Below are 272686 nucleotides of genomic sequence, written 5' to 3'. Positions count from 1 at the left end.
AGAAGAAAATAGCTTGCTGCTACATTACCATAAACATTGCACCTGAAACAACGCAGTTGATTCGGCACAAAAGCTTTAACAGGTTAACTGATATTGCCTGTCAGAGTCTCTGACTCAAAGGGTCATGGATTTTTGGAATCCTTTAGAATAAGTGTCATGTTGTGTGTACTTTGTAAATTAAGAATTAGTGTGAAAATAATGGAAAATGTGCACAATTATGAATATATTTTATAATACTTAGCATACAAAGAATAATCAAAAGTATTTATGTAAGATATGTGATGTATGTGTTCATTCTTTATTTTTTCAAGCCTAAATGGTCAACAGTTTTTTTTGTTGGTGTGTACTCCTATCTTTTATTGCAATTATGTATGGTGCAATATGTACTGTATGTCCAATATGAAAAAACCTACTGCATTTAAGCTGATTGGCAACACTTTAAGAGTGACTAAATGAGCAGAGACGCGTTCTGGATAAGTTGCAGGGGTTTGATCTTACAAGCGGGGAGCCCAGCCAACAGCGAGTTGCAGTAGTCCAGACAGGGGATGACACGTGCCTGGATTAAGACCTGCACTGCTTCCTGTGAGAGGGTAGGGTTGTTTTTGCCTTAGCACTACACAGCTGATTCAAATGATCAACTCATCAAACTTCAAGTGGTATTTATGTATTCATTTGTGATGCTATCCTTGATATGATCCTGCTATTGACACATGCTACACATGCACATGTGTGTGTGCACATGCATCTATCTATCCAATGGTATCATGATGTGTTGTAAGGGATATTATATTTGAGTAATCCACAATGACCTGGTGATGTAAAAGTCTAATGACATTATCTTCCATATTCCTACAGATACCTTGTAACTGGAGATTCCTCAAAATGATTGCCTACAGTTGCCATGTAGGGCACTGCAAGGTTGGGTGACCAGGGCCATCTGGGACTGCCTCTTGGGGGAATTAAGGCATGTGAAGGTTACCTGTGTCCTGCATAACTTCATGAGGATGGACACGAGGAACAGGAGGGAGTCTGCTGCTCTGCAGGATATTTCAAGGATGGGGTCCAACAACGCAGCAAGCGAGGCAATCTGTGTGCGGGAGATCTTCACCTCCTACTTCGAAGAGGGTGCTGTTCCCTGGTAACAACATAGACTACACTATGCACAACCAAAGGATCTTTATAAGCCTTCCACATTGCAATAAGAGTATTCTTCCATTTACTTAGCTATGTCAACTGCAATTATTAAATTCACAGTTTCTCTCCCTTGGATATCTACTCAGGTGAGGGTGCTGTTTAGGTAAGGGTGTGATGTCTGTACAAGAACAGGCTATTTTAAGTCACCATATTGAAAAAAGAAAAAGTACAACAATTAGACACCCTATAACCTACACACCAGCAGCGGTCAGTGACGTTTAAGATTGGGGAGACCGATTTATTTTTTAATTATTTTTTTATTAATCATGGACTTATTTCTATTACAGCATATTGGATGACTGTCATTCATATTCCGTTCACCCAGTTCAATGTAACAGCGATAGGTTTACGCTACTAGATGATACTCAAATTTTCCCTATACCCATCATAAGGTTGCTACAACCTAGCCTATGAATTAAAGTTTACAATGTACAGTTGAAGTCAGAAGTTTACATGCACCTTAGCCAAATACATTTAAACTCAGTTTTTCACAATTCCTGACATTTAATCTTAGTAAAAATTCCCGGTCTAAGGCCAGTTAGGATCACTGCTTTATTTTAAGAATGTGAAATGTCAGAATAATAGTAGAGAGAATGATTTATTTCAGCTTTTGTTTCTTTCATCACATTCCCAGTGGGTCAGAAGTTTACATACACTCAATTAGTATTTGGATTGTTTAACTGTTTTGAATTGTTTAACTTGGGTCAAACGTTTCAGGTAGCCTCCCACAAACTTCCCACAATAAGTTGGGTGAATTTTGGCCCATTCCTCCTGACAGAGCTGGTGTAACTGAGTCAGGTTTGTAGGCCTCCTTGCTCCCACACGCTTTTTCAGTTCTGCCCACAAATTTCTATAGGATTGAAGTCAGGGCTTTGTGATGGCCACTCCAATACCTTGACTTTGTTGTTCTTAAGCCATTTTGCCACAACTTTGGAAGTATGCTTGGGGTCATTATCCACTTGGAAGACCCATTTGCAACCAAGCTTTAACTTCCTGGCTGATGTCTTGAGATGTTGCTTCAATATATCCACATAATTTCCCTCCCTCATGATGTCATCTATTTTGTGAAGTGCACCAGTCCCTACTGTAGAAAAGCACCCCCACAACATGATGCTGCCACCCCTGTACTTCACAGTTGGGATGGTGTTCTTTGGCTTGCAAGCCTCCCCCTTTTTCCTCCAAACATAATGGTGGTCATTATGGCCAAACAGTTCTATTTTTGTTTCATCAGACCAGAGGACATTTCTCCAAAAAGTACCATCTTCGGTCCCATGTGCAGTTGCAAACCGTAGTCTGGCTTTTTTATGGCGGTTTTTGGAGCAGTGGCTTCTTCCTTGCTGAAAGGCCTTTCAAGTCATGTTGATTTAGGACTCGTTTACAGTGGATATAGATACTTTTGTGCCTGTTTCCTCCAGCATCTTCACAAGGTCCTTTGCTGTTGTTCTGGGACTGATTTGCAAGTTTCGCACCAAAGTACGTTCATCTGTAGGAGACAGAACGCATCTTCTTCCTGAGCGGTATGACGGCTGCGTGGTCCCATGGTGTTTATACTTGCGTACTATTGTTTGTACAGATGAACGTGGTACCTTCAGGCGTTTGTAAATTGCTCCCATTAATGAACCAGACTTGTGGAGGTCTACAATTTTTTTCTGAAGTCATTGCTGATTTCTTTGGATTTTCCCTTGATTTCAAGCAAAGAGGCACTGAGTTTGTAGGTAGGTCTTGAAATACATCCACAGGAACATCGCCAATTGACTCAAATTATGTCAATTAGCCTATCAGAAGCTTCTAAAGCCACGACATCATTTTTGGAATTTTCCAAGCTGTTTAAAGGCACAGTCAACTTAGTGTATGTAAACTGCTGACCCACTGGAATTGTGATACAGGGAATTATAAGTGAAATAATCTGTCTGTAAAAAATTGTTGGAAAAATGACTTGTGTCATGCACAAAGTAGATGTCCTAACCGACTTGCCAAAACTATAGTTTGTTTTCAAGAAATTTGTGGAGTGGTTGAAAAACCTAGTTTTTAATGACTCCTACCTAAGTGTATGTAAACTTCCGACTTCAACTGTAGGTGCACACATGGACAGACGATGACATTCAATACCGCCTTGCACACTCATGCCTGCATCTAGCTGATATAGGATGTAATTATTAGTCCAACAGTTGCAAACAAGAGTTTCTATTAAATTCAAGTATGTTTATCTTCTGTTTAAAGAAACTTTTTTTTCAACTGACTCGGTGGAATATATACACCCCTGATCACGGGTAAACACACAGCCACGTCTATTCCGTCTCGCCTCCATGTGCTCTCCTCCTCTCACCTCTTCCCTTCGCTTGTGGACTTCAATTCACAACACATAAGCTGTATGTGACCAGGTGAAAAAACCTTTCCAGGCCAAACCGCTGGGTTGGGTTGTATTGGAGAGAGTCATTTTCCACACACAGTCTTTGCCTGTATTCATGCTAGTGAGGACCGGGAATCCACTCTCACATAGGTACGTGGTTGCAAAGGGCGATTTGCCAAGGCAGGATACTCTGAGCGCAGCCCTATGTGAAATCTGGCAGTGGCTTCTGATATAAATAAAATGTTCACAGAACCGCTTGTTGCAATTTCGATGAGGCTCTCTTGTTCATATATCGGTAAGTGGACTGGAGGCAAGGCATTAAATAACGAATTCAGTTGTTTGTGACATCCGTTTCGGGAAAGTAATTGCGCACCCAGCTCACTCGTGCTTGAGTTCATAAGCACACACAAAAATCATAGAATGATGGAAAGACCTGTGTGTTGTCCTTGTTAATGCAGACAGAGAAGAGCTCTAACTTCTTAATCATAGCCTCAATTTTGTCCCGCACATTGAGTATGGTTGCGGAGAGTCCCTGTAATCCTAGATTCAGATCATTCAGGTGAGAAAAAACATCACCCAGATAGGCCCGTCGTGTGAAAACTTGTCTCTCAATTTAAAAAAAAAACATGTAAGTACTTTGCACCTTGACAACCAGTATGTTGTAAAAGCGTTACATGGTCACTGCCCATATCATTGCATAGTGCAGAAAATACACGAGTTCAGGGCCTAGCTTTAACAAAGTGAACCATTTTCACTGTAGTGTCCAAAACGTCTTTCAAGCTGTCAGGCATTCGCTTGGCAGCAAGAGCCTCTCAGATGCTGCAGTGTACCCAAGTGGCGTCGGGAGCAACTGCTTGCGTTACCACTTCCATATGTCTACCTGTCTTGGCTTTTCAGCCATCAGTACAGATACCAACACATCTTGACCACCAAGTCCATTTGATGACACAAAGCTGTCCAGTATTTTAAAAATATCCTCTGCTGTTGTCCAGGTTTCCAGTGGTTTGCAGAAGAAGTCTTCTTAATTGACCCCCCCCATAAACGTAATGGACATATACCAGGAACTGTGCCGGGCCCGCCACGTCTGTTGACTGTAACGCATAGAATTCACTGGCTTGTATGCGAAGCAGTAATTGTTTCAAAACATCTCCTGTCATGTTACTGATGCATCGTGAAAGTGTTGTTTGATGAAGTCATTGTCTGCATAGTTTTTGTTGGCCTTTTCCCCCAGCCATATCTGCGGCAGCAGGAAGAATGAAGTCCTCCACAATAGTATGGGGCTTGCCTGTCCTAGCCACTCGGTAGCTCACCATATAAGACGCTTCTAGCCCCTTCTTAATAATGGTATCTGTTGCTTTTATACATGTCTTACTACTCGAAAGTCGTCTTTATTCTCACTGAAACTATTCTGGCTTGTTTTTCCAATTGTTAAGTTTCGTTTCTAAATGTCTGTGCAAGCGTGAAGGTTTCCTGATAGAAAGTAACGGTTAATGTGATTGGATGTAAATTATTTGTCTAGGCTACCTGTATTTGACATTGTTTTTATTTTGCTGAACACTAGATGGTTTAATTGTATTTTTGGCAGTGAAACAAGGCTACTCAGGCGAGGGAACTTAGCCAAATGTTGGAAAATATAAATGTACTGTTTGAAAAATGTGAAGAATTACAAAAAAATTTTTTTATAAAAAAATATTTTTGAAATGTGAATCACATTTTTATTTGGCGTACCTCCAACAGCATTGCCCAGTTTGGGAACACTGCTCTAGGTTATATCCGCTGTGTTGGGGAACCCCTCCCACATCTGAACTGGCTACATAGAGGGCACAGCATGATCAGAGGTGAGAGGTAACTTGGTCGGGTCAACAGGAAGTATTATTAGAGACAGTGAAATACAGCTAGAGATGTAGTAGTCCCAGAGTTAATGATCCAAGGTCAGTTTTGCATTTCACCTCCTGAAGATTTGTTACGTTCATCGTAGTGAGAAGACCAAGGCGCAGCGTAAAATGAATACATACTTTTAATGAAGACGAAGAACACTTAACTATATAAAACAACAAATCAAACGTGAAGCTATAATAATACTAGTGCAGACACAGGCAACTAGACAATAACCCATGAAATACCCCCAAAAAAGATGGCTGCCTAAATATGGTTCCCAATTAGAGACAACGATAAACAGCTGCCTCTAATTGAGAACCAATCTAGGCAACCATAGACATACATAAACACCTAGATAGTAAACGACCCCATAAACCTACAAAACTCCTAGGCAGTGCAAAAACACATACATCACCCATGTCACACCCTGACCTAACCAAAACAATAAAGAAAACAAAGAATACTAAGGTCAGGGCGTGACAAGATTATGATCAAATCAAATGTTATTTGTCACATGCCCCGAATACAACACCTTACAGTGAAATGCTTACTTTACAAGCCCTTAACCAAAGATGCAGTTTTAAGAAAAATACCTAAAAACAAGTAAGAAATAAAAGTAACAAATAATAAAAGAGCAGTAGTAGAATATTAATATTGAGGTTATATACACTGGTTAGTTGAGGTAATATGTACATGTAGGTAGAGTTATTAAAGTGACTATGCATAAATAACAGTGTAGCAGCAGGTAAGAGGGAGGGGGGGGCAATGCAAATAGTCTGGGTTTGCCATTTTTCACCGCTTCCCATGACGCGTTTGCGGTGACAAAAAGGTCTGCTGTCTCTACTGAAAATGAATAGGAAGCGATGTTTCACTGCGCGGCACAGCGTGCTAGTGTACACGGGGCATTATGGTCAAGGGAAGTGACTTCCCAATGATTCCAGATAGTTTATTGCTTGTTTTTGCTTGCTTTTCAGAGGTTTTGTTTTTATATACAGTATATTTTTTAAATTCAAAATACAGATCAACAATTTACATTGTTACATCATACAAAACAGAATGCAGGTATTAATGAGAAAATACTAAAACACAAAAAAATCGATGAAGTAATAAAGAATTATAGTGAAATTGTAATCACTAAAAAGAATCATAATGTTTCAGGAAAATGTTATTCACTAGGGTTAATGCTTTAATAAGGTAGTTAAATTCAATCAAATATGTGTAATTTTGGTATAGAATTTTGGAAATGTTGTTTGTGTATAACATATTTGGCAAGAAGAATAAAAAAAATCACAATCATTTCAATGGTCTTGTTATCATCAATAGTAACATATATCCTCCGTCACCGATTGAAACGCTATTTAGCGTGAACCGCTAACTAAGCTAGCCATTTCACATCCGTTACATATAGAGAAACATATACTTCATTGGTTATCTAAATTTCCCAATTTGTTATTATTGATAGGAGGGGACTTTAACATTACTATAGATAATTCAACTGATAGATGGCCGACCAATCAGAATTTGGGTTTAATACATTTTATGGAAAGGTTTGAACTTACTGATATATGGAGAGAGAGGTTTCCGGCCGACAGATCATTCACTTGGAGTAACAAAAAAGGTACAAGACAATCCAGAATAGATTTTTGGCTTATATCCAAATGTATTGATAGTGAGTGTGTTACTACAAATATTTGTACTACTCCCCTTTACATTGATATCAAAATATTTACCCCTGATACTAACCTTGGTAGAGCATCCTACTGGAAGCTAAGTAGCTCATTATTAAATAATGATGTTGTTCAATTTGAGGTTAAAGATCTGCTCTCACACTTTTGGGAAAGGGCTTGTGAAGAAAAATCTTATTGCAAGAACTGGGAGCTCTTTAAATTTGAGGTGTCCAAATACCTTAGAAAATATGGTAGTAATCTTGCTAAGACCAGAAGAGCTGAGGAGGAAAAGGTGATCATTAAGATATCTTCCCTTTCTCAGAGGTCCCCAGCCGACCTCTCGGGGTAGGAGAAGATGGAACTAATTGAGTTACAAAATAAACTGGATAAAATATATAGATTAAAAGCAGAAGGAGCCTTTATTAGATCGAGGAAAAAATGGATTGAGGAGGAAGAACAGAATTCATCCTATTTCTTTAGACTTGAGAAATGTCACTCTAAAAAGAACACTATCCACAAGTTAAACATTGATGGTGTTATTACAGATAACACCATCAATGTTTAATCGCTAAATACTGTAGCAATTTTTACCGAAAATTGTATAGCTCTACGTAATGTCAGGAATCGACAGATATGTTTTTTAACTCACTGAATAATGTTCACTCTATCAGTGATATAGAATCTAAACAGTGTGATGAACCCATCAAAGTTGAAGAGATTATAGAGTCTATCAAACATCTAAAGAACAATAAATCACCTGGTGTTGATGGAATTACATCAGAATTTTACAAATGATTTTCTGAGCAAGTAGCTCCCTTCCTATTTGAAGTCTTTTTTTAGAGAGTATTAAAAACAATGTTCTCCCTCCTACAATAAGTCAGGGGTTAATAACACTGATACCTAAGCCTAAAAAAGAAGTGCTGCTCATCGATAACTGGCATCCAATTTGTCTTCTTAATAATGACTATAAGATATTAGCCTTACTACATGCAAAAATAATTAAAGAAGTCCTGGATGCAATCATTGATTAAACACAGTCTGGCTTCATGAGGAACAGACATATTTCTAACAATGTCAGACTAGTATTAGACATACTTGACTACTCAGACCTAATAACGAAGGATTGCTGAGGATAGCTTCATATTATTTTTTAGATTTTTATAAAGCATTTGACAGAGTAGAGCATCGGTTTCTCTTCCACCTCCTTGAGAGACTTGGCTTTGGGGATTTTTTCTGTAAGGCTATTAAGACTCTATGCAAATGGTAACAGCTCTATCAAATTTAAATATGGCACCTCACCTAGATTTCAGTTAAAGAGAGGAATTAGGCAAGGTTGTCCTATCTCTCCGTACCTGTTTTTATTAATCACCCAACTTCTTGCAAATTCTTTAAATAATAGTTCTGTACAAGGTATTTCCATAGCTGGTAAAGAAATTATTATAAGCCAGCTGGCTGACACTTTTTCTGAAAGACGCTAACCAAATTCCCATATCGATCAATGTGATACAATCCTTTTCCAAAGCGTCTGGTCTATATCTTAACATTAATAAATGTGAACTCATAGCTGTCAAATATTGTGTGGCACCTTCATATTACGGTATTCCAGTAAAAGAAGAACTTACATATTTAGGCATAACCATTACAAAGGATCAAAAGTCTAGAGGCGTACTAAATTTTAACCCTCTTATTAAAAATACCCAGAAGAAGCTAAATCAATGGCTACAGAGGGACTTATCTTTAAAAGGTAGAGTCCTAATAACCAAGGCCGAAGGTATCTCTAGACTAACATATGGCTATCTTTATATCTTGACAGTAAAATAAGCAAGGAGATAGACCAGACTTTCTTTGGAGAAACCGTACCCATTACATTAGGAAAACTGTTGTCATGAACACTTATGAGAATGGTGGACTGAATTTTCTGGACTTTACTACTTTAAATAATACTTTTAAGATCAATTTGATAAAACAATTCCTAAGAAGACCCACTTCTATCTGGAATTTTATTCCTCATCTTGTCTTCTCTACTTTTGTTGGCCTTAACTTCATGTTGTTTTGCAATTATAATATTGACACAATTCCAGTGAAACTTTCTGCTTTTCATCGGCAGGTTTTCTTGTGATGGTCCTTAATTTATAAACACAATTTTTTCTCAACACAGGTATTATATATGGAATAATCGAGATATATTGCGTAAAAATACTTCTTTGTTTTGAGAATATTGGTTCCGAAATAATATCCTATTAGTGAGCCAACTGGTAAATGCAGAGGGTCTTTTACTCAGTTATAAGGAATTCTTATCACTTTACAAGGTCCCTGTAACACCTAAAGATTTTGCAATTGTTTTAGATGCCATTCCCTCAGGTGTTGCTCTGTTATTCAGGAACGTGTCAAGACCTGACCCTCAGAGCCTACCTTCTATTGACCCTGTTGACTCATCAGTAGGAAAGATTTGTTTCTCTTTTGGTCCATTCAACAACAGAGCGATACGAACCTTGTTTCAGCAGATGTTGTACCTTATGTCATGCCTTATTGGAATGGATAATGGATAATGATAATATCTGTTGGAAAAAAGTTGGGATGTTGCCACACACATACCTAATTGTTAACAAAATTAAGATTAAAATTATTCATAAATATTATCCTGCCAACCACTATATGAAGTAGTTGAAGGAAAACATCAACTCAATTGGCTCCTTTTGTAATGACCACCCAGAAACATTGTTGCATCTTTTTTGGCATTGTATTCATGTAAGAAAACTGTGGCAAGACCTCAGTAGATTTCTAATTTAACACATTTATGAAGATTTTACACTATTGTGGAGAGATGTACTGCTTGGATTCTTTACAAACGATAGAAACAAGCTGAAACATTTTTATGTAATTAATTTCATTATTCTTTTGGCCAAATTTCATATACACAAATGTAAATTTACAGACAAAAAAAACACCTTTTCTTACCCTACAAAAAGAAATTGAACTGTATTTTAAGACAGTTAAATACTTTACTAACAAAAAAGCTGTTAGAATTGTAAGTGTATGTATGTCCCTTAAGGTCCTTGTGTAATTGTAATGTGATATTGTACCCCCTAGCTCGATTGTCCATTGTATATAATCTATATATACTTGTGTACCCTCATGTACTTTCTGTATTGATTTGTTGTTAATAAAAATACAAAAAATAAAGAGAGAGATGTATTTCCGTGAAATAAAATCAGACGTCATATCCGTTTCCGTGCAAACTAAAATAATTTTGTTTCATTAAATTATAAACTCGCCCGTTTACCTTCATGTTAAATGTTATATCACCGACACTCTTGTTATGGACAGGATACAATTATTCGCAATCAGAAGAAAATGCTGGGTTGTTCGAGGGGGGCGGATAGATACCTCGCTCGTACGCTTCAGCTCGACCGACTAGCTAATCTCTACAACATCTGAGAAACCTAGCCAGCTAGCTACACGAGAACTTGTTTCTTCGAGAAATCCACACAATGTGGAATCGATGCACGTGTATAAACGCAGTTTTTTAAATCTGACATTAAGGGGGGCGGACACGATCTATTTAGTTTACGCATGCTCATATTTGATTTAATATAATAAACGAAACTGATTTATATAAGAAAATATAAAACAAGTTATTTTTCTATCTCAGCATCATTTAAAGACAGACTGTTTTACTATCGAATAACTCGTTTTGAGGTGAGTTAACGTTCCATTAATTATATAATTGCTCTCTTAACGTTAGCTACCTGCACGTTTGTGTTGGGAAATAGTTTCTAGCTAATGTTATATAGCGACAGCTTGTATCTAGCTGCGGAAAGATAATATACAATGCATGTCCATATACATTGCGTCTTTGTTAGATTACTTAGCTAGATAGCTAACGCATTTAGAATGTGCATGCTAGCGTAGTAACGCTGCTTTTGTTTTCTTTTTAAATCAATATGGAGGAGAGTGGCGTGTATACTAGAAGTGGAGAGCTCGTCCGAGTCGCTGCTGGTCCATGACCATGACTCTAATGCTGGCTAATAGCTAGTTAACGTTAAATAGTTAAATTAACACAGGGAGCAAGCTAGACTGCTAACTGAGAGTTTTCAAACCATCTTTGGCTATCTGATCATTATTTGCATTTTCAAATGGCCAAATCATTTTTTAACGATCTTTGACTTTGGTATCACCTCCTATTGTAAGCGGTAGCTAGCAAGCCCCCCGATTGTTTACAGATTGAAGAATGTGTGTTAATGCACCATCTCCTGCATGATTGCCACGGCAATTAAAATAGGAACTGCCAGTGGCCAACCTATCCATAGTCTCTGACTTCTATTGAGCGCTGTGCTCATTGGATGTTTGAAATTTGCGCAATGGTCTCTTGCTGCACATCCCTTTTAATTATCTACCCCCAAAAATAACAACATACTGTGATATTAGGCATAGTAAACCGGTAATAACCAAGTTCTTACAATATTTTTTTACTCACCTATGCAAAGGGCCCCTGATAGAGAACTGGAAACAAGACTGTAACTACCAATTGGAAATTGGGGAGAAAGGGATACAACGTACAAAGAAATGTATATATAGATATGTAGCCACTGATGATTCGCCTTCTCTCCAATGCTATTTTGTTTCCTGTCTACCTTTTATTGATTCCTGACCCTCATTGCCCTATTCTTGACTTTGACCAAGGAACAACTGTTGGTCTCACGGTCTACCTGATGAGTATGAGCGAGATTACAGAACCTTCTAATGATGATGCTCCCACTCTTACTGAAGGTCTTATAACATTTTTCATATTTCATATATACAATGTCACTGTTTTGTCTGTGTGGGGTAAGGGATCACATGTTTTTGCAAAACTCAAGCTGATATTTCTACTTACAAATATACTTCTGCAGTGTTGTGAGTTTCCCATCTACCTCTCATTTGTTTAACTGAATTACAGTATATCAATTCAGAAGGTGAGGCTATTTGTCTCACAAGATGCCATAGAACAGGGCTCTCCAACCCTGTTCCTGGAGAGCTACCACCCTGTGGGTTTTCAATATAACCCCAGTTGTAAGTAACCTGAATCAGTTTATCAACAAGCTAATTATAAGTATTAGGTGTTTGATTGAGGTTGGAGTGAAAACCTACAAGATGTTAGCTCTCTGGGAACAGGGTTGGAGAGCCTTGCCATAGAACTTAGCATTTGTAGGCTTTAAAGGGACAATCTGCAGTTGCTACATCCATTTTTGATAAAGATGAGCAAAAAACAGTATTAAATAATAAACACTGAGCTGTTGTATCCTCAAAAAAAAAGTGAAATTATTTTATACAAATACAATTGCTTAGAGGTTTTGTTAAACATGTAATAGAAAATACATTTTAAAAAAGAAAGAGGTCAAAATGATTAGCACCCCTGTTTTCAATACCCTAGCACCCTCCTCTTGTGAGGATAACGGCACTGAGCCTTTTTCTAAAATATGAGATTGGAGAACACATTGGGAGGTGTCTTAGACCAATCCTCCATTACGAATCTTCCCAGATCCTTGATATTCTTTGTCTGCCTTATGGATGGCCCTCTTCAAAATCAAACCACAGGTTTTCAACGGGTTCATGTCCAGAGACTGAGATGGCCATTGCGAAATGTAGCTTTTTTGTGGGGGGGTAATTAACCATTTCTTTTTGGATTTTGATATGTGCTTGGGGTTATTATCACAAACAAATGTAAACGCAGTTGTCTTGAAATCACCACAAATCCAGAGGAGGCCAGACTTAGATGACAAAGTTTGACAATTTGCCCATGAGAGACTGCCTGTTCAAGTGAGCACAACAAGGTGAGTCCAAAAATGAGTTGTACGCTGCTGCATAAATAATATACCAGAGAGATGTGTATACTGTAGCTAAGAAAGTAATACTAAGTGTATATTGTGTAGTAAGCTGTTAGTAGCTCATGTGGCTCACCCTAATAATTTGGTCTATTTTCCTCTCTTAATTTCGCTTACTGTAATCATTGAATATTGTAAGAGCTGTCATTGTCTGCTTATATGCCCCCTTTATTTATCCTATGGTTCTGTTCTAGCTCGCTTATTAATGTCTTAATCGAATTTACGGATTGCCTCTTATCTGCTTGTCGTCCCCGTATGCTATAGTTTGTACATCTCAATTGTCAGTAGAAACCACATTTGTTTAAGCAAGCTAGGCAAATAAGCTATGTTTTTTTTAAAGGCAGTAAATGAGGATGAATGAACTGTTTCGCTGCCAGACAAATCTCTGCCGATAGCCAGGTGTAGCAGCGTTAAGGTGTTGAGACTGCTGATGGGACAGCTTTATGTAGGCCCTAACAGTTGGTGGGCGGTTTGTCACCTTTATAGTGCAATTAATGTATTGTTTAGTGATGTGTAGTGGCTTTACTGGCATGCTTCCCCAACATTTTGTTTGTCCCACCAAGATTTACATGCCAAAATCGCCACTGGCCAGGAGGCTGAAGCTTGGCCGCAAGTGGATCTTGCAGCAAGACAATAACCCCAAGCACACATCAAATTCTACAAAGAAATGGTTAATTGGCCACAAAATCAACATTTTGCAATAGCCATCTGTCTCTGGATATGAACCCCATTGAAAACGTATTGTTTAAATTATCAGGGGGCCGCCCATAAGCGCAGATGAAGGATAGCAATTTTCTGTATAGAGGAATGGTCTTAAGATCCTTCCCAATGTGTTCTTCAATCTCGTCAAACATTTTAGAAAAAGGATTGGTGCCGTTATCCTTGCAAGGGGAGGGTGCTGGAAAACCTGACTCCTGTCTTTTAGAATTTTTTTTAAACAAAATCTTTCCCTTTTTTTTCATACAATATTGCTCAGGATTGATTTGCTTATCTTTATCAAGGGTGCCAATAATTTCAGTCATGACTGAATACACATTCATTCTTGAAGAATAACTTATGAATGCCTCATTAACTCAGTTAAGCTGTCGGACCCCATCAGAACCCAAAATATGCTTGTTTTTCTCCAATGTTTGTAAACATAGTAAATGTATAGCCTCAAAACTATCATTTTTATATATTTGGTGGTCAGTCCTTGCAACCATAGCGCTGTCTATAAATTTAAGATTGGTTATATTTCTCCAGGCCCCTTCCCTTAGCTTTTTACCAAAACAGAGGCCGGAAGGCACTTTATTGTTTCAACTGGGGTTAGCCCCTTTAATGGACAGTTCAGTATAAGTGCCACCATCAACAGAGTGGGCGTTTTCTGGAGCCGTGATTTGCTGCTCCTGCACCCACAGCCGCCATTAACCCTGCACCCACAGCCATCATTCCCCCTGCACCCACAGCCCCCACCCAGTCTGAGGTGATGATGACAACACCGGCTGAGAAGATACAGGAGAAGACGGCTGAGGATGTGGTGGCCGTGGAGGAAGAGGAAGACGAATATGTGGTGGAGAAAGTTTTGAATCGAAGGGTGGTGAAAGGGAGAGTGGAGTACCTTCTTAAGTGGAAAGGCTTTTCGGAGTGAGTCTACACAATACAGATGTGATATATATATGTTTTATCCCTATGTGGAATGATTGTATTGACCAAACAAAACCCCTCTTTCACTCCAATGCCATTTTCTGGCTTAATGAACACTGCTTTTGTTTCTTCAGTGATGACAACACATGGGAGCCAGATGATAATTTGGACTGTCCCGACCTGATTGCACAGTTTCTGCAGAAACAGAAATCCGCTCATGAGTCTGTAGGCAAGAGGAAGTCTGCAGAGCCTAATGTGGAAGGAGAGGAAAGTCGACCCAAGAAGAAAAAAGACGACGTAAGTCCTAAAGACAGAAGCGTGTACACAGATGGAATCATTTAGTCTTTTTCACATTGAGTGACACTCGCCCTGTGTTTTAGCCAGAGAAACTAAGGGGCTTCACTCGAGGTTTGGATCCAGAGAGGATTATTGGCGCCACTGACTCCACTGGAGAACTCATGTTCCTCATGAAATGGTTTGTATAGCCCTTACTGCCCTATTAATTTTTTTTTTTTTTTTAACCTTTATGCTACTGGACCTAATCATTCAGCAGTCGCAAGTCAATGTACCTGTCAATTCACATAACCCCGTGTTATTTATCATGCCTATGCATCAATAAAAAAAAGTGGATCCATTGCCTTCAATCTGTGCATCCTAACCCATTTCATAGCGCCACTACAATTCACTTAAGTACTCATCCAACTCGTGGTTCTCTCTACACGGCCTGTTCTTGTAGGAAAAACTCGGATGAAGCAGACCTGGTACCAGCTAAGGAAGCAAACGTAAAGTGTCCACAGGTGGTCATATCCTTCTATGAGGAGCGGCTCACGTGGCACTCTTACCCCACAGAGGAGGAGGAGAAGAAGGACGACAAGAACTAGCCGTTTTGGAGAGAGGTATCAAGCTGGTTCTGAAGACTGTAGAGGTAGTGTCAAGGGCTTATGGGGCTCTAGGCAAAGGGTCTGAGACAAGCACGACAGCACATGGACTCCCTTTTTGGTTTAATATCACCCATCAGGTTAAAATCTCTGGATATGACCAAAGTCAATACAGGCTATGGGTTCTCTTGAGAAATCACAACCCTGGAAGAAATGTATAATGCAGTGTTAAATGTTAAGATTCACTCTAGTGACCATTTGGATACTACAAGATCATTTTCACAGGGCAGTTGACTAAGAGGTCTAGGCCTTGTACATTACTGTGTAGGCTGGTGGAAATGTTATCATTCATTGTCTTGTAAACAAGTCAACGGTGCCATTTAGTTTTATGTAAATGTTTTGTAGCTTATAGTGCAAAACAATGTTAATCTTTGCTCATTTTGTGACTGTTTTAGTGTATTGAGGTAACACATTTTTGAAAACCATGTTTAAAAAAAAAACTTTGCTCATTTGTCCATCTTATTCTAACATTTCATAAACAGGACTTGCTTGTCTGTTTTTGGAGAATAAACAACTTGTTACAATTGTCATCGGTCTCATAGAGAGCCTAAACTCCAAATTTGTGTAAATAGTTGGATACATTAAGGCCTTATGTATTTATCTTCACAAAACCTAATGATCAGATATTCTATTCCCCCCAAATGGACACATTTCTCCTCATTATTAAATCATGCAAATGATGCAGTCACAGATGAAAATAAACACTTTATTAATCAATAAAATAACAATCCCAGATTGCCAGGAAATATTTAAAAGTAAACCAAAGAAAATACATAACCAAAGCAGGGGCTGTGCAAAATGCAGACAAACTACAGAAAAGAATGACAAAAGGAGAACATATTTACTGAACAAACAAGACCATTAACAAAAGCAGCACTAAGAAGTAATAACTTAAATGGGCTTTGCATTGTGTTGCAATGCAGGTGAACGTTTGCACGTCTTAAATATCAAATGTTTTCTGAAGTGCGACAACAAACAACTTCATTTAAATTGAGACAGCAACTTTTTCCCCCCTGCGAAAGTATTAGTACTGCATGAAAAAGTATTTTTACTTTGGCTCCCCTCACAGGGTAATGATGACAAGAACTATGAAAGTTATGTGGATGAAGAACATAGGACACTCAGTGCAGCGACTTAGTTCTTTCCCATCCTTCACTGTAAGATCTGGGGTTCACAAATGTACTCATTCTCTTTAAACAGCTATTGCTGCTGCATTAATAAATGGCCTAGTCTTTTTTTGATTCGGGGTACATGCTAAAACACAATTTGACCCCAAAAAACACATAAGCTCAGGCAAAAGCACTTCTAATGTTCTGATAACAGTCCAATAGCCTTTTGTTCTCAAAACCCTCACATTTAGAAATGTGCTTGTGAAACAAAGGCATTCGAAAACAAGGCTCTCACTTCACATATGATCCTTGTCAGTTCACTCAGTTCGATTCAATTGGTTTACAATTCTAAATGACACGTATGACCGTAGACTATTAAAGCCGACAACTAGGTTATTCATCAACTGTCTTGTCCATTGCTTCAGGTAACTATCAAATAGAATGACAACTCTTTCAAAGGCTACCATTGCAATTGCTCGACAGCTGAACGGATGGATCTGTCACCTTACAAGAAACAAACCAACCTAATGTTAATGATAGTAAAGATGGGTGCATTTCATTTGTAATAAAACGGGACACTTCCACAGGGTTGCAGTTCATACAATACTTCCTGCAAAGACGGCTATCAAAATCAATATTCCCTGGCCTGTAAAATTCCTGCAATGTGGTTACAGGCACAACCAACAGTGTGTGATGCAATAATGGCAGGGAGTAGACCCAGCATGATGAAGCTAGACTTATAACCTAGCTTATTCTCGACAGTATGAGGATGTGTGGAAAACGAACAGACTACCAGCAGAGCTCATCCTTAAACCTGCGGCAGACGGATAGCCAGAGACACGGCACGATGCATACAGCCAAGCCTTAGGAGGACAAATTACAGAGCTATATAGATATACAGAAGCTGATACATTTGTAACGCAGCGTGTGCCTTCTTCCTCAGCGTTCCATCTCCTATACTTGTCATGCTCCACCACCGTGGCAAGCCCAAGACTACTCTCCCAGCCTCTTTTGTGTTCCAGTGTCCTAGTTCTACATCAAAGGGACTCAAAGTCAATGGCCAGTCAAAAACGGTGGTATTTGTAATAAACACATTTTGAATGAGTGCAGTGTCAGACTAGCTAGACTTTTGCTTAGAGTACAAGTGAAGTGCACAACACATTTGGTTAGTATCGGTGGTATTGTTAAGATAATGGTATCCTGGATGATGGACTTGCTTTACCCCACTGGTATCTTAACCTTTGACATCTCCAGGCCCTGTCTTAGCTTTCCTCTACATGTGCAACTTCTACTTACTCCAGAAACAATCACTCCAAGGCCCAAGCAAGAAAATCGGTTTAACAATCCGTTCAAAGCTGACTAACAATGGACCGGAATTTACACCCAGTTTCACGTTGACTTAATGTTAGTTTTTCCTTTAACTCTGACTTCACTTGATACCACTCCCTTCACTTCATAACATGAAGTAATAACATCATGGCCTGGTGCCAAAGATCCAGAGAAATCTTTCAACCCCTTCTTTTCCTTGTTTGTTCCTTTTTTTCCACCCAAACAATGAAAATTCAGTACTCAAATTAAGAACTTCTGCTTCAAAGTCGTTTCCCAGAGAAAACACAGGAACCACAAAAGAAAAGGAAAAAACCTAATGCAGGAAAAGTAGTCAACAATGCAGTTTCTCCTCACAAGAATCTTCTCAAAGGAAAAAAGACCTCTCTTGCATCTGCAGAAATCTCTCTTAGTGATTTTAGCTAAATGAAAGAAAAGGCAACAGCTTCCTCACTTCTTTTTGTCCTTTTGTTTCTTTTCAGGCTTACGGGTTTGCTGATCTGTCATGGTGCGGGGCATGATCAGAACGCTGCCGTCAGCGCTGTACTGGAGCGAGTACTCGCTGGGGGGGTAGGGCTGGCCCTCCTCATCCCGAAGCTGGGTGAACACCTCCTGGTAGAGGCTTTGCACTTTCTGCTTCATCTGGCGGATGGAGCGAATAAACTCCATCTTCTCCTTCAGCAGCCGCGCCTTGTCACGACGCAGGTCGTGCACCCCTTGCTCCAGGTTGATGATGGTATCCAGCTTGCGCTTGCGGCAGTTCTGGGCCGCCATCTTGTTCTTGCCACGTCTACGAATGTCGCGGACAAGGGCCAGTTGGGCCTCGCTCAGGTGGTGCTTGGACAGAAGCTCGTTGAACTCCTCCACAGGCAGATTTATGATCTTCTCGTTTGAGAAGGGGATCTTCATGGCCCGAGCCCGTCGCTCATCGCGACTCGACTGTTTGTCCAGGAAGTCCTGTTGTGGCTTAAGCTTTGACTGCTTCTCACGGACCATGTTCTTGCCAGTGGGAATCGGTAGCTCTAGGTGTTCATCAAACGATGAAGACAGTGGTAAATTGTAGGTGTGATTGTGGTTGATGTTGTCGAGCTGAGGGAGCCCATGTAACTGGGAGGGGTCCTGGTAGCTCATGCGGCAGAGCTTGTTGAACTCGGGCTGGTAGCCCCCCACAGCACCTTCTTCTGGTTCCACGGCAGCTGACTCCGAGTCAGTGCTGTATCCCACAGCCCCTTCCTCTGAGAAGGTGGCAGAGGTGGAGGAGGAGGAAGCGGCGGAGGAGCAGGAGGTCTCAGAGCTGCTCGGTGAGACCGGGCTGTGACTGGAGTCTAGGGAGAGGCCTGAGTCCGAGTCGAGTTCATCCTCCAGCTGAGAGGCCTGGGCCTGGTTGAAGCCCTCCTCCATTGCCAGGTCCAGCAGACTGATCTCATCCAGCATAGACTCCTCCAGCATAGTGCTGAAGGGATCAGGCAACACTGGAGTACAAGTGATGTTGTTGGTGCTGTTCAGAGGCGGTGGGAGAAAGAGTCCAGTCAGGTTGGTGGCTCCGAATGTAGAGTTGACGTTGGAGGAGTTGCTGGAGGACATTCTAAGCAAGGTGGTCCTTGGGGTGCTAGTGGCATCCATCTCTGGATTGAAAAGTGTGGGAAAGTCCTGGCTGCAGCTAGGGAGGGAGGCCTGATGAAGGCTGACATCTTGGTGAATAAGGGTGGAGGAATTAGTAAGTCCAAAGCTTCCAACTGAGCCGGACTCACTTGTGCTGCCACTGGTATTGGTACTGTTGGAAGTAGTGCTGAGGAAGGAGTTCTCTGAGGTGTTATTAACCTCCATTTCCTTCAAAAGAGAAAAAAATTGTAAGAAAAATGTAGTTTTTTTTAACTGGAGAAACAGTTGTGATTAAAGCACACGTACAAACCTGTAGTTCCATGATAGCCATGATGTCTTGCCACTGCTGCTCCAGGTCCAACTGGGGCAACAGGGGAGTCAGTGGTAGGCCCAGAGATGTGGATGGAGCTTCTTCATTGGCCACCGCAAGCTCAGCTGTGACTACAGGGGCTGGAAACTGATAAGATGTTTACCTTTAAAAGTCTCACAATTATTTTGGGATTTCCATAGACTATAATGTTAATCTAGCATTTGTAATATCATAAAACAGCATGCAAATGTCTTTACCTCAGGAGATTCTTCTCCGAAAGGGAAGGTGGCCTCCAGCAGCCTTAGGCATTCCTGCAGGGAAGGTGAGGTCTGAGAGCCAAGGCCTGGGATCTGGGGGAGGAGCAGACAGCACAGAGGTCACTCCCTTTACTATCAACTACAGTGGACACACAAGATCATGAACACAATCCGTTCCCTTTGCTACCTGCTCTGGTATGCTCTCCCCGGTCTCTCCATCCACAGGCTGAGCCTCTTGAAGGTTCACTCCATTCCTCCATCTCTCCTGTGCCTCTGCTCTTTCCTCCTCCTCTGGGCTGGGCTTTTCCGCCTCACTCTCCTTCTGGCGACTGCTATAGTTGAACACTTCCCGTCCTGCGCCAAGGTCGATGTCCTGTCGCCACAGGATGTCAATCAAATCAATGTCCTGAAAAATCCATGAGGTGAAAAATATGTTAGGACTACAAAGAAAAGAGCCCCCTTGATTGAGTTGCACAACATCTTGTCTTACACAACTTAATTCAAAATAAAAAGCACAAGGAGAGAACTACAGTGCCTTGAGAAAGTATTCACACCCCTTGACTTTTTCAACATTTTTTTTTTTAATAGCCTGAATTTAAATGTATTATATTTAGATGAGTCACTGGCCTATACACAATAGCCAATAATGTCAAAGTGGAATAATGTTTTTAGAAATGTTTACAAATTAATTAAAAGCTGAAGTCTTGAGTCAATAAGTATTCAACCCTTTTGTTAGGGCAAGCCTAAATAAGTTCAGGAGTAAACATTTGCTTAACAAGTCACATAATAAGTTGCATGGACTCACCGTGTGAAATAAGTGTTTAACATGATTTTTGAATGACTACCTCATCTCTGTACCCCACACATACAATTATCTGTAAGGTCCCTCAGTCGAGCAGTGAATTTCAAACACCGATTCAACCAGAAAGACCAGGGAGGTTTTCCAATGCCTCGCAAAGAAGGGCACCTATTGGTAGATGGGTAAAAATAAAAAAAAGCAGACATTGAATATCCCTTTGAGCATAGTGAAGTTATTAAATTACACTTTGGAGGGTGTATAAATATACCCAGTCACTACAAAAGATAACAGGCTTCCTTCCCAACTTAGTTGCCAGAGAGGAAGGAAACCGCTCAGGGATTTCACCGTGAGGCCAATGGTGACTTTAAAACAGTTAGAGATTAATGTATGTGACAGGAGAAAACTGAGGATGGATCAACAACTTTGTAGTTACGCAACAATACATTAATCCTGTTTGCAATACGGATCTAAAGTAAAACTGCAAAAAAAGTGGCAAAGAAATTAACTTGATTACAAAGCGTTGTGTTTGGGGCAAATCCAACACAACACTGAGTACCGCTCTTCATATTTTAAAGCATGGTGGTGGCTGCATCACGTTATGGGTATGCTTGTCATCGGCAAGGAATGGGAGTTTTTGGGGATAAAAAGAAACAGAATAGAGCTAAGCATAGGCAAAATCCTAGAGGAAAACCTGGTTTAGTCTGCTTTCCAACAGACAAATGAATCTTTCAGAAGGACAATAACCTAAAACACAAGGCCAAATACACACTGGAGTTGCTTACCAAGATGATATTGAATGTTCCCGAGTGGCCTAGATAGAGTTGTGATTCAAATCAGCTTGAAAATCTATGGCAGGCCTCCCGGGTGGCGCAGTGGTTAAGGGCGCTGTACTGCAGCGCCAGCTGTGCCACCAGAGACTCTGGGTTCGCGCCCATGTTCTGTCGTAACCGGCCGCGACCGGGAGGTCTGCGGGACGACGCACAATTGGCCTAGCGTCGTCTGGGTTAGGGAGGGTTTGGCCGGTAGGGATATCCTTGTCTCATCGCGCACCAGCGACTCCTGTGGCGGGCCGGGCGCAGTGCACGCTAACCAAGGTTGCAAGGTGCACGGTGTTTCCTCCGACACATTGGTGCGACTGGCTTCCGGGTTGGATGCGCGCTGTGTTAAGAAGTAGTGCGGCTTGGTTGGGTTGTGTATCGGAGGACGCATGACTTTCAACCTTCATCTCTCCCGAGCCCGTACGGGAGTTGTAGCGATGAGACAAGATAGTAGCTACTAACAATTGGATACCACGAAATTGGGGAGAAAAAGTCATTAAAAAAAAAAATCTATGGCAAGACTTGAAAATGGCTGTCTAGCCAACAACCAACTTGATAGAGCTTGAAGAATTATTAAAAGAATAATGTGCAAATATTGTACAATCCAGGTGTCCAAAGCTCTTAGAGACTTACCCAGAAAGACTCACAGCTGTAATTGCTGCCATATTGACGCATGGGTACTTTTGAAAATTAGACAATTCAGTATTTCATTTTAAATAATATAAAAAAACATTTTCACTTTTTCATTATGGGGTAGTGTGTATAGATGGGTGAGAAGAAAATATATATATATATAATCCATTTTTAATTCAGGCTGTATATAACACATGGAATAAGTCAAGGGGTATGAATACTTTGATGGTACTGTACTTGACTGTGGTGCAAAAATCAAGGATGCCTATACCTGTGATACTGTAGGCTTTATATGTCGATATTTTCATCCTCAAGTAACTGTCCTGTCAAAATCTCACTTTTAAAAGCTCATATTCAGTTAGCGCATACACAAATAATGTTGTTGACTCATCCTGTACTCTTGTGGCCAAAGCATAAATTGGAGGGGGGGAAAAAACACAACCCACATCAAATGTGTGTCTCAAACAGACATGCTAGTTCCTCATAGAGGATGAGTTGACCAATCAGCAGTCCACTGGCATGAATATTTTTTCATGACCGGTATAGGCCTAGGCAACATCCTGTTGTTGGGGTATGCATGCCCACACCATTCCAACACAGAAAATCAGCTTTTTTAACAAACTTTCCTTCCAAAAGATAAGCATTTCAATCATATTATAATTAATTATAGTTCATATTTCATAGAAAATCATGGAACTTCAGATCATTTAAGCAGGGATGGGCAACTGATTGGGGTGGGGGCCATAAAAAAATCATGAGGGGCCGAAGTGGCTCGCAGGTCTGCATACCCACATCCATACATACCCACACATGCATGCATTCAGAGCTAGCCCTAGTCTTTGAGGCTTTAAGTAAAATTTTGCCCCCCACCCCACCCTGAGCAAAACATGGGCTAATTGAGTGAATGGCAGTGACTGACATACGTGGAAAAACTGCTGATGGACAACCAAATTTCGAAATGGCACTTTATGTATTCTACTATTCTAACTCAACCTATTAAGTTGAGACCCCAACTGAGTTACATATATACACACACACACACACACACACACACGGTGGCTGCCAGTTGCCCATCCCTGATGTAAGCCCACTAATGCAACCGTAGCCACTTAATTACCATAAAAGCATGTGATTCATTTGGAGACTTAGTTAATTCTACTTTAACAATGGCTTAGTGTCACCCAAAACCACTGCCTCCAAGTGGTGGTCCTGTGACTATTAGGGGCAAGGATGATTCTAATGCAAGGACATTACAATAATGAAAAAAACACATTACACAATAATGGCAGAAGTAATTATATTTCATTAAAATGGTGATTTATCAAGGTTCACACATAAAGGCGTCTCTGATAGACAGCTAAATACAGTCATCTGAGAAGTAAGCCTATTTCCTCCTAGTAACATATCCCTCCCTGTACAATACAATAGAAGTGCCATGCCACAGCTTGCCTTGATCTCACCTCTACTCAGGCTTTCCTACCTCTTTGGTGAGGTCATCATTGCCATCCCTGTTGCGCTGCTCCTGGCTGTCCTCAGGGGCCACGGCTCCCAGGTTGCTGTCCTCTCCACTTGGGTTGTAGGTGGACTCAGGCGCTCCGCCACCACCCCTCATGGTCGGGGTTTCGGAGTTGTTCACGTCCTCCAGGCCGGCCCCATTGTCCAGGGTGATGCTGGGGCTGGACTGGCTGGCGGCGGACACCACAGTCTCAGGGTCACGGTGCACCAGCCACGTGCTCAGCTCTGGACTGGGCACTGACAGGCGATCCAGCTGGCGCACCTGGTTCAGCAGCCGGCGGGTGGTAAAGAACTGGTCAAGGTCCACACTCTTGGGATGGATGCCATACCCGTCCAGCGTGTTGCGGAGGTTGTGGAACTGCGTCTGGGTGTAGGCCGAGCTAGGACCTAGGATGATCTCCCGCAGTGGGGGCAGCTGATTGCTCAGGTAGGTGTCCAGGTCCACCCGCACCCCAATGAGACTCAGGAGGATGGTGAACTGAATCAGGCCCTCTGTGAAGTACTTTTTCAGGTAAAGCATTGCTTTACAAAGGAACAAAAAGTGAAGTAAAAAAGTAAAAAAATGAACGGGACAAACTAGCGTTGCGCAATAGTTAATACTGAGATAAAGACTGGGATAAACAATGAAAGTATGACAATTGCAGATATGACAGAAGAGGGACTTTCTCTTTTAGCAGTATTTTGCAGAGTTAGCTTAACATGTGAATAGAGAGGGTTTCTGTGGTCTTGTATGTGCGACCAATATCAGTCAAAAGGGTAAACCGTGTTCTAGGTCAGGCTTTGGTCTTCCCCATCAGTAAGTCCTCCCATACCTGCACAGACGGACAGACAGACAGAGAGAGATCAAGGCCAAATGAAACCTTGATGCCTTTAAAAAAAATGTATGACAGGATAAAGAAATGTGAATTTGTTGAGTAAACAAGCTTAGATTAAATGTTAGGTTAAATGTCCTCCAACCTAAGCTGTGTACTACAGTATGATTTCACAGTAAAAAATATATATAAAAACATGACATTACATCATGTCAAAAGAATATATTTACATGACATAACAGAAGCTGAATGCATCAAACATTGTTCGGACAAGATGAAATATGAGTATGGCCTCAGATGTTGAAACAAACAGGATTTTCCTCAAACGTGTACAATGGGCAATCAGCCACAAACGATTTAAGATCACCAAATTCAATGATAACCAACATGAATAGCCAAATCAAACTAAACTTTAAACTCACAACCATAAACCTAGCATATGCACTACCAGTGAATGCAAAAACAAACTCATATTCCACATATTTCTATGGGAGGGAACAATAGACACACACTCCTTAGCAGCAAACCATCATGTCTCCACTTCCTAAAGCAGTAGTGTTCAAACATCTCCCTGGGGACCCCCAGCTGTTCCATGTATTTGATATATTCCAAAGAAAGAACACCTGATTCCAATTGTCAACGAATCATAAAGCCCTTGCGAGCTAGTACAGGGCTACAATCAAATTGTTAACTGGGGGTCCCTGAGGAGAGGTTTGAAAACCACTCTCTCTAGAGAACACACTACCTCAATCAACCCCAATTCAAGAAGACCAATTTGACATGACAACCTGACAATGTACAACTGAAATGCATCACCTAGTCCAGTGCATAACAGGAATAGATGTGAAGGTGAAAGAGGGAGGGTCTCGGGTTCTCCTCCAGTAGCTACGCTTCATGACTCCCATCCCTAGCAGTCTCCCTCTCATCCATTTTCTTTTCAAGATCTGCAGCTCACCGATGTGTCACTCACACATACACAATTACATTAAAATAATAGCAATAAAAACGATGCATCAGTATATCTGTCAATGTTTAAAAGTAGGCAGCCTAACAACATCGTAGCCAGCAGCATCCACCGGTATTTCTCGTCCAGAGGGAAGTGTTGATAGCGCTCATTTCCGATATCAAGCAACCTCCCTAGCAACAAAAGGCGCAGGGATGACTGGCAGGCTGGTGAACCATTCACAAACCAAGGATTCGATCATAACGTGTGAATCTCAGAAACGTTAACCAATGGGGAAAAGATGGGGGCGGGATGTTGAGGTGACAGCAACGGGGAGGAGAAATTGCTAAAATGTAACGTTAGCTCGCTAACTGTTACTATGTATTTTAAAACAATGTGTTGCATTGCCAATCTCAACTAAACGTACAGACAAGAAGCAGATAATGCATCCGCCTACTTCACGTCGCTTGTCCAAAACATTCAAGCGCAATTAGCTACAAGCTAACGTTATGCTGCTAGCCACAACGTTGGCTATCTACCAAAGCTAGTTGGCTAACGTTAGCTATCTAGCTAAACACCTATTTTATACTTACGCGTGGAGATTTTATACATCTGCCTGTATGCCCACAAGTCGGCCACCTTCTATAACCATTATCTGATTTCAGAAGAGTTATCTCATATGTTTTATTAGCATTACACAATGTCATTAACCACCCTCTCCCCCCATTGAATGGCCCACCATGACTTGACAATATTTCCATAGGCTAGCTAACAGCGGCGCATCTCTGACACCAAAACACGCTTCCCACAGAGCATGCGTAGGCGCATGTTTACATCACCGCAGTGAAAATCCCCGAATTTAATCGATTGGCTTCAAAAATTAATTATTCAGTTAGTCTAAAAAAAAAATACTTCATGTCATATTGAGAAATTATGGAAATTGAATACAACAATCAGACCTTTCTATAAAATTAGTCGATTTCTGTGGACTACACGCTTCCAAATCATTTGAGAATTAGGATGAGCTGCCTATGAATAATCGAATAATTCACACAGAAAGTGAAAAACTGGTTTCACCATTATGCCTAGGCTATTATGCCTGTGTAACAACATGTTTTGTGAAAAATTTTATTCCATGTTTGTTTCTTAAACATTTATTTTCCTTTCCACTATTTTCTAACCATCGTCTTATTTTAAAGGTCCAATGTAACCGTTTTTATCTCAATATTTAATCATTTCTGGATAACAAGTACCTTGCTGTGATTATTTTTTACAATTTGATTTGAAAACAAACAAAAATAGCTTCTTTGCAAAGAACAATTTCTCAAGTAATCGTTTTGCTAGGACTGTCTGGGAGTGGTCTGGGTGGGGAGGGGAAAACAGAAAACTAGCTGTTATTGGTAGAGAGGTTTGGAACAATCTTTCTCTATTGACAAATTTACTGCCTAGCGATGTCCCCAGGCAGGCCAAAAATCCATCCCAGCCAAACAGGCTGAAATTTCAGGCAGTCTTTTCAAACAGTTCTTACACTAAAAGGGAATTATTATAATTTTCACAATATTATTCCAACCTCACAGTGTGTAAATATATATATAAAAAACAGGAAATCCCATTTTTGACTGCACTGGGTCTTTAAAGTCTGACTCGTACACTACATCACTGTGCATGATTCATGACACAATTAAATTTAAAAGGAAAAAAAGAAATTGGAAATGGTAAACAGACATTCTAAATAAAAAAATGGTAAATGGTAAACAGTTCATTATTAAAAATAATTAACCTCATTGAGCATTCTGCGCTGTGCTCTTGCAGTTATCTTTGCAGGGCGACCAGTCCTAGGGAGAGTAGCAACAGTCATGAACTTTCTCCATTTGTAGACAATTTGTCTTTCCGTGGAATGATGAACATCAAGGCTTTTAAATATACTTTTGTAGCCCTTTCCAGCTTTATGCAAGTCAACAATTCCTAATCTTAGGTCTTCTGAGATCTCTTTTGTTCGAGGCATGGTTCACATCAAACAATGCTTCTTGTGAATAGCAAGAAGCATTTCCAATCTCGTCTCATTGATTGGACTCCAGATTTTCTGACTCCTGACTCCAATTAGCCTAGGGGTTCTCATACTTTTCCAACCTTTACTGTGAATGTTTAAATGATGTATTCAATATAGACAAGAAAAATACAATATTTTGTGTGTTATAAGTTTAAGCACAATGTGTGTGTCAATTGTTGTGACTTAGATGAAGGTCAGATCAAATTTAATTATGCAGAAATCCAGGTAATTCCAAAGGGTTCACATACTTTTCAGGCCACTGTACCTTATTTGCATTGGTATTCAGAACTTTTGCCATGAGACTCGAAATTGAGTTTCAGTGCATCCTGTTTCCATTGATCATCCTTGAGATGTTTCAACAACTTGATTGGAGTTCACGTGTGGTAAATTCAATTGATTGGACATGATTTGGAAAGGCACATACCTGTCTATATAAGGTCCCACAGTTGACAGTGCATGTCAGAGCAAAAACCAAGCCATGAGTTCAGAGGAATTATCCTTACAGCGCCGAGAAAGGATTGTGTCAAGGCACAGATCTAGGGAACGGTGGCAAAAAAATGTTTGCAGCACTGAAGGTCCCCAAGAACACAGTGACCTCCATCATTCTTAAATGGAAGAAGTTTGGAACCACCAAGACTCTTCCTAGAGCTGGCCACCCAGCCAAACTGAGCAATCAGGGGAGAAGAGCCTTGGCCAGGGAGGTGACCAAGAACCCGATGGTCACTCTGACAGAGCTCCAGAGTTTCTCTGTGGAGATGGGAGAAACTTCCAGAAGGACAACCATCTCTGTAGCACTCCACCAATCAGTACTTCATGGTAGAGTGGCCAGATGGAAGCCACTCCTCAGTAAAAGGCACATGACAGCCCCTTTGAGTTTGCCAAAAGGCACCTAAAGGACTCTCAGATCATGAGAAACAAGATTCTTTGGCCTGAATGCCAAGCGTCACATCTGGAGGAAACCTAGCACCATCACTATGGTGAAGCATGGTGGTGGCAGCATCATGCTGTGGGGATGTTTTTCAGCGGGAGGTACTGGGAGACTAGTCAGGATCAAGGGAAAGATGAACGTAGCAAAGTACAGAGGGATCCTTGATGAAACCTGATCCAGAGCATTCAGGACCTCATACTAAGGTTTGCCTTCCAACAGGACAACAACCCTAAGCACATAGCCAAGACAACGCAGGAGTGGCTTTGGGACAAGTCTCTAAATGTCCTTGAGTGGCCCAGCCAGAGCCCGGACTTGAACCCGATCGAACATCTCTACAACATATTCTTAAGGCTTGGGACTGGATTATATCTAGCTTTTTTAAAGATGTTTGATCTGCTGAGCCATATGCTATACTTCCATTTAAAAACCCTTCCTCCAACCCTCATGTTATACAGCTTGATAAGTAGGCCTTCCTTTCACACCCTAACCCTTCTCTACATCGAAGGAAAATGGCCACAACCACTTAATTTGCCTGTGCCTTCCATATGACTGACTCAAGGCACAGTATAGGATCCATCGTTCCCCTGCCTTTCTTGAGCACACTGTCATCTGGTGACATTCGTCCTCTACTCTCCAGAAAGTATGTCAGCCTTTCCTTTATCATCTTTTCCATACATTTACATACGTGAAATGTCAACGCTATCAGCCTATAGCTTTAAGGACTTGTCGGGTTTTCCCCTGCTTTCCGTATCGGCATCACTACCACCTGGTTCCAACTTGCAGGCAGTTTTCCTTTCTGCCACACCTTATTGTAAAGGTTTAATACTTTCTCCATTGCAGTGTCACTGAGATGAGCCATCATGATGTAACACATCTCATCCTTCCCAGGAGATGTTACCGAAGCATTAGCTAATGCTCTCTTCATCTCAACCAACGTAAAAGGGGCATTCAATGTATCCCCCACCATCTCTCTCTGACCCAGGACCCCTGGATGTTCTCTGACATCCTCTCTCCCATGCTATCCCTCTTCTGTCAGATTATTTGAGCTGTGCACCTTCACAAATGCCTGGGCTAACATCCCTGCCTTCTCCATATCTCTCACTAAAACAATCTCCCAATTTTTCAGCACAGTGAGATCCCAATCTTGTCTCACCCCACACATCCTCTTAATCATCCCCCATACCTCTTCCACAGGAGTGGTCCTGCCTACGTTTCCACAGAACTGGCGCCCATACCACCTCTTAGCTGTCCTAATGATACTCCTTACTGCATCTTGTGCTTGTTTATACTGAATCAGGTGCTGGTAATTATGGTACCTTTTCTACACTCTGAATGCCTTGTTCCTACACTTTAATGCTTCTCTCCACTCTTCAGTCCACCAGGGAACCTTGCTCTTTCTCTCCCTGTACCCATATAAATCACCTGCCTTGCTCTTTCTCTCCCTGTACCCATATAAATCACCTGCCTTGCTCTTTCTCCCCCTGTACCCATAGGAATCACCTGCCTTGCTCTTCCTCCCCCTGTACCCATAGGAATCACCTGCCTTGCTCTTTCTCCCATGTACCCATAGGAATCACCTGCCTTGCTCTTTCTCCCCCTGTACCCATAGGAATCACCTGCCTTGCTCTTTCTCCCCATTTACCCATAGGAATCACCTGCCTTGCTCTTTCTCCCCATGTACCCATAGGAATCACCTGCCTTGCTCTTTCTCCCCCTGTACCCATAGGAATCACCTGCCTTGCTCTTTCTCCCCCTGTACCCATAGGAAGCACCTGCCTTGCTCTTTCTCCCCCTGTACCCATAGGAAGCACCTGCCTTGCTCTTTCTCCCCCTGTACCCATAGGAAGCACCTGCCTTGCTCTTTCTCCCCCTGTACCCATAGGAAGCACCTGCCTTGCTCTTTCTCCCCTGTACCCATAGGAAGCACCTGCCTTGCTCTTTCTCCCCTGTACCCATAGGAATCACCTGCCTTGCTCTTTCTCCCCCTTGTACCCATAGGAATCACCTGCCTTGCTCTCCCCCTGTACCCATAGGAATCACCTGCCTTGCTCTTTCTCCCCCTGTACCCATAGGAATCACCTGCCTTGCTCTTTCTCCCCCTGTACCCATAGGAAGCACCTGCCTTGCTCTTTCTCTCCCTGTACCCATAGGAATCACCTGCCTTGTGGCCTCTATTATTGCTCCTCTAACTCCATCATTCACTGTTTCTATATCTGAATTGAGATCAACCTGAGACAGTCTGTTCACTCAACTCCTGAAACTTACCCCACTCCGCTTTCCCAAATATCCATCTCCTCAATCCATTTCCTACTGATTCTTCCACCCTCAATCCTACAGTACACATGACAGGATAGTGATCACTACCCCCTGTAGATTCCTCCAAAACCTTCCAACTACATATGCCTGCCATTGAACTTGAGATCAAAGTAAGGTCCACTTGTCCATTTACATCAGTCATTAACCCTCCTTAGAGCATACTATGAGCATTCAAATCCCCACACCACATGACCCATCTCCTATCCTGACCTACATTCCCAAGGGGCATCAAATCTAGTCTTTTACACTAGTTGTAAAAGTTCACTATTCGCATATTCCCCTCTCCCAACCATACCAACATTACTACATACTCCTGTTTAACTCCCTCTCCCATGTGCCTATATGGGATCCTCCGCTTTATAAAGGTAGCACCCCCCCGAGATACCTCACTGCCTGCTCTGTTGATGATTTGTATCTTCTTAGTCTTTGATTGTAATTTGTCTGTGCAATTGATTGCAGCTGTCACAACCTTCCTCATGTCTACTAACATTATTATGTTTTCCCCCATTCTGCTCCCTACATCATGCCCAGCCTGCATCCCACTCTGCACTGGAGTACCTGCTCTTCTAGGTGCCAGTCAGTGTGATCCCCATTAGACTCATGCAGCGCGACACATCTCCTTCACATAGAGTTGATCACGCTATTGATTGTAGCCTGTGGAATGTTGTCCCACTCCTCTTCAATGACTGTGCGAAGTTGCTGGACATTGGAGGAAACTGGAGCACGCTATCGTTCACGTCTATCCAGAGTATCCCAAACATGCTCAATGGATGACATGTCTGATCAGTATGCAGGGCATGGAAGAACTGGGACATTTTCAGCTTCCAGGAATTATGTACAAATCCTTGGGACTTGGGACTTGGAGCATATTATCATGCTGAAATATGAGGGGATGACGGTGGATAAATGGTACGATGATGGGCCTCAGTATTTCGTCACGGTATCTCTGTGCACTGTTTGTTGTCCATGGTTTATGTCTGCCCATACCATAACCCTACCGCCACCATGGGGCACTCTGTTCACAACATTGACATCAACAAACCGCTTGCCCACACTACGTAAGACACGTGGCATGTGGTTTTGAGGCCGGTTGGACGTACTCACAAATTCTCTAAAACAACGTTGGAGGCGGCTTATGTGAGAGATAGGAATATTCAATTATCTGGCTACAGCTCTAGTGCACATTCCTGCAGTCAGCATTCCAATTGCACACGCCTTCAAAACATGAGACATCTATGACAGAACTGCACATTTTAGAGTGGCCTTTTATTGTCCCCAGCACAAGGTGCACCTGTGTAATGATCATGCTGTTTAATCAGCTTCTTGATATTCCACAACTGTCAGGTGGATGGATTATCTTGGCAAAGGAAAACTGCTCACTAACAGGGATGTAAAATATTTTTGCCACAAAATTGAAGAGAAATAAGCTTTTTGTGCATATGGAAAATGTCTGGGATCTTTTTTTCCACTCATGAAACATGGGACCAACACTTTACATGTTGTATTTATATTTTTGTTCAGTGTAATTACAGAATACAGTTAACTTCTTCACAATAATTAGCAAAGCCTGAGTCACCTTAGAATCTTAGACATGTACATGAAAACACACATACAAAAATTGTACTGGACAATTTATTGGTGCCTCTGCATTAATATGAATTGTATGTATTTATTTGATCATTTACAATAGGCCAACATAGCCAAAATATTGATCAACATGAACACTCATGAGAAATAAAGGTGATAAAAAATATTAGTGAGACATAAGAAAATATTAGAACAGTTAGCCCAGTGTGCAGGACCCATTGATTCGTACAATTTGTAATGCTCATCTCCAGTCTGAATGCTTTAAAAAAAACAATACAAGTAACAACCTTTGATATTATAACACGGAAAAGTGAACTACTTAGGCTTTAGGAAACACAACCAACTAAAGAGATTGATGGGGAGGGGAGCAGGAGAGGAGGGGGACCCATGTACCCCGCTTCAATCAAGCAGGCTTCAGTTACCCACTTGGCTTCAGTCACACCCAACATTGATTCAGGAGACAAATCCAGCTGTGGCCTCCTCCTTGTCAGACCTCTCACACTGGGCAGACAGGGGTCCTGGGATGGACAGCTCACACAGCTTCCCCACATACTTTAAATGTTATTTAATTTTATTGAACCTTTATTTAACTAGGCAAGTCAGTTAAATACAAATTCTTATTTACAATGATGGCCTACCAAAAGGCAAAAGACCTCCTGCGGGGACAGGGGCTGGGATTAAAAATCAAAATCAAATATAAATACAGGACAAAACACACATCACGACAAGAGAGACAACACTACATAAAGAAAGACCTTAGACAACAACAACACACCATGCTAGCAACGCAACATGACAACAACATGGTAGCAACACTACATGACAGCAGCACAAGATGATACCAGCACAAAACAGGGTACAAACATTATTGTGCACAGACAACAGCACAAAGGGCAAGAAGATAGAGACAACAATACATCACGCAATGCAGCCACAACTGTCAGTAAGTGTCCATGATTGAGTCTTTGAATGAAGAGATTGAGATAAAACTGTCCAGTTTGAGTGTTTGTTGAACCCTGAGGACCTCAAATTACAATGGCTTGAGAAAGTATTCACCCCCTTGGCATTTGTCCTATTTTGTTGCCTTACAACCTGGAATTAAAATAGATTTTGGGGGGGTTTGTATAATTTGATTTACACAACATGCCAACCACTTTGAAGATAAAATATTTTTTCTTGTGAAACAAACAAGAAATAAGAAAAAAAAAACAGAAAACTTGAGTGTGCATAAATATTCACCCCCCCCAAAGTCAATACTTTGTAGAGCTACCTTTTGCAACAATTACAGCTGCAAGTCTCTTGGGGTATGTCTCTATAAGCTTGGCACATCTAGGCACTGGGATTTTTGCCCATTCTTCAAGGCAAAACTGCTCTAGCTTGTTCAAGTCAGATGGGTTCCGCTGGTGTACAGCAATCTTTAAGTCATACCACAGATTCTCAATTGGATTGAGGTCTGGGCTTTGACAAGGCCATTCCAAGACATTTAAATATTTCTCCTTAAACCACTCGGGTGTTGCTTTAGCAGTATGCTTAGGGTCATTGTCCTGCTGGAAGGTGAACCTCTGTCCCAGTCTCAAATCTCTGGAAGACTGAAACAGGTTTCCCTCAAGAATTTCCCTGTATTTAGTGCCATCCATCATTCCTTCAATTCTGACCAGTTTCCCAGTCCCTGCAGATGAAAAACATTCCCACAGCATGATGCTGCCACCACCATGCTTCACTGTGGGGATGGTGTTCTCGGGGTGATGAAGGGTGTTGGGTTTGCGCCAGACAAAGCGTTTAACATGATTGCCAAAAAGCTCAATTTGAGTCTCATCTGACCAGAGTACCTTCTTCCATATGTTTGGGGAGTCTCCCACATGCCTTCTGGCTCACACTAAATGTGTTTGCTTATTTTTTCTTTAAGCAATGGCTTTTTTTCTGTGCCACTCTTCCATAAAGCCCAGCTCTGTGGAGTGTACCGCTTAAAGTGGTCCTATGGACAGATACTCCAATCTCCGCTGTGGAGCTTTGCAGCTCCTTCAGGGTTATCTTTGATCTTTTTGTTGCCTCTCTGATTAATTCCCTCCTTGCCTGGTCCATGAGTTTTGGTGGGCGGCCCTCTCTTGGCAGGTTTGTTGTGGTGCCATATTCTTTCCATTTTTAATAATTAATTTAATGGTTCTCCGTGGGATGTTCAACGTTTCTGATATTTTTTTATAACCCAACCCTGATCTGTGCTTCTCCACAACTTTGTCCCTGACCTGTTTGGAGAGCTCCTTGGTCTTCATGGTGCCGCTTGCTTAATGGTATTGCAGACTGGTTAGACTGTAAACTCTCCTTCCAGACCCACATCAAACATCCCCAATCCAAAGTTAAATCTAGAATTGGCTTCCTATTTCGCAACAAAGCATCCTTCACTCATGCTGCCAAACATACCCTTGTAAAACTGACCATCCTACCAATCCTCGACTTCGGCGATGTCATTTACAAAATAGCCTCCAATACCCTACTCAACAAATTGGGTGCAGTCTATCACAGTGCCATCCGTTTTGTCACCAAAGCCCCATATACTACCCACCATTGAGACCTGTACACTCTCGTTGGCTGGCCCTCGCTTCATACTCGTCGCCAAACCCACTAGCTCCAGGTCATATACAAGACCCTGCTAGGTAAAGTCCCCCCTTATCTCAGCTCGCTGGTCACCATAGCATCACCCACCTGTAGCACGCGCTCCAGCAGGTATATCTCTCTGGTCACCCCCAAAACCAATTCTTTCTTTGGCCGCCTCTCCTTCCAGTTCTCTGCTGCCAATGACTTGAACGAACTACAAAAATCTCTGACTGGAAACACTTATCTCCCTCACTAGCTTTAAGCACCAGCTGTTAGAGCAGCTCACAGATTACTGCACCTGTACATAGCCCGTCTATAATTTAGCTCAAACAACTACCTCTTTCCCTACTGTATTTATTTTATTTTATTCATTTATTTTGCTCCTTTGCACCCCATTATTTTTATTTCTACTTTGCACATTCTTCCACTGCAAATCTACCATTCCAGTGTTTTACTTGCTATATTGTATTTACTTTGCCACCATGGCCTTTTTTTGCCTTTAACTCCCTTATCTCACCTCATTTGCTCACATCGTATATAGACTTGTTTCTACTGTATTATTGACTGTATGTTTGTTTTACTCCATGTGTCGAACTACTTTGCTTTATCTTGGCCAGGTTGCAATTGTAAATGAGAACTTGTTCTCAACTTGCCTACCTGGTTAAATAAAGGTGAAATAAAAATAAATACAATTTTTAAAAAGACTCTGGGGCCTTTCATATACTGAGATCATGTGACAGATCACGTGACACATAGATTGCACACATGAGGACTTTATTTAACTAATTATGTGACTTCTGAAGGTAATTGGTTGCACCAGATCTTACTTAGGGGCTTCGTAACAAAGGGGTGAATACATATTCACGCACCACTGTCCCGTTTTTGATTTTTTTTCTAGTTTTTTGAAACAAGTTATTTTTTAAATTTCACTTCACCAATGTGGACTTTTTGTGTATGTCCATTACATGAAATCCAAATAAAAATCGATTTAAATTGCAAGTTGTAACTATCACGCCCTGACCTTAGTTCCTTTGTTATGTCTCTATTTTGGTTTGGTCAGGGAGTGAGTTGGGTTGGGCATTCTATGTTGTTTTTCTATGTTTTCTTTTCTGTGTTTGGCCTGGTATGGTTCCCAATCAGAGTCAGCTGTCTATCGTTGTCTCTGATTGAGAACCATACTTAGGTAGCCTTTTCCCACCTGGTGTTTGTGGGTAGTTGTTTCCTGTTTTGTGTTGTGTCACCTTTCAGGACTGTTTCGATTTTCGTTGTTTCACTTTGTTATTTTTTATTTCGTGTTCAGATATATTAAATTAACATGGACACTTACCACGCTGCATTTTGGTCCGATCTTTCCTGTTCCTCAGATGAAGAAGATCGTTACAGTAACTCAACAAAATAGGAAAAATGCCAAGGGGGATGAATACTTTTGCAAGGCACTGTAGTCATATGAGGTCTCTTTGTAACAGTAAAATCAAAGATGGCAGAGAGTGTAATGTACCACCACTCTGATATCCGAAAGTTCTGTATGTAATAACACAAAAAAATCCTGGGCTATTAATGTAAGAAATAACACGTAAAAATAAATGGAATTAATGCAGCCCTATCCATCAGCCTCCTTTTTAAGTCCCCCCAGAGATGTTCGATTGGGTTCAAGTCCAGGTTCTGGCTGGGCCACTCAAGGACATTCAGTAACTTGTCCTGAAGCCACTCCTGTGTTGTCTTGGCTGTGTGCTTAGGGTTGTTGTCTTGTTGGAAGGTGAACCTTTGCCTCAGTCTGAGGTCCTGAGCGCTCTGGAGCATGTTTTCATCAAGGATCTTTCTGTATTTTTGGGAAAACTCCAAGCGGGCTGTCATGTGCCTTTTACTGAGGAGTGGCTTCCGTCTGGCCTGATTGGTAGAGTGCTGCAGAGATGGTTGTCCTTCTGGAAGGTTCTCCCATCAATTGAATTTACCAGAGGTGGACTTCAATCAAGTTGTAGAAACATCTCAAGGATGATCGATAGAAACAGGATGCACCTGAGCTCAATTTCGAGTCTCATAGTAAAGGGTCTGAATAGTTATGGAAATAAGGTATTTATGTTTGAAATTTTGTATAAATTAGCAAACATTTATAAAAACTTGTTTTCCCTTTGTCATTATGCAGTACTGTGTGTAGATTGATGAGGGAGAAAAAATATTTAATACATTTTAGAATAAGGCTGTCATGTAACAAAATGTTGAAATAGTCAAGTGGTCTGAATACTTTCCAAAGGCACTGTATGGGTAACAGGGTTGATGTTTTATGCTCAACCCGCTCGGTTTTTCAGCACAAAACACCAGAAAATGTCAGAAAAGAGCAGCTCACCTGCTTTTACAGTATGATTTGACTATTAGATGTTCAATGTTACCTTTGAAAAAAACATTTAGAAAGGAATAGTTTCACCATATTAATTAAAACAAGAGTTAAGTTTATGTAACTGACCTTAAAATGAGGGATGTAAATGAATCACATGAAATAAATTATAATCTTCAGAAAGGATTTTTCAAAGCAACAAAATAACTAGGGCTTTACAATGATGGTGAGAACTTGGAGATATGTAGGGGTTAAGTGGGTTAAAATCTTCCTAGAAGTCACAGGGGTGCACTGAGTGACATGTCAAAATGCTGAATTTTGGCCCTTTAGCAAGTCTTTATTGCTTTAATAAATTTGATCTATTGAATTATCCATGTGGTTTATATTGAAGGGCACTTTATGTAATATAACATGCTTTAATTTAATTGGTTCACAATTTCTACTTAAAATACGCAAAAGGCATTATTTTGTGGAATGACTCAATTGCTGTATGAAAAGTCACTATTAATGCATCCATTCCATCGTCTAAGTGTTTATGTGTGATAATTTATTCCGTTTTTGTTGAGAGTTCCAGGACATTTGAGCAAAATGTATTTATATTTATATTATTAGGGAAAAAGTCTGTCGATGTGCCCTTGAGCGAGGCACTTTACCCTAATTGTTCCTGTAAGTCAGTCTGGATAAGAGCACCTGCTAAATTACTAAAATGTAAATGTATATGAACATTTTCACCAGATTTGACCTTTGACCCCTTGAAAATGGCCGTAAAAATCAATGTGACATCCAGCCTAACTTTGTGTATCACCCAATCCTTGTTTGATCTAGCATGGATGAAAGCCTCTAACAAGCTATTTTTTCAAGCACTTTCTCCAGGTTGACTGTCGTACTTAACTCAAAGGCCCGTGCAGTCAAAAATGCGATTACCCTTATGTTTTGTATATTTCCACACTATGGGGTAGTGTAAAAGCTGTTTGAAAAGACTGCCTGAAACTTCTGCCTGTTTTGGTTGGATGGAGTTTTGGCCTGCCTGGTGACATCACCAGGTGGTAAATTAGTTAATAAACCAATAACAAAGAGACTTCCAAACAGGGTTGGAACTTAAATTATTTTCCAATCGTTTCATTCTGAACAGAACCATATATTTTTTTGGTTCCGTTCCACTGTTCTGGCCAGCAAAATAAAGCTCTGAACGGGTTCGACCCCAAATTTAAAAAAAAAAATAATTGTTCCTTTTTAAACTTCAGATTTTTTTCTTCTTACATTTAGCTCAAAATTAAATTATTTCACCAATCAGTGCAGATAGAGCAGTGGAGTGTGCTATGGAGCGGGCAAGCTATAAGTGTAGGATGCGATATGCGACAAATTTTGCGGGTGTTGGAGAGCGCGAGAGAGGGTGGAGCAGGAGGTTTGGCTTGAAGCACTGGGCATCTTGTTGTTTGACATGCATTACCTGAAATAGGCCCACAGAATTATACCTATGGAGGAGCAGCTTCTTTGAAGGAACATCTTTGAACTTCAGAGAGTTGGCTTCATGTTGGACCAGAGCTGGCGAGCTAAAAGTAATTAACCGGTTCCCATGCTTTTAAAATAATGATTCTGTTCCGGAACAGTATAGATTACTTTTGTTCCCAGTTTTCGGTTCTGTCCCCTGAACCTTTTCCGGTTTTGTTCCAGTTCCAACCCCTGGTTCCAAACCTCCGTCAATGTAACGGTTTTCTTCTGGGGAAAGAGAGGCGGACCAAAATGCAGTGTGGTTAGTTTTGTCCATCTTTAATAAAGATGAAAATACAACAATCTACAAAACAAGAACCGTGAAAAAACCGAAACAGTCCTATCTGGTGCCACAAACACAAAGACAGGAACAATCACCCACAAAACCCAACACAAAACAGGCTACCTAAATATGGTTCCCAATCAAAGACAATGACTAACACCTGCCTCTGATTGAGAACCATATCCGACTAAACATAGAAATAGACAAACCAGACACACAACATAGAATGCCCACCCAGCTCATGTCCTGACCAACACTAAAACAAGGAAAACACACACGAACGATGGTCAGAACGTGACAGTCAATAACAGCCAGTTTTCAGTTTTCCCCTCCCACAATCCCAGTAAGGGAAATAATTATGACCAAGAAATTATTTGATATTGAGGTAAAAACAGCTGCATTGGACCATTAGGATAAAAGTTTATCATCATCAGCTTATGCAATTTTATTTAAAGGTGCAATATGCAGAAATTGCTCCGCTATTTCCTGGTTGCTAAAATTCGAATAGTTTGCCAAATTTCAGTTTATGTGACGAAACAATCAGTGTAGAGAATCATTGTACCGTCGAAACCGCTGTGAAATATATTTTCAATAACCCAAAATACTGCATTTTCAGATGTTTGAAGCTTCTGTACAAAAACAAAAGTAGAAGTCGCAAAAACTAAACTTAAGAATAGGAATCATACAAATAGCGCACATAGAACAGATCTACCGCTTCTTACACTTGCTTTCAATGAGAATGACAGATCTATAACTAATATTCCTATGTGAATTTGTCACCCAAAAAGTTACATTTTGCAGCTTTAAAGGTCTGGATAATTTTCACTTTAGTCTGCCAATCAACTACAAGAAACATGTCAGCATTGTCTCAAGAATCCCCCCTGCCTTTGTCTCTTGAACTTGAATCCTCTTGCTGTGCAACTGTCACAAAGACCCACATTACTGATTGACAAAACCGGGTGCCCTTTCCCTCCCTAAGTCTGCACCCCCTCCAGTCTCTGTCTGTGCCGTGGCTGACCCTGGCTGGTGGAAGCTGACCTTCTCAAGCAAGAAGTCTGAGGTCAAGGTTCTGTACAAGATCCCCCCAGAGTATGGCAATAACACTGGGAATAAGAAGCATTCCAACAGCTCTCAGATCCCCACAGACAACCAGTTCAGTGCCAGACTGGAGAAGATAGTCGATAAGTCGGTCACTGAAGGGCGCCATGTTAAGGTATCCCACTCTGGTCGCTTCAAGACGATCCGTGCCACACTGGCTGAGAACTCAATGTTGTCCCCTGAACATGGTCTTAGTGATGAGGACCACAGGACAGAGAAATAACATACAGTGGGGCAAAAAAGTATTTAGTCAGCCACCAATTGTGCAAGTTCTCCCACTTAAAAAGATGAGAGAGGCCTGTAATTTTCATCATAGGTGCACTTCAACTATGACAGACAAAATGAGAAAAAAATATCCAGAAAATCACATTGTAGGATTTTTTATGAATTTATTTGCAAATTACAGTGGAAAATAAGTATTTGGTCAATTTGGTCAATTTGGTCAAGATGGACTGGCCCGCCCGTTCCCCAGACCTGAATCCAATTGGGCACATCTTGTCTCGCTCCATCCACCAACCATTGCCCCTGTTGCACCACATACTGTCCAGGAGTTGGCGGATGCTTTAGTCCAGGTCTGGGATGAGATCCCTCAGGAGACCATCCGCCACCACATCAGGAGCATGCCCAGGCGTTGTAGGGAGGTCATACAGGCACGTGGAGGCCACACACACACACACAACTGAGCCTCATTTTGACCTGTTTTAAGGACATTACATCAAAGTTGGATCAGCCTGTAGTGTGGTTTTCCACTTTAATTTTGAGTGTGACTCCAAATCCAGACCTCCATGGGTTGATAAATTTGATTTCCATTGATAATTTTTGTGTGATTTTTTTGTCAGCACATTCAACTACAGTGCCTTGTGAAAGTATTCGGCCCCCTTGAACTTTGCGACCTTTTGCCACATTTCAGGCTTCAAACATAAAGATATAAAACTGTATTTTTTTGTGAAGAATCAACAACAAGTGGGACACAATCATGAAGTGGAACGACATTTATTGGATATTTCAAACTTTTTTAACAAATCAAAAACTGAAAAATAGATGTAAACGTAAGTGTTCATCTCTAGGAGACAGAATGTATCTTCTTCCTGAGCGGTATGACAGCTGTGTGGTCCCATGGTGTTTATACTTGCGTACTATTGTTTGTACAGATGAAGGTGGTACCTTCAGGCATTTGGAAATTGCTCCCAAGGATGAACCAGACTTGAACCAGACAGATTTTTTTCTGAGGTCTTGGCTGATTTCTTTTGATTTTACCATGATGTCAAGCAAAGAGGCACCGATTTTGAAGGTAGGCCTTAAAATACATCCATAGGTACACCTTGAATTGACTCAAATGATGTCAATTAGGCTATTGGAAGCTTCTAAAGCCATGACATATTTTCTGGAATTTTCCAAGCTGTTTAAAGGCACAGTAAACTTAGCGCATGTAAACTTCTGCCCCACTGGAATTGTGATACAGGGAATTATAAGTTAAATAATTTACCTGTAAACAAGTGTTGGGAAAATGACTTGTGTTATGCACAAAGTAGATGTCCTAAACACCTTGCCAAAACTATAGTTTGTTAACAAGACATTTGTGGAGTGGTTGAAAAACGAGTTTTAATGACTCCAACCTAAGTGTATGTAAACTTCCGACTTCAACTGTACCTATATATATATATATATACACACCTTTATATATACACACCTTAATATACCTTAACATACGTCTATTTCAAAGGCAGTTTTATCCACAGACACGGATTGCCCGTCGAACCAATCCATAACAAATTCAAGACAAGGACTTCAGCCTAATAGACTATCGTTATTACATTATGACAGAGAAACTGCTGTGGATGTGGTCCATTAAAAGACATATTAACAGCTAGACAGACCATGTAGGCTATCCTTGCTCCAATAGAATGGAACTCATGTACGAACGTTAAATAACTGACACAGTACTGGAGATTGTGCTTTTTACAAGTACAGTTTCTAGAGGTTGTTGAGGCCTGCGGAAACACATTGCTGATTTTCTGTCAATCATTACCAAACAGTGACTACTCTACTAGACAGACTTTGCACTTCATGAGTCAGAAAATGCAAAACATTCCATATAGCATATTCAGATTAGTAAAACTTTGTGTCACAGGTTATGTGCCAGACTGTATAGTTCATAGTTGCATCACATGAATCATGTTCCATTGTTGCCTTGGAGACAATAGACAATCAGGCCTCCTAACCAACCAGAAAATGTCTCCTTTATTTGGTATAAAACAATACCAATTGAACAGAACAGCAAATTATGGCTTAATAAGATACACATCATATAGCACTTAGTTATTCAACATCAAAGTGTTCCTCATGTATTGAAATAATGGTGGTTTGATTGATGATGTTGACATCAGGAGTGAGTTGTACGCTAGCCCTAATCTCCAGCCTGCTCTTTAGTCCATTTCCCCTAACCGTCCTTGTCAAGGGGATAGCCTCTGGTACACCCAGCCCGCCTCAGCATGATGTTGATGCTCTTCTAGAACACTCTCTCCATTTTTCGGCCGTGTGAAAACAATACGGTCATGTAGCCTGTTGGTCTGACCCTGCCAGAACTCTATCATGTAAGGCTTGACGATATAGCCTCCCCTGTTGGAGACAGGCAAAAACAAGAACAGGCTTGCATGATAAGACCACTTACTGCACAGGTTTGGCATGGCAAAGTCATGTAGAATTCCTGGTGATTTGATAGTAATACTAACCAATAGTCAGGCATTGGGACATCTGTGTCCTTGTACTTTTCCTCCAGCTCCACATTTTTCTGTCTCAGGTACTGCAGAGTGAAACAAAACCGTCAAATGGGCGATTCCACGCCAGGACAGACCAAGAATATTTTGTGTATCTCAGATTCTGGCAATTCTCACAGAGAAACTTCATTGGGAGGAAGGATGTTTTGACAGGCTTTTACATTTGACAGGCTCATACATATCACTCTTTATTTTTTATTTTTTTGACAGGCTCATACATATCACTCTTTATTTTTATCATGATGAAAGGAAAGTGGTCATTTTAGGCCCTTTGAAAAACTAGTTTTAATGACTCCAACCTAAGTGTATGTAAACTTCCAACTTCAACTGTAAAACCACTCCACAAATTTCAACCACTCCACAAAATGGGGAGGTTTGCAAGCCGAAGAACACCATCCCAACCATGAAGCACGGGGGTGGCAGCATCATGTTGTGGGAGTGCTTTGCTGCAGGAGGGACTGGTGAACTTCACAAAATAGATGGCATCATGAGGGAGGAAAATTATGTGGATATATTGAAGCAACATCTCAAGACATCAGTCAGGAAGTTAAAGCTTGGTCGCAAATGGTTCTTCCAAATAGACAATGACCCCAAGCATACTTTCAAGGTTGTGGCAAAATGGCTTAAGGACAACAAAGTCAAGGTATCGGAGTGGCCATCACAAAGCCCTGACCTCAATCCCATAGAACATGTGTGGGCAGAACTGAAAAAGTGTGTGCGAGCAAGGAACTGAGTCAAACCTGACTCAGTTACACCAGCTTTGTCAGGAGGAATGGGTCAAAATTCACCCATCTTATTGTGGGAAGCTTGTGGAAGGCTACCCGAAACATTTGACCCAAGATAATCAATTTAAAGGCAATGCTATCAAATACTAATCGAGTGTACGTAAACATCTGACCCACTGGGAATGTGATAAAACAAATAAAAGCTGAAATGAATCATTCTCTCTGCTATTATTCTGACATTTCCCATTCTTAAAATAAAGTGGTGAGCCTAACTGACCTAAGACAGGGAATTTTTAATAGGATTAAATGTCAAAAATTGTGCAAAACTGAGTTTAAACGTATTTGGCTAAGGTGTATGTAAACTTCCGACTTCAACTGTATACTGTACATGCCTCCTGTAAGACCCTATGATCCGTGAACCATACATGATACGAAAACATCTTGGTGTCATTATACTTCTTTACAGTGTGCTTTCAAGTATGGAGTATTTCGAGATTCTGAAATAAAATGTTTAACATTCATTTATTCAACATAAACAACATGAATATCTCAAAAGTACCCTTTTTGATACATCGTTTGGAATAATATCCTCTTCAAACACATACAATTTCCAGAGTGGGCTCTCTGGTACCATTGAAGAAAAGACAAATGTAATACATAGACATGTATATTATAGGTCATTACCAATCACAGCCCTCCTTTAGGATTGCACATTCACATTTATTTTTTACTGTGTATATTATTATTTTTATTCATTTAACTAGACGAGTCAGTTAAGAACAAATTCTTATTTACAATGATGGCCTACCAAAAGGACCTAAAATAGCCAATTTCATTATCATTTTCAAAAAAAATGTTTGTCATACATGTCAAGCATCCTTCCTCCCAATGAAGTTTCTATGTGAAAATTGGCAGAACAATCTGCAATACCCCAAAATATTTTTGGGCTATCCTGGCCTGGAATTGCCCAGATTGAACATATTTCATTAATTTCCCTAATTTTGAGGGAATAAGACCCTCAATGGTGGATGGCAATAATACAGTGGAGTAGCATGGACTGGTTCTTACATTTCTGTCAGGGACGGCAGTGCTTTGTCTGCTCACAATGGCCCCGATCTGGCTACTCTTGGGCCGGGAGTGGAAGTAGTCACAGGAGCTCTGGTAGGGGATTCTCTCCACATTGCCCTCGATACGGATCTGCACACACACATTCTCAAGGGTAGTGCCAACTACTGTACAGCAAATTCAGTGTCATCCTGCATTAGTTAATTAATTAAAAAACCACATCACAATGTGTTTTTGAAAATCGAAGATATTTGAAGACATTAAAACAATGGGTTGACAAGTAGGCTACATTTTAAGAGGTAAAATGAAGCACATACCTGCCTGTTGATGGGCTCCCAGTAAAAGCACAGACATGCGTAAGGGTTGCTCTCCTACAGGAAGGGAAAGTAAAAATTCTGATGTAAAGTCTGCAAACAGAAGTAGTATGGCTGGGCGATATGGCCCACATATCATATCACAGTAGTTTTTAGTGTTGCTGGTATTTTACTATTTTTAATTTATTTTTTAAATAATAAAAGTTCGACATTTGCTTTATGAGTAGTGCGTGATGCTACGGTGGCAACACATACATTCTACGTGATTTTAATGGGTCTTTCTTCCTTCTGATTGTTTTATACTGTTCAATTTAACTTCAACCTAAAATGATTTCCTGCATTTTCGTCAATTTCTGCATTTCCTCCACTCATTTTAGATAATTTCCACACTGCCAGCTAAATAGCGATTAGCAGCTAACAGGATTTAGCTAAAACGTGCTAAGAAAAGACAATGTAGCTGTTTGCAGATGTAACTTAAACTAATTGTGTAATTATAGAACGCTTGTGGATTTAAATTAAGAAGACAAGTGGAAATAACATCGTTGTCATCAACATTGTTGCATGTGCTGGATTGACCATGCAGACTGAACAGAAGTGTCTCGTGGTCAAGCAACAACAAATGCGCTCCTTGAGTGACAAGGGGCGTGGCTACGTCTGTGTGGAAAGCGGCATAGATATAGAGAGCGGAGAAGGATGACTCAAGTAGAAGGTGTAAACTATAAAAATGGACGTTACACACGGCATATCACATTTAACAAACCAAACATTCAAATACCGTTATAGAAGGTAAAGTAAAAACCCAAACCGGTCCGTGCATCAATATCGGTATATTGTAAAATCCTGTATACTGCCCAACCCTAAGAATAGTTTGGCATAGTCTAGTAGTTCATACATTTGAGAGAACAGGAAGATGCCTGCCTTATGACAGTAGCAGACACTAACCAGCTCTCCACCTTTCCGGCTCTCGTAGTTGGTAAAGAAGCGGAAGCCTTCATCGCAGTAGCCTTTTAACAAGACCATACGAGCAGATGGACGTCCTTCTCTTCACAGAGAAATAAGCAGATTGATAGAAAATGTGTTACAATTTGAGTTTAAGAAGCAAGCATTGTGTTTGATGGAGTATTTATGGGGGTACTCACTTAGTGGATGTGGCGATGCACATTGCATTGGGCTCTCCAATTTCAGGACATTTTGTGGCTTGATCAAACCAATCTCCAAACTGCTTGATGGGGTCCAGAGACACGAGCTGATTCTCCTCAAAGCACTACGACATGTCAATATAATGACACTTTTACATCAAAATGCACATTACATTGAAAACATAAGCAGACATTGACATTTAAGGAAATACATTTTAAGCAATGTCTATTATGCCATCTTCAATACATTTCTGATATCTATCCAATTACTGGGGTGTATGCAGTGAAGTGAAGCTTCATAACAGTGTAGATGATAAAGATGTTATGACTAGAGGTGACACAATTCTCTATTCTAGTATGTGGACAGCTGCTTGTTGAACATCTCATTCTAAAATCATGGGAATTAATATGGAGTTGGTCCCCCCTTTGCTTTTATAACAGCCTCCACTCTTCTGGGAAGGCTTTCCACTAGATGTTGGAACTTTGCTGCGTGGACTTGCTCCCATTCAGCCACAAGAGCATTAGTGAGGTCAGGCATTGATGTTTGGCAATTAGGTCTGGCTTGCAGTCGGTGTTCCAATTCATCCCAAAGGAGTTAGATGGGGTTGAGGTCAGGGCTCTGTCCAGGTCAGTCAAGTTCTTCCATACCGATCTTGACAAACCATTTCTGTATGGACCTCGCTTTGTGCACGAGGGCATTGTCATGCTGAAACTTGAAAGGGCCTTTCCCAAATTGTTGCCACAAAGTAGGAAGCACAGAATCGTCTAGAACATGGATCATCAACTAGATTCAGCCGCGAGCCAATTTTATCTTGAGGTGATGGTCGGGGGGCCGGGAACATATTTACAATAATTTGTATATGGCAAATTGACCTCAAGAAATACAGTATGACTGAAACAGAATCATTTCTAACCATGCTTACATTTGTATATGGTCACGTTTTTCTCTATTATGCGTGGGACTACTTGGGAACAGATTTTTTAAAGTAAAATCATTTTTAGCTGATTTCCTTTCCTGTTTTTAGTCTAATATGTTTAACAACAAAACATGTATGTATTTATTTTCTCAGAAAACCTGGGTGGACAAATAAAACCACCAAAGGGCTAAATTCGGACAGCGGGCTTCCAGTTGGGGAAACCTGGTCTAGAATATCATTGTTTACTGTGTTGTTAAAACTTTCTTCACTGGAACAATAAAGGGCCTGAACCATGAAAAACAGCCCCAGACCATTATTCCTCCTCCACTAAACTTTACAGTTGGCACTATGCATTGGGGTAAGTAGCGTTCTCCTGGCATCCATCCACCAAACCCAGATTTGTCCGTCGGACTGCCAGATGGTGAAGCGTGATTCATTATTCCAGAGAACGTGTTTCCACTGCTCCAGAGTTTAAAGGCAGCAAGCTTTACACCACTCCAGCCAATGCTTGGCATTGTGCATAGTGATCTTAGACTTGTGTGTGCCTTTTCGGCCATGGAAACCCATTTCATGAAGCTCCCGAGGAACAGTTCTTGTGCTGACGTTGCTTCTAGAAGCAGTTTGGAAGTTGGTAGTGAGTGTTGCAACCGACGACAAAAGATTTTTACGCGCTTCAGCACTCAACGGTCCCGTTCTGTGAGCTTGTGGGACCGAGAGACTGAAAAACAGCTTCTATCAAGGCCATCAGACTGTTAAACAGCCACCACTAACATTGAGTGGCTACTGCCAACACACTGTCAATGACACTGACTCTACTCCAGCCACTTTAATAATGGGAATTGATGGGAAATGATGTAAATATATCACTAGCCACTTTAAACAATGCTACCTTATATAATGTTACTTACCCTACATTATTCATCTCATATGCATACGTAGATACTGTACTCTATATCATCGACTGCATCCTTATGTAATACATGTATCACTAGCCACTTTAACTATGCCACTTGGTTTACATACTCATCTCATATGTATATACTGTACTCGATATCATCTACTGTATCTTGCCTATGCTGCTCTGTACCATCACTCATTCATATATCCTTATGTACATATTCTTTATCCCCTTACACTGTGTATAAGACAGTAGTTTTTTTGGAATTGTTAGTTAGATTACTTGTTCGTTATTACTGCATTGTCGGAACTAGAAGCACAAGCATTTCGCTACACTCGCATTAACATCTGCTAACCATGTGTATGTGACAAATAAAACATTTTTTTTTTTTTTTTTGTGTGGTCTACCACTTCGCAGCTATGCCGTTGTTGCTCCAAAGACGTTTCCACTTCACAATAACACCCCAGGGCAGCTCTAGCAGTGCAGCAATTTTACAAACTGACTTGTGGGAAAGGTGACATCCTATGATGGTGCCACGTTGAAAGTCTCTGAGCTCTTCAGAAAGGCAAATCTACTGCCACTGTTTGTCTACAGAGATTGCATGGCTGTGTGCTCGATTGTATACACCTGTCAGCAACGGGTGTGGATGAAATACCGGAATCCACTAATTTTAAGGGGTGTCCACAGACTTTTGCATATATAGTGTATATTATAGGGCCGTTATGCTCCCTTTCGCCAGTGGTGGAGCTGTTGGGAGATGCCCCTTCATTACATCACAAGACGTTGCACGTAAGCAAAGTCAGCTTTGTAAGCAGATTTTACATTTGACTAAAGTGCAATGTGATGGAAATGTTGGGGTCATCAAGGTCATTTACACTTCAAAACAGTGCTAAATAATACACCACTGAAACAATGTGGGCAAACTGGATAGGCATTGTTGTGCCGCTGGAATATGCAAGTATCTGCATTTGCCATTGACATTCAACCCAAATTAGAAGGGTAAGTGAGGTAGCTTGTGCCATAACAAGAATGTAAGAAATAAAAACTATTGTTTATTCTCACCTCTTCGTCTCCTTTGTATTTTTTCCGCATGCCACTGAGATCCATGGTTGTAGAACCACTCGTAGATTTCGTGCAAAAGGACCGAGAAAATAAGGCTCGACAGCAAGCTGTCAAAGAGGCATGGGGATGAAAGTATTGACCTATTTCACTGATATTCTTCAATGTACTGCAACTGGGTATGCGCCTCATGCTTGTACAACAACCACGCAAAGCCTGACCGACGTAATCACGTTCACTGTCTCACGTAAAATATTACGCAAACATTCGCTGACTTTTAAAAAAACCCAAAAACAATACTGTATGAAGAGAGGCAGAAACTGCTTCTCCAGGAGAAATAGGTGGCAAGCTAAGCTTATGCGCTGAACTACGCATATTCGAACTACGCATATACAGGCCGTCAAATCAAATGATTTTTTTTAAACGAAAATGAAAACGTGTCAGTTTGTAATTTGCACGAGGTTGGAGAAATAACATGTTCAACTAGTTAAGGCATTTGCTCGAATCTTGGTTGTTCCTTTAGATTTCGAGAAAATTACATTATTAAATGAATACAGCTACATGTCGAGTCAAACCATGTTGTTGGAGCACGAGTCTATGTCCTCGGTTGTACACAGTGTACACCTTATGACTTCCTAACTAGCCGTCATTAGTTAGTTACACCGGCTAGTTACATAAAAAGCTAGTTACATTGTAGCAAGTACCTGGCTAGCAAGTGCATGGCAACAACAGCCTTTAAAAATACACCTGGAGAAAAAACGAATGGCAACTTCATGCTTTACTCTTGGGTGGAAAGTTATTACAGAAAGCTTGATGTGCAAAATGCTCTGTACACTACCATCATATCCATCCTTTCTTTGATGTCAAACCTGAGCCAAGACCATCACTGTACAAAGATAATCACATTGACAGAAAGATGTATTGTATTGTATAACTCACACCATATACTGTATTATTGGAATGTATACACATGAACACTTTTATTCCATGCAACACAGGTTTTATTGCCTGCATAGAACAGTAGGGCTCCTGAGTGGCGCAGTGGTCAAACCAGTTCAGGAGGTCAGTGAAGTCCAGCGCATGTGTTTATAACTGAAAAACAAGCACAAGCAACCTGTCAATGTTCGTGTGCATACTGGAGCTGTCTTTTCAGCACCACACAAACACACATCTATAGTTGTGTAGCGCTGAAAGGAGAGCTCCTCCATCCAGTCAGTTAGGAATAGCATCCGGTCAGTCAGGAATAGTAGTGACGTGAGCTGGTATCGAGATGTGGACTGATTTATGAGTCCTGGTTTATTCACAGGAAAGTGGCCTGGTGTTGCTCTTGAAGGATTTGCAGACAGTGTTCCAGGACTGTAAGATGATCGCTGTGATCCAAAACAACCCCACCAATTCAGAGGACATTCTGCATCTCAAGCATAGGCTCTGCTAGCATGGAATCAACATTACGTTTATTTATATTGTGCCTTTGAGGCAAATTGTATAGCCGTTTGCATTTGGAAAGATTTTAATATGACGTTTTTAAAATTGTTTAACCACAGGTGATGAGGTCCTACCTGCCAGACAGCCCTTACATTAACATGGGGCCTCTATTCATTGGCCAGACTGTTATATTTGTTATTAAAGAGCCAAAGGTGAAGCAGATGTTTCTGAGTTTGAGGACCAGCCCCAGGTGGTATTATTGGGTAAGTACAATCTGATGGTCCTACTACCAGTATAGCAAAACTGTATTACATGACTTCAGTGGAGATACTATAATACAAGCAATTGTGCAATGTCTTACTTTTCCTCCCACTGTTTTAAGGGCCCATAAATGGAAGACATTACTGAGTCGGCAGGGGGTGTTGAACTATTGCCAAGCTGTCGTCAGTGACCCTGGTCCAGGGAAAGCTGGTGAGCGACCTGACCATGATGACCCCTCAGACAGCCTCCATGCTGCAACGCCACCCCGTCCACCTCTCATTGCTGCTCCAGCAAAAAAAGTAAATGCACCAACCTACTTGGTTAAAGAGGTTAAGAGGTAATAGTCTAGGGTGATCCTTTTTTAATATATCAAAATCTGAGTAGACATTTGCAAAAGTCATTACCAAGAGTCATGCATGTTGCAATAGTAATGAGAATCAGTCTAGCCAAAATAAACACAAGTGGTCTCGGGGAGATCCTGACAAATGCTAATCTGGGGATTACAGAATGTTCACTTGGGTCAGTCTATTACCGATTACCGCTGCTATTCTGGGTTTGTGGGAGAGAACCTAACATATTCATCTCAATTCAATATCAGTCTGTCACAGGGCAAGCCCTACTAACCCACAGGGTTGCGTATTAATTGATTGTGTGTGTGCTATATCACATGAAGTATCCTGTTCAAATAGCCCTCTTGAGTTTCTAATTTAACAATAGAAAATAGCTTTTCACATGATGTCAAAACCTTGGATCATGTGTATTCTATGCTGCAGAACGACATTGAAGAGACTTGATTTAAATGTCTTGAAAACATGCAGTTATCCAATGGAGATGTAGGGACAGACAAGCCTAGGTGCACCATAAATTGCCAGGTCTATATGTCTAGCAACACCCCATAAGCACATCTAATTCCTTAAGCTAATGCGGATAATGCCCTGGCCACATTGCGCAGTGGCACTGCTCTCCATGGATTTGGGGGATGCACATTTTACTCATTGCTTGTGGACAGGGAAGCCGTCATTGGCCGTTTCTATAACACTTTTTGAAGGCATTTCTTGTTTTTCCCGCATATTTGTTGAGAAAGCCATGGTCAGCGATATGGTGAGGCTCTGTGATTTGACAAACAAATGGGAAATCACAAAGTTTGTTGGACATTTGAAGAAAAAATAATTACCATGATGAGAGTGGTCACACATGAACTTCAGGTAAGCACACAGACTGATATTTGCATTTATTGAATGTGTAGTTTGACGAGATGACTTATCAGGAAAGGGGAATTTCCAAGAATTGTATATGAATTGCAATTTCAACATTCACACTTTAGCCAACTAAACAAACAACCACATAACCAAAAAAAGCTACAGTATTTATTGGGTTGACCTATTTCAAAGTGTTGTGATTGGACAAAAATATTGCAATAAATCAGATAATTATAGATTTGGCTAGTATAGAATACATTTTTTTTAACACTTTATTAAGCACATCATTAATCAGACTAGGATCTTATGGCTATGAAGGAGATGTTTAATCAATATATGGTTGGAGAAAAAATATCCCACATTTTAAACTTGTGCCATGCTTAATTAAAATGGTTTTGTTCAGTTCAGACCATGAGTCAAGTTGTGTGGGACAATAATTCATAATAGGCTTTAGATAAGAGCCTCCTTGCCCCTATTTAACCCTTGTGATAAGGCCCAAGGTTATGCCTTTTTGCATAGTGCTTTCTTGAGAATAACAAGTAGTTTGTATTATTTAACCACATAGCAAGTTGACTCACTTGTTTGATCACCACCTTCACCCTGTCTGTGGTACACTCACGCAATTGTCAGACAGTGGCATCAGAGTTTTCAATCCCAGAGGCACAACATCGCGATACTTCCAGGAACGCGTCGCAAAGCAGACTCGACAGACCAGACCGAGGTTTGGCAAGTCATTAGAAGAAGTAAAAAATGTGTTTAATTAAAAAATTTCTAATTCAAAAGGCAAAACATAGGTTCGAACCTATATATAGTACGTTAGGAAGGTATTCAGACCCCTTTACTTTTTCCACATTACAGCCTTATTCTAAAATGGACTAAATTGTTTTTTCCCCTCATCAATCTACACACAATAGCCCATAATGACTGAGCAAAAACAGTTTTTTCCCATTAAATTTTAGCAAATTTATTTAACCCCCCCATATTTACATAAATATTCAGACCCTTTACTCAGTACTTTGTTGAAACACCTTTGGCAGCGATTACAACATCAAGTCTCCTTGGGTATGATGCTACAAGCTTGGGTCACCTGTATTTGGGGAGTTTCTCTCATTCTTCTCTGCAGGTCCTCTCAAACTCTGTCAGGTTGGATGGGAAGTGTCGCTGCACAGCTATTTCAAATCAAATCAAAGTTTATTTGTTACGTGTGCCGAATACAAACAGGTGTAGACCTTACAGTGAAATGCTTACTTACAGGCTCTAACCAATAGTGCAAAAAAGGTGTTAGGTGAACAATAGGTAGGTAAAGAAATAAAACAGTAAAAATTAAAGTAGCGAGGCTACATACAGACACCGGTTAGTCAGGCTGATTGAGGTAATATGTACATGTAGATATGGTTAAAGTGACTATGCATATACAGTATGAACAGAGAGTAGCAGTAGCGTAAAAGAGGGGTTGGCGGGTGGTGGGTGGCGGGACACAATGCAGATAGCCCGGTTAGCCAATGTGCGGGAGCACTGGTTGGTCGGCCCAATTGAGGTAGTATGTACATGAAGGTATAATTAAAGTGACTATGCATATATGACAAACAGAAAGTAGCAGCAGCGTACTGGGGTCTTTGACCATTTTTAGGGCCTTCCTCTGACATCGCCTGGTATAGAGGTCCTGGATGGCAGGCAGATTAGCCCCAGTGATGTACTGGGCTGTACGCACTACCCTCTGTAGTGTCTTGCGATCAGAGGCTGAGCAATTGCCGTACCAGGCAGTGATGCAACCAGATGCTCTCGATGTTGCAGCTGTAGAACCTTTTCAGGATCTCAGGACCCATGCCAAATCTTTTTAGTTTCCTGAGGTGGAATAGGCTTTGTCGTGCCCTCTTCACGACTGTCTTGGTATGTTTGGACCATTCTAGTTTGTTGTTGATGTGGACACCAAGGAACTTGAAGCTCTCAACCTGCTCCACTACAGCCCTGTTGATGAGAATGGGGGTGTGCTCGGTCCTCCTTTTCCTGTAGTACACAATCATCTCCTTGTCAACACAACCAAATATCAACATTTGAATGATACTTATCTTGGATAATTCCATCTGTGCTACTGTGCCACTGTCTGGCGTTAATTCTAGTTTGTCTACAATGAATAATTGATATGTTGGATTCACGTCTCCATCTCAACCAAACATCCTATTCTTTAACTTAGATTTTTAAAATGGAGATGTGAATCTAACATATACATTATTAATTTGAAAACAAACTGGAATTAAATCCAGACAGTGGTACAGATGGAACTATCCAAGTAAAATATACATCTCCTTCAAATGTTGATATCTGTTTGCGTTGACAACCAAACACAATTCAATATCGCTAATTATACCATGGCATTGTTGAATACTTGTTTCTGATTGGCTTGAAGGGCATTCTAGAGCGTGCATTATGTAAGGGATAGTCAAGGGGCTATGCTTTCTATGGAAAATAATAATAGAATGTCCTTCCATCTAATCAGAAACGAGTATTCAACAATGCAATGGTATAATTATGCAATAAGGCCCGAGGAGGTGTGGTATATGGCCAAAATACTACAGGTAGGGTCTGTTCAGTGCAACACGGAGTGCCTGGACACAGCCCTTAGCCGTGGTATATTGGCCATATATAACAACCCCCCGAAGTTTCTTATTGCTATTATGAACTGGTTACCAACATAAGAGTGATAAAAATACATGTTTTTTTGCATACCCGTCATTTACGGTCTGATAAAGTGCATTCGGAAAGTATTCAGACCACTTGACTTTTTCCACATTTTGTTACAGCCTTATTTTAAAATGAATTAAATAGTTTTTCCCCTCATCAATTTACACACAATACCCAATACTGACAAAGCAAAAACAGGTTTGTATAAATGATTGCAAATTTATAAAAATACAAATAACTGAAATACCACACTGACATAAGTACTGTATTTAGACCCTTTACTCAGTACTTTGTTGAAGCACCTGCTGAGATGGTTATCATTCTGCAAGATTGTCCTATCTCCACAGAGGAGCTCTGTCAGAGTGACCATCGGGTTGTTGGTCACATCCCTGGCCAAGGCCATTATTACCCGATTGCTCAGTTTGGCCGGGCGGCCAGCTCTAGGAATGATGGAGGCCACTGTGTTCTTGGGGACCTTCAATACTGCAGAAAGGTTTTGGTACCCTTCCCCAGACCTGTGCCTCAACACAATCCTGTCTTAGAGCTCTGCGGACAATTCTTTCTACCTCATGGCTTGCTTTTTGCTCTGACATGCATTGTCATCTGTGAGACCTTATATAGACAGGTGTGTGCCTTTCCAAATCATGTCCTATCAATTAAATTTATCACAGGTGGACTCCAAATTGTAGAAACATCTCAAAGATGATTGATGGAAACACGATGCACCTGAGCTCAATTTCGAGTCTCATAGCAAAGGGTCTGAATACTTATGTAAATAAGGTAATTCCGTTTTGTTTGTTCGAACTGATTTGTGTTCAAGCAGCAGAGGAGTCACCAAAGATATTTACAACCAACCCAATATAGTTCATCTGTGTCGTTTTCAATGGGAGTAAATTAAGCATAGTGAGCAGAATAAGCAAGGAGGTGGGCAGAGCCAAGCATGCGCTAGCGAGATCCTATTGGCGTGTTCTAGCATGTATTTGCATATTTCTGTTAGGGAACGCCTTCTCTGTGAAGTACACGTATACTTAACTAAATAACTAAATTCACCCTTGCACACCTTGTAAACAACATTTTGGCAAAGGGTCACGTCTACAAAACTTTGTGTACTCTGTTTGCAACTGATAATAGTTTTGGGAATAGAAAACTGTATTGAGATCAGACTTTTCTTTGGTGAGAAAATCATCCGAATGTCGGCCCAGTGCCACCTCACTCCATACAGATGTATACATACGGTGAAACAGCTGGCCTCTTGTTCTATCTGTGAACTCACAGTGACAGCACTGAGCAGCAGCTGAAAGGAGGTAGACTAATGGATCCCGCATGCGTAGAAATCTCCGTATTTTAAGCAAAGAGCAAGTTGGGTTCCTGAATATCTGGAACCGCAGCCACTGCGCTATGGGTTGTAGCCTATAGTTTTTGTATTTTTAGGGATATAACTTCTTGCCACTGTGAGGCAGTAATACATAAGGTGATGGGTCAGGTCATAGGTTTGGTTAGTTATAAACGTAGACTCATCGAGATGACGTAGATGCAAAGTAAACCGTAGTAGTGGGTACATTTCCGTAACAACAAAGAGCAATTAAAGGTGAGGCCTAAAGGAGAAGTTGTATTTTTACAACCAAATCTCTATTTTTTGTATGTTATAGAAAGGTCCAGACATCTTTTTTGAGATTTCACTTGTTTTTGAGAAACCTACCCCAACAGTGAATTGTCCTTTTAGAGACGGCAAAGCTCTCAGTATAGTGATGCAGCTCTTTAGATGTTGTACACAAGAAATTGTCATTCCAAACTTTATCTGCAATGTTATATTCCAGTTTTCCTTTACACTGCTGTGCAGGCCGGGTGTGTCTATGTAGTATACGAACATAATTCATGATTTTTACTTTATTTTAGTTAGTTTTGGAGTCTCAGTAGAGTTTTAGTTTTTCAAATGGGTTTGTTAATTATTTAATTTCAGTTTACTAAATAGTTTTTTCATGATTCTTTTTAGTTTCATTTTTAGTTTACGATAATAACCTTATAGTAAGGTTACTATGGGTGTGAAATACGTCAGGCCATGTGTATATTTAGCATTTTATCAGGAATCAGGTAAGACCCAGATGCAGACCGTGTCGAAGTAAACATGTTTATTAGAGCAACAGGGGCAAAGATACAGGACGGCAGGCAGGCTCAGGTCAGGCAGAGGTCGGTAATCCAGAGGTGGGGCAAAGGTACTGACCGGCAGACAGGCTCAGGGGCAGGCAGAGTGGACAGGCGGGCGGGCTCAGTGTAGGCAGGGGTCAAAACCAGGAGGATGCGAAAAGAGAAGTGGGGAGAAAAGCAGGAGCTGATACAAAAACCGCTGGTAGGCTTGAACAAACAAGACGAACTGGCAACAGACAGACAGAGAACACAGGTATAAATACACGGGGGATGATGGGGAAGATGGGCGACACCTGGAGGGGGGTGGAGATAATCACAAAGAGAGGTGAAACAGATCAGGGTGTGACACATTTATCCCTTTGACGGGATATGAAAGTAGAGGGCCTTGTGTTTCTAGAACCGAGTTGCAATTGTGAATCGATTCACGTTTAGATCGTGCCGGCCTATTTGACGGTTTTGACTGACATATCCTTCATCCTTCATTGACTCCCTGTCAAAATAAAAGAAATTGATTCAGTTAGTTGGAAGTGGTCCCTTGAACATATAGATAATTGGTGTGATCAAATGTAAACCATAAACATCACCTAGCATGCAACATCCCCACATAGTATTCATAATCCAATGGATAAATTGCCCGCTGAAAAATGCCATGCAAGGCAATACACGGAGCATGCACTGTAATTGTGTATTTTTCTGTGTTGAGTAAGCAAGCTTGGCTAGCAGCAAATCTCATTATCCAGTTCCTGCCACATGCTTTCCTGACTGAGGTCAGAGAGGCACCCATCCCTACCTCTGTCCTCAACCATCACATGTAACACCAAGCCAAGCCAAGCCTGCATGGGTGCACATGGACACACAGCCTCACAGCCTAACACACATCATCTATTGTGTTTTTGATGGCTGTAGACGTGTCACTTTTGCATAGGCCTAGCACTCCCATACATAGGGCTCAAACTTTGTTTTGTTGTCACCCCTAGCTTCAGTGTTCTCTGCCTTGTGATGTCATTATTGCATGTGCAGGCGGGGTGTTGCTAAAAAAGACTTGGCTAAGCCAATTAGAAGGAAGGTTGCTAATCCTGTTCTCAGATTCCCAGCCTGTTAGGAGGAAGTGAGCACAACTCTTACCAGCCTACAGGCAATGGCCTCTGATATCATGGCTCTTCCTTTACTGTATATTGAAATGGAAATGGTTATTACACTAGATGGGAAATCTGACATTGATCTTAAATAGCTTAGTAGCACAAATACCTGTAGTTCAAGGCTGAGAGGGATCTCAGGTTCTGTCACAAGCCCCCATTGAAACCATTTTCCAAGACCTAGATGTGGTTTTAGTATTTTAGAAATAACACCTGCTGTCAAGTTATGAATACAGGCCTCATATCTTCATGCAACGACCTCAGACAAGAGATTTGTGAATCAAACATGTTGAAGAGTCTCTTCAGCCTCTTATTCACATAATTGCAGCAAACAATTGTCCAATTCAGAATGGGCAATTTACTCAAAAAAAGTTACACGTCAGTGCTGATGGTCCCTTTCCACACCCATTTGGTCTACCCCAGATGTTGATGTGAGCCTGGCTACTATTGCAGAATTATAGCACTGCCTAGATTTGTCTTTAGTGAGAGAGTATTTGTTTACTGACAAAAGGTGAACAAGGTAGATCCAGTACAATCCAGGTAAGCCAAGGCCATGTGTCCAAGTGAAGCATCTCTCTGGGAACCAGTTTAGAGTGAGTCCCCTCAAGTCCTCCGAAGTTTAGTATGTTTCACAGATTTGTGTCAGTGTTCGGGTGTGTTGGACACCTCTGGGGGAAGGGTGCATAGGATTTAGTATTATTTTTTGGCCAAGAATGCAGCTCTGTTGAGATGCCATTGAGATCATCTTAAATAAAAAACTATTTCAAAACCTTCCACGTACAGTGTCTGTGTTGTCCACATAAGTCATAGTTTTTTTCTGTAAAGGTTGTTTGATTATTGCTCACTTTTCATGTGTTTTACTTTCTTTCTCAGAACCATACCCTCCTGAGATGACAGGGAGTTTGTAGCAGGACAGTCTCACTGAAAAATCTACCATTAACACAAGGGAGGGAAGCCTGACATTATAATTTAAAAAATGGAATCATTTCAAAATCCTTATGGGGCCACGCTCAACCGCAGCCAATCGCTGATGAGTGGCCTGGAGAAGACCCCTCCCACCTGCAACAAGCCCACCCACTCTCGGAGCAGTAGCACTGCCTCCTCCCGTCACTCCCGGGTGAGTATGTCTCTTCCATCAAGAGAGTCACAATGACAAAGAATCAACATCAACAAATTCAAAAAACAATCAACACATCCACAGTCACTGACAGAACTAATTAAATTCTATATGTAAGGAGTTTTAGGCCCATCCTGCACTTGTTTAAATATCAAATATCCAAACAAAACTTCAAACTGGATGTTAACATTTCACAAACAACAGGACTGTCTCTAGATAGTTGTTGATGTGTCTGTTATGGTGTTGTCTCACCCTCAGAACATTAAAGATTGGGAGGTGATGGACGACCTTCAGGTGGACGTGACGTCAGGTGACAACCCCCAGGACCTGACCATCCCGGGCATCTGTGAAGGATACCTCCTCAAGAGGAGAAAATGGCCCCTGAAAGGCTGGCACAAGGTCAGCAAACTGTCCATTCATCACTATTTTGGAAATTAGTTCATTTTGGCCTTAATTCATGTGTTTATCCTACTTTCAGAGGTACTTTGTGTTGGAAACTGGGATCTTGCGATATTCCAAAACCCAACAAGATGTAAGTGCACATTCCCTTAATTATATATTTTAGTTAAATTATGAAAACCTCCCCATTAATAATGGAAAGCACTTATTTTTACTTTAAAGATCACAAGGGGAAAGCTCCATGGTTCATTAGATATCAGCCTTGCAGTCATGTCAATCAACAAGAAATCCAATCGTATCAATTTGGATGCAGGAGACATTCTATATCACATGAAGGTATGCCCCGTCCCTTTCACCTTATTTTAGCTTGTTGCCTTGTACTACTACATACACTAACATTCAAAAGTTTGGTGTCACTTAGTGATGTCCTTGTTTTTGAAAGAAAAGCACATTTTTTTTGTCCATTAAAATAACATCAAATTGATCAGAAATACCGTGTAGACATTGTTAATGTTATAAATGACTATTGTGCTGGAAACGGCAGATTTTTCTATGGAATATCTACATAGGTGTACATAGGCCCATTATTATCTTGTGTTCCAACACATGTTGTGTTAGCTAATTCAAGTTTATCATTTTAAAAGGCTAATTGATCATTAGAAAACCCTTTTGCAATTATGCCAACACAGCTGAAACTGTTGTTCTGATTAAAGAAGCAATAAAACGGACCTTCTTTAGACAAGTTGAGTATCTGGAGCATCAGTATTTGTGGGTTCGATTACAGGCGCAAAATGGCCAGAAACAAATAACTGTCTTATGAAACTCATCAGTTTATTCTAGTTCTGAGAAATGAAGGCTATTCCATGTGAGAAATTGCCAAGAAACTGAAGATCTCGTACAACGCTGTATACTACTCCATTCACAGAACAGGGCACACTGGCTCTAAACCAGAATTGAAAGAGGAGTGGGAGGCCCCAGTGCACAATTGAGCAAGAGCACAAGTACATTAGAGTGTCTAGCTTGAGAAACAGACACCTCACAAGTCCTCAACTAGCAGCTTCATTAAATAGTACCAGCAAAACACCAGTCTCAACGTCAACAGTGAAGAGGCGAATCTGGGATGCTGGCCTAGGCAGAGTTCCTCTGTCCAGTGTCTGTGTTCTTTTGCCCATCTTAATCTTTTTATTGGCCAGTCTGAGATATCGCTTTTTCTTTGCAAATCTGCCTAGAAGGCCAACATCCCGGATTCGCTTCTTCACTGTTGACGTTGAGACGGGTGTTTTGCTGGTACTATTTAATGAAGCTGCCAGTTGAGGACTTGTGAGGCGTCTGGAACACAGGAGTGATGGTTGCTGATAATGGGCCTCTGTACACCTATGTAGATATTCCATTAAAAAATCTAACGTTTCCAGCTACAATAGTAATTTACAACATTAACAATGTCTACACTGTGTTTCTGATCAATTTGATGTTATTTTAATGGACAAAAAAATAGCTTTTCTTTCAAAAACAAGGACATTTCTCAGTGACCCCCAACTTTTGAACAGCAGTGTACACAATTTAATAAACTAAGTTGAGTATTGTCCAAGGTTAAATTGAAGAACAGTTGAGTTGGATTATCTTTTTGGGATTACTTTTAGATGCCTGTAGTAATTAAAATGAACTTGACGCCACTCTTCCTGTTATTTCGTCTCCTAGGCCAAGAGTCATGAACTGTTCTACATCTGGGTGACCAAGCTGAGTGCCCACCGCATGTTCAAGAAGAATGAGGCTGCTCAAGTGCACAATGGCTTCCTCCAGGCCTTGTCCCAGGGCACCAGTGTGGCTGGACTAGCACAGCGGAATGGCATGCAGGACGTGGTAAATTCTCTTTGCAGAGATCCAGTCTCTGTTGGTAATGATGGTGGTTCATAGTCTTGTATTGACTCTCTTTCTTCTCTGTCTGTCTGTCTGTCCGTCTGTCCGTCTGTCTGTCTGTCTGTCTCTCTCTCTCTCTCTCTCTCTCTCTCTCTCTCTCTCTCTCTCTCTCTCTCTCGTCCGTATACCAGTCTTCCTACCAACACTACCAAAGCACTACAGGCTCTTACATGGGTGAGATAGCTGCACCAACACTGTCAGAGTTTCCCTCGGTCAACCCTGGGGTGAATGGGAAGGTGTCAGCCTGGTTACAACAGACTCATGACCCAGACAGCTGTGCTGAAGGTACTGCACTCTTATCTTGTATACAAAGTACACCCAATATGTTATAGTTATATACACTCAGGGCTCCCGAGTGGCGCAGCGGTCTAAGGCACTGCATCTCAGTGCTTGATGCGTCACTACAGACACCCTGGTTCGATTCCAGACTGTATCACAACCGGCCGTAATTGGGAGTCCCATAGGGCGGCGCACAATTGGCCCAGTGTTATCCAGGTTTGGCCGGTTTAGGCCTTCATTGTAAATAAGAATTTGTTCTTAACAAGAATTGAAGCTTTCTAACCATATCAGATATGTCTTTGTCCTGGGAAATGTTCTTGTTACTTACAACGTCATGCTAATCACATTAGCACATGTTAGCTCAACCCTCCTGCAGGGGGGACACCGATCCTGTAGAGGTTTTAACTGACTTCCCTAGTTAAATAAAGGTAAAATATCTATATTTTTTATTGTTTTTTAGGGCTATCAAATAAAATAAAATTGTATTTGTCACATGCGCCGAATACAACAAGTGTAGACCTTACAGTGAAATGCTTACTTACAAGCCCTTAACCAACAATGCATTAAGAAGTTTTAAGAAAAGAAAGTGTTAAGTAAAAAAATAGAAAATAAATGTAACAAATCATAAAACAGCAGGAGTAAAATAACAATAGTGAGGCTATATACAGAGGGTACCGGTACAGAGTCAATGTGTGGGAGCACCGGTTAGTTGAGGTAATTGAGGTAATATGTACATGATAGACAATTAACAGAGAGTAGCAGCAGCATAAAAGAGGGGTCTGGGTAGCCTTTGATTAGCTGTTCAGGAGTCTTATGGCTTGGGGATAGAAGCTGTTAAGAAGCCTTTTGGACATAGACTTGGCACTCTGGTACTGCTTGCCATGTGGTAGCAAAGAGAACAGTCCATGTTCAGGTTGGCTGGAGTCTTTGACCATTTTTAGGGCCTTCATCTGACACTGCCTGGTATAGAGGTCCTGGGTCGGATGCTGAACAGTTGCCATACCAGGCAGTAATACAACCATGCTCTCGATGGCACAGCTGTAGAAGCTTTTGAGGATCTGAGGACCCATGATCAATATTTTCAGTCTCCTGAGGGGAAATAGGCTTTGTCATGCCCTCTTCACGACTGTCTTAGTGTGTTTGGACCATGATAGTTTGTTGGTGATGTGGACACCAAGGAACTTTAAGCTGCCAATCTGCTTTAAGCTCTCAACTACTGCAGCCCCGTCGATGAGAATGGGGCTTGCTCGGATCCTCCTATTCCTGTAGTACACAGTATTCTCCTTTGTCTTGATCACGTCGAGGGAGAGGATGTTGTCTTGGCACCACAAGGTCAGGTCTCTGACCTCTTATTGATGCTGGTGATCAGGCATACCATCGGAAAACTTGATGATGGTGTTGGAGTCGTGCCTGGTCATACAGTCATGAGTGAACAGGGAGTACAGGAGGAGACTGAGCACGCACCACTAAGGGGCACCGTATTGAGGATCATTGTGGCACATGTGTTGTTCCCTACCTTTACCACCTGGGTCGGCCCGTCAGGAAGTACAGGATCCAGTTGCAGAGGGAGGTGTTTAGTCCCAAGGTCCTTATCTTAATGATGAGCTTTGAGGGCACTATGGTGTTGAACGCTGAGCTGTAGTCAATGAATAGCATTCTCACATAGGTGTTCCTTTTGTCCAGGTGGGAAAGATTGCATCATCTGTGGATCTGTTGGGGTGGTATGCAAATTGGAGTGGGTCTAGGGTTTCTGGGATAATGGCGTTGATGTGAGCCATGGCAGCCTTTCAAAGCACGTCATGGTTACATAAGTGAGCTACGGATCGGTAGTCATTAAGGCAGGTTGTGTTCTTGGGCACAGGGACTGTGGTGATCTGCATGAAATATGTTGGTATTACAGACTCAATCAGGGACATATTGAAAATGTCAGTGAAGACACTTGCCAGTTGGTCAGCAAATGCATAGAGTACACGTCCTGGTAATCCGTCTGGTCCTGCGCTCTTGTGAATGTTGACCTGTTTAAAGGTCTAACTCGCTCGACTATGGAGAATGTGATCACACAGTCATCCAGAACAGCTGATGCTCTCATGCATGCTTCAGTGTTATTTGCCTCAAGGCGAGTATAGAAGTAATTTAGCACATCTGGTAGACTTGTGTCATTGGGCAGCTCGCGGCTGTCCTTCCATTTGTAGTCTGTAATAATTTGCAATCCCTTCCACATCCCTTGAGCGTTGGAGCCGGTGTAGTACGATTCAATCTTAGTCCTGTATTGACGCTTTGTCTGTTTGATGGTTTGTCGGAGGGCATAGTGGGATTTCTTATAAGCTTCCAGGTTAGATTCCTGCTCCTTGAAATCGGCAGCTCTACCCTTTAGCTCAGTGTGGATGTTGACTGTAATCCATGGCTTCTGGTTGGGGTATGTACGTACGGTCACTGTGGGGACGACGTCATCGATGCTCTTATTGATGAAGCCAGTGACTGATGTGGTGTACACCTCAATGCCATCGGAAGAATCCCGAACATATTCCAGTCTGTACTAGCAAAACAGTCCTGTAGCTTAGCATCTGCTTCTTCAGACCACTTTCTTATTGACCGAGTCACTGGTGCTTCCTGCTTTAGTTTTTGCTTGTAAGCAGGAAGCAGGAGGATATAATTATGGTCAGATTTACCAAATGGAGGGCGAGGGAGAGCTTTGTATGCATCTCTGTGTGTGGAGTAAAAGTGGTCTAGAGTTTTTTTCCCTCGTTGCACATTTAACATGCTGGTAGAAAATAGGTAAAACGGATTTGAGTTTCCCTGCATTAAAGTCCTCGCCCCCATTGGATGAGCATTTTTCTGTTTGCTTATGGCCGTATACAGCTCATTGAGTGCGGTCTTAGTGCCAGCATAGGTTTGTAGTGGTACATAGACAGCTACAAAAAAATACAGATGTGAACTCTCTTGGTAAATAGTGTGGTCTACATCTTATCATGAGATACTCTACCTCAGGCAAGCAAAACCTTGAGACTTCCTTAGATTTTGTATACCAGCTGTTGTTTACATAGACCACCACCCCTTGTCTTACCAGAGGCCACTGTTTGATCCTGCCGAAAAAGCTTAAAACTCGCCAGCTCTATGTTATTCATGTCGATGTTCAGCCATGGCTAGGTGAAACTTAAGATATTACAGTTTTTAATGTCCCGTTGGTAGGATATACGTGATCATAGTTCGTCTATTTTATTATCAATTGATTGTACGTTGGCTAATAGGACTGATGATAAAGGTAGATTACCCTCTCGGCGACAGATCCTTACAAGGCACCCGGATCTTCGTCCCCGATAGCTCCGTCTCTTTCTCCTGCGAATGACGGGGATGAGGGCCTTGTCTGGCGTCTGAAGTAAATCCTTCCCGTCCGACTCGTTGATGAAAAAATATTCCTCCAGTACGGAGTGAGTGATCGCTGTCCTGATGTCTAGAATCTCTTTTTTCGGTCATAAGACATGGTGGCGGAAACATTATGTACAAAATAAGTTACAAATAACCTGAAAAAACATACACAATAGCACAATTGGTTATGGTATCGCAAAACGGCAGCCATCTGCCAAACGTATAAATATAGGATTTTTTTTGTACTCATGCAAACAATATCTATAGCTCCTAATTATCATGAATCATGGACGACAACAGTTAGGAGATACAAGTGTTTTGTTCTTAACTCCCCAGTAGAACTGTTCTAGGACCTGCCCTAACAGCATCTGTATTGTTTTTGCAGAGCTGAACCGTTGTCAGTTGGACCTGTCTGAGCTGAACCGGCTGGTCCAGAGGCTGCAGTCACTGGAGGGGGGGCAGCAAGCCTTCACCAATGGAGAGCTGCAGCGCATCATCAGCATGCAGGTGAGATGACGCAACACCACTACGGCCCAGTTCCAAACTAAAACTTCCTAGGATAGGTTTAGCAATGTGGTAATGGTTCCACCCCAGCCGTCTCAGAGGGTAGGATCAAATATCAACACTTAACCAGATGTTTCATGTCTACACATTTTCCCAGGGGCTAGGGGTGACTTTGGAACTAGGCATACCAGTGAGTTGCAGGACAAGGGTGTGAGACATGCTCGAATTTAGTAATGTAATGAGACAACTGGCTCATCCCAATGGGCAAAAACTGGCTGAATTAACATTGTTTCCACTCCATTTCAACCAAAACATTCAACGTGATGACGTTGAAAAGGGAATTTAATATTTTCTTCACCCAACTTTACTAAATCCAATGACAGGGTGAAATGTTGGGTTGATTTCACATTGAATTCATGTCTATGCACAATGGGATGCCTGTTCAGTGATTTAAGATGAGTCTGTTTTTTAATTCCACCAAGAATCTTTCCCTTGAGAAACCCAAGAAGTCCAGGTCTGGCAAGATATGGGGTCACTCACGCACAATGTCAAGGGTGGAGGCCCTCGGAATGGTAAGACAGGTTTGTAACACATAAAGCATTTGGTTAGAGCTGTGGTTCTTAGATTAAATGTGAAGGTGATTTAGGAAAACTTTAGACTCACCTTTTAGTTTTGACTTATGGATATTGTTCCAGTGAATTTTCCAATGGATTTGGTACTAATATTCAGATATTTTTAAATCCCCCAAATCCTGAAATTCCTAAAGGTGATTGTGTACCACTAACCAATCTGTTATGAATAGAATGTGTTGCTTTTGTGTATTAGCCAACCCAATCCCCTGATAACTTTTAGGCTTCTTTTTAATCCAAAGCCTTTTCGTGGAATTACAAAATCGGTGAGTCAAGACTATGACACTAGGCAGACTGCCAAAGCATGGAACAACTAGTCCTAATTTAGCTCTTCCATGTTGTCCAGACAGCCAAATATAGACAAAGGGGTATATTTGTTTACAATGGAAAGTAACATCATATGAGATGTAACTTTAGGGACAGAGTAAAGCAACAATTTTACAGTAAACATTGCTATCAGATGGAAGTTTGCAAATTGTAGTTGTGATAAAAGTTTGAGAAATAAGACATTTGTTTTGGCTAAAACCCTGTAGGACATACATGCTCCTAGAACTTGACGCTAGCCTTTAGCCTTCCACAGTAGTTATATTGCATGGCTTGTACACAGGTCTCCTTAATTTTCCATCTACATTTGAACATATTTAACATCTCACTAATGCGGGGAATCAGTGACTGACAAATACTGTAGAAAATGGCTATTCTGTTTGTTCTACTTTTTCATTCTTCACCATTCCTCAATTTTGTAGCTGTCCTCCAGTCACCTGAACAGCTCTTCCCAACTGGGTGCGTCTGTCCCCTCCCTCCCAGACTATGTACCCTCCATCCCAGACTACGTCTGCTCCCAGCTGTCCCCTCCCACCAACACCTCCGCTGAAGGCAAGAAGATCCAGCAGGACATCTGTACTTTGTCCCAAAGAGGTCAGAGCGAAATACACACAGACACACACACACTTTGCCTTCAGGTGTTACTGTTACTACTGATGCTAAATGTGAATTTCTTGATTTTCCTGTCCCCATCAGTGCACACGTCCCTCAAGTCTGTGCATGAGGCCTTGGCCCAGGAGCGTCAGAGACTGCAGGACACTTACCACCAATCAACCACACAGGCTGAGGTGAGGGTACACACCTTCAAGAAGACAGGTTTGGTTTACAAAAGACCTGTGAGTGCTTTTCGTCACCGATTCTGTCTGTTTTGCTGTCTTTCTCATGGTGTCTATTGTTCGTCACTCTTCCCCTCTCTTTAGACTGCATCTGGGAACCAGTCCCGCCGCACGCCCTCAGTGACAGACTCTGCAGCAGAGTATTTTGATGCGAGTGACGACGTCCTGAATGGGAGCTCCTCTGAGTCTGACGAGTCTGGTCTGAGCGACAGGACCACCAGCAACTCTGAACCTGAGGAGGGCCATGGTGAGCGTGAACACACACACGCACGCACGCACAAACGCACAAACGCACAAACGCACGCATGCACACACACACACACGCACACACAAACACACACGCACACGCACACGCACACACACACACACACACACACACACACACACACACACACACACACACACACACACACACACACACACACACACACACACACACACTGTGACCAGTTATCAATTAGAAGTAGTTTTTCAGTGTTGCGGTGTCACTACAGCCTGGGGTTCGATCCATGACCGGGAGTCCCATAGGGCGGCGTACAATTGGCCCAGCTTTGTCCGGGTGAGGGGAAAGTTTGGCCAGGGGGGCTTTACTTGGCTCATCACGATCTAGCAACTCCTTGTGGCGGGCCGGACGCCTGCAGGCTGACTTAGGTCGTCACTTGAACGGTGTTTCCTCCGACACATTGATGCAGCTGGCTTCCGGATTAAGAGAGCGGGTGTTAAGAAGTGCGGCTTGGTGAGTCATGTTTCGGGGGACGCATGACTCGACCTTCGCCTCTCCCGATCCCGTTGGGAAGTTGCAGCGATGAGACAAGATCGTAATCACGAAGTTGGGGAGAAAAAGGGGGTAAAAATGTACAAAAATGAAAAATGTTGTCTTTCAATGTATTGAAACATTTATACATTTTCCTCACAGCTTCGGCCACTCGTGAGTACCGTGCCAGCATCTCTAAGGCTCCCAACAGTGTTGTGCCCATGAACACTGGCCGCCGTACCACTCTGCCTGCCCACTGCCCAGAGAATGCCCATGTGGGCCTGATGCAGATCCTCTACAACAATATAGGCAAGGACCTGTCCCGTGTCTCCATGCCTGCTGCTCTCAACGAGCCTATCAACCTGATACAAAGACTGTGTGAGGAGCTGGAGTACTCCGAGCTGCTGGACATTGCCAACAACACACAGGACCCCTACCAGAGGATGGTAAAGATTATATTTAAATACATTAATGTATATGTCTTCAATATTTGGTAACGCAAAGGATGTACGGCTTTTAGATACATCTTAAAGACACTGAATGGGAAAGTGCTCAAAGTAGCAGCATTTTTTCACACCAATAAACTATGATAAAGATTTTCCATACTGTCAAAGGTATATGCTAGAGTACAGTATACATTGAGCCTCAGGATTGAAAGGAAACCCCGTAACGACAGCTGCAGTATGTTAGATTAGAAGACTGAAGGTGTTTCTCTGTTCTTGCGCAGGTCTACATTGGTGCCTTTGCCATCTCTGGTTATGCTACAGCTCACTACCGCAACCGCTACAAGCCCTTTAATCCACTCCTGGGGGAGACCTATGAATGTCTGAGAGAGGACAAGGGCTTCCGCTACATCAGTGAGCAGGTAGGAGGACTGAACCTTCTCTGACATCCCTCAGCAGGACTGAAGAGTGACCAGGCCAGACTAGTTCTGTCAGATTCAGACTAGACCGTTCTTGTCTTTCATCAGGTTTGCCACCATCCCCCCATCTCTGCGTGTCACGCAGACTCAGATAACTTCTCCTTGTGGCAGGGTGAGATCCCTTGATTATAAATGAGCAAAACCTTTCTTCTAGTCAGCTAGCGATAAGCGTCTTAACGTTTGCCTTGAACCATTTTAGATTTTTTGTTGTAACTATACTATCGTACACTTGTATCAATAATGTTTCTCATGGAACACAACATATTTATGTCACCTGAACAGACCAGCGATGGAAGAATAAGTTCTGGGGAAAGTCACTGGAGATCATGCCAACAGGGATCGTGAACGTCACTCTCCCAAGGTAAGTGTCCTGGTGGCCATTTCTTTACTGTCTACTCTCTCTAGCTGTTAGAAAATAACATGTGAAATGCTCTACCTTCAATCACTCTTTCAGGTTCGGGGACCACTATGAGTGGAACAAAGTAGTGACCTGTGTCCATAATGTCCTGAGCCAGCAACGCTACCTGGAGCACTATGGGGAGGTTATCATCCGTAACCTCAACAGCAACGCCTGCACTTGTAAGATCACCTTTGTCAAGTCCCGCTATTGGGGGTCGGACACCATCAAGAACGAGGTGCAGGGCACTGTGCTGGACCAGACTGGGAGTGTTATCCACCGGTTCGGCGGGTTGTGGCATGAGGGCATCTTCTGTGACACTTTTCCCACTCCGCAGTGTATCTGGAAGCCAAGTGAGTATCCCACCCACACAAGGAAAAAACTCAGAGAGTTTAAAACAGAAATTTTGTATAAAGGCTTTATTTCTCCTGTAAAGAAAATTGGACTCATTATGTTCGACGCCCATTGAATAAAAATATTTAGTATGTAGGAAGCCTATTTAGAAAGACCAAGTTGTAAAAGGTCATTCTAAATGTGCAGTTTTGTCACACAACACAATGCCACAGATGTCTCAAGTTTTGAGGGAACATGCATTTCAAATGCTGACTGCAGGAATGTCCACCAGAGCAGTTACCACGTGTAACCACGACGGCTGATGAAACTGGGACTTGGCACAACGGAATCATTTCTGCTCAAACTGTCATAATAAACCGTCTCAGGGAAGCTCATCTGTGTGCTCGCCATCCTCATCAGGGCCTTGACCTGACTGAAGTTTGTCATTGTAACCGACCTCAGTGGGCAAACGCTCACCTTCGATGGCCACTGGCACGCTGGAAAAGTGTGCTTTTCAGGGATGAATCCCGGTTTCAACTGTACCGGGAAGAAGGCAGACAGCGTGTATGGAATCATGTGGGCGATCGGTTTGCTGGTTCACGTTGTGAACTGAGTGCCCCATGGTGGCGGTGGGGTTATGGTATGGGCAGGCATAAGATACGGACAATGCATTTTATCGATGGCAATTTGAATGCACAGAGATACCGTGACGTGATCCTGAGGCCCATTGTCGTGCCATCCATCCACCTACATCACTTCAGCATGATAATGCACGACTCCATGTCACAAGGATATGTACAATTCCTGAAAGCTAAAAATGTCCCGGTTCTTCCATGGTCTGCATACTCACCAGACATGTCATCCATTTAGCATATTTTGGAGGCTCTGGATCGACGTGTACCAGTTCCCTCCAATATCCTGCAACTTCACACAGCCATTGAAGAGGTGTGGGACAACATTCCACAATCAACAGCCTGATCATCTCCAGACTATGTGAAGGAGATGTTTAATTTTTACCTTTATTTAGCTAGGCAAGTCAGTTAAGAACAAATTCTTATTTTCAATGATGGCCTAGGAACAGTGGGTTAACTGCCTGTTCAGGGGCAGAAGAACAGATTTGTACCTTGTCAGCTCGGGGATTTGAACTTGCAACCTTTCGGTTACTAGTCCAACTCTCTAACCACTAGGCTACCCTGCCGCCCTGCATGAGGTAAATGGTGGTCATACCACATACTTTTTTTTTAAAGGTATCTGTGACCAACAGATGCATATCTGTATTCCCAGTCATGACACTTTTTTTGGTGCACCAGGACCATTCACAGCGGAGCTCACTCAATTTAGCTCAACACTGATTGGCTATTATTTTTATTATTATATATTATATATATTATATATATATATCAAGGTAGGCCAAATGCTCGCTGGCTCCCCTCACATTCAATGCTACGGGCGGCAACAATGTCATACTCTTTTTAACCAGACAGCATCAGATATATATGCTACACATACTGAGACAGAGGGGCACTGTTTCATTCGCTCTGATGCTTTCTCCGGTGAGATACATTCAGCCTCTTGCATATTGAAGGAAATGTATGAACACAGAGAGACGAAAGATTATTTTTTTATGTTTGTTTATTTTTTTTCTTGATAAATGTTTTGGGGAAGCCTGGTTTCCCTTGGCATCTATGAATACACACCACTTGTTAAGATAAATCGGTGTTTTAGGACATTTTCTCATGGTTAGTGGTATGCTAACTAAAGACATTGTGGTTTGAGACTGTGGTTACATTAGCTTATTATTGTAGCTCACCTCATTGGCTTCTTTCACTGTGAAGATCCCCAGCCCAAGGACTACTACCTGTATTACGGCTTTTCCAACTTCGCACTGGAGCTGAACGAGCTCACCCCAGGCTTGAAGCCTCTTCTGCCCCCCACAGACTCACGCCTTCGCCCTGACCAGAGGTGAGTGGTGCCTCAATGGGCCGTGGAGGGCTTGATTATTATGAAACAATTTTACAAATCATGTTTTTATATTGATAGGGCCTTACATTTTTGAACCAGGAAAAATTCAGGGCCTTTCTTGTTGATACGATGTGATAAGTTTGATGAATTGGAGCGGTTTTTTTCTGAAGTTTTTCTTTTCCTCAGGATGCTGGAGGATGGGAGGGTGGATGATTGTGATAAGTTTAAAGAAGAAGTGGAGGACATGCAGAGGGAGCGGAGGAAACAACTGGCTAAGAAAGGACAAGAGCACAAGCCACGCTTCTTCAAGTAAGTCCCTGATCTTTTAGTCTTCAGTAATACTGAAGCAATAACAATCAGTGTGTCATCTTATATCTAGGATAATACTTCACCAAAGAATAGTTTGCAGCCCTAACTTTAAGGTATGCTTTCAGTAATTTACATTTTCTGTTAATTTTCCATATTCAGGAAAGCTGTGGATTCCTCTGGGAGGGATGTGTGGCTGACCAACGGAACCTATTGGAAATTCAGAGAGAACCCGGGGTTTGCTAACACAAACAACCTGGAACTATGGTGAAGAAACGCACTGGGGCCATTTGGTGGCCTGCGAGAATCAAATGACAAAATTACCCAAGTCTGTATTGAAACCCAGAGGATACGTGGTGGGAATTGATTAAGGCTTGGATGAACTGTCCTGAGAAGCCCACCTTCTATCATCACCATCTTATATGCACTCCCAAGACAAAGAAAACTTCCAGGAAAGTCTGGAAACTACTTGAATCCACTGAACAGTCAACAGTGAACAGTCAAGATGAAAATAGTTCCCAGAATCCCCTGAAAGTGTAGCATCACCTGTTCCATCACCTGAGAAGGATAAAGAGAGACTTTGTTCATTTTTCTAATGCATTTCTACTGGTACTTGTATTGTCCATTGCAATGTAGTTACGATCATTCCCTATTGTTTGTGTACATTTATGTTCCTCTATCAAGATGCATTTGCTGTCCAGCGCAGTGTTTCCCAACTCCTGTACTCCAATACCCCCAAAATACACATTTCTGTTGTAGCCCTGGACAAGCACACCTGACTCAACTTGTCAACTAATCAGCAAAGCCCTCAATGAGTTGAATCAGGTGAGTTAGTCCGGGGCAACAACAAAAATGTGTACTGTTGGGGGGTACTGGTGGACTCGAGTTGAGAAACACTGTCTAGAGCAGGGGTATTCAACTCTTGCCCTACGAGGTCCGGAGCTAGCTGGTTTTCTGGTCTACCTGATCATTAATTGCAACCACTTAGTGTGCCAGGTCTAAATCAGTCCCTGATTAGAGGGGATCAATGAAAACAATCAGTGGGACTGGCTTCGCGGTCCAGAGTTTGAGTTTGAGCGGCCTCGAGGGGTGGAAGTGTGAGGTTAATTTGCTCAGGTCAAGAAAACATTTACTGTGGACTAATATTCATAGATTGTATATTTTGAAATGTGTATTTTATACTCTCTGGGCTGAATCCTAACTAGATTTTTGTGTTTCATCACTCAACACTTTCACATAAATCTCCCAAAGAAATCTATGCATGATTCTTAGTTATGTGAGTGGATCTTAAGTTAAGATTTACGACCCTTTATGAATTATTGTTGAATAATATTTATTTCAGTGGCACTAGTGTATTAAATACCTCTCTTTTACAAGAGTTAATTTTAGTAAGTCAAACAATTTGACATGGGAATATAACCTATAGCTTGCATAAAGCTCTAGCTTGCATAAATTGTGCTTTTGATTTGTGATTTTAGTTAACACTAATAATGCTATTGTGATGATTAAAGATATTTCTCATGAAAGGGGTTACCAAGTCGAAACTGGTTGAGTGGGAACTGAATGTACTGTACTCATCATAATTAATCTGCTTAATGCTACCTTTGATAATGGTGAATTATGAGTATAATCAAATTATGATCAAACTAGACTTAATATCAACATGTGTAATATACAGTAGAATGGATATATGGCTATTATTCAATAGTTTGTATTTACATTCAATGAGATACCAAACCAAACAGTTGTGATTTAAGATAGTTAAACTTTAATTCATGAATAAAAAACAACAGTACAATACACACGTAAGCCACCTTTAATAAATAACGTTTTTTCCCCCTCTGTTTTCTGCCATTCAAGTCTTTTTTTTACATTAGAATAAATCAAACACAATATTTTGCATGTCTCTACTGCATTCCTGAATCATCTGAGTCTGTATCCCTTTCCAGCCTCCTCGGACCGATTGAGTTAATGATGATTTATACACCTCTATAAAACGTGAGGATAATTCATCTCACAGAATGGAAGGTGCCCTACTCCAAGACAAACAGTGCACATTAAACACAAAGGAAGATGATTCACTATCCAATGTTGGATGGAGAATTTGACCTTTCAAGTCTACACCTTATTCTCTAAGCCTTTTAAAGTCATCATTACTTCTGTAGACAATGGCAATCCCAGGGGACTACATTTCCCATTCACAGGTTTATTCTGATATTGGGGACATGAACGTTAAAGGATGGAAAATAATCATCGGTTATGGAGTGTTTACGGAAGATTTCTATTGTCACGAGTTGGGTTTGTTTAGCTCATTTTAAGGAGTAAGATTACCACTAGGTGGCAGTCCTGAGGAGTCTACACCACACATACAGAATTCTCTATTTCCCCCAACAGAGACACTCACTTGCTGTCATGTTAGTGCAGGTTCAGTGCCAGTGTAACATACAAAAAGATACAGAGTAAAATGTCAGCACATTTCCATAGCATTTGATAAAACCAACTTTTTTAATTGCTCTTGCCATATTGAACACCTTATAAATAATTGCACTTAAATAACGTAAATAACTCTCCACCTCTTATCAAATAACTCTAATTTTTAAGTTAAGATATATTAAGAAACCTCGTCCTTTTTTCGTTTTTTCATTTAAACTGCTTAAGGGTAAAACCAAAATGTTCAGGAAGCAATATAATATTTTTATACAGTGTCCAGCATAAGATTCTGCATAAGAAAACATCTTGCTTGACTTTTCAAGTTCCAGTTGATTCCCTTTCCCTATTTAAAAACATGAAGTCAGTCCAATGTCCTGTGCGAGACCTTTACTGTGCTGCAGCATTATTCCATTATGATGGTGTCACAGTTGTCAAGATTAGTTCCGTTTAGGGATGTCTTTCTGTTTACAAACATACTTAATATAGAGTTCTGCAATACCACAGACCTGATTGTCTTTTCCATCCTATTGCTCCAGTTTTTGTCAGAGAATCCCTGATTAGCCTGACACAAATGGCAGAATTTCCTTTTGAAAGTTGGCACCTACTGTATATAAGTCATGAATGAATAATATAAAAACACTTTGATGAGGTCAACAAAATGAACATCTAGTATACTGTATATGTATGTTTTTTTTAATACAATTATATCTTACATGAAGTATATTCAATCTTAGCCAGCAGTGTTGACTATAGACACACAGGCCTCTATTCTTTTTTTATTTTAAAGTTGGATGTGTTTGTCACCTTCCAGTGTGAGTGGTTGACTGTGTTTATGAGTCATGTTTTCATGGTTGGCCTGTCACTCAGTAAATGCTAATTATACCATGTCTGTCCTCTGTGCATCATATACTGTAATCACATACTTTAGCTACAGAAGTGTGATAAATAATGAGGTCTTGCCTTGATTACATTCCTGTCTCTTTTCTGATGGCCTTGCAATTGGAGCACACAAACCCAGCAATACGTGGTTTAAGACCACCACTATCCCAGGGTCCTCTGAGTGAGTGGCTGACTGTCACCCAATAGTTGTCTGTGGTCATTAGCACCTTGTGAAGGCCAGGGCTCTGATCAGCTCAGACTGGAGGCTCTCTCTCTCTCTCTCTATAGATCTCTTGTCACCTTGCCAGGAAGCTGCGCCTTTGTCACGACATGATGAACCTAACGTCTGGGGGTGGACATGGTCTGTCAGGTCACCCTAACCAAGCCTGGGAGTGACAATACATAGGCTACATGTACCCTGTCTGTTTGGCTCTCTCTTAGCCCTAGGATACATATTTGCCTGGTATCGGGGTGGGTGGAAATGGAGAAGCAAACAGAGGTCATCAAATCCAATAAATAAATACAAATACTACCCTATATTACTATTACCCTGTGTAGGCCATATAATGGGCTTTTGGCATTATGATTGTGTCTGTGTGTTTGTGTGTGTCATTATCAGCTCTCTGTTAGTAGGATTTCCAGTGTGTGTTGTCCGAGTGGCTCCCGTTTTAATGCAGTTATTGATTGTGGTCTTTATTTGTGTGGTGACGGGGGCACTCTCAGATTGATTTAAATCACACAGAGGGCGACCTCTGTTACAGTGAAACCGTCCAAAAACTTTTACCCTGTAATACTGAACGCAGCTCCCTGAAATGGTCTGGGATGGAAGCCTGAGAGTAAATTCATCTAATGATTTAGGTTCCCTTTGTGCGCTTACAAATTCAAATGAATCGCTATTGTAGTTGCCTCCAGTGTCTGTGAGATATGTTGAATTCCATTGTGTTGTGAGTCTTTCAGAGTGGCGACTCCTATTGGCTGCTAAGGCCAATAGTTCTAAATGACAGACCTGCTGTAGGCTTCAGAAGACCAGAGGAAGACTGGCCCGTCGGGCTTGAGGCTGATTAGCGATTCCACTTCAGGGCTAAGGTCCCCCTCACCTCTGACACCTGACCTCTGGCCTCTCGCCTGTGTGCTCGACCCTCAGCTTGCAGTTTTTCACTGCTGTCACAAGGGGGAGTTGCAATCTCCTCAGACAGTAGAGGGAGGATAAGTCAGAAATTATTCAATTATGTTATTAAGATGCAACCAGTCTTGTCTGCATCTTAGTACATTGGGGCATGTAATTGTGATCATATACTAAAAGAGTTGGGAGAATAGAGAAATATCTGTGTGTGAGCATGTGTGTGTGAGAGAGAGAAGGTGTGTGGGCAATTGTGTAAGTGTGTGTGTGTGTGACGTGGGAAGACCGGACAGTCCCTGCAGGGTTCTGTCAGCAGGTGTGCAGACGTCTTATTTTCTAATCCCCAAACGTTAGAAAGACTTAAGTCACAGGTCTGCGTGTCGTTGTGTCTACGTGTCTCTAGGGCAGTGTCAGTGGACCCAGTCAAATCGCCTTGGCTCTTTGGCCCTCACACACTTTGACAGTCACCTTCAAAGTGTTAGTGTCTGACCTCAAAGGGTCCTTGTTCTGAAACACGTAGCCAACACACAAAGAGAGGGCCTTATGAGTAGAGTAGCCACACGTTTGGGCTATAGAGAGGTCTACTCTATTTGTAAAGTAAGTATATATATATATATGTGTGTGTGTGAAAATAGCTGAGGTACAAGATATCTGACTTGTCTTCACCCTTTTGTTGTTGGACTTCCGTAGCCAATTGAGCTCCAGTCCAGCGCCATTACATGACTTCATTGGACAGGCAGAGACACACGGCCATGTGGGAGATACTAAAGCACACAGAGGATCGGGTAGGACACTAGGAGAGGGTATTTACGTGGTGGGTGGGGGGCTCAGTGGGTGTAAAAGCCGTAGTAGCCGGCGTCACTACTGCTGTCCTTTTCACAGACCTCCGCACTGCGGGTGGGTGGCGAGTTCTCCGTGCTAGAGGCGTAGGGCGACACTCGCGGTTTCTTGCTCTCCACCCCACTCTCGAACAGGCCTGAGTCGGCCGAGTCCACTGATTTGACAGAGGGGGGTTCCAGCCAGGGGTCCTCTCCCCCCACCTCCTTGGGCTTGTCCTGTAGTGGGGGTGGGGGGCGGAGCGGCTCTAGCAGGGACGGGGGGTGGAGCCTGGCGTGACCTGAAGAGGAGTTGGTAGAGGACACGGGCCTGAACCAGCCTAGACTGGGGCCGGCTTTACTGGGGTGGGGGTGGTTAAGGTACTGAGGGGAGGGTCGGCTGGTGGTCCAGGCTGCTGAGGAGGCTCCCGAGACGGATACGCTGGCAGAGGCGAAGGGGCTGTCCCCGTAATAGCCCAGCGCGTGGTGGGCCGACGTCTGCAGGGGAAAGGGCTTGTAGAAGCTGTTGTTAGCAAAGTCACTCTCGTAGGTGTTGAAGTCCAGCCGGTTGGAGGTGACACTCTGCTGGGGGGAAAGGTACCAGCGGCTGTGGGGGCTGGCTGAGGGGTCTTTGGACTGCTGGCCCATGGCAGCCATGTGCTCCCGGCTGTAGAATCGGCTCTGGGGCAGCGGGTTCATGTACTGGTCCGTCAGGTACCCCTGTGTGTAGCAGGTCCCCGCCAAAAACTGCTGGCCCTCGGTGGGGGACGGGGTGAGGCGGTCCGTGTCAGGCGGTGCATACAGCCTAGGCAGGGGAGGTGTTACTTCCTGGCAAAACCTAAGCCAAAAATATCTTTCAATCAACTAAAAGGCTTCTAACGCCTACTCATATCAACACATCTTTGTGAGATAGAAATACATAGGCCTACTAGTGTTAGCAATTTTACATGATATATTAGATGGAGATATCTAGTGTTGATACGGTTGGACTGAGTAGGTGTGTGTGCACTGTGCCTCAGCGCCTGCTTGTATAGACATAGAGCGGCTTTAAACATTCTCATTCAAGACTAGAGGCCCCTCTGGAGAGCAGGGTTTTGTTTTCTCTTTATTAATTCAGTTATTTTCTGGCATACTCACGTGTCATAACTGTCCCGGAAACCTTTAGCAAAGGGGTTATGGTCTATTTTCAGCTGAGTGATCTGTGTAAGAAATAGCAGGAGACAGGATGGGAGAGGGGGCAAGGATAGGACAGACAGATCATTGGAGAGAGAGTGTGAGAGCGTAGATGCATTAGAAACAGAGAGAGAGAGGGAGAGAGAGAGATCACTGACTGCATGAAATAATTAATGAGGGTTACACACAGTTTCTTTTCTTATCATGGGAAAGTCTTCTGCTTTGGCACCTTTGTGCGAGTATACTTCTATTCCTAATTAAGTTATAATTGTCTATGATACGCTATGGAAAAGGGCACGCCCAATGAGCTGTTGAGATCAGGCGAGGTGACTCACGTCTGCATTTTGATAGGCTGTGACAGCGATGAATTGGTTCTCCGGAAAGATGAAGGTCTGGGCCTTGGTGGTGAGGAAGGGGTCCTCAGAACCATCGTCCTTCACCTCAATGATGTGCAGCCGCGGCTGGTACTTATGGAGTGACTGCAGCACGATCATCTAGGAGGGAACAGCACTGTAGAGTTAGTTATAGAAGAGCATTACGACCATCATAGCCTTAGGAAGTAGTGGGGGTGCTGCGGTATTTTTCCCTGTGGGAGGGGAGGGGGGATGCTGAGAATTTTGGGTCAAAGGGGGAGGGAGGCGGCGCTGAAACAAATGTGTTATCCGCGCTACAGATGGCTATATCGGTCTGCTAATACAGGACTAGTAAAGGCCCAGTGCACTACATTTGTGAGAACATACATACACACACACACACACACACACACACACACACACACACACACACACACACACACACACACACACACACACACACAGCGCATTCAGAAAGTATTCAGAAAGTATTCAGACCCCTTCACTTTTTCCACAATACGTTACAGCCTTATTCTAAAATTGATTAAATAATTATTTTCCCTCATTGATCTACACACAATACCCCATAATGAGGTAGAAAGAATTGTCCAGCTCCGAGACAGGATTGTATTGAGGCACAGATCTGGGGAAAGGTACCAAAAGATTTCTGCAGCATGGAAGGTCCTCAAGAACACAGTGGCCTCCATCATTCTTATATGGAAGAAGTTTGGAACCACCAATACTCTTACTAGAACTGGCCGCCTGGCCATACTGAACAATCGGGGGAGGCGGACCTTGGTCAGGGAGGTGACCAAGAACCCGACGGTCACTCTGACAGAGCTCCAGAATTCCTCTGTGGCGATGGGAGAAACTTCCATAAGAACAACCATCTCTGCAGCACTCCATCAATCAGGCCTTTTTGGTAGAAACCACTCCTCGCTAAAAAGGCACATGACAGCCCACTTAGAATTTGCCAAAAGGCACCTAAATGACTCTATGAGAAACAAGATTCTCTGGTCTGATGAAACCAAGATTGAATTATTTGTCCTGAATGCCAAGCGTCACATCTAGAGGAAACCTGGCACCATCCCTACAGTGAAGCATGGTGGTGGCAGCATCATGCTGTGGGGATGTTTCAAGGGCAGGGACTGGGAGGCTAATCAGGATCGAAGCAAAGATGAACGGCACTAAGTACAGAGAGATCCTTGATGAAAACCTGCTCCAGAGCGCTCAGGACCTCCGACTGTGGCGAAGGGTCACCTTCCAACAGGACAACAACCCTAAGCACACAGCCAAGACAATGCAGGAGTGGCTTCGGGACAAGTCTCTGAATTTCCTTTAGTGGCCCAGTCAGAGCCCAGACTTCAACACATTTGAACATCTCTGGAGAGACCTGAAAATATCTGTGCAGCAACGCTCCCCATCGAACCTGACAGAGCTTGAGAGGATCTGCACAGAAGAAAGGGAGAAACTCCCAAAATACAGGTGTGCCAAGCTTGTAGCGTCATACCCAAGAAGACTTGAGGCTGTAATTGCTGCCAAAGGTGCTTCAACAAAAGTACTGAGTAAAGAGTCTGAATACTTATGTAAATGTGGGGGCTGGTGCCAGGTTTACTTCAGATGTGACGCTTGGCATTCAGGCCAAAGAGTTCCATCTTGGTTTCATCAGACCAGAGAATCTTGTTTCTCATGGTATGAGAGTCTTTAGGTGCCTTTTGGCAAACTCCAAGTGGGCTGGCATGTACCTTTTACTGAGGAGTGCCTGATTAGTGGAGTGCTGCAGAGATGATTGTCCTTCTGGAAGGTTCTCCCATCTTCACAGAGGAACTCTGGAGCTCTTTCAGAGTGACCATCGGGTTCCTGGTCACCTCCCTGAACAAGGCCCTTCTCCCCTGATGGCACAGTTTGGCTGGGTGGCCAGCACTAGGAAGAGTCTTGGTGGTTCCAAACTTCTTCCATTGAAGTTTGATGGATCTCTACAGGTCAATTCCTTCGACCTCATGGCTTTGTTTTTGCTCTGACATGCACTGCAATCAAGTTGTAGAGACATCTCAAGGATGATCAATGGAAACAGGATGCACCTCAGCTCAATTTCGAGTTTCACAGAATTGGTTCTGAATACTTATGTAAATACGGTATATGTTTTATTTTTAATACATTTGCTAAAATGTAAAAAAAAAAAACTGTTTTTGCTTTGTCATTTTGTGGTATTGTGTGTAGATTGCTGACAATAATTGTTTTCTAAATCCATTTTACAACAAGGCTGTAACGTAACAAAATGTGGAAAAAGTTAAGTGGTCTGAATACATTCCGAAAGCACTGTGTATATATATATATATATATATATATTAGAGGTTGACCGATTAATCAGCATGGCCGATTAATTAGGGCCGATTTCGCGTTTTCATAACAATTGGTAATCTGCATTTTTGGAGGCCGATTATGGGCGATTACATTGCACTCCACGAGGAGACAGCGTGGCAGGCTGACCACCTGTTACGCGAGTGCAGCAAGGAGCCAAGGTAAGTTGCTAGCTAGCAAGCATTAAACTTATCTTATAAAAAACAATACATTTTAATATAATCACTTGTTAACTACACGTGGTTGATGATATTACTAGTCTAACTAGCTTGTCCTGCAAATAATCAATGTGGTGCCTGTTAATTTATCATCGAATCACAGCTTACTTCGCCAAACGGGTGATGATTTAACAAGCGCATTTGCGAAAAAATGCACTGTCCTTGCACCAATGTACCTAACCATAAACAGCAATGCTTTTCTTAAAATAAAATCAATACACAAGTATGGTATAGAAAATGGTATAGAGAGAAATAGTCCTATAATTCCTATAATAACTACAACCGAAAACTTCTTAACTGGGAATATTGAAGACTCATGTTAAAAGGAACCACCAGCTTTCATATGTTCTCATTTTCTAAGCAAGGAACTTAAACATTAGCTTTTTTACATGGCACATATTGCACTTTTACTTTCTTCTCAAACACTGTGTTTTTGCATTATTTAAACCAAATTGAAAATGTTTCATTATATATTTGAGACTAAATTGATTTTTATTTATGTATTTATTATATTAATTTAAAATAAAAGTGTTCATTCAGTATTGTTGTAATTGTCATTATTACAAATATATATATAAATAAAAATGGTCTGATTAATCGTTATCAGCTTTTTTTGGTGTATCGGTATCGGCGTTGAAAAATCATAATCGGTCGACCTCACATTATATATATATATATATATATATATATTTTTTTTTTCTCATTATTTTTAGTTTTTTTTCTGGGGGGGTGCACCCTCAGCACCCCTACTATGACGAACATGAAATACGATCAAAAGCACCATCAATGGAAAATATAATTTGGATAAATATTCCAACTACTGAACAAATACACAAAGAGCAAAAAAGCAACAACATAAAACATTAGGATTTTATGACATATTTAAATGACTTTCTGAGCATACTGTATTCTGTTACCTGTGCAACGTTGTTGGAGCTGCCCTTGTTATTGGTGAGCTTGAGCTTGCCAAACGACACCTCCTGCCTCATCCAGTGAGCCCCTGTGTTGGGAGAGTCTGGATGCATATACATCCTGTTCCCTATGGGAAGGAGTTAATAACAACATTAATGAAGCCTTCTTGAGCCCTTTATAAGTCTACATAAGCCTATATAAATGCTTCACAAATCATTTACAAGCAAATGCCCTACTACACAATCACAGCTCCAGTTAACATCGGCACAACAACATTCTAACCCGCCACCACATAATCGTTAGCTACCATGGCAATGTTACCACAGCTACCACTACACTGTAATAAGTCCGGGCCACACAGCCACCATACCTGCTATGACACAGGTTGACCTATTTCGATGACTGCAGTGCTGTGTGGTAGTTCAAATTGATGCTCTAACTCTCAAGACTCCTCTGGAGGAGTATTGGAGATTCATTGATTGTACCACTGTATGTCATTGATTGGAGCTGTATGGATGACAGAGAGTGTGGTGTGAAAATATTATAAACTGGGTGGATCGAGCTCTGAATAGTGATTGGCTGAAAGCCGTGGTTTATCAGACCGTATACCACGGGTGTGACAAAACCTTACTTTGAACTGTTCTAATTATGTTAGTAACCAGTTTATAATAGCTATAAGGCCCCTCTGGGGTTTGTGGTATACGGCCAACAGTGAAGCGCTGTATGCAGGCACTCCGCGTTGCGTCTATCTTAAGAAAAGCCCTTAGCAGTGGTATATTGTTCATATACCACAACCCCTCTGGCCTTATTGCTTAATTATAATACAATCATACCTGGCATGTTGCCCTCTGCTTTGCCACACTGGACCCACTTGCCTCCCTGGTACCTCCAGTGGTGCTGGTCAGCCAGGACCACGTCCACATACACATTGTAGTGGGCTGACGGGTCCAGAACGCTGATGTTGAAACTCAGGAAGGGGAACATCCTCCTAGAGAAGAAGAGAGATCATGGTCAGATGAGAGAAGAGGGAGATATATTTGATTAAAATACAACAAAAGAGGGGCCTCCCTGGTGGCGCAGTGGTTAAGGGCGCTGTACTGCAGCGCCAGCTGTGCCATCAGAGACCCTGGGTTCGCGCCCAGGCTCTGTCGTAACCGGCCGCAACCGGGAGGTCCGTGGGGCGACGCACAATTGGCCTAGCGTCGTCCGGGTTTGGGTGGGCCGATACTACTGCAAGCTAACCAAGGTTGCCAGGTGCATGGTGTTTCCTCAGACACATTGGTGCGGCTGGCTTCCGGGTTGGATGCGCACTGTGTAAAGAAGCAGTGCGGCTTGGTTGGGTTGTGTATCGGAGGACGCATGACTTTCAACCTTCGTCTCTCCCGAGCCCGTACGGGAGTTGTAGCGATGAGACAAGATAGTAGCTACAAAAACAACAGGATACCACGAAATTGGGGAGAAAAAGGGGTCAAATTAAAAATAAATTAAAAATACAAAAGATTTAGGGCAAGATTTAATTGAAAGGAAAATACCACTAAAAAATGCATTTCTTGGTATTTGTTTTATTGGTCCACTGTTGATACAGTCAAAAAGACTAACGAAACAAATAGCAAAATATAGTTTGAGTGGAATTATTCCATGATGAAACACAAATATGATACTGTATTGCTCTTTCTAATAACCTTATAATGTGTGGTGTACATGTTTTACCCCTATTATTCCAATGTGGATATACACAGTACAAACAATTGGAATTAAAATACACAAACATTTCTTGACTTGACAGCTTTTACAACACTACCATCAGAATGACTAAATCTACTTCGAGCTACAAATTGTACTACAATCTGAACCAACCCCAAGGCATCTTTGTCAGAAACAACATCGAGCAAGATAGAGAGGGGATTTCTTTTTAAAATCTCTGTGTGTGTTTCTTCTGTGTGAGGTCAGATGGCTGAGGGGCAGAGCGGGGTGATAGGAGAGGGAGGGCAGGGTGTTGTAGTGGAGGTGAATATTTAATATGGCTGTTAATAAAAGATGGGCCAGAAAGCAGCGTCTGATTGCTGGAGCTTTACTTGGTGAACTGATTTGATCACCGGGGCAGTCACTGAGGAGGTAACGGGGAGGTCAGCCTGTCCCAAGGCAATACAGTGGGGAAATGGAGGGTAAAGTTTGTCCAAAAACAGGAAAAACACACTCATACATACATAATGTACTGTAAAACACACACACACAGGGCTACCGGGACAGCATGGCACAACACAACCACAGGATTACTTTCTGTCGGCGTGGATTAACGGTCTCTAAGCCTGTGTACATTTTATAACCCCTTGCCCTTTGTCGCCCTGGCATATACACTAAACATATCAGTTTACACTAGGCTGTATATGCCTTCATTATGATACTGCAGGTTGTGGCTGTTTGAGATAAGCACAGGGTAATTGATGTTGCTTTGCTTTTGGCCTGCTGTTTTGATACTTCATAGTACCTGAGGCTATAGCTGTATAGCACTTCCAACGCAACACATAGACCGAGATAGTGTGCCTCTAGTGAAGGTAGATACTTGATCAGATAAGGCTGTGCCCACTCCTTAGTGGTTCAAAAAGCTGTGCTAAAAGCACACTTCCTTTCCAGATACTCTCACCACCACCACCAACTAGCCAACTCAGGAAACTACTATTATGGTGAGAACCTGAATGCAATTTCTGCTACGATATTCATCATTAATACTGAAGGTGCTTACGTTTTAGAGGGTTATTTGTTGGTTGACTACTATGGTGAGAATATGAAGGCAATTTCTGCTATAATATTCCGAATTAATACTGAAGGCACTTACTTGCTTTAAATGAAACCATGGTAATGTATGTAATGCTACATACACTGACAGCCCTGTCTACCTCGGTATGACAGAAGGGGCATTACCTTTTCCACTTGGTGTGAGCCTATAAAGTCAGCTCATTTAAATTCAGTCTGCTCGACCCTCAAGCTCTTTCAGCATTTAGCAGTGTAAAACAAGTGAGGTGTATAAAGAGACATTTCTTTTGGGGGCAAATGTTTGTTTGTGTGCGTGTGTGTGTGTGTGGGGGGGGGGGCAGAGGGCATCCACTCTGGAGGGTAACTCCTACTCCAATTGAGTGTGTGTGCATGGCATATGTGTGTATCTCACAGATTTCAATACCACAGTCAATTAGTCAAGGCAAACTGTACTCTGCTGAGACAGCGTTAACCTCTCCTCTTCAATGACAGACATTAGGGAACTCAAAGGATCTGTGCCAGAATACTATATAATAAATTAAAATGTATTCAGAAAACAGACCACCTTAGGTTGTGACATTGTTATAAAATCTGTTTGGTTTGTGTTTGTTCTGCATGCTTTTATGTGACAAGATGGAAGAGGCTGTCATATCTGTACGAGGAATGTGCCATTGACAAAACCCACACGAGACCTTACACACATCATACCCTATGGTAAGACAAAATACAATTGGGTGATATTTTTTCCTTTTACAGTAAATCTCCACACTGTTGGATATGAATATGTCTACCTGAATCATGGGCAGTCCAGTTCAACAATCAATCTCAAATCTCTGTGAAACCCAAGTATTGTGGCAGCTCCTTAGCTGCTAGGACATAACAGGTGATAGGTTTCTCCTTCCATGGCTGTGTTTAATATAAGTGAAAACAGACACTGGCACTGTTTGAGTCATGAGTGGAACCCCATTACCCTAAAACAGAAAACAAGAACACTGATAGCTGACATTTTCCTTCACTGATATTGTCAGACTTATTTAAACTGAGGCCTTTTATAGGAAATCAGAACTTGTCGAGAGGAAACCAAAAGGCGAGCCACAGAGATGTGGGGGAGGTTCAGGGGTTTTCATTATTGATTATGCAGGATGAGATCTGGAAACTTCTCTGGCTGAGTCTGAAAGGCAGAGAGCCTGACTGAGAGTGGGCAGCCACAGACTGGTGCCATGCCATGATTCCATGTCTATTGACTCCTACACTACTGTCTTTAGCCGAAACCTGTCTGGAAGGACAGGGACTGTGGTGCCACAGGTAGTACCTGTTCTAACTAAATCAGCATATTTAAGTCAAATACTTGCCAGACAGCCAATCATTCAACATGTGGGTATAGTTGGGAAAAACAAAGCTCAATGACAAACAAACATCGGCTGGGTTAGAGAGAAAGAGAAAGGGGGTAGCCCTGGGGATGTGAAGCAGAAGCCGGTGAGTGACTGCATATTCACAGGGGAGAAGACTTTTCTGCTTGAGTGCACCCACTGATTCAACAGGACAGGAGTTCAGGTCCAGTTTATGTCACCACACATGTACACTTGATCATCGGTGATGAAAACATGCCAGTCTACAGCTGCTGCTGGACACAAGGAGAGTATCACACTATTTATAGGCACCTATTCTCTATCCAATGGATCGAGGTACAGTACAGAGAACCTTTGTGTAGACAGACAACCGAACAGCAGCTCAGGAATATAGTCAGATGATGTTATTTGATACACTATGAAGATATGATTGATAATGTACTGTTTGCATTGGACTTTAGATATTGGCTGGACAGTAATTAAAATACACCGAATATATTCAAACAACAGATTTTTGCTGAAAGCATGAATTTTAGGAATGCACGATATATCTGTGAACATATCGGAATCGATGTCTAGTTTAACGCCCAATGTGCAAAACCGATGTCAAAGCTGACGTGCATATATAATGAAGGAACATGACGTAAAAACACCACGTAAAAATTCGCGCTCTACTTGCAACACACATCATTCCTAAACTAGCCCACAATGTCTGCTGTGTGGATCGAGCAGTCAACAAGTCAAGCAGTCATTTGAAAGAGTAAGAACATTTCAGTGAGAAAACGCATGGGCAAAATCCATTAAAGCCAAGATAATGGAATTCATTGCCCTTGACAATCAACCATTCTCAGTCGTGGGTGATGTTGGCTTTCGCCGACTGGTCGAGCACCGGTTAACACTACCAAGTGCTCTATTTTTCAGATGTTGCCCTACCGTAGTTACACAGTAATAGCCTCACTGCTATCAGCTTCACGATATACATACTGTGGAACGCCGTCTGGATCTTTGCGTGTCAAAAAAGATACAATAGCACTGTCAAAGATGTACAAAAAAGTCAGGAAACAAGTAAACACCGGCCACGAACGATGTGTTTACAATACCGTGTTGGTAATTAAGCATAATTTGTTCAACCGCAACTTCCGGGGTAGATAGCTTTAGCTTGGTACCAAGCTAGCATCAATACAACCAGCCTGAAAACAATGACCAGTAGAAACTGCAGTCATTTTCATTATTCTTAGCAATGATTTAGGAATCCTTGTGAGTAAGTATTCGCTAAGTTGCCACTTGTTGTTCGCCTATTGAAATTGAACTTCAATGAACTTCAATTCATGAAACTAAATAGCTAGCCAGCTACTTAACCCTGTGGCCAAAAGCAAGCATTATAAACAGCCAGCTAGCTTATGTGTTGTGAAGCTAGCCACAATAAGAATTAGGCACAATAGTGGAATTTGCGGTTTGCCTTCAAAATAAAAGTATGTCATTGACAGTGATGCAAATGAATACGAATAGTAAATTATGTCATACTTTATTTTGAAGGCTAACCTTAAAGTCCACTATTGTGGCTAATCCTTATTGTGGCTAGCTTTACAGATGGGTCCGACCACCATTAGTTCAAATAAGAACGGTCTTAAAAATTAGGGTAATTTTAGATGATGACACCTAGCCTTATAGTTAGCTAGCTAACTATAGCTATTGAAACAGATTATGTCGTTTTGCTATGTTTTTGGGGAAGAACACTGTTTGCATCCATGAGCTAGCTAGCTTTAAAAAAAAATGGCCAGCACTGTAGGTGTGCGAGACAACTTTACCAGCATCATAGCATACATATCGATGACTCATTGTGACATATGAAATACGAGTGATAGTGTAATCAATGTGTAATAACTACGTAAAAAAATGTATGAACGCGTTAAATTATTATGTGATGTGCAGTCACATTCAAGTCCTGATTGGTCAACAAGCTTACTTGACAAGTCAAATAGTGTTAAATAGTATATTTATAGACATGCAAAGACCCAAATGGCATTCCATAGAAATCCTGGTTGAGAATGAAATGACTGAACAAATGGACAACGAAACAGCACAGCAAGTATGTGAAAGAAATAGGTTTTGATTATGTTTTACTGGTAATGGGGACATACGTAAATGCCAACAAAATAACTTTTTGGTCAGTGTGGTGTGTGTGCGTGTGTGTAACCTTTATTTAACTATGCAAGTCAGTTGACGGACTACCCCGGCCAAATCCGGACAACGCTGGGCCAATTGTGCGCTGCCCTATGGGACTCCCAATCATGGCCGGATGTGATACAGCCTGGATTCAAACCAGGGACTGTAGTGACGCCTCTTGCACTGAGATGCAGTGCCTTAGACCGCTGCGTCCATGTGTTGCGTCCATGTGTGTGTGTGTAACTGTAGTAGAATGCTTAAAAGGCTGCTAGAATTGTAAATATCGGATATCGGTATCAGTTTTGTTTTGGCAAGGAAAATATTGGATATCGGTATCGGCCAAAAATGTCATATCGGTGCATCACTAATGAACTTCAAATCAAAGGTTTCTATGAGTGGGTGCCACCATACATGCAGGGCTCTACGGCAACGCAGACTTTTTTTAAATATTTTTTTTACAAGTAGCATGTGTGCGCCTAAGTTTAAAAATTGAGTCACACACAAAGAAATTTGTGCTCCTAAACGATTTTACTACAGTGTGAGTAAAATGGTCACACTGTAGAGGCCTGACATGCTCCCCATTCTCGACATCTTTCAAGAGGCGATGAGAACCTAAACATCAGAGCATATAGGAAGTACTTGGGTTAGTTCCTTCTGAAAAGTTGGTATTAGAGGTTTCTGCAAGACACTGCATACTTTATGTATGCACACACCAACATCTGTACAGGATGTGACAAGTTGTTTAAAAAGCCTAAGACATCAAAACCTTGAAATAGTCCTACTTCTGCTTCACTGGAGAGAGAGAGAGGTGGAGCATATATGCATTACCCAGACACAGACTAGGTTGCACTTGATGTTGACAGACACTGATTGCTATATCTCTACAAACGCTTATGTGCATTTTTATTTAACCCCAGTTTTCAGAAACACCTCGACAGCTACAGTAAATAAACCTAAAATCCTAAAACGTCCAACACTTTCTGCTACAGTGTCAACGGCCAACATAGTATTACTCCATGAACTTGAATAGTAATTTTTTTTTTTACAAACATTGGATTTATATAGTACTTTTATAGGACCAAAGACACTTAAAACCAATCAACAAAAACTCTACTTTATCCTTTGAGGCGTGTTCATTACTTGTTTATTTATAAATGGGCTATAAACAGTCAAAACACAATGGTTTAATTACATTGTGATTGATTGATCCTAGTTACAATGTTGAATGTTTAAATGTTTTTTTGGAACATATTAAGTGAGAAATATATACTTGATGTGTTTCTCACAACATTACCGAGATTCATTGAACCAGAGAGACAGAGATGTATTTTCTCTCTGAGCAGGTTACCATGATTCCCGTGAGTCTCAGGTTAGGGCAGAACTCTTCCTCTGAAATGGGCTGCCTACACTGTAAGAACTTACTCAATCATATCTCCGTCCAAGAAAACATCTTGCTATAGATCAATAACAGTTAGAGATGTCATCAAATTATAGAGTATTCAAAATTTGAATGCTACATCAATACAAAAAGCACACAACATAATGCTCATGTCTTCTTTGACAAGAGACGTTTCTGAAACCTAACAATGGCTGAATGCAGTTGTTGCTAAAAATGCATGTCTTGGTTAAAACCTCTTGAGTGTAGGGGGCAGTATTTTGATGTTTGGATGAAAAACGTACCCAAATGAAACTGACTATTTCTCAGGCCCAGAATCTAGAATATGCATATCATTGTCAGATTAGGATAGAAAACACTCTAAAGTTTCCAAAACTGTCAAAATATTGTCTGTGAGTATAATAGAACTGATATTGCAGGCGAAAACCTGAGGAAAATCCAAAGAGGAAGTTCCTTCTATTTTGAAAGCTCCCTGGTCCATTGCATCCCTTCCCTCCATTTAAAGGGATATAAACCAGATTAATTTTCCTATGGCTTCCACATGGTGTGAACAGTCTTTAGACATAGTTTCAGGCCTTTATTCTGAAAAATGAGCAAGAAAGATCACATCACGTCAGTGGATGGCTGGGTGCCAGCAGCGTTTTGCATGTGTGAGCAGCTTGGAGGAGACATTTTCTCTCTCTCTCCTATTGAAGAAGCTACGGTTGAAATATTATCAATTATTTATTGTAAAAACAACCTGAGGATTTATTATAGAAAACGTTTGACATGTTTCTACGAACTTTACGGATACTATTTGGAATTTTCGTCTGCCCCGTCGTGACTGCTCGAGCCTGTGGATTTCTGAACACAACGCGCCAAACAAATGGAGGTATTTTGGATATAAATATAATCTTTATGGAACAAAAGGAACATTTATTGTGTAACTGGGAGTCTCGTGAGTGCAAACATCCGAAGATCATCAAAGGTAAGCGATTCATTTTTATTGCTTTTCTGACTTTCGTGACCAATCTACTTTGCTGCTAGCTGTTTGTAATGTTTTGTCTGTTGAGAGAGATGCCATTACATAAACGCTTGGATAGCTTTCGCTGAAAAGCTTTTTTGAAATCTGACACGCCAGGTGGATTAACAACAAGCTACGCTGTGTTTTGCTATATTGTACTTGTGATTTCATGAAAATGAAATGTTTTAGTAATTTAATTTGAATTTGGTGCTCTGCAATTCAGCGGATGTTGACGAAAATGATCCAGCTAAAAGGATGGGTGCGCCAAGAAGTTTTAAATTCCAATCATGTTGAACCAGCACCTAACATAATCTCCTCAGTTATGTTTCTATCAGCAATCTAAGTACATGGTGGACCACTATCACAATCAATAGCAACCTCTCACCAACAGATATGGTTCCATTGCCACTGCCACGAGTCAAAGAGTCAGTGGTGGTGGAGATGGCTGGTCCAAGCCCATGTTAAATTAATTGGTCTTGTCTTACAGGAACACTTGAAAAGAGCAGGAGAACCCTTGCCCCTGCTGCATGCCTAGGGATTGCTGCACATTTCAAAAGGCCAGACTTGTTCTTCTGAGGGAATGGGATCCTCACTCCCTATACTCTTAACTGTACCAGAGAAGAGGTGTGAGTGAAGAAAGAGGGAAAAAAGCTTGCCTTCCTTCCTGGACTTCAAAAGGTGCCTAGCACCACTGCTCTGTGTATGGCCATCTGAAGCCTCGCTGGTGCCTGCTCTGCCCTTCACCCCATACCCCTCTCTTTCCCTTTCTTGCGTGCACTTGCATGCTCTCTCTATGTCTCTCTCTCTACAGTATGTCCTCATGTCTCTCTCTCTACAGTATGTCTCTCTGAGTCTCTCTATATGAGTCTCTGAGTCTCTCTATGAGTCTCTCTCTCTGAGTCTCTCTCTGAGTCTCTCTGTCTCTTTATGAGTCTCTCTCTCTGAGTCTCTATGTCTCTCTCTCTGGGTCTCTCTATGTCTCTTTATGAGTCTCTCTCTGTGTCTCTCTCTGTGTCTTTCTATCTGTGTCTCTATGTCTCTCTCTGAGTCTCTCTGTCTCTCTCTCTCTGTGTCTCTCTCTGTGTCTCTATGTCTTTCTCTCTGTGTCTCTATGTCTTTCTCTCTGTGTCTCTCTCTCACCCTTTCACTTGGCTCCATTGGAAGTGAGTAGCATTAGAGAACCCAATGGTTCCAAAACTTTTCTTTCACTATCAGTGGAAAATGATATCATGAGAGTAGCGTGGTTTGGTGGTAAGTCTGTTTACACATACAGTATTTCAATTCAATGTGCATGTGATCATTAATATCATGATTATGTAGGCATGTATGTTGCCTGTGCCTCTGTGTTTGCATGTGTGTGTGTGTGTGAAGGGGAGTGGCGGGGGGCACGGCAATATGTGTATTTCAAGATATGCATTAATTACTTTAATTATGAGCCGAGATGACCATGACCAGACTGACATTTTCCACAGGGTTATCTGCCAGGAGAGGTTATATCAAAAACTGACAAACGCACACACAGACATACACAGAGGCAAGCACCAATATACTGTAGGCCTACACAATCATGATAGTAATGATTCGAGTAGAGAGATGAATGCGATTGACAGAACCTGAACCAACTGTCACTGATTTAAACCATTACAGAGAAGTGGGAGTGTTCTTTTAATTTGGAATAAGGTTTTATTTTCATATTTACCATTGTAGCAGCACAAAATTGCATTTGAAACAAATAGGAAAATGGTTCAATTAGAGACGGCGGATTATGCCAGCGTGGTGATACACTCGGCATGCACTTCAGGGAGTCAGGCTGAAGTATCATAATGTTTTCCAGCAACAATATTTCCATGATATTGTGGCTAGTATTTATGCTCCTCATCATAGCACATTTGACTCAAACCAGCGCATGAGAACTTGGATTGCTTTGCCTAAAATGTTCATGATAAGTTGCACAAGTTAAATCAGTTAGAACATATAATTTTAAAAAATATGCAAAGAAAAACTAGAAAAATATGTGAGAAGCTCACAATGTTGGAGTTTATTTAAAGTTAAGCTTAAATAGCATGCAGATTTCATGATGGGCAAAAAGCAACTAAAATAGACAGCTAGTTTAACATGTAAATTATTATGTTTTGTGCATCATATGAATTAATATCTAATAAACATGCCTGCATATTTTTGAGCACTTTGTTAGTCTGTAGCGGGTCAATAGTCTCATGCCGTTCTGGATTCATTCTTATAGGCCCAATTAATTTTCGTGTGACATACTCGGCTTTGGCAGTTTGGCACACACTGATATGGCTAACATTATGTAGCCTACACATACAATGTTTATGAATGAGTTTGAGGAAAACATGAGCAATGCACCAAGGAACAACCTTCCCTGAATTTCTCACCAATGATTAGCTCACATGTTCTCATGCCTTGAGACCTGTCAAAAACTTTTTAGCGCGATTGACCTAGGCCTACAGTACCTATGGAAGGAACTAACACATTTTTCTGGTTGAATTAATGTTGTTTCCACCTCATTTCCACCGAAAACAATACGTGTGATGATGTTGTATCAAAATGGAAAACTGATTGGATTTGAAAAAAATCATCAAAGGGATTTTTATTTTTTACCAACGTTTAGCTTAAATCTATTGTCATGGTGTCATGTTGAATTCACGTTAGTTGACAACTCAACCAAAAAAATACATTTGGAACTGACGTCTGTGCCCAGTTTATTGTCATTTGGTGTCTACATCAGATGCTATAGGCTTATAATAAACAGGCAATAACGTTTCCCTCTGAGGGAATTTGCTTTTTTTACTCACCGTCCCTGTTTCGTTATGATCATTTCCGTTTGGTATTTGTGGAACTTCGCCCACAGAGGATAGTTGTTGAGGAGAGCCTGCGTCTTCCCGCACACCTGTAGCCCAGGTAATGGGTAGAGCGGAGTGCGAGGGTACCCGTGTTGAAAGGGTGCGGAATAACTCTCTGGAGAGGCAGGGTAAACTTCTTTGCTAGTTGTCGAGAAACCTTCGCCTCCCGTCGGTAAATAAGTCTGTCCCATTCCGTTTCTAGTTGGCGACCTGACACTGCTGAAGTGGCAGCTATTGAGGGGAGTTGGTGAGTAAAACCTCCCGGGTTGTGCTCCGAAACCTGCCACAGTTTGGTCTGCGTGGTATGGCAGTACCAACCCGTCTTGTCCGTTTTGAATTGCGTCTTGGTAATATAACCTGGTGTCCTGAATTCCCATTTTGAACTCCGCTAAATCCTTGCTGCGTTGAAGGTGATTGTTGATATCGGAGTCTTTTCCGAAAGTTTGCGTATCAGTCCCATTCAACATACTGAGATAAAGATTGGGACCTATGCCGCCCATGTGCAGCCCCAGTCTCTGTGTATGCGCAATGTCATAGGTTCACCGTGCCCCGTTTGTTTCAAGTCGAGTGGAATGAAAGCGCGTTTAACGATTTTGAGATAAAGGCACACAAATCAACATTTCGTCCACCTACCGTTTTTTGTTCACCCAATAACTAAATAATACGTTCTAAAGTTCATAGAACAATAGGTCTATCGACTTCTGGAAAACGCACCCTCAATTTCAATATATCAAGAAATAGGCAATATCTTTAGTAAAAGTCACGGGTTAATGATTTTATCGTTAACCTTCGGAAATAATTGCCTTGTCTTTTTTTCCAAGAGTCCCTACCAGTGTCTCAAACACATGCCCTGCTTCCTAACCTATGATATATACATTTAGCGATTGGTAATTGGCTGGAGGTGGGTCTGATGCCGAAGCTGGACGTGATAGGCTTGAATTTCGCAAAGACCCTCCCCATTTCCCAAGGACTTGCTCGTGCGGCTCATATATTCTAACTAAGCAGACAACACGATAAACAATTGTCAAACTATTAAACTCTCTGAAACGGTTGTGAGTGCAACGTTTTCTCACTTTAGGCTACTTAATGTCAATAACACATTTTAGGAAATATAAAGTCCATTGATTACTGGAATTGCATGTGATCAAAATAAACTCAATATTTTATTGTAGTGGCAGATGCAGGTAGGCAATGATAAAATCATTAACCCGTTATAATGAACATTATAATAATAACAACATAAACAATATTATTATGATTACTTAGTAGTAACCTACTATAATGCTACTGTACTAGGCCTAATAGCCTAATGATAAATGAGTCATTTTGAATACAGCATACAGAGAAATGAAACAGATAATAAACATATACATACATATAGGCATATTGTTCATCAGATGTAAATTATTCCTATAGCTTGATAAGATAGTCATACCCTAACTGTTGTGAGCCTATTCTTCGATAGCCTATTCTTCTCTGATTTTGGCCCACAATATTTTGCCCTTTTGTTTTAAAAACGAACAAACAAACAAAAACAAGTTAATGGTTAGTCTTTCGTTTAATCGTAACCTTAAGATATAAACGCATGCACATTTCTGGGCTTCATGTTGTCATAATTCAAATGTTGAAATATCAACCATTTACAACGCATTGGTTAACTGAGACAACGTGCACTGATGTGCGCAACACGTTCTGTACCACACGGACACCAGACTGTGATTAATATACTCTCAACCCGTCTCTGACTTTAAACCAACTTTCTTACCTCAGCCTACATGCAACATTTTAATTCAACGCTATTTTTTTCAATGTTTTAGTCATCATCAGAGGGAGGGTTGATAAAAGTATCCGCACACCCACAAGGTTTGGATTTAATTTAGAAAAAGTGTCTAATCGGGTAACAGAACGAGTGTGAACGATTCAATTTAACAAAAGTTTCAGAGTTTTGTCATGTTTAATAAAATGCCATTTCTAAAATGTTTTTGTTTTGTAAATTAATGCATATCACATGTATTTCATATATTGACTCAATCATGTTTTCGAAAATGTAACAAAAAAACAAAACAAATACCAGTAATTGTCACCGTGATGCATTTAAATTAGCCTGATTATGATCAGTTATTGATTGGTTGAAATGTATAAATTATGAATACATAATAGTCCAGAGGTTCTTCTAACCGTGACTTTTAAAATGTTTAACAGTTTTGTTTTTGAACTGAAATTGGTCATATCTGTGACATTTGCTGTCAAATGAACAACATAAATGCATTGATTTCACAAAGAAGGGAGTTATTTCTAATAGTGAAAATAATGGGATGTGACCGCTACAATAAATGTATTAGCTCAGTAGCAGAGTGAAGAATACTATAGAATACTATAGAATAGTGTACAAGATGAAATAGAGACTGAGGTAACTGAAATATTGTCTATGACTGACTCCAGCAACTGTCCTTGTGTGTTCCAAGAACACAGACACAACTGTTAAATCTGCTCAAAGAGAAGATCTTTATGTTAAACACAGATAAAACAGATAACTCCAGGGGTATTGACCCCCCACACACACCACGCACTAATACACAGAAATCCCCCAAGTGCAGGTATGACACAGTCCTCCCACTCCACACTGTCATTGCTCTAATCTTAACTTCCTGTGTATCTCCTAGCAAGGTGAGCTCACAAGGGCACGCCGCTGAAGTCATCGTTGTTGACACGAATGGCGAGAGGGCCACAGTCTGAGCAACACAGCGGCCAGGCCAGCCAGGCGTACCCATGAGCCTCTGGGGCAGAGCCACCATTTCTCCCGCATTGCTCTCATGTCATCCTTACTGCAGGTTTCCCCAGGACATTACCTTGGTGTGCACAATCAGCTTTCATTTGATCCTCTAACAATTACAAACAGGCCACGTGCTAGTTCTCAACATATTCTTCGGTTTTGGATCTGAGCAAACAGACCAACAGAATTACAAGGCACTAACCTCACATTTTACATGTGGACAAATTATTTCAGATTATTTTTTGTCCCTATTTCCCAAAAATGTACTTACTATATATTGGTCAAAATGCAGTTAAAAGCTGTCTTTGACCTGGCAATCGAAGAAGCTAGAATGGATCATTAGCTTTTTAAAGACTTCCATGGGCTGACAGATTTAACATTAGAAGTGCTAGACCTCTGAATGATTTACGCTCCGGTGTGGAGTCAGTTGGTTAATCCAGATCTTTATCATGATTGTCATCTATAGCGCCTTGACTTAACAGTGACACATTGTTGTGAAAAGTATTACATATCTCACATCGGACATTAGCGAGTGGCCTCTGAAGATATCTACCCAAAGGGTTACATGATCGTAAAAGTTACTGATAGATTAGTCGACACCTCAAATGATCAATGAACACTATGCTTGGTTGTTACCCATAACATTTACAATTACATTTACAAACTGTTGACAACAGTACGGTCCTTATGCCTTCAGGCGGATACATTGTATCTGTCTGTATCATGCCCCCCCCATTGGCTCAGTGCGGAGAGGAAGGGAACAAGTGCCCCCAACCCCCCACTGAAACTGATTGGGCAGTATGGTGCCTAGACGGAGGACTACAACACGGGACACTATGTCAAACTGAACTCCATAATTCATGCTTCTCAGTTGACAACACTTGTTTACAATCTAGTTTATGTTCGTTAAACAGAAACATGCTTAGACCGCTGCTTTCCAGAATTCTGTCAAACTATAATATAATTGTTATCCATGTGTTCGGTGTCAACTTTTCCCACTGAGAGCATAACCTCTAGTCATAAATACCAGTGCCTTGACATTTCACCAATGTGGGTGGGCCTCCCAAATGTGACCCACATGGATCTCAAATCAATGAATCCGTTGTAGCCTGTATGAATCATAATGTTGACTTGTGGTGCACCACACTTGAAGTTGGTTTCGAAGCTCCTGCAAAACTCTTGAATGGAGCAAATAAAAACTCTGCAGTCATTACACCTGGCACTATCACTACGAAGCATGACGAATTAGAATCTTTGTTCAACATTAAATGGATAATAATCCCTGGGTTATGTCAATTGACATAAGTCTTACGAATGTTGTTATACTCTGTCGTTACGTTACGACAGGTGTCGCATCTTCGTATGACTGTGTTATAACCGATACATTGGTGCGTGTTTCATGGTAGCTGTGAGAATGTGATGAAGTCTCGGTTTGTGTTTGGGTGTGTTGATTCTGCTGAGGCGGTGCGGTGCAGGTGTGAAAGCCGAAGCGGGAAGCTCCTCGTAATCGCTCTGCAAATGGTTCTGATTAGAAGGACTTAGCGGCAACACATGCTTCTCAACCGGCTCCTGGAGAACCACCTTCCATTCTGGGTGCGCGGTGGCAATGGGGCCCTAATTAAAGCAACATATGTTTATTTAAATCTCCATGCGGAGTGTGAAAGGAGGCTTCAGGAGGCACCACCTACCGAGGCTGTGAAAACAGAGGGAGGGCAAATTAAGTGGTGAAGGGAGTAGAAGGATAGGGAGAAAGAGCGAGAGACTGCGAGAAGAAGTGAGAGAGGAGAAGATAGCACTTAGTACTCGGCGGCATTCGCACCCGATATCACATGAACTCTTGGAGAAGTGAAAATGTATTCCACTGCAACCCTATAAACAAACAAGTTGCCACTTCCTTAGTTTATAATTAGATGGTAATCATTGCTGGGTTGGTTTCTCCCTCAGTAATAGAGCTCCAGCCATGGCCGGGCAATGCCGGCCCTGCAGTTGCAAACAGACAACTGAAGATAGGACAGAAGATTCTTTGACATTAAATAAGAGACACTTTCCATGCATTCTTGGCACAGTATTTGAAATAAAGGTTGTCTTTATGGCATGACTTAACAAGTATTTACAAGCATACTTTATGGATTGGCCTTGAAAAAATCATTTTTGGAAAGTCCTGATTCAAGAATTCACACATGGCTAGGCTAGAAAATAACTTCAATTAAAGAAAGCTGGAGGCCATGTTTGCTTCACCAGTGATTTCACAGAGAAAAGTGGCCATTGACATGGCCTCTAAAAGCATTGTTATGGAGCATCCCTTTGACATTTGCCATCAGAGAGAGCTTGCGTAAGATGAGGGCAGTGTTGTGATGGCTAGTGGGAGAGTGCTCATTCTCTGGTCAGCCCGTGAACCCTGACTCACCTCCATAAACACCCAGAGTGTTTTTAAGCCACAGACATCTGCCTGCACCTTCTCAAGCACACAGAGCTGCCCTCACACACCCAGACTCCAGACGTGACCTTTCAGCCTGGAAATGCTAACATTGGAGCAAATTGTTCAGAGATCAGTCACAAAGACCTCTGTGCTCGCCGTGGACACTCAGCAGACCCAGCTGTAGGACCAGTCAACCTAAATCAGTTGACCTAAGATTAAACACACAGTCTGTGATTAGATGGTCTAATCCCATTTATAGGTGCGAAAGCATCAAGGCAAGATTAGCACCTCACCATTTAAAATAAAATGAGGTTCCAATGTTCGGGGAAGAGTGCTGCAAAGAAAAGTTGTGGTGGGCCAAAAATGGCTCACGGGGTGCAGACAGTACGTGATGCCTCTTTCTCAGACAGTGCATCTCATTCAATGTCCTGGAGGTTGCTCAAGTGTCAGTATTTTATCCTCTCTCTCTCTCTCTCTCTCTCTCTCTCTCTCTCTCTCTCTCTCTCTCTCTCTCTCTCTCTCTCTCTCTCTCTCTCTCTCTCTCAAGCTTGACTGGTACACCATGATATATAGAGCCTCATTACTCCCTAAAAATGCCATACACCTACGCTGTAAAATGAGCAAGCCTAGTTTCCAAATGCCAAGGAATTGTATCCCACCTTGAGGGGCTTGAGTGTTTATCACCGGGAAGTGCTTTTATACAGAACGGTGCATGATGCATCCCAGGCCCTAAACTCCATCCATGAAAGGTCCTGCTCCTCAGACAGCACAGTGCCTGTGGTTTGATGGGACGGGGCAGCTGTGCACTCCATCGCATTCCTCTGGCTTCCCCCCGGGGGCACAGAGCGACCCCCATTCCAAAACCCTGCCAGTAAGTCTCAGTCTTCCCTTACAGGGACCATGCGTCTCACTTCCCCTGCACCCTCCAAATGCACAGAAGGATGCCCCGCCCCCAGTACATCCACAGTTCACCCACTGACTGCATTAAGAAATCATTGCCCCTGTCGTCCACGCTGACCCCTAAGTACAGGCCTGGGGTCAGCCGATCTAAGGTAAACCAGAGAACACTGAATCTGGAATGATAGCAAACCAAGTAGGGATACTTATTAGGTTGCCCCCAAAATACATAATATACGATCAAAATCATGAATGTGTAAGAACCGACGCTGGAGATGAGAAGCAGGTACAGAGAGTGAACATTTAATTTACACAGACATGGAAAAGGACAGGAACAGCTTCAGAACCGGGTAATACAAAGACATATGACAATTAACGCTGGAATGGGGAACAGAGCTGGGGAACAGACAGATATAGGGGAGGTAATGACACAGGTGATTGAGTCCAGGTGAGTGCAATGAATCGCTGATGCGTGTGATGAGGGGAGCAGGAGTGCGTAAGGATGGTGGCAGGAGTGTGTAGTGCTGGGCAGCCTGGTGCCTTCGAACGCCAGGGAGGGGGAGCGGGAGCAGGCGTGACAGAATGAAGTGTAGCTGTGGAAGCGTAGCTTTGTTAATGTGCTGAGACCCAGTTTATATACACTTTTGTGCAGAAGTCAAAACAAAGCTAGATGAAGATCTGGTTGGTCTAACTCTGACAGGGCAAGAAGCAGAGAGAGGTTAGAAAAGAGACGCTGTCACGAACATCGTCTTGAAAATGACCGGACCAAGGTGCAGCGTGGTGAGGGTAAATTTTTCTTAATTTTTTTAATGTCGCCAACAAAACAATAAACAACAAAAACGAACGTGAAGCTCCGTAAGGCTATACATGCATTAAACGTAGACAACAACCCACAAATGAAAAAAAGCTTCCCAAGTATGATTCCCAATCAGAGACAACGATAGACAGCTGTCCCTGATTGAGAATCATACCCGGCAAAAACAAAGAACCAGAAAGCATAGACTTTCGCACCTGAGTCACACCCTAACCAAACAAATATAGAGAATAAAAGGATCTCTACGGTCAGGGCGTGACAGACGCGTTGTTAAATGAAGACATGAGAGTGTCGAAAGGAGTGATGTAGAAGAAGAAGGGCCGTACTATCATTGATGGAGGAGACACACTGAAAAGAGGATAATCGTATATCAAATGCTGGGATCCTGAGAGTTTATTAATTTCATGTTGTTCATTGAGTCATTCACTGGTAGAGGTTTAAATGTGTCTGATATGTATCCAGAACACAGTACTGGCCCCTACCCTATTACCTGCACAATGGCTTTTAGCACATCCACTGAAACTGGAGGAGGAAGAGCTGAATGAACCACACAACTCCTGTGCCCCCTTACACTAAGTCCAGGCAGTGTATCTCTCCCAGAGTTCTCCAGCAGCCTCCAGTGTTGGGTTGGCTCTGCACTCTCCGCTCCCTTCCATTCACCCAGGGCAACAAGAGTCTGCAAAGAAAAGCAGGGCACATTAGTCACTTAGCTTGATTCGGCATATTTCAGTAAGTTCACAGCGAGTTCAAGACATCTTTAATGAAAGAGTAAACAACAAGGTTAACAGCTTTTGAAGCCCCGGAACAAGCAGAGTCAACGAGATGAGCCACTAATTCATAGCATCCTCATCACTGGAGTCACTTTCATAGTGGTGCAGACGAAGCTGACTTAATGAAATTACATTCATACAAACAGAGTAATACAGTAAGTTTACATGAGGCAGGCAGAGGCTAGTGCCAAGCTGAACATCTGACTTTATTTTCACTGCTATGGGATGTACACTTCAGCTGCCATTTTGAATAGATCTAATGCCTAATTATCATGTCATAAATCCCAGTGGACAAGGTGTTAGATGCTGTCAGTTCAGATGAAAACTGTGGAGGGTTCCATTTCCCCCCTCCCCTTCCAAACAAAGGCGCTGTCTGTCTGTTCACTCAATAATTCATCCTTTCTCCTCCAGCCCCCATGTTCAACACTTTCAGACACTCCACATGCTTATTTCCTTCCAGTCTCAACATTTGATTTGTCCCCTCATATTTCCCCATATTGACACTCACAAACTGATTGATGATACATTTATTGTGGATTGATGTAGATTTTGATGCTAAGCATAATGCCATGTTGGTCAATGCTTGACTCAGTGGATGTAACGGCAATAAGCCAGGAGACATATTTCACATGAGGGGCTCATTTGCGCAAAGAACATACAGTTGAAGTCGGAAGTTTGCATACACCTTAGTCAAATTGTCATGACCGTTATAATGAATATCTGACCAAGGTGCAGCGTATGTTGAGTTCCACATAATTTATTAAAGAAAGTGAAATTTAGCAAAGACAAAAACAAATAAACAATAAACTAATAACGAACCGTGACAACAGAGAATGCTACGTGCACTAACTCAAAACAATATCCCATAACACACAAGTGGAAAAAATGCTACTTAAGTATGATCCCCAATTAGAGACAACGATATAGCCAGCTGCCTCTAATTGGGAATCATACCAAAACACCAACATAGAAAAACCAAACTAGAAACCTACATAGAAAATATAAACTAGATTAAACCCCTAGTCACACCCTGACCTACTCTACCATAGAAAATAAAGGCTTTCTATGGTCAGGACGTGACAAAAATACATTTAAACTCAGTGTTTCACAATTCCTGACATTTAATCCGAGTAAAAATCCCCCGTTTTAGGTCAGTTAGGATCACCACTTTATTTTAAGAATGTGAAATGTCAGAATAATAGTAGAGAGAATGATTTATTTCAGCTTTTATTTCTTTCATCACATTCCCAGTGGGTCAGAAGTTTACATACACTCAATTAGTATTTGGTAGCATTGCCTTTAAATGGTTTAACTTGGGTCAAACGTTTCGGGTAGCCTTCCACAAGCTTCCCACAATAAGTTGGGTGAATTTTGGCCCATTCCTCCTGACAGAGCTGGTGTAACTGAGTCAGGTTTGTAGGCCTCCTTGCTAGCACACACTTTTTCAGTTCTGCCCACAAATGTTTTATAGGATTGAGGTCAGGGCTTTGTGGTGGCCACTCCAATACCTTGACTTTGTTGTCCTTAGGCCATTTTGCCACAACTTTGGAAGTATGCTTGGGGTCATTGTCCATTTGGAAGACCCATTTGTGAGCAAGCTTTAACTTCCTGACTGATACCTTGAGATGTTGCTTCAATATATCCACATCATTTTCTTACCTCATGATGTCATCTATTTTGTGAAGTGCACCAGTCCCTCCTGCAGCAAAGCACCCACAACATGATGCTGCCACCCCCGTGCTTCACGGTTGGGATGGTGTTCTTCGGCTTGCAAGCCTCACCTTTTTTCCTCCAAACATAACGATGGTCATTATGGCCAAACAGTTCTATTTTTGTTTCATCAGACCAGAGGACATTTCTCCAAAAAGTACAATCTTTGTCCCTATGTGCAGTTGCAAACCGTAGTCTGTTTTTTTTATGGCGGTTTTGAAGCAGTGGCTTCTTCCTTGCTGAGCGGCCTTTCAGGTTATGCCGATACGGGACTCGTTTTACTGTGGACATAGATACTTATACCTGTTTCACCCAGCATCTTCACAAGGTACTTTGCTGTTGTTCTGGGATTGATTTGCACTTTTCGCACCAATGTACGTTCATCTCTAGGAGACAGAACGCGTCTCCTTCCTGAGCGGTATGACGGCTGTGTGGCTCCATGGTGTTTATACTTACTTATACTTATACTTATTGTTTGTACAGATGAACATGGTACCTTCAGGCATTTGGAAATTGCTCCCAAGGATGAACCAGACTTGTGGAGGTCTACAATTCTTTTTCTGAAGTCTTGGCTGATTTCTTTTGATTTTCCAATGAGGTCAAGGAAAGAGGCACTGAGTTTGAAGGTAGGCATTGAAATACATCCACAGGTAAACCTCCAATTGACTCAAATGATGTCAATTAGCCTATCAGAAGCTTATAAAGCCATGACATCATTTTCTGGAATTTTCCAAGCTGTTAAAGGCGCAGTCAACTTAGTGTATGTAAACTTCTGATCCAATGGAATTGTGATATAGTGAATTATAAGTGAAATAATCTGTCTGTAAACAATTGTTGGAAAAATGACTTGTGTCATGCACAAAGTAGATGTCCTAACCGACTTGCCAAAACTATAGTTTGTTCACAAGAAATTTGTGGAGTGGTTGAAAAACGAGTTTTAATGACTCCAACCTAAGTGTAGGTAAAATTCCGACTTCAACTGTCGTTGAACCTAAGGGAACAAGGAAATGTATGCAGTCTACCAAAGTAATTTGAATGAAATCTCAGAGCATAACAACATTTGGCATACAATACTAAAATGGTTCAAATGTTTCAAAATATTTTTTTTGTTCTCATCTCAGTGCGGATCTCAGTTTGCTAGCAAAACTTGGATCAAACACGATAATCAACATCAACATCAGCCATTTCAACCTGTATATAAACAACACTGATTCCAGACCGGCCTGCCTCCCCGTCTCCCTTTTCTCCCCCTCTTTTTACCCATCCATTCGTGGTGACAGACATGGCACAGGGTCTTGACCCTGCCACACTCACTCTCCCCTTCCATCCAGTTCGGACTTCCGTGCCACAAACCTGCCAGTGCCTGGTATATTTAGTCCCAGGCCACGAAGGATCACTGTAGGAAAACAGCCTGGGAGAGCCATGCTCTCAGGGACCCAGGAAGGATCATTGTGGGAAAACAGCCTGGGAGAGCCATGCTCTCAGGGACCCAGGAAGGATCATTGTGGGAAAACAGCCTGGGAGAGCCATGCTCTGAGGGGCAGGAATGATCATTGTGGGAAAACAGCCTGGGAGAGCCATGCTCTGAGGGGCAGGAAGGATCATTGTGGGAAAACAGCCTGGGAGAGCCATGCTCTGAGGGGCAGGAAGGATCATTGTGGGAGAACAGCCTGGGAGAGCCATGCTCTGAGGGGCAGGAAGGATCATTGTGGGAAAACAGTCTTGGCGAGCCATGCTCTCAGGGACCCAGGAAGGATCACTGTGGGAAAACAATCTGGGAGAGCCATGCTCTGAGGGGCAGGTAGGATCACTGTAGGAAAACAGCCTTGGCGAGCCATGCTCTCAGGGACCCAGGAAGGATCACTGTGGGAAAACAGCTTGGGAGAGCCATGCTCTGAGGGGCAGGAAGGATCATTGTGGGAAAACAGCCTGGGAGAGCCATGCTCTGAGTGGCAGGAAGGATCATTGTGGGAAAACAGCCTGGGAGAGCCATGCTCTGAGGGGCAGGAAGGATCATTGTGGGAAAACAGTCTTGGCGAGCCATGCTCTCAGGGACCCAGGAAGGACCACTGTGGGAAAACAATCTGGGAGAGCCATGCTCTGAGGGGCAGGAAGGATCATTGTGGGAAAACAGCCTGGGAGAGCCATGCTCTGAGGGGCAGGAAGGATCACTGTGGGAAAACAGCCTGGGAGAGCCATGCTCTGAGGGGCTCTGAAAGGGGGACCAGAGACTAGATTCTGTAATGATATTGCATCTTAATACGCTTGTGCTTTGCTATTTTTCTCTCCTCTTGTGGTGCTGGTGGGTAGAGAGGGTGAGAGTCCTGGCTGGGTCACACAGGGCTGACCCTGCTGGCAGCAGACCCAGTGTCCCTGGCTGGCAGACTTGGGAGTCATGGGGGACTGAGGGCACGAGAGGAGAGGATCTCAAGATGTTCTTAAAAGCCCTATAGGAAATGAGGGTGTGCAGTGTCATTTCCATAAAGGGTTTGGATTGTGTATCCATTCTTTAAAACAAAAACAACGAAACAAACCCTAACAAAAAATGTAAACATTTTCTTTAATGTTATACATTAGATTTATTTATCAAAAAGATTTTTGGTGTCCAATAATGGTTAAACCATCGTTCTCTGTGGTCTAATGTGTGCCACTAGAGATTCTGGGTTCGAGTCCAGGCTCTGTCGCAGTCGGCCGCAACCGGGAGACCCATGGGGTGGCGCACAATTGGCCCTCTGTCATCCGGGTTAGGGGTGGGTTTGGCCGGCAGGGATGCCCTTGTCCCGTCGCGCACAGTGCACACTGACACGGTCGCCAGGTGTACGGTGTTTCCTCTGACACCTTGGTGCGACTGGCTTCCGGGTTAAGTGGGCACTGTGTCAAGAAGCAGTGCGGCTTGGTTTGGTTGTGTTTCAGAGGATGCATGGCTCTCGACCTTTACCTCTCCTGGGTCTGTATGGGAGTTGCAGTGATGAGACAAGACTGTAACTACCAATTGGATACCATGGGAGAAAAAGGGGTAAAAAAAATAAAATAAAATAAAATAAAAACATTGTTCTCTGAAAATTGCCCAATGCAGTTATTCCAGCCGTTTATTATAAATGTCATATTTGGCTCATTGAAAACAATCCCATAAATTGTACAATTAGCTACTTTTGAAGGAAATTAGTTCTGAACATACTATAAAAATAAGCTGCCCACTTCTCCATAACCTGCTATTAGCCTGTGCTGGGGGGCCTGATTTTACAATCACTGAAATAATGTTATGATTGATTGAATGATTGACAGTTGCAGACAGGCGTAATGAAGGACTTGAGCTGGTGCACAAATACAATGATGGACATGTGGCTCTGGCTGTGAAGCCATGGAAAGTGCAGCAGGGTTAGGGCACAAGGGCCCAGGACACAGTGCTGTGTGTGTGTACAGTATGTGCGTGTGTGTCTGCCTCAGGTCTGGCTGGCCCTGCTCATTCCACTTGCTCCTGGGTTGCGGCTGGGGCAGGCGTTGGGGTGTGTGTGTGGTATGTGAGTGGCAGGAGACAGAGGGGGGCTGTGTTTGGGAGTGGTCTAACACAACCAGCGCATAGGGTGAAGGAGGGGATGTTGGGACGATGATCTGGATGTGGTGGTGGCTTTAAGCGGCGTTCCAACTGACAACAGCTTGCCATCCAGAGGTCTTGCCCAGCCCACCTCCCAATCCATCTGTCTTTATCAGTCTGCCGCTTTCTGTATCAATCATTTGCATCATTTATTTTTAGTGGGATGTGGCCCCTCGCCCTTGTCACCCCCCCTCGCCACCTGCCAACCCCGCTGCCCTCCTCATGCCCCCCACAGGCCCCTTGCTTAGAGGCCCTCATTAATGAGTGTCAGTCTGGGCTGTGGCAATTTGACTGCAGAGTAGACACCTTCTCTGACAAATGCAGGGCTGCAGTCAACACGCATCATGTGCAACAAGAACAAACTGACATCACGCTGCCTCGGACATTTCCATTACAGTCCCAAGAGGCCTTAGTTTGCTGGTGGAAAACCCTTGTTCATTTGTTTTGATAACTCCAATATGAACGAAGAGTTGAGAATCTGTGTTAAGCGGATCTTCCTGTAGATGCCATCTGGGGAAAAGCAATTAACAACAGATCCATCTTGGACAGTATCTCTCGTGCCATAGTGTCTTTAGGAGCATGGTGCTGCTGCTATTTGTCACGGTCGTCGGAATAAATATCAGACCTGTTACGGTTTTCTTCCGTCGAAGGAGAGTCGGACCAAAATGCAGCGTGGTAAGTTAGATACATGTTTAATAACGAAGAAAAAACAAACAATACAAAAACAACAAACGGAATGTGAAAACCTATACAGCCTATCTGGTGACAACTAACACAGAGACAGGAACAATCACCCACGAAACACTCAAAGAATATGGCTGCCTAAATATGGTTCCCAATCAGAGACAACAAGAATCACCTGCCTCTGATTGAGAACCGCCTCAGGCAACCATAGACTTTGCTAGAACACCCCACTAAGCCACAATCCCAAAACCTACGAAAAACCCCCATACATAAACACAACACAAAATAAACCCATGTCACACCCTGGCCTGACCAAATAAATATAGAAAACACAAAATACTAAGACCAGGGCGTGACAAGACCAAGGCGCAGCGGATGTTGAGTTCCACATAATTTAATGATAAAGTGAAACTTAACAAAGACAAAAACAAATAAACAATAAACTAACAACGAACCTTGACTACAGAGGTGCTACATGCACTAACTCAAAACACAATATCCCACAAACACAGGTGGGAACAAACACTACTTAAATATGATCCCCAATTAGAGACAACGATTACCAGCCGCCTCTAATTGGGAATCATACAAATCACCAACATAGAAACATGAAAACTAGAACACCCACATAGAAATAATAAACTAGACTAACCCCCCAGTCACACCCTGACCTACTCCACCATAGAAATAAGGACTCTCTATGGTCAGGACGTGACACTATTGTACATTACGTACTGTACTGATCCACTCAATGGAGTTGGAGGTCACCAGGTCACCCCCCCCCAATCATATTACTCTGTTTAAATACAACTCAACACTTCTATGAACTGATGGCTGCACATTGTTTAATTGGCAATACATGAACTTTGCCAACTGTTTATGTTCATCAAGTCACAATAACAACTCTGGAGAGAGAAAGAGAGTGTGTGTGTGTGTGCGCGCACTTCTGTCTACTGTCTACGTGGGTATGTCATGTATCTGTGTCTGTGAGTGCCACCATACCCCCTCAGCGTTAGATAGGGATACATCTGAGCCAGGGATGTTGTCTTGTGTATCCTTGCTCCCGCGGTTCCCGGGACAGGGTAGTTTTCTAGTAACCAGGGCGGACGTCACAGGGCTATTCTGGCCGCCCGGTGTGACAGCCGGACAGCAACAGTATGCTGAGGGCAGGAATGTAGTCTCGTCCGGAGGCCGAGCCGAGCGCTGATCCTGTCGGAGGAAGTGGAGAGTGGTGCTCTCCCATTTCATGGGCTATGGAAAGGGAGGAGGGGCAGTGGGGGAAATTGGGCCGACTCCATATCCCCCAGGATAGATGAGGCAGAGAGAGAGACAGGATGAGGGGTGGGCAAAGGTATTTGGGTTTGGTGCCAGTCGAGCCAGGTCTCTGGCATGCCGCATTCCCGGAGATCAACACCCCCCCCCAATATGTAAGACATTCTTACAATCAGGCTTATTTGGACTTTTATTACGTTTATAGCAATACAGCTGTTTTTTACAGGATGAAAATCCATCACCTTGTTGATGTAAGCGGAGACTCTTTACTAGGATAAAGGCATCTCAGAGCACTTAGGTTTTGGTATGGTGATATCAAAGGTATATTAAAACATAGGATAAGAATAGGCATATACTCATACAACCCCCCCCCACTCCACACACGCACACCCCTGCTACCATGATGGGCATCTAAGGACCAAGGGGCACTGACTCCTAGATACCACCGGATATACCAGACTCTGTCTTACAGCAAATATATTGAGGATTTACACATTATGAATCATGGACGACCATTGATATCCTGTGAAATTTGCCTTGACATTTTCAACTTCAGGGAGCAGTCACTGTCCTCAGAAAAAAAGAGAATAGAATCAAGGGGAATGCTATAATCAAGAGGAATGCTATAATCAAGGGGAATGCTATTATCAAGGGGAATGCTGTAATCAAGGGGAATGCTATAATCAAGGGGAATGCTATAATCAAGGGGAATGCTGTAATCAAGGGAATGCTGTAATCAAGGGGAATGCTATAATCAAGGGGAATGCTGTAATCAAGGGAATGCTATAATCAAGGGAATGCTATAATCAAGGGGAATGCTATAATCAAGGGAAATGCTATAATCAAGGGAATGCTGTAATCAAGGGGAATGCTGTAATCAAGGGGAATGCTATAGTCAAGGGAATGCTATAATCAAGGGGAATGCTGTAATCAAGGGGAATGCTATAATCAGGGAATGCTATAATCAAGGGGAATGCTATAATCAAGGGAATGCTGTAATCAAGGGAATGCTATAATCAGGGGAATGCTATAATCAAGGGGAATGCTATAATCAAGGGGAATGCTGTAATCAAGGGGAATGCTATAATCAAGGGAATGCTATAATCAAGGGGAATGCTATAATCAAGGGAATGCTATAATCAAGGGGAATGCTGTAATCAAGGGGAATGCTGTAATCAAGGGGAATGCTATAATCAAGGGAATGCTGGAATCAATCTATCAAATAGAGTTTGCCGAAAAGCCTTGGTCATAAATAGGAGTTTACAGTTCATCGCCATTGGCAAGTCATTCATTGACATGCAATCTTTATGCCTCTCGTGCAGAATGGGCAAGTTATTGACTTTAAAGAATCCAACTTTTAGAATCTGTGAAAGTTTTTCTTCATTTGATACAAACATACATCAAGTAGCTAAAAAAGCAGTGGATAGTTTCATATATAACAGATTATCCAATATTTTTTAAACAATTTGAGAAACAAGTTCCTTTCAGAACGTGAACAGCAAGTATCACATTTACAGTACACTGACTGTATAGACCTTTATTCTCGTTGTTCCCGCTATTTCAGGGCATTCCAAAAACTTCTGCCGTTCTTGATTGACAGAAAACAGATGGAGCAACTAATTTATTGTCAGTAGAAGTTCTGATGTGCATGTACAGTATATGTACAGTATGTGTGTGAGTTTTTTATGAGTGTGCATTTGAGTCCCCGTCTTGGTGGTATGATTGTATGTTTGTGTATGTGTACATTATGTGTGTTTATGAGGCTTTGTATGGGTATGAATGTGTGTATTTTCACGATTCTGTGTGTGTGAGTGTGTGTGTGTTTGCACTCTGTGTGTTAATGCTCGTGTGGCTGTGCCTGTCTGTCGGCTAAGGTTATCCTGACGCTGAGTAGCCACACCTTGCGGCTGCACAGACCTCCGGGATAGGCTCCCTCTCATCAGCAGCATTAGGCCCCAGTGTATGATGGGTGCTGACCCCTGGCCGAGCTTGGCGGTGGCGGTGGCGGCCGGTGTGGGTGACAAAGTACAACAGGGCCCAGGCTCACTTCCTACCAGGAGCAGAAACACCCTGGAATGCCCTGGTACCAGTCACTCTGCTGTCAAGCCACGCGGGCCAGGGGAAAGACAACACGGCGACTAATTTGTGCCTGGCCTCAGACAAAGGGCACTCCCATTATTAAACCACCCTGTCTCTCAGAGTCATAGGCCATAGAGGAGATGGTTTACTGAGGGATCTGAGAAACTAGTTGAAGGAAGCAAAACTTTTTCTGCTTTGTTGAATACTCTGAATACTCATATACAAACACAAATCTATTTTATTTATTGTTTGTGTATAGAGTATGGATCCCCACTGAGTGCAGTTGTGCCTTTCAGCCCCAAAAGCAGGGGACAAAAGGGAGGAGAGGGCAGTTCCAATAGGAGAATGACCCATGTATATAAAAATGACAATGAAGAGCCATTGCATTTGGAGCCTTGAAAATATGAAGTGACAAAGGCAGCCCTTTGTGTGGGAATTGACGTGGCGCGAGGCTGACTCCGTGCACCCTCTAGGGGTTAACCTTCCAGTCAGGATCAAATGCTAAAACTAGGTCAGGGGGAAGAGGGGAGAAAGGGAGGGATGAAGAGAGGGAACATGGTGAACAACGAGAGGGGACTCGTGAAGGTTGGGGGGACAGGGATGTGGAGCTGTGACAAACCAACAGCATCCCATGCAGAGAGTGAGATGGAAGAAGAGAAAGAAGGAGAGGGAGGGACAGGTAGAGGAAAGTAGCTTGAGAGAAGACATGGGTGATACAGACTGGCAGATGGACAGAACCAGAAACGCTTTATGCCTCTTCTCATGACCTCTAGCATTTCCACCCAGATCCTCATCCTAAATTAATAGGAAGTTGTAGACAACCATGGAACCATGCTGTTGCCCTTACATGGACGCCCCATGTCCTGTCTGGCTCTGTTGTGCCTAGCCAGGTCGCCACTGCCGGTATCCCCCACGCATGTAACAAAGGGCAACTGGGCCTGACAACTACACAAAAAGGGTTCTGGTAGTTGCGATTCTCATTGCTCTCATAGTACTTCACAGATCCACTGTGCACATGCCAGCGGATCCAAAGCTTTGGTGAACTTTCAGAAGGGACGAGGGGATGTAAGGTCTCCAGCACCAGTCTGCTCCCGCCTCTAGCTTAGATCAGGGGCAGCTTTGACCACCATCAACCTCCACCACCTTCCACCACGTCCCTTTGTTTGTCGCTGTAGCTGACCCTTCCCTTCCATTTCATTAATTAAAATTAGCATCTGTCCCCGTAGCATTGACTTATTACGTCTGATAGAATCAACTTTTGTATCAGTGGGCCCTGGGGTTGCCGGCCCTAATGAGGCCCAAGATCCTAATTAGACGGTGTGGGGGGATAAGGGAGGGGTGGGGGTCTGGGGGGCAGAGAGGGCCCTGCTGTACCGAGCGGGCCCCTGAGGGGACTGGGGATATTTATGTTTATACATCTTTCCTCCATCCTGCACCTACACATAGAGGGAAACGAGAAGAGAGCGGCCCCTGGTCTCAGACAGTGCCTGCTCCTCCCCTCTCTCTCTTTCTCCCATCACAACCACTCACAGGCCAGGGAGCTGGGTGATCCGCCATCTGGTCAAGGGTCAGACAAGCCTACACTGTAAAGGACACAGCCTGGCATTTACCGCCAGTAAACTCAATACAAAAAAAAACTAAAACAATTTACAAATATAAAAGGTGGTCTCATGACAATTGGGACTAACAGAGAACGTATTGCAAATGAATGAAAAAGTGTATTTCATTAAATGTGGTTATTTTATACATACGGTGTGTTTTGAATGTGTTTTATACATACATGGGTTTCCAGTTCTCTTCCAAATACTAATTTTGATGTATCAAACATGGGAAGTTGCCAAGCAGATTCACTACAGGAAGTAACCAATCACACAGCATCTAAACAGACAATGCGTCACTCACCCACTGGTAATTTCTCGCTCTCTTCCTTGCGAAGAGTCACTACAGGCAGAGTCACTTCCGACAGGTTAACGCTGCTGAACATAAGATGTCGTCTCTCATCTCTTTGTGTTGAACAACTGACTGAAAGGAACGTTTTTTGCTTCGTGTAGATTTACCTCTTATGCTTTTTCTAGTCACTACGTTTCCATGGCTAGCTACTGAGACTTGGCTAGCTCTCACTAGAAGGCTTAGCTAACCCAGCTAACTCGCTGCAAGGCTTGCTATATACCACCAAACTAGCTTTTCTAACTGTCCAGACAGTAGAATTGCTAGCTCTCCTCTCTAGTTTAGTTCGTTGTGTCGTATTGACTAGACTGACGGTCCTTGCTTCACAGCTCGACGTCAGAGAGAAACGCTTTGACAAAGAAAGCACATGCTTCTCCGGCTAGCATTGTGCTAACTAGTTAGGCTATAGCCCATGAGGCGAACGATAGCTAGCTTACGCTTTGCCCGAAGCCCTTCTCTTGTTTAGTACAATCTACGTTCACTTGTTTGTGTTGACTAGACTGACCAGTTTAGCCTCTCTGCATTATGATCGTGAGAGATTTTCTACCAAAAAATGAATACCAGTAACCACCAAGCACACGGTTCCCTTTGGCTAGCACTGTGCTAGCTATAGCATACCTTTAGCCCACAGCAATAGCGTTAATACACAGTGCTAACTTCAGATAGCTTATTAGAGGCCTTGCGGCTAATGGCTTTCTCACATCTGTCAAGGCTAAATCGCACCAGGCACTTATTGTGTTAGCAGGCCGGTTTCCATGATTAGGGATGTAGAAGGGGTAACAGAGGCTTGAACGTGACCCAAACTGACTCCTTGATTCAACAAATTATGGTCACTGCTACCCCGTCTGAGGCAGGCACTCAAACCCTCTTGCGCTGGCGGCTCGATGATGCTTGGAAGCCAGCCGCTACTGGCTCTTCCACCTACGGAGGATTTTGCCTTCCTCTCTGCTTCTACCTGCTCCCAGGGCAGGCGATCCTTCCCGGCCAGGATCTCCTCCCACGTCCAGGATCCCTTGCCATTTAAAATGTCCTCCCATGTTCAGTCCTCCTTCTTACCACACTGCTTGGTCCTTTGGTGGTGGGAAGTTCTGTCACGGCTGTTGAAGGAGGAGGACCAAGGTGCAGCGTGGTGAGCGTACATATTCTTTATTTAAGATGACGCCAACAATAAACACTTACAAACCAACCGTGAAGCTAAAGGCTATGTGCCCTAAACAAAGTCAACTTCCCACAAAGACAGATGGGAAATGGGCTACCTAAGTATGGTTCTCAATCAGAGACAACGACAGACAGCTGTCCCTGATTGAGACCCATACCTGGCCAAAACATAGAAATACAAAATCATAGATAACAAAACATAGAACGCCCACCCCAAATCAGACCCTGACCAAACTAAATAGAGACATTAAAAGGCTCTCTATGGTCAGGGCGTGACACTCAGTTTGTGAATACCTGGCCTAGACAAGATGAGTGAGGTGGTTTCCAACAAAACAATGGTGGCTAACTAATTCAACTCATATTTTAGTTGCCAGTAAGTTGGTTAGCAACTTCAAATCAAATCAAATCAAATTGTATTTGTCACATACACATGGTTAGCAGATGTTAATGCGAGTGTAGCGAAATGCTTGTGCTTCTAGTTCCGACAATGCAGTAATAACCAACAAGTAATCTAACTAACAATTCCAAAACTACTGTCTTATACACAGTGTAAGGGGATAAAGAATATGTACATAAGGATATATGAATGAGTGATGGTACAGAGCAGCATAGGCAAGATACAGTAGATGGTATCGAGTACAGTATATACATATGAGATGAAAACAAAGTTTTCAAAGTAAACAAAGTGGCATAGTTAAAGTGGCTAGTGATACATGTATTACATAAGGATGCAGTCGATGATATAGAGTACAGTATATACGTATGCATATGAGATGAATAATGTAGGGTAAGTAACATTATATAAGGTAGCATTGTTTAAAGTGGCTAGTGATATATTTACATCATTTCCCATCAATTCCCATTATTAAAGTGGCTGGAGTTGAGTCAGTGTCAGTGTCAGTGTGTTGGCAGCAGCCACTCAATGTTAGTGGTGGCTGTTTAACAGTCTGATGGCCTTGAGATAGAAGCTGTTTTTCAGTCTCTCGGTCCCAGCTTTGATGCACCTGTACTGACCTCGCCTTCTGGATGATAGCGGGGTGAACAGGCAGTGGCTCGGGTGGTTGATGTCCTTGATGATCTTTATGGCCTTCCTGTAACATTGGGTGGTGTAGGTGTCCTGGAGGGCAGGTAGTTTGCCCCGGTGATGCGTTGTGCAGACCTCACTACCCTCTGGAGAGCCTTACGGTTGTGGGCGGAGCAGTTGCCGTACCAGGCGGTGATACAGCCCGCCAGGATGCTCTCGATTGTGCATCTGTAGAAGTTTGTGAGTGCTTTTGGTGACAAGCCAAATTTCTTCAGCCTCCTGAGGTTGAAGAGGCGCTGCTGCGCCTTCTTCACGATGCTGTCTGTGTGAGTGGACCAATTCAGTTTGTCTGTGATGTGTATGCCGAGGAACTTAAAACTTGCTACCCTCTCCACTACTGTTCCATCGATGTGGATAGGGGGGTGTTCCCTCTGCTGTTTCCTGAAGTCCACAATCATCTCCTTAGTTTTGTTGACGTTGAGTGTGAGGTTATTTTCCTGACACCACACTCCGAGGGCCCTCACCTCCTCCCTGTAGGCCGTCTCGTCGTTGTTGGTAATCAAGCCTACCACTGTTGTGTCGTCCGCAAACTTGATGATTGAGTTGGAGGCGTGCATGGCCACGCAGTCGTGGGTGAACAGGGAGTACAGGAGAGGGCTCAGAACGCACCCTTGTGGGGCCCCAGTGTTGAGGATCAGCGGGGTGGAGATGTTGTTGCCTACCCTCACCACCTTGGGGCGGCCCGTCAGGAAGTCCAGTACCCAGTTGCACAACTTACCCACCACCACTAGTTTGTTTGGGAATCACCAAGTCAAGAGCTACTACGCCAAGTTAGGGGTCCAACCAATCTCTTTCTGATTTGAAAGTATTTCAGTATGCAAGGTTGCTAAAATGCTAGCTGTGCTTAACTGCTTCAAAACCACTAGCTTACCAGCAAAGTTGTTAAGATATCTAGATGTTCGAATTGCCCCATACATTACTTATGTCATTAACCTCTCTCTTGATCAATTTACATTTCCAAAGGATATGAAAATAGCCTAAGTAATTCCTTTGCACAAGAAGGGGAGTAAGACCAACCCTGGGAACTACAGGCCAGTCTCTATTCTTAGTGTCACGTCCAAGATCTTGGAGAGAATATGATTCATGAGCAGCTCTATGAATATGTAAACAAACATAATCTCATGTTTGAATTCCAGTCAGGTTCAGAAAATCATACTCTACTGTCTCAATGATCAAATAAACTAAAATACCTTAGTTAGCTCACCACTAGCAAAGAGTTTTCTAACTAACCCAAGATAGACCACAGCCTGTCGATTCCAATGGGAGCAAAATATTAAACAGTGGGCAGAACAAGCAAGGAGGTGGGCAGGGCCAAGCATGAGCTAGCGAGAGCCTATTGGCGTGTTCGAGCATGTATTTGCATAAGGGAATACCTACTCTGTGAAGTGCGAGTGTGCAATAACTCAATTCGCCCTTGCGCTCCTTCTAAACAACACCATTTAAAAAAACTTTGTCAGAGGGTAAAGTCTACAAAACTTAGACTACTCTGTTCATAATAAATGTCAGTTTTGGAAACAGAAAACTGTATTGAGATCAAATGTTTCATTGATGACAAACTTAGCAGAATGTCGGGCAAAATCCATCTCGCTCCATCTTTTCCCAATGCCAGCCACTGGTCGAGTGGAAATGCCAACTGGATGCTTCACATGTATATATCCAGTGAAATATCTGTCTCGTTGTTCTATCTGTGCCGCTAGCATCAAATCAAACCAAATAATATTGGTCACGTACACATGGTTAGCAGATGTTAATGCGAGTGCAGCGAAATGCTTGTGCTTCTAGTTCCGACAATGCAGTAATATCTTACAAGTAATCTAACAAATTCACATCATCTACCTTATACACACAAATGTAAATGGATGAAAAAGAATAAGTACATATAAAACTATGGATGAGCGATGGCTGTGTGGCATAGGCAAGATGCAGTAGATGGTTTAGAAAACAGTATATACAGTTGAAGTCGAAAGTTTACATACACTTAGGTTGGAGTCATTAAAACTCTTTTTCAATCACTCCACAAATGTCTTGTTAACAAACTATAGTTTTGGCAAGTCGGTTAGGACATCTACGTTGTGCATGACACAAGTCATTTTTCCAACAATTGTTTACAGACAGATTATTTCACTTATAATTCACTATATCACAATTCCATTGGATCAGACGTTTACATACACTAAGTTGACTCTGCCTTTAAACAGCTTGGAAAATTCCAGAAATTTATGTCATGGCTTTAGAAGCTTCTGGTAGGCTAAATTACATAATTTGAGTCAATTGGAGGTGTACCTGTGGATGTATTTCAAGGCCTACCTTCAAACTCAGTGCCTCTTTGCTAGACATCATGGGAAAATCAAAAGAAATCAGCCAAGACCGCAGAAAAAAGAATTGTAGACCTCCACAAGTTTGGTTCATACTTGGTAGCAATTTCAAAACGCCTGATGGTACCACGCTCATCTATTCAAACAATAGTACACAAGTATAAACACCATGGGACCACGCAGCCATCATTCCGCTCAGGAAGTAGACGTGTTCTGTCTCCTAGTGATGGACGTACTTTGGTGCGAAAAGTGCAAATCAATCCCAGAACAACAGCAAAGTACCTTGTGAAGATGCAGGAGGAAACAGGTACAAAAGTATCTATATCCATAGTAAAACGAGTCCTATATCGATGTAACCTAAAAGGCTGCTCAGCAAGGAAGAAGCCACTGCTCCAAATCCACCATAAAAAAGCCAGACTACGGTTTGCAACTGCACATGGGGACAAAGATTGTACTTTTTGGAGAAATGTCCTATGGCCTGATTAAACAAAAATCGAACTGTTTGGCCATAATGACCTCCTCCTCATAATGACCTCCTTTCTCCCCATAATCCCCCTTTTTCCTCCAAAAGGGAGGAAAAAGGGGGATGCTTGCAAGCCAAAGAACAACATCCCAACTGTGAAGCACGGGGGTGGCAGCATCATGTTGTGGGGGTGCTTTGACGCAGGAGGGACTGGTGCACTTCACAAAATAGATGGCATCATGAGGTAGGAAAATTATGTAGATATATTGAAGCAACATCTCAAGACATCAGTCAGGAAGTTAAAGCTTGGTCACAAATGGGTCTTCCAAATGGACAATGACCCCAAGCCCTGAGCTCAATCTTATAGAAAATGTGTGGGCAGAACCTCCTTGTGCAAGCAAGGAGGCCTACAAACCTGACTCAGTTACACCAGCTCTATCAGGAGGAATGGGCCAAAATTCACCCAACTTATTGTGGGAAGCTTGTGGAAGGCTACCCGAAACGCTTGACCCAAGGTAAACAATTTAAAGGCAATGCTACCAAATACTAATTGAGCGTATGTAAACTTCTGACCCACTGGGAATTTGATGAAAGAAATAGAAGATCAAATAAATCATTCTCTCTACTATTATTCTGACATTTCATTCTTAAAATAAAGTGGGGACTGACTTAATGACAGGCAATTGTTACTAGAATTAAATGTCAGGAATTGTGAAAAACTGAGTCTAAATGTATTTGGCTAAGGTGTATGTAAACTTCCAACTTCAACTGTGCATATGAGATGAGTCATGTAGGATATGTAAACATTATTTAAGTGGCCAGATATTTGAGTCTGTATGTTGGCAGCAGCATCTCTATGTTAGTGATGGCTGTTTAACAGTCTGATGGCCTTGAGATAGAAGCTGTTTTTCAGTCTCTCGGTCCCAGCTTTGAAGCTTAGCTCTCTTGCATAGTTCAGATAACGTTCAGGTGTTTTTGTGCTTAACCATGCCCACCTACTCGACTCAAAAACCAGGTCAGCTACAGCGTCAATGCTAGCCTTGCCACCACCTATCCCATAGGCAACCAGGTCTTTCCCTCTCTGAGGGCAGTTTGCTAAAGCCAGTGTTAATTGAGTGACCAGCGATGCAACAGGCTGCAAACCCACAGTCCAAGTCTCAGGACAGAAGCATACAGTGGGGGCATGCAGTGGAACACATTAAGGCACATCTGTGCTCCTTAAACCCTAACCCTTGTGCAGTGGCTCATTCTTGGGAAGACCTAGGGAGCCCACTCAACCCCCAAGTGCACTCTGTGCCACAGCTTTCCCTTCGGCTCTTCTCAAGCAGCCGAGGCAGGAAGACTAATTGACAGTCGCCACCAAGCACTGTCTTCATATCCTAGTGTTTTTACACTACTCTCATTAATAAAAAGGGCGACTCGCGATAAATGCCGCAAGAAGGTGCTTTGGCACCACTGGTGAGTGAGAGTCATTTCACTTTTTGGGAGACTCGCCACTAGAGCAGGGAACTGGCGTTCATGCGGGGGGGTGCACCCCATTCTGGAACTATGGGTCCTCCACAGCCATCTGAGAAAGCTCATATGCTTGTGCTCAAAGTGCTGTCTCGCTCTATTCGTCCAGGCAACTGGTTCACTTCAGCTGACCTGCAGGACTTTTATTTTCACCAACAAACAGGAGATTTTTCAGGTTTGTCTATCAAGGCACAGCCTGCAAATACCTCGCTGTCCCCTTCGGACTAGCATTAGCTCCCCAGACGTTCAGCAAGTGTGTGGAGGCGGCTCTAGTGCAATCAGGGGGCTTGGAGTCTCCACCTACATAAACGATTACCTAGTTTGCTCCCTGACACAGGAGCAAGTGGTACGAGACCTGGCTTTCCTTGTATCCCACCTCAACAAGTTAGGCTTCCAGATCAACCAGAAAAAGATCTGTTTGATGCCGACACAGAGAATAGAATGCCTAGGAGTCAAGCTGGATTCTCTCTCTTATTGAGCTACACTATCGTACGACCACATCATGTCGTTCCGACAGTGCCTCTCCCTGTTCCACAGGGGGTGCTCGGTCATGCTCAATATGTGTCTCTGAGTCCTTGGGTTAATGACATCCACCAGCTCAGTAGTACCACTGGGTCTACTGAGAATGAGAGATCCCCTGCGTTGTGTATCTGCCCAACGTCTGTGTACAGGACGTCACCTCTATTTAAGCATAACAGCAACCTCGGAATGTCTCTTGGCTCTCTGTCATTGGCAGAGCCCCACAATCTTCATTCTGGTACTCCCCAAGGGGTAGTATTCTAGAGCCTCGCCGATCCATCCTTGACTGGTCTGCTGACGTAACCGTCCTAGGGGGTTTCAACAGGCTCTTTCGTCGCGACGTCCCCTGAAGGCCCTTCTGCTAGCCTGCTAGCCCCAGCCAGCTAGCTGTCTGAATCGCCGTGTCTCCAGCTCGCCTAGCTACTCACTGGACCCTATGATGACTCGGCAACGCATGCCTCTCCCTAATGTCAATATGCCTTGTCCAATGCTGTTCTGGTTGGTGATTATTGTCTTATGCCACTGTAAGCCTCCAGCCCTGCTCAATATGCCTTAGCTTTGCCAATTTTGTTCCACCCCCCACACATGCGGTGACCTCAACTGGCTTAAATGGTGCCTCTAGAGACAAAACCTCTCTCATCGTCACTCAATGCCTAGGTTGACCTCCACTGTATTCACATCCTACCATACCCTTGTCTGTACATATGCCTTGGATCTATTCTTCCACACCCAGAAATCTGCTCCTTTTACGCTTTGTTCCAAACGCACTAGACAACCAGTTCTTATAGCCTTTAGCCGTACCCTTATCCTACTCCTCCTCTGTTCCTCTGGTGATGTAGAGGTTAACCCAGGCCCTGCAGCGCCTAGCTCCACTCCCATTCCCCAGGCGCTCTCCTTTGTTGACTTCTGTAACCCTAAAGGCCTTGGTTTCATGCATGTTAACATTAAAAGCATCCTCCCTAAGTTTGTTTTATTCAGTGCTTTAGCACACTCTGCCAACCCGGATGTCCGAGCCATGTCTGAATCCTGGCTCAGGAAGGCCACCAAAAATCCTGAAATTTCTATAACATTTTCCGACAAGGTAGAACTGGCAAAGGGGGTGGAGTTGCAATCTGCTGCAGAGATAGCCCGCAGAGTTCTGTCATACTATCCAGGTCTGTGCCCAAACAATTCAAGCTTCTACTTTTAAAAATCCACCTTTCCAGAAACAAGTCTCTCCGTTGCCGCTTGTTATAGACCCGCCTCGGCCCCCAGTTGTGCCCTGGACACCATATGTGAATTGATTGCCCCCCATCTATCTTCAGAGTTTGTAATGTTAGGTGACCTAAACTGGGACATGCTTAACACCCCGGCCGTACTACAATCTAAACTAGATGCCCTCAATCTCACACAAATTATCAAGGAATCCACCATTAGAACGTGCGTTGAAGATGTCGTTCCCATAGCAACGATTAAAACATTCCCTAACCAGAAACCGTGGATTGATGGCAGCATTCGCGTGAAACTGAAAGCGCGAACCACTGCTTTTAATCAGGGCAAGGTGTCTGGTAACATGACCGAATACAAACAGTGCTGCTATTCCCTCCGCAAGGCTATCAAACAAGCTAAGCGTCAGTACAGAGACAAAGCAGATTCTCAATTCAACGGCTCAGACACAAGAGGCATGTGGCAGGGTCTACAGTCAATCACGGACTACAGGAAGAAATCCAGCCCAGTCACGGACCAGGATGTCTTGCTCCCAGGCAGACTAAATAACTTTTTTGCCCGCTTTGAGGACAATACAGTGCCACTGACACGGCCTGCAACGAAAACATGCGGTCTCTCCTTCACTGCAGCCGAGGTGAGTAAGACATTTAAACGTGTTAACCCTCGCAAGGCTGCAGGCCCAGACGGCATCCCCAGCCGCGCCCTCAGAGCATGCGCAGACCAGCTGGCCGGTGTGTTTACGGACATATTCAATCAATCCCTATACCAGTCTGCTGTTCCCACATGCTTCAAGAGGGCCACCATTGTTCCTGTTCCCAAGAAAGCTAAGGTAACTGAGCTAAACGACTACCGCCCCGCAGCACTCACTTCCGTCATCATGAAGTGCTTTGAGAGACTAGTCAAGGACCATATCACCTCCACCCTACCTGACACCCTTGACCCACTCCAATTTGCTTACCGCCCAAATAGGTCCACAGACGATGCAATCTCAACCACACTGCACACTGCCCTAACCCATCTGGACAAGAGGAATACCTATGTGAGAATGCTGTTCATTGACTACAGCTCGGCATTCAACACCATAGTATCCTCCAAGCTCGTCATCAAGCTCGAGCCCTGGGTCTCGACCCCGCCCTGTGCAACTGGGTACTGGACTTCCTGACGGGCCGCCCCCAGGTGGTGAGGGTAGGCAACAACATCTCCTCCCCGCTGATCCTCAACACTGGGGCCCCACAAGGGTGCGTTCTGAGCCCTCTCCTGTACTCCCTGTTCACCCACGACTGCGTGGCCACGCACGCCTCCAACTCAATCATCAAGTTTGCGGACGACACAACAGTGGTAGGCTTGATTACCAACAACGACGAGACGGCCTACAGGGAGGAGGTGAGGGCCCTCGGAGTGTGGTGTCAGGAAAATAACCTCACACTCAACGTCAACAAAACTAAGGAGATGACTGTGGACTTCAGGAAACAGCAGAGGGAACACCCCCCTATCCACATCGATGGAACAGTAGTGGAGAGGGTAGCAAGTTTTAAGTTCCTCTGCATACACATCACAGACAAACTGAATTGGTCCACTCACACAGACAGCATCGTGAAGAAGGCGCAGCAGCGCCTCTTCAACCTCAGGAGGCTGAAGAAATTTGGCTTGTCACCAAAAGCACTCACAAACTTCTACAGATGCACAATCGAGAGCATCCTGGCGGGCTGTATCACCGCCTGGTACGGCAACTGCTCCGCCCTCAACCGTAAGGCTCTCCAGAGGGTAGTGAGGTCTGCACAACGCATCACTGGGGGCAAACTACCTGCCCTCCAGGACACCTACACCACCCGATGTTACAGGAAGGCCATAAAGATCATCAAGGACATCAACCACCCGAGCCACTGCCTGTTCACCCCGCTATCATCCAGAAGGCGAGGTCAGTACAGGTGCATCAAAGCTGGGACCGAGAGACTGAAAAACAGCTTCTATCTCAAGGCCATCAGACTGTTAAACAGCCACCACTAACATTGAGTGGCTGCTGCCAACACACTGACACTGACTCAACTCCAGCCACTTTAATAATGGGAATTGATGGGAAATGATGTAAATATATCACTAGCCACTTTAAACAATACTACCTTATATAATGTTACTTACCCTACATTATTCATCTCATCTCAGTATATACTGTACTCTATATCATCGACTGTATCCTTATGTAATACATGTATCACTAGCCACTTTAACTATGTCACTTTGTTTACATACTCATCTCATATGTATATACTGTACTCGATACCATCTACTGTATCTTGCCTATGCTGCTCTGTACCATCACTCATTCATATATCCTTATGTACATATTCTTTATCCCCTTACACTGTGTATAAGACAGTAGTTTTGGAATTGTTAGTTAGATTACTTGTTGGTTATTACTGCATTGTCGGAACTAGAAGCACAAGCATTTCGCTACACTCGCATTAACATCTGCTAACCATGTGTATGTGACAAATACAATTTGATTTGATTTGATTTGAGGTACAACCCTAAATCCATAGATATCATCCTGACCAACTTGCCCTATAAATACACCTCTGCTGTCTTCAACCATGATCTCACCGACCATTGCCTCATTGCCTGCGTGCGTAATGGGTCCACGGTCAAACGATCACCACTCATCACTGTCAAACTCTCCCTAAAACACTTCTAATCGACCTGGTCCAGGTATCCTGGAATGATATTGATCTCAATCCGTCAGTAGAGGATACCCAAATCCAGTCAGCTGATGTTCTGAAAGAGCTGCAAAATCTGGATCCCTACAAATAAGCTGGGCTAGACAATCTTGACCCAATCTGAATATGCAATCTGGTTTCCAAGCTGGTCATGGGTGCATCTCAGCCGCGCTCAAGGTCCTAAACAATATCATAACCGCCATCGATAAAAGACAGTACTGTGCAGCCGTCTTCATCGACCTGGCCAAGGCTTTCGACTCTGTCAATCACTGCATTCTTATCGGCAGACTCAATAGCCTTGGCTTCTCAAATGACTGCCTCGCATGGTTCACCAACTACTTCTCAGATAGAGTTTAGTGTGTCAAATCGGAAAGCCTGTTGTCAGGACCTCTGGCATTTTCTATGGGGGTGCCACAGGGTTCAATTCTCGGGCCGACTCTATTCTCTGTATATATCAATGATACTTGCTGCTGGTGATTCTCTGATCCACCTCTATGCAGATGACATCATTCTGTATACATATGGCCTTTATTTGGACAGTGTGCTAACAAACCTCCAAATGAGCTTCAATGCCATACAACACTCCGTCTGAGGCCTCCAATTGCTTTTAAATGCAAGTAAAACTAAGTGCATGCTCTTCAACCGATTGCTGCCCGCACCCGCCCGCTCGACTAGCATCCCTACTCTGGACGGTTCTGATTTAGAATATGTGCACAACTAAAAGTACCTAAGTGTCTGGTTAGACTATAAACTCTCCTTCCAGACTCACATTAAGCATATCCAATCCAAAATTAAATCTAGAATCGGCTTCCTATTTCTCAACAAAGCCTCCTTCACTCATGCTGCCGAACATACCCTCGTAAAACTGACTATCCTACCGATCCTTGACTTCGGCGATGTCATTTACAAAATAGCCTCCAACACTCTACTCAGCAAATTGAATGTAGTCTATCCCAGTGCCATCCGTTTTGTCACCAAAGCCCCATATACTACCCACCACTGCGACCTGTATGCTCTCATTAGCTGGCCCTCACTACCTATTCTTCGCCAAACCCACTAGCTCCAGGTCATCTATAAGTCTATGCTAGGTAAAGCACCACCTTATCTCAGCTCACTAGTCACCATAGCAATACCCACCTGTAGCACGCGCTCCAGCAGGTATATTTCACAGGTCACCCCCAAAGCCAACATCTCCTTTGGCCACCTTTCCTTCCAGTTCTCTGCTGCCAATGACTGTAACGAATTGCAAAAATCACTGAAGCTGGAGTCTTATATCTCCCTCTTTAACTTTAAGCATCAGCTGTCAGAGTAGCTTACTGATCAATGTACCCGTACACAGCCAATCTGTAAATAGCACACTCGACTAACTCATCCCCATATTGTTACTTGTCCTCTTGCTATTTTGCACCCCAGTATCTCTACTTGCACATCATCATCTGCACATCTATCACTCCAGTGTTAATGCTAAATTGTAATTATTACGCCTCCATGGCCTATTTATTGCCTTACCTCCCTACTCTTCTACATTTGCACACACTGTACATACATTTTTCTATTGTGTTATTGACTGTATGTTTGTGTATGTGTAACTCTGTGTTGTTGTTTTTGTCGCACTACTTTGCTTTTTATCTTGGTCAGGTCGCAGTTGTAAATGAGAACTTGTTCTCATCTGGCCTACCTGGTTAAATAAAGGTGATATATATATATATATATATATATATATATTTTAAATTATGCCTAAGTCAGCGATAAATGATTGTCTTGCCTTAGAGCTTTTGGTTTTCCACCTGCTGCCCTTCACTTCTATGGTAATAGATTTTCTCCTCCGTTTGTGTCTAATACACGGGTTGTGCATTTACTTGGATAGTCCAAGAGTTTTATGGAAGGGAGGGCCCCTCTCTCATCAATGTCTATTCCATAGGATAGTAGAGGCTACTATATTGGCTTAAAATAGCAAGGATTGAAGTCACCGGAGGGCCCGAGGGCCCATTCCACCAGAGATTTGGCTCCCGCTTGGGCGTAGTTCAAAGACATCTCCTTACAAAGAGATTTGTGATGATACATGTTGGGCTACCCCTCATATTATGATGTTTTTACCAACTGAATGTCATTGCACTTTCATGGTACTGTTGGAAGACTACCCTGGCTTTGGAGAGCATATCTGCGATATGGGAGTTGGCCATATCCCATATGTGACACAGTACATCGAAACAAGTATTTTAAAGAGAACTCAAGGTTACTTTCGTAACACAGGTTCTCTGATAATATGAGTGAGATATATCACAGCTTGTTCCTCCTCGCAGAGCGCAAGGAAGAGAGACATGCTTGAGAATGACCAGTGTCTCCAATAGACGCTGTGTGATTGGTTACTTCCTGTAGTGAATCCGCAAGGAGACTTCCCATATGTGATACATCTCACTCATATTATCAGAGCCCTCAGGTCTTCATGGGACCTCAGATCCTCAAAAGGTTCTACAGCTGCACCATTAAGCGCATCTTGACTAGCTGTCTCACCGCTTGGTATGGCAACTACTTGGCAGCTGATCGCAAGATGCTACAGAGGGTAGTGCTTATGGCCCAGTTCATCACTGGGGCCAAGCTTCCTGCCTTCCAGATCCTATATACTAGGTGGTGTCAGAGGAAGGCCCTAAAAATTGTCAAAGACTCCAGCCACCCAAGTCAGTCTGTTTTCTCTGCTACTGTACGGCAAGCAGTACCGGAGCGCCAAGTCTGGGACCAAAAGGCTCCTGAACAGCTTCTACCCCAAAGCCATAAGACTGCTTTTCACCCTCTACCTACATGTATGTAGTACTTCAATCAATCACCTAACCAAACCTACATGTACATATTACCTCAATCAATCACCCCAACTACAGTACCATGTACCCCACTGATTCGGTTTCGGTTCTCCTTGTATATAGCCTGTATATAACCTCGTTATTGTTATTTTATTATGTTACTATTTTATTTGTATCTGTTTGTTAATTTCCATACTTTTTAACTGCATTGTTGGGAAAGGGCTCGTAAGTCTACACTTTTTGTATTCGGCGCATGTGACAACCAGGGTTACGAAAGTAACCTTGAGTTTCCTCACCCCTTCTCCATTCATTTCGTAAACTGCTTCCGATTTTAGTCTTGCAGGCATTTGTCACTGCTGGTGCTCTCTTCCAACAACTCTGCACCACCATGGCTCACACAACCATGCCAGTTTCATAACCAGAGCTGTTTGTCCCCTCTAATAGGCCCTGTGACAACCACTGAAGACTTTAATGTGTTGGTGTCATATCATCTTTGGCTTACTATGGTGAGGGGACTGGAAATCTTCCAGCGACAACATTTCTCCTTTGCCGGGGCAGGCACAGAGAGACAGAGACAGCCTGGGCACAGGCGCTGAGGAGGTGGGTGGCTGGTGGTGACACGGGTGGTGCCAATGTTGGCAGACAGGACATGGGCACAGGGGGCAATGGGATGGCAGCAGCGCCCAGGATAGACGCGTGTCACGTGTCGCTGGGTGACGCGTGAGGACACCCAAGTGGAGGGAGACGCTAAGGCTTTGTGAAGGTGGAGGAGGAGGAGGAGGCGAAGGGGTAGAAGGACGGAGGGATAGAGAGGAGCTTCAGTCTGATACCAGTAGACATGCCCAGCTTCTCTCTCCTACTGGTGGCCTGCTGAATCAGTCAGCCAGGCATGAGTCAGGCAGTCCATGATAGCAGCAGAGCTGTGAAGCTGTACCGGATATATAACCCTGCTCAGCCAGACGCCCACATGCAGGTACCCAGAGCAACCAGCCACCAGCACACAGCACTGGCGCCTGACCTTCTCAGCAACCCACTTCTCTCTCTCTTGCTCTCTCGCTCTCTCTCTCTCTCTCTCTCTCTCTCTGTCTGTCTGTCTGTCTCTCTGTTTCTCTCTGTCTCTCTCTGTCTCTCTCTCACTCTCACTCACTATCACTATTTAACCCTCCTCTCCCCCAGTCTGTCTTTTCTTACACAACCAAGCCGTCAATAACAAAATAACATGAATGCCTTAGTACAGAGTAATACACAAATCACTATATTTCATTGTTTCATTTTACTCATGTCACACGATCCACTATGTCTACTTAGGCACCATGGATGCTGTTGACAGAAGCTGGCATATTGGTGTGCATGGTGCAGTGTAGTGAGAATAGAGTGTGTACATGCGGGGTGAGGGGTGAGAGGGTGCTGTGCAGGGAGCCAGAGTCATGTCAAAAAGGGGGGCAGGCATCACCCAGGGTGTGAGAAACAGGACTGGGACCACATGGCTGATATTAGCTGTGTCAAAACGACATGCACTCCCCAAATCAGATCCTTCGGTCACACAGAAGTCACTACATGCAGCAGGATTTTAGCAATGCCGAGAAAAATAATATAAAATGTAAAATAACTACACACTACACACAGGAACATTTTGAAATGTTTTGCATTGTTTTGAAGAGAGACGGAGTGACCAAAAGAAAGAAACAACTGGAAAATGACGGGCGTGATAAAAAGAGAGCGGAAACGTTGAACGAAAGTGAGAAAAGTGAGAAATCAGCCAAAGCAAGTGATACTATAGCTGGCAGTGCTTGTGAGGATGGTGCGTGTGTCTCTACATGTCTACAAGGACAGCTCCAACAGCCCCTCTCTGTTTGCCAGCCAGTGTTCTCAATATAAAGTGCTCTAATTGCTCAGAAAATGACAGCTAACGATGATTACACATGACATCGGCTGACATTACGGTGACACTGTGACGCCTCATGTGTCCCCTCCCATCCTCCTCTTCCCCCAAATCCGTCCCCTCCCCTTCCCCCGTTCCTGTGTTGTGCCATCCCCCGTTGACCGAAGCCATGCCCCTCGTGACCGCCGGGTGCCCTCTGCTTGTTGAAGCTGTCGAGAGCAGAGATGTCCCAAAGTTCAATCTTGTCATGCTCTGGCATTGCTTCCTGCCACCCCCCATCCATCAGCCAAGCTGTTTTCGAACCGTGTGTGTGCCAGCCCCCCTGCCCTCCACTGTGCTCTTTCCCCAGCTGTGAGTCGAGCAATAGATTTTGGTTTGCGTACGCATTGGTATTTTTTAAAATAGCTTTTTATGTGTGTGTGTGTGTGTATGTGTGTGTGTGTGTGTGTGTGTATATTTGTTTTTGTGCATGAGAATATTTTATATCATTGTGTGTGTATACTGTCTTGAGTGTGTTTTGTGTATGAGTGTATAGATGCCTGTATGGGTGTTTGTATGCGGTGCATGTGTGTGTATGCATGTGTGGGTGTATCTGCCGCTGCGGGCTGGGATGTGTCACCCCTTTGTCTCGTCAATGTTAATAGGAGCGTGGCCAGCCAGGCGTGGAGCTGTGACAGATCAGCAGACAACCCCTGCCACCTCCCCCACCCCCTCTCCCCCTGCTCCCAGCATACAGCTCTAATATCTCTGCCTGCCCGGGCATCACCCCTGGCACACGTAAATCTTAATTTAATTTCAGGTCAGAACCTGCCGGGCTGTGTCTCTGGCACTGGGCTAGGATGCAGCACCATGTAACGCGGTGCCCGGCGGGTAATGCCAGGGTGGCAGGTAGGAGCAGCGATGATGTCTGGGATAACGAGGCACCTTTCGGCAGTATTACTCACCGCTAGGAGCCATAGTGTCACAACGAGCCGCTTCAGATTTTTGGGGGGATAAACTCTCATGCAGTAGCGTGCAAATCTATGTGATTGAGAGTGAGCTTGTTAAACAATGCTTTAATAGATATAAACTCAGCAAAAAAAGAAACGTCCTCTCACTGTCAACTGCATTTATTTTCAGCAAACTTAACATGTGTAAATATTTGTATAAACATAACAAGATTCGACAACTGAGATATTAACTGAACAAGTTCCACAGACATGTGACTAACAGAAAATAATGTGTCCCTGAACAAAGGGGGGTCAAAATCAAAAGTAACAGTCAGTATCTGGTGTGGCCACCAGCTGCATTAAGTACTGCAGTGCATCTCCTCCTCGTGGACTGCACCAGATTTGCCAGTTCTTGCTGTGAGATGTTTTCCACCAAGGCACCTGCAAGTTCCCGGACATTTCTGGGGGGAATGGCCCTAGTCCTCACCCTCCGATCCAACAGGTCCCAGATGTGCTCAATGGGATTGAGATCCGGGCTCTTCGATGGCCATGGCAGAACACTGACATTCCTGTCTTGCTGGAAATTACTCACAGAACGAGAAGGGTGGGCGGTTGGCATTGTCATGCTGGAGGGTCATGTCAGGATGAGCCTGCAGGAGGGGTACCACATGAGGGAGGAGGATGTCTTAACTGTAACGCACAGCATTGAGATTGCCTGCAATGACAACAAGCTCAGTCCGATGATGCTGTGACATACAGTCCAGCCTCTCTGAGCCTATTGCAGACAATCTTAGCACTGATGGAGGGATTGTGTGTTCCTGGTGTAACATAGACAGTTGTTGTTGCCATCCTGTACCTGTCCCGCAGGTTTGATGTTCGGATGTACCGATCCTGTGCAGGTGTTGTTACACGTGGTCTGCCACTGAGTGGAAGATCAACTGTCTGTCCTGTCTCCCTGTAGCACTGTCTTAGGTGTCTCACAGTACAAACATTGCAATTTATTGCCCTGGCCACATCTGCAGTCCTCATGCCTCCTTGCAGCATGCCTAAAGCATGTTCACGCAGATGAGCAGGGACCCTGTGTCACGGTTTTCTAGGTGTGAAGGATAGTCGGACCAAAATGCAGCGTGTAGATTGCGATCCATGTTTAATAAACGAACGTAAAACACGAATCAATAACAAACACTACAAAACAAAGAACTTAACGAAAACCGAAACAGCCTATACTTGTGTAAACTAACACTGAGACAGGAACAACGACACATAGGACAATCACCCACGACAAACTCAAAGAATATGGCTGCCTAAATATGGTTCCCAATCAGAGACAACGATAAACACCTGCCTCTGATTGAGAACCACTCCAGACAGCCATAGACTTTGCTAGATAACCCCACTAGCTACAATCCCAATACATACACACCAAAACCCCAAGACAAAACACACCACAATACAAAAACCCCATGCCACACCCTGGCCTGACCCAATACATGAAGAAAAACACAAAATACTAGACCAGGGCGTGACAGAACCCCCCTAAGGTGCGGACTCCCGAACGCACCTCAAAACAATAGGGAGGGTCCGGGTGGGCGTCTGTCCATGGTGGCGGCTCCGGCGCGGGACGTGGAACCCACTCAGTCAATGTCTTAGTCCCCTCTCCTCGCGTCCCTGGATAGTCCACCCTCGCCGCCGACCATGGCCTAGTAGTCCTCACCCAGAAACCCACTGGACTGAGGAGCAGATCGGGACTGAAGGACAGCTCGGGACTGAGGGGAAGCTCGGGAGTGAGAGAAAGCTCGGGAGTGAGAGAAAGCTCGGGAGTGAGAGAAAGCTCGGGAGTGAGAGAAAGCTCGGGAGTGAGAGGAAGCTCAGGAGTGAGAGGAAGCTCAGGCAGGTAGGTAGATCTACCAGATCCTGGCTGGCTGGTGGTTTCAGCAGATCCTGGCTGACTGGCAGATCCTGGCTGACTGGCGGATCCTGGCTGACTGGCGGATCCTGGCCGACTGGCGGATCCTGGCCGACTGGCGGATCCTGGCCGACTGGCAGATCCTGGCCGACTGGCAGATCCTGGCCGACTGGCAGATCCTGGCCGACTGGCAGATCCCAGCTGACTGGCGGATCTGGAAGAGTCCGGTTGACTGGCAGATCTGGAAGAGTCTGGTTGACTGGCAGATCTGGAAGAGTCTGGTTGACTGGCAGATCTGGAAGAGTCTGGTTGACTGGCAGATCTGGAAGAGTCTGGTTGACTGGCAGATCTGGAAGAGTCTGGCTGACTGGCAGATCTGGAAGAGTCTGGCTGACTGGCAGATCTGGAAGAGTCTGGCTGACTGGCAGATCTGGAAGAGTCTGGCTGACTGGCGGATCTGGAAGAGTCTGGCTGACTGGCGGATCTGGAAGAGTCTGGCTGACTGGCAGATCTGGAAGAGTCTGGCCGACTGGCGGATCCTGGCAGACTGAGAGATCTGGCTGCTCCATGCTGACTGGCGGCTCTGGCTGCTCCACGCTGACTGGCGGCTCTGGCTGCTCCATGTAGGCTGACAGCTCTGGCGGCTTCTTACAGACTGGCAGCTCTGGCGGCTCCGTGCAGACTGGCAGCTCCTTGCAGACTGGCAGCTCCTTACAGACTGGCAGCTACTTGCAGACTGACAGCTCCTTGCAGACTGACAGCTCCGTGCAGACTGGCAGCTCCTTGCAGACTGGCAGCTCCTTGCAGACTGACAGCTCCGTGCAGACTGGCAGCTCCTTGCAGACTGACAGCTCCTTGCAGACTGACAGCTCCTTGCAGACTGACAGCTCTGGCTGCTCCATGCAACAATCAAGGGCGTGACACCCTGGGCATCTTTCTTTTGGTGTTTTTCAGAGTCAGTAGAAAGGCCTCTTTAGTGTCCGAAGTTTTCATAACTATGACCTTAATTGCCTACCGTCTGTAAGCTGTTAGTGACTTAACGACCATTCCACAGGTGCATGTTCATTAATTGTTTATGGTTCATTGAACAAGCATGGGAAACAGTGTTTAAACCCTTTACAATGAAATCTTGGAAGTTATTTGGATTTTTACGAATTATCTTTGAAAGACAGGGTCCTGAAAAAGGGACGTTTCTTTTTTTGCTGAGTTTATGTGTTAGGTACTTATTGGCCTTTAACGAGCTGGTAGGGCAGCCTCAACAGATGTTGCCAGAATGTTTAATTCACATTCCTCTAGCTCAACCTTTCCAATGCCTCTCTGCACAATCCTTATGCCCACAGTCAAGAGTGTTATTTTGGAGCAATTGGATTCAAAACTGTATAATTCTTGTTGTGCATGTTAAGTTGTCCATGCAAGCCAAGTGTGAGTATAATCATATTCAGATGCAGTATTTCACACAAAACACCACTTAGATATAATTGAGGTCAAGTGGGAACAGCGCAATCCAGGCAGAAATATTACCCTTTTCACATGCAATTCGTTCCGAAATGCTGATGGTAAAAGCATGAGCTCATACGAAAGTGTAACACCAGCTTGCTGTTAGAAGGGAAATCCTTGTCATGGAAAGTATCAAAGTGACGCCATTTTAGTCTCCTACAAGATTGAAACGCTGTGGTTCTTTTCACACGTACATTTGTTGTTTGTAAAAAATAAATTACCCACAAAGATGACTGAGTCAGTGGAAGTCGAGGTATTATGCTGTCTTTCCTGCATGAGTAGAGACCTCACCGACATCCATTGCATCTCTCTCAACACACTATGGACTTTCAGAGACACTCTCAGCCTTCCATTTTTAGGTTTTGTTGGGACGAACCTGTCTGTGTGCTGTAGAATTAATTTGTTCGTCCATATCATCTACGCTATCCTCCTGTTGAGTCTGTTCATGTTCATAGCAGTTGTTCACCCAAGATGTGAACTTCAGCCCACCTTGACAGTCTGCTCTGCTCTACCCAGTGTCCCCTGATGCTGGTGTCCGTATGTATGCAGTGGGGCCCCTGCCATAGTGCTACAGTACACTCTCTGAGCTGTGGTAGCAGTGACAGTGTTGGTGGGGGATGTGTGATATATTGTGACAGCGGGAGCCAGAGCTGGCGGGCGGTGACCGTGCGGCACCATATTGCAAGGCTCCCTGGGGACGGGGGATCAGCGTGCCAGCCTTACCAGGAAGTGCTAATAGGCACAACACGTCTTGCTTTCGCACATTAGGGCGAGCGAAGGGTGACAGATCGGAGCTGTGATACTGCCGTGTGGGAAAAAAAGGGCCTACACCACCCGTTTGCCATGCGGCGCCGCCTAATGATGAAAAGGAACGGCCCTAGTCGATCAACATGCCCACCCGGCAATCACTGGGCGGATGTGTTCTCAGATGGACATTTCCCTATCTCTCTGTTGTCATCAAACGTCAGTGGACATGACCCTACTTTTCCTCAAGTGACAGTCACTGACTGTATATACTGTATCTGAGAATAAAGTTACACGTGTGAGGATAGGCCTACACTCCTGAAAACAAGCTGTTTGACTTCAAGTGCCAGGCTTGAGGGTACAACACAATTATGATATCTCTTATTTGATACCCAAATAACAGGATTGTTAACGTGTCTTTAAACCGCTAAACCGTGTTTTTCACAATAGAGAAAGAATAGCACTCCTGGATACAGTATGGAGCTAGTTGTTCGTTTTGGTAGACCCCACTTCTTACACCAATTGTGTTTAGCATTTTCACTCCCTCCACTTATTTGGCAATTGTTTTTGATATTAGGAATCTCATAGAGAACTGGGGCTAAGATCATTAGGTAGCTACAGTACCATACCTGAATGTTCCTGACACAAAAAATATCAGGGCCAATACTAACCTTCCTCATAATTACTATTGGCCGGCAGTGTGCTGTACAAATGGGGGTGCTGGTGTGTAAACGTGTCATGGATATTGTGTCATTGAGGATACAGCGTTTCCCGGACTCTCTGTCTGTTTAATATTTCAGATAGAACTCTCGAGATTGACAAACATTGCAGCCAGCGCCTAATGCAAAATTTGAAAATGTACATGGAAATTAAATTAATGATTCATAGAGAGAGAGAGAGGAGCTCACCTCTCTGTCAACTGTGCTTGTGTAGAGAAGAATCCCTGCGAGTCTATGGCTCTGAGTGGTTGAGACAGGCTAGCAGCAGAACCGACTGCAACAGGCACACACTACATTTACACACGCACGCACACACACACACACACACACACAAACACACACACACACACACACACACACACACACACACACACACACACACACACACACACACACACACACACACACACACACACACACACACACACACACACACACACACACTAACTTGTGATCAACCACCACACTTTTGTCTGATCATCCTAAGGCTATATTTGTTATCTTTGTGCTTGCTATGCCTTTCAAACGTCCTACAGTGCCTTCAGAAGTATTCATACCCATTGACTTTTTCCACATTTTGTTTTGTTATAGCCTGAATTTTAAATAATTACATTTAGATTTTTTTGCCAGTGAACTACACACAATACCCCATAGTGTCAAAGTGGAATTATGTTTTTCAAAATGTTTACAAATTAATTAAAAATGAAAATCTGAAATGTCTTCAGTCAATAAGTGTTCAACCCCTTTGTTATTGCAAGCCAAAAATAACTTCAGGAGTAAAATTTTGCTTAACAAGTCACATAATAAGTTGCATGGACTCACTCTGTGTGTGATAATAGTGTTTAATATTTTTGAATGACTACCTCATCTCTATACCCCACACATCACTTATCTGTAAAGGTTCCTCAGTCGAGAAGGGAATTTCACACAGATTCAACCACAAAGACCAGGGAGGTTTTCCAATGTCTCACAAAGAAGGGCACCTATTGGTAGATGGGTAATGTAAAAAGAAAAGAAGCAGATATTGAATATCCCTTTGAGCATGGTGAAGTTATTAATTACACTTTGGATGGTGCATCAATACACCCAGTCCCTACAAAGATACAGGCGTCCTTCCTAACTCAGTTGCCAAAGAGGAAGGAAACCGCTCAGGGATTTCACCATGAGGCCAATGGTGACTTTAAAACAGTTACATAGTTGAATGGCTGTGACAGGAGAAAACTGAGGATGGATCAACAACATTGTTGTTACTCCACAATACTAACCTAATTGACAGAGTGAAAAGAAGGAAGCCTGTACATAATACAAATATTCCAAAACATGCATCCTGTTTGCAACAAGGCACTAAAATAATACTGATAAACATTTTGGCAATGCAATTAACTTTTTGTCCTGAATACAAAGCATTATGTTTTGGGAAAATCCAATGCAACACGTTATTGAGTACCACTCTCAATATTTTCAAGCATGGCTGCAGCATGTTATGGGAATGCTTGTAATCGACGGGAGTTTTTCAGGATAAAAAAATACAAGGAAGGGAGCTAAGCTCAGGCAAAATCCTAGACGAAAATCTGGTTCAGTCTGCTTTTCAGTCTGCTTTCCAAAGCCAAATCCTGCTTACTAAGAAGACCGTTACAGTACATTGAATGTTACTGAATGGCTGAGTTACAGTTTTGACTTAAATCTACTTGAAAATCTATGACAATACCTGAAAATGGTTGTCTATCAATGATCAAGAACCAATTTGACAGAGCTTGAAGAATTTTGAAAAGAATAATGAGCAAATGTTGCAAAATCCAGGTGTGGAAAGCTCTTAGAGACTTACCTGGAAAGAGACTTACCCAGAAATTCATAGTTCATATTTCATTTTCAATTTGCAAAAAATTCTAAAAACATGTTTTCATTTGGTTTTCATGGGGTGGGGTATTGTGTGTTGATGGGTCAGGCAAAAATCGATTTAATAAATGTTGAATTCAGGCTGTAACATAACAGAATGTGGAATAAATCAAGGGGTGTGAATAATTTCTGAAGACACTGCATGTTCTTCCTCTGCTGCAGTATGTATTTCTGCCAAGCTTCCCCTCTCTACCCCTGCACCATAGCCCTGTTTCCTAGCTTTCATTTTGCATTTTGAACTGGGGACAGAAAGGCAGGGCATGAGTTTAAACTGTAGCATTATCCAGTTAACTTTCACTAACCCTGCCTGGGGGGCACATTGTGTGCTCACTGTTCTCTCTCTCTCTCTCTCTCTCTCTCTGCATCTTTTCTCTTTGCCTCAGTAATTATTGCAGTGTAAAAACTCAACATATCAACCCAACTCTCCTCCGCTGGCAGACTGGCACTCCTGCCTCTGTTTGTTTTTGACTCGGGCTCATCTCTCTCTCTCTCTCTCTCTTTCTCTCTCTCTCCATCCCTTCCCCACACGTCTCACTCCCCCTCCACTCTGACACCCATTGCCCCTTGGGCCATGCTGTGCCTGCTGAAGCGCTATGCTGTGAGTGAGCGAGAGCGTGGCCCGCCATCAATAGGGGTGGGTTACACAGGTCGGCGGTTCAAACGCAGGTCACAACGTCACGGCGACGCTCGACATCTCTACCCAAGAGCTTCTGTGTGTGTGTGTGTGTGTGTGTGTGTTTGTGTGTGTGCAGCTCATAATTTATGCCAACGTGTGTTAACTGACTGAGTCTCAGCATCCAGGGTTCGATCCCTTCACTGGGCTAGTTTCCAATTAACATGCAATGAACATGTGACGGGGGCACATCAGAGGCAGTGATTCTCCGATGCTGTGTTGTATATTTGCTGTTCATCAGAGATCTTAGACTTTAAAATAAATAGTAGGCTAACTTTTATAAGAACATACTGGGGGGCGGCAGGTAGACTAGTGGTTAGAGTGTTGGGCCAGCAACCGAATGATCGCTAGATCAAATCCCTGAGCTGACAAGGTAAAAATTGGTCATTCTGCCCCTGGACATGGCAGTTAACCCACTGTTCCTAAGCCATCATTGTAAATACAAATTTGTTCTTAACAGACTTGCCTAGTTAAAAAAATTTAAATACTGACTGATAAAAGAGCAACGGTCATAATGTGAACGATGATGGACGGAATAACCATAATCACATCTTTCTCATCCTTATTACCATGATCAATATATTTGTGTCCTTTTGCAAATATAACTGTAAACACTTTTGGGAAACCCTATTCTCTGATTTGTATAATTACTTTCTCATTATCATTGAAATAATACTGTTTTATATCCTGCTTGAAATGAAATGCTATTTGAACGTGCAAATGCTCCACGAGGTACATGTTGTACGGGTTATGTTTGACATTCAATAGGTTACGATGACAGTGGAGTTGGAGGTTGCCCTGTGTAAGGTGGTTGTTGTGGTCTGGATGGCCACCTAGTGGGCTGTGTGGAATGTTCTGGCCATGGATACAGGACAAGACAGGGATGCATTGGAACAACATCACACTCTTAGAAAAGAAAAGGTGCTATATAGAACCTAAAAGGGTTCTTCAGTTGTCCGCATAGGAGAAGCCTTTGAAAAACCCCTTCTGGTTCCAGGTAAAAACCACTTTGGGTTCCATGTAAAACCCTTTCCACAGAGGGTTCTACATAGAGCCCAAAAGGGTTATACCTGCAACCAAAAAGGGTTCACTCTGGAAACAAAAAGGTTTCTCCTATGGGACCAGGCAAAGAAGCCTTTTGGAATCCATAATGCTGAATATAGCTTAGCATTGAGCATACATTTCCAGGAGTGTAGTGTACAGCAATCATTTTGCAACTAACTACTCATCTTACAAAACATTTCACCCAGTGTTGATCCTGCAGTGGTTTCTGTTTAAAGGTAGAGCCCAATGTGGCAGAACAGTCATGTCAGAAGTGAAAGAAGGAGCATTAGAGAGCAGAGACAGGGCAGAAACCGCTCACATTCTGCAGTGATAGAAAGTAACACTTTACAGTCCCTTAATTATCTGGAAATTACTTACAAATCAGTGCATTCGGAAAGTACTCAGACGCCTTGACTTTTGCCACATTTTGTAACATTACAGCCTTATTCTATTTTTTTCCCCTAATTAATATACACACCATGCCTCATAATGACAGAGCAAAAACAGGTTTTTAGAAAAGTTTGCAAAATTCTTATAAATAAAATACGGAAATATCACATTTACAAAGTATTCAGACCCTTTACTCAGTACTTTGTTGAAGCACCTTTGGCAGCGATTACAGCCTCGAGTCTTCTTGGGTATGATGGTACAAGTTGGTACACCTGCATTTGGGGATTTATCCTATTCTTCTCTGCAGATCTTCACAAGCTCTGTCAGGTTGGATGGGGAGCGTCACTGCACAGCTATTTTCAGGTCTCTCCAGAGATGTCCGGGCTCTGGCTGGGCCACTCAAGGACATTCTGAGACTTGTCTCGCAGCCACTCCTGCATTGTCTTGGCTGTGTGCTTAGGGTCATTGTCCTGTTTGAAGGTGAACTTTCACCCCATTCTGAGGTCCTGAGCGCTCTGGAGCAGGTTTTCATCAAGGATCTCTCTGTACTTTACTCCATTCATCTTTCCATCGATCCTGACTAGTCTCCCAGTCCCTGCCACTGAAAAACATCCACACCGCATGATGCTGCCACCACCATGCTTCACCTTAGGGATGGTGCCATGTTTCCTCCAGACGTGACGCTTGGCATTCAGGCCAAAGAGTTCAATCTTGGTTTCATCACACCATAGAATCTCTTTCTCATGGTCTGAGAGTCTTTAGGTGCCTTTTGGAAAACTCCAAGTGGGCTTTCATCTGCTTTTTACTGAGAAGTAGCTTCCGTCTGGCCACTCTACCATAAAGGCCTGATTGTTGAAGTGCTACAGAGATGGTTCTGGAAGGTTCTCCCAACCTCTGGAGCTCTGTCAGAGTGACCATTGGGTTCTTGGTCACCTCTCTGACCAAGGCCCTTCTCCCCCGATTGCTCAGTCTATTAGAATACATAGAGAATATTGATGTAACGTAACGAAATGTGGAAAAAGTCATGGTGTCTGAATACTTTCTGAATGCATTGTATACTGAACAAAAATATAAACGCAACATGCAAAAAATTCAACAATTTTACTGAGTTACAGTTCATTTAAGGAAATCAATTGAAATAATTGAATTGTGCCCTAATTTATGGATTTCACATGACTGGGCAGGGGCACAGCCATGGGGGGGCTTGGAAGGGGAAAGGTCCACCCACTTGCGAGCCAGGCCCAGCCAATCAGAATTGGTTTTCCCCCACAAAGGGCTTTTTTACCGACAGAAATGCTCAGTTTCATCAGCTGTCTGGGTGGCTGGTGTCAGACGATCCTGCAGGTGAAGAAACCGCATGCGGCGGTCCTGGGCTGGCGTGGTTAGATGTCGTGTGCCGGTTGGACGTACTGCCAAATTCTCTAAAATGACATTGGAGGGGGCTTTAGTAGAAAAATGAACATCCAATTCTCTGGCAACAGCTCTGGTGGATATTCCTGCAGTCAGCATGCCAATTGCATGCTCCCTCTGTGGCATTGTGTTGTGTGACAAAACTGCACATTTTAGAGTGGCCTTTTATTGTTCCCAGCACAAGGTGCACCTGTATAATGATCATGCAGTTTAATCAGCTTTTTGATATGCCACACCTCTCAGGTGGATGGATTATCTTGGCAAAGGAGAAATGCTCACTAACAGTGATGTAAACACATTTGTGCACAACATTTTTGAGAAATAAGCTTTTTGTCCTTGTAGAACCTTTCTGGGATCTTTTATTTCAGCTCATGAAAACATGAGACCAACAGTATAGATTATGATTGTCACGATCGTCGTATGGAGTAGACCAAAGCGCAGCGTGGTGTGAATCCATTATTTTATTGAATGACGAAAAACCATGAAGAACACTTAAACAAAAACAACAAAACAAACGTGACGCTATGACACCGAGTGCAACCACAGGCAACTACACATAGACAATAACCCACGAACCACAATACAAAACAGGCTACCTAAATATGGTTCCCAATCAGAGACAACGACAAACACCTGCCACTGATTGAGAACCATATTAGGCCAAAACACATAGAAACAGACTAACTAGACATGCAACATAGAATGCCCACTCATATCACACCCTGACCAAAAAAAACATAGAAACAAACAACTCAAATAATGGTCAGAGTGTGACAATGATTTGTCAATAATTAATAGTTATTCACTAACAATTACTTCTCGGGTACATAGGGACTTTTTGTTGAATCATTTCAAGTAATTGTTAATACCAAATTAGTGTAAAATTAAGGAATGTAAAATAAAACAATCGTTTTTTTGCTGTACAGATAAAAGCTAGGGCCCAACAGAGAAGAGATGATTACTCATTTTTTTGTTAGGCTGCATAGCTCTAAATTAAAACAGTGGCTGAATAAAATTAATATGTTATTGGCTAAGGTGAAATGTTGTAAAAAATGTGTCAAACAGCACAGCTTCTCTTTACTCAGTTCCTGTTTCCTTTTCAAGAGACATAACACATGTTTTCCTCCTCTTCTTTCTTTGCCATTTCAAAATGTAAAAATTTGTAATTCATGCTACAATATTAATTTATTTAAAAACAACACGTTTACACAACACATTTTATTTAATATATTTGTAATACTTGTGTTTTTCGACCAAATGTATATTTTGGAGCTGTGATCAATTTGGGCCCACATAAAAGTCGAACACTTGAGAGTCGAACACTCTGTATTCTTAAAAAATGTGAAGGATCACACTTCTAGATATTCTTCGCGCTTTAGGGTGCAAAGCTGACACACCACAACACAGTAAAATACTTTTACCGGTGTTAACCTCACTACGAGGTCTTCTTTAGTTGTTTTTTAAAGGAAATTGTATAGTTAAAGCATCTAACCACAGCACACTTCAAATACAGCATTTTAAAAATGTTTTACAGATTCATTGATGTACTTGTCATACAGACTATTATGAAGGTATACAAGTAGATAACATGTATATATACACACACACACACACACACACACACACACACACACACACACACGTATATACAGTACTGTGAAAAAGTATTTGCCCCCTTCCTGATTTCTTATTTTTTTGCACATTTGTCACACTTAAATGTTTCAGATCAAACAAATTGAAACATTACACAAAGATCACCCAAGTAAACACAAAATGCAGTTTAAGTGATGATTTTATTTATTAAGGGGGAAAAAAGCTATCTGAACCTTCATGGCCCTATGTGAAAAAGTAATTGCCCCCTAAACCTAATAACTGGTTGTGCCACCCTCAGCAGCAACAACTGCAATCAAGCGTTTGTGATAACCGGCAATGAGTCTTTCACATCGCTGTGGAGGAATTTTGGCCCACTCTTCTTTGCAGAATTGTTTTAATTCAGCCACATTGGAGGGTTTGAGCATCAACCGCCTTTTTAAGGTCACGCCACAGCATCTCAATCGGATTCTAGTCCGGACTTTGACGAGACTCATTTTGTTGTTTTTAAAGCCATTCAGAGGTGGACTTGCTGGTGTGTTTTGGATCACTGTCCTGCTGCAGAACTCAAGTGCGCATCAGCTTGAGGTCAAGAACTGATGGCCAGACATTCTCCTTCAGGATTATTTGGTAGAGAGCAGAATTCATGGTTCCATCAATCACAGCAAGTTGTCCAGGTCCTGAAGCAGCAAAGCAGACACAGACCATCACACTACCACCACCATATTTGACTGTTGGTATGATGTTTTTCTTCTGAAATGCTGTGTTACTTTTACGCCAGATGTAACAGGACGCACACCTTCCAAAAAGTTCAACTTTTGTCTCGTCAGTCCACAGAATATTTTCCCCAAAAAGTCTTGATGATTATCAAGATGTTTTTTTGCCAAAAGTGAGAAGAGACTTTATGTTCTTTTTGGTTAGCAGTGGTTTTCGCCTTGGAACTCTGTCATGGATGCCATTTTTGCCCAGTCTCTTTCTTATGGTTGAGTCATGAACACTGACCTTAACTGAGGCAAGTGAGGCCTGCAGTTCTTTAGATGTTGTTGGTTCTTTTGTGACCTTTTGAATGAGTCGTCACTGCGCTCTTGGGGTAATTCTGGTAGGCTGGGAAGGTTCACCACTGTTCTCCATTTGTGGATAATGGCTCTCACCATGGTTCGCTGGAGTCCCAAAGCTTTAGAAATGGCTTTGTAACCTTTTCCAGACAGATAAATGTCAATTACTTTGTTTCTCATCTGTTCCTGAATTTCTTTGGATCGCGGCATGATGTCTTGCTTTTTGAGATCTTTTGGCCTACGTCACTTTGTCAGACAGGTTCTATTTAACTGATTTCTTGATTCAACAGGTCTGGCAGTAATCAGGCCTGGGTGTGGCTCGTGAAATTGAACTCAGCTTTCCAAAAAATGTGATTAACAAGGGGGGGCAATTACTTTGTCACCATAGGGCCATGCTTTTTTCCCTTAGCTTTTTTCCCTTAATAAATCAAATGATCACTTAAAAACTGCATTTTGTGTTTACTTGGGTTATCTTTGTGTAATATTAAAATTTGTTTGATGATCTGAAACATTTAAGTGTGACAAATGTGCAAAAAACTAAGGAAGGGGACAAATACTTTTTCACAGCACTGTATATTTTTCACTGGTACTAATATATATATATATATATATATATATATATATATATATAAAATATATAATATAATATATATATATTTGTACCAGTAAAAGGTTTAGACACACCCACTCATTCAAGGGATGTTCTTTATTTTTACTATTTTCTACATTGTAGAATAATAGTGAAGACATCAAACTATGAAATAACACATGGAATCATGTAAGTAAAAAAGTGTAAAACAAATCAAAATAAACCATCTTAATAAACCAGCATAATCTCAACCAGTTTAATGAGATAGTCACCTGCAATGCATTTCAATTAACAGGTGTGCCTTATTAAAAGTTTATTTGTGGAAATTCTTTCCTTCTTTATGCGTTTGAGCCAATCAGTTGTGTTGTTACAAGCTAGGGGTGGTATACAGAAGATAGCCCTATTTGGTAAAAGATATTATGGCAAGAACGGCTCAAATAAGCAAAGAGAAACAACAGTCCATCATTACTTTAAGACATGAAGGTCAGTCAATACGGAACATTTCAAGAACTTGGAAAGTTTCTTCAAGTGCAGTCGCAAAAACCATCAAGCGCTATGATGAAACTGGCTCTCCACTACAGGAAAGGAAGACTCAGAGTTACCTCTGCTGCAGAGGATAAGTTAATTAGAGTTACCAGCCTCAGAAATTGCAGCCCAAACAAAAGTAAGACACATCTCAACATTAACTGTTCAGGGGAGACTGCGTGAATCAGGCCTTCATGGTCGAATTGCTGCAAAGAAACCACTACTAAAGGACACCAATAATAAGAAGAGGCTTGATTGGGCCAAGAAACACGAGCAATGGACATTGGACTGGTGGAAATCTGTCCTTTGGTCTCCAACCGCCGTATCTTTGTGAGACGCAAGGTGAACTCCGCATGTAGGTGAACCATACATGATCTCCGCATGTATGGTTCCCACCGTGAAGCATGGAGGAGGATGTGTGATGGTGTGGGGTGCTTTGCTGGTGACACTTTCTGTGATTTATTTAGAATTCATGGCACAATTAACCAGCATGGCTACCACAGCATTCTGCAGCTATACGTCATCCCATCTGGTTTGCGCTTAGTGGGACTATCATTTGTTTTTCAACAGGACAATGACCCAAAACACACCTTCAGGCTGTGTAAGGGCTATTTGACCAAGGAGAGTGATGGAGTGCTGCATCAGATGACCTGGCCTCCACAATCACCCGACCTCAACCCAATTGAGATGATTTGGGATGAGTTGGATCGCAAAGTGAAGGAAAAGCAGCCAACAAGTGCTCAGCATATGTGGGAACTCCTTCGAGACTGTTGGAAAAGCATTACTCATGAAGCTAGTTTAAGAGAATGCCAAGAGTGTGCAAAGCTGTCATCAAGGCGGCTACTTTGAAGAATCTCAAATCTCAAATATATTTTTATTTGTTTAACACTTTCTTGCTTACTACATGATTCCATGTGTTATTTCATCATTTTGATGTATTCACTATTATTCTACAATGTAGAAAATAGTAAAAATAAAGAAAATCCCTTGAATGAGTCGGTGTGTCCAAACTTTTGACTGGTACTGTATGAGTGTGTGCGTGCGTGTGCGGAGTGTAGGAGTTTTTCTTTCATGAGAGAGGAAGGTATGGCCTGTATCACTATTTGAATAGGTCAATACGTGTGGGATTTTTCTTGGTACTGTAGCTCTTCAGTCCAGACTATAAATGGGTATGTGCGCACATCCTGTGCTCAGCTCTGCTAGGGGTTTGTGGTTAGTAAGGACCGGATGGGTGGATGCTTTGAGCATGTGAGTTCCTGAGGTATAGCTCGAGGTTAGCGACAGAGAGCTGAAGCTAGGAAACAGGGCTATGGTGCAGGGGTAGAGAGGGGGAGTTAGGCAGAAATACTTACTGCAGCAGAGGATAAACATACAGTGCCTTCAGAAGTATTCACAGCCTTTGACTTATTCCACATTGTGTTGTGTTACAGCCTGAATTCAAAATGGGTTAAATAGATGTTTTCCTCTCTCACCCATCTACACACAGCACCCCACAATGACAAAGTAAAAACATGTACATTTTTTTTGCAAATGTATTTAAAATAAAATACAGAAATATCTAATTTACAAGTATACACATGAGTCAATGCATGTTAGATTCACTGTTGGCAGTGAGTACAGCTGTGAATCTTTCTGGGTAAGTCTCTAAGAGCTTTGCACACTTGGATTGTACAATATTTGCACATTATTCTTCAAGCTCTGACAAGTTGGTTGTTGATTATTGCTAGACAGCCATTTTCAAGTCTTGCCATAGATTTTCAAGCCGATTTAAGTCAAAACTGTAACTAGGCCACTCAGGAACATTCAATGTCATCTTGGTAAGCAACTCCAGTATATAATTGACCTTGTGTTTTAGGTTGTCGTCCTGCTGAAAGGTGAATTTGTCTCCCAGTGTCTGTTGGAAAGCAGACTGAACCAGATTTTGCCTGTGCTTAGTTCTAGTTTCTTTTTACCCTAAAAAACTCCCTTGTCCTTGCCAATGACAAGCATACATATAACATTATGCAGCCACCACCAAACTTTCAAATATTGAAGAGTGGTACTCAGTGATGTGTTCAGTTGGATTTGCCCCAAACATAACACTTTGTATTCAAGACATAAACTTTATTTCTTTGCCACATTTTTAACAGTTTTATTTTAGTGCCTTGTTGTAAACAGGATGCATGTTTTGGAATATTTTTATTCTGTACAGGCTTCCTTCTTTTCACTCTGTCATTTAGGATAGTATTGCGGAGCAACTATAATGTTGTTGATCCATCCTCAGTTTTCTGCTATCACAGCCATTCAACTCTGTAACTGTTTTAAAGTCACCATTGACCTCATGTTGAAATCCCTGAGCGGTTTCCTTCCTCTTCGGCAACTGAGTTAGGAAGGACGCCTGTATCTTTGTAGTGACTGGATATATTGATACACCATCCAAAGTGTAATTAATGCTCAAAGGGATATTCACTGTCTGCTTTTTTCTATATTTGTACCCATCTACCAATAGGTGCCCTTCTTTGCGAGGCATTAGAAAACCTCCCTGGTCTTTGTGGTTGAATCTGTACTTGAAATTCACTGCTCGAAAGGTTAGGTAGTCAATTCAAATCAAAATAAAATACAAATAAATGTTATTTGTCACATGCGCCGAATACAACAGTTGTAGACCTTACCGGGAAATGCTTACTTACAAGCCCTTAACCAACAACGCAGTTCAAGAAATACCGTTGATAAAATATTTACTAAATAAACTAAAGTAAAGAAAATCAAATCAATCAAAAAGTAACACAAGGAATGTGCATAACAATAACGAGGCTATACACAGGGGGTACTGGTACTGAGTCAATGTGCGTGGGTGCAGGTTAGTCGAGATCATTTGAGAGCTGCTCTACAGATGTTGGGTAGTCATAAAAAAAAGAGCTGAGATATTTTTGGTGTCCGTATATAAAGTGGTATATGCTGTGGTGGAGTGTAGTCCTATGTGGTCCAGCAAAGCTTTTTGCGTAGATTCACCAAGAACAAACAATCACATCAGATTAAGAGTTGTAAATTGGCAGGCAAATTAGCCTAGAAAAAGACACTGGTCCCTAAACCCACTATAAATGCATTGCACTATCAATGCATACTAGTTATCACACAACCTTACTATAACCATAGAGGAATCATCCGAATTGTTTAGTGGGATACAACAGCAGAGCTCTCCTCAAAGTTGATTACTTCTGAAACAGTATGTTTTGGGTGGGGTGAATAACATGTCTTCACAGTCAGCTCAGCTCTCTTTCTCACAGTATGTAGTCAGCACTGGGCTCGAATGAATGTGTCTGATTACAGCTGCTGATGACCCACTGCTCGTGACAGCTGCATGCACAGTACAATACAGCCCACACAATTCACCACACCTTGTGTGTGTATATGTAATCTTGTTATTCTATCCTCGTTGGGGACCTAAAATCCCACCAAAATCTCCACAAGGATAGTAAAACAAGGAAAATTCTCCCTAGTGGGGACATTTCCCACATCGCCACGAGGACAAAGGCTATTTTAAGCTTAGGGGTTAGGTTTAGGGTCCAATTAAGGTTAGAATTAGGTTAAGGGGTTAGGGTTTAGGGAGGATAGAAAAACAAGTGTGTGCGTGCGAGAGAGAGAGCGCAAGTGTGTTCATGCCTATCTGTAGTTTACGAAATAGACAGTAAAGAGAGTGGATTGTAATTCCCAATGTGATTCCGACTGCTTCCCTCTTGTGCTCAGATTCCGCTCTGCAGTTTGGAGTGGCTCTGGGAGGGATAGATAGAAATATGGGAAATAGACACTACAGCAGCCTGGTAAAGCTTAGCACTGACTGGACTGGATAACTGTTAATCTCTGAATATTCATCACAGTGGAGATATAATTTTTTGAATGCACAATAAATGCTATCTTGACTACTAATAGCATTCATTGTGTATCTCTACATATTTATTCTGTATCTCTAATATTTTATCTCCACTGTGGTGAGTTTTCAGAGATAAACAGTTATCCAGGCCAGACATTGCTAAGCTTTACCAGGCTGCTGTGAAACCAACCAATTACAAGAGTAATTTCAGTGCAAGTTACAGTTTATTCATCAGAATATTTACATACTTACATAAAAAAAGAAGTCCTTATGCATCTCTTGTTCTTATAATTTTTCACACATTGTTGAAAGTTCTTGAAAGCCAGCAGTGTACTCACAAAATAATGATTATTCTTCCTCGTTAGCGGCCCTTTAGCTTGTTAGACAGATCTGATGAGTTCTTATCAGTCAGTCGTCATGTGGTCCCCAGAGCCACAGAGAGGCCCCAAAGGGGAGCCATATTCACAAAGCTATGTCCCCGGAGTCTTTCCAGACGAGGGTTTTCTGTTATCATCAGATCAGTCTCAAAGCTAGAAATCACAGGCTGAGGGATTGAAGATTGTTTTTAGACTGTCAACGCCAGTGCTCCATCTGATTTGATTCTTGATGGAGGATTTGAGGAAAAAGAAAAGCGAAAGAGGAAATCTTTACATACTGTATCTCCCGAGTTAACTCTTTGTGAATAGTGGCTTGAGTGTCGGACTCCTATTCCAACAAAGTGTCTGTGTATATGTGGCCATTGAAATGACAACATACTGTATATACATTTCACTGCTTAACATTGTGAGCTGATAGGCATGTTTGCTATGTACTACAGCTGCTGGTCAACATATTTTGGTCATGAATGTGTTCGTTAGAACAGTATAATCTATCTATTCATGTCTACTGTATGTATCATCTCTCCATTCATATCTGTGAGCATGATATGATTAGTTGGTACTTAGTCATCATCAAGAGAGATAAGCATGTGTGTGTGCTGTAGACATACTGTACAGAGCCTTCAGAAAGCATTCATACATTTTGTTGTGTTGCAGCCTGAATTCAAAACGGATTCAATCTTTTTTCTCTCTCACCCATCTACACACAATACCCCATAATGACAAAGTGAAAACATGTTAATAATTTCTTCTCTCAAATGTATTAAGAATGAAATACAGAAATCTAATTTACACAAGTATTCACACCCCTGAGTCAATACTTTGTAGAAACACCTTTGGCGGTGATTACAGCTTTGAGTCTTCTTGGGTGTGTCGGTGTCAGCTTTGAGTCTTCTTGGGTGTGTCGGTGTCAGCTTTGAGTCTTCTTGGGTGTGTCGGTGTCAGCTTTGAGTCTTCTTGGGTGTGTCGATGTCAGCTTTACACATCTGGATTTGGGGATTTTCTCCCATTCTTCCTTGCAGATTTTCTCAAGTTCTGTTAAGTTAGATGGGGAGCTGTGGCGAAGTCTTTCAAAAGATTTTCAATGGAATTCAAGACTGGGCTTTGGCTGGGGCCACTGAAGGACGAACATTCTTGTCCTGAAGCCATTACAGCGTTGCTTTGGCTGTATTATGCTTGGGGTCATTGTCCTATTGGAACATAAATCTTCGCCCCAAGTCTAAGGTCGTTAGAACTCTGAAGCAGATGCTCATCAAGGATTTGCCTGTATTCACCTCTATCCTTACCAGTCTCTGCCACTGAAAAGCATCTCCATAGCATGATGCTGCCTCCACCATGCTTCATGGTAGGGATGGTGTTAGACGGGTGATGAGCTTCATGCATTCAGGCCAAATAGTTACATTTCTGTCTCACCAAACCACAGAATCTTTTGCCTTACGCTCTCAGAGTCTTTCATGTGCCTTTTTTGCAAACTCCAAGTGTGCGGTCATGTGCCTTTTTCTCAGGAGTGGCTTCCGTCTGTCCACTCTCCCATATAGCCCAGATTGGTAAAGTGCTGTAGAGACTGTTCCTTCTGGCAGGTTCTCCCATCTCAGCCAATGAACTCTGTAGTTCTGTCAGAGGTCATTTGGTTCTTGGTCACCTGCCATCCCTGGTCAACTCCCAAGGTCCTTCTTGATCTGCGTCACACAAAACGGTGAGCGTCACAAACACCAGGAATCTTCAACTTAAATTGCTCCAGCTCCATACTTAACGCTACCCCAGGAATCACTCCCTTCAACACTGCCCAACACTACCTAAGCGCAAAGCAAGATACAGGTCTTTCCTCAAGTTGATCAACAAAAAAGCCCTGGTTCCACCCTCTTCAAAAATCTCACTCGCACTGGACCAAACGTATCTTTGCCATAACCATGTCCATCAATGCAAAGCTCAGGCTCCGAGCTCCACACGACACCTTCTACCCCTTCCATTACACCTCCAGAACTCGAACTGACGTCCGGCTCACTCCATTTGATCTTGACACCAATCTTTCTCGACATACCCTCTCCCTTGTTATTGCTAACTTCAACAGATTCAAACCTATCCTCTGCCTCCCTCAGTCTTTCAACCTCCTCTCTCTTTCCCTGCAATCTTCCTCCCTTAACTAATTACCCGACTCCTTCTGAAAATATTCAACTTTTCCAAGCCAAAATCTATTTTTAGCCTTCTCGAGAGTCATGCTAAGCCCTGTACTCACTCCACTTCAAACTCGAGCCATCCCTAGCAACAAAAAAATTGACCTGCACTGTCAACTGTCGGACCTTATATACATAGTTGTGTTTCATTCTAAATCATGTCCAAAACAATGAATTGGCCACAGGTGGACTCCAATCAAGTTGTAGCGACGATTGGAAATTGGATGCAGCTGAGTTCAATTTGGAGTGTCATAACAAAAGGGTGTGAATACTTGTAAATGAGATATTTCTGTTCTTCATTTTCAATAAAATTGTAAACATTTCTAAAAACATGTTTTCACTTCGTCATAGATTTTCAAAATACATTTTGAATTCAGGCTGTAGCACATCAAAATGTGGTTATAAAAGAGTAGTGACTGTTCCTTCAGTCAAAGTAATCAAAAGGTATACAATCTAACATAGAATTCTGTACACAGTCAATGATAGCCAATGTTGTCTGTGTGGGCATGGAAGTAATTAATACTATTTATCTAACTGCCCAATCACATATTGTGATATCGTTGTTAGTTTCAAATTAGAATATAGATGTACTGTACTACCAGGTGTGGAAGTGGGCGGGAATGTGTGGGAACGGAGTTCCCAAAGTGAAATAATTTTGAGATTTAAAAATGCGTCGTTATTTTGTTTTTACACAGAATCATAGGAATATACATCAGTAAATTCTCAGAAGCTGCATTTACACAGGCAGCCCAATTCTGATATTTTGTCCACTAATTGGTCTTTTGACCAATGACAACAGATCTTTTAACATCAGATCTTTTTCAGATCTGATTTGATTGGAATTTAATTTTCCCACCCCTTTGTACTAGGTTTTAGGACATATAGTAACCAGAGCCATACACATACATACAGAACCAGTCAAAAGTTTGGACACACCTACTCATTCAAGAGTTTTTCTTTATTTTTACTATTTTCTACATTGTAGAATAATAGTGAAGACATCACAACTATGAAATAACACATATGGAATCATGTTGTAACCAAAAAAGTGTTATACCAATCAAAATCTATTTTATATTTGAGATTCTTCAAAGTAGCCATGCCAAGACTGTGCAAAGCTGTCAAGTCAAAGGGTGGCTACTTTGAAGAATCTAAAATCTAAAATATATTTTGATTTATTTAACACTTCTTTTTTTTGGATACTACATGATTCCATGTGTGTTATTCCATACAACACCCACTCTGATTTTTTGGGGTTATATTTGACATCTATATATATTAGATATAAAATGCAAAGTGTGCCAGCTTCAGACTGTAAGATTGAGAAATCTTATAAATACTTTATCAGATGTGTTTGCAGGTCGGATGTTCAGGAAGACTAAAGAGACTCCCAGTTGAATCATTGTTATCATATACAAATATATTCCATTCCCTCTTCCATATACAAACTCCTGTCCCACTAGCTATATACAGTATTGTGCAAGCTTAGGAGGGGGAAATTTCACCAACATAAGACATGTTCAGCACAAATATTTCCTTTTACAGATTTTTTTTGCCTCATTACTTACAGATATATCAAATGATACATTATATATCAAATGATACAAATGATACATATTCATTATCTCCAGCACCAAACCAGTGTCTGCATATGTGAAAACAGCGTGTTTCTATGAAATGTGGTTAAAAAGATAAGAGCAAAGGTCCAAAAAATGCTTCTCTGTGACATCACAGGGTAGCATAAAAAAAAAAAAAAACATTGATTAGCCAGAGGGCATTTTCTTGCTCCTCACTTCACTGTGCATCTCACAGTGTTTGAGAATCACCGTTTTTTAAATGTTATATTTATTTCTACAAAGCATAGAAATGCACCATTTTCACATATGTAGACACTGGTATTGTGCTGGAGATAATGACAATTAGGTTAAAAAGTGGTGGAAATGGCCCTTTAACCCATTACAGTCTAAGCCCTGTCTAAGCCGGGGAGGTGGGGTGGGGTTCTACTAAGCTCTATGTAATTGTTTTAAGAAGGTCATACCAAGGATATTTTTGCTATTTGATTTTGAACTTTCAAACCCCTTGATGTATCCCCAAAAATATTACAAAATAATTTGTGCTAAAAAATGTTTGGCCCTACTGCTATTAGCCCATACCAATGCATTGAATAACATATTCACTACATGGAACAACAGATAAAGGAAGTTTGTTCTAAAGTGTCTTTCCTATATCTGAAAGATATAAGAAAGATCAGGAAACAATTTTTTATATATTTTTTAACATGTATTTAACCCCTTATTTTTGGCACTAAACAGTCTCCAGATATACAGTACTTCCATTTTTTTTCAACTGGTACAGGGAGAAGTTCAACCGACATGATCGTGAGAGTCTCACCTTTCCACAGAGGGGTCATATTAGCGTGTATCCCAAACTGTTTGGACGCTACAGACAGGAGTCGGCAGATCGGCTGAACCGACTTCAGACCAGTCCCAAGACGCTTGTGGGGGTCGTAGAGCAAAATAGTTCAGATGCTACAGACGATTTTGTGAGAAGACCACTGCTCGAGCTCTGTCACCTTTCACCTCAGATGCAAACGTGTGGCATTGGCTGATGCCGTTGAGACACATCCCATGCAAAAACAGATCTCTAGCTAAAATTGATAGATTTTTATATGGGGATTTTTGTATTATGCCAATTAAATGTCCGTGGGGCGCAGACATCAACTCTAGGGAGTTAAATAAATAATATAGGGGGGACTATAGGCTTATATAGTGTAGGTTAACTTAATGTGCTCAGATTTATATGGATTTCTGATCAGGCAGCAAGATAATACAGATAATCTGCCTATGCGTTTCACCACAGCAAGGTTGTCATAGCAACTACATGCCCCACCCTGCAGGACAAATTCTTCCCTACATACAATCAGTCACAGTCACACATCCTCTCTTCATAACTCTGACCTCTGACTGCACATTGTCAAGCCCTGAAGAACAAACAAACTGGATTTATCCATCTGGTCCCCCAGATAATTCCAGGAATTAATTGTAGTTGGTCTGTATTTCACAAGCCTTATACTGTACATGGGTAGAGAGTCAAACTAAAGCAGGCCACTTTACAGCAAGTAGTAGTGGTAAGGTGTAAGATATAAAAACAAATGGACTGCAAGTGGCCTGGAACCCTCAGGACATTGTCTGTCATGAACCTCGAAGCCATCCTTGTCATTCCCTAAACCTTTTCCCAGACATGGACTACTAAACACACAATAAGCCCTCTTGTCTTGTCAAACAAAAGGCACCCAGCTATAAAACAAAACCAAACCTAAAATACTCCACAATGTAAGTAAAGAATTGTTGCAACTAAAAAGAGGGTGCTGTGTTGCCATGGCGATCAGATTTTGCTGTTCTCCAGGTGCGAGTCGATGTGCTTGATTAGGGCGTCGTCAGGGTAACCCATGGGAAAGATCAGCTGGCACAGAGGGCAGCTTCTCATGTCACTCTCTTCTGTCTCCATCCACAGCTGCAACGAAAACACACACACACACACACACACACACACACACACACACACACACACACACACACACACACACACACACACACACACACACACACACACACACACACACACACACACACACACACACACACACACACACACACACACACACACACACACACACACACACACACACATATTCAGGTCAACAAGCAGTGTGGGTCTATGGCAACAATCAATGATAATAGTTTGACCATTTAGGTCATGAAGAAAATAAGCTTATATGTAGAGGTGCATCAGAACATATGCCATGTTACACAGAGCATTTCCCATGAAATAGCACAGTGCAGGAAGACATTGGCAAGTCAAGGGCAGTTTATTTTCAAAGAGAGAGATTTTGACTGATCGGAATAGCAAGCTAACTGACCCATTTTACAATTTTAGAGAATGTTTTGATATAATAAAGATATTATTATACAGTATATTTGGGATAGAGTGTGCGTGTGACTCACATTGATGGAGGGCCAGGACTGGGCGTGCTCTGTGTGCAGGTAGCCTGGTGGGTGGCAGGTCAGAGTGTTGGGTCTGGATGGGATGGGGAAAGCCGAGCAGGACGCTGGCCCCTTCATGACCCCATGAGCGGACAAATTGTTGGGCACGCCCAGCGTCCGTGGGGGGCTGATGGGGTGCGGACAGATCCACTCTTCCTCGTCTTCAGAGGACTGCGGAAGCTGGGGGGCGGGCGTGGGGGGGTGGCAGGGGCTCAAAGTGCAGGTGAGACCTGGGAGAGACCTCGGACAGGGGGAAGGGCAGCTCTCGAGAGTGGCAGGAACTTTCATGGAGGCCCACCTCACTCCCTGCCCTCTCTAGCCCAGACTGGGAAGCTCGGAGCTGGCCTCCTCTGTGGGGTGACCCTCCATGCTGGGAGCCGCCATGCTCATGCTGCTGATGCTGCTTTGAGTAGCCGGAGTCCCTGTAGGGCCGGGGCTTGGGCAGTGTGGACACGGGGTCCAGGCTGAAGCGCGGTGGCCGCTGGTAGGCCGAGGGGTCGGCCACCTCGGAGTAGCTCCGTCGGCCCTGGAAGCTGGCCCTCAGGTGGTGGCTGGCTGGCCGGCAGGAGTAGGAAGCAGGCCCATCGTTGACGTCCAGCAGGGGCGAGCGGCGGTGCATGTCCGGGGAGAGATGCTGCGGCTGGAGCACCGGGGAGCGGCACTGGGCAATGGGGGAGTGGTGCTGAGGAGGGACGGGGGAGTGGCGTTGGGGGATGGGGGAGTGTCGCTGGGGCACGGGGGAGTGGCGTGGGTGAGGGATGGGAGAAGGGGGGTGGGAGTGGCGTTGGACTGAGGAGACAGGAGAGACGCGGGGAGTCAGAGAGCAGCACACGAGACAAGACTGCCTGTGGCTGTCTCTGGAAGATCAAAATGATAGATTCTCACCAAAATAGGACTAGAGCCTGTTGTTATTCATAATTACATATGAGAAGTAACTAGGGTCAGGAGGAGTTTTGGTCTGGTAAAATCTCTAGCAATATCAGATAGTGTAATACATTTTTAATAATGATGAAGAAAAAGTGTATAATCTTTCATATCTATTTTCTTGAATAACATTCCTGTACTTATCTCTACTGTGTGTCAGACATGCTGTGTTGCTCTGGATTTGCAGTACAAATGTTTGTCTGATCAAAAGACATAACTCAATTCGCAAACAAGCAGCACACTCAACAAGATATGCAAAAAAGAAACACCCTTGAATAGATTTATTTTCCGCTTACCTAAGACACAGATCTAAGATGATGTAGACAATTTTTACAGTACATTATGTTGTGCTTCCTGTAATCATAAGATAACTATCAGCCATCTAGCTAAAAACAAGGCTTGCATTGGTGAATCAGAAGCATCTCAAAGGTGAAACGTATGGTTCTGTGGTTGAGTGAAAAAAAGTATTTAAAAAAGGAGGGGGGTTGCTGTGCTCTCAAACTATCCACAGAGACTTGAAATATAGAGAAAACAGACTTAAGGAAGAGGATTTCTCTGTTTTGCAGAGTTACTGTATTTGTCACTCTGCAACCCCAGGAGAGTAAAAGAAAAATAGCTGCAGGCCTACTTTATATCCCAATATAGTCTAGTTCATTCTTCTATTTCTTTTAATTATCTTGAAACAGGGCTGAGTATGAGCTGAGTATGTAGTTAGAGAGGCAGGCCAGTAACCGGAGGGTTGCTGGTTCAAATCCCTGAGTTGACTGGGGGGAAAACTGCAGGGAGTGAGCTGAAAGCCATATACTGTACTTTGGGGTAACTTTTTGAAAGAAAAGCAAATTTTTTTTGTCCATTAAAATAACATCAAATTGATCAGAAATACAGTGTAAATTGCTTCTTTAATCAAAACAACAGTTTTCAGCCTTGCTAAAATAAATGTAAAATGGTTTTCTAATGATCAATCAGCCTTACAAAATGATAGCTAGCTAACACAACGTACCATTGGAACACAGGAGTGACGGTTGCGGATAATGGGCCTCTGTACGCCTATGTAGATAATCTATTAAAAATCAGCCGTTTCCAGCTACAATAGTCATTTACATTTACAATGTCTACACTGTATTTCTGATCAATTTGCTGTCATTTTAAAATGTGCTTTTCTTTCAAAAACAAGGACATTTCTAAGTGACCCCAAACTTTTGAATGGTAGTGTATGTCCCATATACTATCTACCTCTGTTTTTCTTTACCCCTCATTTCTCCAGGGGTGTTGCTCTGCAGCAGCCAATTTCCTGCTCCCAGCCTGTGATGTGTGTGTTGTGTGTCAGGTTGAGTACTGTGACAACACAAAATTAAGAATATCTGTGCAAATGGACCAATAAAGCAAGTCTTGTATTGTAAGGTGAGCATGACAATGCTGATTTCAAGATGTGCGTGTAAAGCTTACTCATTTCCCACCCTGTATTTCAGTAGAAAATGCATAACAATATACTGTATAAAACATTAAGAACACCTGCTCTTACCATGACATAGACTGACCAGGTGAATCCAGGTGAACGCTATGATCCCTTATTGATGTCAGTTGTTAAATCCACTTCAATCAGTGTAGATGAAGGGGTGGAGACAGGTTAAAGAATAATGATTTCTAAGCCTTGAGACAATTGAGACATTGTGTATGTGTGCCATTCAGAGGGTGAATGGGCAATACAAAATATTTAAGTGCCTTTGAAATGGGGTATGGTAGTAGGTGCACTGGTTTGAGCATGTCAAGAACTGCAACGCTGTTGGGTTTTTCACACTCAACAGTTACCCGTGTTTATCAACAATACTTCACCACCCAGAGGACATCCAGCCAACTTGACACAACTGGGGTAAGCATTGGGGGGGGCTGTGTAACTCAATATTAGGAAAGTGTTCTTATTGTTTTGTACACTCAGAGCATGCATTAGGGATAGGGAGCAACACTTTTTTGGATTGGGGTTTGCCGTAAAGAGATAGCTGAGAGAAACGTATGTTGATATGACACAGGAAGAGAAAGGTGTTGCTTGTTTCCAGTGGACAACACTGGTTGCAACAATGTTATTTTAGCGCCTTTTGTGATGTCATGACAAGGTTGTATAGTGATTGTTGATGTTTTAAATATTTTTTAGATGTTATTAAGATGTAAACTTCTATAAGGATGCTGCTAACCTGGGCTAGCCTGTTAAATGTGGGCCATATATCATTTTCCAGGGACGTTACTAACCTGGGCTATGCTGCTCCTGAGAGACCATCCTCAAGATCTCTTTTTGTTTAGAGCTCAGTGCTTGGAGACGTCCCAACTCCTCAGTTAGCTCTGTGTAGGCTAACGCCAAATTCACCCTGCAGGGGAAAGAACAGAGTCAATCAATCAATTGGAGAGATTGACTGCATCACTTCTAGATTTCATTAGAAATATGAATGTGTTAAATTAAAAATAGTATATTTAATCAACTAACATACAGCTCTGACAGACCCCTTTCTTAGTCTCCAGTATCTATGCTCCAATAGTCTATCTAGGCTAGGGTCAGTCTGTCCTGGTGTAATCTGATCTTAAGTATGCTCCCTCTAATTTTCCCATCTCTCTCTCTCCTTCAGGAGGACCTGAGCCCTACGACCATGCCTCAGGACTACCTGGCCTGACGACTCCTGGCTGTCCCCATTTCCAGTCCACCTCGTCGTGCTGCTGTTCCAGTTTCTGCTGTTCTGCCTGAGTCGATGGAACCCTGACCTGTTCACCGGACGTGCTACCTTGTCGTGCTGCTGTTCCAGTTTCAGCTTTTCTAGCCTGTGCGATGGAACCCTGACCTGTTCACCGGAAGTGCTACCTTGTCCCGGACCTGCTCTTTCAACCCTCTATAACCACCCTGATTATTATTTGACCCTGCAGGTTATCTATGAACGTTTGAACATCTTGAAGAATGAGCTGGCCTTAATGGCCATGGACTCTTGTAATTTTTACCGGGCACAGCCAGAAGAGGACTGGCCACCCTCAGAGAGCCTGGTCCTCTCTAGGTTTCTTCATAGGTTCCAGCCTTTCTAGAGAGTTTTATATAGCCACTGTGCTTCTACAGGACATCTGCATTTCCTTCTCTTTAGAGTTTTAGGCTGGGTTTCTGTATCACTTTGAGACATCTGCTGATATAAAAAGGGCTGTATACATAAATGTGATTGATTGATTAATACCCCACAAGGCATTCAAGTTTCAAGTTTTAATGCCACATGCACAAGTACAGTGAAATGCCTTTCTTGCAAACTCAAAACCCAACAATGCAATAATCAATAACAATGTAGTACTAGAAAAAAACACACAAGAAATAAGAAGAAATATGACGAACACAATAAGTAAGTAAATAAGCATACTATATACAGGGTCTGTTCCAATTCCATATTTAAAATGTGCAGGGATACTGGCGTGATGTAGGTAGATACTGTATGTATAGGGGTAAGGTGACTAGCCAACAGGATATAAGATAAACAGAGTAGCAGCAGCTTGTATGTGAGTGGGTGTGCGTGTGTCAGTATAAAAGTATGCGGATATTACAGTGCATTCGTAAAGTATTCAGACCCCCGTCAATTTTCCACATTTTGTTACGTTACAGCCTTATTCAAAAATTGATTAAATACACGGTTTTCCTTATCAGTCTAAACACAATACCCAATGAGGACAAAGTGAAAACAGGTTTTGAGATTTTTTTGAAAATGTATAATTAAATAAAAATAGAAACAAATGATTTACAGGGGCAACGGGTGGTTAGAGCATTGGGCCAGTAACCGAAAGGATGCTAGATCGAATCCCTGAGCTGACAAGGCAGTTAACCCACTGTTCCTAGGCCGTCATTGTAAATAAGAATTTGTTCTTAACGGAATTGTCTAGTTAAATAAAGGTAAAAAATCAACAACATTCACATAAGTATTCAGACCCTTTGTTATGAGACTCGAAATTGAGCTCAGGTGCATCCTGCTTCCATTGTTCATCCTTGAGATGTTTTTACAACTTGATTGGAGTCCACCTGTGGTCATTTCAGATTTGTCATGATTTGGAAAGCTGTCTATATAAGGTCCCACAGTTGACAGTGAATGTCAGAGCAAAAACCAAGCCATGAGGTCAAAGGAATTGTCCGTAGAACTCTGAGACAGGACTGTGTCGGGGCACAGATCTGGGGAAAGGTACCAAAACATTTCTGCATCATTTAAGGTCCCCAAGAACACAGTGGCTTCCATCAATCTTAAATGGAAGAAGTTTGGAGCCACCAAGACTCTTTCTTGAGCTGGCCGCCCGGCCAAACTGAGCAATCAGGTGAAAAGGCCCTTGGTCAAGGAGGTGACAAAGAACCTGATGGTCACTCTGACAGAGCTCCAGAGTTCCTCTGTGGAGATGGGAGAACCTTCCAGAGGCACTACCATCTCTGCAGCACCAACCAGGCCTTTATGGTAGAGTGGCTAGACGGAAACCACTCTTAGTAAAAGACACATGACAGCCTGGTTGGAGTTTTCAAAAAGGCACCTAAACACAAATATTTTCTGTTCAGATGAAACCAAGATTGAACTATTTGGCCTGAATGTCAAGCGTCATGTCTGGAGGAAACCTGGCACCATCTCTACGGTGAAGCATGATGGTTGCAGCATCATGCTGTGGGGATGTTTTTCAGCGGCAGATGTTTTTCAGCGGGAGACAGGATTGAGGCAAAGTACAGAGAGATCCTTGATGAAAACCTGCTCCAAAGCACTCAGGACCTCAGACTGGGGCAAAGGTTCACCTTCCAACAGGACAATGACCCTAAGCACACAGCCAAGAAAATGTAGGAGTGGCTTCGGGACAAATCTCTGAATGTCCTTGAGTGGCCCAACCAGAGCCCGGACTTGAACCCGATCAAACATCTCTGGAGAGATCTGAAAACAGCTGTGAAGCGACGCTCCCCATCCAACCTGACAGAGCTTGAGAGGATCTGCAGTGAAGAACTCCCCAAATACAGGTGTCATACCCAAGAAGACTCGAGGCTGTAATCGCTGCCAAAGGTGCTTAAAGAAAGTACTGAGTAAAGGGTCTGGAAATGTCTAAAAACCTGTTTTTGCTTTGCCAATATGGGGTATTGTGTGTAGATTGATGTGAAAAACAAACAATTTAATAAATGTTAGAATAAGACTGTAACGTAACTAAATGTCTGAATACTTTCAGAATGAGTAGATGATGGAGTCAGTGTGTGTGTGTAGGGCCCTGTGAGTGTGCAAAAATAAAAGATCAATAAAGATATAAGGTTAACTCAGATAGTCTGTGTAGCTATTTTGTCAGCTACAGTATTCATCAGTCAGACTTGATGCACTGGTACCGCTTGCCGTACGGAAGCAGAGAGAATAGTCTATGGAGTCTAACGATTTTCCGGGCCTTCCTTCAACACTGCCTGATATAGAGGTCGTGGATGGCAGGGAGCTCGGCCCCAGTGATGTACTGGGCTGTCCGCATCACCCTCTGTAGCGCCATGCAATTGATGGCGGTGCTATTTCCATACCAGGCAGTGATGCAGCGAGTCAAGATACTCTCAGTTGTACAGCTGTAGAATGTTTAGAGGATTTGAGGGCCCATGCAAAACTTTTTCAACCTCCTGAGGGGGAGGAGGCGCTGCTACGCCCTCTTCACGACTGTGCGCGTGTGTTTGGACCATTTTAAGTCTTTAGTGATTTGGCCACCGAGGAACTTGAAGCTCTCGACCTGCTCCACAGCAGCTCCGTCGATGTGGATGAGGGCATGCTCACCCCCCCTCCCCATTTCCAGTAGTCCACGATCAGCTCCTTTGTCTTACTGACGTTGAGGGAGAGGTTGTTGTTCTGGCACCACACTGCCAGGTCAATGACCTCCTCCCTGTAGGCTGACTCATTGTTGCCGGTGATCAGGCCTACCACCATTGTGTCATCAGCAAACTTGATGATGATGTTGGAGTTGTGCGTGACCACGCAGTCGTGGGTGAACAGGGAGTACAGGAAGGGACTACGCACACACCCCTGTGGGGCCCGCGCGTTGAGGGTCAGCGTGGCAGAGGGGATGTTGCCTACCCTCACCACATGGGGTCGGCCCGTCAGGAAGTCCAGCCTCCAGTTGCAGAGGGAGGTATTCAGACCCAGATTCCTAAGCTTAGTAACGGATTTAGAGGGGACAGTGTTGTTGAAAGCTGAGCTGTAGTCAATGAACAGCATTCTCACATAGGTATTCCTCTTATCTAGGTGGGTGAGGGCAGTGTGGAAAGCAATTGAGATTGCGTCATCTATGGATTTGTTGTGCCGGTATGCAAATTGGAGTGGGTCTAGGGTGTCTGGGATGGTGGAGTTAATGCGTGCCATAACCAGCCTCTCAAAGCACTTCATGGTTACAGAAGTGAGTGCTACAGGGCGATAGTCATTGTGGCATGAAGCCTAAGAGTTCTTGGAGACAGGAATGATGGTGGTCATCTTAAAACATGGGGGGATTACAGACTGGGACAAGGAGAGATTGACAATTACAGTGAATATGCCTTCCAACTGCTCTGCACTGTGAGAACACGCCTTGGAATAACGTTGGGCCCAGTGGCTTTGCGGGTGTTGACCTGATGACAGACCTTTCTCACGTCGGCCTCGGAGAGGGACATCACCCAGTTCTCTGGGTCGGTGCGGGCCCTCACACACGGTACGGTGTTGTTATTGTCGAAGGGTGCATAAAATGCATTGAGTTCGTCTGGAAGACAGGCATCTTTGGGCAGATCACTGCTGGGCCTTTCTTTGTAATCCGTAATGGACTGTAGCCCCTGCCACATGCAGCAGGCGTCGGAGCCTGTGTAGTATGATTCCACCTTATTCCTACATTGTCCTTCTGCTCGTTTGATGACTCTGCGGAGGTCATAGCGGGACATCTTGTACTTATTCCTGTCCTCGGCCGTAGCCTCAGAGTTGTCTATGATAGCTCTGTGTGTGGTAACCATGTCCATTAGTTCAGCTACAACCTCCGTGTTAATCCAGGGCTTTTGATGAGGGAAGCAGCGAACCCTCACCGTGGGGACCACATCACTGATACATTTTCTATATTCTCCCAGGGGTCTCTTCATAGACCCCAAGTCCAAAACAAATTCAAGGCAACGCACAGTATTATATAGAGCCATGATTGCATGGAACTCCCTGCCATCTCAAATCACTCAAGCAAACAGCAGAATGTGAATTAAAAACACATTAAATAGCACCTCACATCGCAACGCCTCTCCCGTTTCTGACCTAAATAACTTGTAGACCTACAGCATGTACACTGAGTAAACAAAACATTAAGAACACCTGCTCTTTCCATTACTGACTGACCAGGTGAATCCAGGTGAATGCTTGGATCCCTTACTGAAGTCACTTGTTAAATCCACTTCAATCAGTGTAGATGAAGGGGAGGAGACAGGTTAAAGAATAATGTTTAAGTCTTGAGACAATTGAGACATGGATTGTGTATGTGTGCCATTCAGAAGGTAAATGGGCAAGACAAACGATTTAAGTGCCTTTGAATGGGGTATGGTAGTAGGTGGGTGCTGGGTTTTTCCCTCTCAACAGTTTCCCGTGTATATCAACAATGGTTCACCACCCAAAGGACATCTTGCCAACTTGACACAACCGTGGGAAGCGTTGGAGTCAACATGGGCCAGCATCCCGGTGGAACGCGTTTGACACCTTGTAGAGTCCATGCCCCGACAAATTGAGGCTGTTCTGAGTGCAAAAGGGGGGAATGCAACTAAATATTTAAAAGGTGTTCCTAATGTTTGGTATATGCAGTGTACTGTACAGTATATGTACTGATATGTACATACTGTATTTACGCGTGCATTCTTATTTTACATCCATGTAGTTCGGTCCTTGAGCTGATCTGGTCTATTAATGTTCTGTATTATGTTTTGTGTGGACCCCAGGAAGAGTAGCTGCTGCTTTGAAATCATGCTACTACATTGCTTCAAATGTGTACACACTAATGCGTGAGGTTACCTGACTTAATTGCATTCCAGTTTTCAAATGTCTACAGTTATTCACACTTGACCAAGCAGTTCCTAGATGCATTTCTTCCTCATCTCCAGATTTACTGAATATCATTATGTAATATAAAGAGTATTTTTAGAATACCAATCATACAAATCACACATGAATCACGCTATTGTGTAGCAGTTAGCCGTACAGTTACTCTTGCAGGGTATATATTGACAGAGCAACTCTATTTCCAGCTGCCTAAATATTACACACAGGAATTTGCTTCACCATGGCAACGAGGCAGCTATTTCAAACAGCTCTGTTACAATGCAACACTGGTGGTAAATGAAAACATAGAGAGAAAGGGAGGTGGTTGTGTCAGATAAATGCCAGCAGTGTGTATCTGCTATCCAGACTAAGATCTGACAAAAACATAGCCTATCTGAACTTATAAACCAACTTCCCAAAGCGTTTTGTTATTTATTTGGACTTGAACACTATCATTTCACACATTGATGATGGTGGTAGATAAAGATGGTAAAATGACTGGTAAAGAACGGACACCTTATTGAATAAGGTGCTACAGTAGTAATGGAAAATGTGATGCTTGGAGAAAGAAATGAAAGTCTCACATTCTATGTCTGTGTTTACATGGGCAGCCCAATTCTGTATGTTTTTTTTCTCATTAATTGGTCTTCTGACCAATCAGATCCGCTCTGAAAAAGAGCTGATGTGAAAAGATCTGATGTGATTGGTCAAAATACCAATAAGTGGAAAAAAGTTCAGAATTGGGTTGCCTGTGTAAATGCAGCCTATTGTTCTTTGCTGTGTGATTTATTTGATTGTTTAACTTCAGCAGCGTTTTAGTAATATTTTACAGACAATAGTTAAATAAAGCGGTGTGATAAATGTGACTGCAGTGAAAATGTTCCTCTCCTTTTCAGAAATACAAGATGGCAAAGAATAGTTTGTTTGGACTGGACCTGTAGAACATCTTTCTTTGCTCTTTATCCAGAAGCGAAGCAATGATTTAGACAAATGACAAAGGTCATGACCTATACTGTACGAACCATGTACTGTATCAAAATTTCTGGTAGAAATATTGCCCCAAACCTTATGTAATATTATAAAATTGGTTGACTTCTGACATTTGTGTAAGCACAACCCCATTTGGGGATGAAAAGAGGGAACTAGGGAGGAACTAGAATAGATTCAGTGCCTATCATACGTATTCACCCCCTTTGATTTCTTCACATTTTAGTATGTTACAAAGTGGGATTAAATTGTCATTTTTGTAAACAATCTGCACAAAATACTCTAATGTCAAAGTGGAAGATTTGTTTAATTCTGGGGCGGGGGTGGGGGGATTAATGATAAATAAAACACTAATATACTTTGATTAGATAAGTATTCACCCTGCTAAGTCAAAACATATTAGAACACCTTCTTGGGTAAGAAGGTAACACCTTCTTGAGCTTTGCACACCTGGAATGCGCAGTATTTGCCATTATTATTTTCAAAATTCTTCAAGCTCTGTCAAGGTGTTGGGGATCATGGCTAGACAGCAATTTCAAGTCTTTCCATAGCTTTTCAAGCAGATTTAGGTCAGAACTTTGCCACTCAGGAACATTCAGAAACAGTCTTCTTGGTAAGCAACTCCATTATAGACTTGGCCTTATGTGGTAGGTTATCTGACTCCACACTCCAAGACTGCTTCCATCACGTGGACTGGGACATGTTTCGTATTGCGTCAGATAACAATATTGACGAATACGCTGATTCGGTGTGCGAGTTCATTAGAACGTGCGTTGAAGATGTCGTTCCCATAGCAACGATTAAAACATTCCCTAACCAGAAACCGTGGATTGATGGCAGCATTCGTGTGAAACTGAAAGCGCGAACCACTGCTTTTAATCAGGGCAAGGTGTCTGGTAACATGACCGAATACAAACAGTGCAGCTATTCCCTCCGCAAGGCTATCAAACAAGCTATGCGTCAGTACAGAGACAAAGTAGAATCTCAATTCAACGGCTCAGACACAAGGGGCATGTGGCAGGGTCTACAGTCAATCACGGACTACAGGAAGAAATCCAGCCCAGTCACGGACCAGGATGTCTTGCTCCCAGGCAGACTAAATAACTTTTTTGCCCGCTTTGAGGACAATACAGTGCCACTGACACGGCCTGCAACGAAAACATGCGGTCTCTCCTTCACTGCAGCCGAGGTGAGTAAGACATTTAAACGTGTTAACCCTCGCCAGTCTGCTGTTCCCACATGCTTCAAGAGGGCCACCATTGTTCCTGTTCCCAAGAAAGCTAAGGTAACTGAGCTAAACGACTACCGCCCCGTAGCACTCACATCCGTCATCATGAAGTGCTTTGAGAGACTAGTCAAGGACCATATCACCTCCACCCTACCTGACACCCTAGACCCACTCCAATTTGCTTACCGCCCAAATAGGTCCACAGGCGATGCAATCTCAACCACACTGCACACTGCCCTAACCCATCTGGACAAGAGGAATACCTATGTGAGAATGCTGTTCATCGACTACAGCTCGGCATTCAACACCATAGCACCCTCCAAGCTCGTCATCAAGCTCGAGACCCTGGGTCTCGACCCCGCCCTGTGCAACTGGGTACTGGACTTCCTGACGGGCCGCCCCCAGGTGGTGAGGGTAGGCAACAACATCTCCTCCCCACTGATCCTCAACACTGGGGCCCCACAAGGGTGCGTTCTGAGCCCTCTCCTGTACTCCCTGTTCACCCACGACTGCGTGGCCACGCACGCCTCCAACTCAATCATCAAGTTTGCGGACGACACAACAGTGGTAGGCTTGATTACCAACAACGACGAGACGGCCTACAGGGAGGAGGTGAGGGCCCTCGGAGTGTGGTGTCAGGAAAATAACCTCACACTCAACGTCAACAAAACTAAGGAGATGATTGTGGACTTCAGGAAACAGCAGAGGGAACACCCCCTATCCACATCGATGGAACAGTAGTGGAGAGGGTAGCAAGTTTTAAGTTCCTCGGCATACACATCACAGACAAACTGAATTGGTCCACTCACACAGACAGCATCGTGAAGAAGGCGCAGCAGCGCCTCTTCAACCTCAGGAGGCTGAAGAAATTCGGCTTGTCACCAAAAGCACTCACAAACTTCTACAGATGCACAATCGAGAGCATCCTGGCGAGGTCAGTACAGGTGCATCAAAGCTGGGACCGAGAGACTGAAAAACAGCTTCCATCTCAAGGCCATCAGACTGTTAAACAGCCACCACTAACATTGAGTGGCTGCTGCCAACACACTGACAATGACACTGACTCAACTCCAGCCACTTTAATAATGGGAATTGATGGGAAATGATGTAAATATATCACTAGCCACTTTAAACAATGCTACCTTATATAATGTTACTCACCCTACATTATTCATCTCATATGCATACGTATACACTGTACTCTATATCATCGACTGCATCCTTATGTAATACATGTATCACTAGCCACTTTAACTATGCCACTTTGTTTACATACTCATCTCATATGTATATACTGTACTCGATATCATCTACTGTATCTTGCCTATGCTGCTCTGTACCATCACTCATTCATATATCCTTATGTACATATTCTTTATCCCCTTACACTGTGTATAAGACAGTAGTTTTGGAATTGTTAGTTAGATTACTTGTTGGTTATTACTGCATTGTCGGAACTAGAAGCACAAGCATTTCGCTACACTCGCATTAACATCTGCTAACCATGTGTATGTGACAAATAAAATTTGATTTGATTTGATTTACATTAAAGCCAAAACGTGTATTCCTATGCCTTGTTTTTTGTTGTTGCAGTATTACTTTAGTGCCCTGTTGCATACAGGATGCATGTTTCGGGAATATTTTCACTCAGTCATTTATGTAATTACAACTACAATTACAACTACAATCTTGTTGATCAATCCTTAGTTTTCTCCGATCAAAGCCATTGAACTCGGTAGCTGTTTTAAAATCACCAATGGCCTCATGGTAACATCCCTGAGCAGTTTATTTCCTGTCCTGCAGCTCAGTTCAGAAGGACCACTGTATCTTTTGATGTGTCTGGGTGGTTTAATACATCATCCACATCAGAATTATTAACTTAGCCATGCTTAAAGAGATATTCAAGGTCTGATTTGTTATTGTTACCCATCTACAAATCACTGCCCTTCTTTATGAGGCTTTTTTTAAAAGCTCCCTGGTCTTGGTAGTTGACTCTATGCTTGAAATTCAATATTTGACTGAGGGACTATTTTAGGCTTGCTTAAACAGAGGTGATCAATACTTATGCAACAACTATATTTTAGTTATATAATTTGTTTAAAAAAATATATTTTCACTTTGACATTATGGAGTATTTTGGGAAGATCAATGAACAAATTATACATTTTAAAATCTATTTCAAGCCCACTTTGTAAATCCATAGGGGGTGAATAAGTATGATGCCTTCTGTATGTACTGTAGATATGCTGTGGTAGATAGGTGCCAGTCTGTATCCAGACAAAGCTTATCTGAGCTCTCAAACCAATATCCATAAAAATCTGACTCAGCTAACTCTACATAGTGATAGCAACAGATATAGAGAAAGATTTTCAACGGACAAACAACAACTTCTTCTTCATACTGCAACTGTACAACGGCGAATCAGGAAACATCTCAATTAATTTATATGGCCATGCCAATTAGAGAGCCAACACGAGAAGTCTCACCTTGTCATAGGAAAATGAAGAGTACTCTCCACAACCCACTGAATAACTTCATTGAGTCTTAATGTGTTAGGTTTTTTGTGTGTAGGAGTGAGAGGGAGGCAGTAGAAAACATACCCCATTTTGCCTGGAGGTTTTTGACCAGTAAACACTGAACCATTAGACAAAGGAAATGGCAGTCATCATGAGTCATTATTGTTGAATCTTTTCCATGAACACATGACTGTCATCACAATATATTTCAGCCAGGAGAATGGTGTTGACACCAGAAATGAATTACAGCTAGATCTGTTTATCTAAGAAACATGTCATCACATTTCCATTTTAGGGTCTCGATAGAACCTCTATTTTTAGGAAAATTGAGAATTCAACAAAATAATTTCGACCATAGACAACACATTCATACATTCCATCACTTAGTTAGGCCTTCAGACAGGCCTACCAAGTCCTCCCACTACGTTTCTGTATGACTCAGACAGGGCTATGAGTGGGCTATTGAAGCCCCTTCAACACCTTCACAACAACCTGAAAATAGAAGAGACCAAACATAACTTACAGGAACCGTGGAAGCCATTGATGACAGTGAAAGCCCTTATTCCCTCCTTCCTAACTGCCTCTATTGAAAGCTTTCATGAATATGGAAGTACCGGTATTCTATTTGAGAGCTGAAATCTCCTATCCTTCTTTTACAGTCCAAGGGGGATGTCTGAGTGACTATTTACACCTCGGTTACAGTCTCAAGTCTCTTGGATTTTCTATGCATCAAACTGTATTTATTGACTATTTTGACATCCGCGACTTCCTTTTCACACTTCTGCTCACACAATTCTCAACTTCGCCTGCGCCTCTCGACAATCTTTGAAAAGCACGGCTTGGAATGCAACACATTTCACTCACGCGTGTGTGATCTCTTATGTTTGTTATCAAAGCTACCAAGACTTCAATTGCACTGCAGCCACCTTTGCTTTGGAAAAGCTATTTGGAGGTGTGTGTGTGTGTGGGAGGAGAGATGATGAGTGTGTATCTAGCAAGAGGAGATTCATGACAGCCAATCTATATGCTGGTATGTGTGGGAAAGGAATTGTGTGTGGGCCGTATGAGCTGGAGCTGACCTCTGAATACACATTAGAGAGTACGGACTGTAGGCTTGCTGTTTCTGTAACTGCTACACAGCTTTTTGTTTGTGCTCTAACATCTATTTTGCCATACTACTATTGAGTACAGCCTGTCTGCTGTCACTCAACTGTAAGAAATGCAGATCCTAAACATAACTCAACATATCCACTACCGTTCAAAAGTTTGGGGTCACGTAGAAATGTCATTGTTTTCCATGAAAACCTACATGAAATGAGTTGCAAAATGAATAGGAAATATATTCAAGACGTTGACAAGGTTCTAAATAATGATTTTTAATTGAAATAATAATTGTGTCCTTCAAACTTTGCTTTCGTCAAAGAGTCCTCCATTTGCAGCAATTACAGCCTTGTGGATGTAACAGGTGTAAAATATACTTGATGTATTTTCACCGAAAATGTAATTTAAAAAAAAATATATATTTTTTTTTTAATTATTTTAAGGTTATTTTTTAGATGTATTTCATTACTTCCAAGAGTGAATTATTTTATTGTATTTCTTTTCTAAATTGTGTTAATGTTGTGATGTCATCATTGCGAGCCATACTCTTACTCCTCAGTTAGCTCAGAGCGTGATGAGGAGAGGCACATATACTTGTATGGAGTCCAGACTACAGCAGTAATTTTTGCCTTGTATTTGTTTCCATTCCATGCAGTCATTAAAAGAGAGACAAGCAGCTGAATTGTGTCCAGAGCCTTATCTTCCACCTACAACTTACCAGAACACAACGCAGAAAGGTACCGGTGCAGAAAAGGTTACATTGGTGCCGTGACCCGGATCAACGTGGGTCATTGTGAATCGCCGTTTATCAACACCAACTTGGTCGCTGGGAGTTGCTATGCTATAAACAGGTTGGAAGTGAAATCTCTTACACACGCAAGGGGAAAAAACAAATGTTTTGTTAGGTATATCTCTTAGATTAACTGATTCATTTGAAATTGTTGATACATATATTTCATTTTAGATGTGTATATTGATAGTGAATATGACTTATATTGTTGGAATATATTGTTGTTTATATTGTTGTTTTCAGTGATGAGCTTGAACTGGGTCTTGGGAGAGGGAGGTTTTTCAGGGAGTTGCCTCAGACCCCAGATAGAACTATAGGTGTTATAGATTCAGCAAAGTTTTGCTCTCCTCGGGTGCCTAACGACACACCCTCTGCTCCTGTAATTATGCTAAGTGACACTCACTCAGATAGTTCAGAGGTGGCCAGTCCTAACTTGGGAAATCTTATCACACAACTCGCCCATCAGATAGGACAGTCTATATCAGCTCAAATTAGGAAGAAAGGTGAGGGGAAGGAGGATAGTGGTGCACATGCTCAGGGCTCCAGTGCAGGCCAGACATTCACTGACACACCCTCCCTTAATTTATCTGGTATGAAGTTGGTCATGCGGTTTAAAGTTCAAAACAGCTGATAGGTGGACAGCAACTGAGATACAAGAACGTCTAGACGAGAATCAGTCTGAAATGAAAGCCCAAATGTTGACCAAGTCAAAGCGCCCTGCTGCTGTGAGACAGGTGGTCACACATGTCCAGACGCCTATACTTGAAGATGAAGTGACATCTTGTCCAGTGTCTCCTAACCATAGTGAGGTAATTGTCACACCCTCTAATCAAACTGAAGGAAACTGCATGCAACCATGATAAGCTTACTTGATCGTGTGCTAACGCAGAACACTCAGACAACAGTAAGACCGCAACACCCACCTAACCAAGGGTACTCTTACAGAAAATATTGCAAGGTGTGTAACGGTTCAAACAACTCTACACTTGCACACTGTAGAAGGGAGGGTCTGTGTTTGTCAGGCTTTGAGTCAGTTCACTGGAAGAAAAACTGTCCGAAGCCTGGGCCTAGATACAGTGAGGAGCACACACGAGCAACCAATGGAGCAGAGACGTTAAACTAGCGGACCCGCATTTGGAGGGGGGATATGCAGATCAAGAGAAACAAGCCCTCGACTGTGATGAAGATTTAGAACGACGATATGTGAACGCATGTAGTACAGCACCAGAAGGGGTTCGGGTCATAGCGCAGAATATACAAAGAGTAGCGCCATTTGATGAACTGTTTTATGCCCCAGTCACTGTAAATAACCAGTTCCAATTGAAAGGGATGCTTGACACTGGCTCCATGGCCTGTACTTTAAGTGAAGCAGCAGACCAAAGAATGCTTGCGGAAAATATTAGTCTAGAGAAGAAGCCACGATCAGAGCCAGTCATTCTCGTTGGTGTCGGGGGAGAAAACGGCACAACCAAAATGCATGTATGAAATTGACCTTAACGTGTACGGGATTAGTTGTTTAGTCCCTGTGCTCATAGTCCCAGGTCAGCATGATGATCTCATTCTCGGTACAAACTTGATAAAACACCTTATGCATCAAATGAAGGGTACTGACGAGTACTGGAGACTCATATCAGAATGTACTTCGCAGCCATCACCTGCAGGTGAGTACTTCTTGAACATGATGACTAACCTGACATGTTGGCAGAGTGAAGAAATGCCCAGAAAAATAGGGACAGTCAAACTCAACCAGGATGTCACACTCCTCGCTAAACAAGAGCATCTAGTATGGGGGAGGCTTCCCAACAGCGTGCCAATATCTCCAGGGAGCACTATTGTGGTCGAACCCACTTCATCCAAGACCATGCCACAAAATACCATGGTGGGTCGAGTCATCACACCCATGTGGGGCGACAGGTGGGTGCCCATGAAAGTCACCAACCTATCGGACAAACCTTTCACTCTAAAGAGAAACTGTAAGCTGGCTGATGTGTCTCCCTGTCTGGCTGTGGAGGACTTCACCGTTTTCCAAGGCTCCTGCAAGATGGAAGGGGGAACTCTAGGAAAGCAGCCCATCACAACCGACTCCGTGGATTTGAAGCAGAGACTGCTAGATGTAGGGTTGGGAGAGGGTTGACATCGAACAATCAGTCAAGCATCAAGAGAGAAATTAGTTCAGTTACTTATTAACTACAACGGTGTGTTCTCCAAGAGCGCTCTGGATTGTGGCGAAGCCAAGGGCTTTGAGCATCGCATTTGACTCACAGAGGACATACCATTTCACCTACCATATCGGAGGGTTCCGCCTGCCCATTACCAGAAACTACGACAAGTGTTGACGGAAATGGAGGAACAGGAAATAATCAGGAAATTTGTTAGCGAATATGCTTCCCCTCTAGTAATGGTGTGGAAGAAAGATGGTGGTCTTCGTATATGTACAGATTTCAGATGGCTAAATGCAAGGACACTCAAAGATGCACGTCACTTCCACACCAATCTGACTGTCATGCAGCCCTAGGGAGAAACACCTACTTCAGTACCATGGACTTGACGTCAGGATTTTGCAACATACCTACAGTTGAAGTTGGAAATTTACATACACTTAGGTTGGAGTCATTAAAACTCATTTTTTAACCACTCTTGTTAAAACAAACTATAGTTTTGGTAAGTCGGTTAGGACATCTACTTTGTGCATGACACAAGAATTTTTCCAACAATTGCATACAGACAAATTATTTAACTTATAATTCACTGTATCACAATTGCAGTGGGTCAGAAGCCTTTAAACAGTGTGGAAAATTTCTGAAAATTATGTCATGGCTTTACAAGCTTCTGATAGGCTAATTGACATCATTTGAGTCAATTGGAGGTGTACCTGTGGATATATTTCAAGGCCTACCTTCAAACGCAGTGCCTCTTTGTTTAACATCACAGGAAAATCAAAAGAAATCAGCCAAGACCTCCACAAAGATTGTAGACCTCAACCAGTGTGGTTTATCATTGGGAGCAATTTCCAAACGCCTGAAGGTACCACGTTCATCTGTACAAACAATAGTACGCAAGTATAAACACCATGGGACCACTCAATCGTCATACCGCTCGGGAAAGAGAAGTGTTCTGTCTCCTAGAGTTGAACGTACTTTGGTGCGAAAAGTGCAAATCAATCCCAGAACAACAGCAAAGGACCTTGTGAAGATGCTGGAGGAAACAGATACAAAAGTATCTATATCCACAGTAAAACGAGTCCTATATCGACATAACCTGAAAGGCCGCTCAGCAAGGAAGAAGCCACTGCTCCAAATCCGCCATTAAAAAAGCCAGACTACGGTTTGCAACTACACATGGGGACAAAGATTGTACTTTTTGGAGAAAAGTCTGTTGGTGGTCTGTTGAAACAAAATTAGAACTGTTTGGCCATTATGACCATCGTTATGTTTGGAGAAAAAAGGGGGAGGCTTGCAAGCCGAAGAACACTATCCCAACCGTGAAGCACGGGGGTGGCAGCATCATGCTGTGGGGGTGCTTTGCTGCAGGAGGTACTGGTGCACTTCGCAAAATAAATGGCATTATGAGGAGGCAATTTTCTTTTTACCCCCTTTTCTCCCCAATTTCGTGGTATCCAATTGTTTAGTAGCTACTATCTTGTCTCATCGCTACAACTCCCGTACGGGCTCAGGAGAGACGAAGGTTGAAAGTCATACATTCTCCAATACACAACCCAACCAAGCCGCACTGCTTCTTAACACAGCGCGCATCCAACCCGGAAGCCAGCCGCACCGTGCACCTGGCAACCTTGGTTAGCATGCACTGCGCCAGGCCCGCCACAGGAGTCGCTGGTGCGCGATGAGACAAGGATATCCCTACCGGCCAAACCCTCCCTAACCCGGACGACACTAGGCCAATTGTGCGTCGCCCCACAGACCTCCCGGTCGTGGCCGGTTACGACAGAGCCTGGGCGCGAAGCCAGAGTCTCTGGTGGGACAGGTGGCGCTGCAGTAAGGCACCCTTAACCACTGCGCCACCCGGGAGGCCATGAGGAGGCAAAATGATGTGGATATATTGAAGCAACATCTCAAGACATTAGTCAGGAAGTTAAAGCTTGGTCACAAATGGGTCTTCCAAATGGACAATAACCCCAAGCATACTTCCAAAGTTGTGGCAAAATGGCTTAAGGACAACAAAGTCAAGGTATTGGAGTGGCCATCACAAAGCCCTGACGTCAATCCTATAGAAAATGTGTGGGCAGAACTGAAAAAGCATGTGCGAGCAAGGAGGCATGCAAACCTGACTCAGCTACACCAGCTCTGTCAGGAGGAATGGGCCAAATTCACCCAACTTATTGTGGGAAGCTTGTGGAAGGCTTTCCGAAACGTTTGACCCAAGTTAAACCATTTAAAGGCAATGTTACCAAATACTAATTGAGTGTATGTAAACTTTTGACCCACTGGGAATGTGATGAAAGAAATAAAAGCTGAAATAAATCATTCTCTCCACTATTATTCTGACATTTCACATTCTTAAAATAAAGTGGTGATCATAACTAACCTAAGACAGGGAGTGTTAACTTGGATTAATTGTCTGGAATTGTGAAAAACTAAGTTTAAATGTATTTGGCTAAGGTGTATGTAAAATTCCGACTTAACTGGAGTAGGGAAAAAATAAAACTTGCCGACAAGTGGGAAGCTAAGGTGTTCACGGTCATTGACAGAAACCTACATACACACATATGGCATCATGATAAAGGAAACACCAAGGGGGTTCTAACTCTGTTTTAAAAAGGGTTTTCTTTATTTCTTCTGTTGTTCTGAGGATTATTTATGGATATGTAAAGCCAGTCGTGGCCAAATGTTTTGAGAATGACACAAATATTAATTTCACAACGTCTGCTGCCTCAGTTTGTATGATGGCAATTTGCATATATTTCAGAATGTTATGAAGAGTGATCAGATGAATTGCAATTAATTGCAAAGTCCCTCTTTGCCATGCAAATGAACTGAATTCCAAAAAAACATTTCCACTGCATTTCAGCCATGCCACAAAAGGACCAGCTGACATCATGTCAGTGTTTCTCTCGTTAACACAGGTGTGAGTGGTGACGAGGACAAGGCTGGAGATCACTCTGTCATGCTGATTGAGTTCAAATAACAGACTGGAAGCTTCAAAAGGATTGTGGTGCTTCGAATCATTGTTCTTCCTCTTTCAATCACGGTTACCTACAAGGACACACGTGTCGTCATTATTGCTTTGCACAAAAATGGCTTCACAGGCAAGGATATTGCTGCCAGTAAGATTGCACCTAAATCAACCATTTATCGGATCACCAAGAACTTCAAGAAGAGTGGTTCAATTGTTGTGAAGAAGGCTTCAGGGCGCCCAAGAAAGTCCAGCAAGCGCCAGAACCGTCTCCTAAAGTTGTTTCAGCTGCGGTATTGGGGCACCACCAGTACAGAGCTTGCTCAGGAATGGTAGCAGGCAGGCGTGAGTGCATCTGCACACACAGTGAGGCGAAAACTTTTGGAGGATGGCCTGGTGTCAAGAAGGGCAGCAAAGAAGCCACTTCTCTCCATGAGAAACATCAGGGACAGACTAATATTCTGCAAAAGGTACAGGGATTGGACTGCTGAGGACTGGGGTAAAGTCATTTTCTCTGATGAATCCCTTTGGTTTGGGGCATCCGGAAAAAAGTTGATCTGGAGAAGACAAGGTGAGCCCTACCGTCAGTCCTGTGTCATGCCAACAGCAAAGCATCCCGAGACCATTCATGTGTGGGGTTGCTTCTCAGCCAAGGGAGTGGGCTTTCCAGCATGATGGAGCACCTTTCCATAAGGCAAAAGTAATAACTAAGAGGCTCGGGGAACAAAACATCAATATTTTGGGTCCATGGCCAGGAAACTCCCCAGACCTTAATCCCATTGAAAACTTGAGGTCAATCCTCAGGAGGCGGGTGGACAAACAAAAACCCACAAATTCTGACAAACTCCAAGCACTGATTATGCAAGAATGGGCTGCCATGTGGCCCAGAAGTTAATTGACAGCATGCCAGGGCAGATTGCAGAGGTTTTGAAAAAGAAGGGTCAACAATGCAAATATTGACTCTTTTCATCAACTTCATGTAATTGTCAATTAAAGCCTTTGACACCAAGTAACATCTGACAAAAATATCTAAAGACACTGAAGCAGCAAAAATTATGTGAAAATTAATATTTGTGTCATTCTCAAAACTTTTGGCCACGACTGTAAGTGATGTGTAGAATGGTGTCAAGGGATAATGTGATGTGAGGACGAGTGTTGTATGATGTACGTGGCATCGTATTTGTCTAGAAGGTTCCCAGGCCTGATCAATCTTAGATTCCTCTGAATCTGCTTGCAGATAGCTTAGGTAGCAGAGATGAGATCTTGGTGTTCACGTGTGCCACTTATAGTGACTTGTAGTTCGCAAATGTTCACAAATTCACAAGAAAAGACAAGCAAAAGTTATATCGTCACTGATTTAGTGTTGCATTATTGTCTATAGGAATATATATAATGTGAATGGGGATAATGTTCGAGTGCAACTTTGCAAGGCTAGCTCAACTATCGTTAGCTTTGTGGCGGGAGAGGGTCTCTTTCAGGTGCAGACATTGTGAGTAAATGATAAATGATAAAATCATAAATGATTTTCTCCTTGGTTTTCTGCACTGTCTTTTATCAGGCAAATATACTTGTATGGAGTCCAGACTGCAGCAGTAACTTTTGCCTTGTATTTGTATCCATTCCATTAAAAGAGAGACAACCAGCTGAATTGTGTTCAGAGCCTTATGTTCCACCTACACCTTACCAGAACACAACACAGAAAGGTACCGGTGCAGAACCGGTTACACAGACCTTTGGCATTCTAGTTGTCAATTTCTTGAGGTAATCTGAAGAGATTTCACCCTATACTGCCTGAAGCACCTCCTACAATTTGTATTGGCTTGATGTGCACAATTTACATACCATATGGTAAATCTGCTCCCACAACAGCTCAATAGCATTGAGATGTGGCTGTGCTGGCCACTCCACTATAGAGAGCTTCTTCCCTAAATAGTTCTTGCATAGTTTGGAGCTGTGCTTTGGGTCATTGTCCTGGAATTTGGCTCCAATTTAACGCTGTCCACAGGGTATGGCATGGCAGTGCAAAATAGAGTGATAGCCTTCCTTCTTCAAGATCCATTTTACCCTGTACAAATATCCCACTTTACCACCACCAAAGCACCCCCAGACCATCACATTGCCTCCACCATGCTTGACAGATGGTGTCAAGCACCTATCCAGCATCTTTTAATTTTTTCTGCATCTCATGAATGTTCTTCTTTGTGATCCGAACACCTCAAACTTAGATGGGTCTGTCCATAACACTTTTTTTCCCCCAATCTTACTCTGTCCAGTGTCTGTCTTCTTTTGCCCATCCTAATCTTTTCTTTTTATTGGCAGTCTGAGATATGGCTTTTTCTTTGCAACTCTGCCTAGAAGGCCAGCATCCCAGAGTCGCCTCTTCACTGTTGATGTTGAGATTGGTGTTTTACAGGTACTATTGAAGCTGCCACTAGGTAGTAATGAAGCTGCCAGTTGACAACTTGTGAGGCGTCTGTTTCTCAAACTAGACACTCTAATGTACTTGTCCTCTTGCTCAGTTGTGCACCAGGGCCTCCCACTCCTCTTTCTATTCTGGTTAGAGCCAGTTTGCTCTGTTCTGTGAATGGAGTAGAATAGAATAGAAGAATAGACTAATGAGTTTTAGAAGAAAGGTCTTTGTTTCTGGCCATTTTGAGCCTGTAATTGAACCCACAAATTCTGATGCTCCAGATACTCAATTAGTCTAAAGGCCAGGTTTATTGATTCTATAAACAGAACAACAGTTTTCAGCTGTGCTAATATAATTGCAAAAGGGTTTTCTAATGATCAATTAGCATTTTAAAATTATAAACTTGGATTAGCTAACACAACGTGCCATTGGAACACAGGAGTGATGGTTGCTGATAAGAGGCCTCTGTATGTCTATGTAAATATTCCATTAAAAATCAGCCGTTTCCAGCTACAATAGTCATTTACAACATTAACCTGTTTAGTGTAGAGGGCAGTATTTTGATGTTTCGATGAAAAACGTACCCAAATGAAACTGCCTATTTCTCAGGCCCAGAATCTAGAATATGCATATCATTGTCAGATTAGGATAGAAAACACTCTAAGTTTCCAAAACTGTCAAAATATTGTCTGTGAGTATAACAGAACTGATATTGCAGGCGAAAACCTGAGGAAATTCCAACCCGGAAGTGCTGTTTTTCCTGAAACCTCTCTGTTCCATTGCATGCCTTCCCTCCATTTAAAGGGATATCAACCAGATTCCTTTCCCTATGGCTTTCACATGGTGTGAACAGTCTTTAGACATAGTTTCAGGCTTTTATTCTGAAAGATGAGCGAGAACGATCACATCGCATCAGTGGATGGCTGGGTGCCTGCAGAGTTTTGCAAGCACAACAGCTTGGAGCAGACATTTTCTCTCTCTCCCCTATTGAAAAAGCTACGGTCCGGTCCGGTTGAAATATTATCGATTATTTATTGTAAAAACAACCTGAGGATTGATTATAAAAAACGTTTGACATGTTTCTACGAACTTTACGGATACTATTTGGAATTTTTATCTGCCCTGCCCTGACCGCTCGAAGCCTATGGATTTCTGAACAAAACGCGCCAACTAAATGGAGGTATTTTGGATATAAAATAATATTTGTGAAACAAAAGGATAGTAGCTACATTTATTGTGTAACTGGGAGTCTCGTGAGTGCAAACATCTGAAGATCAAAGGTAAGCGATTCATTTTATTGCTTTTCTGACTTTCGTGACCAATCTACTTTGCTGCTAGCTGTTTGTAATGTTTTGTCTGCTGAGAGAGATGCCCTTACATAGAAAAGCTTTTTGGAAATCTGACACGCCAGGTGGATTAACAACAAGCTAGGCTGTGTTTTGCTATATTGCACTTGTGATTTCATGAAAATTAAATATTTTTAGTAATTTAATTTGGTGCGCTGCAATCCAACAGATGTTGATGAAAATGATCCCGCTAAAGGGATGGGTGCGCCAAGAAGTTAACAATGTCTACACTGTATTTCTGATCAATTTGAGGTTATTTTAATGGACAAAAAGTGTTATTTTCCTTCAAAAACAAAGGACATTTCTAAGTGACCCCAAACTTTTGAATGGTAGTATACATACACCGTACAATTTCTCAATAAAAGTTCCATTGGTTAGTGATATTTAATAAAAGGTAATGGATGATTACAGGTACCGGTATCTAACGTCACAGAGCAGTGGAGGCTGCTGAGGGGAGAACGGCTCATAATAATGGCTGGAATAGTTTATGTGTTTGATGTATTTGATACCATTTCCAGTGATTCCACTCCAGCCATTACCACGAGCCCGTCCTCCCAGATGAAGGTGCCACCAATCTCCTGTGTCACAGAGGCAGTAGTAATGAGGCCTGATGAAACAAGCACTAAATATGTGCGGGCTTTCGACTCATGTCCACAGCCTACACACCGTCAGAAGCCACTGTACAGTAATAACACATTTATAACACAGGAGGTCTATTCTCTGCTGTTCCTTACTGTGTTCCCTTTTACTTTCTGAATTTGTTTGAGATTGAAAATGTGATCTCCATACTGTGGAACTGAACAAAGCAATTACAATTGTAAACAAGTATGTCAACCATGTCAAGTTCATTCCAAAATAGTCTACACAATTCAATTATCACATTTAATAATCTCTGCATTTTTCTGCAGGGGAATTACAAAATTTGAAGTCAAACATCATAATTGTCTGTGTCTCCAGAACATGCAACACGCGACCAGTTTCACAAGAATCTAAGAGCCATTTACATTAAACAAGAGCTCTTACAAGAAGTCAGCTCTCATTCAGAAAGAAAATAAGGTGAGTAAGGCAGTGAAACCAAGATGTGACTGAGGTCTGGAAAAGTAGTAGGCTTCCCCTCACTGGCCTCTGCCCCACTCAATCTCAACCTCTCTACAGTGCAATTTACATCCACTTTCTTACCGAAACAGTATTCACGTTTCACATGTTGGTTTTTCATACAGCTAGTGGGCGAGCTGTATGTGGTGTGACTGATGTGTGTAGGAGGATGGGGAGACTGAATGGGGTAGAGGGGCGCATAGTCCCCACAGAGGTGTCAGTGCATGAAGAACTGCTGTCAGGAAACGTTGTGCTCACACTGCCCTCTACTGTTGTCTTATATATTACCACACAAGACAAAACAGTTCCCCACATTGAAAGACACAGAGGTCCACAAAATGATCCAGTGCAAGGTGTATGGGCACTAATGTACAAGTAATGTCAATGCATGCAAATGCAATGGAAAGGCCATTATTCTAGGCAGAGTTCTACTTTAAGATGGGCCTGGAAAAAAGCTCATTTAGATTCTAATGAGTTCCCTAGAGATGACCCTTTAGACCCTCTAATGTCTAGACCAGCGATGGGACTAATTTAAAGCATAGTTGTTACGGTTCTCTTCCTCTGACGAAGAGGTGGAACAAGGATCGGACCAAAATGCAGCGTGTAGATTGCGATCCATGTTTAATCAACAAAACGTAAACACGAATCAATACAAACACTACAAAACAAATAAACATAACGAAAACCGAAACAGCCTATACTTGTGTCAACTAACACAGCGACAGGAACGAAGACACTAAGGACAATCACCCACGACAAACTCAAAGAATATGGCTGCCTAAATATGGTTCCCAATCAGAGACAACGATAAACACCTGCCTCTGATTGAGAACCACTCCAGACAGCCATAGACTTTGCTAGATAACCCCACTAGCTACAATCCCGATACATACACACCAAAACCCCAAGACAAAACACACCACAATACAAAAACCCCATGCCACACCCTGGCCTGACCCAATACATGAAGAAAAACACAAAATACTTAGACCAGGGCGTGACAGAACCCCCCCCCTAAGGTGCGGACTCCCGAACGCACCTCAAAACAATAGGGAGGGTCCGGGTGGGCGTCTGTCCATGGTGGCGGCTCCGGCACGGGACGTGGAAACCACTCAGTCAATGTCTTAGTCCCCTCTCCTCGCGTCCCTGGATAGTCCACCCTCGCCGCCGACCATGGCCTAGTAGTCCTCACCCAGAAACCCACTGGACTGAGGAGCAGATCGGGACTGAAGGACAGCTCGGGACTGAGGGGCAGCTCGGGACTGAGGGGAAGCTCGGGAGTGAGAGAAAGCTCAGGAGTGAGAGAAAGCTCGGGAGTGAGAGAAAGCTCAGGAGTGAGAGAAAGCTCAGGAGTGAGAGGAAGCTCAGGAGTGAGAGGAAGCTCAGGAGTGAGAGGAAGCTCAGGAGTGAGAGGAAGCTCAGGAGTGAGAGGAAGCTCAGGAGTGAGAGGAAGCTCAGGAGTGAGAGGAAGCTCAGGCAGGTAGGTAGATCTACCAGATCCTGGCTGGCTGGTGGTTTCAGCAGATCCTGGCTGACTGGCAGATACTGGCAGATCCTGGCCGACTGGCGGATCTGGCGGATCCTGGCCGACTGGCGGATCTGGCGGATCCTGGCCGACTGGCGGATCTGGCGGATCCTGGCCGACTGGCGGATCCTGGCAGTTCTGGCAGATCCCGGCTGACTGGCGGATCTGGAAGAGTCTGGTTGACTGGCAGATCTGGAAGAGTCTGGTTGACTGGCAGATCTGGAAGAGTCTGGCTGACTGGCAGATCTGGAAGAGTCTGGCTGACTGGCAGAGTCTGGCTGACTGGCGGATCTGGAAGAGTCTGGCTGACTGGCGGATCTGGAAGAGTCTGGCAGATCTGGAAGAGTCTGGCCGACTGCCGGATCCTGGCAGACTGAAAGATCTGGCTGCTCCATGCTGACTGGCTGCTCCACGCTGACTGGCGGCTCTGGCTGCTCCATGTAGGCTGACAGCTCTGGCGGCTTCTTACAGACTGGCGGCTCCGTGCAGACTGGCAGCTCCGTGCAGACTGGCAGCTCCGTGCAGACTGGCAGCTCCGTGCAGACTGGCAGCTCTGGCTGCTCCATGCAGACTGACAGCTCCATGCAGACTGACAGCTCTGGCTGCTCCATGCAGACTGACAGCTCTGGCTGCTCCATGCAGACTGACAGCTCTGGCTGCTCCATGCAGACTGACAGCTCTGGCTGCTCCATGCAGACTGACAGCTCTGGCTGCTCCATGCCGGCTGGCAGCTCTGGCTGCTCCATGTCGGCTGGCAGCTCTGGCTGCGCTGAACAGGCGGGAGACTCCGGCAGCGCAGGAGAGAGGCTCTGGCTGCGCTGAACAGGCGGGAGACTCCAGCAGCGCTGTAGAGGAGAAAGGCTCCGGCAGCACTGGAGAGGCGAGGCGCACTGTAGGCCTGATGCTGGTACTGGTGGTACTGAACCGAGAACACGCACAGGAAGCCTGGTGCGGGGAGCTGCTACCGGAGGGCTGGAGTGTGGAGGTGGCACAGGATGGGCTAGACCGTGAAGGCGTACTGGAGATCTTGAGAGCAGTGCTGGCACAGGACGTGCAAGGCTAGGGATGTGCACAGGAGGCCTGGTGCGTGAGGCTGGCACCAACTTCACCAGCCGACTAACACGCACCTCAGGACGAGTATGGAGCGCTAACCCAGGTGCCATCAAATCCCCGACACGTTCCGTCGGGCGAATTCCATGCAAAAAGCACCAACACAGCAACTCCCTCATTTCTCTCTCCTCCAATTTCCCCATTAACTCCTTCACAGTCTCTGTTTCGCTCACCTCCAACACCGGCTCTGGTTCTGGTCTCCTCCTTGGCTCCTCACGATAAACAGGGAGAGTTGGCTCAGGTCTGACTCATGACTCTGCCACACTCTCCCTGAGCCCCCCAATAGATTTTTGGGGCTGACTCTCAGGCTTCCTTCCGAGTCGCCGTGCTGCCCCCTCATACCGGCGCCTCTCCAGTTCTTCTTTGGGGCGGCGATATTCTCCAGGCTGAGCCCAGGGTCCTTCTCCGTTTAGGATTTCCTCCCATGTCCAGAAATCCTTATAGCGCATCTCCTCTTTGGGCTGCTCCTGCCTGTTGACACGCTGCTTGGTCCGTTGGTGGTGGGTGATTCTGTTACGGTTTTCTTCTATCTCCTCCTCTGACGAAGAGGTGGAACAAGGATCGGACCAAAATGCAGCGTGTAGATTGCGATCCATGTTTAATCAACAAAACGTAAACACAAATCAATACAAACACTACAAAACAAATAAACGTAACGAAAACCGAAACAGCCTATACTTGTGTCAACTAACACAGCGACAGGAACGAAGACACTAAGGACAATCACCCACGACAAACTCAAAGAATATGGCTGCCTAAATATGGTTCCCAATCAGAGACAACGATAAACACCTGCCTCTGATTGAGAACCACTCCAGACAGCCATAGACTTTGCTAGATAACCCCACTAGCTACAATCCCAATACATACACACCAAAACCCCAAGACAAAACACACCACAATACAAAAACCCCATGCCACACCAGGGCGTGACAATAGTAATAAATCAATAAAATAAAAATGTTTGGCGGGAGGGGAAGTCAGTCATGGTCCCAACTTACTGTTGAAAGTTAGAATAATAGAATACACAAGGTGCAATTGTGCATCAGCAGTCACTTAATAAGGAGCATTTTTATTTTCGATTGGTAAATGAGTCTAGCTGTCAGCTACAAAGCTACACTCTGAATCAGAGAGGTGCGGGGGGCTGCCATAATCGACATACACGTCTTCGGCGCCCGGGGAACAGTGGGTTATCGGCTAGCTCAATGGCAGAACGACAGATTTTGACCTTGTCAGCTCTGGCATTTGATTCAGCAACCTTTTGGTTACTGGCTCAACGATCTAGCCACTAGGCTACGTGCCACCTCAGGCCCATTGTTCATCAGTTATCATATTAAAAACTGCAAATATTTGCCTCTACCCTATGGAAAAATGTGTAGAATTGCAGGAAATTAGCTGTAAAACGGACAATGAACACAACTGCCTTTTATCGATGGCAGAGATACCGTGACGAGATCCTGAGACCCGTTGTCGTGCCATTCATCCGCCCCCATCACTTCATGTTCAGCATGATAATGCACAGTCCCATGTCACAAGGATCTGAACACAATTCCTGAAAGCTGAAAATGTCTTCTTCCATGGCCTGCATACACACTAGACATGTCACCCATTGAGCCTGTTTGGGATGCTCTTGATTTACGTGTACGACAGTGTGTTCCAGTTCCCGACAATATCCAGCAACCTTGCACTGCCATGGAAGAGGAGGGACAACATTCCCACAGGCCACAATCAACAGCCTGATCAACCCTATGCGAAGGAGATGTGTCGCGCTGCATGAGGCAAATGTGGTCACTTCAGATACTGACTGGATTTCTGATCAATGCCCCTCCCTTTTTTGTAAAGGTATCTGTGACGAACAGATGCATATCTGTATTCCCAGTCATGTGAAATCCATACATTAAGGTATAATGAATTAATTTAAATGAACTGATTTCCTTATATGAACTGCAACTCCGTAAAAAACTGTTTCATATTGCGTTTATATTTTTGTTCAGTGTAAATTATTGCCACCGTGGCCCGCCAGTGTAACTGCTAAACTGCTTACTGACTGTACACTGTACTGCATGATTGTAGCAAGTTTACTAACACGTTATTTCTATTAGACTATGTTGACTATGACATTACTTTAGCTAATATGGTGATAACGATGTAGGCCTTGTGTAGCGGTTATGATATGAAGATTTGGCTTGGAAATGTTTTTTTCGCCTGGTCACAGACAGCTGATGTGTTGTGCATTAAAATCCACAAGCAAAGGGAAAAGGTGAGAGGAGGAGAGCACGTAGACGTGAGGAGGAATACGACGAGCTGTTTGTATGTGGCTATGAAAGTGAACTGTTTGTGTGTGTTCAGGGGTGTAATTCAATCCGCTGATTCTGTTGAAAAACTTTTCTTAAATGGAAGCAAACGGGGAAAAACATACCTGAATTTGTCCAATAGATACTCTCCTTTGCAACCGTTGGACTACTGATTACAGCCTAGATCAGCTAGATGCAGGCAAGAGTGTGCAAGGCATGACTGTTCTTTTGACCTGTGCGCACCTACGTTGTAAACTTCCATTCATTGGCTAGGTTGCAGCAATCTCATGATGTAACAGCCTCAACCTATCGATGTTACATTGAACTGGGTGAATGGAATATGAATGACAGTCATCCAATATGCTGTAATAGAAATAAGGCCTTGCTCATTAAAAAGCACTGACCTCCACTGGTGTTGTAGGCAGTCCCACGAGCCACTGCGGCCCCCGTCCCCATCAAAGTTGCCCATCCCTGGTCTAGACCTTCAGATATGAGTCAGGTACAGATCCTAGTGAAACATTACTGTCTGCTACTATTCTCTCTCTCTGTCTCTCTTCTCCTCTCTCTCGCCCTCTGTATGTCTCTCTCTGCCTCTCTCTCTCTCTCAAACTATTTATCTCATACCTCTTTCTCTCCTTCTGTCCCTCCCAACCTCTCCCTCTCTCTATCCGACAGCTAAAAAGTTGCAGGTCTTATGGTGTCACATAGTAAATGGTTGTTGTCGTCATCACTTACTGCTCATCTCCCACCTTCTTTATCCACTCCACATCACACTGCTCACACGGCGAAGTCATTTCCTGCCGAAGTAGAGCATGAAATTACATTAGCATGCAGGTGCTCGAAGTAGATTGGACAAAATGTGACAGCAAGAGCCAGGCGAGAACAAGAGTTAGACAGAAGTGACTATGCTTAAGAAAATAGAGGGAGAATATATCAGTTTGTTATACATACCAGTGTGTTAGATATGTGTGTGTGTGTGTGTGTGTGTTGTTCACTGACCCTCCCTATGTGGTTGTTCTGGATCTGTCTCAGCTCCTCCTGCAGTCTCTCACACTCGGCCTTCACTTCCTCTTCCCTCTGACACGCCCGCTCGGCCTCATGCCGCGCCCTCTCTAGCTCCACCTCCAGACGCTGCAGCTTCAGGTCTGACAAAGTGTCTAGACTACGAGAGCTCTGCAGGGTCAGCGCAGGACAGTCCAGCACTGGGGAGGGGGAAACACACACACACACGCACAAGCACAAACACACACAGCATCAATCTAGAGGGACTTAATTATCCCAGTGTTTATAACATCCATCCATCATCAGTGAGGCATTTTAATGTTTTATTTTTATAAAAACATTTTTTTTTTGGAACATGTGAACCTTCACGTGCTTTAATAACAAACTGGTTGGTTTAGCCACGGAAGAAATACAGGAACCTTCCTGCTAGCCATGATTGTGTGATAATGGATGGTCTGGAAATGCAGAGATGAGTTTGGATTGGTCTGCCATGTAGCATGCTTCTGTCTATAACATAAGATGCAAAGTATGTGTGGATAATCCAACTATGCAAGTAACCTTTTAACTGTACCATTTACACCTTCTGTATCCTGTGCATGTGACAAATAAACTTAGATTATATTTGATATAGTGTGTGTTTACCAGAGACAGTAAAGTGAAGAACAACATGACCTGCACCAAAATCAGATGATGACATAGGCCAAGGACTAGATATTGCTACTTACTTTCACCACGTTTAGTCTTGAAATCTTTGTTTGTTTACTACACCGTGAATCCTTAAATATATGGGTGGGGCTAAGGCTTAAGAGAGTGTGGACGATGCTGCATGGGTGTAGACAAAGAAGAGCTCTCCAGTAGCTGTACCAAAACATTCAAGGGCCATTTTCTCAAAAGTGGGGTTACAAGTTTATCAACTTTCAAAGCAGAATGACTTTCTCATTGTTCCTCAACTGCAGTGTATGATATACAATTTTCTAGCTCGGAGTTTCTACTTTTATCCAATGTAAAAAACACCACTTCAAATTTAGCTACATAGGACCGAATCCAGGTGGTGGGTCACAAATGTTCCCCAATGCTAGAAAGGGGCCTGAGTGAAAATGTTTGGGAACTAGTTTGTGAACATACTATATACATTTTACGAACACGATACATTTTACACCATCTTGTTTTTCTTGCTACCCTCAACCCATCCCATCTATCTTCTACTTGCCATTCTACTTTTCAACTGTGCTGTGATGTTTCACAAAAAAGCTTTCTATTCTCATAGTTTCTACAGATTGTAAATTAAATAAACATTCTTACTAAGAGTATTATTATATCATTGATCAAATGACTATGGCTTTTCAAGTCACCCAGTAGTGCTATATGCAGAATTGCAAAATGTTTTTCTAATGATCAATTAGCCTTTTAAAATGATTAACTTGGATTAGCTAACACAAAGTGCCATTGGAACACAGGAGTGATGGTTGCTGATAATGAGCCTCTGTAGATATTCCATTAAAAATCAGCCGTTTCCAGCTACAATAGTCATTTACAACATTAACAATGTCTACACTGTATTTCTGATCAATTTGATGTTATTTTAATGGACAATTATTATTTTTTTCCTTCAAAAACAAGGACATTTCTAAGTGACCCCAAACTTTTGAACAGTAGTGTATCATAATTTAAATAGAAAAACACAAAGTTTTGAATCCAGCGTTGTTTTGTATATCAGTTTATAAACCATAAGCCATGGAATTGAAACATCGAAAATCTCACTATTTAATTTGTAATTTGTAATTTTTGGGGTCCTTAAATGGAACTGGTTAAAGATTTTATTTGTATATATACTGCTGCTCTTGAATTAATTGTGACTTTTATTTATTTTTCTTATCCATTTTTCCTTTCAACTGCATTGTTGTTCAGGGATTCGTAAGTAAGCGTTTCACTGTATTCAGCGCATTTGACTAATACAATTTGATTTGATTTGATTTGTAAGGTGCCAGTCAAATGTTGGTGGATGGAGCGAGACATGATGTCCCAGATGTGCCCAATTGGATTCAGGTCTGGGGAACGGGCGGGCCAGTCCATAGCATCAATGCCTTCCTCTTGCAGGAACTGCTGACACACTCCAGCCACATGAGGTCTAGCATTGTCTTGCATTAGGAGGAACCCAGGGTCAACCGCACCAGCATATGGTCTCACAAGGGGTCTGAGGATCTCATCTCGGTACCTAATGACAGTCAGGCTACCTCTGGCGAGCACATGGAGGGCTGTGCGGCCCCCCAAAGAAATGCCACCCCACACCATGACTGACCCACCGCCAAACCGGTCATGCTGGAGGATGTTTTCATCTGCTTTCATCTGTGAAGAGCACAGGGCGCCAGTGGCGAATTTCCCAATCTTGGTGTTCTCTGGCAAATGCCAAACGTCCTGCACGGTGTTGGGCTGTAAGCACAACCCCCACCTGTGGACGTCGGGCCCTCATACCACCCTCATGGAGTCTCTTTCTGACCATTTGAGCAGACACATGCACATTTGTGGCCTGCTGGAGGTCATTCTGCAGGGCTCTGGCAGTGCTCCTCCTGCTCCTCCTTGCACAAAGGCGGAGGTAGCGGTCCTGCTGCTGGGTTGTTACCCTCCTACGGCCTCCTCCACATCTCCTGATGTAATGGCCTGTCTCCTGGTAGCGCCTCCATGCTCTGGACACTACGCTGACAGACACAGCAAACCTTCTTGCCACAGCTCGCATTGATGTGCCATTCTGGATGAGCTGCACTACCTGAACCACTTGTGTGGGTTGTAGACTCCGTCTCATGCTACCACTAGAGTGAAAGCACTGCCAGCATTCAAAAGTGACCAAAACATCAGCCAGGAAGCATAGGAACTGAGAAGTGGTCTGTGGTCGCCACCTGCAGAACCACTCCTTTATTGGGGGTGTCTTTCTAATTGCCTATAATTTCCACCTGTTGTCTATTCCATTTGCACAACAGCATGTGCAATTTATTGTCAATCAGTGTTGCTTCTTAAGTGGACAGTTTGATTTCACAGAAGTGTGATTGACTTAGAGTTACATTGTGTTGTTTTAGTGTTCCCTTTATTTTTTTGAGCAGTGTATATATAAGTATTCAGACCCTTTGCTATGAGACTCAAAGTGAGCTCAGGTGCATCCTGTTTCCACTGATCATCCTTGAGATGTTTCTACAACTTGATTGGAGTCCACCCGTGGTAAATTCAATTGATTAGACATGATTTGAAAATGCACACAATTGTCTATGTGAGGCAGAGAAGGTTACCAAAAAATGTCTGCAGCATCGAAGATCCCCAAGAAAATAGTGGCCTCCATCATTCATAAATGGAAGAAGCATCTTTCTAGAGCTGACAGCCTGGCCAAACTGAGCAATCTGGGGAGAAGGGTCTTGGTTAGGGAGGTGACCAAGAACCTGATGGTCACTGACAGAGCTCTAGAGTTCCTCTGTGGAGATAGGAGAACCTTCCAGAAGGACAACCATTTCTGCAGCACTCCAGCAATCAGGCCTTTATGGTAGAGTGACCAGACAGAAGCAACTCCTCAGTAAAAGGCACATGACAGCCTGCTTGGAGTTTTCCAAAAGCTACCTAAAGACTCTCAGACCATGAGAAACAAGATTCTCTGGTCTGATGAAACGAAGACTGAACTCTTTGGCCTGAATGCCAAGTGTCACGCCTGGAGGAAACCTGGCACCATCCCTAAGGTGAAGCATGGTGGTGGCAGCATCATGCTGTTGGGATGTTTTTCAGCAGCATGAGCTGGGAGACTAGTCAGGATCGAGGCAAAGATGAAGGGAGCAAAGATCCTTGATGAAAACCTGCTCCACAGTGCTCAGGACCTCAGACTAGGGGCAAAGCTTCACCTTCCAACAGGACAACGACCCTAAGCAGACAGCCAAGACAACGCAGGAGTGGCTTTGGGACAAGTCTGAATGCTCTTGAGTGGCCCAGCTAGAGCCCGTACTTGACGTGGATGCCAAGGGAAGCCAGGCTTCCCAAATATATGACCAATAGAAATATTAAAATGATAAAATAATTGATCTTTCATCTCTCTGTTTTTTCATAATTTTCAGCCAATTTGCAAGTGGCTGAATCTCACAAATCAGAGCGAGGAAATCATTTGTCCTCTGTCTCAGTATGAGTAGCCCATGTATCTGTCTGGACCAAAAGAGTATAACATGTTGCCGCCGTACCATTTGATTGATTGATGCCAGCAAGAATTTGGCCTCCCTTGATAAAAAATGTATACAAAATAATTTGCCAATTAGCGTTGAGCTGAGCTCAACTGTGGGTTGTCCTGGTGCAGCAAAATGCCCCCCAAGGGAGGCTAGTTTGGATTTGGCTTCAGACCAATCAAATCACTCCCTAAGCAAAACGTAATTTTCAGAAAAACATCTCTGTTTCTGATCAGCTTGTGTTGATGTCTTGCAGTAGCTAATTTGCTAAATTGTCCCTTTTCTAATCTATGGATGAAGATGGGGATTTGGACTTGTGGTTTTGACTTAATTCTCTGTACAGGTCAATGATTATGACGCCAATTCTGATCTAACGATACATTTATATGTTGCGCCACTGGCCTGAGATTATTGAAGTTCAATATGTAGCCTAGATGTAGCCTAGTAGGCTCACGTTAGCTAGCTAGCTAACTTAACTGGTTCATTGTTGTCCATGTGAGGAACTTCGGCTAGTAGCAAGCATTTTAGCTCGTTAGCCTCTGACAACAAAAACTACAAAGTCTACTGTATGACAGAGCCATAGGCCGTTTAGCCAACATGAAAGAGAGGAGGATGGCATTGGTGTTCAACTAGTCTACAAGTGAGGTGAGTCAACATTTTTTGTTTTACTTGCGCAAGCAGACAGACAGACAGACAGACAGACAGACAGACAGACAGACAGACAGACAGACAGACAGACAGACAGACAGACAGACAGACAGACACAGACAGACACAGACAGACAGACAGACAGACAGACAGACAGACAGACAGACAGACAGACAGACAGACAGACAGACAGACAGACAGACAGACAGACAGACAGACAGACAGACAGACAGACAGACACAAATCAGTACCATGGACAGCCACATGATATTTAGCAACATTGATTTGACTAAATTGTTTTTGGTATCTTTAAGTTTGTCTTCACTGTATTAAACTAAGCATGTATAACCTTGTTGATTTGTTTAAATGTTCAAGTTGAAATGGTGCTGGAATAGCGGAGGCAAAGGCTCCTGTTGTCTTTGTGCTAATTTGCGGTAACTCCTTGGTTCTAAATCAATAGCTGTTTAGTAAACTGTTCGAAAACTTGAACTTGCTTGACCATGCTGCAGGGGATATAACTGTTTGTTACATGCATTATTTGCTTCGCGGACTTCACCGGACAGATGCTACTCTCCGGTTTTGTGATGAAACAAACATAGGTGTAGTTGAATTTACTCCTCCACTGTGTGACTGTTGTCTTTTTGTCGTCACGGCCTTATTGTATATCACGGGGGGTATGGACGAATGTGTTATAGAGCAAACAACGCAATTATCACAACATAGGTTGTAATATAGCTTTTTTACTCGCTTGGCTTCTTCAGTGATTTTACCCATGCACCACTACTGTTTTTATGAGGACATTGACTAATCCAAATCAGCTCCTGAACTAAAGTGTATTGAAATTAACAATCTAATTCGATCCTGCAAGTGCCGGCTGACAATATAGAGTCTGAGAACAGTATCATCTATCCTACAAGTCCCAGTAGAAAAGAGAGAGTGAGAAGGGTATCTATCCTGCAAGCGCCAACATAGAGTGTGTGAGAAGGGTTTCAAGCCTTATGTCACACCAATAGGGACTCACTGTGATTGTCTGGGCTATGTAGCTGCAGGTATTGGATGTCCTTGCTGTGTAGCTGGGTGTTGAGCTTCTGTAGCGAGTTGTCTCTCTGTCTCAGAGCAGACTCCAGATCCACGATATGCTCCGCGTGCTTCTCCACTAGACTGGTCTAGGATCAGATACAGAAACACAAACAGATGTCATTGACAACAATATTCTGAGAATTTGGGTAAAGCAAATACAGATCTGGAATCAGACTAGTGGAGAGGTGGGTATAAGACCAAAGGCTTATTAGTGTCCTGGTTAGTGTTCGATATATAGCATACATAATGGCAGGTCTAACATAGTTGAAATCTTAGACAATGTAAAGTAATTTTATAGGATCTCACATTTACTGTAAATTGTTTAGGGCTTGGCAGGCGATCTCTACAACCAACCTCTTTCGGACAGTTGATCTAAAATAATTTGGAACACATGCAAAATGCTGAGACTGCAGTGTTGCTTTTCAATTTCAGATAAGATTTTCTTCAATTTGTTTTTTTTAAAGTAATCTTGGGCATCTCTGCCCAAGATTGGGCTTATAGTTGGGCTTATAACCAGGTAGAACACAGGTTGGGGGTAGAACCATGGCCTCAATCATAAGAGACGCCCTACTGATATACTGTAGGGGTTTCTGAACAGCTACTTAAGGTTAAGTAAGGCTCTAGCCACCCTGTCGCCATTGTAGCTTAGAGCTCAATAAATTATAAATGTTCATAGAAAGTTTTAAGGTGATATTTAAGATCATGATATGGATGTTAAAAAATCATTTTGGGAACATTTGGGAGCATGTTTTAGATTGAATGGATGGAGGGGGTGGAGGGAGGAAGAACACGGATGGAATATTGGATGGATGGGAGGGTGGAGGGACGCAGGCATGGAGTTATGGGATGTCGGACCATTTTGTCCAGGTCTCTCTGGAGGTTGTTCTTCTCCATGTGGATCTTCTCATAGGCCTGGATCACATCCTCCAGCTGCTCCTGGAGCTCTTTCCTCTTCTGGAGCTGAGAGAGGGAGAGAGGGAAAGAGAGGGAGAGAACGAGAGAGACGGAAAGAGATAGAGAGAAAGATAGAGAGGGAAAGGGAGAGACAGAAAAAAAGGTCCAGTCACCAGGACCATAAATACAAATTCCATCTAGATACTGATGCCCTAGAGCACACAAAAAACGATACATACCTTGGCCTAAACATCAGCGCCACAGGTAACTTCCACAAAGCTGTGAACGAGCTGAGAGACAAGGCAAGAAGGGACTTCTATGCCATCAAAAGGAACATAACATTGGAAATACCAATTACGATCTGGCTAAAAATACTTTAATCAGTTCTAGAACCCATTGCCCTTTACGGTCTGGGGTCCGCTCACCAACTAAGAACTCACAAAATGGGACAAACACCAAATTGAGACTCTGCATGCAGAATTCGGCAAAAAAATCATCCGTGTACAACGTAAAACACCAAATAATGCATGCAGAGCCGATACCCGCTAATTATCAAAATCCAGAAAAGAGCCATTAAATTCTACAACCACCTAAAAGGAAGCGAATCCCAAACCTTCCATAACAAAGCCATCACCTACAGAGAGATGAACCTGGAGAAGAGTCCCCAAAGTAATCTGGTCCTGGGGCACTGTTCACAAACACAAACATACCCACAGAGCCCAAGGACAGCAACACAATTAGACGCAACCAAATAATGAGAAAACAAAAGATAATTCTTTCCAATGTGTCAAGTAATTAACAAAGAATTAAGGAAAGAATTAAGAATTAAAAACAGAGCCAACTAGAATGCTATTTGGCCCTAAACAGAGAGTACACAGTGGTAGAATACCTGACCACTGTGACTGACCCACTGTGACTGACACACACTTAAGGACAGCTTTGATTATGTACAGACTTGGCTCTCAAGACAAGACAGGCTGTCATGCCCATACCCTTTTTATGTCTCTATTTGGTTTGGTCAGGGTGTGATTTGGGGTGGGTATTCTATGTTCTATTATTTGTATTTCTATGTTTTGGCCGGGTAGGGTTCTCAATCAGGGACAGCTGTCTATCGTTGTCTCTGATTGAGATCCATACTTAGGCAGCCCTTTTTCCCACCTGTCTTTGTGGGAAGTTGACTTTTGTTTATGGTACATAGCCTGTAGCTTCACAATTGTTTTGTTGGTGTCATTTTTTAAAATAAAATAAAAATGTACGCTTACCACGCTACACCTTGGTCCACTTCCTTCAACAACCGTGACACAGGCTATGTGCACACTACCCACAAAATGAGGTGGAAACTGAGCTGCACTTCCTAACCTGCCAAATGTATGACCATCTTAGAGACACAAATTTCCCTCAGATTGCACAGATCCACAAAGTATTTGAAAAGAAACCCAACTTTGATAAACTGCCATCACAGCAGTAAGATTTGTGACCTGTTGCCACAGGAAAAGGGCAACCAGGGAAGAACAAACACCATTGTAAATACAACCAATATTTAAGTTTATTTATTTTCCTTTTGTACTTTAGCTATTTGCACATCGTCACAACACTGTATATGCCATTTGAAATGTCTTTATTCTTTTGGCATTTCTGTGAGTGTAATGCTTACTGTTCATTTTTATTGTTTATTTCACTTTTGTTTGTCATCTATTTCACTTGATTTGGCAATGTTAACATACGTTTCCCATGCCAATAAAGCCCTTGAATTTAATTGACAGAGAAAGAAAGTAAGACGAGGAATTAAATGATCGAAGAGCCAGTCCCAATTTCCTGTTTTCATTCATTTCACTGCTGGAACATCTTTTTAGAAGCAAAATAAATAAACTTGTTGTATTATAGTTAGTTTTTTTTCATCTAATGCTTCTCTCAGTCTAAAGCCTGAAGAAATACTCCATAGTGATTCTCATGCAGGACACAAATAACTTCAGACAGTGCCTGTGTCTCCCAGACAGTCTAGACAGCCATTACATGTATTTCCATTCCAGCAATTACTTGTAATATTGAGACAAGAAATTTTGCAACAATAGTATCTTGATGACTTTCACACCCACAGATCAAGGCTCGTATTTATAAAGCATCTCAGAGTAGAATCAGGCCCCGCTGTCCATATAATAATTTATTATTATTTTCTAAAAGGCCAACCTGACCTCCATATCAGCACCCCTACTCTGAGACTCTTTATGAACATGGGCCCTGTCTGATATCAAAGTCATGGACACTCAATACTGTAAATTATATCCAGTAATTTAAGTGGGAGACATGGTGGACAAATGGATAGATGACTGAGGAAGAAAACAAATGACTAAGATGGAAATGAATGAGGGTTTGGGGGTCACTGGGGGAAACGCTGACAAAGAGAGGGGAACTGAAAGAAAATCAGAGAGAAAGAGGGAGAGAGAATGAGAGGAGGGAGAAGAGGACCAGAGAGAACGAGGGAGTGAGAGAAAGAGAGAGACGAAGTCACAAAAAAAGAGAGGGAAAGCAACTCAAGAGATATGACAGTGCAAGATGCTTGAGCAGTGCAGAATTCAGCAGAAGCGTGTCTATGGTAACACATTGAAATCACGGCCAAGGTGAGCCAGGCAGTCAACATCGTGACTTTATTTATTTATTTATCTGTTATTTTACCAGGTAAGTTGACTGAGAACATGTTCTCATTTGCAGCAACGACCTGGGGAATAGTTACAGGGGAGAGGAGGGGGATTAATGAGCCAATTGTAAACTGGGGATTATTAGGTGACCATGATGGTTTGAGAGCCAGATTGGGAATTTAGCCAGGACACCAGGGTTAATACCCCTACGATAAGTGCCATGGGATCTTTAATGACCTCAGAGAGTCAGGACACCCATTTAACGTCCCATCCAAAAGACAGCACCCTACACAGGGCAGTGTCAGGGCATTGGGATATTTTTTTTTTTTTTTTAGACCAGAGGAAAGAGTGCCTCCTACTGGCCCTCCAACACCACTTCCAGCAGCATCTGGTCTCCCATCCAGGAACTGACCAGGACCAACCCTGCTTAGCTTCAGAAGCAAGCCAGCAGTGGTATGCAGGGTGGTATGCTGCCTGACTAAGAGCCAGGCAGTCAACATCGTGACAAAGAGGAGTGGAGACAGATTACACGTGAAGCAGACTCGCTCGCTACCCTCCTGGCTGTGTGGATAGAAAACGTGGTTTTCTAGGTGGAAGCCACTGTTTCAGGTTGTCAGGGGAAACAAATATTGCCTTGACTGTGTACTGGGCTTGCTCATTGAGGCGTGACACTAACAATCTTTATAAAGGTCTTTGTCGAAGCGCTCTGACCTTGTGTGTTCAAGGGACAAAGCGCATCCCTTGAACATGTTCCCATAAACCTCTTCATCCCCCTCGCACTTTTTTAATCACGGCTTCGTATTCTTCTTTCACATCACTCCCCCTCTCCTCACCTCTCCTCTCCTGCCTCTCCTTCCTCCCTCTCAACAATACACAAAGTGATATATAAATTGTTCAGGGAAGAATAGAGTAGTTCTTTCATTTTATAGCTAGATATAGCAATGTTTACACTGTGTACTTGCTAACAGAGGTACGTTTTTCACAGTACTCATCATCCTATCATCCTATGATTTTACATGCCACGGGGAGAAAATGATAGATACTGCACATTGTGGGTGGGATTAAATGAAGCCCCAGGTGTTTTCTCACTCTCACCTCGTGGGTGAGGGTGCTGACTTTCTGCTGCAGGTTGCCGTTCTCTGACTGCAGTAGAGTTGTCTCCTTGGACTCAAAGCTGCAGTAGGAGTTCCTGTCCTCCCCAAACTCACTGATCATAGGGAACTGGAGAGGGAGAGAGGAGCATAACATTATTTATAATTCGTACGATACAGGTCTTGTCATGTAACTTTTTTCCCCACACATAACAGTATACAATAATCTTTCAATCTTGTTAGACATTACTCTTATAACTCCTATATTGTTTGAGAAATACAGAGAAAAACAGCGCACCGAGCAACAGCATAGAGTGAGTTGAGCATCTGTTTACTTGGGGAAACTCATGGTCCAAACACACCAGGACAGTCGTGAAGAGGGCACGACAATGCCTATTCCCCCTCAAGAGACTGAAAAGATTTGGCATGGATCCTCAGATCCTCAAAAAGGTATACAGCTGCACCATCGAGAGCACTGGTTGCATCACTGCCTGGTATGGCAACTGCTCGGCCTCCGACTGCAAGGCGCTACAGAGGGTAGTGCGAACGGCCCAGTAGATCACTGAGTCCAAGCTTCCTGCCATCCAGGAACTCTATACCAGGCGGTGTCAGAGGAAGGCCCTAAATATTGCCATAGACTCCAGCCATCCTAGTTTTAGACTGTTCTCTCTGCTACCGCAAGTGGTACCAGAGTGCCAAGTCCGGGTCCAAAAGGTTTCTTAACAGCTTCTACCCTCAAGCCATAAGACTGCTGAACAGCTAATCAAATGGTTACCCGGACTATTTGCATTGACCCCCCCCCACACACTTTTTTCCCTTCTTATTATTATTTTTTCTCATTATTATTATAGATTTTTTGGGGTATAAATATTTACGCTGCTGCTACTTGCTTTTTATTATCTATGCATAGTCACTTTACCCCTACCTACATTTACATATTACCTAAATTACCTCGACTAACCTGTACCCCCGCACATTGACTCGGTACCGGCCTCGTTATTGTTATTTTATTGTTACTTGAATTTTTTTTTTTTACATTCATTTATTTAGTAAATATTTTCTTAACTATATTTTCTTAAAGCTGCATTGTTGGTTAATTAAGGGCTTGTAAAAGTAAGCATTTCATGGTAAGTGTAAAAACAGCCAGCTCATCTCCTTTCCAAGACCCCAACATTCTTTTGGTTTTCCTATTAGCCAATCAGCAGCCTTTTTTCCGGGACTTAGCATTATGCCCGATCATGTGTTTGGGTCCACATATTTAGTTGTTGACATGCAAATAGGCATATTTTTCCATACTGTGCTATAGCCTAAGTTCTCCTCTTTTCTTTACAGAACCACAATTAAAATCGCATCAAATCGAATCAAATTTTATTTGTCACATGCACCGAATACAAAAGGTGTAGACCTTAGAGTGGCATTTTTACTTACAAGCCCTTAACCAACAATGCAGTTCAAGAAATAGAGTTAATAAAATATTTACTAAATAAACTAAAGTAAAAAAAATTCAAATCAATCAAAAAGCAACACAATACATTTACATAACAATAACTGTAAGTAGTAGCAGTCTAAAAACAAAGGAGGGGGGGGTGGGGTTCAAGGTAAATAGTCCGGGTGGCCATTTGATTAGTTTAGTTGTTCAGCAGTCTTATGGCTTGGGGGTAGAAGCTGTTAACTAGCCTTTTGTTCCTAGACTTGGCGCTCCTGTACCGCTAGCCGCACGGTAGCAGAGAGAACAGTCTATGACTAGGATGGCTGAAGTCTTTGCCAATTTTTGGGACTTTCCTCTGACACCGCCTAACGTACGCTAACCCCATTCTGTACTTGTGCGCAACCGCGACATTCAAACGAGTCTGCAAAGAAAACTAATGGGACTGTAGCGTCTTACAGCCTCTCTCCACTAGGTGTAGCACTTCTCTCACCGTTTAAAAAAAAGAACGGGACAGGGTAAGGGGGAATACCTAGTCATTTTTTGCATCATCACTGCAAGCTATCATGACTCTCAAAAGCCGCTGTTTACTTCTGAAGATCACTTTAGCACCGCCCTAAAAATCTGACACAAATTCGACGCAAACCTTCAAATAGGTATGTAATGACACATTATATAAACTCTTTATAGTGTTTTATTTGCATTTTAGAGACGATAAGTTGGACAGATCGAGTGAAAAAAACCATTCCCCCACACGACATCTCTCCTTCTCACTATCACGCAATAGGTTTAGCTTCCCCATCCTCCATTTAAAAAAAGACCAGACGGAGCTCATTGCCTTCTTCAATCATGCAGAGTTGGGCATCATGAAGGACTCGTCATTGATTTTGTTGGAAAGGTATTGATATTACAGTTGATCTGGAAGTGTTACGTTTTTTGGGCGCTAAATAAGGTCAATTGTACGGACCAGCACGATGTACAAAAGTGACTTAGTTTACGTTAGTATATAGGTCCTGAATGTCAGGAAGCTTGGATCCAATGATGTACCGGGACGTATGCACTACCCTCTGTCGCGCCTTACAGTCAGATACCAAGCAGTTGCCATACCAGGCGGTGATGCAACCGGTCAGGATGCTCTCGATGGTGCAGCTATAGAAACTTTTGAGGATCTGGGGACCCATCTTTTCAGTCTTCTGAGGGGGGAAAGGTGTTATCATGCCCTCTTCACAACTGTCTTGGTGTGTTTGGAATAGAGGCCGACCGGCATGTGTTTGGACTAGAGGCCGACCGGCATGGCCGATTAATTAGGGCTGATTTCAAGTTTTCATAACAATTGGTAATCTGCATTTTTGGACGCCGATTATGGCCGATTACATTGCATTCCATGAGGAAACTGCGTGGCAGGCTGACTACCTGTTACGCGAGTGCAGCAAGCAGCCAAGGCAAGTTGCTAGCTAGCATTAAACTTATCTTATAAAAAACAATCAATCTTCACATAATCACTAGTTAACTACATATAGTTGATGATATTACTAGGTTAACTAGCTTGTCCTGCATTGCATATAATCAATGCGGTGCCTGTTAATTTATCATCGAATCATAGCCTACTTCACCAATCGGGTGATGATTTAACAAAGGCACATTCACGAAAAAAAGCACAATCGCTGCACGAATGTACCTAACCATAAACAACTTTTGCTTTTCTTAAAATCAATACACAGAAGTATATATTTTTTAAACCTGCATATTTAGTTAAAATAAATTCAGGGTCAGGGTATATGCAACAGTTTCTTTGCGAAGTAATTTGACAGAATGTTCCATAATTATGACATAACATTGAAGGTTGTGCAATGTAACAGATATATTTAGACTTAGGATTGCCAACAGTTTGATAAAATACATAACTGTTCCGTATTTCACTGAAAGAATAAATGTTTTGTTTTCGAAATTATAGTTTCTGGATTTGACCATATTAATGACCAAAGGCTCGTATTTCTGTGTTTGTTGTATTATAATTAAGTCTATGATTTGATATTTGATAGAGCAGTCTGACTGAGCGGTGGTAGGCAGCAGCAGGCTTGTAAGCATTCATTCAAACTTTACTGCGTTTGCCAGAAGCTCTTAGCAATGCTTGATCACAGCGCTGTTTATGAATTCAAACCAATCAACTCCTGAGATTAGGCTGGCAATACTAAAGTGCCTATTAAAACATCCAATAGTCAAAGGTATTTGAAATACAAATGGTATAGAGAGAAATTGTCGACGACTCATAATTCCTATAATAACTGCAACCTAATATTTCTTTACTGGGAATATTGAAGAACTGTGAATATTGAACCACCAGCTTTCATATGTTCTGAGCAAGGAACTTAAACGTTATCTATTTTACATGGCACATTTTCCAACACTATTTTTGCATTATTTAAACCAAATTGAGCATGTTTCATTATTTATTTCAGACTACATAGATTTTATTTATGTATTATATTAAGTTAAAATAAGTGTTCATTGTTGTAATTGTCATTATTTCAAATATATATATGTATTTAAAAATCAAACGATTAATCGGTATCAGCTGTTTTTTGGTCATCCAATAATCAGTTTCGGTATCGGCATTGAAAAATCATAATCGGTCGACCTCTACTTTGGACCATGAGAGTTTGTTGGTGATGTGGACACCAAGGAACTTGAAACTCTCGACCCACTCCACTTCAGTCCCGTCGATGTTAATAGGGGCCTGTTCTGCCGTCCTTTTCCTACAGTCCACGATCAGCTCAATTTGTCTTGCACACATTTTGAGTGAGAGGTTGTTGTCCTGGCACCACACTGCCAGGACTCTGATCTCCTACCTATAGACTGTCTCGTCATTGTCGGTGATCAGGCCTACCAGTTGTGTCGTCAGCAAACTTAATGATGGTGTTGGAGTCGTGCTTGGCCATGCAGTCGTGGGTGAACAGGGAGTACAGGAGGGGACTAAGCACGTACCCCTGAGAGGCCCCAGTGCTGAGGATCAGCGTGGCAGATGTCTTGCTGCCTACCCTTACTACCTGGGGGCGGCCCTTCAGGAAGTCCAGGATCCAGTTGCAGAGGGAGGTGTTTAGTCCCAGGGTCCTTAGCTTAGTGATGAGCTCTGTGGGTACTGAGGTGTTGAATGCCGAGCTGCAGCTAATGAACAGCACTCTCACATAGGTGTTCCTTTTGTCCCGATGGGAAAGGGCAGTGTGGGGCAGTGTTTTAAAATAGTACCCAGTAAAATCCTACTTGAGTAAGAGTCCAAAAGTAATTGGTTTTAAATATACTTAAGTATCAAAAGTAAATGTAATAGCAAAAATATACTTAAGTATCATAAGTAAAAGTAAATGTATAAATAATTTCAAATTCCTTATATTAAGCAAGCCAGACAGCACGATTTTCTTGTTAAATTTACGGATAGCCAGGGGCACACTGCAACACTCAGACAAAATTTACAGTCAAAGCATTTGTGTTTAGTGAGTCTGCCAGATCAGATGCAGTAGGGATGACCTACTGAATTATGTGCGTGAATTAGACAATTTTCCTGTCCTACTAAACATTCAAAATGTAAAAAGTACTTTTGGGTGTCAGGTAAAATGTATGGAGTAGAACTTACATTATGTTCTTTAGAATGTAATGGAGTAAAAGTTAAAATTGTCAAAAATATAAAGCACAGATCCCTCCCAAAACTACTTAAGTAGTACTTTAAATTATTTTTACTTAAGTACTTTACACCACTTACACCACTGGAGTGCGATTGAGATGGCGTTGTCTGTGGATCCGCCAAGGCGGCAATCGAACCGGAGGTGGTTCAGGGCCTCCGTGAGCCATGACCAGCCCCCCAAACCATCTCATGGCTACCGACGTGAGCGGGGCGGTAATCATTTAGGCAGGTTACCTTGGCTTTCTTGGGCCATGGCGGTCTACTTGAAACATGCAGGCATTACAGACTCCGCCAGGGAGAGGTTGAAAATGTCAAGGGTACAGGTCGGAGAGCAGTGAACTGTGGTTCACCCAGGATGGCGTGGAACCCCAAGAGCACACATTTGGATTATGATGGTAATGTCTGTCTGACACTCTTGGCTACAAGCAAGGTCACATGGAGAAAGTTGAACCCACCATGCGCAACATTTATCAGATCCTTGCCAGCCAGTACGATCCACTAGGCCTCATTGCCCCATACACCACACAGGCCAAGGTTGTGGTCCAGAGGCTCTGGACCAAGAAAAGAGTGTAGGATGACCCAGACTTACCTGAAGATTACATGAATCAATGCACCAATTTCCAGCTCCTTTCCAAAGAACAGAAAGAATCCTGGATCAAGACAAATGAAAGATGTTGGAAGTGTGGACACGGACACCAAGCAGCTCAGTGTACTCTCTAGGCTGTGCAAGAAGTGCGAGAAGAAGCGTCTTGAGATTGCCCATGATGTCAACATTGGCCCGACTGCTACAAAGAAAGCTAGCACGAATGCTATGAAGACCGCCAGCACAAAGGCGCCAACAGAGAGCATTTGCCTGGTGAGCTCCACTGCAGGCTCTCTACGTTGATCGACCTTCCGGCAGCAGCAAAGTGCTGCTGAAGATGAGTCGAGTCATCTTGCAGAGCGGCCACAAGTCACTTGACACGTACGCCTTGTTGCACTATACTTCTACACGAAACAGCAGAGCAGCTAGCCCTCCAAGGCAATCAAGAAGACTGGGCACCTTGTACGGCATCCGTTACTGCTCATCAGATCAGATTATCCCCATCTAATCACTCCGGCAGAGCCAGTGCATTTGGCTCCCCCAGGCGGACCTGCCACCGTCAAGACTCAGCTCGGATGGACCCTTCAAGGCCCTTCAAAGTTCCTGCAGCAAAGGCTTGCTCCACAACAGTGCCTTCATACATCCCTTATGTCTCCATCTGCAGAGCTCTTCAGGTATGTAGAGAAGCTCTGACAGTTGGATACGCTGCAGTACAGGAGTGAGAAGCTCTTCACACCGTCCAGACAAGATGGAGAAGACCGTCAGAGTCGAAGTTGACGGGGTTCAAAGGTACTCCACTCCTCCCTTAGAAGCTCCGAAGGAGGCAGTACTGGCTCATCTGCGAGGGACAGAGAAGCGTCTGTCCAAGGATCCAGACAAGATGGAGAAGACCGTCAGAGTTAAAGTTGACGGGGTTCAAAGATGACCCAGACTTACCTGAAGATCTTCTCCAAGCGTGGCTTATTTGTGAGAAAAAACTTTCACAGCTGTCTCAGGTCACACTACCAAGGTGTTACATAAGCCCTGACATGGATCTCCCAACGAGCAAAAGAAGTGTTCAAGTCTTCAATGATGCCTCAGAACGTGCATACTGTGCCATCGCGTACCTCTGTACTAAAGACACCAATGGACAGATCCAAGTGGTATTCCTTGCAGCAAGATCAAGAGTGGTCCCGAAATGACAACAGTCGATGCCAAGACTCGAGCGCTGCGCTGCACTCACTGGTGCCCAGCTGGCCGTGGTCATCAGAAAATAACTCACCCTGGAAATCCATGAGGTCACGTACTGGTCGGATTCTACAACAGTCTTAACCTGGCTCCAGTCACACTCCTGCAGGTACAAAGTATTTGTAGGCACAAGAGTCACAGAAATACAGGAGCTCACGGACTCCCAGGCCTGGCATTGCGTGGACACAGAGAGAAATCCGGATGACGATATCACACGCGGCAAGATGCTGTCTCGGCTTTCAGAACACAACCGTTGGAGTCAAGGTCCTACATTCCTGTGGCAGGTCCAGTCATCCTGCCGAGAAGACCAAGTACTTCCTGACAAAGCAAAGGAGCTGCGGAAACCTACCTTCTGTGGACTCCTGTCAGCGGACTTCACGTTGTCTCTCTCTGATGTTGCCCAGTTCAACACTTTCCATGAGCTGGTGGAAGCCACAGTGCAGTTGCTACACGAGGTGGCCAGTAGTGGAGACAGCCCTTCAGACGATGATTTCAAGCAAGCAGAACTTGAAGTACTCAGACATGCTCAGTCTGAGAGCTTCCCAGAAGACCTCTCCCTACTAGAGGCAGGGAAGCCAATCTCTCCGAGCAGCCATCTGGTGAAGCTGGCCACGGAGTATGACAATGACACCAGACTGATTCCATGTTGGAGATTGCCTTTGGAGGTGGTTCTGGACCCAGGTCATCCACTCACCAAATCAAATCAAATTTGATTTGTCACATACACATGGTTAGCAGATGTTAATGCGAGTGTAGCGAAATGCTTGTGCTTCTAGTTCCGACAATGCAGTAATAATCCAACAAGTAATCTAACTAACAATTCCAACAAAAAAATACTACTGTCTTATACACAAGTGTAAGGGGATAAAGAATATGTACATAAAGATATATGAATGAGTGATGGTACAGAGCAACTTAGGCAAGATACAGTAGATGGTATCGAGTACAGTATATACATATGAGATGAGTATGTAAACAAAGTGGCATAGTTAAAGTGGCTAGTGATACATGTATTACATAAGGATGCAGTAGATGATATAGAGTACAGTATATACATATACATATGAGATTAATAATGTAGGGTATGTAAACATTATATTAGGTAGCATTGTTTAAAGTGGCTAATGATATATTTGACATAATTTCCCATCAATTCCCATTATTAAAGTGGCTGGAGTTGAGTCAGTGTGTTGGCAGCAGCCACTCAATGTTAGTGGTGGCTGTTTAACAGTCTGATGGCCTTGAGATAGAAGCTGTTTTTCAGTCTCTCGGTCCCAGCTTTGATGCACCTGTACTGACCTCGCCTTCTGGATGATAGCGGGGTGAACAGGCAGTGGCTCGGGTGGTTATTGTCCTTGATGATCTTTATGGCCTTCCTGTAACATCGGGTGGTGTAGGTGTCCTGGAGGGCAGATAGTTTGCCCCCGGTGATGCGTTATGCAGACCTCACTACCCTCTGGAGAGCCTTACGGTTGTGGGCGGAGCAGTTGCCGTACCAAGCGGTGATACAGCCCGCCAGGATGCTCTCGATTGTGCATCTTAGGAGTTTGTGAGTGCTTTTGGTGACAAGCCGAATTTCTTCAGCCTCCTGAGGTTGAAGAGACGCTGCTGCGCCTTCTTCACGATGCTGTCTGTGTGAGTGGACCAATTCAGTTTGTCTGTGATGTGTATGCCGAGGAACTTAAAACTTACTACCCTCTCCACTACTGTTCCATCGATGTGGATAGGGGGGTGTTCCCTCTGCTGTTTCCTGAAGTCCACAATCATCTCCTTAGTTTTGTTGACGTTGAGTGTGAGGTTATTTTCCTGACACCACACTCCGAGGGCCCTCACCTCCTCCCTGTAGGCAGTCTCGTCGTTGTTGGTAATCAAGCCTACCACTGTTGTGTCGTCCGCAAACTTGATGATTGAGTTGGAGGCGTGCGTGGCCACGCAGTCGTGGGTGAACAGGGAGTACAGGAGAGGGCTCAGAACGCACCCTTGTGGGGCCCCAGTGTTGAGGATCAGCGGGGTGGAGATGTTGTTGCCTACCCTCACCACCTGGGGGCGGCCCGTCAGGAAGTCCAGTACCCAGTTGCACAGGGCGGGGTCGAGACCCAGGGTCTCGAGCTTGATGACGAGCTTGGAGGGTGCTATGGTGTTAAATGCCGAGCTGTAGTCGATGAACAGCATTCTCACATAGGTATTCCTCTTGTCCAGATGGGTTAGGGCAGTGTGCAGTGTGGTTGAGATTGCATCATCTGTGGACCTATTTGGGCGGTAAGCAAATTGGAGGGTGTCTAGGGTGTCAGGTAGGGTGGAGGTGATATGGTCCTTGACTAGTCTCTCAAAGCACTTCATGATGACGGAAGTGAGTGCTACGGGGCGGTAGTCGTTTAGCTCAGTTACCTTAGCTTTCTTGGGAACAGGAACAATGGTGGCCCTCTTGAAGCATGTGGGAACAGCAGACTGGTATAGGGATTGATTGAATATGTCCGTGAACACACCGGCCAGCTGGTCTGCGCATGCTCTGAGGGCGCGGCTGGGGATGCCGTCTGGGCCTGTAGCCTTGCGAGGGTTAACACGTTTAAATGTTTTACTCACCTCGGCTGCAGTGAAGGAGAGTTTGCATGTTTTCGTTGCAGGCCGTGTCAGTGGCACTGTATTGTCCTCAAAGCGGGCAAAAAAGTTATTTAGTCTGCCTGGGAGCAAGACATCCTGGTCCGTGACTGGGCTGGTTTTCTTCTTGTAGTCCGTGATTGACTGTAGACCCTGCCACATACCTCTTGCGTCTGAGCCGTTGAATTGAGATTCTACTTTGTCTCTATACTGACGCTTAGCTTGTTTGATAGCCTTGCGGAGGGAATAGCTGCACTGTTTGTATTCGGTCATGTTACCAGTCACCTTGCCCTGATTAAAAGCAGTGGTTTGCGCTTTCAGTTTCATGCGAATGCTGCCATCAATCCACGGTTTCTGGTTAGGGAATGTTTTAATCGTTGCTATGGGAACGACATCTTCAACGCACGTTCTAATGAACTCGCACACCGAATCAGCGTATTCGTCAATGTTGTTATCTGACGCAATATCAAACATATCCCAGTCCACGTGATGGAAGCAGTCTTGGAGTGTGGAATCAGCTTGGTCGGACCAGCGTTGGACAGACCTCAGCGTGGCAGCTTCTTGTTTTAGTTTCTGTCTGTAGGCAGGGATCAGCAAAATAGAGTCGTGGTCAGCTTTTCCGAAAGGAGGGCGGGGCAGGGCCTTATATGCGTCGCGGAAGTTAGAGTAACAATGATCCAAGGTTTTTTCAGCCCTAGTTGCGCAATCGATATGCTGATACAATTTAGGGAGTCTTGTTTTCAGATTAGCCTTGTTAAAATCCCCAGCTACAATGAATGCAGCCTCAGGATGTAGAGAATCCAGTTTGCAAAGAGTCAAATAAAGTTCGTTCAGAGCCATCGATGTGTCTGCTTGGGGGGGAATATATACGGCTGTGATTATAATCAAAGAGAATTCTCTTGGTAGATAATGCGGTCAACATTTGATTGTGAGGAATTCTAAATCAGGTGAACAGAAGGATTTGACTTCCTGTATATTTCTGTGATCACACCACGTCTCGTTAGCCATAAGGCATACGCCCACGCCCCTCTTCTTACCAGAAAGATGTTTGTTTCTGTCGGCGCGATGCGTGGAGAAACCCGCTGGCTGCACCGCCTCCGATAGCGTCTCTCCAGTGAGCCATGTTTCCGTGAAGCAAAGAACGTTACAGTCTCTGATGTCCCTCTGGAATGCTACCCTTGCTCGGATTTCATCAACCTTGTTGTCAAGAGACTGGACATATGTGAGAAGAATGCTAGGGAGTGGTGCACGATGTGCCCGTCTCCGGAGTCTGACCAGAAGACCGCCTCGTTTCCCTCTTTTACGGCGTCGTTTTTTTTCGGTCGCCGGCTGGGATCCATTCCGTTGCCCTGGTTGAAAGGCAGAACACAGGATCCGCTTTGTGAAAATCATATTCTTGGTCGTACTGATGGTGAGTTGATGCTAGTAGTTCTTCTCGACTGTATGTAATGAAACCTAAGATGACCTGGGGTACTAATATAAGAAATACCACGTAAAAAAACAAAAAACTGCATAGTTTCCTAGGAACGCGAAGCGAGGCGGCCATCTCTGTCGGCGCCGGAAGTTGCAAGGTTGTAGATCAAGAAATATGATGAGCAGCTGAGGCACCCGGGACCAGAGAGGGTGTTTTCTGAGTTACGTCGAAGGTTCTGGATTATGAGAGGGAGGGCTCCCCTTCGCTGTTTTCAGCTTGGCTGCACCGGATGCGGGATGTGGCAATGGCTAGCCAGATGTGCCTAGGATGGTTGACCTGCCTCCAGCCCGACTGTGGCTCCACAAGCCCACATTTTATTCTACAAGCATAGACTGCTTTGGACCATATATCATCAAGATGGGCCAAAAGAAATTAAAAGAGAAGGGGCATCATCTTTAAGTCCATGACAACCCGGGCTGCACAAGTGGATCTACTGACGAACATGGATTCCAGTTCATTAATCGCTCAGAGGAAGGCCCCTTAAGTTCCTGTCCGATCGAGGAACAAATTTCAAGGGAGTGGAGCGAGAGCTACAGGAGGCCTTCACGAGTCTCCACCCACAGTTCCAGGAACAATTAGCCAGTCAGAAGATTAGCTTCGCCTTCAACCCACCAAGTGCGCCACACTTTGGAGGATGCTGGGAGAAAGAGATGAGATCCATCAAGACTGCCCTGCAAACCACCCTTGGTGCGCAGAACATCTCTGAAGAGGTGCTGAAGGCTGTCCTAATCGAAATAGAAGGGATCTTGAACTCCAAGCCCTTGGGATATGTGTCATCGGACATCGCGGATCCGGATCCAATCACTCCAAACACTCTTCTCATGGGGTGGCCAGACTCATCACTACAACAGGTGGTCTACCCAGAGTCTGAACTGCTCAGTCGCAAAAAATGGAGACACAGCCAGGTTCTAGCCCACCATTTCTGGCACTGCTTCACACGGAACTACTTACCTGCACTTCAAGGCCGCCATAAGTGGCACAAGGATAAGGAAGACCTTGCAGTTTGGACAGTTATGATGATCGTGGATGATCAGTCTCCTAGGGCACTCTGGCAAGTTGGAACTGTCAAGTAAGTTATCCCTGGAGCAGATGGTAAAATGAGGACAGCAGAGATTCAAGTCAAGGACAGAACCTACGTCAGGCATCATCCAGCTGCCCACCCTTCCTCAAGAAGCTACTGAACCTTAGCTGGCTTGTCAGTTGAAGCAAATATGTATAACACATTTGCGTGTGGCTGTAAAAACGGCCAGCTCATCTCTTTTCCAAGACCCCAACTTTCTTTTGGTTTTCCTATTGAAATAAGGTCATGCCAATCATTATAATTTTATTAGCCTATCAGTATCCTTTTTTCCCCGGGACTTAGCATAATACCCGACCAGGCAGGGCCTCAGGCAGTCTGTAGTTTCCATTCTGATGACCAACCGTTTTTTCTCTCCTGCTTATTCTACTGCCTTAGAAGAAATTGCTTTTCTTTTTGATGTTTATTGTGCGTGCATCTCAATGTAAGTGCCAAAATCCTGATGTCTTGTTGTTTGGAGCTAAATAGTGTCTGTTTTAAATATGTACTATTTGTGTAAACTTGCTAGCTTACTAGCTAGCTTGTATACTCCCGCTAGCATTAGCATTGTCATCCGGAATGCATGACTATTTAGCATGCTTATTAGCGATTAGCGATTTGGTTGTAGATCGCTCATGCTTGTTATGTTTTATAATGTGTAGATATTTCTACATTGCTCTATTGTTCTTTGTGCATCTAGCATGTGTTTGAGTCCACATAGTCTGTTTAAATGTTGACATGGAAATAGGCAAATTTTCCCATACTATGCTATAGCCTAAGTTCTCCTCTTTTCTTTACAGAACCACAATTAGTATCAGAGAGAGTGGCATTGTATATGTGTGTGTGGATCTTCTGAACAGAACACAATGTGGTGGTTGCTACCGGCCAAAAATCCAGAACCTAGATTTTTTATTTCTTTTTGTTTGTCATGCCCTAACCTTAAGAGATCATTTTTATTATCTATGTTTGGTTAGGTCAGGGTGTGACTCGGGTGGGAAAGTCTGTTTTCTATTTCTTTGTTTTTGGCCGTGTGTGTGGTTCCCAATCAGAGGCAGCTGTCTATCGTTGTCTCTGATTGGGGATCACATATAAGTTGTCATTTTCCTTTTGGATTTTGTGGGATCTTGATTTCTGTTTAGTGTTTCTGCCTGACAGAACTGTGCGCTTTCGTTTTTTGTCTTTGTTATACAATAAAATCACGATGTACTCCTAACCACGCTGCGCCTCCTTCTCCCAACGAGAGCCGTTACATTATTGGTCCTTTGAATTCATAAACAACCCATATTTTTCAGTATTCCTACAACTGTTGTATTCGGCACATGTGACAAATAACATTTGATTTGATTTGACTTCACACAAAGACGGAACAACACACGTTATACAATACAACCAGAAATCACATGATCGTTTCCATCTTAAAGTGCCTAAATTTGACTGACAACACACGTCATCCAATGATATTGATGATATTGATGGGAGGACCAAACAAACATTTTCCATTTAGAGAAACACCTCTTTCTACTTAGACTGAATTAGCAGTGTGTTGTAGCTCTGGAAGGAACTCTTCAGGGCCACACAGTCCTCACACTGTGAGGCACCAGCCACTCTAAACTCTCTACTTGTCAGCCACCTTACTCTTAGCCAGTCTTAAAGTTGGAGAACATTTTCCAACATTTTTCATATCTGCTACTCAGATTCAGAACATTTATTCAATTTTGGAAAGACCAATCGCATTATCTTACATGCGAACTGGTCAGCTATTAAATTTAGTCTCTTTGTCTGTCACAAGAGACTAATTCAGTACTAACAAAATCAATACATTCGTTTTTTTGCGTGATTCAAACTGAACATACTGTTACTTTAATAAATAATTTATAACCATTCCAAATGCAACCTAGTGGCAAAGCTTTGAGTGCCAGCTGCTCTGTTATGGGCAGGTGTGTTAGTGAGTGACTGAGTGTACACACATCTGGGGAGGCAGTACAGACAAAACAAGCAATCTGGAGGCCCGAGGGCACTCTCTTCATCACCCTCCCTCTCTCTTCTTCTCTTTCTCTCTCATGCCCTTCTCCCTCCATCCCTCTCTCTCTCCCTCAACTGTTCTCTCTCCTCTCTTTCATCTCATCTGTAGCGTTCTCGCCCACATTACAGTCACCCTGCCAGGTGGGACAGCTCAGAGAGTTCATCTGCTGCACCAGCTGTGTCCCTCTACACCGCTACTCTGCTATTCCATGCACGTAGAGAGCATGGGTGGCACATCACTGACTCAGCACAATACAACCACTGATGAGATACAGAGATGCTCGTCCCTCACACACAACATGCAACAGTGTTAGTCATCAATATAGGGAATATGGAAGCTAGATTAGCCAGTAAGTGAGACTTATTCCACTCCTCTAACTCCTATTACAGGAGTTTTTCCTTCCCAGAAAAATCTCAGACCTCTCTCTAACAAGAGTTTAGATTATTTCCTGGTCAAGTCACATGGTCAGGATCAGGAAAAGCTTATATGCCAATCGGCTCTTAGCCCTACCTTGATCTCGTAGATCTTGAGCTTCCTCTTGATGCCAATGTTCTCTCTCTCCAGGCCCGTGAGCCGTGTCTTGATGTCCTGGTAGGCGGTGATGAGGGCGAAGTGGGAGACGGAGTACATATCATCAGGGAGGGTTGAGGAGGACCAGCCCACGTCACCACAGCTGTCCTCCTTCAAGCCCTCGCCACCTCCCAGTAGCCTCAGCTCACCACCGAATAGAGATTCCATTGCTCAGAGCCTCAACCTGTCAGGATAGAACGAGACAGAGAGAGAGATGATTAGTATGAAGATACAGTATGTAGAAACACTGTGTGGTGTGGGGCCAAGAGTTTTTTTCCTGACCATATTTCCTGGAAAGGAACAACTCTGGGCCCTAGTTATAGTCTGTTAAAGGGGTACGTGTCTCAGTCTTAAGGGCAATTGTGCAGCAGCAGGCAAAGCAATATTTTTCTGGCATATGCTTCAAAATATATTAAAGTTAGGGGAGTTAGTGTCCTTGTCTGTTTTTAAGATTCTGATCGACAACACTGTTTGTGAAAGCTGCAGTTGTTTCTAATATTCATTTGTATCCGTAACTTGTGACACTTTGTCTTTTGTGTGTATTTTGTATTTTTTTTGTATTTGTATTTGTATTTCCTTGTTTTGCCTTCTTGCCAGGTCGCCCTCGCAAAATAGCTTTTTAACCTCAGTGGGTCCTACCTGGTTATATAAAGGTTAAATAAATAAAAACATTTAAAGTTCAATGTGCAAAATCTGGTGTAGGTTTATTAAATAAAAGGTGCTACAAAATTATGGTGGGCAAAATATTTACAAAAACCCTCACAAAAGTACAAAAACACAACAACAAAAGAAGAAAACACTGAAAGAGTCCATAAAGGACTAGCCCTAAGCAGGCATTTCTGCATGTACAACTCACTTAGCACAGATGGGTCTACCAGGATCTGAGCACCCTCCCCATGAGCAATGCTAACACTAGCAAAAACTACAAACTTCACCTAAACATTCCCTACCGTTCAAAAGTTTGAGATCACTTAAAAATGTCCTTGTTTTTGAAATAAAAGCAAATTGCCAACAAACTGAAGATCTCGTACAACGCTGTGTACTACTCCCTTCACAGAATAGTGTAAACTGGCTCTAACCAGAATAGAAAGAGGAGTGGGACGCCCCTGTGCACAATTGAGCAAGAGGACAAGTACATTGGAGTGTCTAGTTTGAGGAACAGAAGCCTCACAAGTCCTCAACTGGCACCTTTAAATAGTCCCCGCAAAACACCAGTCTCAATGTCAACAGTGAAGAGGCGTATCTGGGATGCTGGCCTAGGCAGAGTTCCTCTGTCCAGTGTCTGTGTTCTTTTGCCCATCTTAATCTTTTATTTTTATTGGCGAGTCTTAGATATGGCTTTTTCTTTGCAACTCTGCCTAGAAGGCCAGCACACCGGAATTCCTGGCACCACTCCGCCAGGGCCCTTACCTCCTCCCTGTAGGCTGTCTCGTGATTGTTGGTAATGAGGCCTAAAGCTGTTGTGTAGTCTGCAAACTTGACGATTGAGTTGGAGGCATGAATGGTCAAGCAGTCATTGGTGAACAGGGAGTACAGGAGGGGGCTTGAGCAAGCACACTTGTGGGGCCCATGTGTTGAAGATCAGCGTAGTCAGGTGTTGTTTCCTACCTTCACCACCTGAGGGTAGGCGTCAGGAAGTCCAGAACCCAGTTATACAGGGCAGGGTTCAGACCCAGGGCCCCGAGCTTAATGATGAGCATGGAGGATACTATGGTGTTGAAGACTAAGCTATAGGCAATGAACAGCATTCTTCCATAGGTATTCCTCTTGTCCAGATGGGATAGGGCAGTGTGCAGAGCAATGGCGATTGCATCGTCTGTGGATCTATTGGGGTGGTATGCAAATTAAATGGGTCTATAGGGTGTCAGGTAAGGTAGAGGTAATAAGATCCTTAACTAGCCTTTCAAAGAACTTTATGGTGACAGAAGTCAGTGCTGTGGGGCGATAGTCATTTAGTTCAGTTACCTTTGCTTTCTTGGGTACAGGAACAAGGTTGGAGATCTTGAAGCAAGTGGGGACAGCAGACTGGGATAGGGAGAGATTGAATATGCCCGTAAACACTCCAGCCAGCTGGTCTGCGCATTCTCTGAGGACGCATCTAGGGATGCCGTCTGGAGTGTTAGCATTAAATGTCTTACTCACGTCGGCCACGGAAAACGAGAGCCCGCAGTCCGTGGGAGCGGGCTGTGTTATCCTCAAAGTGGGCGAAGGAGGTGTTTAGCTTATCCGGGAGCAAGGCGTCGATGTTCATAACATGGCTGGTTTTCGCTTTGTAATCCGTGATTGTCTGTAGTACCTGCCACATACATCTAATGTCTGAGCCGTTGAATTGCGACTGTTTGATTGTCTTACGGAGGGAATAACTGCACTGTTTGTATTCAACCATATTTCCAATCACCTTGCCATGGTTAAATGTGGTTGTTTGCGCTTTCAGTTTTGCGCGAATACTGCCATCTATCTATCCACAGTTTCTGATTTGGGTAGGTTTTAATAGTCACAGTGGGAATAACATCCATTATCTACTTCCTGATAAATTCAGTCACCTTGTCAGTGTATATGTTGATGTTATTCTCAGAGGCTACCCGGAACATATCCCAGTCCGCGTCATCAAAACAAGCTTGGAGCATGGATACCGATCGGTCAGACCAGCGTTGAATAGACCTTAGCACAGGTACTTCCTGTTTGAGTTTCTGCCTATAGGAAGGGATGAGCAAAATGGAGTCACAATCTGATTTGCAGAAGGGAGGGCAGGGGAGGGCATTGTAGTCATCACGGAAGTTGGAGTAGCAGTGGTCAAGTGTTTTACCAGCGCAAGTACTACAATCAATGTGTTGGAAGAACTTCGGTACCGTTTTCCTCAAATTTGTTAAACTTTGTTAAAATCCCCTGCTACAATACATGCAGCCTCCGAATATGTGTTTGCACAAAGTCCAGTGTAGTTCCTTGAGGGCTGTTGTGGTATCGGCTTGAGGGGGAATATACACGGCTGTGTCTATAACTGAAGAGAATTCTCTTAGGAGGTAATATGGTCGGCATTTGATTGTGAGGTATTCTAGGTCGGGTGAACAAAAAGACTTGAGTTTATGTACGTTATCACAATCACACCATGAAAAGTTAACTTCTTTGGGGTAGGGGGCAGTATTGGGTAGCTTGGATGAAAAACAGCCGTAAAAGCTAGAATATGCATATAATTAGTACATTTGGGTAGAAAACATACCGTTTCTAAAACTGTTTGAATGATGTCTGTAAGTATAACAGAACTCATATGGCAGGCAAAAACCTGAGAAAAATCCAACCAGGAAGAGGGAAATCTGAGGTTTGTGGTTTTTCAACTCCGCTCCCATTGAAGATACAGGGTGATATTAGTTATGTTTCACTTCCCAAGGCTTCCACTAGATGTCAACAGTATTTAGAACCTCTTTTGAGGATTTTACTCTAAATGACGAGCTCTTTGGGATAAGAGCTCTTTGAGTGAGCGGTCTGGCAGAGTGCCACAGCCTCAGTCTGGCGCGCTCACGTGAAAGGTAGCTACGTTCCACTTCATTTGTACAGACAAAGGAATTGTCCGGTTGGAACATTAATGAAGTTTTATGTTAAAAACATCCTAAAGATTGATTCCATACTTAGTTTGGCATGTTTCTACGTGCTGTAACAGAACTTTTTGAACTTTTTATCTGACGTTCGGCTCAACCTGAACACGCTTTTGGAATTGTTTACCAAACGCCCTCACAAAAGAAGATATTTGGACATAACTGATGGACATTATCGAACAAATCAAACATTTATGGTGGAACTGGGATTCCTGGGAGTGCATTCTGATGAAGATCATCAAAGGTAAGTGAATATTTAAAATGCCATTTCTGAGTAATGTTGACTACCCAATATGGCGGGTATCTTTTTGGCTGCTTTGTTGTCTAAAGGCTGTACTCAGATTATTGCATGTTTTTTTTTATTTATCTGACACAGCGGTTGCATTAAGGAGAAGTGTATCTAAAGTTCCATGTATAATAGTCATCTTGTATAATAGTATCTTTATCAATGTTTATTATGAGTATTTCTGTAAATTGATGTGGCTCTCTGCAATATCACTGCATGTTTTAGAACTACTGAACGTAACGCGCCAATGTAAAGTCAGATTTTTTAAATATAAATATGAACTTTATCAAACAAAACATACATGTATTGTGTAACATGAAGTCCTATGAGTGTCATCTGATGAAGATCATCAAAGGTTTGTGTTAGGTGAGAATCATCTGTTAATTGAATGATTAGAATATTCCGCCCTGAAACATATAATTGTATGGAAGTGATTAGAATGTATAAAATCATAATCAATAAATGTGTAGTCCTCGTCAGAATTAGGGTAAAGACAATATGTCTTTATGGTATTATAAACACAGACTGTCTGAGCTTGGTGCCGACCTGACTAGAGATTGGGAGAGAACAGGGAGTACGTGTCAAGAAAAAGGTCACTAATCTCTGTCGGCTGGGTAGCAGGACATGTTTGTGTGCACGTGTGTGTGGGTATGGGTGTATGTGGGTCTGTTTGTGTGTGTGTGCGTATGGTTGTGTGAATGTGTGGGCGTGAGAAGTCAGTATAAAATGAATTGTTTTGTATTCTTGACTTTAAAACGTTCCTGTGAATAAACCTTTTTGACTATTTTAGCTGGGCCTCCGCCTGATTCATTTCAACCAGTTTCCTGGGTTTCAGGCTGAGAGTAATATAATTAAATTGGGTTTATGTACCTGGAGAACATAATTCTCCTATCAGTTAGTGATTAATTTTATCTCTATATTTCTGCTTTTTGTGACTCCTCTCTGTGGCTGGAAAAAATGGCTGTGCTTTCCTGTGGCTTGGTGGTGACCTAACATAATCGTTTGTGGTGCTTTCGCTGTAAATCCTTTTTGAAATCAGACACTGTGGCTGTATTAATGAGAATTTTATCATTAAAATGGTGTAAAATACTTGTATGCTTGAGGAATTTTAATTATGACATTTTTTGTTGTTTTGAATTTGGCGCCCTGCACTCTCACTGGCTGTTGCGGGGGGTTCCGCTAGCTCATACACACTGCTTCCACTCAGATGATAAAACAGCAGATGAACAACATGAAATGATGGAAGAAACAAATGTTGACAAATGTTGACCCAGGTTGATGTTTATTGTCATGCATCTTGTCCTGGAGGTAGAACTGAGCGCTATATGCCAGCTGCAAAGTCAAAATTGGCTATATCGTAAAAATTCCTGAAAACTGACATTTTGCTTTTGGTCTTAATTTAAGGTTATGGTTAGGCATTAGAGTTAACAGTGTGGTTAAGGTTCGGTTTAAGGTTAGGTTTAAAATCCGATTTTATGACTTGGCTGTGCCAGCTAGTGGCCACTCTGCAAAGCTGCCTCCAGGACATGAGTCATCCCAATAAATGACAACCTGCAACACAAACTGGCAGAAGCTGAATTGACATAAATAGAGAACTTCATGCAGAATGTCTGTGTAACACCTGGTCTAGTATCCACTAATTATACAAAGAATACTCATGTTACAGTAACATTCATAACTGGAGCATTTGGCTGCTCTCAAATCATCGCTCCATGCATTCAGCATCCTGTCGAAGACATTGCTAAAATGTCATTAAGGCTAATGCAACTCCTTGCATGTCTATAAACTATCTCTAACATGCTGGCCACACCGCCTGCGTCGCGTGCGCGAGGGTTGCAAAATGAATTTACACATACGTGTTATTAAATCACTACTCGCGAAGGGTTAACGAGCGTCCGCGTAGCCAGGTGATAAAAAAATGGAACTTGGTTCTATTTGTGCTGCTTGACTCGCTGCAAGTCTTGCCTCTCCCATCTCCTCATTGGTTTTTAGGAGCTATGGTAGAAAATGACAAGATCAACTTATAATACTGTTTTTGCATCAAACAGCTTTGAGTACTCTCTTATCTGTGTCTGTGGGACTGAGTTGGGCCTCTGGGGCTTTGGAGCTGGAAATTGATTTATGATGGCTTAGTGATAAAACAGCCTGCATTCCATAGAATGAGTTGGTGTTTGTGTACTATGGGGTACCAGGGAGGAGATGTCTCTGGTGTGGATGGCTAATGGGAGGAACCTTGTCTTTAGGGCCAACCCCCTGATTTCTATACAATTAGAACAGTCTTCACAGCAAAGTTATCTGGCTGGGGGTTACTTCTTTCTCACATACTAAACCTCACCTTTGACCCATTCCACACATCTGTTCTTTGTCACATACTCAGAAGGGTGTGCTTAGTCTATAAAGGTTGCAACAAATCTCTGCTCTTTGTGTTGTCAACAATCACCTCCCGGGGTGGTTGTTGACGGCTCAATTACTGCAGTAATGTTGTTGTGAAGAAATCAAAAAGTCTCTCTCCTTTGGTTAAAATGATTCCCACAACAGAGCATATACCCATGTGGAGGATTGAAAGATGAACTGGGGTCCACACTCCAGTCCAGTTGTTGGTGGTAATGCACCTTAAAGTTGGTTGCCGTCCACCATATAAAGTCCAAAGAAGGAGAAGAAGCCTGAAGGAGGAGAGACTACGAGAAACAAACTTTTACCCCTTTATCTGTGGATTTATTGTCAGAGTAGAGGATCTTGTGCATTTCAGGTAAAATAACAACCCAATGTTTATATCCCCAACACACATTAGCTAGCAACAGCAAGCTAGCTAGTTAAATTGCCATACATGTTTAATGCTTTTCGACCTGTCCCCAAATTAATATAGTTGGTTCAGAGTTCATTTTGATATTTCAACCTGCGTGTCCTGATCACGTCTGGTGTGGGTGGACAAAATCAATATGTGCGCGAGCGGTCTGGTCAGCATGTAATGGGAACATCCAGATTTTTCTGGCACAGACACTGTAAAATATTCAGTGAGGGAAAGGGAAGTGAGAGGCATAGAAGTCAATGACGGGTAGACAAGCCGCCTCACCACAGTATGTAATGATATTGTAACATTTGCCCTAGACATCCTATGCGAACACTCTAGGCTAGCCTCATGCTCTGTGCTAGCTAGCTAAGCTAACCGTCCACATGCAAATTCACAGTGACTAGCCCTCAGTTCCCTCACATTCCACCATGACTATGGGCAGTTAGTTTTCATGGAAGATGAATTGCACCAATGATGATATCAATACCTTATATTTTTTTCTCTGCACAGGCGTCACATTGCTACATAGGCCTACAGAGAAGGATGTGTAATCCAATCATTTTAAACAAACAGTAGGCAAGAGAGTGTGGGCATAACCAATGTGAAATCAAATAGAAATGTCCATTGAAGTTTTCAGAAATCAAGTCTTTGGTTGTACTGTATATCTACTACTTAACAAGAATAGTATAACTGGCAGTGGATACTGTAGTCCATTTGGCTTGTGATAGAGGTGCGCAAAAAGTGCTGCTTGCTTCCTGACTTAGGCATTTCCCACTGAGCTAGTTTGATCAGTCTATCTGCTTTACTGCTGTATCCCTTGTGTTTCCATTAAATAGCCTAAGCCAAGTTATTTTTCTATCTGGCCTTCGGAGTAATGCAGAAGCACACCCACACAGACACACATACTGACAGACAGGTTCCCAAACACAGACTCACGGCAAACACACAGACGCACACATGCACACAGTCCTTGGAGAGCAAACAGAACATTTGCACAGCAGCATCCTAGTCTACTTGCTACTGCTTGGACATGGATATCGACATTGATGTGTGTGTGTGTGTGTGTTTGAGCAATATCAAACTCTCTACACACTTTCAATATAAACACAGCCGGTGTCTTCAAACCTGGCTGTTATACACTGCTCAAAAAAATGTATGTAACACTAACATAACACATCCTAGATCTGAATGAATGAAATATTCTTATTAAATACTTTTTCTTTACATAGTTGAATGTGCTGACAACAAAATCACACAAAAATTATCAATGGAAATCAAATGAGGATGTTGCAGGCAGCAGAACGTTCTCCACGGCGTCTCCAGACTGTCACATCTGTCATGTGCTCAGTGTGAACCTGCTTTCATCTGTGAAGAGCACAGGGCGCGAGTGGCAAATTTGCCAATCTTGGTGCCAAACGTCCTGCAAGGTGTTGGGCTGTAAGCACAACCCCCACCTGTGGACGTAGGGCCCTCATACCACCCTCATGGAATCTGTTTCTGACCGTTTGAGCAGACACATGCACATTTGTGGCCTGCTGGAGGTAATTTTGCAGGGCTCTGGCAGTGCTCCTCCTGCTCCTCCTTGCACAAAGACCTTGGCTGATCAATAGCCAAAGCCTTGACCACAGACTCCCTCCGGAATAAAACAAAGCACAGGGAGACAGAGCATCCGTCTTGTCCGTTCTGAATTTCTGGCAGTGGAGAGACTGAGAATTTACCAGACTGGACATTTTCTGGCTGCTGCTCAGTTAGCTAGCTACCCTAGCTACTGTCTGTCTGTCTGTCTGTCTGTCTGTCTGTCTGTCTGTCTGTCTGTCTGTCTGTCTGTCTGTCTGTCTGTCTGTCTGTCTGTCTGTCTGTCTGTCTGTCTGTCTGTCTGTCTGTCTGTCTGTCTGTCTGTCTGTCTGTCTGTCTGTCTGTCTGTCTGTCTGTCTGTCTGTCTGTCTGTCTGTCTGTCTGTCTGTCTGTCTGTCTGTCTGTCTGTCTGTCTGTCTGTCTGTCTTGCACATTTGCTGGTACTCTGGTTGGAGCCCTGGTGGAACCAGTGTTATGAAACTGGCCACCTCCCCTCAATGCCTGCTTCATTAGAGCGATTACTACAGGAAATCATACATTACATTGGGCTGAGATGGCACACATTGCACCGGCACAGAGACATAGCAGCACCTTCTACCGCCGTATATGACTGTACTACCACCACCATTAGAACCAGACACTGTGCTGGTTGGGTAGCACACTACACTAACACGCCAACATAATAGTAGGCCTGTGTTCATGTTCATTAGGCAAGAAGGGAATGCTTTATTGACAGTTACTGAAGAATGACGGTATCAGCATGCATAATATTACAGAATTAGTATCTGTCGTCGCCATCAGCCTGTTGTCTTGTGTAATGTACCTGCTATGTGGGGTTAGATGTAAAATCATACAGTATATCACACATACTGTGCCGTATGTATCCCATAATATGAGGATCTGTATTAATCATGGGCAGCCATTCGGAGTAAATACATGAAGGATTTCTTCACATTTGTTTTTTTGTCCAGCACCTGAACCATTGGGATGTGTGTACTTTTACATTTATCATGGGTCATTCCGAGTAAAGTTGCTTTTAGTTTTTCTAGTTATCTCATGAAAACTCACAAAGGTCACACAGGCATCTCCATTCCCCAGTGGCTTTGGACACTTTATCACTTGGGGCCAGAAGAGAGATATTTCTGGGTATTTTGTCCAGATGCTGCAGATCAGAATTCTGACATTAGAATAATTCATAAGTTATTCTTCCTCAAAGATGCAATCCGTTTAGTGTGTTGTTGGCTCCGGGCATAAATAATATGTGAAAGAAGCGAGAAACCCTCGCCAGACGGGTCAAGCTGAAGGTATTCCAATGGCAACAGATTCAGAATCAAAGAACTTTGGGAGTGAGTCACTGTGAGTGTGTGTGTGTGTGTGTGTGTGTGTGTGTGTGTGTGTGTGTGTGTGTGTTTGTTTGTGTGTGTGTGACTTTATGTGTATGCCAGAGATGGAAAAAGCAGGGATACAATGGCATGCAAATGTCCTGCATGTTCACATCTTTACAGTTAATCTGGGTTAGCTGGTGTCAAGCATGAAAATCCCATTGATGGCTCCTGAGTGAACATATACTTGCCAACATTTTAATACTTTTTGTATTTGTTATGGATACCCATTAGCTGCTGCCAAGGCAACTGACCACACAACTGAACAGTGGTCCAGGTGCGACAAAACTAGAGCCTGTAGGACATGCCTTGTTGATAGTGCTGTAAGAAGGTAGAGCAGCACTTTAGTATGAAAAGACTTCTCCCCATCTTAGCTACTGTTGTATAAATATGTTTTGACCATGACAGTTTACAATCCAGGGTTACTCCAAGCGGTTTAGTCACCTCAACTTGCTCAATTTCCACATTATTTATTACAATATTTAGTTGAGGTTTAGGGTTTAGTGAATGATTTGTCCCAAATACAATGCTTTTAGTTTTTTAATAATTTAGGACTAACTTCTTCCTTGCTACCTATTCTGAAACTAACTGCAGCTCTGTTAAGTGTTGCAGTCATTTCAGTTGCTGTTGTAGCTGACGTGTATAGTATTGAGTCATCTGCATACATAGAATTAAAAAAGTAAGGGCCCTACACAGCTACCCTGGGGAATTCCTGATTCTACCTGGAGTATGTTGGAGAGGCATCTATTAAAGAACACCCTCTGTGTTCTGTTAGACAGGTAACTCTTTATCCACAATATAGTAGGGGGATTAAAGCCATAACACATACGTTTTGCCAGCAGCAGACTATGATCAGTAATGTCAAAAGCCGCACTGAAGTCTAACAAAACAGCCCCCACAATATTTGTATCATCAATTTCTCTCAGCCAATCATGTCATTTGTGTGCTGAGCTTGTTGAATGTCCTTCCCTATAAGCGTGCTGAAAGTCTGTTGTCAATTTGTATACTGTAAAATAGCATTGTATCTGGTCAAACACAATTGTTTCCAAAACTTTACTAAGGGTTGGGTAACAGGCTGATTGGTCAGCTATTTGAGCCACTAAAGGGGGCTTTACTGTCCTTAGGAGTGGAATTACATTTGCTTCCCTGCAGGCATGAAGGCACACACTTTCTAGTATGCTTATATTGAAAATATGGCAAATATGGGTGGCAATATCATTCCCCATTATTCTCAGTAATTTTCCATCCAAATTCAAAATTACAATTATTGTCTTTCATCATTTGGTCAGATATAAAAAAGAAACATCCCTTTTTCAGGACCCTGTCTTTCAAAGATAATTCGTAAAAATCCAAATAACTTCACAAAAGAAAGATGTCCAGGGTCCCTGCTCATCTGCGTGAACGTGCCTTATGCATGCTGCAAGGAGGCATGAGCACTGCAGATGTGGCCAGGGCAATAAATTGCAATGTCTGTACTGTGAGACACCTAAGATAGGGCTACAGGGAGACAGGACAGGCAGCTAATCGTCCTCGCAGTGGAAGACCACGTGTAACAACACCTGCACAAGATCGGTACATCCGAATATCAAACCTGTGGGACAGGTACAGGATGGCATCAACAACTGCCCGAGTTACACCAGGAACGCACAATCCCTCCATCAGTGCTCAGACTGTCCTCAATAGGCTGAGAGAGACTGGACTGCAGGCTTGTAGGCCTTTTGTAAGGCAGGTCCTCACCAGATATCACCGGCAACAACGTGCCTATGGGCACAAACCCAACGTCGCTGGACCAGACAGGACTGGCAAAAAAAGTGCTCTTCACTGACGAGTCGCGGGGGGTGATGGTCGGATTCGCGTTTATCGCCGAAGGAATGAGCGTTACACAGAGGCCTGTAACCTGGAGCGGGATCGATTTGGAGTTGAAGGGTCTATGGGCCATTCCCCCGAGAAATGTTTGGGAACTTTCTGGCGCCTTGGTGGAAGAGTGGGATAACATCTCACAGCAAGAACTGGCAAATCTGGTGCAGTCCATGCACTGCAGTACTTAATGCAGCTGGTGGCCACACCAGATACTGACTGTTACTTTTGATTTTGATCCACCCCCTTTGTTCAGGGACACATTATTCCATTTCTGTCAGTTTATGTCTCAGTTGTTGAATCTTGTTATGTTCATACAAATATTTACACATGTTAAATTTGCTGAAAATAAATGCAGTTGACAGTGAGAGGATGTTTCTTTTTTTTGCTGAGTTTACTTGGATGTGTAGTGTCAGCGTTTGTTGCTGGCATGTCATGCCTAAATGTACTAATCTTGCCAATGAAAAGATAATTAAAGTAGTTGGCAATATCAGTTGGTTTTGTAATGAATGAGCCATCTGATTCAATGAAGGAACAAGCTGAGTTTGCCTTTTTTCCCAAAATGTAATTGAAGGTACTCCAAAGCATTTTACTCCCTTTGTTTCATAGTGTAGTTTCATCTTCTTTTTATTCAGTTTAATCACATGATTTCTCAATTTGCTGTACGTTTGCCAATCGGTTGTGCAGCCAGACTTATTTGCCATTCCTTTTGCCTCATCCTACTCAACCATACAATTTTTTCCACAGGGATTACATTTTTTACAGTCACTTTCTTAATGGGTGCATGCTTAATATTAACTGGAATAAGCAATTTCAATAATGTCTCAAGTGCAACGTCAGTTTGCTCCTCATTACACACCACAGACCAACAAATATTATTTACATGAACAACATAGAATCACTACAAAACTCATTGAATGACCCCTTATACACTACATTAGGTGCCACCCTTTGGAACTTTGGTTTTCCTAGATATGGCTACTATATTGTGATTACTACATCCGATGGATCTGGATACTGCTTTCAAGCACATTTCTGCAGCATTAGTAAAGATGAGATCAATACTTGTTGATGATTTCATCCCTGTGCTGTTTGTAACTACCCTGGTAGGTTTATTGATAATCTGAACCAGGTTGCAGGCACTGGTTACAGTTTGAAGCTTTTTCTTGAGTGGGCCGCTTGATGAAAGCCAGTCAATATTTAAATTTGCCAGAAAAAACTTTCAAAAGTTTGGGGTCACTTAGAAATGTCCTTGTTTTTGAAAAAAAAGTCCATTAAAATAACATCAAATTGATCTGAAATACAGTGTAGACATTGTTAATGTTGTAAATGACTGTTGTAGCTGGAAACTGCGGATTTTTAATGGAATATCTACACAGGTGTACAGAGACCCATTATCAGCAATCATCACTCCTGTGTTCCAATGGCACGTTGTGTTAGCTAATCCAAGTTGATCATTTTAAAAGGCTAATTGAGCATTAGAAAACCCTTTTGCAATTATGTTACGGCAGCTGAAAACAGTTGTTCTGATTAAAGAAGCAATAAAACTGTCCTTCTTTAGACTAGCTGAGTATCTGGAGCGTCAGTGTACCTCTCTGTTGATATCATATATATTATCAAGCATTTCACACATGTTATGACTGGACTTTAAGCAAAGTAGCCTACCACATACTTCAGGATAGATCCTCCAAATACCCAATTCCCCATGTTAAAGAGAGTTCACTTCACAATCAATGTTTGTCAGACGATTTAAGTGCTCGAAAGTCCAATGGCAAGATACGGCTACAGTGCCTTCGGAAGGTATTCAGAACCCTTGACTTTTTCAAAATGTTGTTACGTTACAGCCTTATTCTAAAATGGATACATTTTGTAAAAAAAGACTCACATCTACACACAATACCCCATAATGATAAAGCAAAAAATGTATTTTAGATTTTTTTGCAAATGTATTAAAAATAAAAAACAGATATCTTATTTAAATATGTATTCAGGCCGTTTGCTATGAGAAATTAAATTGAGCACAGGTGCATCCTGTTTCCATTGATCATCCTTGAGTTGTTTCGATAGCTTGATTGGAGTCCACATGTGATACATTTAATTGATTGGACATGATTTGGAAAGGCACACACCTGTCTATATAAGGTACCACAGTTGACAGTGCATGTCAGACCAAAAATAAAGCCATGAGATCGAAGGAATTGTCCGTCGAGCTCAGAGACAGGATTGTGTTGAGGCACAGATCTGGGGAAGGGTACCAAAAATGTACGCAGCATTGAAGGTCCCCAAGAACACAGTTGCCTCCATCATTCTTAAATGGAAGATGTTTGGAACCACCAAGACTCTTCTTAGAGCTGGCCTCACAGCCAAACTGAGCAATCAGGGAGAATGGCCTTGATCAAGGAGGTCACTCTTACAGAGCTCTAGAGTTCTCTGGTCTGATGAAACCAAGATGGAAATCTTTGGGCTGAATGCCAAGCGTCACATCTGGAGGAAACCGGGCACCATCCCTAAACTGACCTGAAAATAGCTGTGCAGCAACGCTCCCTATCCAACCTGGCAGAGCTTGAGAGAATATTCATAGAAGAATGGGAGAAACTCCCCAAATACAGCTGTGCCAAGCTTATAGGGTCATATCCAGGAAGAATTGAGGCTGTAATCGCTGCCGAAGGTGCTTCAACAAAGTACTGATTAAAGGGTCATCGAACAGGCAAAGTGTTAATACAGGACAAAGATCGAATTATACTACGCCGGCTCTGATGCTCGACAGATGTGTTATGGCTTGCAAAATATCAAGGATTACAAAGGGAAACCCAGCCGTGAGCTGCCCGGAGACACGAGCCTACCAGACGAGCTAAATGCCTTCTATGCTCACTTTGAGACGAGCAACACTTAACCATGCATGAGAGCTTACAGACAACTGTGTGATCTTGTTCTCCATATGAGTAAGACCTTTAAACAGGATAACATTCGCCATGCCACAGGGCCAGACAGAGTACCAGGACGCATACTCATAGCTTGCACGTAGCAGCTGGCAAGTGTCTTCACTGACATTTTCAACATATCCTTGACCCGGTCTGTAATACCAACTTGTTTCAAACAGATCACCATAGTTCTCGTGCCCAAGAATGCCAAGGTAACCTGCCCAGCGTGGTGGATGTGTTTAAAGGTCTTACTCATATTTGCTATGGAGAACAAGATCACACAGTTGTCTGTAAGCTCTCATGCATGGTTAAGTGTTGCTCGATTATTGCCTCAAAGCTCTCACATCTATAGCCATGAAATGCGTTGAAAGGCTGGTCATGGCACACATTAACACCATTAACCCAGACACCCTGGACCCATTCCAATTCGCATTCTGCCCCAACACATCCACAGATGATTCAATCTCTATTGCACTCAACACTGCCCTCACCCACCTGGACAAAAGGAATACCAATGTAAGAATGCTGTTCATTGGTGTTGAATGCTGCGCTGTAGTCATAGTCCCCTACCAAGCTCATCACTAAGCTCAGGACCCTGGGACTAAACTCCTCCCTCTGCAACTGGATCCTGGACTTCCTGACGTGCCGTGGTGGTGAGGGTAGGCAACAACACATCCACCACGCTGACCATCAACACAGGGGCCCCTTAGGGGTGTGTGTTGTCCTCTCCTGTACAACCCTGTTCATCCACGACTGAATGACCATGCACAACTCAAACACCATCATCAAGTTTGCTAATGACACGACGGTGGTAGGACTGATTACCGTAGACGATGAGGCAGCCTATAGCAAGGAGGTCAGAGACCTGGCAGTGTGGTGCCAGGAAAACAAACTCTCCCTCAATGTCAGCAACACAATATAACTGATAATGGACTATAGGAAATGAAGGGGAGATCATGCCCCCATCCACATCGAAGTGGCTATAGTGTAGCGGATCGAGAGCTTGAAGTTCCTCTGTGTCCAAATCACTAAGGAATTAACATGGTCCACACACACCCATACAGTTCTGAAGATAGCACTACAGCTCCTCCTCCTCCTCAGGAGGCTGAAAAGATTTAGCATGGGCCCTCAGATCCTCAACAGGTTCTAGAGCTGCACCATTGAGAGCACTTTCACTGGCTGCATCCCCACTTGGTACTGCAACTGCAAGGCACCCGACCGCAAGGCGCTACAGAGGGTGGTGAGTACGGCCAAGTACATCACTGTGACATGTCAGAGAAAACCCGATCTAACATCTCTGGAGAGACCTGAAAATAGCTTTTCAGTGACGCTCCCCATCCAACCTGGCAGAGCGTGATTGGATTTAAAGAGAAGAATGGGAGAAACTCCCCAACTACAGGTGTGCCAAGCTTGTAGAGTCATACTGTCATCGCTGCAAAAGGTGCTTCAAAAAAGTACTGTGTAGATTGTATGTTATGGGACCCATGTCGTCCAAAAATGTATACTTTTGACTAATCTGTCCATAGAACATTCTTTCAAGAGTCTTGATGATCATCCAGATGCTTCCAGGTGCTTTTTGGCAAACTTGAGTCAACTTTTTGGACGAGATGGGTCCCATTATGTCTGGCGAAAACCAAACACTGTATTCCACAATAAGAACCTCAACGGTCAAGCATGATGGTGGTAGTGTAATGGTTTGGGGATGTTTTGCTGCCTCAGGACCTGGACGACTTTCCTTAATAGAAGGAACCATGAATTCTCCTCTGTATCAGATAATTCTACAGGAGAATGTCAGTCCATTCATCTGTGAGCTGAAGCTAAAGCTCAGCTGGAACATGAAAATTATTTTTCAAATTTTTGGAATGGCCTAGTCTTAGTTCAGACCTAATCCCAATTAAGATGTTGTGGCAGGACTTGAAATGTGCAGTTCATGCTTGAAAACCCGCAAATGCTGCTGATTTAAAGGAGTTCTTCATGCAAGAGTAGGGCAGAATTCCTCCACAGCGATGTGAGAGACTGATCAACAACTACAGGAAGCATTTGTTTGCTGTCATTGCAGCTAAAGATGGCACAACCAGTTATTGAGTGTAAGGGGCAATTACTCTTTCACAAAGGGGAAGTGGGTGTTGCATACCTTTTGTTAATTAAATAAGTATTTTGGGGGGTTATTTGTAAACTCAGGTTCCCTTTATCTAATATTCGGTTTTGGTTGAACATCTGATAACATGCAATATCAAAAATATGCAAAAATAGAGATAATCAGAAAGGGGGAAAATACTTTTTCACGGCACTGCATGTTCACACTGCACCACATGTAATGCTGTGCTGAGCCATTCCATGCCATGATTCATCCCTCTCTATCAGCGTAGGCAGTCCTGGCAAAATGCAGCGGCAGGCTCCATCCTTAGTGCGTGTGTATGTGTAGGGGGTTTGTGTGAAAATGTAGAGGCGGGCTTCAACAAATAAATTGATGGATGGAGCAAGGGGTAGACAATGTGCTGTCTCTCTCTCTCTCTCTCTATGTCTCTCTCTCTCATTCATCCCCCCTGTCATACTGGAGGGAACCCGCAGCTCCAGCAGTAAAGTTCATCACCGCCCCCCAAGGAGGAGGAATTACTCTCAGCACCAAAGTTTCAATGAGAACTTTCCCACAACATACATTCATCTCCTCATTATTAGCATTGCAGTCCCTTCTTCTCAAGGCTAGCTCAAAGTCTGCAGCAGTCTCCAAGTGCAAAGAGAAAACAATGAGATTCTGGTGTTTTTTATGTCGTTTTTTCATCCAATCACAACCCGCCCCCCTCCTACACCTGCCACCTATAAGCTCTCCATCAAACTTGTGCACACACTCACACAGAAGCACACACATACAAACATGCAGACGCATAGACACACACGTGTGCATGTGTACACACCCACCAAAACACACCCACACACAGTATTGAGTCATGAGGCTCTAACCAGGGAACATTCCTTCCCCATCATTTCAACTGCTCAGCTGTTACGAAGCAACATTAAGGCCACCAAGCACAGCCACATGCACAGTAGGCATAAACACTGGAGCAAACGATTGCTACATGGAAGAGATAAGATGGAAGGATGAGATAGAGAGGAGCAGAATCACACAGAGAAGAGTGTGTTATTTTTTTGGTATTTTATTAGGATCCCCATTAGCTGTTGCAAAACCAGCAGCTACTCTTACTGCTGTCCACACAAAACATGAAACATAATACGTAATACAGAACATCAATAGACAAGAAAAAATGTAAAAGGCACATGTAGCCTACATATCAATGCATACACACAAACTATCTAGGTCAAATAGGGGAGAGGCGTTGTGCCGCGAGGTGTTGCTTTATCAGTTTTTTGGAACCAGGTTTGCTGTTTATTTGAGCAATATGAGTTGGAAGGATGTTCCATGCGATTAGGGCTCTATATAATACTGTACGCTTTCCTCTGTACGCTTACTGTTCGCTTTCTGAATTTGGGGACTGTGAAAACACCCCTGATGGCATGTCTGATGGGATAAGGGTGTGTTAGAGATGTGTGTAAGTTGACTATGCAAACAATTTGGGATTTTCAACACATTGATGTTTCTTATAAAAAGAAGAAGTCATGCAGTCAGTCTCTCCTCAACTCTTAACCAATAGAGACTGGCATGAATCATATTTATATCAGCCCTCTGATTACAATTAAGATCAAAACGTGCTGCTCTGTTCTGGGCCAACTGCAGCTTAACTATGTCCTTCCTTGCAGCACTGGACCACACGACTGGACAATAATCAAGATTAGACAAAACTAGAGCCTGCAGTACTTGCTTTTTGGAGTGTCATGTCAAAAAAGCAGAGCATCTCTTTATTAAATACAGACCTCTCCCCACCTTTACAACCATTGAATCTATATGTTTTGACCATGACAGTTTACAATCTAAGGTAACGCCAAGTAATTTAGTCTCCTCAACTTGTTCAACAGCCACACCATTCATTACCAGATTCAGCTGAGGTCTAGAACTTAAGGAATGATTTGTACAATGCTCTTAGTTTTAGAGATGTTCAGGACCAGTTTATTACTGGCCACCCATTCCAAAACAGACTGAAACTCTTTGTTAAGGGTTTCAGTGACTTCATGTTGCTGATTCATATATGGTTGAATCCTCAGCATACATGGACACACATGCTTAGTTTAATGCCAGTGGCAGGTCATTGGCAAAAATAGAAAAGAGTAGAGGGCCTAGAGAGCTGCCATGTGGTACACCATACTTTACATGTTTGACATTAGAGAAGCTTCCATTAAAGAAAACCCTTTGAGTTCTATTTGATAGATAGCTCTGAATCCACGATATGGCAGAGGTTGAAAAGCCATAACACATATGCTTTTTTCAACAACAGTTTATGGTCAATAATATCAAAGGCTGCACTGAAATCTAATAGTACAGTTCCCACAATATTATTAATATTATTATTATCTTATTATCAATTTCTTTCAACCAATCATCAGTAATTTGTTTCAGTGCAGTACAGGTTGAGTGCCCTTCTCTATACGCATGCTGAAAGTCTGTTGTTAATTTGTTTATAGAGAAAAAGCATTGAATTTGGTCAAACACCAATTTTTCCAACAGTTTGCTAAGAGCTGGCAGCAAGCTTATAGGTCTGCTGTTAGAATCAGTAAAGGCAGCTTTACCACTCTTTGGTAATGGAATTACTTTGGCTTCCCTTCAGGCCTGAGGACAAAACATATGACAGATAGGAGTGACTATAGATTCAGCTACCATCCTCAGTAGCTTTCCATCTGTTGTCAATACCAGGCTGTTTGTCATTGTTGATTGATAACAATTTTCCCACCTCTCCCACACTAACTTTACAAAATTCAAACTTGCAAGGTTTTTCTTTCATTATATGTTTTTTTTTGCATGAATACAATTGCTCACTGTTTGTTGTTGGCATTTCCTGCCTAAGTTTTCCCACTTTGCCAATGGAATAATCATACAAATAATTGGTAACATCAAATGGTTTCGTGATGAATAAGCCATCTGATTCGATGAAAGACGGAGTTGAATTTGTCTTTATGTCCATAACTGAACCTTTTTGGGATAGGGGGCAGCATTTTCACTTTTGGATGAATAGCGTGCCCAGAGTGAACTGCCTCCTACTCTGTCCCAGATGCTAATATACAGTGCCTTGCGAAAGTATTCGCCCCCCTTGAACTTTGTTGCTTGGGAAATCTTTTTGTATCCAAATCCGGCTTTAAACTTCTTCACAACAGTATCTCGGACCTGCCTGGTGTGTTCCTTGTTCTTCATGATGCTCTCTGCGCTTTTAACGGACCTCTGAGACTATCACAGTGCAGGTGCATTTATACGGAGACTTGATTACACACAGGTGGATTGTATTTATCATCATTAGTCATTTAGGTCAACATTGGATCATTCAGAGATCCTCACTGAACTTCTGGAGAGAGTTTGCTGCACTGCAAGTAAAGGGGCTGAATAATTTTGCACGCCCAATTGTTCAGTTTTTGATTTGTTAAGAAAGTTTGAAATATCCAATAAATGTCGTTCCACTTCATGATTGTGTCCCACTTGTTGTTGATTCTTCACAAAAAAATACAGTTTTATATCTTTATGTTTGAAGCCTGAAATGTGGCAAAAGGTCGCAAAGTTCAAGGGGGCTGAATACTTTCGCAAGGCACTGTATGCATATTATTATTAGTATTTGATAGAAAACACTCTGAAGTTTCTAAAACTGTTTGGATGATGTCTGTGAGTATAACATAACTCATATGACAGGCAAAAACCTGAGAAGAAATCCAAACAGGAAGTGGGAAATCTGAGGTTTGTAGTTTTTCAACTCAGCCCCCATTGAAGATACAGGGTGATATTAGATACAGTATGTTTCACTTCCCAAGGTCAACAGTATTTATAACCTGTTTTGAGGATTCTACTCTAAAGGAGGTGCTCATAAGAGCTCTTTGAGTGAGTGGTCTGTCAGAGTGCCACAGCCTCGGTCTGGCGCGCTCACGTGAAAGGTAGCTATGTTCCACTTCATTTGTACAGACAAAGGAATAGTCCGGTTGGAACATTAATGAAGTTTCATGTTAAAAACATCCTAAAGATTGATTCCATACTTTGGCATGTTTCTACGGGCTGTAACGGAAGTTTTTGAACTTTTCGTCTGATGTTCGGCGCGACCTGAACTCCGAGGACAAACCATTCAGATTTTTTTTTCAGGTCACTCTCTTTTCAATGGGTTTCATTGGGAATCCAGATTTCTAAAGGACCTTCTTGCAGTTCCTATCACTTCCACTGGATGTCAACAGTCTTTAGAAATTGGTTGAGGTTTTTCCTTTGTGTAATGAAGAAGTATGGCCATCTTGAACGAGGGTCACTTGAAGTGTCCTGTTAGATAGAGGTGCGTGACCAGAATGCTAGCTACAGTTTGTTTTCCTCCTATATTGAACACAGATCCTCCTGTCTTCAATTTTATCGATTATTTACGTTAAAAAAATACCTAGTTGTATTACAAAAGTAGTTTGAAATGTTTTGGCAAAGTTTACAGGTAACATTTGAGATATTTTGTAGTCACGTTGCGCAAGTTGGAACCAGTGTTTTTCTGGATCAAATGCGCCAAATAAATGGACATTTTGGATATATATCGACAGAATTAATCGAACAAAAGGACCATTTGTGATGTTTATGGGACATATTGGAGTGCCAACAAAAGAAGCTCGTCAAAGGTAAGGCATGAATTATATTTTTATTTCTGCCTTTTGTGTCACGCCTGCAGGGTTGAAATATTCACTGGCTTTTGGCCAGGTGTGACGCTAGAGGTTAAGGGTCTCTTTTCCAAGCTTAAAAGGATAAACATTCAACATTGGCCATGGTGTCAATCCAGCATGATTTCTGCCACACTGAAAACAACTGGAGACACAGAACTGGGAAATCTGATTTCAGTGAATTCAAGGCAACTGGGAACTTGCTCCAACAAGCTCCGACTGGGAAAATACGTTTTGAACGGTCATCCAACTCGGAGTTGCACGTCGGGAACTAAGGCCTCTTTCTAGATCTCCGACCTGAAGATCACTGACGTCATCATGATTCTATCTTGTTTTTTTTCAGAGTTCCCAGTTGTCTTGACAGAACCATAGTTTGATGACTAAATTTGGCCACAAAGGACAGCCGCGCCACCTTCCTGTTCAAGTGAGCACAGCACCACAAGGTGAGTCCAAAACTGTCTTGCATGTTGCTGCATAAATTATGTAATATGCCAGGGAGATAAGTATACTGTAGTTAAGAAAGTAATACTAAATGTATGTTGTGTAGTAAGATGTTAGTAGTGTCACGCCTGCTCCCACTTACCCTTTCTGGCGCTCAAATGCACCAGGCAACCCTTCATTACGCACACCTGTCACCCTCATTATGCGCATCTGCACTCATTGGACTCACCTGGACTCTTCACGTTTTGATTGCCTTCCTCTATATCTGTCTGTCTCCTCGATTTCTACCCCCGTCAGCATTATTGTTGTTTTCCTCTGTCCAGATGCTGACTATATTCTGTTCTTGTCCGTGTTTCATTAAATGTTCACTCCCTATACTTGATTCTCGTCTCCAGCGTCTGTCCTTATAGAATGCTGACACCAATATTTGAAGCCTCAGGGAGGTGTTGATGTTTGTTGGTCCGGGTGCCGCTGCCATAGGAACTGGCTCGAGAGGTTTCCTTGCCTCAGTTGGCTCAGCAGGCGCCTATCCCACGTCATGCCTCAGCCAGCCCCTCGGGCTCCCACGCCTTAGCCGGCTCGTCGGGCTCCCACACCTCAGCCGGCTAGTCCAGCACACATGCCTTGGCTGGGTGGTGCCGCTAGAGGGGGGGTACTGTAATGCCTGCTCCCGCTTCCCCTCTCAGGCACCAGGCTGCCCTTCATTACGTACACCTCATTGGACTCACCTGGACTCCTTGACGTTTTGATTGCCTTCCCTATATCTGTCTGTTTCCTCTGTTTTATCCCCATGTCAGCATCATTGCCGTTTTGTTTTCCCCTGTCCAGACGCTGTCTGTATTCTGTTCCTGTCTGTGTTTCATTAAATGTTCACTGCCTGTACTTGCTTCTCGTCTCCAGCGTCTGTCCTTACAAGTAGCCCATGTGCCTCACCCTAATAATTTGGTCCCATTTCCCCACCTAATTTCTCCCACTGTTCTGACTGGTGCACATGTAGCCTATAGCCTGTTTTAGAAAAATGTAATCATTGAATATTGTAAGAGCTTTCATTGTCTGCTTTATGTACGGTTCTGACTTGGTGTACAGGGAGAATACTGTAAGAACGGCCCATGTTCTGAATTCTGTCGCTGTACATTTCAAAAGTGCTGAACAAATAGTTATATTGACTTCGTCCAGCCTAGCTCGCTCATTAATGTCTTAATTGAAATTACGGATTTCATCTTATCCGCTCATCGTCCCCTTATGCCATAGGTTGTACATCTCAATTGTCAGTAGAAACCACATTTGTTTAAGCAAATCAGCCATATCAGCGATGTTTAAAAAAAAATAAAAGGCAGTAAATGAGGCTGAATGTTTCGCTGCCAAACAAGGCTGTAGCAGTAGTAAGGTGTTGGGACTGCTGTTGAGACTCTGCTGTTGGGACAGCTTCATGAAGGCCCTAACAGTGTGTGGGCACCGTTTGTCACCGTTATAGTGCAATTACATGTATTGTTTAGAGTTGTGTTGTGTAGTGGGTTTGCTGACATGCATGTAAAAATACATTTTTTTTAGTTTGCCCTACCAAGATTTATATGCTAAAATTCCCTGCCAATGTTCCTGACACTTCGCTGTGCTCTCACTTTGTCTTCCGCCAGACCACATCTAAAGACATAAACTCCACTTGGTCTTCTCTGATGTCAGGTTCTAGCTCAGTGTGCACTCAAATGAGATGGAAAAAACACACACTAAAACAGTGTTGTAAAATTCTGATCCTGGGGACTCAGAGGTGTGCAGGCTTTTGCTCTAGTAAGTACAATCACACTAGAGTCAACTATTAAAGGAAAGACTCACCCATTTTGAATAATATATCATGATGCAAAACTTGTCATGTTGGCTGTATTACTGCCTGCTTGAACAGCATTAGTTCAGATACACATAAAAATATGAAATGACCCCGGGAAACAAACATCGCTCAGAGATGCAAAAAACTATATAACATAAAAAAATGGGTGAATCTTTCCTTTAAACGCTTGGGGATTAGTTAACTAATGTTTTTCAAACAGTGTTAGAACAAAGCTTGAACTCCCGGTGGGTCCCCAGCACCAAATATTGAAGATATTGCAGTCCAATATTGCAAACTCTTAAAGTTCGATATTGCTGGTAAGCAATGATAAATGAGATTTAGTGAATCTATAACAATATGTGTGATTTAATTGACTTTCAATGCTATGGCATTCTGCCTGCAGATTCATTAAAAAAGCACGTGTCTTACGCTCCTCTCTGGCTGGAGCAGCAGGAGGGAAGATGATGCGTGGGAAAGCAGAGTATGTGTGTTTGCGTAACAGTGCAGTGTTTCTGACTTTACATGTCGACGTCTATGTAGGTTTGTTAGTGAAACACAATGTATCCAAGTGTGTGTGTGTGTGTCTCGGAGTGTGTGTGCACACGTGTTCTCTCTGTCAAGGCGTTAGTCCATTACTGTGGTGAAAGGCCTGGAGTGTCCTTGTCAAGGACACATTGCTCTGCCTCATCTCCCCCCACCACCGTCCCTGTAATGCTCTGCTCATCTCCTTAGACTGTGGGAGGAGAGGGAGGGAGGGAGAGAGAGGGAGAGAGTCTGTGATGGAAGGACCCAAGGGAGAACAGAACACAAAGAGGAACCACTGCTGGAGGGATAGAAAAACACAAACCAGGAAAAGGTAGAGGAAAGAAAGAGAGAGAGTTATGGAGAGAGAAAGAGAGAGACAGACAGAAAAAGGAGAAAGAGAGGGATTAAGACAGACAGAGAAAGTGTGAAATATGGAGAGTAAGAGATAGAAAGGTTAAAAAATATATATAAAGAAAGAGATAGAAGGAGAGATGAATGGATGCAGGCTTCTATTTAGAGCGACAGAACAACGAGATGTGCATGATAGACAATTATTACCCACAGACACAGAAACAAACACAGGCTCGTTAAGGACCACTGAATGCACATGTTCCTGTCCAGTCTCCACACACATTCAACTGGCCTACATACCCCTAACTCAAAATAGCACACTTGTTGTTAATTAAAGTTCATTAGTCACCAGACTCTAGGGAGAGGTTGCCATAAAGGGATGATCTAGGATCAGTTCTCTACATCGTTTATAGTCTTACGTTATATCCTTAAAGCGTCAATCTGCAGTTTTTGGGTAAACCGCTTCGGGATGGGGCTAGAGAAATGCAACCACTCTCAAATTCATAGACGGGGCTATGAATACAAAGACTGACCATCCATGAGATCAAAGTGATAGTTTTGACCATGTTTTAAAGCTATACATTGTTTGTTTACAATTATATTGTTTACAAACAGAGTAGAACAAGACTATATTTTGGTTTCTGATGGGGTTAGACAGTTAAACTAAGCTCATGCCGCATTTATTTTTTATTTGTTTTATTTCACCTTTATTTAACCAGGTAGGCTAGTTGAGAACAAGTTCTCATTTGCAACTGCGACCTGGCAAGATAAAGCGTAGCAATTTGATACATACAACAACACAGAGTTACACATGGAATAAACAAAACATAGTCAATAATACAGTAGAACAAAAGAAAACAAAAAGTCTATATACAGTGAGTGCAAATGAGGTAAGTTAAGGAAATAAATAGGCTATGGGGGCGAAGTAATTACAATATAGCAATTAAACACTGGAATGGTAGATCGGCAGAAGATGAATGTGCAGGTAGAGATACTGGGGTGCAAAGGAGCAAAATAAATAAATACCAGTATGGGGATGAGGTAGGTAGATAGATGGGCTGTTTACAGATAGGCTATGTACAGGTGCAGTGATCTGTAAACTGCTCTGACAGCTGGTGCTTAAAGCTAGTGAGGGAGATGTGAGTCTCCAGCTTCAGAGATTTTTGCAATTCGTTCCAGTCATGGGCAGCAGAGAACTGGAAGGAAAGACGACCAAAGGAGGAATTGGCTTTGGGGGTGACCAGTGAGATATACCTGCTGGAGCGCGTGCTACAAGTGGGTGCTGCTATGGTGACCAGTGAGCTGAGATAAGGCGGGGCTTTACCTGGCAGAGACTTGTAGATAACCTGTAGCCAGTGGGTTAGGCGATGAGTATGAAGTGAGGGCCAACCAACGAGAGCGTACAGGTCGCAATGGTTGGTGGGTAGTGTATGGGGCTTTGGTGACAAAACGGATGACACTGTGATAGACTGAATCCAGTTTGTTGAGTAGAGTGTTGGAGGCTATTTTATAGACGACATCACCGAAGTCGAGGATCGGTAGGATGGTCAGTTTTACGAGGGTGTGTTTGGCAGCATGAGGGAAGGATGCTTTGTTGCGATATAGGAAGCCGATTCTAGATTTAATTTTGGATTGGATATGCTTAATGTGAGTCTGGAAGGAGAGTTTACAGTCTAACCAGACACCCAGGTATTTGTAGTTGTCCACCTATTCTAAGTCAGAGCCGTCCAGAGTAGTGATTCTGGACGGGCGAGCAGTTGCGGGCAGGAATCGATTGAAAAGCATGCATTTAGTTTTACTTGCGTTTAAGAGCAGTTGGAGGCCACGGAAGGAGAGTTGTATGGCATTGAAGCTCGTCTGGAGGTTAGTTAACACAGTGTCCAAGGAGGGGCCAGAAGTATACAGAATGGAATACAGAATTTATAAGTTATGTTCTTCAATTATCATGGATATTTTATTTATTTTACCTTTATTTAACTAGGCAAGTCAGTTAAGAACAAATTCCTATTTTCAATGACGGCCTAGGAACAGTGGGTTAACTGCCTGTTCAGGGGCAGAACGACAGATTTGTACCTTGTCAGCTCGGGGATTTGAACTTGCAACCTTCCGGTTACTAGCCCAACGCTCTAACCACTAGGCTACCCTGCCGCCCCATATCATTTATTTAAAAGTTTAAAAAAAATGTATGTAACAATCACAAATGTGATCCGATTCAGGAAACTAGGCGTATGTCGCAAGTCACGACTTCACAGGAGAGCCTTTTGAACATAATTCTTTTAAAAAAATGTATTTTTTGGCAGAAATGCCTTCTCGTATATATGAACTTCATTGTACCTTAATATCAAACTTGTATGTCATCTGTAAATACGAATAAAAATGTTAAATTACAAGCCTAGTTGGTTTAGCCAGAGAAAAAGCCAGCAACCTTCCTGCTAGTCATGACTGGCTGAGATAATGAGTGGGCTGGACATCCCGAGAGATGAGTTTGGATTGGGCTGAGGTGTTGCATCTTGTGTCTATAAAATTAGCTGGTCGTAGTAATGCAGTTTTTGTTCTCTAAATATATAACTTTAACCATATAGAACTGCAAATATGTTCCTACTGCTCTCAATAACATTGCTGCCCTGAATTTATCAGGCGCTATCGACAAAGGTCAGTGGGAAAAAGTTGTGATGGACTACTTTCTGGAAGATGATCGTGCCATGCAATGCTGACTCTCACTCTGAAAATAACATGTTTTGAAATCATTGGAACACAACCGGCCAAACAAGCTGTGCCAACTAAACAGAAACAACACAGGATGTCTTGTGAAAGGGGTTGCAGTCTGCCATGAAGCTTTCATCCATGTATACAGGTAAGAATCTAGCTACAGATATATGATTCCAATTTTGTCAGAAAGTTGTTTTCATTGCAAGCTGAAGCTTGCTGTTAGCTAGCAAGCTGAAGTTCGATGGCTAGCTTGCTAACTAACAATGAACGTTATTTGGTTAACTTTAGCTTGCTATAACAATCAGTTTGTATTGCTAGTAACGTTACTCTATTTATTGTGATTATATTTCATATTTTAGCTAAACAAAATACCCCAAGTTAAAGCTTGCTGTTAACTAGCTAACGTCAGCTGAGGTTAGGTGGCTGGCTTGCTAGCTAACATGAATTTATGTGTATGAAGTGTGTGCAACGTTAGTGTAGTTTTCTCAGAATGCCATTGCACATTGCTAGTTATAGCCTAATGTTAGTTAGCTAACTAGCTAACATTGAACCCATTGAACCATAACTTTAGCTAGCTACGAAAACTGTGTGTAGTGTTATCTCAGAATGCCATTTTGCATCTATGGTATAATAATGCTAAAAAATGTTTATCTGGAATTTGTCTTTCAGCATCAATCAGGGGAACACGCCTGACTCTAATCCACCAGTCATAGTCATCAAAAAGGGAGCTGGCCCAAGCAAGCAAAGGCAACAGCAGAGTCATCAACAACATGCACCATTTCTTCACCAACTACAGAGTTGGGAAAACACTTGTGGACCTGAATTGTGATAACTGCAATGGCCAAAACAAGAACAGGTTTGTGCTCTGGTATTGTGCCTGGTGGACCATGCACAAGCTCCACCACAGTCTGGACCTTCACTTCCTGATCACAGGCCACACCAAGTTTGCCCCTCACTGGTGCTTTGACCTCATCAAGCAGCGCTTCAGAAAGACCAGAGTGAACACTTTGTCTGAGATTGCTGGTGTTGTGAAGGACCGCACTGTGACAGGGGTCAACATCCCACAGCTGGTTGGACTGGAGGATGGTAAGGTGCTGGTGGAAAGCTATGGCTGGCAACAACACCTGACTCCTTACTTCAGGCCGCTGCCACAAATCAAGCAGTAACAGCACTTCAGGTAAAAAAAATTGCATTGTATGAGGTTATTCTTATCTAAACTTGGGAGGTGAAATGATGTTGTGCAGGGTTGTAATGTCTTCTGAATTTTTGTTATTCCCTGTTTTACAGCTTCAATGCTCTGGGGCCTGGGGTTGTCAATTAATCAATCAATCAAACAAATGTATTTATAAAGCCCTTCTTACATCAGCTGATGTCACAAAGTGCTGTACAGAAACCAGCCTAAAACCCCAAACAGCAGGCAACGCAAGGAGTAGAAGCACGGTGGCTAGGAAAAACTCCCTAGAAAGGAAGAAACCTAGGCTATGAGGGGTGGCCAGTCCTCTTCTGGCTGTGCCGGGTTCAAATGTTCATGGATGACCAGCAGGGTCAAATAATAATAATCATAGTGGTTGTCGCCAAGGAGCGTTCGGACTGTCGGTACTAGGTTTCAGCTGCTGTGCAACGCTGACATCCTTCCTCCCACAGATGATCTGCTTGTAAAAGCATCACCTGGACTGGACACAGCTAGACAAACTTTATTTTTGACAAGATCATGGAGTTTTGCGATGAAGAGGCTATGGACATCACATGCCTTGCACCAAAGTCAAGGGCAGGACAGAAACAGGCTCTCCGAATAGAGATTCACTTGTTCATGCGTGGTTCGGACGGACCAGTCATCAGCCCTATCTGCAGTGCCTCTATTCACAGGACTCTCTCCTAACCCACATGCCATACATTGCTGCTACTACTTTTTTCTTCCTGCTGCTCAGCCACTTTACCCCTGATTGTATGCATATAACCTTGTCTATCACTGATATCGTTATTGATATTGTTCTTGTACACACTGTATTATGTTTTATATTGACACTATCTATTTCTGATATTGCTACTATGCAAGTGACTGTACCGTTTACACCTTCTGTAGAGACCATCCACTTAGCAAAATATTGATGTACAGTTGAAGTCGGAAGTTTACATACACCTTAGCCAAATACATTTAAACTCAGTTTTTCACAATTCCTGACAGTTAATCATAGTAAAAATTCAATGTCTTAGGTCAGTTAGGATCACCACTTTATTTTAAGAATGTGAAATATTAGAATAATAGTAGAGATTTATTTATTTATTATTTATATTATTTATTTATTTAATGCTTTTTTCTTTCATCACATTCCCAGTGGGTCAGAGGTTTACATACACTCAATTAGTATTTTGTTTTATTTGTTTTTTAATTGTTTAACTTGGGTCAAACGTTTCGGATTTCCAAAATAAGTTGGGTGAATTTTGGCCCATTCCTCCTGACAGAGCTGGTGTGACTGAGTCAGGTTTGTAGGCCTCCTTGCTCGCACATGCTTTTTCAGTTCTGCCTACAAATTTTCTATGGGATTGAGGTCAGGGCTTTGTGATGGCCACTCCAATACCTTGACATTGCTGGCCTTAAGCCATTTTGCCACAACGTTGGATGTATGCTTGGAGTCATTGTCCATTTGGAAGACCCATTTGCGACCAAGTTTTAACTTCCTGACTGATGTTTTGAGATATTGCTTCAATATATCCACATAATTTCGCTCCTCATGTTGCCATCTACTTTGTGAAGTGCACCAGTCCCTCCTGCAGCAAAGCACCCCCACAACATGATGCTGCCACCCCCATGCTTCACGGTTGGGATGGTGTCCTTCGGCTTGCAAGCCTCCCCCTTTTTCCTCCAAACATAACGATTATGGCCAAACAGTTCTATTTTTGTTTCATCAGACCAGAGGACATTTCTCAAAAAAGTACAATCTTGGTCCCCATGTGCAGTTGCAAACTGTAGTCTGCCTTTTTTATAGCGGTTTTGGAGCCGTGGCTTCTTCCTTGCTGAGTGGCCTTTCAGGTTATGTCGATACAGGACTCGTTTTACTGTGGATATAGATACTTTTGTACCTGTTTCCCCCAGCATCTTTACAAGGTCCTTTGCTATTGTTCTGGGATTGATTTGCACTTTTCACACCAAAGTCTAGGAGACAGAATGCGTCTCCTTCCTGAGCGGTGTTTATACTTGCGTACTATTGCTTGTACAGATGAAAGTGGTACATTCAGGCATTTGGAAATTGCACCCAAGGACAAACCAGACTTGTGGAGGTCTACAATTTCTTTCTGAGGTCTTGGCTGATTTCTTTTGATTTCGCCATGATGTCAAGCAAAGAGGCACTGAGTTTGAAGGTAGGCCTTGAAATACATCCACAGGTATACCTCCAATTGACTCAAATGATGTCAATTAGCCTATCAGAAGCTTCTAAAGCCATGACATCATTTCCTGGAATTTTCCAAGCTGTTTAAAGGCACAGTCAACTTAGTGTATGTAAACTTCTGACCCACTGGAATTGTGATATAGTGAATTCTAAGTGAAATAATCTGTCTGTAAACAATTGTTGGAAAAATGACATGCACAAAGTAGATGTCCTAATCGACTTGCCAAAACTATAGTTGGTTAACAAGAAATTTGTGGAGTGGTTGAAAAGCGAGTTTTAATGACTCCAACCTAAGTGTATGTAAATTTCCGACTTCAACTGTATAATGAGTATTGATATGTGTGGTCGTAACACGATTTTGTGACATACAACAACAATATCATGTGACCGTATCAAGTGCCCACCACAAAAATATATGGCGCATGCATCTGTTTATGTACTCTACACCTCACTCAGGTTTCAACTCAGGTTGCATGGCCTTAACCTATGTATGGAATACTGTGATGTATGTGTAACAGTATATGAAGTATGCTACTTTACTGGTGTGAAGGCATTTGGGCAGTGGCGTAAAGTACTTAAGTAAAAATACTTGAAAGTACTGTACAACAGGTAGTTTGTTGTGGTATCTGTACATTAATTTACTATTTTATATTTTTGGTATTTTACTGTACATTAATTTACTATTTTATATTTTTCTGACACACTTCAAGAGAACATACTTTTCTGGTGTACTCACTTCACTACATTCAGAGAACATTCCTGGTCAAATCTGAAAATAATGTACTCACTAAACAGAGAACATTCAATCCCTACTGCCTCTGATTTTCCTTGAGAACATTCCTGGTCAAATCTGGTGTACTCACTAAACAGAGAACATTACATTTGGTGTACTTGGCAGGAAAATTGTCCAACAGAGAACATTCCTGGTCATCCCTACTGCCTCTGATCTGGTGTACTCACTAAACAGAGAACATTCCTGGTCATCCCTACTGCCTCTGATCTGGTGTACTCACTAAACAGAGAACATTCCTGGTCATCCCTACTGCCTCTGATCTGGTGTACTCACTAAACAGAGAACATTCCTGGTCATCCCTACTCACTGAAACACAGAGAACATTCCTGGTCATCCCTACTGCCTCTGATCTGGTGTACTCACTAAACAGAGAACATTCCTGGTCATCCCTACTGCCTCTGATCTGGTGACTCACTAAACAGAGAACATTCCTGGTCATCCCTACTGCCTCTGATCTGGTGTACTCACTAAACAGAGAACATTCCTGGTCATCCCTACTGCCTCTGATCTGGTGTACTCACTAAACAGAGAACATTCCTGGTCATCCCTACTGCCTCTGATCTGGTGTACTCACTAAACAGAGAACATTCCTGGTCATCCCTACTGCCTCTGATCTGGTGTACTCACTAAACAGAGAACATTCCTGGTCATCCCTACTGCCTCTGATCTGGTGTACTCACTAAACAGAGAACATTCCTGGTCATCCCTACACTAAAAACAGAGAACATTCCTGGTCATCCCTACTGCCTCTGATCTGGTTCCTGACTCACTAAACAGAGAACATTCCTGGTCATCCCTACTGCCTCTGATCTGGTGTACTCACTAAACAGAGAACATTCCTGGTCATCCCTACTGCCTCTGATCTGGTGTACTCACTAAACAGAGAACATTCCTGGTCATCCCTACTGCCTCTGATCTGGTGTACTCACTAAACAGAGAACATTCCTGGTCATCCCTACTGCCTCTGATCTGGCCGACTCACTAAACAGAGAACATTCCTGGTCATCCCTACTGCCTCTGATCTGATCTAAACAGAGAACATTCCTGGTCATCCCTACTGCCTCTGATCTGGTGTACTCACTAAACAGAGAACATTCCTGGTCATCCCTACTGCCTCTGATCTGGTGTACTCACTAAACAGAGAACATTCCTGGTCATCCCTACTGCCTCTGATCTGGTGTACTCACTAAACAGAGAACATTCCTCTGGTCATCCATTCCTGGTCATCCCTACTGCCTCTGATCTGGTGTACTCACTAAACAGAGAACATTCCTGGTCATCCCTACTGCCTCTGATCTGGTGTACTCACTAAACAGAGAACATTCCTGGTCATCCCTACTGCCTCTGATCTGGTGTACCACTAAACAGAGAACATTCCTGGTCATCCCTACTGCCTCTGATCTGGACTCACTAAACAGAGAACATTCCTGGTCATCCCTACTGCCTCTGATCTGGTGTACTCACTAAACAGAGAACATTCCTGGTCATCCCTACTGCCTCTGATCTGGTGTACTCACTAAACAGAGAACATTCCTGGTCATCCCTACTGCCTCTGATCTGGCCGTAAAAACAGAGAACATTCCTGGTCATCCCTACTGCCTCTGATCTGGTGTACTCACTAAACAGAGAACATTCCTGGTCATCCCTACTGCCTCTGATCTGGTGTACTCACTAAACAGAGAACATTCCTGGTCATCCCTACTGCCTCTGATCTGGTGTACTCACTAAACAGAGAACATTCCTGGTCATCCCTACTGCCTCTGATCTGGCCGACTCACTAAACAGAGAACATTCCTGGTCATCCCTACTGCCTCTGATCTGGCTCACTAAACAGAGAACATTCCTGGTCACCCTAAACAGAGAACATTCCTGGTCATCCCTACTGCCTCTGATCTGGCCCCTACTGCCTCTGATCTGGCCGACTCACTAAACACAAATGCTTAGTTTGTAAATTATGTCTTAGTATTAGAGTGTCTGGTTTAGGTTAGGGTTAGTCTGGTTTAATATAAGGAATTTGAAATGATTTATACTTTTACTCTATGACAATTTAGTACTTTTTCCACCACTGTGGCTGGGGGATATTGCATTTATTTCACCTGACCCATCAATTTAGACAAGTTTGTCTGGGTACGTGTCTGATATTTATTTAAAAAATATCTGGACACTGTTTACCTGGAATTGTTCCTTATTGTAGGCTACTACCACTTTTTGTCTTAATCTTTACTACACTACTCACTGTTTAGCACATGACCTCACATGGGAATCATTTAAGAGATAGATGGAGCTGGCTTAAGAGAGTATGAACAATGCTGAATGGGTGTTGACAAAGGGGAGCACTCCAGTGGGTACCAAAACTTCCAAAGGCCCTTTTCTCAAAAGTGAGTTTACAAGTTGATCAACTTTCAAAGCAGAATTACTTTCCCATTGTTCCTCAATTGCAGTGTATGATATACCATTTTTTTAAATCTCTGAGTCTCTACTTTTATCCAATGTAAAAAACACCATTTCTAATTTTGCCACGTAAGACCGATTTGAGGAGCGCAGTCACAAATTGTCCCTTTAAGAGTAAAATCACAAAGCAGGTCCTGAGCCCGATACTACGAAGGTAGTTTGAAGAGTTAGCAAGGTAACTCTGGTTAACTCTGAGCTAAACTCAAGATCTGAGTGTCTGAGTCGGGGACCAATGAAATCAAATTCACTCCCACTCGCAAATCATCTACTTCATTTGGGGAAGACAACTGAATAAACATTTTATAAATCAAAAGTGTTTTTGTGCGCTACATTTTTTATGTTTGAATATTTAATCGTGACAAATGCATTTGAAACTTCACCCACAGTAAAACTTTTTTATGAGTTAATTAAATAATTTTATTGATAGGAGTGGGAAAAAGATGCTTGTGCATTGATGACCAAACCAAAGCGAACCAAAGTTATACAAAGACGGCACTTCACACGATAGCCGGCTGAATTACCAAGATACATTTTCTCTGTTTCAGGGTTGTCTCAATGAAGAGTTGGGCGTTCGACTAGCTATGTGAGACATGCATGCGCAGTCACAAACCTGCTAGAGTTAGCAGCAGGCAGGCAAGCAATATCCACCGTCGTAATAACGGATGAAGCCTGAGCTGGAATTGGGAAGCTAACTGAAGCTAGCTAGCTGAGTAGATCTAACTTGCTTTGTTGTATAACCCTCTGGACGAGTATTTAGGGAAACAGCATAATCACCTAAATATGAGTCATTTGTTTCTTTCACGTAAGCACAATCACATAGATTCAGGTCCATGGACAGTGGTCATACTTCACTGCAGGAAAGAACCGTTAAAAATGTATCCAGAATCAGATATTTTTACTCCACTTAACCTCAACCAATGTGATCAAAACTGCCCCTGGGTCTTTTGTTAAGAAGAACAAACACTAACACAGCTAGGAGGCACAAAGAGAGAGAGGACAGTTTCGACTCTCCGTTTGACAAAACACTACAACAAATTACATTTTAAGACAAGCCACAGCTTCCACTTTTTATTTAACTAGGCAAGTAAGTTAAGAGCAAATTCTTATTTACAATGACAGCCTACTGGGGAACAGTGGGTTAACTGCCGTGTTCAGGGGCAGAATGACAGATTTTTACCTTGTCAGCTCGGGGATTCGTTCTAGCAACCTTTCGGTTGCTGGCCCAACGCTCTAACCACTTGGTTCCTCTTTTCTCTCCAGACACCAGCAGAACATCTTAGCAGCTAGCACACGACTTTCTCCTCAGCAAGCCTCTTTTGGAAGATATTTATAAGAAATGTATGGGCCCTGTTACAACCACAAATGATTTCCTCACAGATTTAAATACTGTTCGGCTTCTGTGAGTTGATTCAATGCCCGGAGTATTAGTTGAGCCTCATTTAGAGAGAGACCGTTTCTTGTTCTTTGATATGTATCGCTGTGTTGTTAAACTGTCAGACTATTTTGCCCTTCCTCATGGATTATTCCATATGCAGGGCTCTGATGCTTTGGTGGCATTAGTATTAGGACTGTTCACAATAGCTGTCACAGCACTGCTAATGTTGAAGAGTCCACTGAAGGCTAAGTTGAAGGCTAAGTTGCTCCGTTGAATCCATCCATAGAAGGAAAGAGGTTTTCCAGCTGAACGCAGCTGGAGGGGCATTCTGACAGCATTAGTGGCTATTTTTAGGGCCACCTGGGGGAATTTAGGCAGTCCAGCACAGCACCAAGTGACAGGCAAGTGGGTAACCTGGTTTTTCAGAGATACAAAAAGAACACTGTGAATCCCCAACGTGAATAAGGGCCTAAAGCAAACTCTCTCTCACAACACATACTCCCTCACACTCTCTATCTCCCACACTATTTTTCTCTCTCTCTCTCTCTCTCTCTCTCTCTCTCTCATACAACACACACACACAACTGCTCTCTATCAATTTCCCCCTAACTCTATTACACACACTCCTCTGCTCTCTCTCTATCCCTCTCTCTTTCTTTTTACAGATTATATTATATTACGCCTCCATGGACGGGCTCAGTGCCTTGACTGGGCAAAGAGAGAGGTCTGTCCTACAGTTCATTTGCATCACTCTCTCCCAGTCAGTCACAGATTGAACCAGGTGTTCTCTATATGGAGGTAGATTCATTACTTAATTATACAAGCATGTCAAGTATGATTTGCTCATGTAAAATATGAGTTTTGTACTTGCAAGTGCATAACATGATGTGTGAATAAATACAAAACCACTTGTAAACAGGCAAACAGGTAAGTTGATATGTGAATAAATTCAATAAGATTTACAAGCATGCAACTACCTTTGACAATGGATGCAACTCATTTACTAAACTTGTGACTGGTGAATCTTCTGTGAATCAAAACTACACTTGCAGATGTCAAATGTGTGCACTAAGAGTTTTGGCACTAATTTGGCGACGAACCTGTGTCAAACGTTTTGCAGTTGTAAAACAAATTCAGTAAGCAGGCAGCACATAAAAACACGAGCTCTGGTGAACAGGGCTTTATCTTCTGACCAATCGGGTTAGGTGTTGTCAAACTTTAACATGCTTTCACGTTTTATAGGGTTCAGTCTGGAAGCACGCTTTCTACTGTGCTAAATATGGATCAAATTTGTTCAAATTAATATACAAAAGTATGTGGACACTCCTTTAAATTAGGGGATTTGGCTGCTTACAGGTGTATGAAATCGAGCACACAGCCCATAGACAAACATTGTCAGTAAAATGGTCTTACTGAAGAGCTCAGTGACTTTCAACGTGGCACCGTCATAGGATGCCACCTTTCCAACAAGTCAGTTCATCAAATTTCTGCCCTGCTAAAGCTGCCCCATTTAACTGTAAGTTAATTGTGAAGTGGAAATATCTAGGAACAACAACGCCTAAGCCGCGACGTGGTAGGCAACACAAGCTCACAGAATGGGACCACCGGGTGCTGAAGCGCTTAACGCGTAAAAATCGTCTGTCCTCGGTTGTAACAATCACTACCAAGTTCCAAACTGCCTCTGGTAGCAACGTCAGTGCAAGAACAGTTCGTCGGGAGCTTTGTGAAATGGGTTTCCGTATCAAACACCTTTGGGATGAATTGGAAGACCGATTGCAAGCCAGGCCTCATTGCCCGACATCAGTGCCCGACCTCACTAATGCTCTTGTGGCTGAATGGAAGCAAGTCCCCGCAGCAATGTTTCAACATGTAGTGGAAAGCCTTCCCAGAAGAGTGGAGGCTGTTATTGAATCAAAAGGGGAAGCAACTCCATATTAATGCCCATGATTTTGGAATGAGACTTTGGACGAGTAGGTGTCCACATAGGTTTGGTGTCGTGACATGACTAAACATTATTCTGATAACTATTATGAATCAACTAACTAGGTTTAATTGTTACCCGATTAAATTAATCATGTAACAATTAACTCATTAGGATTTGGGGCACGATGGAAGAAGTTGTTTAACGATTTACCATCTCCCAAATGAAACTCTCGGTAACAGTAATTTATTAATCATTACCTCATATCAGTGTAATAATTCTGAACGTCGCATAGTTTACAATTGGCTCATTCATCCCCCTCCTCTCCCCTGTAACTATTCCCCAGGTCGTTGCTGCAAATGAGAACGTGTTCTCAGTCAACTTACCTGGTAAAATAACGGATAAATAAATAAATAAAAAACTCCTTGCATCTGCACAAACCCCAGCTTTACTTATCATTCCGTACCACACAAATTGATTTAATTATTTATTTACTAACTAACTTAATGATAAACACAGGATACACATGGTATAGGTTATTGATTAGAAACTTAATAGGTTGGAAACAGGTCCTTAAACCTCTTAAGTCGACCCCCTACTTTTTCGAACATTCTGTTAAAAATCACGCAACATTTTGGCGTCCTGCTACTCATGCCAGGAATATAGTATATGCATATGATTAGTATGTGTGGATAGAAAACACTCTCACGTTTCTAAAACTGGTTAAATCACGGCTGTGACTATAACAGAGCGTCTGTTTCATCGAAAAGCGCAGGAAAATCTGATCACTGAAAATGGAAAAAAATATCCATGCGCCACTTCCAGGAATTGTTAAAGGTGAACCGTATTAAATGAGGCCGAGGTTGCAGTACCTACAGCTTCCACAGGATGTCTAGAGTCTTCTCATTTGCTTCGGATTTGATTCTTGGTCGAACCGACCCAAGGGAACCGATTCCCTCCGACCTCCAACTGGATGTATTGGTTGAGTTTTTTCCGGACATTTTTTCCAGATGACCACCTATCGAATTTACATCGCCTCCTGATGAATTTTATCGCTTATTAACGTGTACTAATACCTAAAGTTGCATTACAAAAGTATTTCGAAGTGTTTTGTGAAAGTTTATCGTCGACTTTTTTACTTTAAAAAAATGACGTTACGTTATGAAACGCTATTTTTTTCCGTTTATCACACAGTCTTCATAGATCGATATCTAGGCTATATATGGACCGATTTAATCGAAAAAAAGACCCAATATTGGTTATGGGACATCAAGGAGTGCCAACAAAGAAGATGGTCAAAGGTAATGTATGTTTTATATTTTATTGTGCGGTTTGTGTAGCGCCGACTATGCTAATTATTTTGTTTACATCCCCTGCGGGTCTTTTGGGGTGTTACATGCTATCAGATAATAGCTTCTCATGCTTTCGCCGAAAAGCATTTAAAAAATCTGACTTGGTGCCTGGATTCACAACGAGTGTAGCTTTAATTCAATACCCTGCATGTGTATTTTAATGAACGTTTGCGTTTTAACTAATACTATTAGCGTTTAGCGTAGCGCATTTGCATTTCCAGAGCTCTAGATGGGACGTCTGCGTCTCAAGTAGGAGCAAGAGGTTTTAACAGACTAGCTACTCAGCCATAACATCGATTGTTAGAGAGGCTACTTTGTCGTCTTCACCTCGTGTTGATTTTCAGGGTTGTAACCAATGTAGACCTAAGCTGCCCCTTGAGTCCTTCTGGTCTGATATGTTAATTTTCAACTCATCCTTGATACACTCTGGTAAAAAAGGGTGAGTTTCCATCATGCTGACATGCTCTCTGAGCTCCCTCGGGCGTGGTTACTTACTGGGGCAAAGTATCATCAAAACTATCATATCATCAAAAGTATCATCATAGAAAACTAAAATCACATTCATATCTTAACAAAAATACTATCATCATTGATATTTCCTCACAACGTAAAGGATGAAAACCTGACATACAGTATGAATACTGTTCAAGTTACAATATTTTCGTTATAACATTAAATACCATTTTTAATGACATCAGAAAATATAAATTTGTTTTTCATAGACCATGTCTCATCATTCCCCACATTCGGATGTAAGGAATATTGTTCCATTTTTCACTTTTGGACGTTCGAGTTTTTGGGTGGCAAAAAGTCTCTGTAACAAAGAGAATTCCAATCACCAACACTAAATGGTAAAGTCCTATGCTACATACAATTTACGACTGGGCGTGAGGTGTCACAAAACCCCCTCATCAATCCCTTCTCCCATCTGCGTGTGAGAGGGGTCTGGTAGAAATTGATGCATTGTAAACCTGATCTTTATATACTCACAGGAGAGTCATGAAGTTGGTTGGCTTTGGTAGTTAGCAAGCTGACAGCTCTGCTCAAGTTGGCTAATGTTAGCTAGCTTGTTAATAATATTTTGATGAAAACAGGCTAGCTCCCTCTAGAATCAAGACAAAAGGGATGAGGAAGAAGATTAGATGCAGTTGCTTCATCTGCAGTTGCTTCATCTGGCTGCTGCAGTGCCCAGGCGAGATGAGCTAGCTAGATGCCAATGTCAAAACAATGCAATTATATACATTTTATTGGCTTGCTTTAGGATCTAATCTTCCTGAAAATGTCTCTCTCATATAGCTGGCTAGTTGTTGTTGTTGTTGTTCTAGTGTCCGTTAAATGTAACAGCCACAACATCATGATCATGTAGCCTGCTTTGGGTGAGCTAGCTAGAACAACATCAACTAGCTAGCTATAATATCAGACTAACATGTTCATGGCTAGAGGTTGCTATCTGTAGTAATTGTACTATTTGAAACCACCACATACACATCATCTGTATTTGTGTTTCATTCCGTATTATGTTTTAATCTATTTGTACTCTATTGCCACTTGTCTCAAGTTGTACAAATCATCAGCATGAAGAATACTGAATTCTGTTTGAATAATAATCAAGTGGACTGAATTCTCATTCAAATAATGTTGTGGCTCTCTTTTAGATCTGCTAAGCACAACTCTGCCTCTGCCAGCCACACAACCGCTGTCTCAGAGTAGTTGGGTAAGCTTCTTCCTGGCTCGCCCTGTCCCGGGGTGACATTGGACAGGGCCACAGTGTCTCCCAACCCCCCCGTCTCAGTCTGAAGTAATTATTTTGCAATAGCTTTATGTGCTGAGGGCTAGGGGCAACTTGTCTTATCTGGACCCGTATTCACTAAGCGTCTTAGGGTAGGAGTGCCGATCTAGGATCAATTTTTACTTTTAGATCATGGATTAATCTAATTATATTGCCTAATGGGACCTGACACATGATTAATATTCCCTTGATTAATGATTAATATTCCCTTTTGTCAATAACATCTTCTACACATCATGGCAACATGCTTGACTGAAAAAATCTTTAAACATGGGGTGATGCTGTCGCCCATCAGATTTCACATTATACCAATCTGTCAAAGTTGCTTTTCAAAAGTTGCAAAGTGCTTTTCAGAATGACATGTTCATGACTGTTGATGTTCACAGGACTCTCCTGATGCTATGTTGAACGAGCACCACGGATGAAGGGGGGGGAAGGAAAACCGGCATCTTCTTCACCAGTCCTTCACCAAGTCATCCAATATTTGCTTCATGAACAATTGTTGCGTCTTGTAAAACATTTTTTTTCTTCGTTCTTTTATTGTAATTTAGCAGGTCTATAGTATAAAGTATTGTTTGTAAATGTTTCTTAAATATATATTCAGTCACGAGACACTTTGTATTATTTTATGTTGCCAATTTAAATGTTTGCTAAGATGATGTATGTATTGTTACTTTGTACATGCTGAAACAGTCTCATTAGTTTTGGGCTAGACACTGATCTGTAAATGTCTCCTCTTTTTTAAAAGTTGAGTGAAATTAGCACTCGTCAATCACGGATTTGTATTACGTATGGATGTAAAGTGGACTTGAGTGCTGAAAACCAAAACGTATAAAACTTAATTGACCAGGAGAGATAGCTGACAAATATAACTGGATGGCAAGTATCATCACAGACATCATAAAGTGTGGTGTCATATGTTTCTTGTTGAATATGTAATAAACTGAAGCAAGTATGCTTCAAACTACAGACGTAAGGGCATTGAAGTGGTAAACATAATGTCATAAAAGATGAGAAAATACATGTACAATGGTTCTCTGTGTTAGTTTTAGCCACATCAGCCCATTAAAACATCAAGGTAGAGCAGAGAGGACTTAGAGAGCATGTGGCTTTGCAACACACAGGTGTTTCATCTCAACACTGGGATAATGTTAACAATGAGATGCCACACAGGCCTCATGCCGCTCAGGTAGGAGGGTAGCAGAAATAAATGAATAAAAACACAAAACAAATGAAAAAGAACACAGGGCCAAGGTACTTCAGGATCACACAGACATCAAAAATATCTCTGGCATCAATATTTTCAACTGGCTCGGCTTGCCATCACAGCACCACCAATTTCCATTTATTAAAGGCGGATAGAATTCCTATTGCGAAAGGTGGCGGGAAACAGCCGATTCATCGGCCAAATCCTGTCAGAAGCTCCAGCACTGTGTTTGTTAAAGTGAAAATCAGGAGATACCCCATTTGTTTGAGCTCCTCTACAAAAACCTTTTTACAGAGTCTAGCCTTCCATAGTGTGGCTCTGTCGTCGACTCCCTTGTGAAGAGGAATAATTTGAGCACCATGATCATGGTGAAGTAGAGGATGGTAATGGCCACACTAATGATCTGCAGCTTGGTGAAGAAGTAGTGCACGTTGTAGACAAACAGGTAGACTGCCATGAAGAGACTGGTCAGGAAAGAATGCAACCACCAGGGAGTTCTATACAAAACACAACACACTCTTTAGGTTAGGCTCAATACTCATTTTTGACACTAGTGAGGTCTAAGTGCGTGGATCGATGAGCAGAGATAAATTGAGTGATATGAGAAAGAAACATTTGCACGATAAAGAATGTTTTCTAAACTGAAATAGATTTACTGTTGACACGAAGACTTCACACTTGGTATCTTAACATAACGGCACACGTAATCTGGTCAACTGGAAATGTTGGAAATTCATTTTTACAAATATTACACAATGCATTTACATGCAAAGAGAGAGAGCACAGTATGTCATTATTGTGATAACCAGATCCATGGCTCCACCCACCTCTTCACACAAGTGGAAGTAGCAGGATGGTGGCCCTGGACCAGGTGATGAGGAAAATGATGAACACCAGGAACAGGAACCCAGAAGAGCTGGATGAAGATGCAGCCGAAAGGGTGGATGCCTCCCATGATGATTCCAGGCATGGGCTTGGTGAAGAAGATATGTTCATGGATCTGTTGAGTGATCTTCTTAGTTCGCACTGGCTGCGCAATCACCTGGAGCATAGAGAGTAGCATAGAAACTCGTCAAGGCATTGTTAGACCCTTGTTAGCGTGCCATGTTTTCTTTGATTGTTATGTCAGTGTGAAAGAGGTTGCAAACACGGGGGGAAATGCACAGGATGTAAGATGACATGAACGAGTTATTCATACAGACAGTATGATTGATATGAGAAACTCACAGGCTTATTGAAGCTGAAGTAGGCAAAGGGCACGGAGGTAAGGGGCACGGAGATGCCATACTACAAATCCAAGATGGCCACCAGCATGCCGAAGGGGATGGCTGCCAAGAAGCCCTCCACCCACAGGATCAGGTTAACCAGGAAGAGGTCTGCAAACAAGATCCTGAGAAGGAGGGAGAGAAAAGGGGTCGGGGAGGGTGGGACAGTGAATATCTCAAAGGAAAAATTAGCAACCACGGCACCCTCAAAGTCTAGACATGTTTAAAGATTTTGCTGATCTAGGGTCAGGTCCCACCAGTCAATATAATTTCATTTATTATGATCTAAAAGGCTAAACTGATCCCTAATCTGATCCTAGCCCCCCGACACATAATTCACTGCAGAATAATTACTGGGGACTGAGACTGGAGGGTTGCGAGACACTGTGGCCCCGTTCAATGACAGGGACATCTCGGAAAGAGCTTACCCAACTACTCTGAGGCAGTGGTTGTGTGGCTAGCAGAGGCAGAGGCAGAGTTGTGCTTGGCAGATCTAAAAGAGAGCCACAACATTATTTGAATGAGAATTCAGTCCACTTGACAATTCAACAGAATTCAGTATTCTTCATGCCGATGATTTGTACAACTAGAGACAGATAGCAATACAGTACAAACAGATTAAAACATAATATGGAATGTAACGCAGATACAGATGTGTATGTGGTGGTTTCAATTTGTTTTACGACAGATAGCTAGCTCTGTCCATGTTTTTCCTAGAAAATGTCTATCTGATATTATAGCTAGCTAGTTGATGTTGTTCTAGCTAGCTCACCCAAAGCAGGCTTTTCTCCTCCTTGCTGGTCTGCAGATGCATGACTACATGATCATGATGTCGTGGCTTAAACATTTAATGGACATTGTACTAGAACAACAACTAGCTAGCTATATCAGATGGACATTGTCAGGAAAAGCAGCTCAGACCAAGCCATTAAATGTCTATCATTGCATTGGTTTGACATTGACATCTAACTACCTATTTAAGAGAGAATCTGAGCGATCTCACCTTTTTATCACTGTAGGAGTTTGATGTCATCTCTTCTGGGTACTGCAACACCCTTATTGAAGCAACTGCACATCTAATTTTCTCCCCCATCCCCTCTTGATTGCACAGGAACCTAGCCCGTTTCCCTCAAAACATTGCTAGCAAGCCAACTAGCACACCAAACACACACAAATACACAGAGCAAACAATAATTGTGTAAACTAATGTTAGTTTCAACCAAATGACAAGTTCCTACATAGCTCTGTTACACAACAAAGAACCTATAGATACATGCTAGCCAGTGAAGTAGCCTGTATGCAGTTACCAAAACAGTTTGCACAAGCAGTAGGGTTGGTTCTTATTAAGAGTAGCAACACAGAGAATGAAGGAAAGGTGAGGCCACTCCCTTCCAGAATGAATAAGTCATAACAGAGACTCATCTGAAGCAAGCGCTCTGATGGAGGAGCACTGTGTCAGGGCGGCTGCCCGTGGCAAGCCCTATCCAGCTAGCACAGTGGATCTGGGCCGATTCATTCTGAGAGTCGGGGCACTCGGCTGAGAGTCAGACTCGGCCGATGTCATGTGGCCCGCCATGTGACCGCCTTTGGCAGTATTACTTATGGCTAGAATGCGGGGATTGAGCTCGGGCAGACTTCGGTGTGAGTTATCTGGCCCAAATGTATTACTTAGGGCTCGGGCTGATTGAGGCTACTCTCTGGCACGGGCTGCTTTATGTAATTAACATTGAATTATTTATTTTTCTCATTGTTTCTGTGACCAAAAAATACAATTAACATTTAAATTAAATTCTTTACGAGTCATGTGTAGTATTTTACTGTTTTGATACTTTCTGTAAGGCAATTGATAAGCATTAAAAACTTTGTGGATGGAGCCTCCTGAGTGGCGCAGCGGTCTACGACACTGCATCATTGTGCAAACTGCGTTGTTACAAATGCTGGTTCGGGACATGCATGAGGCGACGCACAATTGGCACAGCATCGTCCGAGTTAGGGGAGGGTTTGGCCAGAAGGGATGTCCTTGTCCCATCGTGCTGTATCGACTCCCGTGGCGGGCCAGGCCCATGCACGCTGACACGATCACCAGGTGTTTCCACAGACATCATTTTTTTTTTGTGGATGGGTATATTTTGTTTGTATACAATGTATAAAAGTCATATTTAAAATGACTACATCGGGTAATTTTTTATACATTTATTTAAAATTTGCATTGGGCCGCTTCTGGGGTGATTCTGGGAAGATGCCGGCAAAGTCGGCTGAATTCCGGTAGACGGAAACGGCCCTATGTACTTGGGCCGATTCTGGGCAGTCATTCACTTGATTCCGGGCCGAGTCCGACACCCGATTCCGGGCCGATTCAATCAGTTCCAGCCCCCAGGAAGAGGGATTCCTGATTGTTAGCTGGGTACCCTTTATCTTTGCTGGCAGAATATTGGCCCGCTGGGGTCACTGCCTTTGTCTCCACACAGGCTATGATATGTTTTGTAATAGAGAGAAGATGAAAGAGAGAGGGAAGTAGGGAGAGAATAGAGTAGAAGGAGAAAAACAGAAGTAGGGATATATAGAGAGCGGTGGGCTAAAATGCTGATCATTGCTAATCGGATCCTGGTCAAAATGTTGGGGTAGGGCCAGGATGGAGTTTGGGAAAACCCTGGTCTAGCTGGCCAAGCTGGTCTGAACAGCATATTCTTGCTGCTAGTAAACCAGCATTTGTTGTGTTTTCGCTGGTGACAAGCCTTCGTGGAGTTTTCACCGGTGATCGGCTTTCGCTGTGATTTCACTGGTGACCAGCCTTTGTTGTTTTTTTCGCTGGTGACCAGGCTTCATTGTGTTTTTTGTTGGTGACCAGCCTTCCTTTTGGTTTTAGACACTAGTGACCAGGATAAACTAAAGCAAAACTAACATCAATTCACATTATGCTAGCTTGCAAAGTGATGTTTAATTCCTATTGGAATCCAGCCAGAGTGGTTTCCCATAATCTGCTTTCAGAATGACTGTCAGGGTTAGAATTATGAATAAATGAGAGTACCTAATCAATGTAAATGGGAATAACCATTTCAGTAATGGGTGCGTTTAGAAACATTTATGTTATTTATCTTTGTGAAGCATGAGAAAAATAATGTATTAATCAATCAATCAATCAATCAATCAATGGAATTGCAAAATACAGACATTGAATATATATTTTTTAAATTAACTGCAATTGAGCATGCTGAAGTCAACCTCATGTGGGATTTGTACACACAACTTCTTGGTTGCCAGCAACCTGAATTTCCCACTACACCCCTTGATTTGTGGGTGTGATAAAGATTGTTAAAAGATTAGAACCAATAGACATTTGCTCATTTGTCCCTATGGAGCAACCCTTTTAGGTGCCACATAGAACCCTTTTATTTGTCCCTGTAGGTAGGGGAACCCTTTTGATCTCCATTTAGAGCCTTCTTATGAAGAACCCTCTGGTTCCAGGTCGAACAAATGACAGGTTCTACAGTTATACTTATAGGATAATTCAGATGTGCTTATGGAACACACAATCATTTGACAGTAAATTACTGGTTACTGTTGCAGTAAAAAAAGTGTTTTATTTTTTATTGTTGTAGAATGACTTGTTGTTGTTTACCTTACTTTCGCTACACTTTTAAATGTAGGTGGGGGCAATGTGCTGGCAGGGGCTCATTAGCATATTTGGGGGCATGGACAACAATATGTGGCATTTGTGCCAACCGTTAGTGGAAGTGTTGTACCAGTTTAAGTGGTTTTATGCTTATCTTGATTAAGGTTAAACACCTCATTTGTCCAATGCCAGTTTTACAATCTTTGTAAGAGCTTGGAATGACCAAGTGCTGCACTGTTAAGAGGTTACTGTGCATTGTCCAGTAACGTAATAGCAGTTAGTAAATGGGAGTAACACTAGTGAGGTCCAGAAAACTTACTGTCAACTTTCTGCAGGTAGTTATTGTAAACTTCACCATAACTTACTGTGGCTGATCTCTGTCACACTCACTGACCTGATGGTGTGGCAGGAAGGTAATTTTGCTGCCAATATAGAGGTTGAGGCCAGGTGAGGCTGGGTCCCAAGTGTGCTCACCACAAATAAAGCTTAACAGTTGCCACCTAATGTCATAAGCTTTCTTGAAATCAGAAAAGGTATTTGAAGGTACAGTGAGCTACTGCAGCTAGTTGCAAGTATGTTACTGTGCATTTTACAATAACTTACTGACACTTAAGTTGCCAGTATGTTACTGGCAGTTACTGGCTATTAAGAGACTGTGAATTGTACCATAACTTATTGACAGCTGGTTGACAAGTAACACAAAAGTCACAGCAACTTCCAGGCAACTAACTTCCATAAAGTTACTGTGAAATGCACAGTAACTTCTTAACAATGCAGTTCTTTCATGTCACAGTGTTAAAACACTTCCACTGACGGTTGGCACAAATAAACATACACTACAATAGGGCATCATTGATTTTGGCCCAATAGGCCTGGCATATTCCCATGTTCAAGGAGCTTTCCATTTAGATTGAGTTATTTTGCCTATAAACATTTAGGCCTACCTACAGATTTTTTACAAACAACTCTGCATCTCTGCCCAGCCTGGCAAGAGTGGCCAAAGGGGTCTTTAGCGTCCTTAGTGGCTCTGAAAGTGTGTAGAGAATATTCTCAGCTGCTGGCCTGCTCTCCAGGCACCATCGCATGAGCCTGAAACCACAAACTGGCCAAACTCATGTTTCTAAAAATGTATTTAAAAAATGTATTCAAAGTCACTAAGTAATTTTTAGTTTAATTAATATTTAATTCTAAGTAAGTCAAAGCCGATATATTAAACCATTATAGTCTAGAATTTGCATATAATAAAGTGTTGTTTAAATGTTGAGCGCTTTATGTCCCTACCTGCCTATTGTGTCGCACTCGCAAATGCTTCACAATGTATTTCTTTGTAGGCTATAACCTTGAAATAATTGAAATAATATAGCCAAAATAATTCATTTTAGTTTTTTTTTAGCTTCCCTGTCTGGCTACTGACCTATTTAGAGTGTCTATAATAATGTTTAAAATTACAAGTAGCCTAGCCTATTTGAAATGATGTGTGCTTGTTACATTCATCTCATATTTATTCAAATGGTTTGGTTTCAATGCTTCAAAACCAAACGGTAGGTCCAGGTCGTCACAAAAATAGATGGGTGTTGGTTGTGATTTTAATGAATGGAGCGAACTTGGAGCGGCAGTTTTTTTTCCTGTGAGCGTGGAGCTGATTTTAGCAGAGTGGTTGGAATGGACATGGAGCGCCGGAGCGGTGCGGGATAGACCGCTTAGTTCCAGTGAAGGGAAATCTTAACGCTATAGCATACAATTATATTCTAGACGATTCTGTGCTGCCAACTTTGTGGAAACAGTCTGGGGGCCCTTGCCTGTCTCAGCATGACAGTGCCCCTGTTCACAAGACAAAGTTCATACAGAAATGGTTTTTCCGAGATCGGTGTGGAAGAACTTGAGTGGCCTGCACAGAGCCCTGACCTCAACCCCATCGAACACCTTTGGGATGAATTAGAACGGCAACAACATATACAAATCTAAAAAGTTAAAGAATGGAATTAAAAATATAGAAGTATTAGGACAAACAATGTTGGAGTTCATAGTATAAATACACTACCGATCAAAAGTACTATTTTCTACATTGTAGAATAATATGGAAGACATCAAAACTATTAAATAACACATATGGAATCATGTAGTAACCAAAAAAGTGTTAAACAAATTCTTCAAATAGCCACCCTTTGCCTTGATGACAGCTTTGCACACTCTTTGCCTTCTATCAACCAGCTTCATGAGGTAGTTACCTGGAATGCATTTCATTAACAGGTGTGCCTTCTTAAAAGTGAATTTGTGTAATATCTTTCCTTCTTAATGCATTTGAGCCAATCAGTTGTGTTGTGACAAGGTAGGGGGGGGTATACAGAAGATATTTGTGTAACGGTTTTCTTTAGGTGAAGTAGAGGCGGACCAAAATGCAGCGTGGTTGTTATTCATTGTACTTTAATAAAGAAACTGTACACGAATAAACTAACAACAACAACAACAACCGTGCGAAAACCTAAAACAGTCCTATCTGGTGCAAAACACAGAGACAGGAACAATAACCCACAAACACACAGTGAAACCCAGGCTACCTAAATATGGTTCCCAATCAGAGACAATGACTAACACCTGCCTCTGATTGAGAACCATATCAGGCCAGACATAGAAATAGACAAACAAGACATCCAACATAGAATGCCCACTCAGATACACCCTGACCAACCAAAACATAGAAACATACAAAGCAAACTATGGTCAGGGTGTGACAATTTGGTAAAAGACCAAGTCCATATTATGGAAAGAACAGCTTAAAGAAGCAAAGAGAAACAACAGTCCATCTTTACTTTTAGACAAGAAGGTCAGTGAATACAGAACATTTCAAGAACTTTGTAAGTTTTATTCAATTGCAGTCGCAAAAACCATCAACCGCTATGATGAAACTTGCTCTCATGAGGACCGCCACAGGAATGGAAGACCCAGAGTTACCTCTGCTGCAGAGGATACGTTCATAAGAGTTACCAGCTTCAGAAATTGCAGCCCAAATAAATGCTTCAGAGTTTACGTAACAGACACAACTCAACATCAACTGTTCAGAAGAGACTGTGTGAATCAGACCTTCATGGTCGAATTGCTGCAAAGAAACCACTACTAAAGGACACCAATAAAAAGAAGAGACTTGCTTGGGCCAAGAAACATGAGCAATGGACATTAGACCGGTGGAAATTTGTGCTTTGGTCTGGAGTGCAAATCGGAGATTTTTGGTTTCAACCGCCACGTCTTTGTGAGATGTGGTGTGGATGAACGGATGATCTCCTGCATGTGTGGTTTCCCACCATAAAGCATGAAGGAGGAGGTGTGATGGTGTGGGGGTGCTTTGCTGGTGACACTGTCTGTGACTTATTTAGAATTAATGGCACACTTAAACATGGCTACCACAACATTCTGCAGCGATTCGCCATCCCATCTGGTTTGGACTTAGTGGGACTAGTGGGACATTTGTTTTTCAACAGAACAATGACCCAACACACCTCCAGGTTGTGTAAGGGCTATTTTACCATGAAGGAGATTAATGAAGTGCTGCATCAGATGACCTGACCTCCACAATCCCCTGACCTCAACCCAATTGAGATGGTTTGAGATGAGTCGGATTGCAGAGTGAAGTGAAAGCAGCCAACAAGTGCTCAGCATATGTGGGAACTCCTTCAAGACTATTGGAAAAGCATTCCAGGTGAAGCTGGTTGAGAGAATGACAAGAGTGTGCAAAGCTGTCATCAAGGCAAAGGGTGGCTCTTTGAAGAATATCAAATATATAATATATTTTGATTTGTTTAACACTTTTTTGGTTACTACATGATTCCATATGTGTTATTTCATAGTTTTGATGTCTTCACTATTATTCTGTAAAAAATAGCAAAAATAAGGAAAACCCTTGAAAGAGTAGGTGTTCTAAAACTTTTGACCGGTAGTGTATATTTGTATATGATGGGATGTATTGACATTATATGGACAAAATATGTTGTATATATGTAGAATATAATAGTGTATGTACAGCAAAAGTTAAATAGGATAGGCAGACTGGAATTCAGTATATAAAATGCCTTCGGAAAGTATTCAGACCCCTTGACTTTTCCACATTTTGTTACGATACAGCCTTATTCTAAAATGGATTACAATAATTATAATTCTCAGCAAACTACACACAATACCCCATAATGACATTGTGAAAACAGGTTATGACATTTTTGCAAATTAAAATAAAAACAACTGAAATACCTTATTTACGTAAGTATTCAGGCCCTTTGCTTTGTGAATCGAAATTGAGCTCAGATGCATCCTGTTTCTATTGATCATTGTTGAGACGTTTCTACAACTTGATTGGAGTCCACCTGTGGTAAATTCAATTGATTGGACATGATTTGGAAAGGCACAAACCTGTCAGAGGAAAAACCAAGCCACGAGGTTGAAGGAATTGTCCGTAGAGCTCTGAGACAGGATCGTGTCGAAGCACAGATCTGGGGAATGGTACCAAACAATTTCTGCAGCATTGAAGATCACCAATAACACAGTGGCCTCCATCATTCTTAAACGGAAGAAGTTTGAAACCACCAAAACTCTTGCTAGAGCTGGCCGCCCAGCCAAACTGAGAAATCAGGGGAGAAAAGCCTTGGTCAGGGAGGCGACCAAGAACTCGATGGTCACTCTGACAGAGCTTTAGAGTTCTTCTGTGGAGATGGGAGAACCTTCCAGAAGGATAACCATCTCTGAGGCACTCCACCAATCAGGCCTTTATAGTAGAGTGGCCAGACGGAAGCCACTCCTCAGAAAAAGGCACATGACAGACTGCTTGGAGTTTGCCAAAAGGCAAAGAAACAAGATTCTCTGGTCTGATGCAACCAAGGTTAACTCTGTGGCCTGAATGCCAAGCGTCACGTCTGCAGAAAACCTGGCACCATCCCTACGGTGAAGGATAGTGGTGGCAGCATCATGCTGTGGGGATGTTTTTCAGCAGCAGGGACTGGGAGACTAGTCAGAATTGAGGCATAGATGAACGGCTCAAAGCACAGATGAATGAAAACCTGCTCCAGAGTGCTCAGGACCTCAGACTGGGGCGAAGGTTCACCTTCCAACAGGACAATGTTAAGCACACAGCCAAGACAACGCAGGAGTGGCTTTGGGATAAGTCTCTGAATGTCCTCGAGTGGCCCAGCCAGAACCCGGACTTGAACCCAATCGAACATCTCTGGATAGACCTGAAAATAGCTATGCAGCGTCGCTCCCCATCCAACCTGACAGAGCTTGAAAGGATCTGCAGAGAACAATGGGAGAAACTTCCCAAATACAGGTGTACCAAGCTTGTAGCGTCATATCCAAGAAGACTCAATTTGGTATCGCTGAAAAGGTGCTTCAACAAATACTGAGTTAAGGGTCTGAATACTTATGTAAATGTGATATTTCAGTTTGTTATCAATTAGCTAAAAATTCCAAAACCTGTGTTTGCTTTGTCATTATGGGTACTGTGTGTAGATTGATGAGGGGAAAAAACAAATTAAACATTTTTAGAATAAGGCTGTAACGTAACAAAATGTGGGGGTCTGAATACTTTCCGAAGGCACTGTACATATGAAGTCGGTAAAACAGTTTGTGAACATTATTAAAGTAACCAGTGTTCCCTGACTATGTACATAGGGCAGCAGCCTCTAAGGTGGAGAGTTGAGTACTGGGTGGTAGCCGTCTAATGACAGTGACTACAGTTCAGTGCAGGGTACTGGGCGGAAGCCGGCTAGTGGCGACTATTTAACACTCAGATGACCTTGAGATAGAAGCTGATTTTCAGTCTCCCTGTGTCAGCTTTGATGAACCTGTACTAACCTCACCTTCTATATAATAGAGGAGTGAGCAGGGGCCAAGTCCAATTTCTTCAGACTCCTGAGGTTGAAGAGGCACTGTTGCGCTTTCTTCACCACACGGTCTGTGTGGATGGAGCATTTCAGATTGTCAGTGATGTATATGCTGAAGAACTTGAAGCTTTTCACCTTCTCCACTGCGGCCCCGTTGATGTGGATGGGGGCATTGAGGGAGAGGTTATTTTCTTGGCACCACTCTGCCAGGGCCCTCATCTCCTCCCTGTTGGCTATTTTGTTATCGTTGTTAATCAGGCCCACCACTGTTGTGTCGTCTGCAAACTTGATGATTGAGTTGGAGACATGCGTGGCCATGCAGTCATGGGTGAACAGGGAGTACATGAGTGGGCTGAGCACACACCCTTGTGGGGCCCCTGTGTTGAGGATCAGCGTAGCGGAGGTGTTGTTGCCAACCTTCACCATCTGGGGGGCGGACCGTCAGGAGGTCCAGGACCCAGTTGCACAGAGCGAGTTTCAGACCCAGGGTCCCGCAGTGCGATGGCGATTGCGTCATCCGTGGATCTATTGGGGCGGTATGCAAATTGCAGTGGGTTTAAGGTGTTGTGTAAGGTGGAGGGGATATGATCCTTAGCCTCTCAAAGCACTTCATGATGACAGAAGTGAGTGCCATGTGGGGATAGTCATTTAGTTCAGTTACAGTAGCTTCGCTTGCTGGGGTACAGGAACAATGGTGGACATCTTGAAGCAAGTGGGGAAAACAGACTGGGATAGGGAAAGATTTAATTTGTCCATAAATGCTCCCGCCAGATGATCTGCACATTCTCTGAGGACACAGCTGGGGATGTCATTGAGTCGGCAGCCTTGCGAGGGTTATCACGCTTAAATGTCTTACTCACGTCAGCCACGGAGAATGAGAGCTCACCATCCTCGTGAGCAGTGGTGGCCCTCGTTGGAGGCACTGCCATCTATTCACGATTTTTGGTTTGGATAGGTTTTAATCGTAACAGTGGGAACGATATCCCCAGTGAACTTCATGATGAACTCAGTCATCGTGTCAGTATATCCGTCAATGTTATTCTCAGAAGCAACCCGGAACATATCCAAGTCCACGTGATCAAAACAATCTTGAAGCATAGATTACAACTGGTCAGTCCTTACTATGGGTTCTTCTTACTGTTTGAGTTTCTGCCTATAGGAAGGTAGGCACAGAATGGAGGCATGATCTGATTCTGTAGATATATTAATAACATTTTCTGAAATTACATTGCAAAAATATTACATATATAACCTTTAATATTATTACATTGTACTGTATTACACCGTATAAATGTATAAACTCTTGGCCAAAATGTGTTTAATCTGTTGTTGTTAGTAATATTGATTAAAAATATATATTTTTAAATAAAACACTTTTTGTTGATCTGGCCATGGACCCCAGCAGTACATCCGCAGACCCCTACTTTGAGAACCCCTGGTCTAGCTCTGGTCAAGCTGGTCTGCTTGACTGCAGTTTGATTTTGTATAATTATTTGTTTCAATATCTGTGTTTTTGCATGCATACGTACATGTGGTACATGTAACAGTGCCTTGAGAAGGTATTCATACCTTATTCCACATTGTTGTGTTACAACATTCCAAATTCTAAAAAGTGTTTCCCTCTCCTGTCTACACACAATACCCCATAATGGCAAAGTGAAAATGTGTAAAAAGTGAAATACAGAAATATCTAATTCACATAAGTATTCACACCCCTGAGTCAATACTTTATAGAAGCACCTTACAGCTGTGAGTCTTTCTGGGTTATTCTCTAAGAGCTTTCCACAACCTGGAAACATTTGCCCATTACTATTTTCAATATTCTTCAAACTCTGTCAATTTGGTTGTTGATCATTGCTAGACAACCATTTTCAGGTCTTCAAGTCGATTTATGTAAAAACTGTAACTCGGCCACTCTGGAACATTCCCTATCTTCTTGGTTAGCAACTCCAGTGCAGATTTGGCCTTGTGTTTTAGGTTATTGTCCTGCTGAAAAGTGAATTCAACTCCCAGTGTCTGGCGGAAGGCAGACTGAATCTAGGACTTAGCCTGTGCTTATTCTGTTTATTTTTTTATCCTGAAAAACCTTAACAATTACAAGCATACCCACAACATGATGCAATCACTGCTATTCTTGAAAATATGGAGTGGGGTACTTAGTAATGTGTTGTATTGGATTTGCCACAAACAAAACACGTTGTATTCAGGACAAAAAGTTAATTGCTTTGCCATATTTGAAAGTATTAGTTTAGTGCCTTGTTGCAAACAGGATGCATGTTTTTGAATATTTTTTATTCTGTACAGCTTTCCTTCTTTTCATTCTGTCAATTAGGTTAGTATTGTGGAGCTGTGTTGGGAAGTAGCTCGTTAGGTTACAACGTTATTACAATTAAAATTAAATCGTTACATTACTGTGGAAAATAACTATTTTGTTCGTTACATTACTTTTGCGTTACCAAAAACAGAAAACCCTCTGGAAATGCCTTGCGTGTGTTGGACATTGTTATGTCCTATAGAGGGCGCACACTACCCTAGAATGGCTTGCCTACTTAGTACTCATGGTGAAAAACAATATATTTAAAAAATCATGTTAAACTCTATTATTGCACACAGTGAGTCCATGAAACGTATTATGTGACTTGTTAAGCAAATGTTTACTCCTGAACATAAAGGCTTGCAATTACAAAGGGATTGAATACTTATTGACTGAAGACATTTCAACTTATCATTTTTAATTAATTTAATTTTTAATTTAAAAAAAAACATAGAATAACTCCACTTTTACATTATGGAGTATTGTGTGTAGGCGAGTAACAAAAAAAAATCTCAATTGAATCCATGTAACACAAAACATTTAGCAGATTGTGGGTGAATAAAATTTCCAATTGTTGGATATCCCCACTCAGGCTGGATTCCAATAGTAATTAGACATCACATCGCAAGCCAGCATAATGTTACTTCAAATCAAATCACTTGATGCTGGTTTTGCGGGTGACCAACAATTCTGGTATGCCTGTGACCAGTCTCCAAAACACAGCGTAGGCTGGTCACCAGCAAAAACACAACGAAGGCTGGTCACCAGCGAAAACACAACGAAGGCTGGTCACCAGCGAAAACACAACGAAGGCTGGTCACCAGCGAAAACACAACGAAGGCTGGTCACCAGCGAAAACACAACGAAGGCTGGTCACCAGCGAAAACACAACAACGGCTGGTCACCAGCGAAAACACAACAACGGCTGGTCACCAGCGAAAACACAACAACGGCTGGTCACCAGCGAAAACACAACAACAACGGCTGGTCACCAGCGAAAACACAACAACAACGGCTGGTCACCAGCGAAAACACAACAACAACGGCTGGTCACCAGCGAAAACACAACAACAACGGCTGGTCACCAGCGAAAACACAACAACAACGGCTGGTCACCAGCGAAAACACAACAACAACGGCTGGTCACCAGCGAAAACACAACAACAACGGCTGGTCACCAGCGAAAACACAACAAAGGCTGGTCACCAGCGAAAACACAACAAAGGCTGGTCACCAGCGAAAACACAACAAAGGCTGGTCACCAGCGAAAACACAACAAAGGCTGGTCACCAGCGAAAACACAACAAAGGCTGATCACCAGCGAAAACACAACCATCTATGCTGGTCTATGCGTTTTTTTTCCAGCACGGGGTGATCCTAAATTGACAGCATGCTCTTGGGGAAACAAATTGGATGGACATTGGCAGATATTTGTTACGCTCATATCAAGCAAAGCATTGTGAAAGCTTTGCAATAGAAACAGGATACCTCGAGCTAACGTCTATGTGTTGCAGTGAAAAGCACAGTAGCAAACACCCATGGCATGAAGTGTGCTAGTTGGTTGGAAATGATTGTGCTCTTGGGAAACAACATTCGGGCTGGACACCGACTGGTATTTTATTGTACTCATATTAAGTCAAGCACCCAGCAACACTTGTGTAATCATCCAACAAACACTATTATCGGTCACACTTCAAAAGGCGTCATTGCGTTTCAATTTCCCCCAGTGGCTATGCCTGAGGATCTCTTATGGTCAACTGGATTCTGGTGTTTGTCTTAATGGTTAATTACTAACAGTTAGTAAGAGAAACAGAGCATCCACTGTCTCTGGTAGTTGGTAAAGCTCTGTGGAGGAGCTAGCAACGACAATGACCCTCGTTAACCCAATATTCATCGGACAGCAACTGAATGAGAGAGAATGTTCCTCCTTCCCACACAACTCCACAGAAGTTATAAACCATTGATACTGGGTCACCTCGGGTTGAAGTTGGAAACACGGAGAGGAAAAGGCCTGTAGAAAGTGTCCAAGCACCTTCACAGATTTGCTAGGTGTGTTGTTATGCACTACTTTTGAAGGAAGAAGGAATAGATCAGTGCCACAACTACAGTCACTCTCTCTCTCTCTGTCTCTCTCTCTCTCTCTCTCTCTCAATCACCCCTTGCCACCCTTAAAAGCAGCCCCTTAATATTATATCATGTAGCAGGATTCCTGCTCACCCTCCTCCCTCATCAGCTAAATTTGAAAGAGTGTGAGTGGCTTACATAAATGTGTAGCAGCATCATTGTTGAATGGGCGAGGCAGAAATGAGTAAGACATATGTTGGAGAGACATGGAATTTGTTTTATATACATGGGCAGGCTATGCTGTGAGTCACATTAGTGCGGTTTCTTGGTTGGTAGTCAGCCGTGCTTATGAAGGCATTACACATGTACAGTTAAGCAGAGAGCCCAGAGGTAGAGCAAATTCAGGTCTATGGTGATGAGGCCATGGAGTGAGATGAATGGCCTCAATATGCTCACGTGCTAGGCAGTCTTGCAGGTATTGGGTGTATTAAAGACACATCACTCAGATCTACTCTATGGTGGTAGGCTTTGCAGCGGTTGATCTCATCTCACCGCAATATGGATTTAGGGCAGTGTTGGGCAGCCAAGAGGTGACACCTCTAGTAATCAAAGTTTTGATTGAAAAGATTAAATAAAAGCCTGCACCTACTTTGCACCAAGCATATTTCGGGTAAGACTGCCTCCTCCTGGTATTGGGTGTTCCAATTCTGAAGTAATGATTGAAAACTAGTTGCTAGATTGTTAGAATCAGGTGTGTTACTGATTGACTGGTACAAAAGTCTGCACCCACACCGGCCCTCATAGAATTCAAACTTTATAGGCAATCTAAGGGAAAGAGTTGACTCAGGTGACAGGGAAGAGAAGCTGCAATTTCCAGACCAATTCGATTCCAATTGAGCTAGAAATGCGAAGTTTAACGACGAGTCATGCTTAAACCGGCTAATTCAATGTGTTACTCACCCTCAGCGGGCTACCTTTTGGAGTGAAACACTATTCTATTCAGCACTCCTTGCTGTGTGGTGCCAAATTGCTGACTCTCTTTAATCCATGTGCGTCAGGCCTTTGTTACCGCTGGAGAGCAAGGACACTTGGTGAAGGTCACACTGCACAATGTAGCGCAAACTGTCTTAATTAATCGACTGAAGCAATCAGCTGCTTGATTGGTAAGGCCTCTGATTATGGGGGACCCATTAAAAGCCAGACTGCTACTTTGGCCAGAAACTGGAGAGATTTGTGTACTATGGGACCTCTGTTGGGCAACATGGGTCTGGACCCGCAAATGGCCATATCACTTTCACACATGATGAGGTAACTGGTAAATACATGTCCCCGTGGTTGTCAGTGGTTTGGAGGTGTATCCTTCTCACCAAGGCTCCCTATGGATTCCTTGTTGGTCTTCTGCTTTAGAGTATGATTGTGCTTTGTTTCCCTTAAAGGAAGCAATTAAGCCTCAAAATAGACATACTAACAGGTACATCATCTCCACAGTATGCGTCATTCATGATACACCAATAATAACAACGATAATACAGTTCTGCACTCATAATTACAGCTCAAACACAACACTTTACATAAGACATCAGAAACAAGCCGAGATGCTCCCACAAGCCAATTTAAGGGTGAGAAAAGAAAAGCATGGTTAACTGAGAAAACAAAGCGAAACACAACAGCCCCGTGAGTCTGCAGTAGTTAGTGGCAAGAAAAAGTATGTGAACCCTTTGGAATTACCAGGATTTCTGCATAAATATGTCAGCAAATTTGATCTGATCTTCATCTAAGTCCCAACAATAGACAAACATAGCGTGCTTAAACTAATAACACACAAATGATTGTATTTTTCTTGTCTATATTGAATAAATCATTTAAACATTTAAAGTGTAGGTTGTAAAAACTATGTGAACTCCTTGACCTTCATAAAGCTGGAAAGGGTTACAAAAGTATCTCTAAAAGCCTTGATGTTCATCCATCCACGGTAAGACAAAATGTCTATAAAATGGAAAAAGTTCAGCACTGTTGCTACTCTTCCTAGGAATGGCGGTCCTGCAAAGATGACTGCAAGAGCACAGCGCAGAATGCTCAATGAGGTTAAGAAGAATCCTAGAATGTCAGCTAAAGACTTACAGAAGTCTCTGGAACATGCTAACATCTCTGTTGACGAGTAAAAACACTGAACAAAGAATGGTGTTCATGGGAGGACACCACGAAAGAAGCCACTGCTGTCCAAAAAAATATTGCTGACCGTCTGAAGTTTGCAAAAGTGCACCTGGATGTTCCACAGCACGACTGGCAACATATTCTGTGGACAGATAAAACTACGGTTGAGTTGTTTGGAAGGAACACACAACACTACGTGTGGAGAAAAAAAGGCTCAGCACACCAACATCAAAACATCATCCCAACTGTAAAGTATGGTGGAGGGAGCATCATGGTTTGGGGTTGATTTGCTGCCTCAGAGCCTGGACAGCTTGCTATCGTCGATGGAAAAGTGAATTCACAAGTTTATCAAGACATTTTGCAGGAGAATGTAAGGCTATCTGTCTGCCAATTGAAGCTCAATAGAAGTTGGGTGATGCAACAGGACAATAACCCAAAACACAGAAGTAAATCAACAGAATGGCTTCAACAGAAGAAAATACGCCTTCTGGAGTGGCCCAGTAAGAGTCCTGACCTCAACCCGATTGAGATGCTGTGGCATGACCTCAAGAGAGCAGTTCACACCAGACATCCCAAGAATATTGCTGAACTGCAACCGTTTTGTAAAGAGGAATGGTCCAAAATTCCTGACCGTTGTGCAGGTCTGATCCGCAACTACAGAAAATGTTTGGTTGAGGTTATTGCTGCCAAAAGAGGGTCAACCAGTTATTAAATCCAAGGATTAACATACTTTTTCCACCCTGCACTGTGAATGTTTACACGGTGTGTTCAATAAAGACATGTTATTAGTTTATGCAGACTGTTTGTCTATTGTTGTGACCTAGATGAAGATCAGATCAAATGTTATGACCAATTTATGCAGAAATCCAGGTATTTGCAAAGGGTTCAGATACTTTTTCTTGCCACTGTATGTGATTGGCGATTAGCAGGTAGGCTAACACACACAATGATTCAGTCACTTAAATGAGTCCCTGCACACAGACAGACAGGCCCTGGCGGGACCAGCGGAGAGCCGCGCTGCAAATGAAGTGCACAGTAATCAAGTCAGGCTCTGGCCCAGAACACCATTGATAACACAAGGGCCTGCAGGGAAACAGGCTAGGTGGTGGTGGTTGGTGTGGTGAGGGTCATTCTACAGTACCACCTCCCTCCTCTCAGTGCCACGGGTTATCAGATTCTTATTAACAGGCTAATTGAATGAGCTTTTAGTCGTTCACTGTTGAGCCACTGACTGCATGGACTAAGTATTGTTGACATAGTGAATTCCGAGGCCAGTTTAAAAGCATAAGATGAGATGCATGCCCTTCAGCTAGTAAGCTTGGATCAAAGATGTATTTTTCCATCTCTCTGATGGAGATCTGGGGGAGATCTTACACAACTCTCCACCAGGGTAGAAGATCAGTTAGATAGAGACATAATTTAAGTAAAATGCCTTTGACAGAGCTATTTTTTATATTTCTGAAATGTGGGAATTAGGCAAATGTTTCCATCACAGCACTGTATTTTTTGCCTACTTAAATTCTGCGTTTAAAGCACATGTTCTGTAAGTCTGGCAGGAAGTCTGCCATTCCCATGTGCTATACATGACTACTAATTCACAAGTACCCTGGCTGTCAGAGAACCCCAAACCACAACCTAAAACACAATCAATCTACAGTTGAGATAAACTCCACAAACCTTTTCTCTCTCTTCTGAAACCAAAAGTCCTATTTAAACTCGTCAATTCATACGATAATGTAAGTATTTCAGCACCAATTGCAACTGTAGAGACACTGCAGCCCACTCTCCAGTCCACTCCACAACAGTCTACTGGACAATAAGTCCTTTATCCTCTCAAGGCAAGCTCTTCCCCTAAATCTCTAGTGCCTACAGTACTTTAATTGAATTTGTTATCAAGCTAGGCACTTCATACAGGCTTCCTCAATGACTGAAACCAGAAATAACAGAACATCATGCATCCTCCCTGTAAGAGACTGCAATTGTATTTCGTCTTTAGATAAATTGTACAGTATTTGCCGGTATTACATGCACTATTAGGACTTAAGGCCTATCCATGATTAAAAATGCATTTAGCTCACCTCAGAATGAACGTCCTTATCTATCCAATTACACCTTGTGTCATGTCACATTCCTCTTTAAATTCCAGATTTTGCTACCGTGGTTTTCCATTCGACTGATTTCATTCCAAGATCACACGGTCTGTTGTTAGTTGCACGTCATTATATTATGGTTGTTCTACAGCCTACCAAACACTTCTGACATAACTGGAGAACGAAAGTCGATCTACAACAAGATCCAACAAACAGACGCCCCATGCCTATACTGCTGTCCACATAGCCTAAATGTGCCTTCCTTTCAACAGTGTACAAATGATCAATAAAACACTATCTTCATGTATTTATTGGTATAGAATTGTAATTAGTCTAGCCACCTAAATGAGTGGTCTATGGTTAAATAAACCTGAACGGTTTTGACAATTGAATTGCAAGCTATACCTTTTAGTTTATGTAATCTAAATTTGCTTAGAGCAAATGATTTGATAATCTATTCAAAATATTGTATGAGCATCCCTCACCTACGTGGCGCTTGAAGTTGGGCGATTTCTGTGGCCAGGATCAGACGATAACTCCATCCATTTGAGGTGGTGATGTTGTCAAAGCACGCGCGTCTCCTTTAAGATGCATCAGCTTTGTTCAAGAACACTGCTAATTTATGGTGTGTTCATTAGCAGCTGATGATTAATCAATATTTGATCCATGTGTTACGAAGTCTACGAACAAAAAACATGCATGGGAAATATTGTGCTTTTTTTCTGTGCAATCTGTAGGATCACGCGTATACACGGAGAGCGCTGCTTCTTTCACATTCCCAACCTTGTCTGCCTATGTGTCTCCATGCACTCACATCTGAAGCTATGGAATACTCTAGTATCACTGTATGATAAATCTAATCTACTGATAATACATGGTAATAAAAAAGGCGACCCCATCCTCATACGCTCCCTTTGATCGATCTAGAGATGCCATTGCTCAAGATGGGCAGTACACCCAAAAAAGCGCAAGGTTGCGGCGAGTCCCAATGTCCGTTGATAGTAGCCAGTGTTCTTCTGTTCTCTCCTTCCGCAGTTCGGTAACTGCTGCTCTATCTGGAAATCAAACACTTTGTTCTCGACTGGGGTGGATTCTTGTGGCGGCAATAGGAGCTTCATATGGCTCCAACACGCAGCAGCAGCACATGTAGTCCAGCGCATAAGAACCAAATATGCTGAGATCGTTCGACTTTATGATACAAGTATCAAACTTGGTACACTAACACTAGATACCTTAAGGAACATTCTACAGATTGTAACCTTTATTTAGCTAGGCAAGTCAGTTAAGAACAATATCTTACTTACAATGACGGCCTACTCCGGCCAAACCCAGGCAACGCTGGGCCAATTGTGTGCCGCCCTATGGGACTCCCAATCATGGCAGGATGTGATACAGCCTGGAATCAAACCAAGGACAGGGACACTTCTTGCACTGAGATGCAGTGCCTTAGACCGC

The 272686-nt window shown here is 42.7% G+C and overlaps 7 protein-coding genes and 1 pseudogene across 17 annotated transcripts; 4 read left to right on the top strand and 4 right to left on the bottom strand.

Annotated features, from left to right (window-relative positions):
- The first annotated feature begins 10378 nt into the window (after positions 1-10378).
- Positions 10379-16044, top strand: LOC112224149 (chromobox protein homolog 1). Of its 4 annotated transcripts, none has more exons than XM_024387503.2 (6): positions 10379-10788; positions 11773-11859; positions 14399-14576; positions 14711-14873; positions 14957-15051; positions 15313-16044. In XM_024387503.2, exons 2-6 carry the CDS (start codon positions 11802-11804, stop codon positions 15455-15457), a joined length of 639 nt encoding a protein of 212 aa, XP_024243271.1. In that variant the 5' UTR covers positions 10379-10788; positions 11773-11801; the 3' UTR covers positions 15458-16044. The 4 variants fall into 4 exon arrangements, with proteins under 4 accessions (XP_024243271.1, XP_024243269.1, XP_024243273.1 ...); XM_024387501.2 differs by having other exon boundaries at positions 10382-10788; positions 14351-14576; XM_024387505.2 differs by lacking the exon at positions 11773-11859 and having other exon boundaries at positions 10383-10788.
- Positions 16045-16202: 158 nt separating this feature from the next.
- LOC112224148 (endoplasmic reticulum membrane sensor NFE2L1) lies at positions 16203-26429 on the bottom strand. Of its 3 annotated transcripts, XM_024387499.2 has the most exons (8): positions 26232-26429; positions 25512-25660; positions 24646-24695; positions 23849-24405; positions 20306-20524; positions 20119-20211; positions 19862-20008; positions 16203-19779 (listed from the first exon to the last, which is right to left on the bottom strand). In XM_024387499.2, exons 4-8 carry the CDS (start codon positions 24401-24403, stop codon positions 18400-18402), a joined length of 2394 nt encoding a protein of 797 aa, XP_024243267.1. In that variant the 5' UTR covers positions 24404-24405; positions 24646-24695; positions 25512-25660; positions 26232-26429; the 3' UTR covers positions 16203-18399. The 3 variants fall into 3 exon arrangements, with proteins under 3 accessions (XP_024243267.1, XP_024243268.1, XP_024243266.1); XM_024387500.2 differs by lacking the exon at positions 24646-24695; XM_024387498.2 differs by lacking the exon at positions 25512-25660.
- Positions 26430-39186: 12757 nt separating this feature from the next.
- Positions 39187-40538, top strand: LOC112224750 (proline-rich protein 15-like protein B). The gene is made up of 2 exons (XM_042306281.1): positions 39187-39196; positions 40213-40538. Exons 1-2 carry the CDS (start codon positions 39187-39189, stop codon positions 40536-40538), a joined length of 336 nt encoding a protein of 111 aa, XP_042162215.1.
- Positions 40539-42533: 1995 nt separating this feature from the next.
- Positions 42534-49451, bottom strand: LOC112224150 (pyridoxine-5'-phosphate oxidase). Its single transcript, XM_024387506.2, has 7 exons — positions 49213-49451; positions 46336-46460; positions 46139-46238; positions 45200-45253; positions 44886-45014; positions 43048-43118; positions 42534-42934 (listed from the first exon to the last, which is right to left on the bottom strand). Exons 1-7 carry the CDS (start codon positions 49399-49401, stop codon positions 42769-42771), a joined length of 834 nt encoding a protein of 277 aa, XP_024243274.1. The 5' UTR covers positions 49402-49451; the 3' UTR covers positions 42534-42768.
- Positions 49452-49770: 319 nt separating this feature from the next.
- LOC112224751 lies at positions 49771-51198 on the top strand (annotated as a pseudogene).
- A 670-nt stretch (positions 51199-51868) lies between these two features.
- Positions 51869-73947, top strand: LOC112224151 (oxysterol-binding protein-related protein 7-like). 3 transcript variants are annotated; one of them, XM_042305908.1, is made up of 21 exons: positions 51869-52100; positions 58931-59174; positions 59433-59573; positions 59653-59706; positions 59796-59909; positions 61272-61433; positions 61622-61775; positions 65521-65642; positions 66122-66211; positions 66511-66534; positions 67015-67186; positions 67289-67380; positions 67513-67675; positions 68345-68628; positions 68910-69047; positions 69153-69216; positions 69387-69465; positions 69559-69854; positions 71670-71796; positions 71983-72105; positions 72265-73947. In XM_042305908.1, the coding sequence occupies exons 2-21, from the start codon at positions 59034-59036 to the stop codon at positions 72371-72373; spliced, it is 2649 nt and encodes an 882-aa protein (XP_042161842.1). In that variant the 5' UTR covers positions 51869-52100; positions 58931-59033; the 3' UTR covers positions 72374-73947. The 3 variants fall into 3 exon arrangements, with proteins under 3 accessions (XP_042161842.1, XP_024243275.1, XP_042161843.1); XM_024387507.2 differs by having other exon boundaries at positions 66122-66220; XM_042305909.1 differs by lacking the exon at positions 66511-66534.
- Positions 73848-94764, bottom strand: LOC112224152 (eomesodermin). 2 transcript variants are annotated; one of them, XM_024387508.2, is made up of 6 exons: positions 93848-94764; positions 83197-83351; positions 82369-82490; positions 78855-79013; positions 78484-78545; positions 73848-78184 (listed from the first exon to the last, which is right to left on the bottom strand). In XM_024387508.2, exons 1-6 carry the CDS (start codon positions 94393-94395, stop codon positions 77359-77361), a joined length of 1872 nt encoding a protein of 623 aa, XP_024243276.1. In that variant the 5' UTR covers positions 94396-94764; the 3' UTR covers positions 73848-77358. The 2 variants fall into 2 exon arrangements, with proteins under 2 accessions (XP_024243276.1, XP_024243277.1); XM_024387509.2 differs by having other exon boundaries at positions 73848-78151; positions 93848-94763.
- A 56277-nt stretch (positions 94765-151041) lies between these two features.
- LOC112224752 (TANK-binding kinase 1-binding protein 1-like) lies at positions 151042-272481 on the bottom strand. 3 transcript variants are annotated; one of them, XM_042305922.1, is made up of 11 exons: positions 271717-272481; positions 210510-210753; positions 195940-196065; positions 192170-192274; positions 191256-191400; positions 185397-185599; positions 185133-185194; positions 157086-157201; positions 154280-154706; positions 153879-154128; positions 151042-153387 (listed from the first exon to the last, which is right to left on the bottom strand). In XM_042305922.1, the coding sequence occupies exons 2-11, from the start codon at positions 210735-210737 to the stop codon at positions 153259-153261; spliced, it is 1791 nt and encodes a 596-aa protein (XP_042161856.1). In that variant the 5' UTR covers positions 210738-210753; positions 271717-272481; the 3' UTR covers positions 151042-153258. The 3 variants fall into 3 exon arrangements, 1 of the variants encoding a protein (XP_042161856.1); XR_006079909.1 differs by lacking the exons at positions 151042-153387; positions 153879-154128; positions 154280-154706; ... (5 more) ...; positions 195940-196065; positions 210510-210753 and adding exons at positions 251686-252364; positions 252695-252909; positions 253095-253257; positions 253561-253625; XR_006079910.1 differs by lacking the exons at positions 151042-153387; positions 153879-154128; positions 154280-154706; ... (6 more) ...; positions 210510-210753; positions 271717-272481 and adding exons at positions 251686-252364; positions 252695-252909; positions 253095-253257; positions 253561-253625; positions 254136-254341.
- Positions 272482-272686: the final 205 nt, after the last annotated feature.

Source organism: Oncorhynchus tshawytscha, linkage group LG25 (assembly GCF_018296145.1).
Source record: "Oncorhynchus tshawytscha isolate Ot180627B linkage group LG25, Otsh_v2.0, whole genome shotgun sequence".
NCBI classification, from domain to species: domain Eukaryota; kingdom Metazoa; phylum Chordata; class Actinopteri; order Salmoniformes; family Salmonidae; genus Oncorhynchus; species Oncorhynchus tshawytscha.
This window is presented reverse-complemented; position numbering and strand designations above follow the sequence as displayed.

What these genes read in the sequence shown, in the direction of transcription:
- LOC112224149 (XM_024387501.2), top strand. Translation starts at nt 11,802, where the DNA reads ATGAGTATGAGCGAGATTACAGAACCTTCTAATGATGATGCTCCCACT. An exon ending in TGCTCCCACTCTTACTGAAG is followed by an intron (nt 11,860 to 14,350) that starts GTCTTATAACAT and finishes CTGCACCCACAG; the next exon opens with CCGCCATTAACCCTGCACCC. An exon ending in CTCATGTTCCTCATGAAATG is followed by an intron (nt 15,052 to 15,312) that starts GTTTGTATAGCC and finishes CTGTTCTTGTAG; the next exon opens with GAAAAACTCGGATGAAGCAG.
- LOC112224152 (XM_024387508.2), bottom strand. Translation starts at nt 94,395, where the DNA reads ATGGGCGGCATAGGTCCCAATCTTTATCTCAGTATGTTGAATGGGACT. An exon ending in GCTCCAACAACGTTGCACAG is followed by an intron (nt 79,014 to 82,368) that starts GTAACAGAATAC and finishes GTTCCCTCCTAG; the next exon opens with ATGATCGTGCTGCAGTCACT. An exon ending in CAGCCTATCAAAATGCAGAC is followed by an intron (nt 78,546 to 78,854) that starts GTGAGTCACCTC and finishes TTTCTTACACAG; the next exon opens with ATCACTCAGCTGAAAATAGA.
- LOC112224752 (XM_042305922.1), bottom strand. Translation starts at nt 210,737, where the DNA reads ATGGAATCTCTATTCGGTGGTGAGCTGAGGCTACTGGGAGGTGGCGAG. An exon ending in ACATAGCCCAGACAATCACA is followed by an intron (nt 185,600 to 191,255) that starts GTGAGTCCCTAT and finishes CCCCCTCCCCAG; the next exon opens with TGCTGGACTGTCCTGCGCTG. An exon ending in AGTCCTGGCCCTCCATCAAT is followed by an intron (nt 153,388 to 153,878) that starts GTGAGTCACACG and finishes TTTTCGTTGCAG; the next exon opens with CTGTGGATGGAGACAGAAGA.
- LOC112224148 (XM_024387499.2), bottom strand. Translation starts at nt 24,403, where the DNA reads ATGCTTTACCTGAAAAAGTACTTCACAGAGGGCCTGATTCAGTTCACC. An exon ending in ATGATGACCTCACCAAAGAG is followed by an intron (nt 20,525 to 23,848) that starts GTAGGAAAGCCT and finishes TGGATTTTTCAG; the next exon opens with GACATTGATTTGATTGACAT. An exon ending in TGGCTATCATGGAACTACAG is followed by an intron (nt 19,780 to 19,861) that starts GTTTGTACGTGT and finishes TCTCTTTTGAAG; the next exon opens with GAAATGGAGGTTAATAACAC.
- LOC112224150 (XM_024387506.2), bottom strand. Translation starts at nt 49,401, where the DNA reads ATGAGGCGCATACCCAGTTGCAGTACATTGAAGAATATCAGTGAAATA. An exon ending in TGCATCGCCACATCCACTAA is followed by an intron (nt 46,239 to 46,335) that starts GTGAGTACCCCC and finishes TTCTCTGTGAAG; the next exon opens with AGAAGGACGTCCATCTGCTC. An exon ending in GGGAGCCCATCAACAGGCAG is followed by an intron (nt 45,015 to 45,199) that starts GTATGTGCTTCA and finishes GTGTGTGTGCAG; the next exon opens with ATCCGTATCGAGGGCAATGT.
- LOC112224151 (XM_024387507.2), top strand. Translation starts at nt 59,034, where the DNA reads ATGGAATCATTTCAAAATCCTTATGGGGCCACGCTCAACCGCAGCCAA. An exon ending in CCCTCGGAATGGTAAGACAG is followed by an intron (nt 66,221 to 66,510) that starts GTTTGTAACACA and finishes TTTAATCCAAAG; the next exon opens with CCTTTTCGTGGAATTACAAA. An exon ending in GTGAACGTCACTCTCCCAAG is followed by an intron (nt 69,466 to 69,558) that starts GTAAGTGTCCTG and finishes TCACTCTTTCAG; the next exon opens with GTTCGGGGACCACTATGAGT.